Genomic DNA, 261,788 nt, shown 5'->3' on the forward strand with positions numbered 1-261,788 from the left:
CAAGACTCAGTACTACAGGGTGTAGATGAACAGACGGTTCGTAGTCTTAATGGTTTCCGAGTTACAGACCGAATTCTGCGTTTAATCCCAAGCATTCAGAACTTCTGCACGACTTTGAGATGCATGAGGTTATGGGCAAAGCGTCGTTGTGTTTATTCCAACGTTGCAGGATTTCTTGGTGGTATAAATTGGGCATTGCTTGTTGCTCGCATATGCCAACTTTACCCGAATGCCCTGCCTAATATGCTAGTGTCTCGGTTCTTTAAGATATATACGCAGTGGCACTGGCCAAATCCTGTCATGCTCTGTGCTATTGAAGCTGGGTCTCTTGGACTGCAGGTCTGGGATCCTAGAAGAAACAAAATGGACAGGCTTCATTTGATGCCCATAATTACTCCGGCATATCCCAGCATGAACTCTAGCTACAGCGTGTCTCCGAGTACTAAGTGTATCATGTTAGACGAGTTTCAGAGGGGAAATGATATTTGTAAGGCTATGGAAGCAAACAAGGCCGATTGGGATACCCTTTTTGAGTCTTCTGCTTTCTTTGAAGCGTATAAGAATTATTTACAGATAGACATCACTGCAGAAAATGATGATGGCTTTAGAGCATGGAAAGGCTGGGTTAAGTCCCGTATCCGTCAACTAATGCTGAAGATTGAGAGGCACACATCCGGCAAGCTGCTGTGTCACCCACAACCAGGTGATTTTTCAGACAAATCAAGAGGTTTTCATTGTTCTTTCTTCATGGGTCTACAACGACGTCAAGGAGTTTGTGCCGATGATGGCCAGCGATACTTTGACATAAGAGGAACAATTGAGGAGTTTAAACAAGCTGATGTAAACCGTTACACATTATGGAAACCTGGAATGGAGATCTGTGTATCCCATGTAAACCGCAGGAGCATCCCAAATTTTGTATTTCCTGGTGGGGTTCAACCTCTGCGCCCATCTAAAGTAACTTGGGAGAGAAGGCAGGGTTCAGGACCAACGGTTTCTGGAGCATCTGAACCACATAAATTATGTGAAGCTAAAACTGATTTAGATGGATCAGATGGCAGGCCGAAGAGAAAGCAGGTGGATAGTAATGTAGAAATTGACTCAAGCCATGCCAAGTCTTTACGTCCCTGTGGTGAAGAATTTCGTGAGGGTAGCCCTTCTATGAGCAGCAGTGTCAATTCATGTTCCATAAAATGTGACAGTATGGATGCAAACAACATTAACTCCGGAAAGACAGGAATCCCAAGAGACACTCCATACCAGAATGATCAGACTGAATCTTTGTCAAGTTGCAATCCACCAATCGATAGTCTACCGGCTGCTGCGAATATATCAAATTCTAAAGAAGCAGAGAAGCTGGCATTGGAGGAGAAGATTACGGCTACAAAGGAGGGCGCATCAGTTGGTACGCCAATAAACTCTAGCAATGGAGCTGCTGGTCCTTCCAATGATTCATATAATGGGGGCGTAGAGGAACTCGTGGATGAATTTGTGGCGCCATCCTCAAACGGAACCTCTTTTCCACCTGCGGCGCAAAGAAGGCCAATCATCAGGTTCAGTTTCTCTACATTCGTCAAGACTAGTGGCTAAAGGCATGAGGATGTTCAATGTTGAAACATCACATGCACAATGACAATGCTTTTTTTCTTTCTTCGTTGTATTGACAATTTAAAAGTTACAGTCACGAAGTTTTAGTTTTATGTAATCTGTCTGCGACGGGTCAGGCGCCAAGTCCCCCCGCTTGTAATCTTTCCTTTTTTTTTATCAATAAAGTTAGTTTTCCTCGTAAATCTCTTGCGTTATTTGATCACAAATTTCTATTATTTTTCAACTAACAAGTAGAGTACTTATGCACTTGTCCTATGTTAGATTGCCTACTCTCAATTACCAACGTTACCAACGTTAATCATCAGCATACTTTCGATAATCGTTAAACCCTCGCATGCATTGTTTCACTTCGACACCTAATTATTTAAGAATTGTTGGATTAAGTTGCACATTTAAGGTGATTTATTTATCCTTGTGTGTTTGTTTATAAATTAAAAGTAATCGTATCTAGCTAGTAGACTAGTGAAACAAAAGGCAAGATTCTATAATTTTGACAATTCTCCTAATTTCTTTTGGAGATTGTATATCATTTGGGATGAGTTTTTTCTATACGTTTAGACAGGATTGTAGACCACTCAAACATGTTTACGTCCATTGATTCATACAAGCAATACAAGGAGCATATCAAGTTAGTGGCGTAGTCAGAATTTTCAAATAATAGGATCATAATATCGACCAAAAAGCTTTATTGGGCCATTTCTTCTAGCACCTAGTAGGCAACTACCAATTCCTATCAACATATGTTGAAAGTTTATGCCAACATATGTCGATGACTACTATTATTTGTAGAGGCTTGCCGATGGTGGATACATGATACTATGGAGTAATGTTGATGACTGTCAAGGCGTTTCAACTAAAGTATTTCATACAAGAGGAGATAAAAAAAGACAAATATGATAGAAGAAAATAGAAGAAGTAGGAGGAGGATGTTGTAATTTAGTTTGTCTTAACTATTTATACAGGGTCAAATACAATATACAAACAAATATAAATGAGGTTTTTGGACTTTTCAGGTCAAGGACAACCAATGGCCCCATAATGCCTCCATCACTGTATTGAGCTAACTATAAGTTTCTCTCATCAAAGAGAACATTTTGATTTCCTGCTTTTTGGCGTATGATTAATAATTTAATCATTTCCAACCAATTTGTAAATGTACTTTACAATTTAACGTTAATTTTTATGTTAACATTATAAAATATTGTACTAAAAAATATAAGGTGGGAGAGAGTCCATAGAGAGTCCCAATTTGAAATGTTACAGATGTTAAACGAGATAAAGATAAAAATAAGCTGCAATTAGGCCGAAAAGACAAGGAAGTCCAAGCAAAGCACATGATGACCAAATCAGATCAATCCGTTGATAGAAATCGTCACCATCACAGTCACCGAGCAACTTGCCATTCCAGTGCTCAGGTAACTTGAACCTTGCCATTCAAGTGCTTAGGTAACTTGAACCTTGGGTTTGGACTTTCGGAAGTCAGCTTTCGAAAGTCTAGTTTCGGCTTTTGAAATCAAACGATAGAAAACGCACCCGTTTTGAGTAGATGCATTCCAGAATATCCATCCGAAACTCATAGCAGTTGTGAACATGTATATGTATATATAGAGGTAATATTACAAAGTAGGGCCGGTCCTGAGGGTAGCCGAGCAAGGCAACCGCCTAGACCCCCGATGTTTTGGGCCCTAAAATTTTGTAGTGTTTATCTTATAAATACTATAAAAGTAAGATATATGGCACATAAACCATGCTGGCATGGTGATAAAGGCGTAGTGGTTGCTTATTGTCCTTGGTTCAAAATTTGGAACAGATGTCACTCAAATTGATGAATACTTTAATCCAAGGGGATGGAAACATGTACATGTCACATAATTCTTTTCAAGATACTAGTTTTCAGTGGAGCATATAACTCTATTGGAATACTCTCATAACACTAGCAAAATCAACAATTCCAGAAAGAAAGCTCAGCACAATTCAACATAACTAATTAATATGCTGACGTGGATAATTTACAAAAGCTGACTTGGCATATTGGAAGAATTCTTAGATATGATGTATCATGAGGATCAAAACTCGCAAAACTTGTTTTTAAACACTTATTTGAAAAACACCTACCTAACTATCATAACTATTTTATTCTAAATGAATATTAGTATCATGTCCAATTTCAAACTTTTCATTTACTAAAATCTCAAAGACCTTAACCAAACATCATTAATTTTCTGAATGCACATTTTCATCCTACTCTTTCTGGTTACCGAGTAAAATATTGGAGGAAATTAAAATAAACAAAAAAATTTATACTACATCATTTTTCTCAATCTTGTCGATCTTAATAATCGCCTTCTTCAGAACTTTGTGCCTAATTGACGAAGAAGCTAGCATGCGTCGACTTCTTATTGTGTGTAATTGAACATCGGAAAGATGTCACTTTGATGAGTACCATGATCCAAGAGGATGGAAACATGCCACATATGTCACTAAGGCGTTGCAAGATATGTTTCATAATCAGAACACATGAAGAAATTCTTTCATTACCTACAACTCTCCAATTTTGATATTGTAATACTCCCATCGCACTATCTTCTTAACCCTAGCAAATCAAGAATTTTCAGAAAGAAAGCTCAACATAACTAATATGCTAACATGAATAATTCACAAAAGCTGACCGGGAACTTTTGTTAATATATCATACGGCGTATTGTAAAGTTCTTAGATGATATTTTGTTGGATTGATTGAATTGAGTTGACTCGACATATGTGCTTTTGGGGCAATCTTAAGAAAGAGACATGTGAATTGAAGCATTTCAAGTCTTCAAATTATTTGCTGCTAATTAAAATAAATATCACTCAAACTTTGTTGATGTCAAGAAGAATTTAAGGCAGACAAAACTCAAATAGTAAGAAAAGTAGTTGTTCTGTTTATTGTGAATCTTAAGAGTTGTCATAGTTTTTGACATTTATGACAGAGCATTATATATTCCGATGAGGGATCCTTCAAATAATTTATTTTAAGGACACCTTGTGGTGCTCAATCTATAACTTTTTCTAATGGCCCAAACCGTCTATATTTTAGTACATCATTTATAGATTACTCTTGCAAAAATTAAACAAATCTAAAACCAATAATACATCCAATTGTAATGAAGAAAATAGAGGAATACGATTTTACAAAAAAACACTGTTATAACTACCATTTAATCCAATAGTCCAATGATTTTGGATTTTGGTGATTTTTCGTTAAATTCAGACAAAATTACAAACCCCTCGAATATGTCATTTGACCAATAAAACTGAGCTTCTTACGTTTAATCTCTGCTAGACTCTTGCTCTTTGTTTGAAATTTTAGATGCATAGAGGGAACCCTAAGTGGCAGACTAAGCCGAGATGGAATCGATCACTAGAACAACCTCGTCAACGGACTTAATAAAGAATGGTATGAATCTCTTCATAAGTAAATGCAAATCCTTTACAACAGGTAAGGTCCGGTTCTTCTAAATTTGGCACCAGCCTGGCCCGTGCCCACCCCTAATCACAAGCATATTCCAAATCAAAACTCGTGAATCTAAAGCCAATTACAACATGGGAAACATTAACTGACGCCTGTGTTCAAGTGTGTCTAATAGATCAAGGTTCTTGCATCAGACCGATAACATTGCAAACAAACAAATTAGACAGATAACCGAATCACATTAGCGTCAACAATTTAACCACTGGCATGTAATAAGTCCCATGTAGCACTGATCTATAACAAAAGAACTAGTTCACAAATAATAAATGGATCATGCAACAACAAATTAGGCATATAAAATCACATTAACACAACACCCTGGTTTAAAGAAATCTGTTCCTCGTTTGATCTAAAGTCTGGATTGCACTTGCTGTTGGACGAAACCAAAACCTCCCTTCTAAGTTCTAAAAAGGGTAGAAGTACAACTTAACTGTAATAACAGAGATTTGAGATAAGAGCTTGCATAGGTCAAGCATTTATACACACTACAATTCAATCATGGGATTTTCATCACGACAAATGAAATGAACTCAAAGCCTATATGTTTCCTGGAACACACTGCCCATATATTTTCTCTCTTTTCAATTTTCTCATTGACTAGATGAAAGAAACACCCTAGTCTTACAACAGCCACTTAAGTATTACCAAAAACCTGAAACAGTTATAATGCCAGAAGGTTGGCCTTTCATATCTGTTCAATCAGCTATGCAAAAGAACATGTACACCCATTAACTCAATTGTGCAGGTCAATTGATAATTTTCAAAAAACTATAGAACAATTAACTATGTATTCACATTGAGCCCCGGTGAAGGATCCATAAAGCATTCAACACTACATTCTCCATTCAGAAACGTTTTGTACAAAAACAAACTCAACAAGAATCAGCCCTCAACTCCACTGTTATATCCTCGGAAACACAAGCAAAGACACAGGACAACCCTTGAAATACGACTTTGGAATTAAATCATAAAACACGGCACACTTATCAAACAACACAAACCATGTGGAAATCTAAATTAAACAATGCGCCATTTCAACCTATGCTCTACTCTCAAAAAATGCCATGCGAAAACAAACTTCAAACACACTCTTGAGACCAAATTCTCGGTTTCAGCTAACTTTGTTCAGTGTTAAATCACTCAAAAGTATTATTCTTCTGCAAACAGTATATCCTTTTCGAACAATTCGATACCTTTATCCCCTTAATTTGAGCTTCACATATGAAAATTCCGGTTTCCGAAAGTAATCTCGACTTGCAATTAGTACATATCACATACTAGATAGATTGCCACTTGAACAAAACTAAAAAAAATTGCATCTCAACGCCAAATTCGAACTAAGTTGATTTAAACGAAACGAGAATCGCAATTTGTTTGAACATCATAGTGCCGAAAACAGACTCAGTTTGAGCTACAGAGCATTATTTAGAACCGTCATATCAAACACAGAAATCAGCAAAAGCACATCCGAAACAACATTAACCACACAATTAACAATCAGAAACCGACCCCCGGATGTACCTACGGTTCTCCGCCGAGCTCCACTCGCAGGTTGTCGTAGGGGTACACTTTTGGGGCAAATGGGATCTTGGACGCCTTGTCGTTCCACACGGCCAACAAACCCAGTCCAGCAAAGCAGCTCAAGCCCCCACAGAGCCAAGCCAAAGCTTCGTACTTTCCGACGGTGTCGGCGATTCGATCGATGCAGGGTTCGGGAAACGGCGTGCCGTTGTCCCAGACGAGCTCGTCGTTTACGGGAAGGGGCTTGTCGGGGACGATGTGCTTGCCGACCGGAAGGCCCATGCCGGCGCGGACACGGAGAGAGGAAGCGACGGAACGTGAGACGACACCGTTTCCGCCCATGATCTTGGAAGCCACACTGCTCAATCTCCCAGCCATTTCGCAAAATGCTTCGTCTTCTTCGTTTTCTCTTTCTGAAACCTAAACCAACAAATTCGATCGCAATTGGATTCTGGAGTTGGAAGGAATCGAGATGATAGATGGAACGACGACGCTTTGGAATGTAATCAGTAATCTTTGCCTGTTTAATGGGCCGGGCATGGGTTTCCCTTGTTGGCCCAATACAAGTCCAAAGTCCAAAAGTTGCAGGCCCACTGGGCCAAATGTGCACGCCTCGTCGCCTCGTTTTCCCGCCAATTTGAAACCCTCACGCTTACAAGTCAGCTTTCTGCCCTTTCCCATCACGCACGCACGTATCCGGCTTTTCATCTCTCTCTCTCTGTCCGTGCATCTTCAAGTAGGGCTAAATTCTTCCTGGTAATTTTATGGCTTAAAACCTATGTCTGTCTGTATTTATCTTCCTAATTTTTGTTTATTCAAATTAATCGTAACCTAAAAATCAGTATAGGCTCATTGAGAAGTGTTTTTAGAATGATTAAAAATACGTTTTTGATGAAAATAATTTTGGAGTAAAATGTAAATAAATCATGGAATAGCCTTGAAGTGTTTCTAGCAAAAATGTTATGTGCTTCTTGCAAGCAGCATTTCAAGTGCTTTTGGAATCCAAAAATATTATCTGTAAAGGTTCTTTAAAAAAGCACCATCAGTAGCAGTAAATTTGCTCTCATTATTCTAAAATTGGTAAAAATGGTTAATTTCCCAGTTCAATCTGTTATATATGATCCAGTTGGGGCCTTAATTCTATGATTTTCAAAGGAATATATTCATAATTTTTATAGGCAACAAGGATGAAGAGGAAAAGAAAATCTGCTGCTTGTGACACCCAAATCCAAATAGGCAACATGGATGATCAAATTGAAGAAAAGGGTCCCTTTATAACAGATCTTCCGAAGCCCGTCTTTTGGAATATTTTACTAAAGTTACCAACCAGGAGCATTCTCATTTGCAAATGTGTTTGCAAGACTTGGCGTGCTCGAATTTCGGACCCTGAATTTGCTAACCTGCACTTTGCACAAGCAGAGCCATGTCCTCTGCTGTCGCTTCTCGGTCCAACTCCAACACGTGTGCCAAGAACCCTTTACTTGGTTGAGCCTGAAGATCGGTCTGGGTTTGATTTGAAGGATTGTGCCTGTGCTGCTACTGGCAATGCTTGTGACCAGTCTCATGTCCACATGAAGCTTACCAAGTACAAGATCCCATTGCGCAACGATGAGGAGGTCATCAATAACAACAGTGATAACGGCAATGTGATGCCTAATGGGAACCGCGGCACCAAAAGGAAGACTTGCATCAGGATACCGCCACATCATCACAAGTACAATGTGGTGAATTCATGTAACGGCCTGCTTCTCTTGTCTGAGCCAATCCACAACGACCCTGCTGTTGTGTGCAATCCAGTAACCGGTGAATTTATAGACCTTCCTGAAAGCTCTAGGCCGCATCAGAATATAAGGATTCCTGTCGAATGTGGATTGGGTTTCAGTTCCGAGACTAATGAATATAAGGTGATACGAATTTTTGAAGCTGAAGCAGGCTATTGCTTTAAATTTGCTGAGATACACACACTTGGAACAGGTTCATGGAAGTCCATTGGTGAAGTTTCTGAAACAGCGGGTAACCTAGTATCCCCTACCTATGCGAAAGGAGTGCTTTATTGGTATGAGTCTTATGGCTATAGAATTCGTTCTTTTGATTTGAACACTGAAAAGTTCAAATCAGTTCCATCACCGCCTTTTCCGATCAAGCAATTTATGTATGTGGGCATGGGAGTTTTGGAAGGTTGTCTTTGCTTGTGTGATTCCTATGGTGATCTTATCACTGTGTGGACACTGACAGATTCTGGTGGAAAACATCGTTGGACGAAGGTGATTGCTATTGATAAAGATGATAGTGGAAGGTGGCCATATGGCATATATACAGCTATGAAATACTATAAGAGCTATGGTTTGTTTATGTTTCATTCTCAAACAAATTCCTTCTTTTACTATCACCCAGAAAAACCAAATTCATACGTTTATCTTAAGCTTTGTGGCTTCAAGGCAAATTTTCAAGCAATTAGTCATGTTCCGAGCTTTATTTTACTCAAGGACATTCTGGCAGGGAAGGATGTAGAAGTATTGAATATAAATACAAGGTAAGGATTTTTTCTTTACGTTCTAAGATTCTGCGTAAATTTGCTGCTCTGGTTATGTATTTGTAGGATATCAAACTCAACCTCAGAAGAATTTATGTGGACAAACATTTATGCTTGGCTGTCTTTGAAAGATCCCAAAATCACCCTATATGTTTAATATGTTTCCCGCTGATTAATTTGTAGTTTTGCTCAGTGATTGATTGTACATGGTTGAGTTTACTTTTCGACTAGATGAAGAGCATGTATGAATTTTTCTTGTCTTAGTTACTTTCACTACCTGATATTGTCAATTTATAGGATGAGTAAACTGTCGATTTGCCCCCTGAACTATCACCCAACTTTCGATTTGCCCCCTGAACTTTTTAATTGGAAAATTAAGGACTTAAACTAATTTTTTTGGCCGATTTGCCCCCTGCTGTTAATTTTTCATTCATTCCATCCAAATTTCTGTTAAATGGAAGCATATGCACAACATGTGTGGGTAGTTCGGTCACTTCATTTTTTAAAATAATTGAAAACCTTAGATTTCTAAAATATAAACATATGCAAATATGTGTGATTCTATAGCTTTTCTATCTGAAGGTCTAGTGAAATGACGCTTTTGTCCACAAATGAGAGTTACGTGGTTTGCACACGATAAGAGTTAACGTTAATTTGGATGAAATTTATGAAAAACTAACGGTAGGGGGGAAATCGGCCAAAAAAATTAGTTTAAGTCCTTAATTTTCCAATTAAAAAGTTCAGGGGGCAAATCGAAAGTTGGGTGATAGTTCAAGGGGCAAATCGACAGTTTACTCTTTATAGGATTTGTGATATTTGCCTATCTTAGTTGATATGAAGTATATCTGTGGTTTTAATGAAAAGATGGGTCGTGTGTATGCAATTGCTAATTTGAAAACCATGTATAACTGGACACATACATGAACATATACATCACAACAACAACAACAACAAAGCCTTTTCCCACTAAGTGGGGTCGGCTATATGAATCCTAGAACGCCATTGCGCTCGGTTTTGTGTCATGTCCTCCGTTAGATCCAAGTACTCTAAGTCTTTTCTTAGAGTCTCTTCCAAAGTTGTCCTAGGTCTTCCTCTACCCCTTCGGCCCTGAACCTCTGTCCCGTAGTCACATCTTCGAACCGGAGCGTCAGTCGGTCTTCTTTGCACATGTTCAAAATCACCGGAGCCGATTTTCTCTCATCTTTCCTACAATTTCGGCTACTCCTACTTTACCTCGGATATCCTCATTCCCAATCTTATCCTTTCTCGTGTGCCCACACATCCCACGAAGCATCCTCATCTCCGCTACACCCATTTTGTGTACGTGTTGATGCTTCACCACCCAACATTCTGTGCCATACAACATCGCTAGCCTTATTGCCGTCCTATAAAATTTTCCCTTGAGCTTCAGTGGCCTACGACGGTCACACAACACGCCGGATGCACTCTTTCCATCCAGCTCGTATTCTATGGTTGAGATCTCCATCTAATTCTCCGTTCTCTTGCAAGATAGATCCTAGGTAGCGAAAACGATCGCTTTTTGTGATCTTCGCTAGATTGCTCCGGTCATTAGTGTGGATAAGTATATAAATGGATAGAGATAGGAAAGCAAACACAAGATGTACGTGGTTCACCCAGATTGGCTACGTCCACGGAATAGAAGAGTTCTCATTAATTGTGAAGGGTTTACACAAGTACATAGGTTCAAGCTCTCATTTAGTGAGTACAAGTGAATGATTTAGTACAAATGACATTAGGAAATATTGTGGGAGAATGATCTCGTAATCACGAAACTTCTAAGTATCGGAGTGTGGTGTCGTCTTGACTTGCCTTATCTGTCTCATAGGTAGATGTGGCATCTTCTCTGGAAGTACTCTTCCTCCATCCAGGGGTGGTATCTTTAACTGGTGGAGATGCACAAGGTAATGTATCAATTTCACTTGAAGCTTACTTGTAGTTTCAGGCTTGGTCAAGCGCGATACAAACCATGTAGTAGGAGTCCCCCAAGTCGCCGAGCTAGGGGGTCTGCTGAAAGAGGTGACAGACAAGGTAAGCAATCAGAGCTCCGACTGATTGTTCACCTTCTCCCCATCTTGCAGCAGCATGAAGGATAAAGAGAAGAAAAATGAGAAGAGATGATATGAGATACTTTTGCTTTTGAAGAAGTAACTTTCCACAGGCTTATTCTTGAACTGAGCTGGAGGGTTTTCTGGTTTCCTCCAGAGTATAAGGCCGACTGAAGAATTTGAGGGTCAAAACAAGTCCATCAAATCTAGAGTACGTTCCACCCTGCTGATATGGGATACTTTTGCTTTTGACAGAGTAATGAATGTATCGGCACGTGTGCTGTTACGCTTGTCTCCACATGCTTCCTTGTATCCTTCGCACTTGCCCTATCTGTTCCTCAAGCAGATGCGGAATCTTCCCTGGAAACATAAGATGTTGAAGATGAGTACTCGAGAGCAATGCCAGGTAAGTAATCAGGTAAGGGGTTCCAGGCAGTCAGTTCCTGGCTGGAAGCTTGATTCCAAGTGCTGACTGATTGTTCTCTTTCTCCTTGTCTTGCAGGTAAAAACAAGGCCAAAAGAAAAGACAGGGAAAAAGCATGATATGGGATACTCTTGCTTTTAACCCTGATGATATGAGATATTCTTGCTCTAGTATAGCTTGTTTGCAGAGGTATTATCGGGGGGAAAGAAAGCTGAATATTTCGAAAGGCTTCGTTGGGAGTGCCCTCTCAGATATGATGAAGGGTTGAGCATTTTTGCAGGTCTGCCTGTCCGTTGGGGATGGAGGTCGACATATATAGGAGTCTCCCTAACAACAAGTAGTAATGCTATTCCTTTACCCTGCTTGGTCATAGCACGGTAGTGGGAGCTGCCAGTTTCACATGTTTTAACTCTGTCAGAGCACTTTGAAAAAGTGGTCTGTGGTATCTGGCTCTCGAGATTCGGAGAACGATGCCTCTTCGATTTTTGAGAAAGCAATCATGCTGGGGGTATGACTCTCGAGATTCGGAGAGCAGTGTCTCTTCGATTTTTGAGGAAGTAATCATGTTGGGAGTCTGGCTCTCGAGATTCGGAGGGTGGTGCCTCTTCGATTTTGGAGCAAGCAATCTTGTTGGGAGTGTTGTCTCGAATGTGAGTAAAGGTTGGGCATGTTTGCTAGTCTACCTTGCCACGAAGCACAAAGGTTGACACACAGGGACTTTCCAATTATCCAGCAATGGTACTGTTCCTTTACCCTCTCTTCGATTTTGAGAAAGTAGTCATGTTGGGAGTCTGGCTCTCGAGATTCGGAGGACGGTGCCTCTTCGATTTTGGAGCAAGCAATCTTATTGGGAGTGTTTTCTCGAATGTGAGTAAAGGTTGGGCATGTTTGCTAGTTTACCTTGCCACGAAGCACAGAGGTTGACACACAGGGACTTTCCAATTATCCAGCAGTGGTACTGTTCCTTTACAGTTGTGGGTAATAATATGGTAGCTAGACCTTCAAAATTTATGTGTCTAAACTTTTGTTAGTGCTGTTTCTTTGCTATTCTTTTACCTTTCTTGGTCAGAGCGATGTAGTGGGAGCTGCAAGCTTCACGTGCTCAACTTTGGCAGAGAACTTTGGCAAAGTTATTTGTGGTACCCATGAGCTATTGTTGCGTGTGGGAAGTGGGTGATTGAACAGTAAGATTCATGTGCTTTCTACTTCACCAGAAGTCTTCGACAGAATGCCCATAATTTCTGCAAAGCTGAGTGTGCGTGTGACAGGTGTTGACAAGGCTAGAAAAGTAGGTGCCTCTTCGATTTCTGAGATCGGCCCTCGTGGTCTCTGAGCAGCCCAGCTTTTGAGAAAGCGAGCGCCTCTTCGATTGATTCGGAGAACGATGCCTCATCGATTTTTGAGAAAGCAATCATGCTGGGGGTCTGGCTCTCAAGATTCGGGGAGCAGTGTCTCTTCGATTTTTGAGAAAGTAATCATGTTGGGAGTCTGGCTCTCGAGATTCGGAGGGCGATGCCTCTTCGATTTTGGAGCAAGCAATCTTGTTGGGAGTGTTTTCTCGAATGTGAGTAAAGGTTGGGCATGTTTGCTAGTCTACCTTGCCACGAAGTACAGAGGTTGACACACAGGGACTTTCCAATTATCCAGCAATGGTACTGTTCCTTTACCCTCTCTTCGATTTTTAAGAAAGTAGTCATGTTGGGAGTCTGGCTCTCGAGATTCGGAGGACGGTGCCTCTTCGATTTTGGAGCAAGCAATCTTATTGGGAGTGTTTTCTCGAATGTGAGTAAAGGTTGGGCATGTTTGCTAGTCTACCTTGCCACGAAGCACAGAGGTTGACACACAGGGACTTTCCAATTATCCAGCAGTGGTACTGTTCCTTTACCCTTGTGGGTAATAATATGGTAGCTAGACCTTCAAAATTTATGGGTCTAAACTTTGTTAGTGCTGTTTCTTTGCTATTCTTTTACCCTTCTTGGTCAGAGCGATGTAGTGGGAGCTGCAAGCTTCACGTGCTCAACTTTGGCAGAGAACTTTGGCAAAGTTATCTGTGGTACCCATGAGCTATTGTTGCGTGTGGGAAGTGGGTGATTGAACAGTAAGATTCATGTGTTTTCTACTTCCCCAGAAGTCTTTGACAGAATGCCCATAATTTCCGCAAAACTGAGTGTGCGTGTGACAGGTGCTGACAAGGCTGGAAAAGGCTGGAAAAGTAGGTGCCTCTTCGATTTCTGATATCGGCCCTCGTGGTCTCTGGGGAGCCCAGCTTTTGAGAAAGCGAGCGCCTCTTCGATTTTTGAGATCGGCCTTCGTGGTCTTTGAGCAGCCCAACTTTTGAGAAAGCAAACGCCTCTTCGATTTCTGAGATCAACCCTCGTGATCTCTAAGCAGCCCAGCTTTTGAGAAAGCAAACGCCTCTTCGATTTCTGAGCAGGCGCCTCTTCGATTTCTGAGCAGGCGCCTCTTCGATTTCTGAAGCTTCGTCGAGTGCAGATTTTTATAGGGGCTGGCATTAAGTTCCAAAGCACACTTGAATCTCCACCAGTAGAAGCTTCATTCTTGCACTTCTAAGATCTTGATTTGTCCGACCTCTTCTCTCTTCAACACCTTTGAAAATGTCTGGCCCCTCCGACCGTCGTTTTGACTTGAACCTTGTTGAAGAAGCAGCCCCGCCTTCTCCAGACAACATATGGCGCCCATCCTTCGTCTCCCCTACTGGTCCTCTTACCGTTGGGGATTCCGTGATGAAGAATGATATGACCGCTGCGGTGGTGGCCAGGAACCTTCTCACTCCCAAAGATAACAGACTACTTTCCAAACGGTCTGATGAGTTAGCTGTTAAGGATTCGCTGGCTCTCAGTGTTCAGTGTGCAGGTTCTGTGTCTAATATGGCCCAACGCCTATTTGCTCGAACCCGCCAAGTTGAATCATTGGCGGCTGAAGTGATGAGTCTCAAACAGGAGATTAGAGGGCTCAAGCATGAGAATAAACAGTTGCACCGGCTCGCACATGACTATGCTACAAACATGAAGAGGAAGCTTGACCACATGAAGGAAACTGATGGTCAGGTTTTACTTGATCATCAGAGATTTGTGGGTTTGTTCCAAAGGCATTTATTGCCTTCGTCTTCTGGGGCTGTACCGCGTAATGAAGCTCCAAATGATCAACCTCTGATGCCTCCTCCTTCTAGGGTTCTGTCCAGTACTGAGGCTCCAAATGATCCCCCTCCGGTGCCTTCTCTTTCTGGGGCTCTACCGACTGCTAAGACTTCTCCTAAGCAACCTTTGTGAAGGCTCCCTCTTGTGTGCTTATTTTGACTCATGTATATGTACATATTTGTAGCTTATCGGGGATATCAATAAATAAGCTTTCCTTCATTTCAACGTATTGTGTTAAATACACCAAAGCCTTCTTCGCTAAGTTCTTTGAATTTTCTTTTGTTAAAGCTTGTATGTTGAAGCTTTCTGAGTGGAGCATGTAGGTTGGGGTAGTGTTCTCTTAATTTCCCGAATGAGGAAAACTTCTCGGTTGGAGACTTGGAAAATCCAAGTCACTGAGTGGGATCGGCTATATGAATCTTAGAACGTCATTGTGCTCGATCCTGTGTCATGTCCTTCGTTAGATCCAAGTACTCTAAGTCTTTTCTTAGAGTCTCTTCCAAAGTTTTCCTAGGTCTTCCTCTACCCCTTCGGCCCTGAACCTCTGTCCCATAGTCGCATCTTCTAATCGGAACGTCAGTAGGCCTTCTTTGCACATGTCCAAACCACCGTAACCGATTTTCTCTCATCTTTCCTTCAATTTCAGCTACTCCTACTTTACCCCGGATATCCTCATTCCTAATCTTATCCTTTCTCGTGTGCCCACACATCCAACGAAGCATCCTCATCTCCGCTACACCCATTTTGTGTACGTGTTGATGTTTCACCGCCCAACATTATGTGCCATACAGCATCGCCGGCCTTATTGCCGTCCTATAAAATTTTCCCTTGAGCTTCAGTGGCATACGGCGGTCACACAACACGCCGGATGCACTCTTCCACTTCATCCATCCAGCTTGTATTCTATGGTTGAGATCTCCATCTAATTCTCCGTTCTTTTGCAAGATAGATCCTAGGTAACGAAAACGGTCGCTCTTTGGTATTTCTTGATCTCCGATCCTCACCCCTAACTCGTTTTGGCCTCCATTTGCACTGAACTTGCACTCCATATATTCTGTCTTTGATCGGCTTAGGCGAAGACCTTTAGATTCCAACACTTCTCTCCAAAGGTTAAGCTTTGCATTTACCCCTTCCTGAGTTTCATCTATCAACACTATATCGTCTGCGAAAAGCATACACCAAGGAATATCATCTTGAATATGTCGTGTTAACTCATCCATTACCAACGCAAAAAGGTAAGGACTTAAGGATGAGCCTTGATGTAATCCTACAGTTATGGGAAAGCTTTCGGTTTGTCCTTCATGAGTTCTTACGGCAGTCTTTGCTCCTTCATACATATCCTTTATAGCTTGGATATATGCTACTCGTACTCCTTTCTTCTCTAAAATCCTCCAAAGAATGTCTCTTGGGACCCTATCATACGCTTTTTCCAAATCTATAAAGATCATGTGTAAATCCTTTTTCCCATCTCTATATCTTTCCATCAATCTTCGTAAGAGATAGATTGCCTCCATGGTTGAGCGCCCTGGCATGAACCAGGGAAAAAGGATTTACACATGGTCTTTATAGATTTGGAAAAAGCGTATGATAGGGTCCCAAGAGACATTCTTTGGAGGATTTTAGAGAAGAAAGGAGTACGAGTAGCATATATCCAAGCTATAAAGGATATGTATGAAGGAGCAAAGACTGCCGTAAGAACTCATGAAGGACAAACCGAAAGTTTTCCCATAACTGTAGGATTACATCAAGGCTCATCCTTAAGTCCTTACCTTTTTGCGTTGGTAATGGATGAGTTAACACGACATATTCAAGATGATATTCCTTGGTGTATGCTTTTCGCAGACGATATAGTGTTGATACATGAACATATACATAAATTAACAAATTGGAAATGGAAGTATAAAAGATGAGTTAGTGTTTATCTGTATCTCAACTCTCAATCATGAGGAAGTAGAACACTGTGCTTTATGGTTGCATAGTATTTCCAACGAGGAGGTGCTTTTCGAGGCTACTGTTCTATATTTGAGACTACTTTAGACCAGAGCACCAAATGATAATTATGCTCATGAATCGGAAAATGATGAATGTGTGTTTGACCTCTTTTATGACACCAGAACTGCAAAAGAAGGGACCTATAAACTCCTGCTCAGACAAATGTCAGTTGTGAAAGATGAATGAAGGATGCTGACATTAGTTCTGATGCCTAGACTTAACTTATCTTTGGATTTCTACAAAAAAAAAAAAACATGGAACCTGCACACGCACGTACACATATCTATGAAAGTACGAGGAAGTAGGATTCGTTGTCTTTCATTGTCACATATTGGTTTGCTGAATTGTCCTTTCTTTGCATATCTCATTGGTGCTGTTAGAACTTAGAACTTGGGTAATCTGCTTTTCTGAAAGGTAACTCGTTAAGCCGTTGAGAGAATATCATGTTTACATTAGGTGCTGCAATGACAGAATACGTGAAACCAAACAATGCGCTCCTCTTCTGATCCTTGGATACAATTTTTCTGCTTGTTCAAGTTTTTGACTTTGAATCTCATAACTACTGTTGTCGATACAGGTGTGCAGGGTTGAAGCTGCAAGGAGAGACCAGAGCTCTATCTCTGAAGGAAGAAATTGCTGAATTCGAATCAGACCCTTTTTCGTCGGACAATTACTGATGGAGGCACTGATGGAGGTGATGTGGTTTCACAGCGAGCTAAAAGAACCATTTTGTTAAATTATAGTATCGATCGAATCAAAAGAACCATTTTGTTAAAAGGGTTGTGATGGGCTCTTAGTAGTATTTTACCCTGTTGGACAGCATAACCTTTGATTCCGATCGAACTAGTCCTTTCAAATATTTATTATTTTGGATTGGAGTTAAATTACTAGCTGTGTTTGATGCTCCTTTTAATTTTTCTTTTTAACTTTTAAGTTGTTAACTACGCCGTTTTACTCAAGGGAACTTTAACAAAAAACACTCGGTACTTCATTTTAACGAAAAACCACATTTTTACACTAAAAAGTCAATTATGATACTATTCACTTTACCCTTTATTTTGTCCTTATCATTAAAACTCAAAGTTTTCAAGCTCTTTTCATTAGTTTTCCTTTTACTTAACACTCATTTAGTTGGGTATCATGAGTTCTAATCTCACATACTACACTTATTGAGTCATTTTTTAAAAAATTTACCAAAAGGTGGATAGAAAATACAATGCTCGCCCAAGGGGCTTATAAATGAGGGTAGGATTCTCTCCCCTTTATTTTTCCCTCCCCTTCTATTTGAACAGTCACAGTTAAGTTACGTTAACATCTTATTAATTTTTTATAGCAAGAGAAAGACAAAATAAAAGAATGTGAGGTCATCTCTAACCGAAGGGTCCAGAGGGCCAGAGGGCCGAAAATAGCTCTAAAACCGTCTCCAACCGAGGGCTAGGCCAGAGGGCTCTGAAATCTGGGAGGGCCCCACGCGATCAGAGAGGGCTGGAGGGCTGAAGCAGCCAGCCCCGAGCTGGCTATTTTTTTTTTATAGTTTTGTTATTCCTGTCGGTTATAACCGACAGGAATACATACTATTATTTAATATACTAAATAATGGTGTATTCATGTCGGTTATAACCGACATGATTGTTTTAAAAAAAATTCAAATGAAACGGCTACTAGCCGTTGCATTTGATTTAATTTTTTTTTTTACATTATTATTATTTTTTTTTATTTACAAAATTTTTCATATAACTTCTATTTTTTCCTATAACTTCTATTTCACAAAATTTGGTTTTTTTTTTAAATTCCATTTTTTTCCTATAACTTCTATTTCACAAAATTTGTTTCATATTTTTTTTAAATTCCATTTTTTTTCCTATAACTTCTATTTCATATATTTTTTTTTAAATTCCATTTTTTTCCTATAACTTCTATTTCACAAAATTTACTTCATATTGTTTTTTAAATTCCATTTTTTTCCTATAACTTCTATTTCACAAAATTTATTTCATATTTTTTTTAAATTCTTTTTTCCTATAACTTCCTAAGCCATTATACAACATTAAATTAAATTAAGTAACATGAAACAACATTAAACAATATGAAACAACATTAAATAAAATTAATCAACATTAAAATTATACAACATGAAACTTAAACAACATTTTAGTTGTAGTTTTTAAATAATAAATTATGTTTGGCCCTATGGCCCTTTGGCCCTCGGTTGGAAACGGTTTTTTGTGATAGGGCTAAAACGAGCCATCTGGCCCTCTGGCCCTCGGTTGGAGATGGAGGCAAATATGGCCATGTACTGTTCATTAAAATATTAATATCTTGGAGAATCTTGGAGGGCCAGAGGGCTAAAACGAGACCTTTGGCCAGCCCTCGGTTAGAGATGGTCTGAGAGGAGGGGAAAGAATCCTAGTCCCTATAAATGAGGTCATGTAAGGACCATTTTATTTAAAACCCTTGAATTAATCTAGGCCTAATTATTACTTAATACTACGATTTTATGGTATTCATCTTTACTTGTAAGTGAGAGATCTTATGTTCAATATTCGTCAAATACGAGTTTGAACCACATTATTGTTAACTCATTGTGGGGCTAAGCTCATCCCTCCTCTTTAGTATAGATAATATTGTTTGTTTCAAAAAAAAAATCTAGACGTAATTGGATTAAGGAAAGTGCTATCACATTCACACATCCTATTTCACTCCCACAAACACTTGTTAATTTTTTGTTGCTAATCTTCTTCAATCCATTCGATCTGATGATCGAAAATTGACAATGTGTGTGAGAAGTAAAAATGAGTGTGAATAGCACTAGCTTGGATTAATAGCTACCGTGATACCACGCGTAGTTGTAAGATAGTCGTGGTAAAAAAAAATTAGTATTTAAACCTTCGTGGTGAAGTGTTAGGATTTAAACCATAAAATTAAAAATTTCGTCAACTCTTCATTAATTGTTAACGCATGACTACGTTATTACCACGGGGCTATTAATCCAATTAAGTCATTAATCTGAAGGTAGATAAAATCATGTGGTTGGCTTTAGCATCACTCAATAAAAATCAGAAAAAAACTAGCAAGACCACTAGTCTAATTCGGGTTGAATGGAGCTCTACCCGGGCCAACCGGACCCGTGTCCACTATCAGTAACGCAGCACGCACACCGTTTCTCAATTTTCAATTGCATTTGCCTTGCTTTGAGAATATGAATGCTCTTGGCGGTGGCGGCCATGGCGGCCTCTGGGGTTGGAACTACTCATCACCCAGAAAACCGAAGCAGCAAAGAAAACGCCCATTTGATTCCAAATCCCAGTCTTCCTCCAAATCTGCGGACGCAACCGGAAGAGCAGGTCACTGGTTTCCGTTAAAGCAAGCCGCCACGGCTGGCACACTGGCTCTGACGGGAGATACAATTGCTCAGCTCACACAGCGCTGGAGAAAAGCAGAGGCGGAAAACCAACAGGTTTATCAAAGTTAACGTCTCTTTCTTTGTTTCATTAAGCTGTTTGGTTGCTGAGAAAATGTAGGAAAAGTTAAGGTAAGATATTTGAATTTTATGCTGTGTTTGGTTGCTGAGAAAATTAGGAAAAGATAAATATCGGAATTTTATGATGGGTTTGGTTGCTGAGAAAATGTGGGGTAAGGAAAAGTGTTTGGGTGGTCAGAAAATGTTTGAGGGTTTATAAAGTTTGAGTTTGGGTGCTCAGAAAATGTTTGAGGGTTTATAAAGTTTGAGGCTTGGAATTATTTATAGTTGGGGTTTGGAGTGAGAAAAGAACAACTTTCAGCTTCTAGCGATGTAAATTGCAGTTAATTGAGAGTTGGTTCTCTAATTCTGAGCACAGCAGCTACTTATTAAATTGCAGGATGATTTTGTTTCTTATAATTGTACCGAAGTTGGCCCAAATGCTAAACCGGTGTTTCCTTGGTTGTATATTGTGTTAAATGAAGAAAACTCTTGGATCTAGATGTGCTAAACTGACTAGAAAGAACAAGTGCCTAATATGGGTTGGATGGCCCTGTTAGGCCACAATTTCCCAGCTTATAGGTTGTTATCTGCTAAGCTATTGCTTAACCGAAGGTTGTGGTTTTAAGTTTGTAGCGGGTGCAATGATGGATCAGCACTTTGTGCTGTGAATCTTGAATTTCTTTTAGTTTTTTGGCTCTGCTAGCGAACACAATTCTAGGTTTGAGACATATTACCATAAACCTTTTTGTAGTGACGAATCTTGTATGTGTTCCTAAGAAAAGGAAGTTGTCCATTTTTCGGGAGAACTCTTGAATGAAGGTGGAAAAGAATCAAGTTTCTTTCCAAGCATTCCCTTGATTTTTTTTGGGTTATTCTTCAAGTATGTGACCAAACCTTTCGGTGGTGCAGAGTCAAATGCTAGAAAATTCATTTATAATGGATAATGCTATGAATATGGTGTGCCTCCTAGTTGATTTATGTGGTCCATCATCCAGGCTTAACGACTCTTTGTAGCTCCGTCAATTGGTCTAGTATTGTCTAATATTATAGTTTATGTTTTGTAAGGATGCTTTGTTACATTGTTATTTGTGTTCCTTTGAGTTTAGTGTTTGATGACCAAAATCTCTTTCTTAGGATGTAACACATGCTCTCCTCTCACACCATGATTGGCTTCGTGCACTGCGGATGACTTCCTATGGGTTTCTTTTGTACGGCCCTGGTTCTTATGCTTGGTACCAGTATCTTGATCATTCTTTGCCTGCGAAAACTGTAGAGAACCTACTGCTGAAGGTACGACCTCTTTTACATCAATGTTGAGGTAGCATGACTCTAAGGAACTTCAGAAAAGAAAAAAAAAACAAAGTAAAGTTTGAGGAAATAAAAATTGAACGGAAGCCATTTGGAAGGTATCTCATAGCTTTCTTTTCTTCCAGGTTTTGTTGAATCAAATTGTGCTTGGTCCATGTGTTATTGCTGTTGTTTTTGCGTGGAACAATTTATGGCAAGGGAAACTCTCACAGCTTCCAGAGAAGTATCGAAGAGATGCTCTTCCCACATTACTTTATGGTAAACTTATTCTGATTGTTATTTATGTTCACTCTGTAGTTCAGATTTCATAAACTTGTATTTTTCCAATTTTTGTTGTATTATTTTGTGCAGGGTTTAGGTTCTGGATACCTGTCAGTTTATTGAATTTCTGGTACACCATTTTCTCATCTGCTATTTATTTCCTCTATTTTTTCATCTCCTCCAGTACCTGAAATTTAAGCCGTGCCTCAATTCATCATAGACTGTTGGAAATTGTTTGTAAACTAGTAATTTCTCTATAAAGACAATGAAAGATTTTTTTGCAGTGAGCGATGGGAAAATTCTTTTCCGAGAACGTCATACTCTGGCATATACTCCACTTTTTAATACCAAATCAAGTGGTAGCTTTATCTAATTGACTGAAATGGCTTTCGATACAGGGTGGTACCTCTTCGAGCTCGTGTAGCTTTCATGTCCGTGGGTTCAATTTTCTGGAACTTCTGCTTGTCTTCAACTATGAGCAAGTAGCATCTGTGCATTTTATCAACAATTGTATCAGCAAGCAGAACTTTGGCCACGAGGTATCGGTTACACATCTGATTGCTTACCTTGCTTTTAGCTTCTTAGTTCTTCCTGTCTTATGCTATTTCTTTACTCGTGGCAGATTGGTTTGGAGGTCTGACATCTGGGAGACCGCGATTGAGAAGAAAATAAGGATCAGAAGCAACTTTTTTGTTAAAAAAGATGAAATTCAAGCCCTTCGGATTTGAAGTTTGATTGTTTAACAACGTGGACCTTGTGAACTGATTCTTTTTCTGCTAGCTGTAAAAGAAGAAAGGAAAACGGATACTTTTCTTAACGTACCTGGTCATTACTCTGATTTTTGAGCCACTCGGTTGTTGAAATTGCCTTTAATTGGGCTAGGTTCCGTTACTTGAACGAAACTAGATCTTGTGGAATCATATTGAACATTTGGCAATGCATTTCGAACTTTGCTAAAACTCGAGCGTACTTGTTCTATGGCAAAAATAAACAAATAAATTAATACAGCGACCAAGACGGTGGATGCTATCGAAGATCATACCGAGTTTACTTGCATTGCAAGGATCTAAAGCAATGTGCATTACAGATGTTTGCAATGCAAGGATCTAAAGCGTTTTGCATTACAGATGGAGATATACAACATCCTCCGTGAAAGAAATGTAAGAATGTTTAGATGCCTTGCGATAGCTAATGGGGCCAAAAGGTGACAACTGAGAGTCCGAAAGCTCAGACTCGGGGGAATAAACTTTAAGAACTGGGGAGCGCACTACAATGGACAGAATCCACGGCGCACCTCATCTGCAAACCGTTGATTGACTCATAAGAATGAGTGCTTGATTGTTCAGTTGAGTGGACGCGTGTGTGCGGCCGTTGCTGGGAAACCTCTGCCATAGAATGCATTGTTATCTCAATCACATCGCAGAAACAGGAAAAGTAGAATCTGAACGGGTTGGAATCGATTCCTACATTGCTTTTTCTGTCGAATCTCTAGTAGCTTTTCTTGCATGCCACCACAAAAAGCATCAGCAATACAAAAAATGACAACCTTGATTGACAAATATATATGTATATATACCTTGAAGCAGATGAAGGAATAAAAACTCTCAGAACCCGAAAACACATCAACAATATTGCATAGGAAGTGCAAACTCCGGAGATAGGCAGAACGTAGACATCATGAGCAGAAGTACCAACAATACCTATTCTCTTCCTACTCCTCCTCGTCCTTATCTTACCTATCGTGAGCCGTTTGATCTCTACTTCGGGAATTTTGAGGACGATTTTGGTGAATGGGCTTCTGGGATCTCTGGTAGTCCCTTGTATGATTTTCAAGCAACTCAAGTAAGTATAGTTTCTTTCCCCTTTTCTTTATGATACGATGTGTAGAATATGGCATAAACTATTTTGGTTGCATAATCAGGTAACCAGAACAGGTGCGTCGGATTCAAGGCGACCATTTGAGGGAACGCTGGCGGTTGCAAGACCTCTTGGCTTAGCAGGGTAATCGCAGTCGAGATCACAGTTCACATGCAGATTTTCCTTCTTTCTTTTCATGTCATTGATTCACATATCAGTAAAATGATTAGTACGCATACGTATGTGGTTTAGCATCAGTTCATATATGATCTAACGGCTAATGTGCCTCTTTCGAGCGCAGCCATTACTCGTACATTTTATTTGTTATCCTTCTCTCACCTTCTACTGATGGAAAACTTGCAGTTCAGCAGCAGCACCAGGTCCCCGAGTTCATATTCTGGTCCTTGGCGATGAATTGGCACGACAGGCAGACCCAAGGGCTAGACAGATGGTCGGTAACCAATGGAATACGGCCGCCCCAGGACTTGAAGCAGACTCCAGATTGACCCATAACGAGCAAAAGAAGGCGTTGCAGAAGCTGAAGAAAGAGATATACAATCCTTTACGGAGGAGAATATCGCAGAGAGTGAACTTGTATTACAGAGACATAGCTGTGAAGGAGAAGGAAATGGAGAATGATGAAAATGGCAAGAGGTGTCCCATTTGCTTGGATGACTTTGAGCCCAAACAAGAGGTTATGCTCACTCCTTGTAAGCATATGTTTCATGAAGAATGCATTGTGCCTTGGGTGAAGAGCAATGGTCGTTGCCCAGTATGTAGGTTTTCTATATCTGAGTGAACAATAATTACCTCTTCCAGAGAAAAAGAAATATTACTAGATTAAGAGCGTAAACGAGTCGCGGCAAAAAAGTATTACTGTAACAAGAACTAGTTTAGTTATGATATTTTTAGTTGTTGAAATAGAGTTTAAGTTAAAGAACTGTCGAATGTTTTAAAGGGTGAAGGCAAAACCAAGACGTTTCATGGACAACCTCGAGTACTTAAAATTATTATTAATACTTTATATATATATATATATATAGAGAGAGAGAGAGAGAGAGAGAGAGAGATTTTTTAGAACAATCAAGCAAACATATCAAGCAATCAACATTTGACAATTATTATTATTTTTCTAATTCACATCATAAAGTCACAATAAACTAATAGAAACTAAAAGTTAGAAACGTAAACTTTATAAAATAAATAAATAAATAAAAACCCTGTCCAAAAGGTCGTTTTGTGTTTGTCTATTTTTAAAAATAAAAAATAAAATAAAATAAAATTCATACGCCGAGGCAGCCTAGGCGCTTGAGGTGATAGCCTAGGAGTTTAGGCTTAGTATATAGCCCACTTCTGCTGGGCAGAGATGTTTTCCTCATAACTTTGCCTCGCCTGGGCAAGTCATAAAACTAGTTTTTTAAAACACTTGAACTAATACATATAACTCTTATCTCTTAAATCATACTAAATACGGGCTCGTTTGACACACATGATTAGATTGGAATGGATAACCTTTTGAATCATACTAAATTCAGACTCATTTGGTACACATGATTAGATTTAAATGGATAACCTACTAAATTAAAGGTTTATTGGAGAAATTACTAAAACTCAAGCATCATTGCAATCGCCTCCGTAGCTAGCACAGTAAATAGGCCGCCATGAAATCGCCACGAGTGTTACGAATAACCACACCAACACCTCGAAATGAAATGAAACGCCCCATTTTTCTGGACAACAGCACCAACACTGCAGTCGCCTAATTAATTTTGTATTCTTAGGGGCCTTTTTATTTTCATTTTTTTTTTTTAATAAATGGTATTATCTACACTAAGGGGAGAAGAGATGGACTTAGTCTCACAATTGGTTAGCAATAATGCGGTTCAAATTCGTCTTTGGTAAGAATCGAACCTAAGACCTCTCATGTGAAGAAGAATATTACTAGACCGTAGTACTAAGTGGTAACTTTTTAAAACTAACAATTTAAAAACTTGTTTAGGAACTAATTTCAATTAAAACAAAATTACAATGAAACCTTATTTCCAAATAAGAAATTGTTGGGTTTTTTCATTCATAGGTTTGTTGGGCTTGTATTGTAAAAAGGTGGATGAAGCCCTTCTGTCCCCCATTTCTGAGTCAGCAAAAAGTAGGCTCAAAAGATTCCAAAGGAGAAGCAAGTCCTAGGGAACGACTTCTTGTTCTTCTAGCAGCTCTTAAGGGCTTGATTTGATGTTACGCCAGATAATTTTGCCTCTAATGAAGTATTTCTAATGGCTTTAGTAAGATTGTTCAACTCTGAACAAATACTAGACATTAGAATAATTAGCATAAGAGCTTGAGACCCACAAGTTTAGCAAATGAGAGTGTATGATTTGGTTTCAAAAGAAATATTTGAAGAGATATATGGCGGTGAAGATTAGGGTTTCAAGGATAAGAATGTGAGAAAAGTGGTTGAGGTTATGGCTTGCTGGGAGGTTTTACAGTAGCTAGGAGGAAAAAAGTTGGAGGCAGGACAGTGGGAAGCTTGAGGCTAGACTTGTGGTTGATGTAGGAAGCTTGCAGTAAGGTAGAGAAAGATTTTCGGTACCTGGAAGAAGAGGTTCTTCTCCTTTGCTTGCAGTTGAGCGTGGTATCCTCCTCCCCATTTATATGATATTGACTTGCTTTTATAGAGGGTGAAGACTCTCTTAAATTTGTTGGGTAAAATGGTGTGCTGGAAACTACTTAGGAATAAGAGGTGTCCGAAATAGCTTGTTTCCAACATATAAAACACATGATTTGAATCGTTTTATATATAAAGGATGAGATGGTTGAAAAAGTTCACGGAAAACATGTCTTAGGATGCGTTTGTTGCACTAGATTATCTCGAACTGGATTAGCTTTAGGGACTAAATTGGACTGACTTTGCTTGGACTAAACTGGATAAGAATTATAAAACATTTGGTGCAGTGTCGTACTAAGTAAAAGACTAACAATTTTTTTTTTTTAAACCAAAGACTAACAAATTTTTAAACCAACAATTTTTTTTTCCTTTGAAAAGAAAAAAACATTATTCCAAGCCATCATCGTCATCTTTGATCATCGTTATCCGAGCCTAGTGCCCACCTCTTTATCTCTCACACGGAGTTTCAAACTAACTTTTTTTCTGTACTACCTTTCGCAAAGGGAACTAAGGATTCAAATACCCAATCAAGGCTATTGAATTCTTCTGACAAGTTTGCATCAAATGGGTTGCTTGATTGCGAACTCTCTAAGAAAGAGCTTCCGAAAAAAAAAATAAATAAATAAAATAAAATTTGATTGCTAAGTTTGCTTCCTCATTATCTCCGATTTCGATTCTGACTTCGATCCAATCGCAATCATTGTAGATTTGCTTCTGATTTCTTAAATAGAATCCACCTTGATCTCTCTCTTTTCTCTCATAGTTCACCGCCGCCGTTGAGAAAAAGGGAGGGGAGGGTGCGAAGGCAAGATACTGGGAGTGCACAGGGTTCCGGTGAAATCTTAGGAGAAGGAATTGGGAGGGGATTGAGAGTTGGAATGAGAGGTCGTGGTGATGGTAGGCAAGCTAGGTCACCACAGATGGGGAACCACATGATTGCTAAGGATTGGTAATCTGGACCTTTCAAACGGTATTAGCAGTGAAGCTTTTAGTGAAAGCGAATATCACCTAGTCTCATTAAAGATAATCCTTCAACAGCGTCAAACAAGGGACTATGACAAAAGTTAAGCCAATCCTGGCTACTCATGTCTATGAGCCCAAACAAACAGGGCCTTGGTGTAGGAATAGGGTGATGGGTTGTTGAGGTTAGGTCACTGTCAAATAAGGTGTTGAAAAGTATCTCATTTGTGTTTAGAATGAGTCTCACATTGATAGGATAAGAGATCTTGCATGGGCTTATAAGAGGTTGAGCTACTCCTCATATTGTCAATTGGTTTTATGGTGGAACCTCAACTTTCTTCATGGTATCAGAGCAGGTTGTCCCATGTGTGAAGTCAAACGGTGACATGTACTCCATGTCACCCCGTCGTGGGGTATGTTGAGAATGAATTCTACATTGATAAGTTCGAAAATTCGCCACACATGATGGGACGTGTTGAGAATGAGTCCCACATTGATGAGATGATGGACCTTGCATGGGCTTATAAGAGATTGGACTACTTCTCATATTGCCAATTAATTTTATGGTGGAACCTCAATTTTTTTCAATTTGCTCACTTGGCATCTGTTTACTCCAAGTAATGGGCTTGGACTCTGGTGCTCCCAAATAGACCAAAGTCTCCATTGTTGAAGAGTTTACATGGGCCTTGTGGACCCTTGTAACCTTTCACACCTCAATCACTCTAGCAAGCTCTGTGCAACCACATGTATTGGGTCATGTGAGTTTGGTACATGTCGAGTTTAAAGGAATATTTTTGGCATGACGTAATATATTTCCGTATTTGGCATGTGTGATATATTTCCTTGCTTAGCATGGCGGGAGAATTAATTTAAATTCGTGTAAAGTCTTGATTAATTATTTACTTTCCCGATAAATATCAAAATATAATTGAAAGTAATATAAATTCATACGTTCGTACAAAAAACGTTTGGGCATTCAATCCTCTTGAGATTGAAGTAGACACGCACCACTTCAACAAGAAGAATAGTTGGAGAGTGAGAAAATGTTAGTTAAAAGGTTTGAATCTCTGATTGTGTCCAGTCCACGTGGTAATTGAAGTGAGTGACGTGCTCTCTTTTTTCAATTTTGTTAAAAGGTTTTTTTTTTTTTGACAAATAATAATGTTAGTGAATTAAATTATTAATTGTTAATAGAAATTAATCAATAAGGATTAAATTTGTACCAGAACACATAAACATAATTTATTTATGCTAAAGCGTTATGGTCATATTTGCTAGAGATTTTTTTTTATTTATAAAAGGAGGATAACTGGTGGCAAGCTACGGTTATCCATCATTTTTTGAAGCGGAAAGACTGACAGAGACATTTCAGCCTTCTGCTGGCCACATGTTTGGCTTCCACATCAACAACAGATTTTGAACCCAAAATCTTCAGTTTTTATATTTAAGAAAACTTCGTAATCCGTTTTTTACTACCGAGTATTTGCTAGAGTTGAGTGACGTGCATTTTCAGATCCCCAGCCTAAGAAAAAAATAAAATAAAAAAGTAAAAAACTTAAACGACTTCCAAGTCCTCCTACTCACTAACGATAAGCCACGTACGCTGCTCTGAAACCACATCCACTTCTTCAAAAATCCCATTTGGCATCCCCAATCATTCGAGCTATTTATCTTGCTCGCCCCTTCCTAAAATCCCCATCCTTTCCCTCACAAAAATCCTCCATTTTTCAAAGGTACGCGCTTCTCTCCCTCTTCTGCTGTGTGATTCTGTTCTGTGTATTTGTGTATCTCTGTCTTCATGGTTGTACTTGGAAAACAAGCAAAATCTAGACATGTGTTTGATGTGCTTTTCCTCAATGGGATTTTTTGCTGCTGTAAATGTCAACTGGATGCTTGCTTCTCGAAGAAAGCTATGATTTTTCAATGATTAAGTTTTTATTTGCATTATTTTGTGAATTTATTGAACCAGAAAGTTGCGTCTTTGTTAACACTCCATCAGTTCATGTCACCTGATTGCTTTTTATTTTTATTTTTTGCTTTTGGTTGAATGGATTTTCTGAAAATATTAACTGAAAAGAATTGCATGTGTTGGGTAAAAAGGCGGTAGGTTGCTTCACTATTGCAGTATGAGTGAAGATCTTGATGTTCATTCATCTTGTTCTGTTAAATGTTGAATTACTCTAATTTGTAATGTTTATTTATGTGACATTTTTGGCTTAAGATCGTTAGGATGGTAGGAATTGAGATTCGATAAATTTAGGGCCTGCTTGGTATCCGTCTTGAATCCAATTTTTTGTTTTTGAAACAAATGAGCTCCGAGTAATTATTTGTTTTAGCTACTTTTTTCGGGACTGAGATGCAATCAAATATTAAGCTGGTCTCATATTTCCTTTATACTCCGATCTTTTGTTCTTCTGCATAGGTTGTTGAATTACTCAATTTCGTTTCCAGTAATCTGTGATTTGGCATTTAAACTTGCAAGTGCCTTTTGTTATCGTACTTACAGATGGCAGCATCATCAGCATGCCTTGTGGGGAATGGGTTATCTACCCGCGGTACTAAGACAAATTTGAGCAAGGACTTTTGTGGCAGGCATCTCTTGCACCCTTCAGCTCTTCCATCCTTGGGTAAAGTGACAAAAACAGTTCTCACAAAGGTGTCGCTAGACCAAAGGCAAAACGAGGGAAGAAGAGGCTTTTTGAAGTTGTTGCTTGGGAATGTGGGAATAGGAGCACCGGCTTTACTTGGAGCAGGGAATGCTTTGGCCGCCGATGATCAAGGCGTCTCTTCTTCAAGGATGTCTTATTCCAGGTTCTTGGAGTATCTGGACAAGGGCAGGGTGACTAAAGTTGATTTGTTTGAGAATGGAACCATAGCTATTGTTGAGGCTGTTTCTCCTGAGTTAGGGAACCGATTGCAGCGAGTTCGTGTTCAACTTCCAGGACTAAGCCAAGAGCTCCTCCAGAAGTTCAGGGAAAAGAATATCGACTTTGCTGCACACAATGCTCAAGAAGACTCGGGCTCTCTTTTATTTAACCTGATTGGAAATCTTGCTTTCCCACTAATTTTAATTGGAGGCTTGTTCCTACTCTCAAGGCGTTCATCTGGAGGCATGGGTGGTCCAGGTGGGCCTGGATTTCCTCTACAATTTGGTCAGTCTAAAGCCAAGTTCCAAATGGAACCAAACACCGGAGTGACTTTCGATGATGTTGCTGGGGTAGATGAAGCCAAGCAAGATTTCGTGGAGGTGGTCGAATTCTTAAAGAAGCCTGAGAGGTTCACAGCTGTTGGGGCTCGAATTCCTAAAGGGGTTCTTCTTGTTGGCCCTCCAGGAACCGGAAAGACTCTGCTAGCAAAGGCAATTGCTGGTGAAGCGGGTGTTCCATTTTTCTCCATCTCAGGTTCTGAATTTGTTGAAATGTTTGTTGGTGTTGGTGCTTCCCGAGTTCGTGATCTTTTTAAGAAGGCCAAGGAGAATGCACCTTGCATTGTATTTGTTGATGAAATTGATGCTGTTGGACGGCAAAGAGGAACTGGAATTGGAGGAGGGAACGATGAAAGGGAACAAACCCTCAATCAGCTTTTGACAGAAATGGATGGTTTTGAAGGCAACACTGGTATTATCGTGGTTGCAGCGACTAACAGGGCAGATATTCTTGACTCTGCCTTATTGAGGCCTGGCCGGTTTGACAGGCAGGTGTCTGTTGATGTCCCAGACATACGAGGAAGAACAGAGATCTTAAAGGTTCATGCTAGCAATAAGAAGTTTGATGGAACTGTTTCTCTTGATGTTGTAGCCATGAGAACACCTGGCTTCAGTGGGGCAGATCTCGCAAACCTCCTTAATGAAGCAGCTATATTGGCTGGTCGACGTGGGAAGTCAGCAATTTCATCTAAAGAGATTGATGATTCGATTGATAGAATAGTGGCTGGAATGGAAGGAACAGTAATGACAGATGGAAAGAGTAAAAGTCTGGTGGCATATCACGAAGTTGGGCACGCCATATGTGGGTAAGTGATACTTTAGTCTTTTATTGGTTGTTCTTATGAAGCTCAAATAACTAAAATTGTAGAAGCAGAAACTTAAATAACCCAAATAATGTTTTGTATTCTCCTCAATGCAGGACATTGACTCCAGGGCATGATGCTGTCCAAAAGGTGACATTAGTCCCTCGTGGTCAGGCTCGGGGTCTTACGTGGTTTATTCCTGCAGATGATCCTACCTTGATCTCCAAGCAGCAATTATTTGCAAGAATTGTTGGCGGGCTTGGTGGTAGAGCTGCAGAGGAAGTGATCTTTGGTGAGCCTGAGGTGACAACAGGTGCAGCTGGTGATTTGCAGCAGATCACTGGTTTGGCCAAACAGGTAATTGAACATATTCATTATCTTCTCATAGAAATTTAAACCGTCAGATGACACAGATTACTGTGATCCTTGGTGTTATTAAATGTGACATGACATGAAACTATTAGCTCTGTCATACTGAGAAACTTAATTGGCATTGTTGCAGATGGTTACCACCTTCGGAATGTCTGATATTGGACCGTGGTCATTGATGGACGCGTCTCAGAGCGGTGACGTCATTATGAGAATGATGGCAAGAAACTCAATGTCAGAAAAGCTTGCTGAAGACATTGATTCAGCTATTAAGAGATTATCGGATGAAGCATATGAGATTGCGTTGACCCACATAAGAAACAACCGCGAAGCCATTGACAAGATCGTGGAGGTCCTTCTTGAGAAGGAAACAATGACCGGAGATGAATTCCGGGCAATCTTGTCCGAATTCGTTGAAATCCCAGTTGAAAACCGGGTCCCTGCTGCAGTTCCAACACCAGTGGCTGTTTAGATAGTGTAACTCATACCGTCATCAACACTTGGCTAAACTTCTATAACTGGTAAAAATGTATAATAGCTGTTATTTTTTTAAATCACATGTAAAGTACTGTAATTTGATGACCAAATATACTTGGGCCTTTGGTTTCTTCTATGAAAGTCCCTCCTGATTTTTAATCTCTACTGCTGGAATTTGTAAACTCCATTGAAACACACTAAGACATGCAGATGGCGCTTCCTGCAATGACGGAAAACAATTATGTCTGTGCACTTTGATGCAAGTTCGATTTTTACTGATCCCCCTCCTTCCTAACAACTAAAACTTTAAACTATTATCGCTATCTCTTGCCAAAAAAAAAGCCATTTAAGACATGGGCAGAACAATTTGCACATAAAATTAGAGCTTGTATGTGTACATCACAGTCTGACACCAGCAAAAACAGTTTGATGATATTACTATTCATACATGTTATAATAGTTTAGAAAAAATAAAAGGAAAGAATAGAAGGAGAAACCACTATTATATTATATGATGAAATGACAACAATTTTATTATAAAATTAAGAAAAAGATAGAAATATCAAATTGGACATTCAAGATTACATCTAAGAGGTCATTAATCTAAAGTAATTTCAACAAAATATAAAAGCCAACTTGGCCAAACTAGTTATAGTCGTATTAGTAGATTTGAGGGTGAGACATGTCAAAGAACAAGCCAAAAAAGGCGTTCAACTTTTGAAATCATCCACACCCACACTCAAAAGACTGAGATGACATTTCAAAGTCAAGGGAACTACATGCATGATGAAAAAGCCAAACACTTAAGCAAATTGGCGTCTGAGAAATTTTACGCACAAAACCTGCAATATAATGAGCAGGAAGATACTCTTTGACAAGGAGCAGTGCCAACTCCGGAGAATACCTGACAACGAACCAACTAGTGTCCACACCGACCTAAATTCAAATTTTACACAAGGGCACCACCACATGGTAAGTTAGTAACATAAAAATTCCTTGCTTGTTTTCAACAGAACCCGCCACGGCGAACCAGATGTATGGGCAAGTCGTTTTTCTACTCCCTACTCAACACCCTGCACATTCCATCCCCACGCTTTCTGTCCTCCGCCACCTCCAAAGTTGTCGGAGACTCGACCACCCCCGCCGCCGCCACAGAACAATTCACAAACCTCTGCTCCAAAGGACACATCAAACAAGCATTTGAGGGGTTCAAATCTCAGATATGGTCAGACCCATCTCTCTTCTCACACCTCCTCAAAGCATGCATCCCCAGCAAGTCCCTCTCTTTAGCAAAACAGCTCCATTCTTTGATTGTCACATCTGGGTGTTCCGCAGACAAGTTCGTATCCAATCACCTCCTCAACTTGTACTCCAAAGTCGGAGACTTGGATGCCGCTTTAACCTTGTTTGGTCATCTCCCCAGGAGAAACACAATGTCTTGCAACATTTTGATCAATGGGTACGTGCAGAAGGGTGATTTGGAAAGTGCCCAGAAGGTGTTTGATGAAATGCCTGAGAGAAATGTGGCTACGTGGAATGCCATGGTCACGGGGTTGACGCAGTTTGAATTTAACGAAGAGGGGCAGGGTCTGTTTTCTGAGATGCACGAGCTGGGGTTTTTGCCCGATGAGTACACTTTGGGCAGTGTTCTGAGGGGTTGTGCTGGTTTGAGAACATTGTGTGCCGGGCGTCAGGTTCACGCTTATGTGATAAAATGCGGGTTTGAGTTTAATTTGGTCGTTGGGAGCTCTTTGGCTCATATGTATATGAAGTCGGGTAGCTTGGTGGAAGGAGAAAAAGTGATTACATCGATGCCAATTCGCAGTGTGGTTGCTTGGAATACTATTATTGCGGGAAAAGCTCAAAATGGGCACCTCGAGGGAGTGTTGGATCAGTATAACTTGATGAAAATTGCTGGATTCAGGCCTGATAAGGTCACTTTTGTTAGTGTTATTAGTTCGTGTGCGGAATTAGCAACACTTGGACAGGGTCAGCAAATTCATGCTGAAGCAATTAAAGCTGGGGCTTGCACAGTTGTTGCGGTGATTAGTTCGTTAATTAGTATGTATTCGAGATGCGGGTGTCTTGAAGATTCTCTGAAAGCTTTCATGGAAAGTGAAGTTGGAGATGCTGTAATGTGGAGTTCTATGATTTCTGCCTATGGGTTTCATGGACGAGGAGAGGACGCCATTAAGCTGTTTGAGGAGATGAAGGAGGAAGAATTGGAGGCAAATGATGTTACTTTCTTGAGTTTGCTTTATGCGTGCAGTCATTGCGGGTTGAAGGACAAAGGACTTGGGTTCTTCAACTCTATGATCGAAAAGTATGGACTACATCCTAAATTAGAACACTATACATGTGTGGTTGACTTGCTTGGCCGATCTGGCTGTTTGGAGGAAGCCGAGGCAATGATACGATCAATGCCTGTTAAAGCAGATGCTATCATTTGGAAAACTTTGTTATCTGCATGTAAAATCCACAAGAACGCTGACATGGCAAGAAGGATTGCTGATGAAGTTATTAGGCAAGATCCACAGGACTCAGCGTCCTATGTGCTACTTTCGAACATCCATGCTTTAGCTCGAAAGTGGCATGATGTTTCTGAGATGAGAAAAATGATGAGAGATAGAAAGGTCAAGAAGGAGCCAGGTATAAGTTGGCTGGAAATTAAAAATCAAGTTCACCAGTTCTGCATCGGTGATAAATCGCACCCCCAATCTAGAGAGATTGATTTGTATCTTAAAGAGCTAACATCAGAGTTGAAGTTGCATGGTTATGTGCCTGATATCGGCTCTGTTTTGCATGATATGGATAACGAGGAGAAAGAATATAACTTGGCACACCATAGTGAGAAGTTGGCGATTGCTTTCGCCTTAATGAACACTCCTGAGGGTGTACCAGTAAGGGTGATGAAGAATTTGCGTGTTTGCATTGATTGTCATGTTGCTATTAAGTACATATCTCTAATAAAAAACCGAGAGATTATTGTACGTGATGCTAGTAGATTTCATCACTTTAAAGATGGGAAATGTTCTTGTGGAGATTACTGGTAAAGGAAGGTTATACAAGTAAGTGTTCTTCATCTGATATATAAATGTTTCGACTTTTCCTTTCATTTTATAACAGATTAATCTGAAGATTTGGTGTTGCGTCAATAGTTCCTTTTTCTTCAGCTAACAGCACTTTGTTTCGTTAGTTTGCTCAAACGTTCTAGGATAAGTATTCATATACTTTTCGGAGATGGAAGGTTTAACTGTAAGTCTTGAGCCCTATCTCTGTCTAACTGCATCCAGCATTCTGTTACAAGAGGCAGAGCCATAGTGTGCGCACGGATTGGAATGCCTTAAATAAATCATGGTGTTTAATATACATAACCCGAGTCCAATACAACGAAAAATCCTTAGTGTCAGGGTTTGTATTTGTATCGGTCATTGCAATAGTATCTAGTGGTTTTAGTTTTCCCTCCGTCCTTCATTTACTGGTTTCATATTCTTTGTGTTGCCAAGGAACCAAATGTTGAGTGAGTTCTTAGAATTCTCGTCCCGGGGCAACACTCCACCTTTGTCATACATTCCATACATCGCACTGGATTTCATTCATATGCTTGTGCAGGTTGTTGCAACAGAAGCTTTCTAGAAAGAAAAAGGCAGTGGAGGCTTTAGCTCTGCGTTCGCCATTTTAATCTTGCAAGGTTGATTGGGACTAACGGTTCTTTGTATAAGTTTAAACTATGTTTGGTGGGATGCGCCGGGCCCATGCTGTAGTGCAACGCTTGGGCAACGCTCAAGAGCCCCAATAGCAAGCTATTGTGATGGACTCTCTCCCTAAAGAAATTAATTTAATATCGTGTGGACCATTGGCCCACGTATCAGATATTAAACTGATAAGAACAGATACTACACTTGATCTTAGCCAAAAGGCCGAGAAAGGTATGCTTTATCTCAAGTTTGGCTTGTGTTTATATTGGCCACTTCAGAAACATACTTGTCCCCAGTGGTCGATATGGGACATAAAACATGCATGCCTATCACTTATAAAAGTCATATGTTGAGTGAGTGAAATTAAAATATGAATGTATGTATTTTATGTCTTTATAGGATTGTATTTTTTATTAGATTAGGGTTTTGTTTCCTTGTCCTACAAGAGTTGTATCTCCATATTACTAGATATAAAATTGTGAATGAAATTTTGACCTAACTTTATATAATTGGGACAGTATTGGTGTGAATAGTAGTGGGTTGCTAGCTCAACCCTGGAATCTTGATAGAATCTCCCATAAAGTTGGGACAGTGTTCGGGTTGTGTTTAATTATCGTTTGTATTTGTCTTGTTGTCTTTATGGTTGTAGTTACAACGACCTTTTTTTTTATGCATTCATCCATTTGTTAATTTCTTTTTCTTAACACATCATGGAATAGTTCGATACTTAAACTTTTGGAAAATTGGGTTATCTAATCGATTTTGTAAAAATGGGTTGCAGTTATGATCGAGCTCCCACAAAATTGTTGAAATGTTTATGGGTTGTCCAAGATAATTATAAGTGGTGAGAGCCAAGTGCTGACCCGAATGAGCGGATCCCCTGGATTTCTTGCCGGAATGGGAGAAACATGCCACCGAACTCTCAAGCTGGTGGCCGGAGGTGACGAAAGAGAGGCCGAGAAAGGTATGCTTTATCATGTACCCTCCAATCTCCTTTTTTTTTTTTCTTTTTTTCTTTTCATATATGCATTCATCCATTTGTTAATTTCTTTTTCTTAACACATCATGGAATAGTTCGATACTTAAACTTTTGGAAAATTGGGTTATCTAATCGATTTTGTAAAAGTGGGTTGCAGTTATGATCGAGCTCCCACAAAATTGTTGAAATGTTTTTGGGTTGTCCAAGATAATTATAAGTGGTGAGAGCCAAGTGCTGACCCGAATGAGCGGATCCCCTGGATTTCTTGCCGGAATGGGAGAGACATGCCACCGAACTCTCAAGCTGGTGGCCGGAGGTGACGAAAGAGAGGCCAGGGCAAGGGTGAGTTCCTACCACCGTATAAACCTCATATTTAGGGACATAAGGCTTCCAATGGGCCGAAAAAGAAGTCCCTAAAGTATAGGAAAGTATAGGGATTCGTCGGAATTCCTATAAAAATCCTCAAATGTAAGGATGCGGATAAGGACTCATAAATGGTGTACCCAGTTTGAAGAATTAGAGAAAGTGGGCTTGAACCCACGTGAATGTTGAAGTTGCAAAGCGCAGCGAAAATGCTAGCCCCACAATGCACTTGTTATCTATCTTTTCTTTTTTGTTCTTTTAAAATCAACAGCTTAAATTGTTTCATATGGTTTTCTTTTTTGGTTGTTGGAGATCGAAGAGCTACTTTTCAAACTCCCAATCTTTTTTTCCTCTTTATATTTGTTTGGGGATTCATTGTAGGGACTCTTTCAATGAGGTAAATACTTTGTTAACGACTCGAATATGCTTGTTGAGTCCTAAAGAAGTTCTTAACAATAGTGGTGAATACCCTATTATCTAGTCTCTCATTGGAGATGCTCTAATATGACACCCCTCCTCACTTTCTCAGACATTTTAAGTGTTAGAAGTGACTTTATGATAGAAAGCTTGTCACTTTCTCATACATTTTCAGTGTTAGAAGCGACTTTATGATAGAAAGCTTGTGATTTGTGTGAAATATTGAATGGAATTGACGGATAAAAGACAACTGGAGATGCTCCCAAAACTAGTGTTTTAGCCACAACCATTGTAATCTCCAAAAAACCTCAAAACCGTTCTACTTCTTAACATATTGGACCATTGAAGAGTGAAAGCTTGAAAATTCTAACTAGATTTGGTGGGATGCGCCAGGCCCATGCTATAGTGTAACGCTTGGGCAATGCTCAAGAGCCCCAATAACAAGCTATTGTGATGGACTCTCTCCCTAAAAAATTTAATTTAATATCGTGTGAACCATTGGTCCACATATCAGATATTAAACTAATAAGAACAGATACTACACTTGATCTTAGCCAAAAGGCCGAGAAAGGTATGCTTTTCTTCAAGTTTGGCTTGTGTTTTTATATGCCACTTCACTAACGTACTTCTTCCACCAGCGGATGTGGGATATAAAACCTGTATGCAGTATGCCTATCACTTTGTCTTTGTTGTTTTAAGTCTTGGTGCCCACTGCCCGTACTTTTACAATTATTTTATTCTTTGTGGCATTAAAACAGACCAAATTGGAGGACGAGAGGAAGATTTGAAACTATGTTCAAATCAAAGGGAGTTGTCAGCTCAAGTTTGAACCAATTGAGGGTCTTTTTAAACTCGAAAGGATGAGGATTGAAAGAAAATAATACATTTTCTTGTAAAACTAAAGAGTCACATATATAGTTTGTTGTATTTTGGTTACAAGTCTGTTACAACCGTCTATGTAACTAATTACTAGATTAGTCAGTTAACCAAGTGTAATTAGTTACTAAGCTATTTCTCACAAGTGTATATAAACAAGTTGTAATTCTTTATTCATTAAGAAATGAAAATACCAGAGTTATTTCCTATATGGTATCACTCGCCTCTCTGCTCACGCACCGATCCTAGCTTCCTTTGCAATCTTTGATTTTTCTTCCCAAATTCGTTTTCTCCCTGCAAATCCTTGATCAACAATGGCGTCTTCTACCTCTTCGCCTGCAAATCCAGAAGTTTTCGCTCAGAATCCCACTCCTCTTTCCTCAATTTCAGCTCCGATAAACCCTAATTCTTCGATTTCTTCAATTTCAATCCAAAACATCAGTTGTATGGTTCCTACAAAGCTTAAGAGGGACAATTACCTTCTGCAGTTCCTAATCCTGATTTCGAGATCTGGTTTGAAAAGGATCAAAATATCCTAATCTGGTTGAATTCCACTCTCTCTGAAGATCTTATTCCGTTCACCGTTGGCGTCACCTCATCTCGAGAATTATGGCAGATTCTTGAACAGCAGTTTGGCGGAGTCTCGGCGGCGCACATTCACCAGCTCTGATCGTGTCCTCATGTGATTCAAAAAGGCGATTTGTCAATTTCTGATTATCTGCAGAGTATCAAAAGCATCTCTGATGCTCTTATGGCTGCTGGAGCACCGGTGTCGGAACCAGATCTCATTGTTGTTACCCTAAATGGCCTCTCCAATGATTACAAATCTTTCATTGATTCGATAATGCTTTGAATTTCATCTACTTCCTTAGATGAACTTCATGGATTACTCATGAACAAAGAGATCTTTATGCATGGAAAGAAGAAAGCTCATTCATCATCTCTCACTAAACCATTTCAAGCATTTGCTGCTCAAGCTCCGCCTCTCCAGCAAGGCCTCTTACCTATGCCTCCTCCCTCATAGGCATATGTTGTTCAACATTTTAACTACAGCACTCGCACCAATTTCCAGCGCAATAATCATGGCCGCAACAATTTTCAGAAGAACAACAGAGGTCGAGGCAACTATCATGGCAATTATAACAACTCTGGCCCTGGTAATGGTTCCTTTCATCATAATACTGGTAATTACAATAGCAACTCTGGTGGATTTAATAGCTCTTCTGGAACTCGGTCTCTCTGTCAAATATGCAATTCTTTTTATCATAAGGCTCTTGACTGCTATGCTCACATGAATCATGCCTTTGCTGCAGAGACTCCACCTGCCAAGCTTGATGCTATGTGTGCCTCTACTGCCTCTTCTTCTCAGCCTACATAGCTTCTGGACTCTGGTGCTACTGCTCATGTCAGCAATGATATCTCCACTATCTCTTCCCTCATTTCGTACTCTGGTGAAGACAAGGTTTATGCTAGTGATGGCCAAGGTATGCCAATCCATCATACAGGTTCTTCTATTCTCCAAACACCACATGCTGCCTTTCAATTAAATAATGTTCTTCATGTGCCAATGATGCAATTCAATTTGCTCTCTGTGTATTAGTTTCTAAGAGACAATTATTGCTCTTTAACTCTTGATTCTGATGGTTCTGTCATCAAGGACCGTTCCATTGGGAAGATGTTTTTTCGTGGCCTAGTTAGGGATGGTTTCTATCCTCTGCAAGGTCAGCCATTCCAAGCTTCATATTCTGCACTTGTTAACACTCAAGCATCCTTACAACAATGGCACAAACGACTCGGTCATCCTTCCACAACCATTCTCAGAAGGATTTTACATACAAATAAGCTTGTTCCTCATACTTCAGCTTCTGTTCAGTTTTTTGTGCAAATTGTGCTATTGGAAAAAATCATAAGCTGCCCTTTTCTTTTAGTACTACCCCTGTATCAAATAGTTTGGATTTAATTCATTGTGATGTCTGGGGTCCCTGTCCAGTTTCATCAATTAGTGGCTATAAGTACTATGTACTCTTTATGGATGAGTATAGCAAATACAGTTGAATGTTTCCTTTACAAAACAAGTCTGAAGTCTTCTCTACTTTTGTCATTTTCAAAGCATATGTTGAAAACTTACTTGGCCATAAAATCAAGATTCTTCGAACAGATTCAGGGGGTGAGTTCACTGGTTCTACTTTTGCTTTCTTCTTGCTTCAACATGGTATTTCTCATCAGTACAGTTATCCCCACACCCCTGAGCAAAATGGGTGTGTGGAACGCAAGCATAGACATCTTACTGAGACTGCTCAGACACTTCTTGTTGCTTCCAAAGTTCCTCACAAGTTTTGGGTAGAAGCCTTTTCTACTGCAATGTATCTTATCAATCGAATGCCTCTTTCTGGATCTTCTCAGTCTCCATAGGAAATTCTTTTCAAAAAGCCTCATGATTATTCCAAGTTAAAGGTATTTGGTTGCTATTGCTATCTTTGGCTCAAGCCATATATGCAATCAAAATTGGATGGTAAAAGCAAACCATGTGTCTTTCTCGGTTATAGCCTTCAACACAAAGGTTATCGGTGTTTAGATGTGTCTTCTAACAGAGTCTACATTTCAAAGCATGTTCTCTTTAATGAAGATCATTTTCCATTTCATCACAGTAGCTCTTCACATTGTTCTTCCTCTGTCCCCTCCACTACATCACCTGAGTTCTCCCTGCCATTTCCTCTATCAAGTCCACCTGCAACACAGCCTTCTTCAGTATTCTCTCAAGGCTAACGCTCAAGTTCTTCTCGGGTGCATTCTACACAGCAACCTCAAGCCTCCATTTCATCTCCAATGCATTCTACTTCTTCAATTTCAACAGTCTCAGTTCCTACAAACACTCATCCAATGCTCACTTGATCTAAAGCAGGAATTTTCAAGCTTAAAATGTTAGCCGCCACAAAGCATCATATTGATTCCAATTCATTTGTACCTACTACTTATTTGCAAGCCTCTAAGTATGATCACTGGAATAAAGCCATGCTTGACGAATTTCAAGCTCTTCAATCCACATGCACTTGGACTCTTGTAACCTCCTCTCCTCATCAAAACTTGGTCGGCTGCAAATGGGTTTTCAGGATCAAAATGAAACCTGATGGTTCTATTGATCGGTACAAAGCCCATCTTATTGCTAAGGGTTTCCATCAACAAGAGGGTATTGATTTCAAGGAAACTTTCAGTCTGGTTGCCAAACCTGTCACTATTCGCATTCTCTTTACAATGGCAGTGCAATATGATTGGTTTTTACATCAACTTGACATCAGCAATGCTTTTCTCCATGGCAATCTCCAAGAAGATGTTTTTATGCAACAACCCCCAGGTTTCATTGATCCCTCCAATCCTTCTTATGTCTGTAAACTCAAAAAATCTCTCTATGGATTGAAGCAAGCCCCTCGGGCTTTGTATGACAAGCTGTTTCAAGCTTTGGTCTCTCTTGGCTTCACAAACTCCCAATCTGATTGTTCTTTGTTTGTGAAACTTCAACCATTCCCTGTGCTAGTCCTTGTATATGTGGATGATATCTTGGTGACTGGTTCTAATACCTCTCTCTGTCAACAATTTATTCAGCAACTAAGTTCCTTATTTCCAATTAAGGACTTGGGACCTTACACTATTTCCTTGGCTTAGAAATTCACCGATCCGATGAGTGTATTTTCCTGTCTCAAAGCAAATATGCTTTAGATCTTTTAGTCAAGACAACCATGGTAGGTTGCAAGCCCTGTTCTACTCCTCTGGGAACTCAGAAGCTTGATCATACTGGAGATCTTTTAGCCGATCCTAAAGAATACCGATCTATTGTCGGGGCATTACAGTATCTCACTTGGACAAGACCTGATCTTTCCTTTGTTGTGAATCAAGTATGCCAGTTCCTTCACTGTCCACGGGATTCACATTTTCAAGCTATTAAAAGGATATTAAGGTTCTTAAAAGGTATATTTGATCAGGGGATGTGGTTTAAGAAGAGTCCCTTGCATCTTACTGCCTACTCTGATGCTGATTGGGCAGGTTGTGTGTTTGATCGTAGGTCCACCAGTGGCTATTGTATATATTTGGGCAGAAACTTGATTAGTTGGAGTGCTAAAAAACAACATACAGTTGCTCGTTCCTCTACCGAGGTTGAATATCGTTCCCTTGCGCACACGGCAGCTGAACTCACATGGATATGTAAAGTTTTCAGAGATGTCGCTTTTCAACTCACTACCATTCCCACTCTTTGGTGTGATAATGATTCCGCTATTTCTCTGGCCTCAAATCCAGTTTTTCATGCTCGTACAAAGCACGTGGAAATTGATTATCATGACACCCGTGAACTAGTTCTTGCCAAGCTGCTTCAAGTGCAGTATCTCAATACTCAGTTTCAAGTTGCTGATATCCACAGCAAATCTCTTTCTAAAGCTTGGTTTCAATACCTTCAATCCAAGCTTTCCCTCGGCTCTCCTCCGTTCAGCTTGAGGGGGTGTAAAGAGTCACATATATAGTTTGTTGTATTTTGGTTACAAGTCTGTTACAACCGTCTATGTAACTAATTACTAGATTAGTCAGTTAACCAAGTGTAATTAGTTACTAAGCTATTTCTCACAAGTGTATATAAACCAGTTGTAATTCCTTATTCATTAAGAAATGAAAATACCAGAGTTATTTCTTATAAAAACCACATAGCATTCTCTTCTCTTGGATGAAAATTTCAACCCTAAAGTTTTTCCTATTAGGGATTTTTTTGGAAGTGCCTTTAAAATGACTAAAAACGGTTTTAGAGAAAATGTTTTTGGGTTTCAAACACACTTGAAGTGCTTCCCGTAAAAAGCACTAGTTATGTGTTTCTTCTAGGAAGCACTTCAAGTGCTTTTCCAGAATTTACTTGTATTTTTACTAAGAATTGGTTTTGAAATTATTTTCACTAAAAGCGTTTTCAGTTATTTTTAAAGCACTTCCAAATGACTTTGCCGCAGAATTGCGATCAGTACTAGTTACTAGTCACTGTTGAACTTCATGTCGATAGGTTTGGAATTGTTCTTCTTGAATAATTAAAGAGGATTATATATATACATGTATATGTTTTCCAACCATTACCGTATGAATATATAGGTTTAATTGCGTTTGTGTTTGTGTTGGTGTTCTTATGGTTCTGGTGATAACTAGTTGATTTGTCCACGTCGGAAAATGAAAGTCTTGCATAGTCATTTAAAAATAGGATTATTTTTACTTTATTACTCTCAAGTATCGTGGAATTCACCCTTTCATACTTAAAGTTAAGTTTCTCTTCTAGATTCATACTACCAGTGAGTACATTTTAGAGGTGATTCAATTCAAATTGTAAATGTTGGTGCGAAGCAAATTTAGTTTGAAGAACCACCAAATTTTTTACTTAATGTATTGTTTATGGATTGTGGTTCAAAAATTCCAGATGGTTGGGGTTGAAGGGACGGGGGGGACCTTCTTTTAGGGGTTTAGTTCTTTCTATTCGCTATGAGATCCATATCAAACTCATGATATACTTAACTCAACCAAACAAGAAACGTAATTCATGTTAAATTTAATTGCACTTATCCTATTTAATCTGGCCTCTACCAAAAAAGGCATAAAGACACAAGTTATTCATCGTAACTTTTAGCATTACACATTTAAATTTGTAGCTGCCACATATGATATGTGACATATCTAGTTGTGTAGGCAGTAAGTCCTAACCATTGTTTGAATGCGCCTAAATAACATCACGGATTGACTTTTTTTTTATTTGTTTACACCAAACACAAGACAAGTATCTCAACCTATCCTAATCTAATTGACGTGTTTGCTGCCAAATATCTCGACCTATTCCTTCCAATCCTAACATAACAAATCCTAAATTCATAACCTAATGAGCCGTTCTATCCGGTCCACCACTCTTTATATAGAGCCAGAACTTTGATTAATGTAAGGATTAGCCTTGCGGAAGCAACCTAGCAATTGATTAATCCATCACATAATGACGAAACCCATTAAGCACTTAGCACTTTCGACAAAAACAGTTGAGGAAAATCTGTGAATTGTGTTCAGTCATTATACATTGTACGGTAAAAAACTATTTTAAATATTTTTATTTAAAAATACACATAAACCATACTTGAAAAAGACTGACCGCACAATATATGATAAACAAACATAATTCACAAATTTCTAGAATTCTCACCAAAAAAATCAGGAAGGAATCTTGTTGGAAAGAATATAATAAAATTTAAAACTAGATATTGTAAAGCTCACTCCAAAGAGAGAACCCATCCAAAAATTCTCAAAAGCACAAGGCTAAGCCAAAGCCTAAGAGAGAGTTTGGAAATAGTTTTCAACCAGCAATAGAAGCGCCTCGGTTAGAACCTCATTAGCTACGTCATTGCCCCAAGCGCAAAGATGTCTTTCCAGTTTATTTTCGCGTCCTACAGCCTATCGACGTGGGACACGAAGCAGCTGCCCGAAGCCTATTTCATTTCCCAAAGCAAGAACAATCCAATAAAATCCTTATTTGGGTCCAAACACTTAAGAGGTCCTTAACAATTGTGAAGACCCTATTATCGAGTCTCCCAATGGAGATGCACATTTTAAGTGTTAGAAGTGACTTTATGATAGAGAGCTTGTGATTTGTGTGAAATATTGAATGGATTTGAGGGATAAAAGACAACAGGAGAAGCTCCCAAAACTAGTCTTTTATCCACAACCATTGTAATCTCCAAAAAACTCAAACCGTTCTACTTGTTAACCGATTACTGTTAAGGAACCACATATTCGACCATTAAGAGTGAAAGCTCAAAAATTCTAACTAGATTTGGTGGGATGCACCAGGCCCATGCTGTAGTGCAACGCTTGGGCGACACTTGGAGAGCCCCAATAGCAAGCTATTGTAGTGGACTTTCTCCCTAAAGAAATTAATTTAATATCGTGTGAACCATTGATCCACGTATCAGATATTAAACTGATAAGAACAGATACTACACTTGATCTTAGCCAAAAGGCCGAGAAAGGTATGCTTTTATTCAAGTTTGGCTTGTGTTTTTATATGCCACTTCACTAACGTACTGCTTCCACCAGCGGATGTGGGATATAAAACCTGTATGCAGTATGCCTATCACTTTGTCTTTGATGTTTTAAGTCTTGTTGCCCACTGCCCTTACTCTTACAATTATTTTATTCTTTGTGGCATTAAAACAGACCAAATTGGAGGACAAGAGGAAGATTTAGAACTGTGTTCAAATCAAAGGGAGTTGTCAGCTCAAGTTTGAACCAATTGAGAGTCGTTTTACACTCGAAAGGATGAGTATTGAAAGAAAACCACAGAGCTCTCTTCTCTTGGATGAAAATTTCAACTCTAAAGGTTTTGCTTTTCGGGATTTATTTGGAAATGCTTTTAAAATAATTAAAAATGTTTTTAGAGAAAAAAAAAATTAGGTTTCAAACACACTTGAAGTGTTTCCCGTAAGAAGCACTAGTTATGTGTTTTTTCCAAGAAGCACTTCAAGTGCTTTTCAAGAATTTACTTGGATTTTTACTAAGAATTGGTTCTACAAATATTTTTACCAAAAACACTTTCAATTATTTTTAAAGCATTTCCAAATGAGTGTGCCGCAGAATTCCGATCAGTACTAGTTACTTGTCACTCGTCACTGTTGAACTTCATGTCGATAGGTTTGGAATAGTTCTTCTTGTATATGTTTTCCAACCATTACCGTATGAATATATAGGTTTAATTGCTGTTTGTGTTTGTGTTGGTGTCCTTATGGTTCTGGCGATAACTAGTTGACTTGTCCACGTCGGAAAATGAAAGTCTTGCAGAGTCATTTAGAAATATATGCTGACCCAAATGGGCTCCCACAAAATTGTTGAAATGTTTTTGGGTTGTCCAATATAATTATAAAGTGGTGAGAGCCGAGTGCTGACCCGAATGAGCGGATCCCCTGGATTTCTTGCCAGAATGGGAGAAACATCCACCGAACTCTCAAGCTGGTGGCCGGAGGTGACGAAAGAGAGGTCAAGGCAAGGGTGAGTTCCTACCACCGTATAAACCTCATATTTCAAGACATAAGACTTCCAACGGGCCGGAAAAGAAATCCCTAAAGTATAGGAAAGTATAGGGACTCATCGGAATTCCTATAAAAATCCTCAAATGTAAGGATGCGGATAAGGACTCTAAATAGTGTAGCCAGTTTGAAGAATTGGAGAAAGTGGGCTTGAACCCACGTGAATGCTGAAGGTGCAAAGCGCAGCGACAATGCATGCCCCACAACGCACTTGTTATCTACCTTTTCTTTTTTGCTCTGTTAAAATCAACAGTTCAGATTGTTTCTTATGTTTTTTTTTTTTTTTTTTTATTGTTGGAGATCGAAGAAATACTTTTCAAACTCCCAATCTTTTTTTTACCCCTTTTTATATTTGTTTGGGGATTCAATTGTAGGGACTCTTTCGTTGAAATAAAGGTCCTTAACAATGGTGAAGACCTTATTATCGAGTCTCCTATTGGAGATGGTCTAATATGACACCTCTCCTCACTTTGTCAGACATTTTAAGTGTTAGAAGTGACTTTATGATAGATAGCTTGTGATTTGTGTGAAATATTGAATGGATTTTAGGGATAAAAGACAACTGGAGATGCTCCCAAAACTATGTTTTAGCCACAACCATTGTAATCTCCAAAAAAAACTCAAAACCGTTCTACTTCTTAACATATTGGACCATTGAAGAGTGAAACCTCAAAAATTCTAACTAGATTTGGTGGAATGCGCCAAGCCCATGCTATAGTGCAACGCTTGGACAACGCTCGAAAGTCCCAATAGCAAGCTATTGTAACGGACTCTCTCCCTAAAAAAATTAATTTAATATCGTGTGAACCATTGGCCCACGTATCAGATATTAAACTGATAAGAACAGATACTACACTTGATCTTAGCCAAAAGGCCGAGAAAGGTATGCTTTTCTTCAAGCTTGGCTTGTGTTTTTATATGCCACTTCACTAACGTACTTCTTCCACCAGCGGATGTGGGAAATAAAACCTGTATGCAGTATGCCTATCACTTTGTCTTTGTTGTTTAAGTCTTGGTGCCCACTGCCCTTAATTTTACAATTATTTTATTATTTGTGGCATTAAAACAGACCAAATTGGAGGACAAGAGGAAGATTTGAAACTGTGTTCAAATCAAAGGGAGTTGTCAGCTCAAGAAAATAATACATTTTCTTGTAAAACCACATTGCATTCTCTTCTCTTGGATGAAAATTTCAACCCTAAAGTTTTTGCTTTTAGGAATTTATTTGGAAGTGTCTTTAAAATGATTAAAACGCTTTTAGAGAAAATGTTTTTGGGTTTCAAACACACTTGAAGTGCTTCCCGTAAGAAGCACTAGTTATGTGTTTATTCCAATAAGCACTTCAAGTGCTTTTCCATAATTTACTTGTATTTTTACTAAGAATTGGTTCTGAAAATATTTTCATTACAAGCGCTTGCAGTTATTTTTAAAGCAATTCCAAATGACTTTGCCGGAGATTTGCGATCAGTACTAGTTACTAGTCACCGTTGAACTTCATGTCGATAGGTTTGGAATTGTTCTTCTTGAATAATTAAAGAGGATTATATACATACATGTATATGTTTTCCAACCATCACCGTATGAATATATAGGTTTAATTGCGTTTGTGTTTGTGTTGGTGTCCTTATGGTTCTGGTGATAACCAGTTGATTTGTCCACGTCGGAAAATAAAAGTCTTGCATAGTCATTTAAAAATAGGATTATTTTTACTTTACTACTCTCAAGTATCGTGAAATTCACACTTTCATACATAAAGTTACGTTTCTCTTCCAGATTCATACTATCGGCAAGTACATTTTAGAGGTGACTGAATTCAAATTGTAAATGTTGTCAAGCAAACGAGTGCGCTTATCAGCTGAATAGATTTGGTTTGTCTCTTGGTGCGAAGCAAATTTAGTTTGAAGAACCATCAAATTTTTTACTTGATGTATTGTTTATGGATTGTAGTTCAAAAATTCCAGATGGTTGGGGTTGAAGGGACGGGGGGGACCTTCTTTTAGGGGTTTAGTTCTTTCTATTCGCTATGAGATCCATATCAAACTCATGATATACTTTTTTTTTTGTTTTTTGGAAAGAACTCATGATATACTTAACTCTACAAAACAACAAACGTAATTCATGTCAAATTTAATTGCACTTATCCTATTTAATCTGGCCTTTACCAAAAAAAGGCATAAAGACACAAGTTATTCATCCTAACTTTTAGCATTACACATTTAAATTTGTAGCTGGCACATATCTAGTTGTGTAGGCAATAAGTCCTAACCATTGTTTGAATGCGCCTAAATAACATCACGGATTGATGTTTGACCTTAGTTGTGGGTCGCGATCGTTGTGGTTTGATGCTTGATCTTCATTGGGTCGTGATTGTAGTTGTAATCTCGTTGCAGATTATGCTTGCTGGTAGAATGTCATGCTTGCTGGGATATGTTGAGATCGTTGTTGTTGGACGACTTTTTTTTTATTTGTTTACACCAAACACTAGACAACAGTTGGGCAAGTAGTTGCTTTTTGTGTGAGAAAGATATGTTCGTGGCCTTGGGCCTTGGTCGGCCGGTCCAGCAGGATTTTATTGGGCCGGTTTACGAGTGGATCTTTATAAGAACATAACCAAGAGCACGGTGTAAATGGTTTGTAAGTTTTTTTTTAACAAACGATATTATTTTCATTAAAAGAGTAAGAGCTTAGCCTCTCAATAACTAGTAATAATGTGGTTCAAATTTGACTTTGGTGAGAATCAAATCTAAGACCTCTCACTTACAAGTGAAGATAAATATCATTAGACCATAATACTAAGTGACTAACAGTTTATAAGTTAGAGTAGAGTGTCAGTGGTTTTAGGTGCGTCCTCATATAGACCTCATAATCGGAAATGTTTGTAGAGTCGTTCAACCTTCGTGATCTAGTCTATAACCAAGGCCGTTTGATAGCCATTCGTTTTGTGTTTTCGGTTTTTTCCAAAATTGAATATTGAAATCCTGTTTGATAATTAATTTCAATTCGAATTGATGATTGAATTTGAATGTAAGTATCTTTTCTTTAAAATCCAAAAAAAAACCTTATCCAATGGGAATTGAATCCTATCCGGATCCACTTTGTGAGGATCCTAGGGATCCCCACATCTTAGTCATTCATCATGTATCGTGCAATCAGAAATCATTTGACTTTTTTTTTAAATTAAACATAAATAGTATCTGACAAAAATTAACTATACGATGTACGATAAACGGCTAGGATATGGGGATCCCTAAGATCCTTACAAAGTGAATCTGGAGAGGATCCTCTCTTAGAAATCATAACCCACGGAATATATCATTATTTACGTTCAAATTTAAAAATTATGTTTGTACTTTTATGATTATTTCTCTCTATTTTGGCATCACTAATAATTTCATTTCTATTTTGTCAAATTTTAAGGTCACACTCGCTTGTCATATGGATGGTCACACTCCCTCCAGAAAGTGGAAAGCTGTGGAGAAAGAGATGAAAATCTCTTTTTGGTAGAAAAATTTAGTTTTACGACAACACAATTTTATATACTAAATATAATAATACAATTAATTAGATTTTTTTTTTTTAGTATATCGATATTTTTATACTAAGGAGAGAGGAAATTCGATTAAGCCATACAATGAGCAACTTAATTTAGATTGAATTCGTCATCCACAAGATTCAAATCTAAGACCTCTTACTTCAAAGTGAATAGGAATATCATCAGACCTTAGTACTGAGGGACACAATTAATTAGACACTTGAAAATAAAATTTAACTATTTGTATTATGAAATGATACCAAACGTGTTCCGACATGCTTAGACCATCTCCAACCCTGGGCTAAAAGCCAAATTACCCCCCCCCCCCAAACACTCTCCAACCCATGCTAAAATTTTAGGCTAAATGCCAAATGCTATTTCTGGGCCAAATACCCCCCAGCTTTCCCTCCGGGCTAAATGCGAAATGTTTATCGGAATTTAAATTTTTTTAGATTAAAATGTTCATAAAATTAATTTACAATAATCTACATATTTTTTTTTTTAAATTGATTTAAGAAAAAAATTTAGGCTAATTTCATTCTTTAATAATTCCGGGCTAAAATTTTAGAGTAGAAGGGTTGGAGCAGAAAAGATGTTTCTGGGCTAAAAGCCAAATTTTTTAGCCCGGAAAATTTAGCTTTTAGCCCAGAAACATCTTTTCTGCTCCAACCCTTCTACCCTAAAATTTTAGCCCGGAATTATTAAAGAATGAAATTAGCCTAAATTTTTTTCTTAAATCAATTTTTTTTTTAAATAAATATGTAGATTATTGTAAATTAATTTTATGAACATTTTAATCTAAAAAAATTTAAATTCCGATAAACATTTCGCATTTAGCCCGGGGGGAAAGCTGGGGGGTATTTGGCCCAGAAATAGCATTTGGCATTTAGCCTAAAATTTTAGCATGGGTTGGAGAGTGTTTGGGGGGGTAATTTGGGGGGTAATTTGGCTTTTAGCCCAGGGTTGGAGATGGTCTTAGGGTTTAGGGTTTTTATTAGAGACTCTTTCATTTCTTCGGGCTTTTTATTCTCTTGCTAGATTTCGGACAACCAGAAAAGCAGTCCCTTTTCTTTCTTTTCTTTTCCATTTCAAAACCTTCCAAAAACCTTTTACTTTAATTTAGTTTTACCTTAGAATTTAATTTTGGTTATAAAATTGCCATTTATAAAAGGGAGACTTTAGATGCGGTCCCTAGTTATGAACAATCTTTGACTGAAACCTTGTTGTTTTTCAATTTTTGATTCAAGTCCCTAAAATTAATTGATAATTTATTTCTATGTACGTTACTATATTTTTTAAATTAAAAATTAAAATTTATAGTTGTTTATAGTAGTGAGATTTTAAATAAAAAACCATAATTTGTGGGATTAAAAATATTAAAATATAAATATACTATTGTGTGTGTGTGTGTGTAAACATGGGTACATTCATAAAAAAATAACCAAAAATTTATTGTATCAAAACATGGGTACATTCTTCAAAATGGGTACATTTAGCAAAAATAAAAATGGGTACAAATAAATAAAAAAATATGGGTACAATACAAATAAAACTTTAAAAGATATGGGCACAAAAAGAAATTAATATATGGGTACAAATTAAAATTGAAAGGAAAATTGGTACAAATTAAAAAAGGGTTGCAAATTAAAAATGGGTACAAACTAAAAATAAAAATATATGATAAAAAATTTAGCCATAAATATAAATATACTAATTGTAACATTTTTAATATTAAATGAATATATTTAGAAATAAAAAATATTTTATTATTGAAATAATTAATGATATTATTAATACAAAGGACCTTGATCAAAAATTGAAAAGTAATAAGGTTTTAATCAATAGAGTAGTAAAAATAAGGATGAAAACCTAATTACTCCTTTATAAAATTCAAATTTGAAAACCTTGGTTAAAGAACAAAGAAATAGATTGGCAGCAAGCAAAGTGAAAATTCTTCAAAATTATTGTTGGAGATCGAAGAGTTACTTTTCAAACTCCCAATCTTTTTTTTTTTTCCTTTTATATTTGTTTGGGGATTCAAATGTAGGGACTCCTTCATTGAAGTAAATATTTTGTTAGGGACTCGAATATACTTGTTGAGTCCTAAAGAGGTCCTTAACAATTGTGAAGACCCTATTATCGAGTCTCCCAATGGAGATGCACATTTTACGTGTTAGAAGTGACTTTATGATAGAGAGCTTGTGATTTGTGTGAAATATTGAATGGATTTGAGGGATAAAAGACAATTGGAGAAGCTCCCAAAACTTGTGTTTTAGCCACAACCATTGTAATATCCAAAAAAACACTCAAAACCGTTCTAATTGTTATGCAATAACTGTTAAGGAACCACATATTGGACCATTAAGAGTGAAAGCTCGAAAATTCTAACTAGATTTGGTGGGATGCGCCAGGCCCATGCTGTAGTGTAATGCTTGGGCGACGCTCGAGAGCCCCAATAGCAAGCTATTGTAATGAACTTTCTCCCTAAAGAAATTAATTTAATATCGTGTGAACCATTGGCCCACGTATCAGATATTAAACTGATAAGAACAGATACTACACTTGATCTTAGCCAAAAGGCCGAGAAAGGTATGCTTTTATTCAAGTTTGGCTTGTGTTTTTATATGCCACTTCACTAACGTATTTCTTCCACCAGCGGATGTGGGATATAAAACCTGTATGCAGTATGCCTATCACTTTGTCTTTGTTGTTTTAAGTCTTGGTGCCCACTGCCCTTACTTTTACAATTATTTTATTCTTTATGGCATTAAAACAGACCAAATTGGAGGACAAGAGGAAGATTTAGACCTGTGTTCAAATCAAAGGGAGTTGTCAGCTCAAGTTTGAACCAATTGAGAGTCGTTTTAAACTCGAAAGGATGAGGATTGAAAGAAAATAATACATTTTCTTGTAAAACCACAGAGCATTCTCTTCTCTTGGATGAAAATTTCAACCTTAAAGTTTTTGCTTTCAGGGACTTGTTTGGCAATACTTTTAAAATAACTAAAAACGCTTTTAGAGAAAATGTTTTTGGGTTTCAAACACACTTCAAGTGTTTTTCAGAATTTACTTGTATTTTTATTAAGAATTTGTTCTAAAAATATTTTTACTAAAAGCGCTTTCAGTTATTTTTAAAGCACTTCCAAATGACTTTGCCGTAGATTTGCAATCAGTACTAGTTACTAGTCACCGTTGAACTTCATATCGATAGGTTTGGAATTGTTCTTCTTGAATAATTAAAGAGGATTATATACATACATGTATATGTTTTCTAACCATTACCGTATGAATATATAGGTTTAATTGCGTTTGTGTTTGTGTTGGTGTCCTTATGGTGATAACTAGTTGATTTTTCCACATCAGAAAATGAAAGTCTTGCATAGTCATTTAAAAATAGGATTATTTTTACTTTACTACTTTCAAGAATCGTGAAATTCACACTTTCATACATAAAATTACGTTTCTCTTCCACAGTCATACTACCGGCGAGTACATTTTAGAGGTGAATCAATTCAAATTGTAAATGTTGTCAAGCAAACGAGTGTACTTATTAGCTGGATAGATTTGATTTGCCTCTTGGTGCGAAGCAAATTTAGTTTGAAGAAGAACCACCAGATTTTTTACTTGATGTATTGTTTATGGATTGTAGTTCAAAAATTCCAGATGGTTGGGGTTGAAGGGACGGGGGACCTCCTTTTAGGGGTTTAGTTCTTTCTATTATCCATATCGAACACATGATATACTTAACTCTACCAAACAACAAACATAATTCATGTTACATTTAATTGCACTTATCCTATTTAATCTGACCTCCTTTTAGCATTACACATTTAAATTTGTAGCTGCCACATATCTAGTTGTGTAGGCAATAAGTCCTAACCATTGTTTGAATGCGCCTAAATAACATCACTGATTGATGCTTGACCTTAATTGTGGATCGCGATAGTTGTGGTTTGATGCTTGATCTTCACCGGGTCGTGATTGTGGTTGCAATCTCGTTGCAGATTATGCTTGCTGGGATATGTTGAGATCGTTGTTGTTGGACGACTTTTCTTTGATTTGTTTACATCAAACACTAGACAAGTATCTCAACCTATCCCTTCTAATCCCTAATCTAATTGATGTGTTTGCTGCCAAATATCTCAACCTATTCCTTCTAATCCCTAAACTAATGAAAATGGCTTGAAAACTTTGAGTTTTAATGATAATGACAAAATAAAAGGTAAAATGAATAGTACCATGATTGACTTTTTAGTGTAAAAATGTGATTTTTCGTTAAAGTGAACAGTATCAAGTGCTTTTCGTTAAAATTCCCTATTTATAAATCATTTTAAATATTTTTATTTAACAATACATATAACCATAGTTAGCAAAAACTAACTACACAATGTATCATAAACAAACATGATTTACGAATTCAAAAAATTCTCACCAAAAGAATCATGTTAGAAAGAATATAATAAAATTTAGAACTAGATATTGTAGAGCTCACTATGAAAAGAAAGTCCTTCCAAAAATTCTCAAAGGCACAAGATTGAATCAAGACCTAAGAGGAAATTTGAAAATAGTTTTCAACCAGCAATAGACACGCCTTGGTAAGAACCTCATTAGCTACGTCATTGCCCCAAGCGCAAAGATGCGTTTCCAGATTATTTTCGCGTCCCTCTAAAGGCTCTTCACCGCGTGGCAATCCCACAGCCTATCGATGTGGGACACGAAGCAGCTGCCCGAAGCCTATTTCATTTCCAAAAGCAAGAACAATCCAGTGAAATCCTTATTTGGGTCCAAACACGCAACGACATTCCTTTCCCTAGAACAATCCATTCCAAGCTTTGATAAATTTTATGATCTTCTTTGTCCTTTGAATTTTTTATTTTAGTATATCGATATTTTTATACTAAAAAGATAGAGAGTTCGGCAAAGTTATACAATGGATAGCCTAATTTGATATTGAATTCATTATTCACGAGATTCGAACATAAAATCCCTCACTTCCAAGTGAAGAGAAATACCTTGAATTTTAATTTAAGTCAATTCAGTTCACTACCATCTCAATCAACGATATGCCTAGTTTGTAAAGTTGTTGTAAGAAGATCACAATTCTGAATTTAACGTCATTGAAACATCAATTCAAGTTACCATTCAGTAAGCTTACGACTTGCCGACATATCCTTAATAGAGCGTTTTAGGTAATGTTGCCTACCAACAACCATTCTTATTGGTTGTCAGTGGCCGATTGCGTGAACATGATAAGGTGAACAATCGCTATCTAAAATGCATAAATTCACCTGCGGACATATATACAAGTCCTATTGTGGGCATTTGCGCCCACTTTGTAAGAAATTTATTTGCACCCGCTTTGTAAGAATTTATTTGCCGACCTATCCTTAATAGATCATTTTAGACGATGTTGCCTACCAACAACCTTTCTTATTGGTTGTCAGTGGCCGATTGCTTGAACATGATAAGGTGGACAATCTCTATCTAAAATGTATAAATTCACCTGCAGACATATATAAGTCCTATTATGCACATTTGCGCCCACTTTGTAAGAAATTTATTTGCTCCCACTTTATAAGAAATTTATTTGCACCCACTTTGTAAGAAATTTTGATGCTTTACTACCTACTCTAAACAACTAACTAGGCAAAGAGTATTATTTATGTAAAATGCAAACCCTAAAGGAGGCAATCTTAGTTATCCTCAGTTGCAAATAATACCTCCAGAATGATCCAACAGCTTGAAGGTGCGGCAGGTTGCAAAATCACTCCTCCAACTAAGGTTTGCAAAATTATTCCTCCAAAATCATTCCTTTGCTCCTTACACGTACATAATCATTCCTCCAACTAAGGTCAATATTTCACATGATACACTTTGAATTCGATTTCTGAAGGTGGTAAATAATTCAATAGTGGGTAAGAGGAGGCTGAAGTGTCTCTATAAGCCTTTCCTGCTGCCGGAATGGTGGACTGTTGAAGCGAAGCCACTAGTTGATTTTTTTTTTTTTTGAAAACTAATGAAAATGGCTTGAAAACTTTGATTTTAATGATAAGGACAAAATAAAGGGTAATGTGAATAGTACCAGGTTTAAGTTTTTAGTGTAAAAATGTGATTTTTCATTAAAGTGAATAATACCGTAAGCTTTTCGTTAAAACTCTCTTCTTTTTTCTTTTTTTTTTTGACAACTTTAAGCAAATTACTCCTTTAAAGAATTAGGCTTGCATTTGTGGCACGATTGTAGTATCCAGCAACGTCATTGTACTTTATTCGTCTCGATCATGGTATAAAATAACGATGATATCCGAAATATCGGTAATCCAAAAACATGGAAATTTCGATGGAAATATCGGGATATTATTGATATCGATAAAAATTGAATAAAAACTACGGAAATTGTAAGAAAAACTTGGAATTTTTTATTGAAACTTTAGATAATGTTTATTTAGTCAATTATCTATTAGTTTATAAAAAAAATTAGAAGGAAATGCATTACATGATGGATTTAACTGATTTAAGTTAATTATACAATGAGCTGGCAAACACTGTGAGTATAGAAAATATGTAATAATTAATGAAAAAAAGATTAAACACGCTATAATCATTTATATAATGATTTACTACAATATTTTACACTTTATACATTGCATGGTAAGATACATGAGTGATTTAGTACCACATAAAGTTTCTATGAGGTTCAAAATTTTCACTATCTTCATCATTTCTATGTGTAGAGTAAGTTTATTGTGAAGAGTATTCATCAAATAATAAATCCTCAAAATAGTTTTGCATGTAATTGTTATATAAATATAAATATTTTAGCATATTATCACTAAAACATATGTGATATATGATGGTTACGGTGTTGGAGGAGTAAAATGGGAGGTGTTGAAATCCCCTTTGTGTTTTTTTTCCACCCTTTTTTCCCTTTTTTCCCTTTTTTCTTCTTTTTCTTTTTTTTCTTCCTTTGCATCGATATTTTGACAAAATATTACTGAAGTGTGTGCGAAATTATCGATATCGATATTTTCCAATATTATCGTCGATATTGTCGATATTTGTACGATATGTACATGGATATGTTCCGAAATATCCGTGATTCGAAAAAATTGAAATATCCTCGATATTTTGTCGATATTATTGATATTTCAGACTATGGTCTTAATGAATAAGGAACATTCGTTAAAAGTTGCTATAAAATATCACATCAGTTGGGCAAGTAGTTGCTTTTTGTGTGAGAAAGATATGTTCATAGCCTTGGACCTTGGTCGGCCGATCCAGCAAGATTTTATTGGGCTGGTTTACGAGTGGATCTTTTATAAGAGCATAATCACGAGCATGGTGTAAATGGTTTGTAAATTTTTTTTAATAAACGAGATATTATTTACATTAAGAGAATAAGAGCTTAGCCTCACAATAACTAGTAATAATATGGTTCAAATTTGACTTTGATGAGAATCAAGCCTAAGACCTCTCACTTACAAATGAAGATAAATGTTTTGTAAGTGAAGAGAAATGTCATTAGACCATAATACTAAGTAACTAATAGTTTGTAAGTTAGAGCAGAGTGACGGTGGTTTTGGGTGCGTCCTGATATACACCTCATAATCGGAAATGTTTGTAGAGTCGTTCAACCTTCGTGATCTAGTCTATAACCAAGGCCGTTTGATAACCATTCGTTTTGTGTTTTCGGTCTTTTCCAAAATTGAATATTGAAATCTTGTTTGATAATTAATTTCAATTCGAATTAATGATTGAATTTGAATGTAAGTATCTTTTCTTTCAAATCCAAAAAAAAACCTATCCAGTTGGGAATTGGATCCTATCTAGATCCACTTTATGAGGATCCTAGAGATCCCCACATCTTAGTCATTCATCGTGTTTCGTGCATTCAGAAATCATTTGACTTTTTTTATTTAAAATTAAACACAAATAATATCTGACGAAAACTAACCCCACGATATACGATGAACGGTTAGGATATGAGAATCCTTAAGATCCTTACAAAGTGAATTCGGAGAGGATCCTCTCTCCTGTTAGAAATCATAACCCACGGAATATATCATTATTCCTGTTAAAAATATTTTCATTTCTATTTTGTCAAATTTTAAGGTCACACTCGCTTTGTCATATGGATGGTCACACTCCCTCCAGAAAGTAGAAAGCTGAGGAGAAAGAGATGAAGACCTTTTTGGTAAAAAAATTTAGTTTTACGAGAATATAGTTTAATATATTAAATGTAATAATACAATTAATTATTTATTTATTTTAGTATATCGATATTTTCATAATAAGGAGAGGGGGAATTCAACTAAGCCACACAATGTGCAACCTAATTTAGATCGAATTCGTCATCCACGAGATTCAAACCTAAAACCACTTTGAAACCTTTTACTTATAAGTGAATAGGAATACCACCAGACCGTAGTACTGAGTGATACAATTAATTAGACACTTGAAAATAAAATTTAATTATTTGTATTATGAGTCATGACAAGATACCAAACGTGTTCCGATATGTTTAGGGTTTAGGGTTTTTATTAGAGAGATTCTTTCATATCTTCGGGCTTTTTATTCTCTTGCTAGATTTCGGGCAACCAGAAAAGCAGTCCCTCTTCTTTCTTTTCTTTTCCATTTCAAAACCTTCCAAAAACCTTTTACTTTAATTTAGTTTTACCTTAGAATTTAATTTTGGTTACAAAATCGCCATTTACAAAATTCAAATTTGAAAACTTTGGTTAAAGAAAAAAGAAGTAGATTGGCAGCAAGCAAAGTTAAAAAGGAAAACTAATGAAAATGGTTTGAAAATTTTTGGTTTTAACGATAAGGACAAAATAAAGGGTAAAGTAAATAGTACTAGGTTTGACTTTTTAGTATAAAAAATGTGATTTTTCGTTAAAGTGAACAGTACTGCAGGCTTTTGTTAAAACTCCCAAGTTAAAATTCTTCAAAATTATTGTTGTGAAGAACCTATTATCGAGTCTCGCAATGCAGATGCACATTTTAAGTGTTAGAAGTGACTTTATGATAGATAGCTTGTGATTTGTGTGAAATATTGAATGGATTTGAGGGATAAAAGACAACTGGAGATGCTCCCAAAACTAGTGTTTTAGCCACAACCATTGTAATATCCAAAACAAACTCAAAACCGTTCTACTTGATAAGCGATAACCGTTAAGGAACCACATATTGGCCCATTAAGAGTGAAAGCTCGAAAATTCTAACTAGATTTGGTGGGATGCGCCAGGGCCATGCTATAGTGCAACACTTGGACAACGCTCAAAAGTCCCAATAGCAAGCTATTGTAGTGAACTTTCTCCCTAAAAAAATTAATTTAATATCATGTAAACCATTGATCCACGTATCAGATATTAAACTGATAAGAACAGATACTACACTTGATCTTAGCCAAAAGGCCGAGAAAGGTATGCTTTTATTCAAGTTTGGCTTGTGTTTTTATATGCCACTTCACTAACGTACTTCTTCCACCAGCGGATGTGGGATATAAAACCTGTATGCAGTATGCCTATCACTTTGTCTTTGTTGTTTTAAGTCTTGGTGCCCACTGCCCTTACTTTTACAATTATTTTATTCTTTGTGGCATGAAAACAGACCAAATTGGAGGACAAGAGGAAGATTTGAAACTGTGTTCAAATCAAAGGGAGTTGTCAGCTCAAGTTTGAACCAATTGAGAGTCTTTTTAAACTCGAAAGGATGAGGATTGAAATAAAATAATACATTTTCTTGTAAAACCACATAGCATTCTTTTCTGTTGGATGAAAATTTCAACCCTAAAATTTTTGTTTTTAGGAACTTGTTTGGAAGTGCCTTTAAAGTAACTAAAAACGCTTTTAGAGAAAATGTTTTTAGATTTCAAACAGACTTGAAGTGCTTCCCGTAAGAAGCACTAGTTATGTGTTTCTTCCAGGAAGCACTTGAAGTGCTTTTCTAGAATTTACTTGTATTTTTACTAAGAATTGGTTTTGAAAATATTTTCACTAAAAACGTTTTCAGTTATTTTTAAAGCACTTCCAAATGACTTTGCCGCAGAATTGCGATCAGTACTAGTTACAAGTCACTGTTGAACTTCATGTCGATAGGTTTGGATTCGTTCTTCTTGAATAATTAAAGAGGATTATATACATACATGTATATGTTTTCCAACCATTACCGTATGAATATATAGGTTTAATTGTTGTTTGTGTTTGTGTTGGTGTCCTTATGGTTCTGGCGATAACTAGTTGATTTGTCCCCGTCGGAAAATGAAAGTCTAGCATAGTCATTTAAAAATATGAGCTGACCCGAATGGGCTCCAACAAAATTGATCGGTCTCCAACAAAATTGTTGAAATGTATTTGGGTTGTCCAAGATAATTACAAGTGTTGAGAGCCAAGTCCTGACCCGAATGAGGGGATCCCCTGGATTTCTTGCCGGAATGGGAGAAACATCCACCGAACTCTCAAGCTGGTGGCCGGAGGTGAAGAAAGAGAGGTCAGGGCAAGGGTGAGTTCCTACCACAGTATAAACCTCATATTTCAGGACATAAGGCTTCCAATGAGCCGGAAAAGAAGTTCCTAAAGTATAGGAAAGTATAGGGACTTGTCGGAATTCCTATAAAAATCCTCAAATGTAAAGGTGCAGATAAGGACTCTAAATGGTGTAGCCAATTTGAAGAATTGGATAAAGTGGGCTTGAACCTACGGATAAGAACTCTAAATGGTGTGGCCAGTTTGAAGAATTGGAGAAAGTGGGCTTGAACCCACATGAACGCTGAAGCTGCAAAGCGCAATGACAATGCATAACCCACAACACACTTGTTATCTACCTTTTCTTTTTTTGCTCTGTTAAAATCAACAGCTTAGATTGTTTCTTATGTTTTTCTTTTTTCTTTTTATTGTTGGAGATGAAGAGATACTTTTCAAACTCCCAATTTTTTTTCCCCTTTTTTTATTTGTTTGGGGATTCAACCGTAGGGACTCCTTCATTGAAGTAAATATTTTGTTAGGGACTCGAATATACTTGTTGAGTCCTAAAGAGGTCCTTAACAATGCTGAAGACCTTATTATCGAGTCTCCTATTGGAGATGGTCTAATATGACACCCCTCCTCACTTTGTCAGACATTTTAAGTGTTAGAAGTGACTTTATGATAGATAGCTTGTGATTTGTGTGAAATATTGAATGGATTTTAGGTATAAAAGACAACTGGAGATGCTCCCAAAACTATGTTTTAGCCACAACCATTGTAATCTCCACAAAAAAACTCAAAACCGTTCTACCTCTTTAACATATTGGACCATTGACGAGTGAAAGCTCAAAAATTCTAACTAGATTTGGTGGGATGCGCCAGGCCCATGCTGTAGTGCAACACTTGAGCGACGCTCGAGAGCCCCAATAGCAAGCTATTGTGGTGGATTCTCTCCCTAAAAAAATTAATTTAATATCGTGTGGACCATTGGTCCACATATCAGATATTAAACTGATAAGAACAGATACTACACTTGATCTTAGCCAAAAGGCCGAGAAAGGTATGCTTTTCCTCAAGTTTGGCTTGCGTTTTTATATGCCCATTCACTAACGTACTTCTCACACCAGCGGATGTGGGATATAAAACATGTATGCAGTGTGCCTATCACTTTGTCTTTGTTGTTTTAAGTCTTGGTGCCCACTGCCCTTACTTTTACAATTATTTTATTCTTTGTGGCATTAAAACAGACCAAATTGGAGGACAAGAGGAAGATTTGAAACTGTGTTCAAACCAAAGGGAGTTGTCAGCTCAAGTTTGAACCAATTGAGAGTCTTTTTAAACTCGAAAGGATGAGGATTGAAAGAAAATAATACATTTTCTTGTAAAACCACATTGCATTCTCTTCTCTTGGATGAAAATTTCAACCCTAAAGTTTTTGCTTTTAGAGACTTGTTTGGAAATGCTCTTAAAATGATTAAAACGCTTTTAGAAAAAATGTTTTGGGTTTCAAACACACTTGAAGTGCTTTCCGTAAGAAGCACTAGTTATGCGTTTCTTCGAGGAAGCTCTTCAAGTGTTTTTCCAGAATTTACTTGTATTTTTACTAAGAATTGGTTCTGAAAATATTTTCACTAAAAGCGCTTTCAGTTATTTTTAAAGCACTTCCAAATGACTTTGCCGTAGAATTGCGATCAGCACTAGTTACTAGTCACTGTTGAACTTCATGTCGATAGGTTTGGAATCGTTCTTCTTGAATAATTAAAGAGGATTATATACATACATGTATATGTTTTCCAACCATTACCGTATGAATATATAGGCTTAATTGCGTTTGTGTTTGTGTTGGTGTCCTTATGGTTTCTGGCAATAACTAGTTGATTTTTCCACGTCGGAAAATAAAAGTCTTGCATAGTCATTAAAAAATAGGATTATTTTTACTATACTACTTTCATGTATCATGAAATTCACACTTTCAAACATAAGGTTACGTTTCTCTTCCAGATTCATACTACCGGCGAGTACATTTTAGAGGTAACTCAAATCAATTTGTAAATGTTGTCAAGCAAACAAGTGCGCTTATCAGCTGGATATATTTGGTTTGTCTCTTGGTGCGAAGCAAATATAGTTTGAAGAACCACCAATTTTTTTACTTGATGTATTGTTTATGGATTGTAGTTCAAAAATTCGAGATGGTTGAGGTTGAAGGGACGGGCGACCTTCTTTTAGGGGTTTAGTTCTTTCTATTCGCTATGAGATCCATATCAAACTCATGATATACTTAACTCTAGACAAGTATCTCAACCTATCCCTTCTAATCCCTAACCTAATTGATGTGTCAGCTGCCAAATATTTCAACCTATTCCTTCCAATCCTAACAAATCCTAATATTTAAAAATACATATAACCATGCTTGAAAAAACCCAACTACATAATGTATAATAAACAAATATAATTTACGAATTCAAAAAATTCTCACCAAAAGAATTAAGAAAGAATCATGTTAAAAAGAATATAATAAAATTTAAAACTAGATATTGTAGAGCTCACTCAAAAGAGAAAGCCCTTCCAGAAATTCTCAAAGGCACGTGATTGAATCAAGGCCTAAGAGGGGGTTTGGAAATAGTTTTCAACCAGCAATAGACGTGTCTCGGTTAGAACCTCATTAACTACGTCATTGCCCCAAGCGCAAAGATGCTTTTTCAATTGATTTTCGCGTCCTTTTAAAGGCTATTCACCGCGTGGCAATCCCACAGCCTATCGATGTGGGACAAGAAGCAGCTGCCGGAAGCCTATTTCATTTCCAAAAGCAAGAACAATCCAGTAAAATCCTTATTTGGGTCCAAACACGTAACGATATTCCTTTCCCTAGAACAATCCATTCCTAGCTTTGATACAATTTTATAATCTTCTTTGCCAATTGAATTTTTTTTTTCAGTACATCGATATTTTTATATTAAATGGAGGAAGAATTTGGTAAAGTCATACAATGGATAGCCTAATTTGATATCAAATTCACTATTCACGATATTCGAACCTAATATCTCTCACTTCTAAGTGAAGAGAAATACCTTGAATTTTAATTTAAGTCAATTCAGTTCACTACTATCTCAATCACCGATATGCCTTGTTTGTAAAGTTGTTGTAAGAAGATCACAATTCCGAATTTAATGTCATTGAAACATCAATTCAGGTTATTCATTCAGTAAGCTTATCATTCTTATTTGTTGTCAGTTGGCGATTGCTTGAACATGATAAGGTGGACAATCTCTATCTAAAATGTATAAATTCACCTGCGGACATATATAAGTCCTATTTTGGGCATTTGCGCCCACTTTGCAAGAAATGTATTTTGTAAGAAATTTTCATGCTTTACTACCTACTCTGAACAACTAACTAGGCCAAGAGTATTATTTGTTCATTACTCCACCTCCCCTTCGAGTCTTTGACAAAATCCTAGTTCCACATCTTTATGTATGTTATTCATGTGAACGTTGTTCTACAAAGCCATGACTTTACACATCCTAGCAATCAATTAAGGTAAAATGCAAACCCTAATGGAGGCAATCATAGTTATCCTTAGTTGTAAATACTACCTCCAGAATGGTCCAACAGCTTGAAGGTGCTGAAGGTTGCAAAATCATTCCTCCAACTAAGGTTTGCAAAATTATTCCTCCAAAATCATTTCTTAGCTCTTTACATGTACATAATCATTCCTCCAACTAAGGTCAATATTCCACATGACACATTTTGAGTTCGATTTTTGAATGTGGTGAATAATTCGATAGTGGCTAAGAGGAGGCTGAAGTGTCCCTGTAAGTCTTTCATGCCATCAGAATGGTAGACTGCCGAAGCGAAGTCACTAGCTGATTTTTTTTTTGTTTTTTTTTTGACAACCTTAAGCAAATTCCCCCTTTAAGAATTAGGCTTGCATTTGTGGCACGATTGTAGTATCCAGCACATCATTGTACTTTCTTCGTCTCGATGAATCTGCAACATTCGTTAAAATTAAAAGTTGCCATAAAATATCACAACAGTTGGGCAAGTAGTTGCTTTTTGTGTGAGAAAAGATATGTTCATAGCCTTGGGCCTTGGTCGGCCGGTCCAGCAGGATTTTATTGGGTTGGTTTACGAGTGGATATTTTATAAGAACATAATCAAGAGCATGGTGTAAATGGTTTATATGTTTTTTTTTAACAAACAATATTATTTACATTAAATTAATGAGAGCTTAGTTTCATAATAGTTAGTAATAATGTGATTCAAATTTGACTTTATTGATAATCAAATCTAATACCTCTCGCTTACAAGTAGGCCTGGCAATTACTGATACGACCCGATAACCCGACACGACACGACTCAAAATTAACAGGTGTTTGAGTCGACACGATAACGAATCGGGTATTATCGGGTAACCCGATAAGCACCTGTTAAGATAACGGGTTGGGTCGGGTATACACGTGGGTAACACGATACACGATAAGCAGAATATTAATTTAATAATTTTATAACCCTAAAAAATACTATAATAATTATATATAATAATTTAACAATTTTATACCCCTAAAAAGTTTAAAACTATAATTATATATATATATATATATTAAATTAACTATAATAATTATATATACTATAATAATTATACCCCCAAAATATTAACTATAATAACTATATATATATATATTAAATTTTAAATTAAATTTTATACCCCTAAAAAAACTATAATAATTATAAGTACAAAATAAATAGATTTAAATCTACATAATAAATATATATATATATACACACACCATTGAACTTGATGGGATACACGAAACTAATTTCAACGATCAAACCGTCAAACTTGTTTGTATATGCTTCGAGATCGCATATGCCAAAAATCACAAAAAACAAACATTCAGAGATCAAGTAATGAGGCAAAACATTTTGACGGTGATAAAACAAAAAATCACGATTTAACGGTTATTTTAACTTCGATTTTGATGATTTTTTACAAGTACACTTTTTGACTCTATACGAATACAATGAATGAATTCGATCGTCAATTTAAAATATTTACACATGTGGATACCACAAAATCTTATGTTATACTTAATGAAAGTATAAATAAACTCTAAGTGTTAGTGAATCTATCGTTTTGATGGAATACGAATTCTATGAAACTAATTTCAACGATCTAACCATCAATCTTGTTTGTATATGCTTCGAGATCGCATACGCCAAAAATCACAAAAAACAAACATTCAGAGATCAAGTAATGAGACAAAACTTTTCGACGGTTATAAAACAAAAAATCACGATTTAACGGTTATTTTAACTTCGATTTTGATAATTTTTTACAACTACACTTGTTGACCCTATACGAATACAATGAATGAATTCGATCGTCAATTTAAAATATTTACACAAGTGGATACCACAAAATCTTATGTTATACTTAATGAAAGTATAAATAAACTCTAAGTGTTAGTGAATCTATCGTTTTGATGGGATACGAATTCTATGAAACTAATTTCAACAATCCAACCGTCAATCTTGTTTGTATATGCTTCGAGATCGCATATGCCAAAAATCACAAAAAAATAAACATTCAGAGATCAAGTAATGAGACAAAACTTTTCGACGGTTATAAAACAAAAAATCACGATTTAACGGTTATTTTAACTTCGATTTTGATGATTTTTTACAAGTACACTTGTTGACCCTATACGAATACAATGAATACATTCGATCGTCAATTTAAAATATTTACATAAGTGGATACCACAAAATCTTATGTTATACTTAATGAAAGTATAAATAAACTCTAAGTGTTAGTGAATCTATCGTTTTGATGGGATACAAATTCTATGAAACTAATTTCAACGATCCAACCGTCAAACTTGTTTGTATATGCTTCGAGATCGCATACGCAAAAAATCACAAAAAACAAACATTCAGAGATCAAGTAATGAGACAAAACGTTTCGACGGTTATAAAACAAAAAATCACGATTTAACGGTTATTTTAACTTCGATTTTGATGATTTTTTACAACTACACTTGTTGACCCTATACGAATACAATGAATGAATTCGATCGTCAATTTAAAATATTTACACAAGTGAATACCACAAAATCTTATGTTATACTTAATGAAAGTATAAATAAACTCTAAGTATCTATCGTTTGGATGAGATAGGAATTCTATGAAACTAATTTCAATGATCTAACCGTCAATCTTGTTTGTATATGTTTCGAGATCGCATATGCCAAAAATCACAAAAAACAAACATTCAGAGATCAAGTAATGAGACAAAAAATTTTAACGGTTATAAAACAAAAAATCACGATTTAACGGTTATTTTAACTCCGATTTTGATAATTTTTTACAACTAAACTTGTTGACCCTATACGAATACAATGAATGAATTCGATCGTCAATTTAAAATATTTACACAAGTGGATACCACAAAATCTTATTTTATACTTAATGAAAGTATAAATAAACTCTAAGTGTTAGTGAATCTATCGTTTTGATGGGATACAAATTCTATGAAACTAATTTCAACGATCAAACCGTCAAACTTGTTTGTATATGCTTTGAGATCGCATACGCCAAAAATCACAAAAAACAAACATTCAGAGATCAAGTAATGAGACAAAACTTTGCGACGGTTATAAAACAAAAAATCACGATTTAACGGTTATTTTAACTTCGATTTTGATAATTTTTTACAACTACACTTGTTGACCCTATACGAATACAATGAATGAATTCGATTGTCAATTTAAAATATTTACACAAGTGGATACCACAAAATCTTATGTTTTACTTAATGAAAGTATAAATAAACTGTAAGTGTTAGTGAATCTATCGTTTTGATGGGATACGAATTCTATGAAACTAATTTCAACGATCCAACCGTCAAACTTGTTTGTATATGCTTCGAGATCGCATACGCCAAAAATCACAAAAAACAAACATTCAGAGATCAAGTAATGAGACAAAACTTTTCGACGGTTATAAAACAAAAAATCACGATTTAACGGTTTTTTTAACTCCGATTTTGATGATTTTTTACAACCACACTTGTTGACCCTATACGAATACAATGAATGAATTCGATCGTCAATTTAAAATATTTACACAAGTGGATACCACAAAATCTTATGTTATACTTAATGAAAGTATAAATAAAGTCTAAGTATCTATGGTTTGGATGAGATACAAATTCTATGAAACTAATTTCAATGATCCAACCGTCAATCTTGTTTGTATAATTTGAATGGTTTTTAATGTTTGGTTTTTCTATACTTAGTTTATGCGGAATAGAGTTCTGACGTAGAAAACCTTACTGAAAACATCATCAACAGAACTCTTGAAGGCAATAGATCAAGCCAAAGTTCCAATACAATTTCCCCATGATGATCGATGAAAATTGAGGATTTTGTAAAAGAAATAACATTCAAACTTTGAGTTCTATTGGCAAGGTTTAAACTTTTGAGAAAGGCTTCACAACCTTGAAAACAAAAACTCTTTCATTTTGCATATCCTTGCACATTTAATATTTTGTAATAGACTAGTGTATGGATGTTTTTTTTATTAGGCTCTTATTTTCGAGTGTAGATGTAGTACTTAAATGACAAATATGTTTTAATGTTTTGAAGTAATATTTATGTGGTAATGTGTGGTATGTGCAAATTTAAGAAAAAAATATATTTTTCTTAACGGGTCATAATGGGTCATAACGGGTCGGGTCACTTTACCCGTTGGGTAAAGTGACCCGACCTGTTAAGGACCCGTTAAGATAACAGGTGTGACACGACACGACCCGTTAAGATAACAGGTGTTACACGAAAACGACACGAACACGACAGACACGACCCGTTTGCCAGGCCTACTTACAAGTGAAGGTAAATATTTTATAAGTAAAGAAAAATATCATTAAACCATAATGCTAAGTATATAAGCCCTGATTTGGTACTGCTTAATTTTTTTTTAAAAGCTGGGATGATAAAAAGTTGAGCCCAATGGTAACTCAACAACAAAGCACTTATTTCCAAAATTGTTGTGAGAAACATCTGTAAAGTGGAAACAGTTATGTGCTGCTTTCAAAAACCGGCTTTTTATCACAGCAACACGGGTTAACAGTAATGTTTAATGAAAGTTTTCAAATGGCAATCCTACCTTCACCCCTCGCGTCTCACTTCTCTTCCTTGCTCAACACCGACCACCACCACTACACCAACATTCATCCATTTTCTCTTTCCAGATCCTCCAAATGCACAAATAAGAAAAATATTCAATCTTTTTAAGGAACCATTTTTGAAAATTTGCCGATTGGTTCGAATCCCATAATCCGAGTGAGAATCAACCCATAATTCGAGCAAGAACCAGTCTAGAATCCGAGTGAGAATCGCCCCCTCCACCCATCTGCCACACCCATCCACCCCAAGCTAGTGACACCCCGTAGATGAAATTGGTGAGGAGGGAGCTCGGAGCAAATTCTGAGCTACCCAGAATTCGTTGGTGCAACTGGGTTGGTGGGTATTTGAATCCATTAATGGCGTGCTCTGTTTGGCAGTGTGTGGATTTGAATTATAGGCACGGATTATCTGCAAATTGAGCTCAGCTCCCTTCAAACCTTCAAGCTTCAATCTTAAATCTATTATGGCAGAATGGTAAAATGAAAGAAACCCAGGAAATAAATTGAGGGGGTTGTGGCGACTGGGTGGTGGTTGTGGAGGTGGTGATGGAGAAAATGGAAGTGAGGACGGAGAAATTGAGGGAGGAGAGGTTGCATGAGAATCGGACGGTGAAAATGATGGAGAGGATAGGTTAGATTAAAAACAGAGAGTCTGATGCTTCTAGAATTCTAAAGAGAGATTAAAATAAAAAATTATAAATAAATAAAATAAGTTATATTAGATCATTATTGTATTATATTTCCTATCATTTATTTGTTAAGAAAATTAAAATACTGGTACATTATAACATTTTTTGTCATTTTATACAGGTACAACTGCTTTACATAAAAGTTTACCAAACATCATAACATTATTTTTTTTTCTTTTTTTTTTTCCAAAATCACGTTTACAAAAAAATTTACCAAACATTCTGCTCTTTTATATCACAACTGTTTATTCTCACAACACAGCAATACCAAACTAGTCCTAGTTTGTAAGTTAGAGTAGAGTGACGTTGGTTTTAGGTGCATCCTCATATACACCTCATAATCGAAAATGTTTGTAGAGTTGTTCAACCTTTGTGATCTAGTCTATAACCAAGATCGTTTGATAACCATTCATTTTTTGTTTTCGGTTTTTTCCAAAATTGAATATTGAAATCTTGTTTGATAATTAATTTCGGTTAGAATTGATGATTGAATTTGAATGTAAGTATCTTTTCTTTCAAATCCCAAAAAAACCCTATCCAGTTGGGAATTGGATCCTATCCGAATCCATTTTGTGAGGATCCTAGGGATCCGCACATCTTAGCCACTCATAGTGTATCATGCGGTCAAAATTCATTTGACTTTTTTATTTAAAATTAAGCACAAATAGTATCTGACGAAAACTAATTGCACAATGTACGATGAACGACTAAGATATGGAGATCCCTAAAATTCCCACAAAATGGATCCAAAAAAGATCATCTCCTTTAAATCATAACGCACAGAATATATCATTATTTACGTTCAAATTTACAAATAATGTTTGATTGTACTTGAATGTTTGCGTTGAACCCAAAGATACTCTATAATTTTCATTTCTATTTTGTCAAATTTTAAGGTCACACTCGCTAGTCATATCAGAAAATGGAAAGCTGAGGAGAAAGAGACGAAGACCTCTTTTTGGTAAAAAAATTTAGTTTTACAAGAACACAGTTTAATATACTAAATATCAAAATACAGTTAATTAGATTTTTTCTTTTTGAGTATATCGATATTTTTATACTAAGACAAGGATAAATTCGATCAAACCACACAAGGAGCAACCTAATTTATATTGAATTTACCATTCACGATATTCAAATCTAATACCTTTTACTTTCAAGTGAATAGGAATACTACCAAACAGTAGTACTGAATTACATAATTAATTAGACACTTGAAAATAAAATTTAACTATTTGTAATATGACATGATATCAAACGTGTTCCGGGGGTTAGGGTTTTTAACTTTTTATTACTCTTTCATATCTTTGGGCTTTTTATTCTCTTGCTAGATGGGCAACCAGAAAAGCAGTCCATCTTTTTTCTTTTCTTTTCCATTTCAAAACCTTCCAAAAACCTTTTACTTTGAATTTAATTTTATGAACTTTAACGAAAAATTTCTGATACTGTTCGTTTTAATGAAAAATCATATTTTTACACTAAAAGTTAATCCAGTACTATTAACTTTACCCTTTATTTTATCGTTATAATTAAAACTCAAAATTTTCAAATCATTTTTATTAGTTTTCCTTTTAATTTTGGTTACAAAATTGCCATTTATAAAATTCAAATTTGAAAACTTTGGATAACGAAAAATGAGGCAAATTGTCTACCCTCCTGTTATAATGCCCTTCTCATCCCCTCCTATTTGTGCGGTCACGGTTAAACCACGTCAACATTTTATATTCTTATTATTTTTTGTCTCATTATCTTTATAAAAAAAAAATTAGGGTAAAGTACAAAAAACTACCTCAACTATTGGTCTTACGACACTTTCATACCTTATCTTTTTTAAATGACAATGTCATACCTCATCTTACGAATTTGTGCTAATGTCATACCTCCGTCAGTTTTTCTATTAGTTTCTCTGTTAAGTGCTGACGTGGCTTGGCTTAAATAGTGATGCGGCTGAAATAAATTAATAAAATATTAAAAAATTAATTAAATATTAAAAACTAAAAAATTAAAATCATTTAATATTTTTTTTACATGGGGACTCACCTCCTTTCCCTCTCCCGTCTTCCCCAAATTTGATCCACCCTCTTTATTCCCCATCCACCCCCTTTCTCCCTTCTCTCATTTGCAACCCCACCCACATTTCTCTCATCTGCAACTCGCACTCACCCTCCTTTGTCTCATCTTCATTATCGACTCCATCTACCAATGACCATCACCTTCTTCCTCATTCTAACTGATGACATCGAAGTCGCCGATCTCCGGCACACCAACCTCGCCCCTCTCCGGGTACCCACTCATTCCATTGATCTCCTCCCTTTCCTTACCAAACTACCCATATGGGTTCGATTACTTCTACGAATCCTTGACAGCCTTGTCGCCCCACGATTACCAAGTAATCGACTTCGTCGTCGGGTTTGCAGAAGTTGAGGATCGCCTCTACCACCTCCCTTTGCTCTCGCAACCCAGCACCATCTTCAAGCCCAGCAAAACGCAGCAGCAATCATGTGCCCACCACCGCTGCCGAGTCTCTTATGAATACAACTTGGGCTTTTTTTTTTGGGAAAAATTGAATGGTTTTGCTTTGTTTGGTTGCTTGGAAAATGTGGGAGAAAGGAAATGAAATTGGTGGGTGCCTTGTTTTTGATGCATGCTTGTAGGTTAGAAATAAAGAGAGCGGCGGAGGAAGAGAAGAGAGGCACCTGGTCGGAATGGGAGTGGCTGGTTTGGGGTGGGATCTGGGTCTGGGTTAGGGGAAGACGGCAACCTTGTCGGCCCCGACCTTGACAGCTCTCCATTTCTCCCTTTCTCCTTAATAGCTTCGGAGAAGGCGACGACGGTGGATCGACGGTGGGCAATGGAGTGGGAGAGAGAAACGGGTCGGAGCTTGCAGGTAGATCCGAGAAAGAAGGGTAGATGAAAAAATCCAGGTGGGTTTAGGGGGTTCTGGGCACGGCGAGAGAGAAAAGTGGGGAGGAATGAGACTACGGTGGAGAGGAGAGGGAGATGTGAGAGAGATAGAGGGGAGAGAGAGGGTGGAGGAGGAAGGTTGGGGGGGACGGGTGGGAAGGGGACAGGGGAGTCGGTTGGGAAGGGGTTTTGGGGATGCAGAGAAGAGAGAGGTGAGAGGGAGGGGAGAGAGAGAGGGATTTAATATAATTTTTTTTAATTTTTAATTATTAAAAAATATATTTAATTATATTTTAATCCAGTTGGATTAGTGAGTGGCCTGTATCTAGCCACGTCAGCACTTAACAAAGAAACTAACAGAAAAATTGACGGAGGTATGACATTGGCACAAATTCGTAAGATGAGGTATGACATTGTCATTTTAAAAAGATGAGGTATGAAAGTGTCGTGAGACCAATAGTTGAGGTAGTTTTTTGTACTTTACCCAAAAATTAATATAAAATATTGACGTGATTTAATAATGACCACACAAATTTAAGGGGATTGGAAGGACACCATAATAGGGGCAGACAATCTGCCTCCAAAGAAAAAAGAAGTAGATTGGCAGCAAGCAAAGTGAAAATTCTTCAAAATTAAAAACCCAAATCTTTGTCTTTCTTAAAAGTAAAAATATAAAAAAATAATTCAATGACCACCACATCCCCGTTCACACATGCGATGATGCCTATCTTCCACAATTGTTAGACCAAACCAAGAAAAAAGCTGTCTCTTTGCTCTTCATCTCTCTCTCAGCAAGAAGAAGTATGTATATATATACATATACATGTATATATTGATTGATTGAGATTTGAATATTTGAATAATTGATATAAAATCATAGATGGCGGGGTACAAAGGTGACGATGAGTACGATTACTTGTTCAAGCTGGTATTGATTGGGGATTCTGGGGTGGGAAAGTCGAACCTGCTTTCCAGGTTCACCAGGAACGAGTTTAATTTGGAGTCCAAGTCTACCATCGGTGTCGAGTTCGCCACCAAGACTTTGACCGTTGATTCCAAGCTCATCAAAGCTCAGATTTGGGACACTGCTGGCCAAGAAAGGTGATATTTTTCCTCCTCTTTCTTTTTTCCTCTATCTGTTCTCCTTATTTTTTTTTAGTTTTTCTGATTTGGGTTTTTGATTCTTTTAGCTGAGTTGACTTGGAAATATTTTGATATAATTTCTTGGCTCGAGTTTTGATTGAATTGTATGCTCAATAGTCAGTAGGGTTATCCTTTGAATTTCTTCTGATATTAATATATGAAGCCTGACAGATTGTTTTGTGTGCAAGTTTGATATCTGAGGTGAACAGGAAGAGCCCAAGATTCAGTTTTATCAAAAGGGTTTTCCCCTGTTTTCGGAAATTTCGTGGGGGTTATGGAGTTTTTTTTTTCTGTCTCCCTAATTTTTAACCACTTATTTTGAAATTTTACCTGTAGTTTTGCGAAGTTTTGCATACTCATATTATTGCAGTCCTCTTTTTCTTGAGGAAAGGATACGTTGATACTTGTATATATAATTGGTTGAGGAAGATGTTCTCTTGACCACTCCCAGCTGCCATAGCATATTTTTTTGCTCGTGGAGCTTTCAAAATACTAGTTTGGACTTTAGAGTGGCCTTCTGTTTTGCTTCTTCGTCCAACCTTATTTCACTTTTCATGGAAATCCCTCCTTCAAGGCTTGACATTCTGCGATTGGGACAGTTCTGTAGTCTGGGTCTCCAGACATGGCTTGATTGCTTCTCTAAACTGGAGAATCCAAATTGTGTTTAATGAAGTACTCCTTCAGGGGTTGCCATTTGATCCCCTTTGTGGGAGGGGATGTGTTTGTTTTTTCTTTCCTCTATTGTGTGGTGTTGTATCTTATGGCAAAGTTGGGAGACAATTAGTAGCATTACTAATGGCCTGAATAGGGTTAGGCTTTTTGTTCCTCGGTATCATTGCATATAGGTGTTCCAAGAGCTGCTTACACACCAACAGTTTTTCTGACAAATTAATATTGTTATTTCCTTTTTGTTGTTGCTTGTTCTCTATATGTAGAGCCCAATCAAGAAAAAGGTTTGTGTTTAGGGTGTTTGGGCAGGCCATGTCAACACATCCTGACACCTCTAACGAAAAGATACTATTTGAAAAATGGTCGATATCTTCCATCGCCTCACCACAAAAGAGTCATGCCTGAACTATATTTGAATAGAATATTGCCTACCAACCAATCCTCAGAGGAAAAGAAAAGGAATTTGAAAATTTTCAGTTTTGTGTTTTGTTGAATTGTAATGCAACTCTGCAGTGCTGTTGATGGCCAATTATTTTTGCCTAATTTCATGGAAACGGTCTTTGGCTTATGAAATGTAACTTTGAAGTTTGCTTTGCGAAAACTATTTGGTTTTGAACTCACTGTGTTTGTAGCTTTTGTTTATGACCAGACTTCTGACCTATGAGTTAATTGTCGTGTTACAAGAAGTTTTGTACCTAAGTATTGTTCGCAACTGCTTTTGACTTTCATATAGTTTTGTTGAAAACGCGAAAGTTACTGATTATGTTCATGTCATGTGTATAAACATTATGACGTGTTAGCTGTGTGCAAGTGATTGAATTCTATTGAGTCTAGTTGGAGAATGTTATTTCTCAAGGAAAAGCATGATATGAATTGGCGAAAAACACTATTTGGCTCACAAGGTCCAGTGGGGGAAAGATAAATCAGCTGGCTAATCTGTTGTTGATACTGCCCGGGATTGGAGTCTTGTGTATTATTCCGTTGTTCAGTGTATGCTACACTGATTACCATGATGTACTGTAGCGGTTGCTAGACCATAGAGCTTTCTAATACGATCTAAAAAAAAGGAACTGTAAATAGTTGGAGTTATATTTGGGTAAAAGTGTTGATTGCAGATATGTTGCCGTGGTCTGAATCTCCCTCACATTGGGCGTCATGTTCAAGCGGAAATTACATCCATTGCAGGGTCAAATGGCCCTCTAGCTACAATTGCAAGTTGTTGTTTGAAGTTGTAAAATTGCTGTTAAGTTCTAAATTACATAGTTTCCACTAAATTCCTTATTGTTATAGGTACCGTGCCATTACAAGTGCATACTACCGAGGGGCTGTTGGTGCTTTGCTAGTGTATGATGTCACTCGGCATGCCACATTTGAGAATGTAGCAAGGTGGTTGAAGGAACTGAGGAACCATACAGACCCCAACATTGTAGTGATGCTCATCGGCAACAAATCAGATCTTCGCCATCTGGTGGCTGTCTCAAAAGAGGATGGTAAATCTTTTGCCGAAAGAGAGTCCCTCTACTTCATGGAAACTTCTGCGTTGGAAGCAACCAACGTAGAAAGTGCATTTACCCAAGTCTTGACTCAAATATACCGGGTGGTAAGCAAGAGGGCAGTCGAGGCAGGCAACAATGGAAGCGCTTCTGCTGTTCCGTCTAAAGGACAGACCATAAATGTCAAAGATGATGGTTCTGTTTTCAAGAGAATTGGATGCTGCTCAAACTAGAACTGGTAATTTTCGTGCTTTTCTTTTTCGGGCTTTTCTTTTATGCCGCTCTCTGTATATGATCACCGGAATCTGTCTTTAGATAAAAAAACTAGTTTTTCAGATACATTGCTGGCTAAACTGTCTAATAGGCCAGGCCAGGGTCTGTATATTGAACGTTGGGTGGGTTCGTTTCCTTGTATACCCGAACTTGTGGCCGCCGGATCATATTTCGTAGCTTGTTATAGTATTTTAGCTTCATTTGTGTACTTGCAAAAATCATGAACATCGACTCTACTACACCTTAGTTGTTGTATGTAATATGTTTTCAGTCGTATCCTGTACTACTACAACTTTTAGGACAAGGATTGTCTGCTCTCCCACTGCCCGTGCCCTCCTGTTTGTGTGGTTATGGTTAAGTCACGTAAACAATTTATATTACTATTCATTTTTGTCTTGTTATCTCTATAAAAAAAAACAGAGGTCGCACTTGGTGCGATGGCAAGTGCCTTCGCCCATAAGCGGTAGGTCTCGGGTTCGAGACTTGGAAGCAGCCTCTCCATAAAATGGGGGTAAGACTAGCCGACATTCACCTCTCCCAGACCTTGCGTAAAGCGGAAGCCTTGTGCACTGGGTACGATCTCTATAAAAAAAACAATATAAAATATTAACTTAGCTTAACCGTGACCACACAAAACAGTAGGGCACCGGAGGGCAGTCCCAACTTTTAAACTACATCTCCGGTTTTGTCACTGAACCCTCCTGTAGCTCACCGAGTTCAGAAACCATGTACCACTCCATAATTCATGCGATTATTATTTCCTGAAGAGATTTTTTAGTGTGCCCGGACCATGTGGCTCTACACATGATGCTATGTCGTGCTGGGATTCTGGATGGAGTCTTGGAGAAACAAGAAATAACGTCAACCATGATGCTTGAAAACCTCGCGTATACGCAGAATGCTTCTATATGTATATCTTATCTTTTTGTTTTTCATTTTTTTAACTTACAGATCAATCTTCTGGTAATCTGATAGCTACTTATACTGATTACGCAGATTTTCAGATCTCTTCAAAGTTTACATGGTTACAAATTTACACCAGTTTAAGCTATAAATTGGCTAATACTTACATTTGATGATATAACTTCAATGGTGTCGGTCCTCTACAGATTAATCTGGTCACTTTTCGTCGTTGGAGACGGCCTCCGGAAGTTTATAGCTGGGAGGCTTATCAGCACCCCTCCTTGAGTACTCCCTCCATCTTCGAGCTGCTGCTGCCGCTCTCCTTGATCTTTCTTTCACTTCCTCCTCTGAAAAAAGAATACACATTTCAAATTTAACTTCAGACTTTGATACGTCCATAACATATGAAGCATTAAACATGTTCATGTAGAAAATCCCTCTTCCTGGCGGACCGGGACTCTACGGCTGGGTCTTATTCCATCCCAAACTCGGATTCGGAAGAGTGCCCTAACGATAAAGTGACTCAAATCATTACAACCATGTAATATCAATATTTGATGGGATAGTTGAAGTTTGGAGGATAATAACTTTATGCTGAAAAGCCAATATCAGCTGAGGCGGGATTCGGCAAGAACCACTGGTGCGTAAGATTCCGAAGATGCAAATCTAACCGGCACCCAAGGGAGATTAGAACTTTTGCTCGAGGAAGAAAGCATGTCGGAATGATAAGAAAAAGAACGACAAACATGGAAAGCCTTTCTGAGTCTTACACATTACCCATTTGAAATAACATCTATCTGGACAAGGCAGCTATGCAGGTATATGAGCACAGCAGCAAACGAAAAAAATTACTTCTGTTAACAGTTGGTGATCCAAATAAGTTGATTCTAACTCGATTGGACCTCAACAAGGAAGAGATGGCGCTACACCTTGAGAAGGAATATAAATCAAAATGTAAAAACCTCTTAGAGACAAAATTTTAAAACATATTGCGATTAATACATTGGACATTCTTGAGGTTAAAACGGTGAGAAACGAAGAAAGGGTGGATGGTACTCACGTCGAGTAAGTTCTATTATGTTTCTTCTGTACATTGATATTTCAAACATTAGTTATTAATATCATTCTTTCTACAGGTTTGCACTTACCTGAATTTTGGTACTCTTTGGTGTTACCCCAAATGTTGTCCCAGTATGATTCTGTTTTATCTGAATCCTTCTTCTTCTTCTTCATCCTAATTTGAGCTTGTTCCTGCAATAAACCCAGGTTTGTGAAATGTCATAACTCAAAGCATAAATGCACTTGGTACTTTAAAAACTTGTAAGCAGCGATCGAGATTTTTTCTGCCTAGAGGGAACAGCAGCACAGAAATTGGCAACTCAAGGTTTTTGTTTTCTTCTTTATCAGAAGAAACTGAAATTTCATAAGCCTGCTCTTTGGATCAGAATATTGAAGGATTCATCCTTGGTAGTTCATACAACCGACACACTGAGTATTACCGATTTTACTTTATAGCAAAAGAAATCACAAAACATTAGATTAGCTGAAGGTACAAAAAAGAAAAGGGTGCTCCTACCAAGACTTGTGATTGCCTCTTTTGCCACCGAGAACTTGCCTGCCACATTAACGAAAATTGCTAAGCTAGTTATGGCGACAATGAAAATAAGCTAGAAATAATTTCATCCCAAAGATTCATCTAAGCAGATGAGTTTAAGAACATATAACAAATATTTATACATTCTTCTTTTGATTTGCTTCTTGATTACATCAGAAGTGTTTCAAGAGCTACGAGGAATAAACTTCCTGGTTCTACTTCGTTTTAGCAGAATTCAGATAATATGCCAACACATTGTAGTTCAAGGCACAAAAGCAAAGATAAGTGAAACAAGTAGTTTGAAAATGTCTTCAGGTCATTAACTGAAAGTTGTGAAAAATCATAGACAATGTATAATACAAAGAACGAGTAACATACCATTCTGAAAACATCCACTGATGAGCCCATACCTGCGAGCATCAGTGCAACCTGACCATCCACAGTACACTTTTAGCTACAGAAGTTATAAACGAATAAGAAAAAAGTATAAAACGCAGCTCTTTTGGTCAAAGTTTAGATAACTAGAAAGACTCAGAATTGATTAGTACGACCAAGCAGCTAAGAAAACTATTCGCATCGAAGGATTTCAAAATGGTGATAAAGAAGGTGCATATAATTATTAGTAAAAATATAAAGCTTGGACAATTCAAACATTATAATGATTGCTTTCCGTACGTTTACTCTTTCTACTCTGCGCATTTCATCTTCGAGCAATGATAGTTGAGCAGCAGAAGTCCAATGGATGCAATCAACAGGGCTGAAACAAAGAAGAATTTGTCAACTAATAATCAAGGACAACTAGTAATTTCCAGGCATCTGATAGTACAATTGACAACTATCCAGTGACATGAAAATTTCAAACGTCGAATTTGCGAAAGCAGTACAAGCATGCACGAAAACAAAACAATTTGATGCTGCAGAAAAATTTGAAATTTGTAGAAAAATGATTTGATTATTTGTCAAAAACCAGAAATACTTTCACGAGCTTTAAGGAAGACTCTTCTAACAAGTCTGAAGTCAAATTCTTATTTGATGTAAAGTAACGCTCTTCAGTGAAGTGTGTCCCGTTTCTACCTATTTACACGCAAACCATGAAAATACAAAGATGCCTGATTCCTAATATATGTCTTAGTTGAACACACAATACAATTGACAAAAATGGAAGTAGGACTAATCAGTTTGTCACAAAATGTTCATCATATTCGAAAAACCGATGTCAAAGTACCTACCAACTATCAATTGCCTGTTGAACTAAATCTACGCTCCCGCACTGACTGTATACTCGGGCTCTTCCAAAGTCTTCCTCGATTCCAAAGACGTCTGGGGCAACGCTGGCACAGTTTTTGCAGCCTATGCAGCTAAACTCATCAACAAATGCATGATCCTTTGGTGCAGACTCGTTCAGGAAAGGATTGATTGCTGTCAAAGCATAGCCGTGAATTTCGTCGTAAACCATGCGTTGCACGGGGTCACTGAGCACCTCATAGACCTCATTGATGAACATGCAGAAATTGTTGGTGTCTGGATTATCACCACTCAAGTCCGGATGGCAAGCTTTCATACAATTATAATACGCCTTTTTTATTTGTGCCGGCGTTGCATCTGGAAGCTGTTATTAGCATAACATACAAAATCTAAGCATTTCGCACAAAACCCAACTCCTCAAAATTCATAAAAAATATGAACTTTTGGATTTTCCCACAAAAATTAAACTAATTAATTTGCTCAGAAGCATACTTTTTTTGCAAATTTAGGGGAGTGTATTCAATTGGCAATTTGAGAGATTTTCATGAATTTATAAATCCATGGATTTTTAAGGAGTTTAACTGATTTGTAGAGATTCTATATAAAATTTTGATTCAATTCCCTCGAAATCTCATAGAAAGATGTGAGATTTGTTGATGTTTAAAACACACTGCAAAATCTCTCCAATTCTCTCTAATTCCTCAACTTTTCCAAATTCTCTAAATTCTAATCTTAATTGAATACACCTGAAATATTATAAACTTTTTTAAAATTTTAATTGAATACTCCGGATTTCTAAGGATTTTAATAAATTATCTTAAAATTATGATTGAATATACGTTTAATTTCAATACTTAAAATCCTGATTGATTCCTCTAGATTCATTAAAAGAATTAAAATCTTTCAAAATTCCAATTGAATACAAACCCTTAAGCAAAACCCCAGATGGAATTTAATAAAAAGAGTACAGCATTATTAAGCATACCAATCCCAAGACGGAATAGTAGTCATCAGCGACGGCGTTCGTTGAAGGTGAGTCGTCGGTTGCCACTCTGAGCCTGCTAAAGCCTCTACGCCTCCTCCGGCCGCCGCCATGACCACCCATCAAAGTCAGGCTACTGCCGGGCTTGGCTAACATGCGCCGGGGGCTTCTAGAGCACCCATTCGGTAATGGGTTTTGGAACTTGAGAGCTTCAGTGAACACTGGGGATGGGGTCAGTAATTGAGCCATTGACGAGCATGCAAATTGCAACTCCAGCTTATTGCTTCGGGCCAAATTGAATAATATTGAAACACAAGAAGTAAAAAAGTTGGATATTTTAATTTTTGGGAGATAAATTTGGAATATTTGAAAATTCTGAGGTGGAAGAAGTTTTGGCGTGGAAGGGAGGGATGCTGAGATGGCACTTTCAGAGCCAAACGTTTTCCTAAGAATGTGGACGGACCCGAGGTGGTTCCATCGTGGGAAGTGGCGAAGTACGGCAAGCATACAGGGAAAACGTGTCACCTCGTGAATAATTGCTGCTGCAACTGTTCATCGAACTGGTTACTTTGTTGGAATTGGATCCTCTCCGAGGTAACCTCTTGGATCCTCTAATCGATGTTAATGCGCCGTTGAATTTTTATCCAACAATTACAAATAGGTGAGTTCTCTAAAAATTATAATAATTGTAGCTGTTGGATAAAATTTCAACAACCCACTAACCCTGATTAAGAGGATCTCGAGGGTTTGCCTCGGAGAGGATCCAATTCCTGCATTGTTTCACTCGGCTCCATTACGTGTGGTACAATATCGTGAAGTGACAGTCATTGCTCAATTTGGGTTAGTACTTGATGCAACGACTCAAACATTATTTCATTGTGATGCAACCAAAACAACCATAATATGTTTTACTTTCAAGATCAAAATCGGATTTTGCAGAGACTTCTAATTTTGCAAATTGTGCCAATATCAATTTTGATTTGCCAGCTACTTGTTTTATGACTTTCTATTTGAACTATACTATGAAAAGTTAATATTCCATCATAAAATCATAAGAGGAGTAGCATAACTACTTATAAGCATATCAATATGAGATTTATTCTCAACACGCATATTTACGTGTGACTAATTTTTAAGCCTAACACATGAACAATACAACTTGGGTGATGTGGAGCACGTATCACCGTACAGCTTTACGCGTGGAACAACTTGTTTTGATACCATAAAGATAGTTGAGATTCCATTATCAAACTCAGGATCCTACCCCGAAACCTGAAAACCCAATTAATGGCCGGTATGTTTCTAGAATAAAATAAATGGAAAACTAACCAAAACACCCTCAAAACTTTACTTTTAATCATCAGGACATATTTTTTTTTAAATGCCGATCCTACCCTTCACACATATGTACAAGATTGGGTCAATTTTATGCAAAGTTCATGTGGATACATCCAAAAGAAGAAAAATGAGATTGACATTTTCATAAAGCATTTGCATGCAAAAGGATATGTGGCAACAACCAAGACAATATAGATTCACATGCAAAAGAAAATGTGGCAAACACTGCAGCAACCAAGACAACATAAATTCACATGACATTCAAGCAAAGACAAGACAACCAGCTTTCATAAACAGTGCTGACAGCTTTCAAAAACAGTGTGCTGTCACTATTCAAAAATTGTAAATAGATGAAATATTATTTTGTCTTTGAAGAATTAAATCTTGTATATAAGGGAGCCTTTCCTCCCATACATAACACACCTGAATACCACACACATCTCTCAACATCTGAAAACACCATACTCACTTCATACACTCAAGGATTCGTAGCCTTCATAGCATCCTTGTAAACACTTCTTTGTAATCACTTTCTTGTAAACAACTATCTCTGTAAACATTCCATATATCAATAAAAGTTCAAGTGTACATATTCAAACAATCTTCAAGTCTTAAGTAAATTTTCTTTTCCTTATTTAGTGTGTTTGTTTAATTAGACTTCTAGTCCAAAACAGGGAAACACTATTGTGGTTATATTATTAACCTGCTAAACTAACGATCATACTTTGTTCGAGCACTCTGTTATAGTTGAATGTTTGCCATACAAATAACTGGACATTAACCAGGGTACCTCTGAGTTCTTCGTACCTCTGAGTTCAGCCGTTAAGGCCTTATACTTGTACTGTGAGTGGTCGTCATGCTGAAACATGTCGAGTTCCATGTGCAAGGTTCTATGTCTAGTTGTTATAATGGTTATCCGACTATTTAACGGAGCATGCGTTTCGAATTTGGTATCAGAGCCAAGTTTAGCATTTTAATAATATAAGCATAATAGTAAAGTACCTTGAGGATAGAAGTCATTGATACAACTGATATCATATTTGTTTATTATGTATGAACAACATATATTATTGTCCCTGTAGACCCTGTCAACCACAATTACCATGTATTTATTGTCCCAGACATCCAACTATAACTAGCACAAAGAGAAGATTAACATATATATCCAAAAGAATTATCAGTACTTTGAAGAAGCAAAAGTTTTATCTTGGCTATCTTGAACATCCTTCATTTATTCGTAAATATAATAACACAGAAGTGCACCATAAAGTTTTAGAAGCAAAAAGAACAACAGATCAAGCTTTAGAGACCTTGAGATAAGAAAGAGAGTTTTTAAGAAACCAGTTAGCTGTAACTCTAGAGAAGGGTAGACTGTAGTTTATGATAGATTATCTTAATTTAGAAATTAGTGAACCTCAAAAAAGAAAAATAACTTTAGACCAAAATAGTTTAGTTTGTTATTTTCCATCAAGAAAGCATAATCATATTTTGCACAGTGAAGAAAATCCGCAAACCAATAGTATTGTAGATCTTATTATTAGTCAAGCAGAAAATATAAAATTAGAAAATAATAAGCATAATCATTTGTTAAACCAGTTGTTAGAACATTTTCAGAAAAATTCCATAAGGATAATTAGACAAAATTTAGATTATATTACATCTTAGTTAGAAGATAATAATAAAAATATTCAAAGGTTTCCTAGCAAAAGAGAGATAAAAGAGTTTGTTGACCTCATAGATAGTAAGCCAAAGCAAGTAGAACTTAGGTCATTAAAAATAGTTAAACAACTAAACTTAGGTCATAATCTTGAGCCTCGTAGATCACCGTGGTCCAAACTCATGAACGTTGGAAGTTCCCTTCGTTGTGGTTTTCGAATCTCTAGTCATTGTACTTTTCTTTTACGTTTATTCAAAGAATTTTATAAAAAATTATAGTAATAAGAATGTACGAAAAATCTACAAATGAACGAGAAATTAGAAACGTTGAATGCGAGATACTTTTTTGAGCTTGTGAATCAAACTCTCAATGAAACCACTAATTTGTGGATGCAAATTTCCGCCTTTTCCTTCTTGGACGAAAATGTATCTGCAAAACAATTAACACCTTAGGTCAAGGCCAATAGCCTCGCGTGCCCACGATTAATGGACGGCTTTGGTCAAAGAACTTCCGATGTCAAATTTAGAATTTAAGAGATAAAGTGTTTAGAGAAATTTGGAGAATTTTAGAAGAGAATTCAACTTAGGTTTTTGGGATAATTGATAGCTATTTATAGGGGTGTGGCCGACCCTTATTTGGAGAAAAGGGGTCCGGGCACTTATGGTGGTTTTTTGGTGTAATTGCAAGATATTATGTCAAAATAATATCTTGCAATAAATTAGGAAATTAATTAGAAAAGTATTAATTAATTAGGAAATTAATAAATTAAATTAGGTAATTAATCCTAATTTGAATGAATAATTGAGGGTTACCTGTGGGGATGATTTGATGAGGATGGATAAAATATGTTTTGAATAAATACCCATTTTGATCACTTTTGATCTTGATTAAGTCATGATTGCCTGTTGCTTGCGCATGGGAGTTCCGACGTGGCTCAAGGGTAATTTTGTCATTTACACACATCGGGGAATTATGAAATTGTCGCCCGAACTTCGTTTCAGGCTCATAATACCTTATTGGAAAGAGCGCGATGTCCCAGTTAAAACTCATTTATTTACTGTGATGTATGAGGATTTTAGCCATTCGATGTCGTTTACTTAGTCCAAAAACTCATTTTAAGTTCTACAACAAAAATAAACTTTCCATTTCACATCCAGATATTGTCGTTGTTTGTTCCAGATACCATCGAGTCTTTCCAAAGTTGAAATTTTAACTCAAACATTGTTCTTCAAAACCAACAAGAAATGTGCCCTCAACCCATGTGCATGATATATTAGTTGTCCTTCGTATACATATGAGATGCAAAACATGGAAAATACGGGTCAAATTCGTGAATGCAAAGCCCAAAAGAGGGGTAGAGGGAGGTGAGTAACTACCTCCACTTCTGGAGATGGAATGAGAATCGGGGGAGTGATACTTGCTCCTCAAGCATCATAGTTATATAAAAAGGGAGTTGAGATAGAGAACAAGGTACACAATCTAAAACCATTGACTAGATAATACTAATTCATCCTGACTGACGTGGGCGTCAGAGTACTTTTTTTTGCAGGTACACCACCACCCCCCACTCAAACAAAGCCACCTTAACAGCCTTTAGAGTTGCATCTCGACGAGGGATTCGACAAGTGTGCAGATTACAGTCAATGAACATGTGAAGGTATTTCTTCGTGTAAGAAATTTTGGTCTTGTGGTGATAGAGTATTCAGAATAGAGCCTCATAGTAAAAACATTTAGGAATTAAACCCTTGTGATAAAGTTTGTTAGATTCAAGTCCAAAATTAAAAGTTTCGTTAACTGTTCGTTAAAAGTCTCCACATGCAAGCTGTGGATGCAAATTTTCTCCTCTTCGATCTTGGACGATTTTGCACCTACAAAACAACTAGCACCTTAGGTTAAGGCCAAGAGCCTCACGCGCCCACGATGAATGGGGGGGTGGGCTTTGGCCGAAGAACCTCCGATGCCAAAGTTAGAATTTTAGAGAGAAATAGTGTTTAAAATATTTGGGATTTTTTGTAAGAGAATTGGAACTAGTATTTTGTGAAAATGGGACCCAATTTATAGGAGAGGAAATGGTGATTTATTTTGGGGGGTTATGGAGATAATGGGCTAGTTATTTTGGGGAGTTATGGAAATAATTGGCTAGTTAATTAGCAAATAGTAATAACCTAATTAACTAGCTATTTGAATGTCATAAAAAGGGGGAGAAAATGGCAGCAACAAACAGAAAATAAAGGGCATGGCCGGCCCTAGTGGGTTTTTGGTTATAATTTGGAGGTTTAGTTGATAATTAAGGGATTGATTAGGTAATTAATCCCTTAATTAGTCAATTTTAGGAAATATGAAAGGAATAAGTATTTAGCTAATTGATTAGCTAAATAATGAAATGGGAAATGTATGAATAAATTAGGTTTTAAGTTGATACCTATTTTGGGCACTTTTGACTTGGTTGAAGGATAATTGTCTGCTGATTGCACGTAGGAATCCCGGTATACCTTAAGGGTAGTTTTGTCTTTTTTTGTCAAAAATCCACGTGTCGCCTTGTGATTATTTTTGGCTCCACACAAGCTATCCAAAAATTGACTTGGTGACGAAACCTTCAATTTTGGACGTAAATCCTAGTAGACTTTATCATATGAGTTTATTTAATTTTAATTTTTTACCATGAGGGTTATCTTATGAATACCCTATCACCGATTCACCATGAGGGATTATTTCTCCAATTAACAAGAGTTGTTTCAAATGACCTGGCAACCGATCAATCCATTGGATTAGTTGAAGGATGCAGATTTCGTACTAGGCAAACAAGTGCAGAAGGCATAACTGCAGAGGAGCCGCATCCTTTGACAAGAAAAAGAGCTCCGCGCAGTCTGAGTTCAAAGAAAACGTCTTCAGTTGCAGAGAGTAGGGTTTTGTAAGGCAGCCATTTCTAGGGTTAGGGTTTTGCAGAATCTGTGAGAAAGAAAGAGTAGTGAAAGAAGAAGAAGAAAAGAGTTCAAAATGCAGCCCTACGGAATACAATCGATGCTGAAGGAGGGCCACAAGCACCTCTCCGGTTTGGACGAGGCGGTGGTGAAGAACATCGATGCCTGCAAGCAACTCTCCACCATCACCAGAACTTCTCTCGGTCCCAATGGTATTCCTTTTCTTACTCTACTGACTACAAATCACAGACCCTTTTGGTGGATCTCTTTAGTGGATCCGATACTTGCAAGCATACTTTTTAATTTTAATTTTAATTTTTGAATTATTTGTCCACTTTTTCACTAATCAGGTATGAATAAGATGGTAATCAATCACTTGGACAAGCTATTTGTGACAAATGATGCCGCCACCATTGTCAATGAACTGGAGGTTCAGCATCCTGCTGCCAAGATTTTGGTTTTGGCAGGCAGGGCTCAGCAGGAAGAAATCGGCGACGGGGCTAATCTCACCATTTCTTTTGCCGGGGAGCTCCTTCAAAACGCAGAGGAGCTTATCAGGATGGGTCTGCACCCGAGTGAGATCATTAGTGGATACAACAAAGCCATAAAAAAGGTTTTTCAATCCCCCTTTCTGATTTTTATCTGTTATTAGAATTCTAATGTTCTGAGTTTTGTTCCATTTTTTTGAATATTTCAGACGCTTGAAGTCTTAGATGAACTGGTTGAGGAAGGTTCCGAGATTATGGACGTGCGCAACAAAGAACAAGTGGTTTCTAGAATGAGAGCTGCTGTTGCCAGCAAGCAGTTCGGCCAAGAAGATATCTTGTCCTCACTTGTTGCCGATGTAATAATTACTTGTTTCCCCTTTTGTAATACTGGTTAATTTCTATGTCAGCTACTCAATTATTTTGAAGCCAAGGAAAGAAGTATAGCATGTCACTGTTTGTTAGCAAGTTCTAATGATAAACATTTTTATTGGACGATATAGGCATGTATACAAGTATGCCCCAAGAACCCAGCAAACTTCAATGTGGATAATGTACGTGTTGCAAAGATTGCAGGAGGGGGTTTGCATAATTGTACAGTAGTTCGAGGTATGGTGTTGAAAACTGATGCTGTGGGGAGTATAAAGCGAATTGAGAAGGCCAAGGTTAGCAATCTTTTACACATCTGCTTTTGAACTTTTGCATAAGATATACATGATATACCCTTATATGATGAGTTTCATTTCTCATGGTCCATTAAAAACTTTGTCAGATTTACTCTTGTCTTTTTAGCACCATTTAGGGAGTTTTCACTATCCGTTAACTCTGGATTTTGATATAAAGGCACAAATTACTGGTATTGTGAGGACACTATACTGAGGATCTCATATCAAATTTGGAACAGCTTGTAAATGATGGACGAAACATCATTGAAACTTTCAGCATGAAATATTGGGTATAGGGAAGAAGCAACTCAATGATTATAAGAAAATGAGCATGATTTTCATACCTTTTCGTTACCATAAATGTCCTTGAAGGTAGTTTATGTTGGCCAAAGGCAGTTGCCAAATGGAATTGCTATTTGCTTGTGATAGTCAGTATGGTTGAAGATACTTTTGAAAAATCTATGGAAATTGTAGGTTTGTTGAATGATTATGATGTAAAATTGATGATTCAACGCAAATACCCGTTAGAATAAGTAGGTGTTGGTCTGGTGTGAACTTACACACTGCCTTCTTCCCTATTTTTCATACTTCAAACTTTTGGAATCAGGAAAAATGTTGGCCTGGTTTGTTGGGTACCAGAGAAAATGGTGTTCTTTTTATTTTATTAATTGTGGTGATTAGGGCTTCTGATTTCATGTTATTACCTTGATAACACTAATTTTTGGCATATTGCATTCAATAATATGCTATGCTCAAGATTTGCAGCAGCCTTCTTGTCATAACATGTTCTTCTTCATGTATTGAAGTTCAGAAAATGCACCACACGTTGACTATTTGGAATTTAGTTTTCTATCTTCACGTATATCTGCTAACAGTTTGCTTGTTTTCGTAAGCTAGTAACATGAGTGTGTGTTTGTATTGGCGATTTGAATAATATTATTAACTTTATAGTGCTTTGGTGCCGTTTAACTTTTGAATCTTCTTCAATTGTAGTTTATAATACTTTATGCTTGATCATACCTGTTTTCTGTATTGTGATCGCTATCTCTTATTATAAAAACCCTTTACCTTTACGCGGTCTAAATATATGCTTGAAAGGTTCAAGTTTATGAGCTTGTATATTCTGTTAAACCTTTTCAGGTTGCTGTGTTTGCGGGTGGAGTTGATACCTCTGCAACTGAGACCAAAGGAACTGTTCTAATTCATACTGCTGACCAGGTCTGTTTGTGTGTGTTTGTTGTTCTGGAGGAATGGGAGATTGTTTGTAATTCTATGTAGCAAAAGTTCGATTTTTCTTTTTATGTTGCAACCAAAAACTTAGTTTATATGTGCAATTGATCCCATAAAGGTCATGTTTGGTGGCAGTTTCTTGAATACTTAGTTTATATGTGCAACTAGTTAAGTTCTTCGTATGCATATGGTTCATAAGGTTTAATTTATTTCTATTGTGCTTGTACATGATTGGAACACTCTGTACTCTTCTTGAAGTGGTCCTTGTTATTTCTTTTTAATCTCCCCTAGTTTGTCTTTTGGTTAAAGGGCTGTACATGAAGAAGTGATGATTTCTAATGTGTTTTACCAGTTTCTGTGATTTCACTTTACTACTATATCTAAGTCTGTTTTACTTTCATTTTGGAAAAGTTTCACAAAATATAGTTTCTATCCCTTTGTAACAGAATGTATTGGACCTCTTGGTGTGTTAATATGCTTGCCTTTAGGTCCATAGTACTTGAGCTGGTGTCAGTTTATTGCAGCTAATTTTTTTTTGGTATTTCTTATTTTAAAATGTTTTGATCTATTTTCTCCTGGGGTATTAGCAATATATCTGATGTCTGTTTCTGTAGTTGGTATTTTAAAGTTGTGTGCCTTTTGTCTTCCATTGTTTGCAAAGTTAGGTTTAAGGTGGTTGATATCTCATTAACTATGATTTTCTTGGTCATTATGTAGCTTGAAAATTATGCAAAAACTGAAGAAGCTAAAATTGAGGAGCTCATTAAAGCAGTTGCAGATTCTGGTGCCAAGGTAATTGTGAGTGGAGCAGCAGTTGGAGAGATGGCACTCCATTTCTGTGAGCGGTACAAGTAAGTATCAACATCTTGTCATATTTTTTTTATCCTTTCCAACCGTTGCAGCATAAACTGACACTTGTGTCCGTAGAATCAGATAAACCCTTCAATACCCATCTTAAGGTATTCAAATCTCTTAAGAGATCTTTGAGCTCTTTTTCTGTTTTAACTTGTTATTTCTTGATTCCAGGCTCATGGTGCTGAAAATCAGTTCAAAATTTGAATTGAGACGATTTTGCCGTACAACTGGTGCTGTTGCCATGGTAATCTCACATGAATCTGATTTGTGAGAACCTTGTTGAATGTTTCTTAATTATGAGAATCTTACAAAGTATTTTTGCAACAGTTGAAGCTTAGCCAGCCTAACCCAGATGATCTGGGATATGCTGACTCTGTCGCAGTAGAGGAAATTGCTGGTGTTAGGGTATGCTGAAAAGATGTTTCCTTAGACCTAGTACTGTATCAAAATTATCTTGTTCTCGGTTATTTTCTTTTTCATCTTCTTGATACATCTAACGATTTTTTATGTAGGTCACTGTTGTGAAGAATGAAGAAGGTGGGAACTCAGTAGCTACTGTGGTTCTACGGGCAAGTACTGATAGTATATTAGATGACCTTGAAAGAGCAGTTGATGATGGAGTGAACACATACAAGGTAATTTATGTGGAGCATTAAGAGTTTTCTGTGTTGTTTGGCTGGCTTGTTTTAGCAATCACTGGAGGCATATTGTTCTCTGGAACTCTTGAAGTAGTTCTGTATTCAGGTGTCCAAACCATTGAAAGTAATTTCTTGCTTTCCTAATGCATTTCATTGTCAGGCCATGTGTAAGGATAGCCGCATTGTTCCTGGAGCTGCTGCTACTGAAATTGAGTTAGCTAGAAGAGTGAAGGAATTCTCTTTTAAAGAAACAGGGTAAATTGTCTCTGTTTTTGAATTATTTTAGTTCAACTGAATTACATAATACACATGGAGATTTCTGCTAGTCAGACAAAAATGATCAACAATAAGTAATGATTTAATCCTCAAATGAGGTGGAATTAGCTATTAAGATTCTGTTTAGAAGGAAAGTCATACCATATAAGATATTCTGTTGAAAATGCGTCATGAGGTACATTCTAAGTACATAAGATGTATTCAGTGGTATCGGAATAAACATCGTAGAACTTCAGTGACACCTTAAAGAAGCGTCAGGGGTATTACAACCTAACTAGATAGGAACACCAGTTGCAGTTTTAAATGATCCAACCAAATTAAAACGTAAAGGAAATATGACTAGCTGCAAAAGCAAAACAACAGAAAAAAAACAGATATGTCATGGATGTTCTGGTCCAAAAACGGTGTGGGTTAGAAATCATGAATTTTGATATGATTCGTTTAGATTAATTAGGTTGATCTGCAATATTGGATTTGTAATTTGCTTGTAACGTTGTCCCTGACAGCATAAAATAGAATCCGGGCGTGAGAGAAATAAGTAACACACTAAAGAAACACTGGTTTTGCAGATTGGATCAGTATGCTATAGCAAAATTTGCCGAAAGTTTTGAGATGGTGCCTAAAACTCTGGCTGAGAATGCTGGGAAGAATGCAATGGAGATCATATCTTCTCTCTATGCTGAACATGCATCAGGAAATACGAAAGCAGGCATTGACTTGGAGGAAGGCCGTTGCAAAGATGTGTCGACTATTAATGTTTGGGACCTCCACATAACTAAGTAAGCTTTCTTTGTCATCTTTCAAGTCAAGTTTTTATGGGAACGGATTTCATTGTGCATTGTTACAACTTACAACTGTGATGCTTGATGCGATTTTGTTCATGAAGATTAAGTTTTGTACATTAAATTTTGGGTCTAGAATTTGTTTGTAGAGGACACTTTGAATTTCCATGCCCTTTTTGGTGGTTTTGAAATTGAATAGTCAATGAGTTCCTTCTGCATCTGTAGTTGTTCATCAGTTTAGGTTCATTTGTTGGCCAATTACTCCTTACACAAGGGAATATTTGTAATTGTAGATCTTTTATTTGATTCATTGAAATCAAAATTATATGTTGAACCACTAGATTTTTCGGTAAACTCTTGCCCAATGTTGTTTTTCTTTATATGTGATATTAGGCGTCCATATTTCGTCTTGGGATTTTATTCTTTCCTTTTTGGCCCGACCTTTCTTGTGATGTTTGTTACAGGTTCTTTGCTCTCAAGTATGCTGCGGATGCTGCCTGCACTGTCCTAAGAGTAGATCAAGTAAGTAATTAGTAACTATTGGTCAATGATTTTTTTGGTCCCGAAGTGCATCGTTACCAATATATCTTCTCGTAAGGATGCCCACCTTATCGCAACTATTGCATATAAATTGACGGCTGCTTTCAAATATTTCGCTCATTATGATTACCTTAATAAATATAAGTAAATAGTAGTAAGATAAAAAAAGGCGGCAGCTGATATTTTTTTTGACAATGCCTTGACCGTGTTGCAGATTATAATGGCAAAACCAGCAGGTGGCCCAAGTAAGAGAGATCAGCCTGCAGGGATGGATGAGGATTAACTTGTTTTGTGCCACAACTAACTATCTCGCTTGTATTTTAGGATACGAGGACAGTTGAAAAGCTTGTTTGGTTTGTCGAGTTTTTGTTCTAGCTGGTCCTCGAGTTTTTGTGGTCTTGGCTGGTCCTTGAGGTTTTGTCGAAAGCTTTTGTTTTCGTATGTGCCCCTGCTAGACACTAATGGATTGGAATTTCATAAATTTTCCTTCTATGACTGCAGATTATGTTTCTTCAATTCGTTCTTTCCTCTAGCCTTTGTTCAATGATACTTCCCCGGTGCAGTTTTCGTCTTTGTATTTGCTTGCCATCTTCTCTTTAGCTGTTCAAATGTTTATGTGGTCCTCTTTGTTTCTCAAAGTTGCTGTAATTCTGGTGTCGGTTTCTCCGATTGTCCTTTTTATTGTTCTTGTGACAAAGTTTTTCCGGCCAAAAACTACACCCGAGGTCGAGCGTTTGAATCTCTCTTTCCCAATATCGTCTGTTTTGGTGGCTAAAAGAAAAACTCGGTTAAAAAAGGATAAGAACCCAAAGGTTACCATTCACCCACTCCCCTATGCTCGAGCAGTTGAGCTTAATCCGAAATTTACTTGAGCAAAATTTTCTGTTCACCCTCCCTCATGCTGGTACGGTGGTGTTTTGATCTATTAACACAAAGTCATATGAAGTTAGATTAGCAAATCGTATTATATTATTTGATCGAGACGTCAATGTGAGAGTGTATGTAGTTTATCTAAGTTTCCTCTTTTAAAGGGAGAACCTAAGAGGGTTATTGGGCATTTTTAGTGTAAATTTACATCAAAAGAGGGTGCAACATTGCTTTTTTTATTTTCTATTATTATTTTTTAAATGCAAATAGCATTAAAGTGAGAAAGGTAAAATGCCTTGAAATGGGCATTGTTAGTATCTTGTTTGCCGGAAAGCTATTTAATAGTAAAATATTATCTTCGAAGGATGTTAATTTTTTACATTTTTAAAACCATCTCCAATCCTAAGCCTAAAACATAAAATTTTTAGCATAGAAAATTTAGGTTTTAACTCAGAAACAGCTTTTCTGCTCCAACCCTTCTGGCCTATAATTTTAGCCCCAGATTATTAAATAATGAATTTAGCCTATTTTTTTTAAATTAACTTTAAAAAACATTATGTAGACTATCATAAATTAATTTTATGAACATTTTAACTCAAAATATTTAAATTCCGATAAATATTGAAAAATCACTAAATCGATACATGAAACTCATGAAACACTATGGAAGAATATGAAAATCATGATAGAGATGTATAAACACAAAATATATGAAACACACAAGACACACAAAACACATATGAAACATATACAAAACACATGATAGAGCCACAAACCTTCAATCATCCTCTGTATAAGAATATGTTGAATATCTAACCATCACACAACATATTCACCAATCTTCCAACTTTCAAAGTGTTTTTGTTTCCTCAAAATCATTAATATCTCATCAATGAGCGATAGAAGAAGGCGTAGCTTGACAATGCAGATGTCACAATACCAAGCAAGCGTTGAAATTGCGGATGCATAAATGATTAACGAAGAAGCCGAATTGGTATACTCACTTATGCAATATGCGCACCATGCCGAATTTAGCTACCATGATTCTGTCAAGATGCGTTCATTTGTGAGTTCTGTTAGTAAATGAGAAATATAAATGTGATTTTTATGTCTCAATTTTGTATTTGTTGGTGAAAATACTCTAATATAATTATACTAAATTAAAATATAAGGAATAGTTATTGGTACTTTAAAAATTTTGTTTTGCACTTTAAACTTTTTATAATTAGGAAGAACAATACTGTAATAATAGTCTCCAAAACATTTAGACACGTATAAATCGGTTATTTTTTTTAAAACAAAAATGGGTACTTATTTGTAAGAAAAAAAAAGTCCTGAAGTGCCAGAGTGGGAGATCTAACTGAAAAACCTCAACCCCAATAAAGTCTCAAGCTCTTCTCCTCGCCTTCCCTTTCCCCCCTTGAACCAACCATCAATGTCCGACCGAAGCTCCGCCGCTGGCGACGGCGATCCTAAGGACGACTCCATCGCCAAGACTGCCGGCTTAGTGGTGTTCTCCGGCATCGCTATGAGCATTCTCAAAGCTCTAAACCCTTTTAACAAAAGCGGAAATGAAGAAACTCCTCCACTCTCCGAGTCAACTCAGCCCATTCAGCCTCCATCGCAGCCGCCTCTCCCTTCCCAGCAACAGCAACCCATCACTGCCGAGGAACCACACCCTCCTCTTCCGGTACGGGCAAGTTTTGATTTGACGATTTGGGGTCACCCATTTCCTTGTTTGTTTCGACTTGTTTGTGAATTTTTGAATTTTTATTGTTATTTGAGTGATCAAATCATGTGTACATTTTAGAAAGAAAAAAAAAACCCTTTACTTGTATTCTGATTTAGTTTTGGAGAAAATTTTCAGTGTGTATTTTATCGTTTTATCGGGCCGTGTTCCGGCACACTGCAAAATCGACATCAATTTGATTTGTGGATGTTATTGCAGAAATCCATTACCAGCAAGGACCAAAATGCACAGGAGACGCCGAAGTCATCGCATAAAACGATAGAGATCGAGAAAGGAGACACTCTTTGGGGACTCTCTAGAGAACATGGGGTAAGCTTTTCAACTATTTTAACCGTCTTTGTATTGCACATGTGTCTACATTTTTCTTGGAGAATTGGCATCCATGAAGTAGTTCTTTTGGCGTCGAATTGCGGCCTGCTAAGTTTATGATTTTAAACCATATCCATATGCTTTGGGAGATATATGTTGAAGAGATGTTGAAAACACCTTTAACTTGCACATTGTGAATCTGTTTTTCGAACAATAATCATACAAACAAGACGCAACCCCTGGAAAAAGAAAACAGCTGTGAAATTTTCGACGGACTTTGAAACATGTACTTTGTATCTCGATGACTACGTGTCTGTAAAGTTCCTGCCCTTTTGTACTTGAATGTTCGGGAAATTCTAGGCCATGTTTTGAAAACCTTGAAATTTGTCACTTGCAAAGAAGTGGCTCGTTCGTGACTGAACTAAGCTTGATCCAACTAACTGGCTCAAAGGATTTGAATGTTACTTGGTTACTAGAGCAACATATAACATTTGATCAACGGATTTGAATGTTGGTTACCAGAGCAACATATGACATTTGAATTTGATTTACTTCATTCTGAAATGCTTGAGTGCTTCCGCTCGAGAAACGATTGAAGGTTAAGACAATCTGCATCTCTCGTTGCTCATTGCACAAGGCCTACTTCAATTGAATCGCAGCAATATGACTAGTTAGTTATATTTATTTTGGTAATCTTGGTTTGCTTTTCAATTGATGTATACATTGTCTTTTCATGCACGTCTCATATTAGGTATCCATTGATGCGATCAAAGAGGCGAACGGTCTTACAGGAGACACGATCTATGCTGGCAAGAAGCTTATCATTCCATGAACACATATGCTCCCTGTCGTCCTATAAACTGGTTTGGAGAAATGTTAGGCAATCAAATGCAGTCGCTTTTGCCTCCCTTACATCCTTTGTAGTTTCAAGAAAGGTTGGCAATCAAATGCAGTCGCTTTTGTCTGCCTTCATCCTTTGGAGTTTTGAATCGTATTTCTTTGGATTTTTGATATGGGGTGGTGTAAGCTAGTTACGAGACAATTTTATCAGAAATCTTTACTTTGATCCTGTGAATTCTCTGGATTCAATTTGTTCCGTTTGTTTCATTACCTGAAGTTGAGAAGTAAATTTATACTTGACTCTTTTAAATCGAACAAATTTTCAAGCAGATCAATACACAACTTGTTTCGACACAAACAAGAAGCTTACGACAAGCGTGCAGCAAAGAAACTGAAATTCCGGGCAACTCAAGATCTAATGGTATATAGCAACTACAAAATTTTTAGAGGTACATCCAGAAGGATATCATTCGAAAAACAAATTAACATACTCTGTTCTAAACCTTAACTCAAGCTTTGACAAAACTGAAATTTAACAGAAGCTGGTCATAGAGACTGAACAAACTAATTCGACAAAAGTTGGGGCCTAAGCTGTGAGCTGCTGTGACTTGTTAAGAATCACACCCTCATACTTGACCTGGAACCATTTCATGGCATCATCCTTTGTGACCCTGTGCCGGATCCCCACGCGAGACTTGCACCTGCGACGACGACCCACACGGTAACCTGGACGCTCCAAAACAACGTAGAAATCCATTCCATAGATACCAGTAGAAGGATCGTACCTGAAAGAAAGATAATATATAAACAATGCATTGAGTAAGAACATCAGATAAATAAGACAGGAAAAGCAACAAAAGAGTCGAAATACAATCAAATTGACCCAAAGTTTCTATAACCACTTCCAGGACGGAATACGAAACAAACTAAGAACTGCTTCCTAAGAGTCACTGTAAAATTATAGGACAATCCTAACTAGCAAATACACTACTACGCTGGCAAAACGCCTGTACATAGTAGACGGAAATTACATGTCATCTACAAAATTCAGCTATTACGGTCTCCTGCAAAATCACGAATCCATTTATTCTAGAAAATAAAGCAGCTTACTTGATTCCCAAATCAATGTGCTCCTGGATGCCAAATCCAAAACAACCAGTGTCACTAAAGTTCCTTCGTAGCAACTCATATTCCTTGACCTTCAACCCACTCTCCAAAAGTTGCATCGCCTTGTCACCCCTGACGGTGACATAACAGGCAATCTTCTCATTACGCCTGATACCAAAGGATCGAACGGTGTACCTCGCTATATATTGCAAATGAGAGAATCACATAAGTATACGGTATAACACAGATGAAAACATATACAACAAATACTCATAAACCAAATGAAAAATTACTATCCAATAAAAGGAAAATTCCAAAAATTCATACATTCACACTACTTAGTTCCAGAAAGTAATTACAGAAGAGGCTGGTCTATCAGCAAAAACCTTTTTACTAGAAAATTTAACCAGAGTTAACAACGTCAATCCGCTAGACTCAACGTCAATCTGCTAGACTCCTTAACAACTAAGTCATTAGCCAAGACCTTAAACATATCTAACTAGAAGGGCTAAAAGCACGAAAACAGAACAAAGTCCACACTCAATTCAACTTTTGGGCTCTTGGAGTATTATAGACAAAATTCCTCAACCGTTGAAGCAATAAGAAGGTAAAATATAGGCAAATTGATGAAACACAAAGGAAAAGACATATGCAAACACGGCCCCATGATACAGATAAAATCAGAAAACTCTTAATGCACTCAAACTCAAAGTCAATTTATGATTCCGAAAACAAATAACAAAAGAAGTAGTCAACATAGTGAAACATAAACCCAAGATTTTGATTTCACTTCCAATGAGAACCCATGAAAAGCAAACTAATTTGTAGCAGCAGACAGATGAAATAATGCAAAAAATGAATTACCAATAAAAATCCAAACAACAACAACAAAGCCTTTTCCCACTAAATGGGGTCGGCTATATGAATCTTAGAACGCCATTGGGCTCGATAGATCCAAGTACTCTAAGTCACCAATAAAAATCCAAACGGGTAAAAAAAATTATTACCTTTGGAGAAAACGGGTGTTTGGCCACTGAGTTGCTCCAACACCTTCAAACAAAAAACAATTAAATCAAACAGAAAACAAAAATTCCTCTACAGGCTCTACTATAAGATAGCATTACAGAATTTGTGTGAGATGGGATGGTGGTGAGGATAGCAATGGGGAGTACCTTGGCGGCTCTCGTGAGTCTATCTCCGCTCTCACCAACGGAGATGTTGAGCACCAGCTTCTGGACCTTGATCTCCCTCATGGGGTTCGCTAACTTCTTCTCTTCAGCCTGCATTTCCCACACCCCACAAAATCCAATTCAAAACCATTACCAAACTTGATTAACATACACCCAAATGCAGAAATTAAACATTCCAATCGATGAGAGAGAGAGAGAGAGAGAGAGAGACCATTTGGGATTGGTGGGTGGCAGCCGCAGGAGGGGTCTGGTATGAAGAGTGAGAGAGAGGCAAGAACCCTAATATGACCAGAGCTCCGGTGTATGAGGAGCTAGGGTTTTAGGAGACACAAGTACCCCTCTTAGACTTTCAAAATTACAGTTTTGCTTCTATATTTTAGGGCTTGGGTAGCTTCGCACTGGCCCGCCCGTGGAGAATATCGTCACATGACTCACTCATTTCTACTCACCATATTTGTCGAATTGCTTCCAAAATTTGTATGTTACAGTTAATTTTCTTCTTGAATTTAAATTTTAATCTATTATTTTTAAAATTTTTATAATTAGCATATTTTCCTTTTAAACTTTAATTTTGCCAATTATTTTCTGAATTTTTATAAATAATTAATTTTTTAAGAAAACTAACAAAAGGTTAAAAAAAAAATTCCCTTTTAATGAAAAACCACTTTTAAAGGTATAGTGAATAGTACCAGAGAAATGTATAAATGTGACTTTTCGTTAAAAGTGAACAGTATTGGAATTGTTTTGTTAAAACTTCATAATTTATTTCCTAATGTTAGATATTAAAAATTTTCATCAATTTTACCATCCATTTTGATCTTGCAGAAATTTTAGATCTAACGCAATGGGAAAAATGAACTATTTATAAAAATTCAAAAAGATAATGGAAAAAAAAAAGGTAGTTCTATACAAATTCGGAACAAACCCACAAGTCTCTCTTTCTACGTCAAGGGTAGAATTTTTATTTAATACGCCTATTGGGCCACGTAAGCCGTCAGTAAAAATAGAGTACTTACTGGTCAGTAGTTGTGTTTTACCTCTTTTAATGGAGAAGAAAAACCCGCGAGAACTAGAAGCGTCTGGGTTGAACGAGAAAGGGCTTGAGTTTGAGGGAGCAAGGTTTAAGCGGCCATTTCTACTTTTCTAGGGTTGCAGTTGCAACGAAAAGTACAGGAGTAGCAGAGGAAGAAGAAGATGGGGTTCGGAATGCAGCCCTACGGAATCCAGTCGATGCTGAAGGAGGGCCACAAGCATCTCTCCGGTTTGGACGAGGCGGTGGTGAAGAACATCGATGCCTGCAAGCAACTCTCCACCATCACCAGAACTTCTCTCGGTCCCAATGGTATGTCCTCTCTTACGCCACCCACTACAAATCACACTCCCTTTTGGTGGATCAGATGCATACTTTTGCAAGTATATATATATATATATATATTTTTAAAATTTTTCAAATTATTTGTATACTTTTTCAATAATCAGGTATGAATAAGATGGTGATCAATCACTTGGACAAGCTATTTGTGACAAATGATGCCGCCACCATTGTCAACGAACTGGAGGTTCAGCATCCTGCTGCCAAGATTTTGGTTTTGGCAGCCAGGGCTCAGCAGGAAGAAATCGGCGACGGCGCTAATCTCACCATTTCTTTTGCCGGGGAGCTCCTTCAAAACGCGGAGGAGCTTATCAGGATGGGCCTGCACCCGAGCGAGATCATCAGTGGGTACAATAAAGCTATAAAAAAGGTTTGTCAATTCCGTTTTATGACTGAGTTTTTTTTTTTTTCGTCGAACTGAGATCATTGGAATTCTTGTGTTCTGAGTTTTGTTCGATTTTTTGAACGTTTCAGACGATTGAAATCTTAGATGGACTGGTTGAGGAAGGTTCTGAGAACATGGATGTGCGCAACAAAGAACAAGTGGTTTGTAGAATGAAAGCTGCTGTTGCCAGCAAGCAATTTGGGCAAGAGGATATCTTATCCTCACTCGTTGCCGATGTAAGTATTACTTTTATCTCCTTATGTGTTAGTCCTTAATTTCTATGTCAGCTACTCAGCTTACTTTGAGCCAAGGAAAGAAGAATAGTGTATTACCGTTTGTTAGCAAGTTTTAATGGTAAATTTTTTATTGGACGATATAGGCGTGTATACAAGTGTGCCCGAAGAACCCAATAAACTTCAATGTGGATAACGTACGTGTTGCAAAGATTGTGGGAGGGGGTTTGCATAATTGTACAGTAGTTCGAGGTATGGTGTTGAAAACTGATGCTCTGGGGAGTATAAAGCGAATGGAGAAGGCCAAGGTTAGCAGTCTTTTATGTATATGTACTTTTGAACATTTTGCATAAAATGTACATGCTATACCCTTGAAATGATGTGTTTTGTTTCCACATGGTCTATTAAAAACTTTGACAGATTACTCTTTGCTAATTACTTTGAGTTGTCCTTTTAGCACCCTTTATGGAGTTTTCACTATTCTTTACCTTTGGACTTTGATATAAAGGCACAAATTATTGGTTTCTCTGGGAACTGTAGGGACATCATACTGAGAAACTCATATGAAATTTGAAGCAACTTGTGAATGATGGGTAGAGGTGTACTTTATTTGAACTTCCGGCATGGAATACCGGGTGTAGGGAAGGGGAAATTCAATGATTGTAACAGGAAAGTTAGCATGATTATCATTTATCATACTTTTTCGCCACCATTAAATGTCATTAAGCTGGTTGATATTTGCCAATGTCAGATGCCTAAATTGATTTGCTTTTTGTTTGTCATAGACAGTATAATGCAATGATATTTCAGAAAAAATTCACTGGAAATGGCAGGTTTGTTGAATGATTAAAATAAACCTTTGGTCTGTGTTGGTCTGATGATGTTTGATCAAAGAAATACCAGTTAGAATAGGGTAGGTGTTGGTCTGTTTTGGACTTACAATGTCCCCTATTTGTCACACTTCAAACCTTTGGAAGCAGGAAAATAGTGACCTGGTTAGCTGCAATTAACATAATAATGTATTATTTTACTTTTTTTAACTGTGACGGCTAGTTTAGTTTAGTGAACTCTAGAGACATTGGAGAACAGCTGATAACCCAGTAAAGTCCAATGCTTTACAATCTGTATAGATTTGACCATTTTATTTGTTGTTTTTGTTATATGTAAAGGGTAACTGATATTTCAGACACATTTATTTGTATTTTTGCTTTTTGGATTGTACATATACTTAATATGAGTGTGCTTCGGTCTTTCGTTTATGGAGTGTTAAATTATTAAACCAAAAAGGGTTTGGAGCTAAATTTGTTAGTTATATGTTTGTGTTTCGTGAATTGTTGGTATGAATAATAGTAATTAAAGTTATATAGTTTTGGTGCCATTTATTTTTTAAACTTTCTTTTGTTGTAGTTCATAATTCTTTATGATCGGTCATGCCTGTTCTTCGTTGTGTGATCCAGTTTTTATTAAAAAAATCCTTTAACTTTTTTATGTGCTCTAAATATATGCTTGCAAGGTTCAGGTATCTCAGCTTGTATATTCTATTTTACCTTTTCAGGTTGCTGTGTTTGCTGGTGGTGTTGATACCTCTGCAACTGAGACCAAAGGAACTGTCCTAATTCATACTGCTGACCAGGTAATTGACGAAGAGGAAGGTTTTCTGTGTGTTGAAGCTCATTAGTGAGAGAAGTCTTTTGTGTTGTATATAGAAGTCCTTTATTAGTGAGAGAAGTTGTTTGTGTTGATAAGTTGATATAAAGACACAAATTATTGGTTCCTGTGGGTGTTGCGAGGACAATATACTGTGCATCTCATATCCTATTCGTAGCGACTTGTATATCTACATGTCATTGATGATTTGGTAAAGATTTCCCTGTGTCTAGAATTGTGTCATATATAATACATCTTAATAGTTCCTCTGACGGTGTCTCACATTGTGGGATTCCAACCCTTTTGAACTACATTCTCTTTAGGCTTCTTTATCGTCCCTTCCATGTAATGAGATAATTTGTTATTCTAGGGTGTAATGTTGGGTTTTAGGACTAGGGATTTAGAATTTAGCTTTGTGTTTGGGGCCTTGAAGTGTGGGTTTTGAATATTTTGCTGCATTGTTTGGACATTTCCATTTGAACTGTGAGATCCTGTTTAAGAAGCAATCTCGTGTACGTGTATACTAATATATACATATAGTAGTTTGGGTTTTCATATTTAAACAGTGTTAGGTTGACATGGGTTCTTGAACTCTAATGACAAGACTAACCTCATGTACAAATACAATTAAGCCTCTTGACTCTACTGGAATCTAGTGTGTATGCAGACTATTGTAAACTCATTGTCCCCTACAGATCCATGCAACCACTTTTGATTATATTCCTTCTTTACTTTTAGTCTCCGGAAATTGAGACATGGTAAATATGTTTGAATCGGGTGATGCCTGAGCCTGAATTATTTGGTATTTGCATGATTAGTTTAACAGATTTTGTTTTAAATCGTTCTGACCTTTTCTTTCTCTCTTTGGTATTAGCAATATATAATATGTCTGTTTCTCTAGTCTCCGTATATTAATGTTTTGCCTATATGTTTCCATTATTTGCAAAGTTTAGTTTAACGTGGTTGATATGTCATTAACTAGCAACTGTTTTCTTGGTCATCATGTAGCTAGAAAATTATGCAAAAACAGAAGAAGCTAAAATTGAGGAGCTCATCAAAGCAGTTGCAGATTCCGGTGCTAAAGTAATTGTCAGCGGAGCAGCAGTTGGAGAGATGGCACTACATTTTTGTGAGCGGTACAAGTAAGTGTTAACTCCTTGTTATTTTTAACTTTTTCGGACCTTGTAGCAGTCATGCTACGTAAACTGTTTTACTTAGAACTTCAGAATCAGATAGACACTTCAATATGTGTACTTTAAGATCTCTTTAGATATCCTTGCGCTCCTTTTGTGTTTGACCTTCTAGTTCTTGGTTCCAGGCTCATGGTGTTGAAAATCAGTTCAAAGTTTGAGTTGAGACGCTTTTGCCGTACAACTGGTGCTGTTGCCATGGTAGTTATAGAAGAATTTGATATCTTATGAGAAAACCTTTTTTTGGTCATATATCTTATGAGTACATTATTGAATGCTCTTAATACACTTTGTATTTTTGCAACAGTTGAAGCTCAGCCAGCCTAACCCAGATGATTTGGGATATGTTGACTCTGTCTCAGTCGAGGAAATTGCTGGTGTTAGGGTATGTTGAAAGTTGTTTCCATGAACATCAGTATTTTCATTGGGGTGGATGTTGAGGCGAGGTTAAGACACGGTACTTTAATTGGAAGAAATATAAATAATTAAAAGAATTAATTACAAGTATAAACTTTATTTCAAGGGTGATGGCAATCCCAGAACAAATAACATTCACTTTGTCCATAAAATACAGTCCCAAACTAACATCAGTATATCAATTGTATATAACCGTGCAAACAACCAATTGAGAAGGTTCAAACTCTCTCAGAAGAAAGCTGCTCAAGTATTCAGAGATAAACAAAAGGCATAGGAAAAGATACAGGTAGTTTGTGGCATTCTTGCTGCCACTGCAGCATCGTTTGTACCTTGTGCCGTCTCATTGTCATGGCAGAAGCATGTCTTGCTAAACCGTACAGCAGAGCCTATTCTTCGGCCTTGCTCTGATTCACACCTCAGAAGTGACTGTGATAACAACACTGGCAATAGAATTTGGTTTATAATATTTTTTTTTTCCTGGCCTCCTTTGTTTTTCCTTGTTTCTTTTTGACCCATTGATTTATCATGTAGGCCACTGTTGTGAAGAATGAAGAAGGGGGTAACTCTGTATCCACTGTGCTTCTACGAGGGAGTACTGACAGTATATTGGATGACCTCGAAAGAGCAGTTGATGATGGAGTGAACACGTACAAGGTAATTTATGAGAAACATTCAGATTCACATTTTCTTGTTGGGATGGTTTTGTTTTACCTCTGCATCATTACTAGTGTATGGTTCTCAGGAACTTTTAAGAAAATTGTTTAATCAGGTGTCCAAGCCATTGGAATCTTTCTATCATAATGCATTTCATTTTCAGGCAATGTGCAAGGATAGCCGTATTGTTCCTGGAGCTGCAGCTACTGAAATTGAGTTAGCTAGGAGAGTAAAGGAATTCTCTTTTACAGAAACAGGGTAAATAGTCTCTGCCTTTTGTATTTTATTTATTTTTCGGTGATTTTTTATATGTAACATGCCTGTTGTTGGCCTCGATTGGGCATGAGTGAAATCACGTACTAAAACAATGGTTTTGCAGATTGGATCAGTATGCTATAGCAAAATTTGCTGAAAGCTTCGAGATGGTACCTAAAACACTGGCTGAAAATGCTGGGCTTAATGCAATGGAGATCATATCTTCTCTATATGCTGAACATGCATCAGGAAATACCAAAGTTGGCCTTGACTTGGAGGGAGGCTGTTGCAAGGATGTGTCAACTCTTAATGTTTGGGACCTCCACATAACCAAGTAAGCTGTTAGATGTCTTGTAACAATCCATACTTTTGTGTGAGAGTTCTCAATACGTTGTATGATGTTACAGCTGTGATGTTTGACGCAATATTGTTCTGAAGATTAAGTTTTGTACATTAAATTTTGGTCTGAATTTGTTTGCAAAAGAAGTTAAGTTTTGTGGTCTAACAACTACATCTTTATGCTGAAATCCTTTATTCGCCATATGACCTAGTCATTGAGTTATAATCAAACGACAATGCCACATTTTTCATTTATTTGTTTTAAAGATACTTGTGGATGGTTCACATTAGTCAATATGAGCTACAGCTGCGTGAAAGGATTTGAAGTATTTTGGGACCAATGAGGTTTCATTTGGATAATTGAGTAGTAACTTGAAAAGATCTTGAATTCATACATATTGGATATTTTAGTAATTGTAGACGGTTCTTTTTCCTTAATTTATGGGAATCAATGTGTTTTGGTTGGTCAGGAAAGTCGTATCATGTCTTATAGGTAACAATCTTCTTTGTTGGGCTGTTTGTTTCAGGTTCTTTGCTCTCAAGTATGCTGCAGATGCGGCCTGCACTGTTCTACGAGTAGATCAGGTAATATATCTTATATTTGCCAATAAATTTCTTAGTTTTGGAGTACCCAAACTTGGTATGCACTTCTTTTATAAATCTCCGGATGCATCTTTTGAGGCGAAAGTAGAAAAATGCTAATTAGTTGGAAATTGGTCGAGGCACAATGGATTAGTTGTCTATTTATCTTTTGTTTTATGTAATGTTTCTCTCATTTCGTCTTTGAGCTACGTTCTAACTTAGTACAGACGCATATATTCATGTGTATCCACACAAAACAAAGTTCCATTCTAACCATAAAGAACCACAAATGTTAGTTTTTTATTTCCACAGAAGAAAAGAAGAAAGATAGTTTTGTGAACTGTTTCGCCTTTTTAGTAAATTTGGCGTCAGTGCAGAAGGCTCGATAGGAAATAGGAATTTCTATGTGCTTGGCTGTCGGGCTTTCTGGTTACCTAAATACGTGAGAGAGAAGAAATTTTCGGCTTCCAAATGCATTTTCTAATATAGCATCTGTTAGTGTTGCCCATCTTATCACAGCTGAGTGCATAAGTTGGGGGTCGTTTTTCAAAGGTTTGGTTGATTGGCTCTTGATGATTACCTACCAATAGAAAATTAAACGACGAAAACAAGATCACAAAGTGCATAAAAGCTATCTTGCTGTCTAGTCCAGTGTCGAAAGTCGTTTATCTAATTTCACAACTGAGATGTTTCTAATATTCATTAAGAAGTGTTTATTGACAATGCCTTCGACTGTCTTGCAGATCATAATGGCAAAACCAGCAGGTGGCCCAAGTCGGAGAGATCAGCCTGCCGGGATGGACGAAGACTAATTTTCGTGCGACACACAATTGACGGACTATCTTCCTTGTACTATTGCTCCGTTAGTGATATTTTGTTTCATTAAGATATGAAAAGCACATTTTAGAAACAGTTTTGTTTAGAGGAAAAGAAACTTATCGCTGATCACGCTTTGTAAATGCCGCTTTTATGTTACAGTAGAAGCGTTGTTTCCGCGTTGTTTTCCCGTTGTTGGGGTGTACAGGTTTTGGATCGGAAAGACGATTTGGTGCTTGAGCCATGTTTAGTGAAAAGCTTGAATGAATTTTGTTTTCTGTTGTATTTAGCTCTTGAATCTTTTTCAAGCATTAGTGATGAATGCCACGAATATATAGTCTGAGATTATACAATCTTTGCTGTGGATGCTGAATGTTTGTACTTCGAGTTTGGGGATAGTGAGTCGACTTGAAGTCTTTCTTGGGAATTCTCAGTCGATAGAGAGGATAAGTGCTATACAATTAAAGTTGACTCGTTTGGAAGTGCTCTTAAAATGACTGAGAGTGCTTTTAGAGAATTTTTTTAGGCTCCAAAAGCAGTTGAAGTGCTTTAGAAAGCACTTCCAAGTGTGTGTGTGTGCGCGTATTTTTTGTTTTGTTTTTATTTTTATAAGGATTTATTGGCGTTTTTACCTAAGGTTAATTCTAAAAACATTTTCAACAAAAGTGTTTAGTTATTTTAAAAACACTTCCAAACAAACCCATAAGCTGTCAGATTTGTCAACTGGATAAATGTTGTATTGCCAAAACTTGAAACTACCGAGTTTCTTTTTTGAATATAGGAGATATCGTACAATACACTGATGATATACTAATCCCCTTCTTATGCAGCCTCAGTACTACATAAGGGCACAATGTAAGCCAAAGCAGAGCCAATGGCCCTAAGAAATACATTCATGGGAGTTTGAACTCGAATTTGACGTTTCAAACCTCTACTCGCTTTCCACTAAACCAATCCCTTAGGATTATGCTTAAGGTTTGCAAAGAAACATTTATGTGGAACTTTGAACAGATAGGCTTAGCCAAGAGAAAAAGTGGTAGTGTCCAAAATATACATCCAAACAAAACAGCTGAGCAAAAAGGATGAGCCTCCTAACAAACTAGTGACTAGAGTGTGTGGAAGCTGTCAAAAGCTTCTTCATTCTCTCTCTCTTACCCCCATGGCTTCTCTTCTTTCCTTCTCCGTTCCCACTTCAAAGATGATAAGAGCTTCTTCAACAGCTGCTTCTGCACCCGCAATTTCGGTTCCAGAGACCCTCAGTGACAAATTTGGCAGAAAAGGCATCAAGTTTTCGGAGTCGGACAGCATCCCAATGGTTGAGCTCACGGTCAGAAATGGAAGTTCATTAAAGCTTCAAATACCCAATGCCCATGTGACTTCATACAAGCCAAAGGTGTACTGGAATGACGACGGCTTTCAGGAGGTTCTGTACACCATTCCAGGCAATGAAACGGATTCTATCAAAGCCAAGGGGGGAATTGGTTTGGTTTTGAATGATGCATCGGAAGCAGGCTCTAAAGGCTCAATTCTTTCCGCTTCCGAATGGACTGTTAAAGATGTTGATTCCGATGCCATCGATGCTCTCCAGGTAATTTTTCGATTGCCATTACAAACAAAAACTCCGGGACACACCGGTACATAGTAAAATTTTCGGATCAATGTATTGTTTCCTTATTTTCCCATTGGGTTTGGAACTTAATTTGTTGCAGGTTGAGCTAAGCAGCACTAGTGGAACACTTGATATAACATATGTTGTGACACTCTATCCAGTAAGCATGGCAACGGCTGTGATTGTGAAAAACAAAGGCCGGAAGCCGGTGACTATGACGAATGCAATACTCAGCCACTTCAAATTTAAACGACGAGGCGGAGCAGCAATCCAAGGTCTCAAGGGATGTGGCTACACTGCGCACCCTCCACCGTCTTCTCCTTTCGAAATTATGTCTCCCGGTGAAGCAATGAAAGCTGACACTCCAGGGTGGTTCTCTTTCGGTTCTGAGCCTCAAGAAAAACCAGGTTCCTGGAGCCGGCAGGATGTGCCGTACACCATTTTGAAAAACAAGCTCAGCAGAGTCTATGCTGCGCCTCCTCAAGAGAGACTGAAGCCCGTTTATAACACCCCACCTTCAAAATATGAAACACTGGATCAGGTAACACATTCATTATCTAGTATTTTTACATTTAAGTCCTGAAAAACATAAACATAGCCGATGCGCGTCTAGTTTAGTGACATTTAATCTTCACTTTGTTGGAGCACGTATTGACGGATGAGAGTTTCATGTGTTTTGTAATGGAAAAGAAAAACACATTTGGTCTAATGGCTGTTATATACCTCCATTTTGTGTTCTGAGCTCAAATCTCATGACCGAGAGTTTGATGTGTTGTTCAATCTAAACAACAAAAAATCGACAAAAACATAAAGGATGGAAACTTGGCTTGGCCGGACGTAAAGCCACTTGATATTGTTTGGCAGCTTTTGACCGGATTTCCCGACTGTGAATCAGGGCCGTGCCACTAATTACCTTAATCAAGGGTTCTGATTCACAGTCGGGTGGGAAAACTAGCAATCCTATAAAATGTTGTACATGTTCATATATGTATATAGACAAACTCATTTTGTTTTATTGGTTTGTGAATATTTCAGGGGCGTGATTTGTTCTACAGGGTGATACGCATGGGATTTGAGGATATATATTTGTCAAGTCCTGGTTCTTTCTATGAGAAATATGGCAGTAAGGAGTACTTTATATGCACTGGACCAGCTTCATTGCTCGTTCCTGTGGTTATTAACCCTGCTGAGGAATGGAGAGGAGCTCAAGTTATTGAGCACGATAATTTGTAGTAAATAAATCATAAAAAATAAAAAAAAATTTCTTCTTCTTTTAATTCTATATATCTGAGTGAACTGATTGATTGTTTGTTTTAAATTTAGAAGTGCATTTAAAATCGCTCTCAAAGACCAAAAGTATAGATTTTTAGTTGTTGGCGCCTTAAAACCTCACAAACAATCTAAATTCCCTTAGCCTCAGCTCAAGATCATATATGAGCTACCACCATAGTTTGAGCCATCGGTTCCCCATGTACCATAGAAAGAAAGCTTATATTTGACGTTTTTGTTCAAGATGTATGATAAAGTGGAGACTGAATACAACTAGACCAACCATTCATGTCAATTTTGGCGGTCTATGTGCATTGAAATTTGTTTTGCCAATACAATGGTATTCAACCAACTTAAGAAGAAGATGCATGAAAGGTGTCACATATGCATGACTATTTATTAATTACTTAATTCAATCAGAAACAAATTAAAACTAGAGATGGGTTTTCTTAGAACAAGCTTCATTTGAGGCTGCATCCATTTTCTCCATGCTGGTCCCAGCATTGCATATGTTGGCAATTGCCCTTGTGTATTTCCTTCCATATCTTGATAAACCTCCACAACGCCTCTCATAAGTTCCCAACTACATACAAAAATAAAATAAAATTCCAACATCGATCAACACCCAATTTATTAGTTTAATTAAAAGAACTACATACATAATTAGCACAATAATTTTCTATAGGGGAGTGATACTCTAAAGTCTAAACTACAACAATCTTCCGTGGTGGGATTTGAACTCAGGTGTCAGGCGTCGGATTCATTGCCCTGGCTACTTGGCTTAGTCTGTAACGTTATGTTTGGAGTTAGCGGAAGAACTTGCAAGCGTCTTAAAGCAGTCCCAATCATCTACCAACCGTTGCCCCGGAGGCCTGACATTCATCAACACTTTTGAGGCCATCTCATTCCCAAACAAAAGCTCGCCAATTTTCTTTACGCTGTAGTCCGCATGCTCCCTTTGAGCAATTTCATCGAGCAGCTGCTTCCGAGCTTCCAGCTTCTTCTGAGAACCAGTTGGAGCTCCATGGAACTGAAGATTAAAGGGACATGGTTCATAGATATAAGACAAACATCTCGAGCTCATAGAATTAAATTATCAAAGTGTACGACGAAATTTCTCATATGTTGTCAGACTGAAAATATGAACAATGTATCAACGTTATAATGCAAATAAAGAACAATCGAGGCTAGAAACTGAGGATAAACTAAGAGTATAAAACCTTGTGCAGGAAGTAAACGAGGTCGGCGTCGAGTTGGCTAACAAACCTTGAGCTCGATGTGGAGTTGTCTTTGATGGAAGTGGAAGTATAGCTAGGGTTTGCTGCAGGAGCTCCACCCATGTAAGTAGAGAGGACATCCTGCCTATGACTCATATCTCCATACTCCATAACATGAGATGCATTTGTTCTTTTTCGAACCTATAATTTCGTCGACATGATTATCATACATTTACTTTATATGGCGAGACAATTTATTATATTGCGAGACTATAGATCTTGTTTAGACAGTTAAATAAAATCATAATTTACAGTAAGAAAAGAGGAAGTTGCAGATTAATACTACATTATAATTTAAGCAGATAATTAGATTTAAGACAAAAAAAAAAAAAAAAATCACCATGACGTTAGCCTTGCATCAGCTCGCCTCAAGCTCTCGGGCCGTGGATTCCAGCTTCCCATATCACTCGGACCTCTCCTGAGCCCAATCGCCCGTATGGGCTGGAGCAAGGGAGGGAGGCAATTGCAATTAAATGGTCCCCGGTCCAACATGCCATCACCCCCGTTGGACTTGCTCTTAGCTCTTCTTTATTATTCTCTTGCACCATATATTTTTCTTATAAATACAAACAACAACAACAACCGAACTTTGTTCCACTAAGTGTGGTCAATTGTATGAATCCTAAAACGCTACTGCGCTCGGTATTGCGTCAAGCACAAAAAATAGACACTAAAAATAAAAAATCAAATAGTTATTAGCATAATGGGAATAATCCAAGTAGACCAAGTGAAATGAAAAACCCCAACCATTCTTTCTGGAAAAGGTGCCAAGTGTTAGAGTATAATGTTGTATGGATGAGATCTTGTCATTTGTAAGTAGATTAGGTGGTTTGTTCGATTAGTTAGTTTGTTAGAAAGTCTGTTAGAGTGACTAGTTCACTATAAATACATATTCTTGTAATTACTTCAACATTAAGTAAACAATTCAGAAATCTTTTTTACCTTTTTACTTCTTTCTTTGTTCTTTGCTACTCTCTCTCATAACTATGGTTTCTATTTCTTCATATTAACATGGCATCAAGAGCCAAGGAAGCTTAATTGCAAAATTTCTTCGATCCTTTGTTCTTTGCTTTCGCTATTTACGATCTCTCTGGGACCTTTCCTCTGTGATTTCCTTAAATTGGCATTTATTTGAGGCCTATAAGTTTCTTCCCGTACCTCCCTATGTCAAAGTTCCGACTGTTGCTGCTACTGTTCCCGCGCTCCTCCTCTGGAAAATCGCTTTCTTTTCAACGCCCCTAATTTTTCTTTTAGGGATCTTGTTTTCGTTTTTGACTGACCAGAAGGTATTGGTTATGTCTTCTCTGTTTTTCTGGGCATCTCCGATTGCCCATTTCTGCATTCTACATTCAATAAAGTTTGGCACACCAGGTGTTTGATCTTTTGCCTCAGTTAAATTTTCTGTAATTTCTCAACATGGTTGCTGCAAATCAGTTACAAATCTTGCAATCACCAATTACTGGCTTGATTTCTTCGGTCTCTACATCCGTTTCTGTCAAGATGGATGAGACCAACTACCTTCAATGGTACTTTCTGTTGCAGTTGATGCTTGAGGGCCTTGGCATTATGGGATTCGTTGATGGATAAAATTTATGTCCTCCTCAGTCTGCAACAACCTCTGCACATTCTGTATTCACAAATGGGCCATCTGCTAGCCATGAATCAGATGAGTTTAAAGCATAGAAATCACATGATTATGCTTTGATGTTGCTATTTATTGCAACTCTCTCTTCATCCGCTATTTCCTGTGTAATTGGTAGCAAGAGTTCTCGAGAGATGTGGGGTCGTCTTCAAAACCACTTTTTTTTACCAAGTACAAAAAGTAGTATAATTAAGTTACAGAGTGATCTTTACAACATGAAGAAATGATCAGATTTAGTTTCCCAATATCTTCGAAGGCTTAAAGAAGTAAGGGATGGACTTTTTGTTCTTAGTGTCACATTTGATGATGAAGACTTTGTGATCATTGCATTAAATGGACTACCTGCAAAATACAACACATTCAAGTGTGTAATCCGGGGGCGTGAGAGTGCCATTTCACTCAAGGACTTTCGTGCACAATTGCTTGCTGAGGAAGCCCTTGTGGATTGTGCTTCTGTGACACCTTTTATGTCTGATGTGGTAACTCAATATAGTGATTGTGAGACACAAGGTTCTTTCTTTTCTCTCACTAGCTCTCAGTAGCAAGCTAGTTTTAATGATAACTCATGCTCAATACAAGTTTAGTTCATGCCAGTCAAGCTATAACAATATTCTTGATGGTTATAATAGTGTGTACAAAAACTTTCGATTCAAGAATCATGGTAAATGGAGGTTCCATTACGATAATGGTGCAACCTACAAGTCTTTTCCTCATTTTTCACCTGGAATTCTTGGCATCTCCATATCATAATTCTCTGCCACTTGAAATTACTACATGTCAAATTTGTTCACAAAAGGGCCATCTTGCTGCCCATTATTCTGCTCAAATTACCAACTAATCTATTACTCGAGATACAAACTTGCAAGATCAGCTTCGAGTTTTTGATTCAATGGATTTTGTCGAGCAGGACTATGTTATGGTAAATTCCACAATAAAAACTGAGGAACATGCAGCTAGTTTTGGTGCAAAAAGTTCACAAACTAGCGAATAAGCTAAATTACCAACATCTTGTGATTCAACTTCATTACTGGAAGTGCAAAGACTATCTATAATGCACCCTTCTACTAGGCTCCATTTGGTACATCAATTTGTAGAGGTTCTTGCAGACATGTCGCAAGAACAGTATAATGCATGATTCTTTCTCGAATTTTTGGTTCAACTTGTTGTTTTGGCCATATGGGAGAAATATATTCAAACTGCTGCACATGAATTCAGACGATATTATGTGTCTTGCTTATGCAATGGTGGCGATATATTTGATATTCAATTGGGCTACCATATGGGCATTTGTGAAAAGGCAGGTGACACCAGCAACCTCACTTGCCAACTGCAGGGAATACACCACACTAATGTTCTTTGACAACCTGATGAAATACTACATTTGTGATGATACTGCTTCAACCTCATGATTGGGCACCCCAATCTTAAGTTTGAGGGGGATGTTAGAGTATAATGTTGTATGGATGAGATCTTGCCATTTGTAATTAGATTAGGTGGTTTGTTAGATTAGTTAGTTTGTTAGGAAGTCTGTTAGAGTAACTAGTTCACTATAAATACATACTCTTGTAATTACTTCAACATTAAGTAAACAATTCAGAAATCTTTTTTACCTTTTTACTTCTCCCCTTGATCTCTGCTGCTCTCTCTCATAACTATGGTTTCTATTTCTTCATATTAACACCAAGAACTAGAATTTCTTCTTCGTTCCCCAATAAGGTTTTGGTTCATAATTTGGGGCAAGTTCAACTTAGGTTTTTCAATCTTTATTGGGTCAAACATGCAGCTTAAGTTTTATTGCACAAGTCACACCTGTTTGTAGAACCTCGGCAAGAAAATAAGAAAAATAGACATAGTTGCTAACCAATTAATCCTTCAGCACCATGATCAGTATATTATATGAATACATGATCATTTGGACCACTATTCAGAACCTTGCCACTACCTCCACTGAGGGCACTTTTGTTCCCAAGAATAACTGCATACGAATTCCCTGCTTTTACATCATCCTTTGTATAATCCTGCTTGGAAAAATGAACAAAAAAAAAAAAAAAAAATCCAATTAAGTACATCTAAAATTTGTACGCTATTGTTAACAAAGAGCTAATCTTGTCTGATTCTTATATATTTTCATTAAAAAAATGAAATATTGTTAAACTTATAATTATGCTGGTAATTAAATAGAATGAGAAATACCAAAGGGACTCTCTAAAAAATAACACTTTTCATAGACTCTCCACCACCTTATAATTTTGACACAATGCTTTATAATTTGGCATATAAATTAACGTTAAATTATAGAATAACATAGAGTCGTGTTAGCGTTGCTCAATTAGAAATCAATTAGAACAAATAAACCTTTGGAACTCCTTTATAAACATCCTTGCCGTCTGGCTTGTTGATGATGACACCAGATTTGGAATTATCCTCGGCCAATGTAATATCATCATACATGAAAACAATGATATTTTCATCATTCATTCCACCTTTCTTCAGTATTTGGTGTGCATGACATCCATCAGCTTGCAATAATTAAGCCACAGTAATTATTGATGTTAGATTTTCTCTGTGCAGAATGTCTGGCCTTTGTTTAAGGTTAAAAACGTATCAATAAAACATATTTTTCATTCTAAAAGCACTTAAAGTGCTTTCTACAAGAATCACTAATAATGTATTTCTTCCCGGAAGCATTTTAAGTGTTTTTTTTTTCAGGATTTACTTGCATTTTTACTAAAGATTGATTCTAAAACATTTTCACCAAAAAAACTTTCAGTCATTTTGAAAGCACATCTAAACGAGTTCTATACTACATGGAAAAAATTTGGACAAAATGAAACCTGATGCCTATAATTCATATAACGGTTTGATCTAGTGCCCATGTTTTTCCCTCATCCTCGTTGGTATTTGGAGAGGCATTGGCGATGAGGCACCAACTTGCAACGGTCAAGCTTAAAAAAGTAAGGTACAACCCTGACTAGTCATGATTTTGTACTAGTTCAAATTAATATGTTCTTGAAAATTTTCAATGAAAAATATTTCTCCAAGGCTTAATTTATAGAGTTTTGTGGCTGAGATTTATTTAATTATTTGTTCAGATTAGATCTTCCATGTGTATAAAATTCATAGCTAATTAAACAAATACTTCCGTTTTCTTTTTCTTTCTTCTTTTCCTCAAATTTTATGTGTTCAAACTCATTTAAACAAAATCCAATAGCTAATTAATTAAAATCCACCAGCCATTTTTTGTTTTCACAAGAAAAATACATCTGTAGTTAGACCAAATTTTGAGAGTTAATAAAAAAGACAATTTATCATTTCCCATGATATGTTTTATATCAAAACAAAACCAAAAAGTTTCTATGAATCTATTTGGACCCAAAATTACACAATCGGCCCGAACGATCGAAGTCGTTGATGAACATAGCTCTCAACCGTTGGATGACATAATAGTTAAGATAATTATTATTGAAGGATATATTGTGGTTTTAATCATGATATAATCTTTTGATGGTGAATTATCTTGATACTTTATTGTACAAGATAGATGAGATGCAAACTATATCTCAAGCTTGGGGACTCTTATCTGGTTAAACAACAATTTGCGTGCAAGTTAAATGTTGGTTAGATAAGAGAACAAAGAGGTACATATGAGGTTGAATGGGTGTTTGACTGATGCCGTGCAAGAGTTGGATGGCATATACTTTTGTCTTATCATGAAGTTTGTCAAATGATAAGTTTGATGGAAGATGGTCTTTAAAGTATCAGATTATATAGCGATTAAAGGTAATTTATTATGCATGCATGGTTGTACTTGGACCAACATGGTGGAAAAAGAGAAGCTTTAGTTGGAATAGGATGCATTCATTTGGTCAGGCCATGCATGTGGAAAAGATATCTTTATCTTTTCAAGGAAAATTGGGAGATATTGGATGGCTAAGGTGGTTCCACACAATCTAATGGTTCAGAGTCAATGTAGCAAGTGATATTCTACAAAGTTAGAGAGGCGATTGGACTTTACAAAGTTATCAGGCTGTGCTAAGCAAAATACAGCCACTATAAATACAGAATTGCAGACAACATTAAGGCCCCTCCATTTCAACACAAAAACTGCTTTGCGCAACCTCTTGCTCTACGCGAAACCTCTCAATAACCTTGAGATTTTTATTTTCTTTTCCCGCTAACACATATTCAGTTTGGATAAACAGCACTGTGAAGGCAACCGACAACATCTTCAGTTTGGATAAATAGCACTAGAGTCATAGAATCAGCTGACCGCGGAGCACTTTCAGTTTGGATAAACAGCACTGCATCGAGGCCGACTGGTTATCTATCCAAGTCTTGATCGAGAAGGATTTTTGAATCCTTATTGGCAGAGGTAATCTCATTAACCTTCTCGACCAAGTGAGGTGTTACAGATTACTACATTCGACACATTAAAAGCCGAATATGATATTGAACTTCGCAGAACTAGCAGCCTTGTCTTCAGGCTCTAGAACCCAAATGTTGAGAATTGTTCCTTTCTCGGTCGCAGTCGCAAAGTTAAGAAGTCAGCAGCGTGCTCAACGCCACATCCACATATTTTACTCACCGGCTAAGCTTAGCCATCGAGTTGGCACGCCCTGCACATAACCGAAAGACGTAGTTAGCTTATTAATTACTTGACATGCGTGCCACGTAGGCTTGGTAATTTTTAGGGTAAATAGAATCAAAGTCTTAGATTACAAAATAAAATAGTAATTTAAAGCTAACATGCGAAGTTTTTTTTTCTTCTTGATTATAATAATTATTGATCCCTTTGCTTGTTGGATTTTTTTTCCTTATTCAAAACGAAATTATCTAATAGTGTGGAACCATCTATTTATCTTTTACTCTACTTTTTATATTTCTCAAATAATTAGTTATTTATTGTATAAGAATCAAACTCATGAGTTTAGTATTAAACTCGAGAAATGAAATCACTATTTAAAAACTCAAAATTCTTGGGCCATCTTAAGAGTTTGATTCCTATAAAATTGAATCAAATTCAAAATTTTCCGACCCAATGGGAGGCCTAACTGTCATGATTTAAGCTTAAGCTATCAAAAAAAAAAAAAAGAAGAAAACTTTACCAATTTAAATCAAACCTCATCAACTAGCTAGTTACTTGAAGTTTATTTTCTTTAAAATACGGAGTAGTTTGTTGAACCTGGTAAATGAAGAAGGCATTTTGAACAAGTGTTCAACCTAAGTTCACGAGGCTACCAACCTCCTGTAGCGTTATACCAAAGAGGAGTTTTATAGTTGTAACCAGTAGCGGAGCCAAGGTGGGGGCAATGGGATTCCTTGACCCCAATAACCTTGTGGCCAAACAAGAAGAAGAAGAAGGAGCTGATAAAGTTTGTTTGTGTTTGTTTGCTTAGTTTCTTGGGGTTTAGAACTTGACAGAAAAATGGAACAAAGAATGCAGAGATGTTGGATGACTACAAGGCTGTGCAAATTGCATCTGCCATCACTTCATTTAATAAGGAATGTTTGTAAGGTTTGGTGCATTGCCAACTCCCAAAACATTTTTTAAGAGTCTGGGGACAAGAGAACTTAAACAAATATTACACCCATTCTCCTCCAGATTTGATCCTAGCCCTTCATTGGGGTTTTAAGCGATCTAATCTGGAGTGTACACTTGTCACTCTCACACACACATACAAAGCATTTAAACTGAAAACTAGCCGTTGGGACTAAACCCTTCTTTTCTTCTTTCTTCTTCGATGCAGCAGCAACTCATCCATTGGAGCTCCACTTGCTGTCGTCGATCCTTGGAACTAGAAGCAGTTTAAGGTCCAACAGGAGCTGCTACTCCATTTGTTAGCCATCACTCCATCAGCGCCTCTTCTCCGACCCCTGCTAAATCTTCCCACCACCGTGAATTTAAGGCCTGGCAGCCTCCAGATCGTCAGACCCGCATTTTCGGCATGCCCTGTCTAGTAATGGAAGCTCAACTTTTGACCCCATTGTCTTAAATTACTGGCTCCGCCACTGGTTGCAACCATAGAAGAGAAGGATAAAACTTAGCAAAAGCAAGAAGAAGAGTGGAAATCCAAGGATTCCCAAGTTGGGAATCCCTATAAATTAAAGAGGTCAGTACGTTGAAGGGGAAAACAACGAGGGAAAGAGGGGATGGACTAGGGTAAGAACGCACCAAACAGAGCAAACTTCCTCTAAGTGCAAGAAACCTTATTATTGAGTGATAAGCTTTCCTTTCATTCTCCCCTAAGTTTCCTTAGGCTTTATAAAACTGCCAAAGTATTAGAAACCCTAGATTAGCCATCCTTAAACCATGCATGCAAGCACCAGCTATCTTTCATGATAAATCAATGACCTTTTAGCTTTCATGCCATGTTTCAATCAGGCAAGTTACAAGTTATTGTAATTATTCAATCCTTACTAAATCAGAGTCATTGATTCATTTGGAATGCTTCCTAAAACGTGTTAATTTTTTCAAAATATTGTGGGACTTGGTGCCGAAAATGAATCAAAGCAGTTGAGAGTTTTTACCAAAGCCCAAATCCAACTCGATCATGCATGTTTTCTTCCAATATTTTGTCTTGCAATGCAAATGCAAAGACTCATATCTTTAAACTCAAAATTTAAGAATACATGTTTTTGCATTTGAGATTTGAGTAAAAAATCAAAATACTTAAATTCTTTTTGCACCAAAGAGAAAAATATAAACTTAAAATTTACGTATTTACGAATTTAACTACAATGATTTTGACGTTGAAATATAATTTACGTGAGTATATGAAATGCTCTAGGTGGATGGAGTGACATGGGGAATGCTTGTGCAGACTGCTGACTGCAGAGCCAGTCAAACCCCGTAAGCATTACAGCCAAAAATGGAATTGCATCCCATCCTGATCCAATTTATGGGATCAAAAGGGTCTTAATATCTTAATCATTTATTATAGATCATACGATAAAAAATTATTTGATTTTTTTATTTAAAATTAAATACAAATATTATTTAATAAAAACTAATCACAAAACATACCATGAACGATTAAAAATAAGAAAAACTAATAAAAAGGCTTGAAAACTTTGAGTTTTAATGATAATGACAAAATAAAGGGTAAAGTGAATAGTACCAGAATTAACTTTTTAATGTAAAAATATGATTTTTCGTTAAAGTAAACAGTGTATCGATGCTTTTCGTTAAAGTTCCCTTAAAAATAACCAACTAATTAGTAATTATAAAGAGCGAGAAGAGAGATGCCAAAAGAAGCGTCAGCAAAAGCGTAACTAACATTCTAGAAACAACGCACACAAAATTGTCACGCACATCAAGGAATCCATCCCAATTCCCATCACTGCCCACCTGTATATATCAACTCTTAATCCCTCGATCTTGTCACTCCCATTTTAGAAACCAAAGTTAGGCTTGCTTTGCTGCTTCGGCTTCCCGCATCCCCTCCAGTTCCGATGGCGCTTTCCCGGAAACTTGTTCAGCAGCGGAGCTCCGTATTCGGAAGCCGATCCATGTCGTGGTGGCGGAGCGTCGAGCCGGCTCCTAAGGATCCGATTCTCGGTGTCACCGAGGCTTTCCTCGCCGATCCAAGTCCCGATAAAGTCAATGTTGGAGTGGTGAGCCTCTTTCATCGTTTTGAGAGAGAGAATGATTAAGCTTTTGATAAGAAAGAAATTTAAACATTAATTTGTTTGTGTGTTAATATTTTCTCTGTGAAACTCGATTAGCTCAACCGAGACCGGAGTTTTCAGAAATTTTGGAAATTCGGTAGGAAACAGGGCCATGAATACAACAGTGAAAAAAAATTCCAGTACTTTTTAAAATTTTCACTTTCTCAGAAGCCAAACAGGAATTAAATGAACTAAAGGAAAAGCAGAGGATAATTTCTTTTGCTATTAATTGAAGGACATGCAAATCCTCACCGGGCTGGACTGTATCTTGTGCTTGGTTGGCGGGATTTTGTTTGATCCGAATCGACGATAATTTGAATCTCAATATTTCTGCAGTAATATTTAAGATGATTTTATCTCTTTTTTTTTTATGTTTTATTTATTTTGTAATATGTTTGTCAGTCAACAGCTAACACAGTGATGCTGATTTATCTCTGGGCTATGTTGTTTGTTCATTGCGTTTAATATTTTTTTCATATTTATTTTCTAATTATTTTGTTTAATTAATTGAAGGGTGCGTATCGAGATGATAATGGAAAGCCAGTTGTTCTGCAATGCGTTAGAGAAGCCGAGCGGAGGATTGCCGGAAACTTAAACATGTGAGTAGCATCTAATTTAGCTACATTCATCATTTTCAAAAACTAAAAGTTTGAATCAAGAAGGATACCGAATAGATTGATCCGTCACTTCCCCATTTTTATGCATTTTTAGTATTTTTATATTTATACTTAGAGCTGTGAAATTATTCGATACGTCATCGTGTTTCACAACTTGCCAATGTTTCAGTGGTCCCCTTAAGTTCACCTTTATATTGCCCCACTCAGGCACAAACACATTTGATTCTTTTGTCACATTGCTCACATAGTGTGCTTCCTTTTCACTATTTGGATTTAGATTCTTAACTTTAGTATTCACTGACTCGAATCTCTATCATCCAAGTAATATATGCTTCTGCTTTTGCTGTTTATTTAATTTGGGGAGTACTTGGAGCTAACGGGAGACTTGGCGCAAAACCAAGCGCAATGGCGTTCTAGGATTCATACAGCTGACCTGCTTAGTGGGATAAGGCTTTGTTGTTGTTGTTGTATTTTATTTGGAGTGCTGGAGCTTTATAGAATTGGATGTTTGATGTACTGAAAAACTGGACTAGCAATTGGCAACTTTAGAAGATAATCATGTAGAGTCAGTCCATGCTTGGATGTGTTTTCTTGATAACCAGGTCGTGGTGAATGAAATTTTTGCCTGTATTTTGTATCGTGACTTTGTTATTTGAGTTTCGTAATGTTGTGTCTGGTATTCAATAATTGGATTTGGATTGAGATTTCATTTCCCTCACAGCTACATTATTGGATGATTAAAGCATGGGTTGTTACTACCACCCTATCTAGCCGAGAGTTGTAGCCACCACCTTACTGAGCTGTTTTCACTTTACCAAAGTATGGGGTGTAATAGTGCTTAGACCTTACTAACCCATCATCGCTGTCATATGTTATGGGTCTTCAGTATGGTGCGGTTCTAGTTGCTGACCCTCAATCTTTCTTCATGTATATATCTTCTTGTAATTGTACATCTCAAGATTAGTATACAATTTCCTTATCAAAATCTACACAAGAAAGGGTTTATATAGGATGTGAAATGTAGGAGAAGTCTGTTAGCAGCAGTAGCATAGGAACATGTAATCCTTTTACAATTATGAATAGAGGGAAGATAAGTAGGTAAAATAGAGTTATTCAATCTACTGTTCGTAGACACCCTAAACTGCCACTCTCCTTATAATTCAAAAAGCACTCGTGGCAGATAAGTTACTGTGGGAACTTTTGCGCAAAGTAGAAAGTAAGGACTGGTATCTTTTACATATTACAATAGGAACTAAAGACCAAACACCTTCCATTGTTATCATGCAAGTTCACTTATCTTCTTAACTTCTCCTTATACTAATGTATAGTGATTTACGATTGGTTTGTTCTCAACAGGGAGTATCTTCCTATGGGGGGAAGTGTGAAGATGGTGGAAGAAACATTGAAGCTAGCATATGGGGAGAATTCGGAGCACATCAAAGATAATAGGATAGCAGCAGTGCAAGCTCTCTCTGGAACGGGTGCATGCCGTCTTTTTGCAGACTTTCAAAAGCGTTTTCGTCCCGAGTCTCAAATCTATATACCAGTGCCAACATGGGCCAAGTGAGCATTGTTTAGAACTTCTTTTATTGCTTAAAAATTTCCCACTCCTCTCCATTTTAACTATTAGCATTTTCTGATGCGGGGCTTCTTAAATGAAATATCAACAGCCATCATAACATCTGGAGAGATGCTCACGTCCCCCAAAAGACATTCCATTACTATCATCCGGAAACTAAGGGGTTGGACTTTGCAGGACTGGTTGATGACATAAAGGTAGAAAGAAACATATCTTACTTTTACATTATTCCACTTGCGTTGTTTTAAAATAATTAATTCTGCTGCTTTAATCTTTCCTGGTAAATATAATTTGCATGTACTTTTTACCCTATATGTATATTCTCTTCATTGACACCCTGTTCCTTCCTCTGCGACTGGGCATTGTACAGAATGCTCCAAACGGCTCATTCTTTCTACTTCATGCCTGTGCTCACAATCCCACTGGAGTGGATCCTTCAGAGGAACAGTGGAAAGAGATTTCAAAACTGATCAAGGTAAATTTCTCAGAATATTTTCTTTAAAAGTTTTTTCTTCTTTACCTCTAATAACCTTCCGAGAGGTCGCACTTGGTGCGATGGCAAGTGCTTTCGTCCATGAACGGTAGGTCTCGGGTTCGAGACTTGGGAGCAGCCTCTCCATAAATGGGGGTAAGGCTAGCCGACATTCACCTCTCCCAGACCCTGCGTAAAGCGGGAGCCTTGTGCACTGGGTACGACCGACCTCTAATAACCTTCCGCTACTCCCTTTGGTTAATTTTGATTTTTGTGGTTGATTCAGGAAAAGGGACATTTCCCCTTCTTCGACATGGCATATCAAGGCTTTGCTAGTGGTGACCCAGAGAGAGACGCAAAAGCCATCAGGATTTTCCTTGAGGATGGTCATCTAATTGGAATTGCCCAATCATATGCCAAAAACATGGGACTCTATGGCCAGAGAGTAGGATGTCTTAGGTAATTGTCTATTTCTAAATACAGTCTATTTAATTTGGTACTTTTAATCCTACAGCCTAGTGGCTGTTACTGCAATCTTAATGAAAGTAGCAGCTGCGTGTTTCTTTTGTTCCATCTGTTCTCTCTATAATCAAAACACAACTGAATATTAACTATGTGATCAATTAGCAATTCTGTAAAGGATGACATAGAAGTAGGACATATTTTTTTTTTGTTTAGTACTGTGTAAAACCTTTACATTTGGTGCTTAAATTGATTATAGTCAATTTCCGGTATATTTCAATCAAAACTCGATGATTAATCTCGTACATCACTTTGCTTAATATCACACTGGTTTCATCAGAATCTCTGTCCATGCCTTTTACGTTGTGAAGTAAACATAGTTTATATATGATAAATGAGCATTCTTCATATCGCAAGTAGTTTGAACTTTACTCATGCACAATGTGAATTTTTATTTTCTCCTTTAAATGATAGTGACTAGTCTTGTGGAGTAGCATTTGTAGGATTATGGCCATACTTTCTAATGCACTTTAGGTACCTAGTGTACACATGGCTTATATGTCCATTCTACTTATAAGTTATGGAAGTATACTAAGAAAGCAGGGGGTCTTTCGGTACATCTTTTATGCTGATGTTCTTTATGTTTGCAGCGTGCTTTGTGAGGATGAAAAACAAGCCGTGGCAGTAAAAAGCCAGTTGCAGATGCTTGCCAGGCCCATGTATAGTAACCCACCTGTTCATGGAGCGCTTGTAGTTTCAACTATCCTTGGTGATCAAGAATTGAAAACTTTATGGCTGAAGGAAGTTAAGGTAAGTAATTGTTCCTATGCTTCTAAGTTATCGTTAGAATTTCTCATTAAGTCTCATTTTAGAGTAGGATAGACGTATTCTCAACTCTTTACCATAAAGGAGATGCCAATATGTGATCAAACCAACTACCAAGTAGGAGCCTATATCCAAGTATAAGGTAATTGAAAGTGACTTTGGATCTATGTTTATGTACATATGTACAGCTTTAATGAAATACTTTTGATACTGCATGAAAAGCTTTGTTTCAAAGCTAACGTTGAACATGAAAGATACGGTAAAGAGTGAGGTCTGTAAGTTGATTAGTGTATTCTCTAGTTTCGTATAACATGCTACCAGAAGTACCAGTATGTTTATCATGAAATCGACATCTGGAGCCTCCTAGATGTTAAATTGTTTCTGTTAAGTTCAAAATTCTCTTCAGGTCATTAGGTTAAAAATAAGTACTAGCTGAAATATGGAGAATTGAATAGTGAACTGTAGAACTTCTTTAAAAACTTGATCATCATGTATAGGCTTCTTGTGTTTACCATTTCTGTGATGAACTTCATTCTTTTAAGGTGATATGCTATAACTAACTTACGCTTTTAGCTGGAAAAGTAGAAGTAAAGTGAACAGAGTACACACCTGGGGACAAACATTTTTATATTTATGAAGTACATCCGACACGTTTGTTTTAGTGTTTCAACTTCCAATGACGGATGTTGGCTGGTTTGCACCTCCTATAAGAAATTTTGTTATTGATTAGTTGGCCGACTTTGGGCTAGGCCTCATTGTCCTAGGAGTGCAAATCTATTTATCCTCTGAGACTACATAAATTGCGTGATTCTACCCTAAAAACTCGTTCTATTATTTTGTTTTTCCTTGGAACTGGGGAATTTGAGGATAAACTTGTATTTCATAGAAGTGTTTCGTCGTAATGTATTTTGAATTCAATTGCTTTTATCCTCTCAAATATGTAACCAATGATGGCATGCTATGCTGAATCTTTGTTTCTTTTATCTTGGATTTTTATCTCCATCATTCTTCTCTACAGGGCATGGCAGATCGCATCATTGGAATGAGAACTGCTCTACGAGAAAATCTTGAGAAAGTGGGGTCACCCTTATCGTGGGAGCACGTAACTAATCAGGTGTGTCGTCAAACAAACATTACCTAAATTTTAGGGCACGGGCCTAACGTTAAAGAACACTTTCTTTTTTGTTGGTATTTTCTGTGTAAATGTATTTATAATTAGGGGTCCCTTGTCTGTGGTACATACAATCTGTGTCGCTCGGTCCCTATGGGTCTTCAGCTTGTTTTTAAGTTATGTTATTTACGATCTTGCTGGTTTTTGCAAACAGATAGGTATGTTTTGCTACAGCGGGATGACACCTGAACAGGTTGATCGCTTGACTAATGAATTTCATATCTATATGACTCGCAATGGTCGTATAAGGTACCCTCTCTCTCTGTCCCTCCCTCTCTCTCTCTCTCTCTCACACACACACACACACACTCACGCAGACACACAAACACAAGCAGTGCTGTTGGATATTTCTCACGTATGATATTCATGTGCATGCAGCATGGCCGGTGTTACAACGGGCAATGTTGGATATCTAGCAAATGCTATACATGAAGTCACAAAATCAACATAGAGAATTCAATCGTAGGTCAGTTAGTCCCCAAGGGACCTTAGGAACTGTATCAGACATTGATTTGCTTGTCGTCCTCATCTTCTTATGATAGAGAAGGAAGGATCAATAAACTACAACCGCCATTGGTGCGCTCTTCTCAGTTTCTTCCCCCATTTTTCGATTCTGCAAGGGCGAGCTGTCATCTATACAAGTAGTCCTAAAAGAAGAGTGACATGTATCTCGATAGTTTGTAGTAAAATACTTTGGGTGCCTTCAGCAATAAAATTAGGTTTGAAGTATTTTGTTGCATCAAATCATCATAAAGTACAACGATGATTTAGACGATTACGATATTTGCATGGACAAATTGAATTCTGAATGGTGGGTAATAATTTCTGCAATGAAATTGTGGTTGCATATAATTTCTACCATTGTTGTTCTCTTGGACTCTACAGTCCGAAGGAAATTGTGGTCATCCACATTGTCATTTAGCTTTTGTCGTACTTTCTCTCACTGTTGGATTAAGATTAAACGATAGGTCATCACAATTTCTTGGACCATGAGATTTAGGAGATTGAGACTCTAATCTCTACCGAGGAAATTTACATTTGAGATTAACACTTGAAAGCGTATCAAATGGTAGGGCCTCTGTTTTTTTTCCCCCTTAAAGGGGGACTAACCAGTAGCTTCGCCACGTGTCCTCTTTTTCGGGGGTCACAAGTCTCATAGAGGCATTTCAGCCTCTTATGACCATCATCGTGTGGTTGATCAGCGTCAAAAAAGCAAACTCACGACGTGTTGTGTAAAATATAGGCCTGGAATTCATCCACAACCACTAGATCACCCCATGGTTATTAAATGACGGGGCTTGTTGGCTGCCATAGAAACATGGCTCGTATACCTTCCCCTTCAGCAGCATTGGAATGCCGAATAGGGAGACTGTTAACACGCTACCCTTTCAAGTTAGCATTGCCAAAGAAAAATGATCTCTTTATGTTCAGAATATAAGGTGCAACACTGACTTTTGGTTGCAGAATACACAAATCATGGTCTGATGTTGCAGATCTACGTTTTATAATACAAGTGAACAATGGGGTTATATCTAAGGTCCTATTACAAATAAATGAAGCTTATAACATGGGTTCGGGTTCATGCGTCGAATTTCTTCTCTAGTTGGATTGCCAAGAACCTGCATTCTGCAAGAAGACACCTAAACCGTAAATTTACGCTTTTCACATGATCCACTTGATTCAACAGAGAAAGTGAGGCTTCACCTTCATAATCTCTATAAGGTGGTCCGCTGCATCCCCTCCCGGAAGCAATGGCTGTAGAAGAGTTTGAATTTCTTCAATTCAAAATGGGAATATATTTCAACCTAAAAGTTAACTTAGGCCAAGACTAAGAATATTACAGCCAAATGAGCCGATAATCTGGCACAAGAGCTCAGCAAGGACACCGTCTGACCAGATATTGACGGATGTTGTATATATTCTGTTGCACCAAAGATGAGACCAGGAGCCTGATAATAATGCGAACATATGTATGATATCTTTTCATCCCCCTTGACCTGATTAGAAAGAAAATCACTAGAATCATACAAGGAAACTGATTTTCTTAGCAACGTAGCAACTGCATTAGCAAGATTTTCTAGGTAGCAATATGTTGTGTTGAAGTCGTGCAATATTTTTCATCAAACCAGACGGGATGGATTATGGTTTTATCAGGAAGTAAACATTCAATGGTAGTGAAAGAAACTGCATCTGGTCATTCTGCTACCGAAGTTTAAATAAACATTGTAATGATATAGCCGAATAAAAAAGTATGACGAAAGGACGAACGTACTGGAACTTTTGCACTTCCGGGGTCACGAAGCTTAACCTGGTGGGTGAAGGGATCAACTGCCTCATATATGAATCCTCTTCCCATCAAGCTTTCACTCCTGGCTACCAGTAATCGCCACAAGAGCATTCACCGTTCCTAAAATGATGAAACCTCTTCCCATCTCTCACAATTATTTCTCTCCCTACCACTCTTGATATAAACTTGAATGCATTATGGCAATCCCCACAAATCCTAAGATTCTTAAATACTCTGATTGTGTGTCCAGGAGGAAGCTTCATGAGCCCAAATGCAACTGCAAGCTTCTCACTGTGAGTGGAAATGGCATACTCCTTATGTTCGGACTCCATATCATGCAACACATAATTTGTGTCCGGTACATATCCTAACTTCCTCATTTCAAGTCCTAGTTGCTCCAGATACTTGTACACTGCTTGCACCTCAGGGTGCTTTGTGTCATCAACCAAGAAGACGTGGACCATGTTTTCAATGTCAATCCAACTACAACCAGGCTCTTTCTTAACCCCTCTATCTCTCATTAGTTTCCGTACCTTAGCCACATCATCCCAATAGCCTGCGGTGGCATACAAGTTTGACAACAGTACGTAGGTTCCATCATGCTGTGGCACCAACTCCAAGAGTCGTTCTGCAGCTTGAATTCCTAAATCCAGATTCCCATGAGTCTTGCAACCAGCAAGAAGAGCCTCCCATATCGGTGCACCTGGCTCAAAAGGCATTGATTCAATCAAGTCCTTCGCTTCTGTGAACTCCCCGCACCGACACAACAGATCAATCATGCGAGCATAATGTTCTTCATCGGGGCTAATACCATAAGAATCACGCATTGAACTAAAATAATGGCGCCCTTCTTTGACTAAACCAGCATGACTACAAGCTGAGAGAATGATGAGGAAAGTTACTCTATCTGGTAGCATATCCTCCTTCAACATTCGCTCAAAAAGTCCTATTGCTTGGACACCATATCCATGCTGTGCGAGAGCTGCAATCATAGCATTCCAAGACACTGAATCAATATAAGACATCGTGAGGAACAGAGTGTTTGCATCCTCAACAACTCCGCATCTGCCATACATCGTGATAAGTGCATTTGCAGCTGAAAGGCTTGAATCATGCCCCAACCTAATCAGTTGAGCGTGGAGCTGGCGTCCATGCTTCAATGCTCCCAGCGCAGCACAAGAAGTAATAGCTCCAGCAAATGCATAATCACATGGTTCACAACCCTCTAATCTCATTTGGTTGAATAGCTTCATAGCCTCTTCTCCAAATCCGTTTTGAGCTAAACCAGATATTATCACAGTCCATGTTAGAACGCTCCTCTCTGGCATTTCCTTGAAAAAGGATTTTGCTTCTTGGATGCGCCCTGCATTTACATATCCTGACAGGATTGCATTCCAAGAAACAAGATCTCTAACAGGCATATTATTAAAAATATATCGTGCTTCATCAAGTTTATCACATTTATAATATAGTGTAATCAATGCATTGCTCACTGATAATGAAAAATCCAGAGTGGGCTTTGCTTCGGTTCTTAGTATGTAAGCATGCACCTGCTTCCCCAACTGAAATAATCCAATATTAGCACAAGCACTGATAACACTTGTGTATGTAAACTCATCCTGACGAATCCCCAGCAAACGCATTTTCCTAAACAACAACAATGCTTCTTGGAAAGAATCATGACGCACATAACCCGAAATCATGGCATTCCATGCAACTTCCAACTTTTCATCCATCCCGTCCAGCAACTCACGAGCTGCATCAAGGTCTTCATTCCTTACATACCCAGTAATCATTGTCGTCCACGACAGTTCATCTCTCTTAGGCATCTCATCGAACAATTTCCTAGCTTCCCTCATCAACGATGACGATGATACCAATGGCGAAGAAGCACATTTAACATAAACAGATAATAGCGCATTCCACACTGAAGTGGCAAACGCCGTTCCAGACTTAACTATTCCACAATGCAGTTGCTTGCACTGCTTCTCGTCATCCACTATCTGCGCCGAGGCACTAAGTACACACGTGAATGTGAAATCGTCAGGCCTAACATCCCCTCGCCTCATGTCGCAAAACAGTCTAACAGCGGCATAGCCATCGTTGTTATGGGAATAGCCAGTGATCATGGCATTGTAAGAAACAGTGTCTCGCATGGTCAACGGGGTTTCATCGAATATTTTACGGGCCAGCGTTAGATTTCCAATGACAGAGTATGCCTTAACCAAGGTCGTTCGAGCAACAATGTCTGGTTTGGGAATTTTATCAAACAGTTGGCGGGCGTACATAATATTTGAAGATTTGCAGTAAATATCAATCAAACGGTTAAGAATATGGCCACGTGGACTGAACCCAGAAGCGATCATGTGGGCGTGGATGGTTCGAGCCAATGAGTGAGAGGTGGGGCTTTGGGGGCAGCATAGCTGCAGCTGAGCTGCGTAACGGTTAGCCACCGTAAACCAAGTGAAGCGGTTGAAAGGGAAGCAGTGCAAAAAAAGCGCCTATTTTTGCAGGCTGCTAGGAAATTCGAAATGTGATCCGAATCTCCTTTTTCTAGGTTTTCTTACCAGTAATGGTGCGGGTCGGGTCAACCTGGATCCAAACCAGTTTTGTTTTTAACTCATGTTTTAGGGATAGAGTTGTGCTGAGGGTAGACTTGGCAAACGGGTGTTTTTTGGTCTGGTCATGTTGTTGGACACAGTTCCCTTCCTTAACAAGTTGACACAAGTCGAGATCCTTTCAGGATTTTTATGTTCGGAGTCCATAGATCTAGAGATCTGAACCGTTGAAGTGAGAAAAAAAAAATAGATTCTAACCTTCATTTTAACTTTATCATATAATGAACCCTTTTTTAGGTCCTTTTTTTTGTTTTTTTTTGCAAGGTTGACCCTTAAAAAAGTACTTAAAATACAGACGGTTCAAATCATAAAATCATTGAACATTACGTTTATGTTCTCAATAGGTTCAAATCATTGAACTTTTGCTCACCTATTGATTTTTATTTTGGATATACCATACACATTGAGAGGCAAATTTGTTATTTGGTTTTACCTCAAAGTTAGAAATAAAATCAATGCTCTAGGAGTAATATTACGTCCCCAAGAAAAATAACTGAGTAGAAAAATACAAAGCAAGAATATTCAGCTACATTAGAAATTATCCGGAAAGTGCAGTACTGAAACAGACAGTGATCAACAATGGCAAAGATAAAATTTAAGACGATACCGCAAACAGACGGTAGAAATAACATACGATGATCAAAAGTAAAAGACACGCCGCTTCTATTACGCCCCTCGGGCTCCTGTTGGACTTTTTACACCTCCTAATAGCTAGATTTGAACAGCAATACCTTGTACATTTGGCTTTCTGGAATCCTTAACACTCAAAAATGATGTACAGACGGCGGAAGACAGCTAAAATGACGGTTGATAGGACCAACAATTTCCAGGTTAAGCCGGAGAGCCAGTATATGTATCATCTTGGGGAGGCGAGAACATCAGGTTAGGCCAAAATGCTCAGTTATATATAGACCACAAAGAGGCCCTCTTTTGCTTCACATCCATCCATTAGTACAAAAGATAATTCCTTGTTTCATCACTTTATATTTAAGTACCGACTGGGTGTGGGAATCCAAGTCCAGCCTGCTGCCGCACATGCTCTGGTATGAGCCTTTTGATCAGTTCTGGTGACACTCCGTTTAACTGCAAGTCAATTTTCGAGCCGGTGGGAGGAATGAATCAATCAACACTTGCAGGAGTATAAAATGTGAAAATATGATTGCTAAGAAAGACGGAAAATTTTCATTTTAACTTGTGGATGGTAATGAAAACACGAGACATATAAATATTATTTATATTTATATGACCCTGCGTAAAGCGGGAGCCTTGTGCACTGGGTACGACCTTTTTTATGTGTCAAAGTATGTTCATAGAGTTGGTGCCTTACGAATTTACAACCACTTAGATGTCCCCTACTCTAATTCTTTCAGATTATGCAACCCATCTAAACCTAGGGAAATGGTTGCTACTTGACCTTCATGTTACTAAAATTCAAAGAAATTCAACACGTTCAAGTGCTGAAAGGCCCAGAATATTTTCAACAAGCAATGAATATTTTCAACATGTCATTAACAGGTAGAAAGTAAATGAATATGGAACTCACTTCTTGTTTGAAGTTGAAAAGTGGCGGCAATGGGCGACCATTTGGTAGGCGAGCATTGGGCTCACGAAGATCGTCAAAGAAAGGATGCGTGCATGCCTCTAGCTGTAATTGGACAATCAATGAGAATTCAGATATTAGAACATGTAATGGAGTGAAGCAACTCAAAATCGACCAATAAATCTTTCAAATGCAACAGCTGAGTGCAAAAGCTGCAACTCAGCACAAAAATGGAAGATGCCATATAGAGGGAACTCTTTAAATCTTTATTCAAAACCACATCAATGTCAAGGCATGATGTCTTGGTTTTGAAAACAGTAGAACTCCATGTGAATAGAAATCCAACTCACCGCAGTGCAGCGTAGACTCGGTGAATATTGAAGTAGTCGTGAAGCAAGGTCAATTGCTTCTGGCGGCATTCTCTTGTGGAAAACCTGAATAGAGGAGCATTGTCACATATGCAAACTTTAGGATGGATGCAAAACGAAAATAATCCCACAGATAACAGTAATTAAATCCCTACAATCATAGCATAATAATCAATAATTTTATTACCACATAAACAAAATTTTACTTGAGGAAATTACATTTTGTGGAGCAGTAGTTCACAGCAACAGAGATGAAACTAAAAACTCTAAATTGCTACTATACCACATACCCAAGAAATAAACAACTATAAGAATAAAACAGAACGAAACAAAAGCTCCTTGAATTCCATCACAACTGAAGCCCAAAGAGAGGACCAGAAACAAATTTTTTCCCATAGTTACTCCATACCCATTCCTTCATAAATTTCAAGATTCTTCTACTTCATTCCCGCAAAACCAACCAAAGTCCAGCTAACACCATACTCCCAAAACCAATTTAGCTTACTTAACCCTCCCAGTCACCTTATGCTACCAGACAATAATGGCTAACTCAAATTTTGAACAAAAGATTTCACCATGTCCAGAACTTAGATACATGTATATGTATGTCTTCACAGCGTTCTAGCATTTTCCACTACAAGCATTGCATTAACAATCAACTTATTTGAAGGGTTATCTAAATTCATACCTTATGCCAAGGATGAGCTTTGATCTGAGGGAACCTAAAATCTGTGTAATTCGGATTCATGCATCGAATCTCTTCTCTAGTTGGAGTGCCAAGAACCTGCAAGAAGACACAAATAGTAAGCACACACACTTGCGTGATCTATTTAATTCAAAAGAGATAATGGCATGACCTTGATAATCTCCACAAGTTGGTCCACTGCATTCTCTCCTGGAAATAGTGGCTGTAGAATAGTTTGACATTTTTTTATAAGTCCAAAGTACAAACAGTTTAACCCAAAAGTTAAATTAGGCCAAGAATAAGAACTTTATTCCCAAAGAAGTAGATAACCTGGCCTAGAAGGAGCTCAGCCAGGACACAACCAGCTGACCAGATGTCAATGGATGATGTATATTCTGTCGCACCAAAGATGAGTTCAGGAGCTCGATAGTAACGAGTACATATGTATGATATGTTTGCTTCCCCCTTGACCTGATTACAACCAAAATCATTAAAACAGAAATTATACAAGGAAACTGATTTTTTTTTTTCACAACTTCGCAACTGCATTAACATGAAGCCTCTGGATAGATAGATGACTAATGTATGGCCAGTCTAATATTCAGACTAGCAGAACTATGTGGAAAATAATGTGGAGGACACCATACCAGAACTTTTGCACTTCCAAAGTCACAAAGCTTAACTTGGTGCGTGAGGGGATCAACCTGCCGAGTGTACGTGAAAATAGAATAAGTACTTTAATTCATAATGGAGAATGAAAATAAAAAATAAACAAAGAGCAAGTACCAAAAGATTTTGAGGCTTCACATCCCTGTGGCATACCCCAGGAACAGCATGGATATAAGCCAGGCCCCTAAAAATCTGAAAAGGTTTTTTTCCATGTATTACGAGGGCATAAGTCAATACAAACGATTATCAACAAGAAAAAAAAAGAAAAAAGAAAAAAGAAGTTAACAAGGAAAAAAGCATCATAACAAGCAATGAGTCATACTTGATATGTATAAAGTTTCACATAGAGGAGTGGCATCCTTTGGTTCATACTACTGTAGTGCTTCAGAACTCTCTGCATAGTCTCCGGTACATACTCCATAACCAAATTCAGGAAAAGCTCATCTTTAGTCGTTGTAGAGAAGAAACAATGCTTCAGTGAAACAACATTTGGATGATCCATCAAGCGCATCAACTGCAACTCACGATTTTTATACCTCCTGTCCTGTAAGACCTTCTTTATAGCCACCGTTTCTCCAGTTTCAATACATTTAGCCTGAATTAAAAAAGATCATCAGAGACTCAAATAATGATTAGAATGTGAAAGCGCTTAGCTGTCATTATAGTAAAATATATACCTGAAAAACGATTCCAAATGATCCAGTACCTACAACACGTTCTGCCATATAACTGATCGTCTGTAATTAAGAACAAAAGGAACACTTAAGAATACAAAAATAAATGGAAACTGCATAATTCTTCAGAAATCATAGTGTTCACATAGAGCCTCAACTGTTAGAACCTCTTTCTGATGAACATGAAATAAAAAATTGACCAAAAACAGTGTTCACATAGAATTTATCCTCTCTCATGTCATGTAATCCTTGATTATGAATGAGAAAACTGCACAGCTTTTTGTGCTATAAAAGGAATTAAATGGGATGAAGAAAAGTTTGATCGTAGTTTTAGCCATCAAATGGATCAAAAGGGGTAAAGGATGGAAGAAAGAACCAGTACTAACCCGCTTGGGTTCGCCATTTTTACCACCTATTGTTGTTGAAATAATGTGACCGGTGACTGCATCATTTCCCTCCATAACAGGAGCTGACATTTCCTGCAATTTACAGAAACACAAAAGTTCAAACACAAGCACAAACTTCAGGCTTGCTTTGAAAAAATATGACTGGCAGGCTGGTGCTTGCTAAGGATTCACCCTGCCTAAATGCAACTGAAACCAGTAGGCCCCTTATGGGTGATACCCCAAAATAGCCCTAAAAGAATCCAAATGAACACGTTGACAATGTCTTTCTGTCTTCTTCATACCAATTCTAACATTTATCACTCTTCGGTCATCACTTTAGGTAACCTCTAATGGCTAGTAAGTGCCTTATGTGTATACCATATTGTTTTGTATGTTTGAATATGTGATGCAGTACATTATGTGTATGGTGAAGTTACAAAAGCATGCACCCCCCTCTATATTATAATAGTAAGAATTTGGAAAAAAAGTTATGCTTGGAAACCTATGTACTACACAAAGTGAGAAATTAAAGTACACTTAACAACCGTCTTAAGCAACCAAATGTTGAATGCATTGATGATAACAGAAGTTAATACATACAAGTTTAAAAGAGACTCAACAAACCAACATAACTGCCACAAACGTATGGATATTCAGAACGAAATTTAGGAAAGGGGAAAGCACAAAGATCCCAAGACATATTTAAACTAAAAGCAAAACAAGGTGACCCTAGTTTACAAGGAAGCATCACATGCTACAAAACTTGCATGCTAAAGAATCAAAGAACATCAACTTCCTGAAGCAAACTAGAATACTCTGAAGAAAAATCCACCTCGAGGAAAGAAAAAGGACAAAAAGTTGGCAAAAATTACAACATTGTTAACAAAACTAGAAAACCCAAATGAAAAGCAGATTAACAACAGCCTCCAAAGACCATCAGATGAGTGCCAAAACAGGCATTCGATCACAAGAAACCGAGTCGGAAAGCAAAAGTGCAACGGCGTCAAACTTATAATATGAATTTGCACAAAAGGAAACAATTCAAAAAAAACAAACCCCAATTGCTCAAATTGGCTGCTAAGTGGGAAAGTTCGAGCAATCAGAACTTCTAAATTCAGCTCCACTAATCTATAATTTCCATTTTAAGTAACTTAACAAGCTTATAAACGCAATTATAATTTAACCCAAACCCACATTTTCTATAATTTTTTCTCCTAATTGTCCTAAAGCAGCTCCACCTCATTCAGGAAAACATAATTTACAAAAAAAATATTATAACTAAAGAAATAATAGAAGAAATACCAAAATTAAACAAAAAATTTGAAAAAATAAGCACAAAATCTGGCCGGAGAGAAGCTCCGGCGAGGTGGGTAAGACCTCAAAAGACGCAGAAAGTTGCGGATCGACTAGAATTAGTGACGAAAATGAAGAGTTGAGGTGGATCAAGGGCGATCTGAGCACCAAAAACCTACCTTTACGCAGATGAAGCAAACCTCTAAGAGGAGCAGAGCTCAAATAGGTGTGGCTGAGAAATGTGTGAGAGAGAGTGAGGAGAGAGAGAGTACCTTGTCGGAGTCCATTTGGGGGGCTCGGCGAGTCACGTGGTTCAGTGGCTCACTGTGGTCTGGCTGTCGCTGTGGCTGTGCCTCTGCTTGTTGATGCTTCGGCCCCAAACCCACAGAGGCCATGTGATGTGAGATTGCGAGTCTCTCTCACACACACACCCCTTCTCTCTCTTCACTCTCTTACTCTCTTTTACTGTTACAAAAGGGGGAAAGTCTATATTTCCTAACATGTCGTTATTTTGGTATTACGTCAGAGTTGAAAACTTTTATTTTCTCTATCATTACAAAGATCATCTCGTCAAAAGAATATTTCTAAAAAATTTCATTTGATTTGGAAACTTGAATGTCGTTCGATTATTTATGAATTATAAAATTAAAAGCTTTTCTTGATAAGGCTACTTATTAATTTGATCGTCAATTAGTTTAAGCATATGAATGTTTAAGCAGTTTTTAAATCGAATTTATTTTATTTTTGACAAAATCGAATAAATTCTTTTTTTTTTCTAAATAAATTCTTTCAGAGACGATGTATATGTCAGGATAAAATGAAGGTTTAGTTTACACTACATTTAATAGAAAAATATATTAGTATCTTTTTATTTCAACGTTAATACTTTAATGTAATAACGTTCGAGTATAACTTTCTACCTTAACTATGTGATCTAGCATCTACATCTTAAAAGGCAACTTTGTTGTGGTAATACCGTCATTCTGTGTAATTAATTATAACGTTGTGTAGTGTAAGTTTAAATGATTATAGTGTAACCCCACCTTAGACGTTGAATGTTAGCGTCATATTGTAACACCATTATGATGTAGTGTAATTTTATGTTGTTTCTTATTAATAGCATACGTCTGTGTCATAATCGGAACTCAATGATGTAATCATAAACGTTGTTATTGTAATTCAATCACATCTAAGTATAAAAATATACCATTACACTGTAATAGAAAGTCAAAAAAAAGGGGGGGGGGGGGGGGGACAACTACAATTATCCACCCTTTATAGGGGCCGGGAAGACTCACGGTCTTCAATGTAAGTACTAACCTTGTTATAGTAATAACAACGTTATTATGTGCTATTAATAACCTTGTAGTATTAACTCTCTAATTAAATGATATCAATACCAATTTCTTACTAAAGGTACCATAGAATTGTTAGGGTCTTTTTCGTTCAAAGACTTTTGTTGGACTTGTGTTTGAAATTGGTGGACAAGCCTTCGTTTTCCCCATTTCTAAGTTAGCGAGAAGTAGGCACAAAACATCTGAAGAGAAGTGAGTCCCTAGGAATATACTTTGTTGTTCTTTCAACAGCTCCTAAGCGTTTGGTTTGTTGTTACGTTGAAATGCTTTCGGAGTTCATGAAATGTTCCCGGGTGGCTCTTATAGTACTTCCAGTGGCTATTTAGGAATTTTACAATGTATTTGCTTCTTTTAGGTTTTCTTGTCAAGTCCAATCTCCCTCTTTGACTTACCTTGAAAAAAACATCGAGCTAAAGCTAAATCCCAACCCAATCCTGGAGCTTGAATCTTCTCCCCAAACAATATATTGCAAAACCATACACAACTTCTCTCCAAACAATATATTGCAAAACCATACACAACTTCTCTTCTAAATTTTGCATCAGTTTTTGCCAATATGTCTGCCCTACCTATTTGTGCAAATCCAATCTTCCATTCTCAAATTATACATTTAGATTTTGATTAACATTTCGTTAGAGAAAGGGTGCAACAGTTGGTTGTCGATGCAGTATATTCTTACTAAATATCAATATTTAGATGTCTTCACTTACGTATGCATAGTCCTACTTTCGTTAAACATTGCTTCAATAGTAAGGTTGGTTACCTATCTGAGATTGAGGATGATGTTAAGAAAAGCTTATTGACGTTAGTATAAGATTGGAGACGTACCAACTCAACCTATATTGTTAATTAGTAGTGTTAAAGAGACTAAGCTAGCTAGGTTTAAAGAGGTGACACTTCAAAATTTCTTTTAAATTGAAACCTTGGGATTTCATTGTAGGCTCTGGAACAACATGCACACAAAGATTCAACAACATATGCAAGCAAAGGATAAAAGCGGAAGTACCTTTAAAATAACTGAAAGCCGGGGTCAAGTATCCTTACGAGTAGTGGCAAAGTCGGGGTCGATGTTGGTCTCGTTGCATATGCGGGTTTTGAAAGAAGAACACTAAGACTGGCCTAATGTATGGCCGCCGGAGAGCACGGTCATGTCACTGTCAGTTAAACCTTTGGCTGCGAAGCTTGAGTTTAGGGTTGCGAGGTCGGCGAATGGGGAGGGGAGCTGGTTGTTGGCATCAGTTTGGCTTGCGGTTCTTGCATCTCTTCGGCCTAGGGCTACAGTCCATGCGGTTCCTCCAAGCTGCATATTGAAACAAACGACAAGTGCTCATGTCAATATTTATCATGTGATCAAAATTATCTGATTAACCCTAGAGATAAGTGGAGTTGCATTGTATCCATGCAAATTGTACGTAGCAGGTTAATTTGTCCCCATGCATGACGAAGGAGTTGGCATGCAGCAATATATGACTAAAAGCCAGAAAGTAGGGACCATATAGTTGAGGAGAAAATTTTCAAGGTGCAATGCACACAGATACATACATCACATGTTATTATATAATTAGAAAGACACTTGAACAAAAAAAATCTTCCCTTCAATTATAATGAAATTAATGTTTTGCTTTGTGTTCCAAAAATTTTAAAAAATTTCTCATGATTGATAGTTCTACACTCATTCAAAAAGAGGGAAAAAATTAAATAATTGACAAGAATAATTAACCTATTATTTTTAACAAGACTACTCGTCTTCTTTAATAAATAAAAAAACAAATAAAGAGATCGAAGACAAAACAACTTTAATTTTGTGAAAAGTTGGATCAAACTGAAGTGCAACATGATGAATTCACTGTTCTAGCTAATTAATATAACGCACCTACAATATAGCGATAAGTTAATATTGATTCTACTAACTGTAGTTAAACTAAAATTATGATTTATATACTATATTAAGCATAGTCTATACACACACACACACACACACACATACAATGAAAATACACAGCTTAAGTATATAAGGCTTGATGAGGGTTTTTAAATGTTTTGTAGGAGAAAAAAGAGTTTGCCGTATAGCTAGAAAACTAAAGACGGCTAATTCTCCGCAAAATTAACAGTGTTGCAGGTGCTAACCAAGACAACGCCGTCTCTTGCTGCAAGTACTAAAATATCTGCACACGATACAGTAGCATTACAAGCAGTTTCAACACGAGTTTTAATGGTGTCACTGACTTCAAAACCCCTAGCTGAGTTCCGGTTTGGGAATACATTCTTTTCACCTGTGAAGGTGGCCGTGTCGTCCAACAGTATGGAAGCATCGCAACCCTGCAAGTAATAGACACAATCAGAAAGTCATGAATCAAATTAAACCACATAGTTAAACATGAGTCATGTAATCAGCATATATTGTGTGACAAGAAAAGATTTATTGTGCTAGCTATTCTCACATTTACTAAGCAGTCGTGGAAGAATAAACGAGGGATAGAGGCAGCCATCCGACTCTCGCGAGCAACAGCTTGACTCATGACATTGCGAACGATGGATGGAAGAGTTGGGCAAGTTTTTGCATAAAAATTGGCAGAGAGCTGTGCGTTGACACAACAGCCAAAGAAAGGGGCGATGAAGAGTACTGTAATGATGAAGCATTGGGATAGAGGGGCCATTGTATAAGATATGAGCTTCAATATTAGAGCTGGAGATATGAACCAGCTTGCCTTTGTGGGTGTAAGGAGAAGGTTTAAGGACACTCTATATATATATATATATATATATATATATATATAGAGAGAGAGAGAGAGAGAGAGAGAGAGAGAGAGAGAGAGAGAGAGAGAGAGAGAGAGTAAGATTGTGAATTGCATGCATGGGGCGGGGGGAGAATTGAATCTAAGACCTCTTACTTACAAGTGAAGATGAATACCACTAGATTGTGGTATTAAGTGACAACTTCCATGTCATTTAGTTTACAAATTTAGTCACCCTAACATTACCCATAATTGATTAGAATAAAAAATCCAAAATGTTACCTTCTATTATTTTGAGACTCATTAATTGAAAGGATAATATTACAGTGACCAAATTTTTAAACCAATTTTGCAAACAAAATGATATGATCACCAATAGGAAATGGGTAATGTTAAGGAGACCAAATTTGTAAACTAAATTTGCAAACCAAATGATGTGGGTGTAGATGATTAAATTATTAATTGTCATTAATGTACTTGTTTCTTATGGGTGACACATCATTTGCAAAATTTGGTTAAAAAATTTGGTCTCACTAGCATTATCCATAGGAAATAAGCACGTTAATCAACACTTACTAACTAATCCATAATCCAATCATCAACCACCACATATTTTGATTTACAAATTTAGTTTAAAATTTGGAAAAATTAGCATCCGGTCCCTAGTTTCTAATGTTCATTGACTAAGACCTTATCAATTTTTAGACTTTGATCAAAGTCCCTAACATTAATATATTAATGAATTACATGTAAGTTACATAATTTTTATAATAAAAATTACTAATTAATTTAGAGTTTTAATACTCAGACCCTTATTAAACTCCTAATTAATTTTCAATTCAAACATTTCCAAAATATTAAAAAAAATTATAATAAGTTTGTACTCATTAAATTAAATTTTCAATTTTTTTAATCTTATATGTACCCATTCTTAAATATACCAATTTGTTATATGAAAAATGTATCTTTTTTTAAATATAAAATGTACCCTTTTTTATATAAAATTCATTCAATCTTTCCTCTAATCCATTTTTTAAACTTATATGAGTACATTCTATTTCGTTGATTTGAGAATGTGTCAAGTTTAATAGAAGAAATTTAATAATGTTATTAAGCCTAATATCATTTTTTGGGGGGTGTTTTTGAAGAATGTACTCACGTTTTAGTACAATAATTTTTTGGTTAGTTTTGATGAACATACCCACACACACACACACACAATACATTGGAGAGTATAATTCATCTTTAATATTTTTAATCGCATAAATAATGGGTTTTATTTAAAATCTCATTATATATAAATAACTACAAATTTCATTTTTAATTTAAAAATATAATAACTTACATAGAAATACATTATTATATTAATGTTAGGAACTTTGATAAAAAAACTAAAAACTACAAAAGTTTCAGTAAAAAAACATTGATAGTTAAAAACATCATCCAAAGTGTCCCTTAAAAATTTGTCCACCTAACATTAACCGGATGAAAATGTTTGACTTTATTTAATTAAGCTACCCATTTCACCAAATTAAATAGGATAAACCAAATATTGGGCCACCAATACGTATCAATATCATCCTCAAAATATAGGTGGCTTTGAGCCATGAAAGTTGCTGCCTCATGGATTAAATCCATTTTAAATTCTCATTTATCAAGAAAGTTTAGGATTATAAAACCAATTAGAAATATGAGAAGTAATTTACTATGAGACTCTTTTCATGCCAAACACGTAGATAACACGAATTGGATGACGTCGAGTACGTGTGGCCGTTGAGTTTCACACGTAGGCCAACCTGCTCTAATATCATGAAGAAAATTGAGGTTCCACCATAAAACCAATTAACAATATGTGGAGTAGTCCAAGCTCTTATAAGCCATTTCAAGGTTTCTCCTTTTACCAATGTGGGACTTTTATTCCTTCACATCCTCACAATTTACACTCCACATTTCTATAGTTAGAAAAAATAATATACTTATGAGGAATGCAAAATGAAAATTTTTAAATGCTAATAATAGTTAATTATTATTATTGTTGTTGTTGTTTAAAAAACAGTGAATTTCATTGAAAATGATCAATTTAATCGTTAGTATATAATTAACAGTACTCTCTTTTTTCTAAATTGAACATTACTCTTCTATGGTATGGGCTCGTTTGGTATAAAGTAATAGGTTGGAATGGATATCCGTATGAATTCAATGCACATTGAAAATAGGTGAGAGCTATTTTATATTTTAAGGGAATTAGACATGGAAAAAACTTCTTCTTCTAATCTTCCTACTTTGGGACGGATTGTAATGGATAAGTTTCATGCTACAGTCCTGTGTTGTTAGAGTAAACTAGAGAAAATGTATATATGTAAGGAGTGCATGGTAACATTTTTAGAGTATCAAACACACCTTAAGGACATGAGTACTTGTACAAAGAAATGACAACCATACATGTATTGTCTCATCCTACGCATTTTTTCTTTATTTCTGATAGTTAAATTGAATAATAAAACAGAAACAACGAACCAAATTAAACAGACATGTGCATAGTAATGTGTGTGGTAATGAAGGTGAGGGACATGAATATTGCCCTATATAATTTTGATCGTAAATTTTTTTGAGTTTTTTTTTAACTCAATATATATATGTATATATATTCGTATAGATGCCTTTTTTGGTCAATTATTATAGTCTATAGATTGCTATATTGTTTTCGAACAACTTATAGGGATTGCTTTATGTTTGAATTTGAACAACTTCAGGATGTCACACTCACATATATATCCAGAAATGTAATTAACAAATATTGCGTGCATGTCCTCAATTTTCTAAAAATACTTTGGGAAGGAGAAAAGTCAAGGAGAGGCATGCATATATATATATATACAGAGAGCTTAAGGGGAGGGATCCCCATTTTTTGAAAAAAATGGGGATTAGGTGTGGGGCCCACTTCACATCTAATTTCAACGATCCGAACCGTCTATTTTGTTAGTTTCGATTCATAGATCATCCTTGCAAAATATTAGCTAAATTGGAAATGTTTAAGACATCTAATTGGGTTCAAGGAAATGAACGAATACTTTGTTATATAAGAAAATATGAAATTTGATATTGATAATTAAATAGGCAAATGGTTTCGGATTGAATTGAATTTTTGCAAGGATGATCTATGAATCGAGACTAACAAAATAGACGGTTCGGATCGTTGAAATTTGATGTGAAGTGGGCCCCACACGTAATCCCCATTTTTTTCAAAAAATGGGGATCCCTCCCCTTAAGCTCTCTGTATATATATATATATATATATTGTTTGTAATAGGTTGAATGCAGTTGATTTGAACTCCAAGTGGAGAAATTTTGAATTGTGATAGGAATACAACTGGTACACTACGTGTTTAATTGAAATGGTAGGAAATTTTATTTTTTAAGTTATTAACTGTTTAGCACACATATCCAACTATTTATGTAATGACACATAGTGTACTACCCTGTGGGCCCGTTACACTAAAAAATATCTCCTCCAAGTGGGAGGAGGGATTGGTTACTTTTCCTTATGTTCAATTCAACTACTCTCGTGATGAGCTTGAGCCAGTTGATAACTTAACAATAATTTGGTATTTTTGCTTTCGTCTTTAATAAGTTCATATATGTATATGTGTTTGCTCCTTAAATTTGCCATGTCTGTCGGGCATGACAGACATTTACTCAAACATGAAATTGGTGGGTGCGAGCATGCAATTACTAGATGCCGCTGGTAGATGGGATCTGAATAATTGAGGTTGTGCCTGAATTCGACTTCAAACCAAGAGATTGTGTCATTGATTGGAGTGGCTCAAATTAAAGTTCTTTCTTTGCCTTAAGGATAAGGACTTTACTTATATGGAGAGATGTAACAACAACTAAATCACAAGGTTGCTGGAAGTGTGAATGACAGAGGAAAATAAATGACTGGTATTGTAGATTGTTTGTAATTTAAATGACTGAAAATGAGTTGTACATAAACTACCAAGGAGATCGATACTACCGAATGAGTAGCAAAGCTAATAAACTAGACAAAAGATGGCATTTGTGGGGAAATCTAAACAAGAGATAGCTTGTTGCTAAAAAGATCTGAGATTTGGGCTGATTGGAGCTTTTAGATGCAAATCTGGCTTGAGAGCATAATTTGTATGTTTGTTTGATTGGTTGTTTGAGTATCTCTAATCCTCGTGCGTCTGCTTCTTTATATAGAGAACTGAGAAAGCCCATTGCTGAGAACATTGCACTTGCCTGAAAGAGACTTCACTGCCAGTTTGCATGTGAAATGATATTAAAAAGGGCAACTTGTACTTCCACCACATGTTTCCACCACTTGCAATAAACTAATAATTAAAAGAGGCAAGTTGGCTTATTTCACATGTCTTCTGCAAGAATGTATGTGTGGTGTCTTCCCATTCACTTGCAATGAAAAAACATGCATTTGTCTTGATTAAACAAATCTCTTGGCAAACCTCCACCACCCAAATAAATGGGAAAAACAATATTATAATGTCAAAAACTACCCCACTTGCTTCCAAATATTTTTCTAAGTTAGCATTTCTCCCAGATAATCCTCCAAATGTCATACATGTCATATTTAGCCCGAATGACACATTTTAGGTGCATACAATATGTATGTCTGTGTGTGTGTGTGTGTATAAGGATCAAGTCAATCCTTATGCTTAGACCTGGCAATTTCTTACACAACCTGTTAACACGACATGAAAATAACAGATTTCGGATCAACACGATAACTAATCGGGTCATTATCGGGTCACACAGGTAACATGTTTCAACACAATAAGAAAAAAGTTATTTTGATGATTTTAATTTTTTAAACTACTAAAAAAAACTTACTATAAAGTACAATAGATATAATGAATATGTATATATTGTTTATTAATTATTATTCTATAAAAATTTTAAAATTTATGTTTTATTTATTTATTTTATGTATATTATAGGCAAAGATTGAGATTAAAAATCATAAAACACATTACAAATACCAAACACATTAAAAAAATTATAATAATTAATTTACATGTGCAAAAAATATGAAAAAAAGATATGCAAACGCTCGTAGTTGCATCATCTACGCTTTGAGGATGGGTATATGATCGTTTGAATTTTTAATACCATACAAACTCTCTTGAATAGTATTTTTAAGGGAGTTCAAAATAAACAAAATTCATAATCATTAATGCATAAGTCTGAAAGATGTGGAAGCATAATAAACATTCATAATTTCATCCTCAACGCTTAGACGATGGTACATGCTCGTTTAGATTTTTAAAACCCTCCAAATCTCATGAACAATGTTTTTTATTTGAGTGCAAATTTAATAATAATTATTGTAAAAGTGTGACAAAATGTAATCACTTGTAATGAAAAGCTTTACAACTTTCATGAAGGGATCAACTCTGAAATTTAGTATTATGTTTGACATTTTTGGGGGTCAAATTATGTTTTTCATTTTCATTTTTATTGATTTAAAAAATATTTTTCTTAAAATTAACGGGTCGGGTCATATTACCTGATAATACTAACGGGTTAATTTTTGGTCGGGTCATATTACCTGTTTACTTTAACGGATATTATACGACATGATCCGTTAAACTATCGGGTATGACATGAAAACAACACGAACACGAGAAATACGACACGAAAGCATAACGATTGACTTGATCGACAACCCAAGAAATAATTGTTGATATATATGGTATTATATCTAAAGCTCATACCTTGAGGCTTGCAATATTTCAACGGGATTATTTTCGCTTAACAATGAAGACTTAGGTTTGGGGAAGGAGGATGACAAAAGGTCTTGGGTTGGCATTTGAGCCCAATTTTGACACTTAATTTGGAAAAAATAGCCAATTTTAAAGACATGGATTGAATTTTAGCAAAACTTCAAACTTATTATAATTCTAACCAAAAATTCAGATCCTAGCCCAACTGTAGTCATTTTCTCATCCTTTATTGGACCATTCCGCAGTGCCAAAAACCCAAAAGAGATGTCGGTTTACGTTTCATATCAAGAAATAGCCGAGAGGCAAGGAAAGTATTTTGCCAATTTACTAAACAAAATTGGTAAAGCTAGTGGAAGGCGTGATATAAGCAAAATCTAGATTTAACAAGGAAACGAAGATACCTAGTAGCATGAATACTATTGATAGGTAGGTGATGCTGGTGGCACAGTGGTGAGACCAAACTGTGGCAACAATGATGATGTGGTGGCGGTGAGTGTTGTGATGGTTAAGGATTGGATTCAATGGAAGGTTGATGGTTGTAGTGGCGACTCAACATATGCCTCCCGGTTTCGAAGGACTAAGTTACAAAAAATATATGTTCTTGCTGTTTTATACTTTATAGGACACCCGTTGGCTGTTTTCCCGTACTGCCAGAAACCCAATGGAGAGGATTAGTAGCAAGGGTAATTAAGACTTTTTGTTTGGATTTTTTGTTAGTAGAAAATTTGGCTAAAATTCAATTTCATGATGCGTTAGGCTTCACCAAGTTTGGCTGCAATGATCGTAGGTGGTGAATAGTTGGGGTTCAAGTTAAAGAGATAACGCTCCAATACGGCCATCTTATTATGTGATCGATCAACTTGATAGTAACTGAGACAATGTTCTTAATTCTATATAAGTGCATTCAAGGCTAAATATGACTAATGAACGTGATGGTAAACAACATTTTGAACAACAGTTAGATGAAAGAGGAACTGTTTTTTTAGTACATCAATATTTTTACATTAAGGGAGGGAGTTCGGTTAAGCCACACAATGGGCAGCCTAATTTGGTATCGAATTCGCCATCCACGAGATTCGAACCTAAGACGTCTCACTTCTAAGCGAAGAGGAATACCACCAAACCGTAGTACTGAGTTCAATTCAAATTTCATTTAGTTCAATGCTATTATTTTGTTCGCATGAAATTTATATGTAGTTCTTCATTTTCATTTCGATTCAATTTGTATTAGTGATTAGTCGATTTTATACTATGTATTTAACCTATTTTAGTAATTATTTTGGTAAAATTTTGATACTTTAATTTATATTCGTAATGGAGGACATGCAATTTATTCTTGAGAAAAAAGTGATCAAACAGATGAATTTTGAAGTCATTCCAATTGGAAAGATGTTCATGAGTCATTCAACTTGTTCGTGTCAAAGTTTCAAATTCCTCAACCAAACAGTTAATTTATGACGATGAAATAAAGAAGCAATGCTATAAAAAGTATTTTTGGGCTTATTTGGGCTTTTTGGCATCCAAATTAGTGTCTTATAGGTTCGGGCCCTTCTAGAAATATGTTCAGGACTTCTCACGCTTTTAAAAAGAGTCATCTTGGCCTGTTTTAGAGCTGTCTAAGGTTCAGAACATGGAAGAGCTGTTTGATTGCAGATTCTACTTTGTTGATTGGGAGATTGCTTTCTTAGTTTCTCTTAATTTATTTTCATTTCCTAGTTTTTAGAAGACATTTTCTAGAAAGGATTTAAATTGTAATAGTAAATAATAAGATGGCTGGCCCTAGGAATTCTCTACACAACTTTGAGAGGATTGCCAAAAGCTTTGGCGAATTAAAGACTTTATTCTACAAGCTGTATTTCAATAAAATTCTTTTTGATAATGAATATGCGTAACTAACTCTCTTTTGCTAAGGTGATGTCATGGGCCATAGCATGAATATGTAGTCTTTATTTAATTGCTTATGATATTATGAATGCATACTTTGAATTATTAATCACTATGCTTAACCTGTTTTAATTTTAAGCTAACATTAGGATGTTTAGATAAGTAATTGGATGCAATTTTTATTGGAATTTCACCATGAAATTGAGGAAATGCTTCTTGTGGTTAATAATTATAATTTCACTTAGGGCAAATGCCACATCATAAGGGTAGCATGGTTTTTCAAAGGGTTGTCACAAAGCGTTGGTCATGCATGTTCACATTTGATCTGAATGTCATAGACGGATTGTATGTTAGATATATGTTCTATCTTGAATGCCACAAGTAGAATATGCGTTAGGAAAACCTAACCTTTAAAGTTACATGTGTAATTCATAAGTAATTGGTAAAACTATATAGGATTATTAAGGTAACGGATTTTTACAAATTGATTTTTAAAAACCGTTTCCTTTCAAATCGATTTTCTTAAAATTGTTTTCTTGTTGATTTCTTAAATTGTTTTCATTAAAAAATCGTTTTTATTATTTTAAATTTCAAATCAATCTTTTCTAAAACTTTGTCTCTAGCAATTAATTAAGATTTGGTTTTACCAACCACCTTGTTCTCTTGCAAGTATTTTGCAAGATTTTTTCCCTCTTTGCTCAAGTACTAAAAATCCTATCAATTAATTTCCTCCGCAAGGATACTTCAATCTTTTAAGTTTTATCCTTTTCTTGGTTTTCCATCAAGGTTTTTTTTTTCCCAAGGCTAGAAAAATAAACGAGTACTAGTCTCCTAGAGAGGAGGTTCTTTGTCCGGCCACAGAAAGCTTAGTCGAAGGTAAGAACCAAGGGGCATTTAGTTCAGACCAAGACACGAACTGGTGGTGGCACGCTCATGCACCCTAAATCCAAAAGGGACCAAATTGTGAACCTGGATTGTTTGCTCTCCCCATCTCATACCCTTCTCATCCCCTCATATTTCTGTGGTCATAGTTAAGCCACGTTAACATTTTATATTCCCATTGATTTTTGTCTTATTATTTCTATAAAAAAATCAATATAAAATGTTGACGTGGCTTAACCGTGACTATAGAAATAGGAGGGGATGGGATGGGGGAGGGCAGACAATCCAGGTCCCCAAATTGTCTGGTTGTGGCTTTTCCAAAAAATAGCGAACATACTTTGGCACTCCGGTGGGATAGCTTTTATTGAAGCAAGATATCAACAAAAATGCTTTTAGCTACAAATCGCATTACAAGAGGGAAGACATACACAAAATCAGTTTCAAAGAGGCCTCTTTGACATAAGGCACCAACATGATTGTTAATGTATGGAGTTATTAGAGGCCAGAATACCTAAATATGACTCCTAGGGCCAATTTGGCTACGACACAGTGGCTGCCTCTTGTAGACATCTCTTGATGTTGGAATGATGTTGGGCTCTCTAGACCTCTTGATGTTTTGCTTTTTAGTTTCTCTTTGTTGGGCGTTTAGCCCCGTTGTTTACCAAAAAAAATCATTTTAATGAGGTTAATCAAAAGTTAGAGGATACTAGAAAGTTTTGCCCGCGCGTTGCTGCGGGAATAGAAATTGTGTGAAAAATTGTATTTCAAAGGTATACACACCTCAAGTTATATCACATTTAATTAAATTATCAAGAACATATTGATGCACTTAATATGGAAATTCATAAACTATTTGACAATATGAAATCAAGTAATCTCCGAAGATGATAATGGATCTTAGAAAGTAGAAATCCAACCTCATATATATTAAAACAATTAACAAATTATTAGTGAATGATCACAAAAAATGTATAGAAAAGTAATTCAACTCCTTAACTTCAAAAGGGGAAAGATAAAGAAAAAACAGGTTCTAAGTTCTGAGTTCTTACCGTACTGAAAATTATGATATTGTTTTAACATGAACTCGGGTTGATTTCCATCACCCGAAAATTCCAAAAACATATAAATAGAAAACTGAGAAGTAGCACATACCAGTTTTGTACATTACATTTCAGCACACATTCATGCGAAGGACTTAGAACTAAAGAACGACACATGAAACCAAAATAAACACCTGTAGTCCTGATGGAAATGGAACATGAGGATAACCTACACCTGAGAAATGAACTGAGAAGCTGAATTATGCTGAAAAAAAATAGATGCTTTAAGAAGATTCATTATCTTTGCTGAAACCACAAAAGATGAAATTAGAGGATCTTGCATTTGGAATTCACCTGATTGAGCACTAAGCTCCAACAATTAGCTCTGAGTAAGTGAAAGGATGATAGATTAAGATACGCTATAGAGGTCAGGTGCATAATTACCATGATATCAGTTGAATCTAAGAAGAAACACAGAAACATCAGTTCCGTCCAATTTGCACAAAAATTGAAAAACCAAATAAGCAAATACAATTTTTATTTGAGATATGAAAACATATTACAGCAAAGACCAAAAAGAAGGCACAACCAAGTTTAATAACCTAAAATCCATCAACCCTAAACCTTAATTCCGTCAAAATACCCATAATACCTGCAAAGAAACTATTTGCTTGATTCACAACCAAAAAGAGTGTAAATACACCAATTTTTGCTCTTAAATTCAAAAGCGGAGAAAATTAGGATTAGAGTTTCACGATTCTTACCCAAATTTGGCTACGTTCAAACCTACCCATAGCCATTCTAGTTTGTACAGCCTCAAGTCATCATCACCCCAAAGAATGTTAAACATGTAAAATGGAAATGAATCAATTCCCTAAAATTTTGAAACTGGGGATATTCCGAATATGGACAAAAACCTAGAATATCTTACCTTCTTGTGTATAGCACGTCCTCCAGAATCCACAGCTGAAAACAGAATGAAGTTCAGAGTAAGATGAAGAAGAAGAAGAAATGGAATTGTCCATATGAAAAAAAATGAGAGAACTAAGAGGGTGAAAGCAAACATACCCAATTGCAATCCAATGATTTAGCCTGGAAAAACATTTCACAGGGACAAAAAAAAAGTGAAATTAAAAACCCTATTGAATCAAATGAAGAATTTTTTTAGAGTGCAAATAGTTAGTATTATTAGCAAGAAGAAGCTTGATACCTTAAAATGCAAAAGTATGTGCCTATAATGCAATCCGAAAAAACATGGAACAGCAGCTATCAGAGAATTGAAAATTTACTAATAAAATGAACCAAAGACCAATTTTGAATAATCAGGAATGATGACGTTTTAACATTGACATAGTGTGTTTGTATGTGAGAGAGAGATGGAAATAGAGTTAGAGTTAGACAAATGCAGAAATCAACCTTAAGATTCCCTCTGGTTCAAATGGTGCAAGCACCACTGAGGAGAATCAGACGGCAGAGGTCGATAGTCCGGAGAATTAACAATGTATTCCTGAAACACAAAGGATTAAAAAAATTCGATTATCATCAATGAAATGCACTAATACAGAACTTAAATTCTGATATTCAATTATCCACTTAGCAGAGAAGGACCATGAGAATGACTTTTATTCTTCTAAAACAGGATGTTGATAAAGGTTATGCTTGCCCGGAATAACTGGATTGATAAAGTGAAAATTTTGATGCTTTAAGATCTGAGCTAAAAGTTGAAACTTCAACTTTCCAACTCAGGAAGAAATAACACTGAAATGCACAAAATAAAAGGCTTGATTTCCAAACCATTAAAAGGAAATTAAGAAATTAATTTATATTTAATTTGGGTGTGGGATTTGAACAGAAAACCCATTTGTTCCATCCTCCAGATTCATGCTTTTTTTCTTCCCTTTTTGCACCCACTCCTGTCGACGATAATTCTCCACTTGTCTTTTATTTTTTAATTATTTGACTCGATCAAAACATGGAATCACATTTTCTCAGCCACCAAACTAAAAATCAAAGCAGATCAGAAAAGTACACCCAAAACTTGAAAAAATTAAATCACGCACAATCAGAAAAATAGAAAACTCACCAGTAAACGTTTGATCGTATCCTTAACTTTTCCTGAAATAAAAAATCAAAACACATCAGAGAACCACAAATAAACCACGGAAAAAAAAAATTAAAATCCCATGTGGCAAGAAAACCAATTAACTCACCAAAGAACTTTAGATCGCATAGGCAAAAAAACGATTCGAAATTAACCCAGATCGACAATCACAACGAAAATCACAAAGTCCATAAATAAGGAAAAGCAGAGGATGGAAAATTTTCCAGTAAGAAAACGACCATGGGTAAGAGGGATGTAAAGCAAGAAAACTGCCGTACTTAATCGGCGAGAAAAACCCGACAATGGCCGAGAACGACGGGCATCAAGAACAACGACCGCGTGGAAGAGGAAAAAAACCCTAGGTTCCAGAAGAATCAAAAACTAATAATGGAGAGAGAGAACCGAAGCACCCAAAGAAATCGAAACCGGAGAGGATGAACGCGTGGCCTGGGAGGGTAAGGTAGTCATTTTACTGTAGAAAAGATGGCAAAAAATTAGCTTAACAAACGAATTGAGGGGCATTTTGGTCCGCACACTGCCCTAGAACAGTAACCAAATGTTTGGGTTTTGGTATATATAGAATGTTAAAAAAGATGTTGGCATTGCCATCAACGAAGGGAGAAAGTCTTAGACTCTTATACAAAGCATTATTAATCTGCTTGTCCTATTTGTTAAGTGGGTCAACCTGAATAATGCCAAACATGCTTGGGCCAACTTTAAATAGGTCAGACCAGTTTGACACTTCTAATTGAATTGATTTTCCAAGAAGAAATGAAATAAATCACAAACATATTATTTCAAACCATAGGAATATTGGGAAAGCATCGATTTCTTTATCAAACAAACACGTAAATGTAAATTATTTCTTAATTTAATTATCACGTACCTTCTTCATTACAAAGGAAATTTTACACAATATGTTGCACTGAACTTGAATTGCATGATCTTGCTGAGCACTTCTTTAGACTTCAATCAAACTAGGGGAAACTTGATAACATTTTCCAGTTACTTAATTTCCCCGTTATTGTAAACTTTGTTTATGGTTATAGTTATATATGTTTAATTTCGGAATCTGCAAACTTTGTTTATGGTTATAGTTATATATGTTTAATTTCGGAATCTGCAATTCCTTCTGATCTCTCCTTGTGTCCCAGTTAGAGGACTAATGTTGCCCATCTTCACCATGGACTCAGCAAAGTCGCTTCTCCAGGCTGCATTGTCCCTACTATAAGTTGTAACCAATGAATCCTGAGGCCCATTATTAAAGAACTCCTGATCCGAATGAAGAAGACCGCGATGACCAACAAGGGTCTTGTAGTAGTCATTGTCGAAAGTAACTGGTGTTGCATCAAAGGAAGCTAGATTACTGTCTCCACCAGAAGCTGGACAACCGATCTTCCGAAAATTTGCAAAAATGGGGTTTATGTTGGTATCATTGTATATGTGGCTCCTGAAATTTGCACACTGAGCGTAGCCTACTGTGTGGGCACCAACGAGCACGGTCATGTCCTCGGCATCTAAGCCTTTGCTTGCAAAGTTGGCGGTCAGGGTTGCGATGTCAGAGAACGGGGCTGGGAGTTGGGTGTTGGCGTCACTTTGGCTTGCTGTTCTTGCATCTCTTCGGCCTAGTGGTACCGTCCAGTTGGGTCCTCCAAGCTACACATATACAGCAATTAGAAAATACGTACTTAACAATATAGCCTGTATGTAAGATGTCACCTATCAGGGCTTTGATCTGAAATCTCTTTTGCCCGTAAGCATTAACAAGTATGTCTACACTTTTCTTAGATCCAGTTTCCGATTCAATTTTGCAGAGACGAGAAAATAGTGAGGTGGCTACTCACCAACACTACTCCGTCTCGGGCCGCAAGTGCTAAAATATCCGCACAAGATACAGTAGAACTGCAAGCTGCTTCCACACGGGTTTTAATGGTATCAATCACTTCAAAGCCCCTAGCTGAGTTCTGGTTCGGGAGCGCATTCTTTTCGCCTGTGAAGGTCGGCGTGTCGTCCAACAGTATGGAAGCGTCGCAACCCTGGAAGAAACGAATCAAAATGCACACTGTTAACATGAAAAACTTGGTTCAATTAACACATATAGCGTTTGTGTAGTGTGTATATATAGATCGACGATCTCACATTGACAAAGCAATCGTGGAAGAACAAGCGAAGGATAGAGGCACCGATCCGTAACTCTTTTATAACGGCTTCGGTCATAGCTCTGCGCACGATGGTCTCGAGGTTTGGGCAAGTTGAGGCGTAGAAGTTGGGAGAGAGCTGTGCATTGCTGCAGCAGCCAAAGATGAAGACTACTGCAATGAAGAAGTAGGATACAGAGGCCATGATAATATATTAGCTGAAGAGGCCCGTTGTAGTGTAAGGAAGAAGCGAACAAATACTGTCTATATATAGAGTGCGTAATTTCGTGAATTGTGATTGTGCATGCATGGAGAGATTGGAGAAAGACTTTTTTTATTTTATTTTTTTTATCCTTACCAACCATCGTGTGCAATACGGATCTGAAATTTATCCCCTACTTGCCCCGTGATGGTTACTGGAGAAAGAATTTCTGAAGTTGGTTGGAATTGCATTTCAAACTTTGTTACGGAAAGGTATGGAAGGAACATCATCAAGCTCCAATAAGACAAAAAAATATTGATAAAAAAAAAATTAATTCGAAAAACATCTTTATCTTCTTGGCAAAGTCTTAAAATTTTAAAATCTCTAGAGTCCAGTTGCTCCATGTCGGGGCTGTTCTGTTTGTCATTGTATATGGGTATGCTATAAAAGTGATATTTTGTAAACCAAATTTAAATTATTTCTCTAATTCACGCTATTCTTACATTAGTCTTGCAACATGGTTTTTAATTTTCTAAAATCTCGTATTTATCTTGTGTCTCACTTCAGCCCTTATTATAAATTTTGTTTGTTTTTCTATCAAAGTATAACATTGGACAAAATATGAGGATTATAAAATGGTTTCAGAAATTAGCATAACTCCTCACTTGGTTCATGAGATTTGAAATCGATAGAAGTGGTCCTTGAATTTGTCCACCATCAATCATTTTAGTCTTTTCGTGAAAAATCTCTATTAAACAAGGACCAAAATGACAAAAACTCTTATAATCCATAAAAAATAAGCACGTTAACCAATATTTAAGTAATAATCTAATCATCAACCACAATATAATTTGGTTTACAAATTTAGTTTAAAAATTTTCATCCACCTAGCATTACCCGGATGAAAATGTGTGACTTTATTTAATTAAGCTACCGATTTCATCAAATTAAATTGGATAATCAAATATTAGGCCACCAATCCATATCAATAACATCCTCCAAATTTAGGGAGCTTTAAGCTACGAAAGTTGCTGCCCATCGATAATATCCATTTTGAAGAGTCAGTTGTTGAGTCCATGGTGGTTGTTACTATTATTATTTGTTGTTATTATTATTATTATTATTATTTGGTTTACAATCACCTTATAATTTGGTTTACCAATTTAATTTAAAATTTTTGTCCACCTTGCATTAGCCGGATGAAAATTATGATTATGCTACCCATTTCACTAAATTAAATAGGATAATCAAATATTGGGCCACCAATACATATCTCAACAGGATCCTCTCCGGATCCTTTTTGTGAGGATCCCGAAGATTCATAAATAATGTCCGTTCATCGTGTATCATGCGATTAGTTTTGTCAGGTACTATATGTGTTTAATTTTAAATAAAAAAAATTAAATGATTTTTTACTATACAATGTACAATGAACGAACACGATTTATGGATTCATGGGATCCTCATAAAGAGAATCCGGATTCATACATATCAATATCATCCTCAAAATTTAGGGAGCTTTGAGCCACGAAAGTTGCTGCCTCATCGATCAAATCCATTTTGAAGAGGTAGTTGTTGAGTCCATGGTGGTGGTTATTGGATGAGGATCCTTTTTGGATTCTCTTTCTGAGGATCTTAAGGATTTTCACATCCTATATGTTCATCGTATATCTTACGGCCAGTTTTTATCAGGTACTATTTGTGTTTAGTTTTAAATAAAGAAAGTCAAATGATTTTAACCGCACAATATACAATGAATAACTAAGATATGAGGATCCATAGGATTCCCACAATTTAGATCCAGATGAGATCCAAATCCGTAGTTATTATTAGTTTTGGTTGAAAATATTATTATTATTATTATTATTATTATTATTATTATTATTTGGGAAATATCGGTACTAGGATATAGGATGAACGACAAAGAGAGAGAACCGGAGAAGGGAGAAGAAAGAGTAAAGGAGAAAGAGAGAAAATTAATGAAAAATAATTAATGAGATGGGAGATAAATAATCTTTAGAATTTATTCCCAATTACTTTAATAAAGAAAACTAATTTGATTAATTAGATTACATCTCAACCCTTAAAAGTATACAAATATAATGATCTAGGACTTGTGTCAAAACTTATATTTTTTTTGTGGTGTCACGGATCCGTCACCATATATAATGATCCGTCGCCATATATTTTTTTTTGTGGTGTCACGGAGTCGTATAGATGCTTTTTTTAGTCAACTATTATAGTCTATAGATTGCTATTTAGTTTTTGAACAACTTATTATATATTGCTTTATGTTTGACTTTGAACAACTTCAATATGTGTGATTGCGTGTGTGTAGACCCGGCAGTTTCTAACACGATACGGTGACATGATACGAAAACGACACGAAAATAACGGGTTTCGGGTCAACACGATAACTTATCGGGTCATTATCGGGTGACCCGTTAAGAACCAGTTAATAACGGGCTCTTAACGGGTATACACGCGAGTAACACGTGGGTAACCCGTTTGGAGCCGTTAAGAAAAAATTTATTTTGATAATTTTAAAGTTTAATTACTAAAAGATTTATTATAAAATACAATAGCCATATTAATATATACAATATATTCTATATTAAATATATAGTTTTGTATTATTATTCTATATAAGTTTTTAAAAAAAAAATTGTCATTATTTATTTTTATTATGAGAGTTCCTTATTATCATTACTAGGATAAATTTTACTTAACATGTTGTTGTCCAAACTTAAAATAAACTAATATAGTATTTATATAGGCAAGAACTAAGAAGACATACATACACATATGAAAAATGTGAAAGAATATATAAACACTCGTGATTCATCATTATTCCTCCACGAGTAGATAATGGTTACATTTGCATTATCGTTTAGATTTTAAAATTGTCCAAACCTTCGTGAATAATGTTTTTTATTTGAGGGCAAAATTAATAAAATTAATAATAATTATTGTAGACGTGTAAAAAATGTAAAAAAGATATACAATCACTCATAGTGACAAACTTTACAACTTTCATGAAGAGGTCAACTTCGAAATCCAACACTATAATTCATAAACCTTAAATTTATATTTAACCATCGATTGTCATTTACGCTTTATTTTTCTTACTGAATTTCATTTTTAAAATTTTCTTTTTTTAAAACATGATCATCTGGCGGATGTAAGAAGATGAACGGTTCAGATCTTTGATATCACGTTTCGATATTTATGGTTAACTGAAAGATGAGTCGATATCATATAGTTTGTAAAAAACTTTATAAATATCAAGCAATATTTTCACTAACCGTAAAACTCTAAATATAATATCAACGATCCAAACCGTTCATCTTCCTGCATCCTCTAATAGATCAAGTTTTCAAAAAAGAAAAGCTGAAAAAACAAAATTTGATGTGAACAATGAAGCGTAAATGTAAATAACAATCAACGGCTAAATTTTGATCTATGATTTTTATGATTATAGTGGCGAATTTCGAAGTTAAGCTCTTCATGAAAGTTGTAAAGCTTGCCATTACGAGCGTTTATATATTTTTTTCTATATTTTTTTACAATTCTACATTAATTAAAAAACTATTAAAGACTTTAGGTAAGTGAAAATATACTTAAAAAGAAAATTACGTTTTTATGTTTTGGATGTGACAATATGGTATATATATACTTATTTAGTATTATGTTTTTCATTTGATTATTTATTGGTTTAAAATATATTTTCCTTAACGGGTAACGGGTCAGGTCAAATTACCTGTTAATATTATCAGGTTGGGCCATTTTACCCGTTTATTTTAACGGGTGTTACACAACACGACCCGTTAAGATATTAGGTATGACACGAAAACGACACGAATACGAATGTCAGGTCTACGTGTGTGTATATATATATTTATTTTGTAATAGGTTGAATGGAATCAATTTGAACTCCAAGTGGGAGGAGGGATTGGTTACTTTTCCTTATGTTCAATTCAACTACTCCCATTCTGAGCTTGAGCTAGTTTTTTCTCAATGATAATTTGGTGGTACTGCTCTCGTTTTCAAGAAAGCATAACGATTGACTTGATCATTTGACAGTCCAAGAAATAATTGTCGACATATATGGTAATATATCTAAAGCTCAAACCTTGAGGCTTGAGATATTTCGAGGGGATTATTTTCGTTTAATAATGAAGGTTAAACCTACCCCTCATCTCCTTAGTGTAGATAATATCGTTTGTTAAAAAAAATGAAGGCTTAAGGTTTGAGGAAAAAAGATAACAAAGGTCTTTGGTATGCATTTAAGCCCAACTTTGACACCTTAATTTTATGTTAGGCATTACTCCGATTAAGTTAGGTTGTGATGAGTTAAACGTCACCAAGTTGCGTCACGATGAGTTAGGCCACACTAAGTTAGGCCCGATGATCGTTGGTGGTGAATAGTTGGGGGGCCAAGTTAAAGAGATAACGCTCCAATTCTGCCATTTAATTATGTGATTGATCAACTTGATCGTAACTGAGACAATGTGCTTAATTGCATATAAGTGCATTCAAGGCAAAATATGATGGAATGAACGTGATGTTAATACAATAGCTTGAACAACAGTTAAATGAAAGAGGAACTAAGCGCTAATTTTAATTCAAATTTCATTTAGTTTAATGCTATCATTTTGTTCGCATGAAAATTATATATTGTTCTTCAATTTCATTTCATTTCAATTTATATTAGTATCCTCCACAAGGATACTTCAATCTTTTACCGTTTCTTGGTTGTCCTTCAAGGTTTTATTCCAATGCTTGAAAAATAACCAGTCCTAGAGGAGGTTGTTTGTTCGGCCACACGAAACTAGGTCGAACTAAGGATCAAGGGGTAATTAATTCATCCGCTCACATCTCTTCATGTAGACCTCCAAGACACAATCTGGTAGAGATTTTTTTGTTTTTTGTTTTTGTGCCCGGAATACGAATACCACCACGTGTCATTATATAAGTAGAGGGAAGTTTTATTTTTTAAGTGTCTCGTCACTTGTATAATGACACATAATATATCACCCAATGTTCTAGGTACACTGAAAAATCTCTCAATCCGGTGGTAGTACACCCACGCACCCTAAATTCAAAAGAGACCGAAATGTTGGCCTAGGCTTTTCCAAAAAATAGCGTTCATAATTTGGCACCCCTAGCCACTTAGTACTACGGTCTAATAGTATTCCTCTTCACTTGTAAATGAGATATCTCAGGTTCGATTCTTGGTAAAGATGAATTCAAATCAAATTATTATGGCTAGCCCACTGTGAGGTTTTGCCCGCTCCCCCAACTCTTAGACCATCTCTAATTCATGGGATAAAGCTTAAAATATAAGCTTTAAAACCCCCCTCAAACCATCTCCAACCATTGGGCTAAAATAAGCTTTGGGGAGAAAATATATTTTTGGGCTAGATTCCTTCCAGAATTTAAGCTTGAATTAACTTTTTCTGGACTCACAAAACTATCATATTACACACCTTTTTTAGTTTTTTACTTATATCTAACGGTTGTGATCAAATGAGATCAAATCTAATGGTAAAACAAATATTTGACGGCCCAATATTAAATTTAACGTAAATTATTTAAATCAAATTTTACTTCAAACTTTATAAATATTTATGTATTTGTATAATTTTTAATTACTTATCGGAATTTAAATATTTTTATATTAAAATGTCCATAAAAATAAATTAAGATAATATACATAAATTTTATTTTCAAAAAAGTTACCGAAAAAAAAATAATCTAAAATCATCATTTAATAATCTCGAGCTAAAATTTTAAGCCATAATGGTTGGAGGAGAAAAACAATTTCTGAGTTATGGCTTAAAATTTTGTGGCTTAAATTTTTAAACTTTATCTTCAAAGATTGGAGATGATCTTAATATAGATAATATCGTATGTATTAAAAGAAAAAACAAATTTGACATCCCCATTGAAATCTCATGATAAAATCTCATCATCAATCAAGAAGATAGCCTTTATTGAAGCAAGATAACAACAAAAATGCTTTTATTTTCAAATCGCATTACAAGAGGGAAGACTTGCACAAAATCAGTTTCAAAGAGGCCTATTTGACATAAGCCACCAACACATGTGATTGGATTGTTTGGAGTTATTCGAAGCCAAATACTTAAATAGGACTCCTATGGCCAAAAATTTGGCTCCAATAGCCTTTGGCTACGACACAGTGACTACCTCTTGCCGTTATCTTTTGGCGTTGAACGCTATTATGATCTCTAGACCTCGTGATGTTTTGTTGTTTAGTTCCACTTTTTTAGACGTTTAGCGTCGTTGTTTACCATAAAAAAATCAATTTGATGATGTTAATTGAAAGTTGGAGGATAAGCTAATGATGATCGCATATTTTACTATTTATTTACTCTAAAAATTGTATTTTTCTTGTGACATGTTGGATTTAAATGAAAACATTTACACGTTTATTGTGGCTTTATGGTTAGGCAAAGGAGATGACTAAATTGCATTACATTTATATGATTTTGTTGAGTCAAATGGAACCATTGTCATTCGTATTTTGAATGCAAGGATGTCTTTATCTTTTGTTTAAGAGAATGGAACTGTATAATTGGCTTGCACAAAGAGAGGACTAGTTAACATTTTGTGAGGCTCTATTATTATAAAGGAAAACTAAAGAAAATAACTCGAAAACTTTGAGTTTTAACGATAAAAACAAAATAAAGGATAAAGTGAATAGTATCAAGATTGACTTTTTAGTTTAAAAATATGATTTTTCGTTAAAATGAATAGTACCGAAAACTTTTCGTTAAGAATCCCTTATTATAAAGCTAAACTCAATCTCACTTAAATCATATCTAGATTTTCTTCTTTGACGAGGAACATTGAAAGGAGGTTTGACAAGTCAACAAAATGTGGAAACACATAAAGCAAGGTATAAAATATCGATGATATCGGAAATATCGGTAGTCCAAAAACACGAAAATTTCGATGGAAATATCGGGATATTATCGATATCGATAAAAATTGAATAAAAACCACGGAAATTGTAAGAAAAACTTGGAAATTTTTATTGAAACTTTGCAGGATGTTTATTTAGTCAATTATCTATTAGTTTATCACAAAAAATTAGAAGGAAATGCATTGCATGATAGATATAAATGATTTAAGTTGATTATATAGCGAGCTGGCAAACATTATGAGTGTAGAAAATATGTAGTAATTAATGAAAGAAGTTTAAATACACCATAATCATTTATATATAATGAATTAGTATAATATTTTACACTTTATACATTGCATGGTAAGATACATGAGTGACTTAGCAAGGTCTAAAATATCGATGATATCGGAAATATCGGTAGTCTAAAAACACGGAAATTTCAATGAAAATATCGAGATATTAAGGATATTTTAGACCATTTGCAAGTGATGTATTCAATTGCACAAAGGCTGCCCTTATTCTCTCATCTGCACCGACAGAGAAAAGAAAGGCCTAATCCAATTTTTTCTGGAGCAAGCCGCCACATACAATTGTAGCAGAGCAAGAGGCTTTAGACGATAAGATTAAAAAAAGAGAGATGGAAATCCAGCTTCCCAGATCAAATTCCAGTTTGAGGGTTTCAAGCAAAAGTATGAACATGAGATATTTATTTGATGATTATGATTTGTTGTGGAGATTGGCCAAGTGCAGATTTGGTGGATGTCCATTTTGGAGATGTGACTGTCATTAAACACTTAGCAGAGCATTGAAGAGGTAAATTAAGGAGGCCTACTACTGCAATGAATTGATTCAGAGGTATAAGGCTAGGGGTGATGGCAGTGAGATATCAATGAGAAGGAGTTAAAAGTTTCTTCCATTTCTCTTCTTCATGCTTGCCAATTAATGGGTTTTAAAACCTTTGTTGGTTATGGAAAAGGAAAGAGGAGGGGGAGAAAAAAAAAAAAGAGAACTGATCAAGATTCGAAGAAGCAGAGACAAAGGGAAGAAGGTAGCGGCAAAGCAAGAGATTTCCAGGCTTTTTTAAACTTAGTTTTCTTTTAATTTTATGAATTCAATAATATTTTTATTATGTTTCGGAACTAATTTTCCATAGTTAGGGTTACGATGTAGCCATGACTATGAATGCTTAAATTCTGAATTGAATTATTTTCAAGTTTTCAATTTTCATTGAGTATCGTTTGCTATTCTTATATGCTTGGTTTTAGCCTTGGTGATTAGCTACCATATTGACTTTTACTTAGTAAATGTGATGCAAGTTATGCAGATGCTATATTTTCAACTTGAGTAATAGTTTCTTGCAAATAGATACCATAAATTACCTAGAAGTAGATGCCATACTTTAGGATTTGTGTAGTCTTTAAATAAATTTTCATTGATTGTAATGAGTTTCATTATGTTAAACTAATCTAGATGCCATGGATGGTTGCAAATTGGGATATACATTATAGTCTAGATGCCATAGATATTACATGTGTTATGGAAATTTGACTATCAATGAGATTGAGTTCTTGCTAATAATTCGTTACAGGAAATAAGTAGGATTGGTTATGGTGAGTCGGACGCTTTAATGTTTCACTTGATTGAATTACAACTTATTTTCTTGACTGTCACTTTTGCATTGTGATCACACGTTCTTGTTTTCATTTTTTTTTTTTTTTACTTTTAGTATCAACTCTCAAAACCATAATTATTTATCAATCTTTGTTAAATTTCACTACGTTGCAATTGGATTTAAGTTAGTTGTTTAGAATTAGATTAATTTATGTGGGACGATATTAAGTACTTACTTTCTATACTATCGAACGATTCGTACACCTGCGAACATAAAATTTGAAACTAAGTTGAACTAATTTCAGTTAGTTTAAATTTCGCAACAACCAATAAGGAAGTTGGCATGCCATCAACAGAGGGAGAGTCTTATACGAAACATTATTAGTCCGCTCGTGCTATTTATTAAGTAGGTCGACTTGAATACGGCCAAGCAGGCATGAACCAGCTTTAAATAGGTCGGACAAAGCCTGTTTGACACTTGTAATTGAATTGATTTTCCAACAAGAAATTAAATAAATCACAAACATATTATTTCAAACCAGAGAAATATTTGGAAAGCATCGATTTCTTGATCAAATCAACAAACACAAACCCGCCCCTCGCTATTTTCTCTCCATTTTTCTCATCCATAAAATTGCTAATTCCATGGGGAAAAAGAATTCATGCCAGTCAAAAAAATAACGCTTGCTATTAAGGACTCGCAGCTAAAGGGAAACAATTGATGAAGACCTAAATTCCATAAAGAAGATGAAAATTGCGTGACAAGTGCAATGAGAGAGAATCAAGAGATCTAGCGAGAAGATGAATGTGAGGCTGAGATTTTGTGAAAAGTGCACAGGTATCTGTTGATCTATAGAGGCTATAGAGCGAGAGCTTGATTTATAAAAGGAGAATCTTTTAGAGCAATATTAAAAAAATATGAAAATAACAATAAGAATTACAATAATAATAACTAGCAGAGATCACATATTTTGTGTTTGTGAATAACCGCTCATCTCCTCTTACGTTCTCCTCAAGCGCAACTGCTTCAGTTCATTCAAACTATCAAAAAAACATCATGATTTCACTTACCTGTATGAAAAAATAATGGTGGGACAATTTCTCTTAATAAATGCATATTTTTATCTTATGTAAATATTTTGATACAAAATTACCATTTTGCCCTTCTTATGTAAATATTGTGTATCAAAAGTGAGGGCAAAATAGAAAAAAATAAGAATATGATTGTCATTTTATCAAAAGATACAAAATTACTATTTTACCCTCCTCATGTCAACATTGTGTATTCAAAAGTGAGGGCAAAATTGAAAAAAAAAGGGGCAAAAAGTTGACAAACCCTCTTCTCTTAATAAAATAGATTATAAAATGATTCACAACATTAATTATGTATAAGATTAATATAAACAACTAGAGTGAAAATTAGAAAAACTATCAAAACTTGGAGATTGAGACTTGCATAAATGTAATGTCCTAAAGACAAAAGTTCGCCCCGTATTCTTGGCTTGTAGTTCGGTAGGCGTCCGTCTCCCAGAATTTAACAATCTATAATCTGAAGTCGAAGCACTTCAATCTTCAAACTCTGACAAACTTCATATATTCCGTACTCTCAAGACACGACTCGAAATTTGATTATAAAAGAGCTTGGAGAAAAACTCTTCTCTATTTTTTAATTCTTCTATTTATCTCACGGCTATACTAACGTGAGTTTATATAAAACCTAAGATACAGGTTGATTAAGAGATACAAACATTCATCTATTAGATGATACGGTTTACCAAGGAATGCCTAAATCCCTTTCAAACGGTTATGCATTTTTCATTTCAATATTTTGAATTAAATATTATAAAATATAAATTCCAGGGTCAAAATTTAAGGGTGGAGTGCAGAAGGTCGAAAGGGAGACCTGCCTCTAGTTTCTTCCTCCATCCTGCATAAGAAAAATAGCTTCCCAGCCATCTTTCCGGCACAGTTCAGTAAAGTCAAAACCTCATAAACTGCGTGTCATCATCATATTAGACCAAGAACTCCAAAGAAAGAAAATGGAAACACAGAAATCACGAGAGAGAGAGAGAGAGTTTTAATCATCTACTACATAAGGAGCCTTCTTAAGTCGACCATGTCTGCTAGCTAGGTTCATAATTCGGATGACATTCTATTTACTTCAATCTACATTCTTCCTCGATCAAATTAGCAGAGACTACAAAAAAACTTACAGGACTGATAATGAGATTACACAAAATCTAATCTTAGCTACCTTAGGAACCACCTTCAGTAGGTGATTTACGCGTGTCTTCAATTACTTTCATAGACTTGCTTTACTAATCTGCGCTGTAGGTGACTTTGTAGCATGAAAACTAGATGAGCTGCCTACCTTCGAAGTTGACCTGTGAACTTTCACAAGTGGTACCAGTGATTGCACAACATCTGCCATCAGCGGCCTGTAATCGGCTTCGGGTTGCACGCACATTGCAGCAATTGCTGCCACCTGAATGACTTCCTTCATTGAGTACTGACCCTCTAATGCAGGATCCATGATTTGTACAACCTGCTCCCTATCTGTCAGCTGGGGCAATGCCTACAGTATAGAATGTTTAAAAGAAACAAAAAAGAAATCTAAGTATGGGAAAATAATGTGAAGGAAACAATGCCAGGTAAAATATGGGATGAATCAAAGAATGAATTGGGTAAAGAGTAATTCTATTGCAAGAACTGAAAATAGACCTAGGAAACCCACCCAAGAAACTAGAACACCCTCGCCAGAAGGTCTCTTCATATCAACTGGAACTCTGCCTGTAAGCAACTCCAAAAGCACAACCCCATAGCTGTAAACATCTGATTTAGTTGTCAAATGCCCTGTTAATGCATACCTGCATTGCAACCGAATTAATAAAAGCTGCTATTCCATGGAAAATATTTCAAAATATGATGGGAATTCAACAAAGGGTAGTTCTTATGGTACAAATCAACCAATATGCACATTGCAGCTAAAAGTTTCGAAGTGCTTACTCGGGGGCAATATATCCCTGTGTACCCAATACTCTGGTGGAAACGTAATCACCAGCTTTATCAGATCCAAGCAGCTTGGCCAATCCAAAATCAGAAACTTTGGCATGAAAGTTTTTATCCAAGAGAATGTTGCTGCTCTTAAAATCTCTGTGAATCACAGGAGGACTGACATGTTCATGGAGATACTCCAAACCCTTCGCAGCTTCAAGAGCTATTCTCAACCGGGTTTCCCAGTCTAACTTAAAGGAGAGAGCATTAGAACCTGCAGAAATGAACCCAAGTGGTTAATCCAACAGACATTCAGAAAGCAACTGTTAGTGACCAGGACGATTAAAACTATGCACAAAAACTCTGCGTAAATGTAATACGCAAACAAAGAAATGTAGGTTCAGCAAGTTTTCTCAAACATAAACACAAGCACACACAGACAGGAACGGAAACGCAATGATTAGAAAGAGAGAGGGAGGGGAATGTAGAGGAAATAATGCGAGTAGGAAAGACCAACCTTAGACTTAACTCACATAATAAAGATGAAATACGACCATATGATATAAATTGCAAAGTGAAGTGGGTGTTCATTATATCTTTCTATGCCCAAACAAACATACAACATCAGAAACAAGAAGGATTTGGAAAGAACCAAAAAAAAAAAAAAAAAAAAAAAAAAAAGGAGCTACTAGACACGTTATGCTTACCATTGACAGGATACAAATGTTCCTGCAAACCACCATGTGCCATGAATTCATACACCAGCAACTTATGACTACTGTTATCTGAGCAATACCCAAGTAGTGCCAGCAAATATGGAGAGCACAGCCTACTTAGCAATTCCACCTGCATTTAATTATCAGCCAATCAATGACCAATTATAAACGATCTGCAAAGCTAATTTAATTTTTCAGTTATTGCTGACGGATAAAGTGAGGAAATAAAAACTAATTGCATTATTCAGTGGATTGGGTATGAGAATATGAGCTATCATTTGAACCAAATTCTACCAAAATCCTTTGCTTCAGGTGAGCTATATGTTCATCTTGCAAGGGACAAAGATGGAACTGTGAACTTCAGCCATTTTCTCCCACTCGCAGAACCTAACAGAGCCAAGTAAACAGGATGTAGACTAAGAATCAAACCTCCATTTTGAATTCCTCTGCTCCCTGCTTTCCTGCTTCGTCCATAAACTTAACCGCCACTTTCCTCCCATCATGGAGAACACCTCGGTACACTAACCCAAAGCTGCCTTTGCCAACGACATTTGACTTGCTGAAACCACCAGTTGCGGAATGTAGTTGCTTGAATGTGAAGACCTGAAGTCCTTTGTTGGAAGCAACTTGCAAATTTGAAAAACCACCTTTGTCCTCAGGGTCAGACCCTTTAAAGAAACAGAATTAAACCACATATCAAAAAACAGTCCAGCCCCAATTGACAAATCCCAATTTTAATCAAAGACTCAAACTTTTTGCCCTTATGTCCTTAAATTTAAGTTTCCACACCAAACCCAACAGAAATTATCAAATTAACAAGCGTTTCCTTAACAAAAATTCAAATGTAATTAACTGGGTGACCTCAAAAACTCTTATAAACAAAAAATTTAACTCCTACCCAGAAATCAACACTAAAAAATGTTTAAAAGTCTGGTTTTTTTCCCTTCACTTTCATGCATTTTCTGAGTAAACAAACAGACAGTAGTGTTTTCACCTTTGTGGTTCTTGAGGCGCTTGGCGACCTTGTTGCGGACGTAGCAGTAGTAGCTGAAGGCGACGAGTAATGAAGCGACGGACAGTGAAGCAAGCACCACAATCACCAACAATGCCATGCGCTCCTTCCTTCTGTACTCTTCCTCCGACTCCATCTTTCTGCAGATCAATTTCAAACGGGCAAACCTAACCCTAACCCTATCCCCAATACAAGTCAGTGGAGATGGAAGAATCTCAAATTGGAGCTTTGAAGTTTCTCTCTCTCTCTCTCTCTCTCTCTCTCTCTCTCGTTTTTGTATTTTTCTTGATTGTGGCGCGGAAAACAGTGCAATTATTATAATAGTTTGGAATTGCACCATTGTAATTAATGCACTTCCATTTTTATTCAATTTTTTTTAATTTATTTAATAGTTTCCAAAAAAAAGAAACACTTCAAATGTTTTTGAAATATAAAAATATTTTCTCTAAAAATACTTCTAAACATACCATAAACTATAAGAAGGGAAAAAAACTGCTTAAACAGTTCAAAAACAAATTACTTGACACTGGAATGTGTAGTATTGGAATGAGGATCCTCTCCAAATTGTCTTTACGAGGATCTCGGGATCCTCTAATCATATTCGTTCATCATACATCGTGCGGCCAGTTTTGATCAAGTACTATTTATATTTAATTTTAAATAAAAAAATTTACAATAATTTTTTATCGTACGATATATAATGAACGAATGTAATTCAAAGATCCTAAAATCTTCACAAAGAAAACCTAGAAATGATCCTTATTTAGCATTCTAAACTTTCTATAATTAGAAGAAAAAATACATTTATAAAAAGTATAAAATAAAAATTTTAAAGTGCTAATACGAATTCACTTTCTTATTAGTTGTCGCTATTTGAATATCAATTATTATTTTTCGGTTGAAAACGGGGGCTTAGAGCCCAAACAAAATTAAACAATGATAATTGAAAAGTGCACGACTGGACATCTCAAATCGAGTACGGAAAAAAAGTATTTGAACAAAAAGAAGATTATCAAAATAATGATTTTGGAGATTTAAAGCAAAACTATGATTTGCCAAACTTTTAACCACAAATTTTCTTTTTCTATAGATATGTGAAGCCCGCATTGTTAAAAGGGATGTGATATCCACATATATTTTTTTTACTTCTCTTATATCTTTTTAATTTTCAGTTGTTGGATCAGATGAATTGAATAATATCAAATGATATAAATTAATAAGAAGTGTGAAAAAAGTAAAAAGGGATGTGTGGATAGCACATCCCTTGTTAAAATCTTGCAAGCAGCTCCTGACAAGCAAAAATAATTGAACATAAAGAATGATATTCAACGGCTGTTTATATAATTTATGCTTGTTTTCAATAAAAATAGTAAGAACCGTCTATTTATTAGTTGAAATTGATTAACTAAATAATCTTAATTTTAATTAATTTTATTTTTAAATAATCTTTACAAAAAGATTGATAACATAAACAGTTTTAATTATAAACACAAATTCTGTTAATCGAACACTTATTGAATAGAGGAGAAGTTCTTAAGGGGCCAAGCCTTGCTCGTGTTTATTAGTTTAATACTTGCAAAAAGCATAGGGTTCTTATTTGATCATAATCAATAATTGCAATGAATGATGAATAATTGATTTGACTCGCCTGTCTTCCCACCCATCATATGATGATAAAGTAAAAACCTCAGCTAAAGACAAAATATCTAAGATATTTTGGCCATTTTACTTTTATGAGAGTACGTTAGTTGTCTAGAATAATGTGTCCTGTCTGTCCTTTAGCTTGATTGTCTATAAATTAGTCCAGGCAATAAACAAACATGGGATTACACTGACTAGTAATCATAGCCAGTCCAGTGAAACTTAACGAGGTGAAACAAACACGTCACTTATGAATTCTAGATGAATATCAGAGCAAGACTACGAAATAATAAGAATATTATTAAATAAAAAAAAATACCTAACGGCTACAAAATCTGTAGAAGTTACATTATGACTAACTTATTATTCATACTAAACTATAAGCTATATTTATAGAGAGTAAAACTTAGAAACTCTAATTTGGATGGGTTATGCTCATAAATTAAACTAACAAGCAAACCCAAATAATCAAAAAACCATAAAATACTAATTTTTTCCAACACGCCCTGCTATCTCATAGTTTAATATTAATTCTCATGCCAATATTATAAAATATGTGCAAAAAAATGACTTTCCGGGCAATCATCTTCTGAGCTCTATACGAACACCCTCACACTGCAATTAATCCAACGGACAGATGCCAGTTTTGCTGATCCAAACCTCTTCTTCCGGACCAGAACAACACAGAATGCATCTTTATCTGGGAAGGCATGATTGGGAGCTAGCTCGAAATCCAAAAAATAGAATATCTATTGGCCTCGGTTAGAAGGTTATCTGCCCTGCCTTGAGTTTCAGCCTTGTGCATTCAAGCATTGAGTATGGCCTAAGAAGGACTTTCTCGAGACTGAATGTAGATGTGTATCTATTCAGGAGGTTATAGAAAGATCCTTACTCTTAAGAGAGCCTCCTAGTGAAGACAAACTATACGAGTGTAACAGGAAGATTGGGCATTCAGTCTTTGCATTCATTAATGTACGAACTAAGGAGACGGAAATACCACTGTGAAATGGCAAAATTATTAAAATAAAACTTTTGCCTTTTTGGTCAGACAAGGATTGTCTGCCCTCTTGTTTCCGTGCCCTTCTGTTTTGTGTGGTTACGATTAAATCACGTCAACATTTTATATTATTTTTTTATAAAGATAATAAAACAAAAATGAATAGTAATATAAAATGTTGACGTGACTTAACGTGACCACACAAACAGAATGGCATGGGAGTATAACAGGAAGACAGGAAGATTGGGCATTCAGCCTTTGCATTCATTAAGGGTGCGTTTGGTACGCAGACGGGACGGGACGGGACGGGACGGGACGGGACGGGACGGAACGGGACGGGACGGGACGGGACAGGACGGAACGAAGGTGTAATTTTTGAAAAAGACATGGGGTATATTTGTCTTAAAATGGTAAAACATTGTGTTCCACAGACGTGGAACAAACCCGTTCCAGGGGGGGAGGTGGAACGCAAAAACACCCAAAATCTGTCCCGTGGAACAGCCCGTTCCATCCATTTTTGGCGCACCAAACGCGGGACGGAACGCCTCGTCCCGTTCCGTCCCGTCCTGTCCCACGTACCAAACGCACCCTAATGAACGAACTAAGGAGAAGGAAATACGACTGTGAAATGGCAAAATTATTAAAATAAAACTTTTGTCTTTTTTGGTCGTATTCGCTTGGGGGACAAGGTCATCAGGGACCAGAGGTCATGCGACATCGTGAAGGCTAGAAAAATGGTTGGGTCGCTCTTCCGGTGACCATGTGGAAGGTTGGTGTGCAACCCATGTTGCCCACCAAGTACTTGAAATGTTTCTCGCCATGCACTCTTGGCAGCTGTCCACATTCCATGTTCACTATACTGTTTTTTAATTAAAATGACCGCAACAAGACAACGTTACTTTGTGTTTTCTTTCATTGGTTGGTATGAATTTTAATTTTAATTGATATGTGTAGAATTATAGAATGATAATTTAAAGTTAACATTTATCAACAATTAATTATCATTCCTCCATGACAAAATGTCGTCATTCACTGGACAGATGTTAAAATTGGAAACTTATAAAATTCTTTTTTATTTTGTTGTGATAAAAACTCATACAATATACAAACTATTTAAGCAATTAATAGTTCATCATAAGGAAATTAAACGCTAATTCGTTTGTCCCAAGTTGACGGTCCAAAATCAAATCAACTTTTCTAGATATGATCTTTAACTAATAATAAAAAAAATGAGTTGTTCTAGTTATAGCGTTTGTACATAGAAATAATGTCATGTAAAAAGAAATCGACCACTGTCTTTGTCAAAAAGAGAAAAAAAACAACTAAATTATCTACCCAACCATTCCGACTTGTCTAAAAGAACACATTTAATACCAAAATTATTCGGTCTTGTAAAAAGCGCATTTCGCTCACCAACTTTAAGTGATGGTGATGCTTACCACCCTACTAATTACCGTTAAACGATTTTAATTCAATCATACTACACAACTCACGCAATATAAACTCATCTAACAATACTCAACAGAGTGATGAGCATCACATCCACTTACGAGCAGTGAGCAAAAATATTTCTTGTAAAAAAGCAAGTTCGTAGTGACCGATAAGGACCCGTCTCACCTACGTTTTCCATATAGTCAAATAACATTATTGCATTTACACATAGAAGAGTGTTGAACATCCTCAGCCAAATCGGAAAACAGAAATACTGCAGAGAAACATGAAGATCCTGATGATGATGAAGCAGTAGAGCTAAATGCCAATTTGCAAAAGCACCAGATGACCAGCAGATATAAGCAAGACAAGATATTAACTCACGGAACCCCGTCAATCTACCATTCAATTTTAGTCAATCAACATCCGCTCCGAGAGCCCTCACTGCCTAAAAACAGTAAAAATTAACAGAGAAAATAAAGTGAACCTTTGATCTAGGTCGGAAATGTTAACAGAGCGCGTCACTTAAGCCTTAAGGTGCACTTTGTTGTAGTGATCTGCAGCTTTGGATAACGACTGTATTGAAACCGGAAATCCTGGACCCATCTGCACATAATAACGGACTAGATTAGGTTCAATTATACAAAGGCTGCATTTAACTAAAGTATGAAGCATCCGTGCATCGAATGTTAAGGTACAAATAACTAAATACAAAAACAAGGGTCTAGCTCACCGTGCTACATATATGGAAGGAGTTAATATACCCCGCATATTTGGAAGCTGTGAAAATAAAAATTGTAAATGGTTTAATAAACGTGAAAGTAGATATATAACTTGTAAATGGTTTAATAAACGCTAATTCTCATCAATTGAATTAAAAGGAAAATTAATGAAAAGGGTTTGAAAACTTTGAGTTTTAATGATAAGGACAAAATAAAGGGTAAAGTGAATAGTACCAGGATTGACTTTTTAGTGTAAAAATGTGGTTTTTCGTTAAAGTGAATAGTACCGGGTGCTTTTCGTTAAAGTTCCCTTGATTAAAAGTGCACCATCTGGTGAACAGTCGGACCTCCTTCCGCAACTTTTCTTTGCAGTATCTTAAAGAACTCTTCAATTTTCTTCTTAATGGTGGGCAGCATGGAAAATATTAGATACACCTAAAGAAAATGAGCTCATTTCTTCCAACAGATTTTGCAGAATATGCTATAATTAGATTTGTCCAAGATCGTAACTAAGAAAATCCATTCTATAAAGCACAATTACTTTTTTTTTTGGGATCTGGACTGACTAAGTTCGGTTAATTTATTGAACAAGAAAATCGAGCTGAACTGCTTGTTGAGAAGAGCCAAATATTTATGGCTCAGCAATCAACATGGCTAAAACACTCAACCAGAGGTGTATTGTTTGCAGCAATGAAAGAGAAAGAAACCCAAGGGTGTAAAATTATGGTTGAACATTCAGATCAAACTTCACCTTTACTTAGTCTAGTCCACAATATAGGAAACACGAGTTATTTGTGCCACTTACACTTTTTTAAACCCGTAGGCTTTGCCAGCAAAAGAGAACTCATGAATGCTCCGATGTTCTCACGGAGATAATCCTCTGTAAAGCTCACCTGAAAAGAAAGAATAAAAGTGAAATCCATGTCTCCAGCAAACAAACATCTGAAAAATAGAACATTGTGTTTGTAATAAGATTACGGTACCTTTCCAAGTCCCACATGTACAATTGATGTTCTGTCCATTCTATACTCAATATGACCTTGTCTTACTTTCTGTAGCGCTCCAGTAATGTCATTGGTGACAGTACCTAGCTATACCATACATAGTATACCAAATATTAGGGATTTGCCCACAAATTTGCAAACTGAATAAAAATTTACAACAATATAACTCACTTTACGGTCAGGCATCAAACCACGCTCTCTAAGAATTCTTGCAATCTGTTAAATATTAAACATTCACTTTCAATTAATGAAGCAAACAAATGATAATCCTGCAAGTAAAAAATTACAACTCAAAAACCTTTGCCAGACGCATAATCATTTCATTTGTTGCAAAACACTTGTCAACATTGAGCTTATGACTGCCTGCATGATACAAGGTCAGATCATAAATTGTTTGATTACTTCTTTGAACTCAAGCAATGTAAGATGCACATAAACACATTTACAATTAAAAAAAAAAAAAAATTGCAAAACCAAAACTCAAATAATTGAAATGGCACTATCATTGCATAGTATATCTAGTGGACAGGAGTTTCTCTTTTCAGCATATTATTTAGTAGCAACAAGGGTTAGCTCATTACTTGCAATTTCCTCCACCAGTTCAACACCGCCAACAATATCTGCTCCTGCAGCTCTAGCTTCTTCTGCATCTGAGCCTTCAGCAAAGAAAGCAACCCTGACAACCTGAAGAATGACAGCGTCATACAGTAACCAACCAGATTTTAAATTGATGAGACATGATTTAGCAAAGTAAAGATAACTACCTTCCCACTACCATGCGGCAAAGTCATGTTACCACGAACTGCCTGCACTTCAATCAGGTAGTCCATGTAAATTGAATCTTTCAAACAGGAGCTTGGAACATTAAATATAATAGTGCAATAAGAAATATGAAGCATAAAGTAAAAAGCAGAAACAATATATTCTTTATCACTCTTTCGAGAAGCAATCCATACAACTCTTACTGAAAATATACAATTGATACACTAAAATGAGCACAACAATATGCTCAAAAAGTAGTCAGAAAATGAGCCAATATTTCTCAGTCAAGGCTAACCATATTTGGGTGCATAGAAGATCTGCATTGATCATTCAAACAACAAATACAAGGAACTTACGAATAATGGTTACAGCTTAGTTGCATAACAACTTTTTTCAAAGAACTATAACATCTGGAGTCTAAAACATGGAGTTGATTGAAATCATGAAATGCAACTGAACCATCTTGGGTCCAACCTTTATGAACATTTACTAATGTTTGTTTTACGTCATTCCTTCAAATTTGAAGTGTTTCAACAATTCTGCAAATAGCCATCTCACACGCACTCACATACATGTGAGTTCACCTTATTCAAAAAGTACACGACTAGCTGTAACCACATGTGGGCAATCATTTAAATTTAGACGCTGTTGGATCATGAAATGAATTGCAAATCTAAACTCAGGACTTGATCTTATATATTCACATAGCTAAAGAAAAAATCAATATCTATTTTGACACACAAAAACATATGCTTGAGATAAGAGAAGATTTTACTCAGATGAGTTGACATATTACATTTCGCTTCGCATCAATACCCAATTGTACATGAGCTTCAACAGTTTCATCAAAATTGCACTTGGCATTAGCCTGTAAAACAACTAGAACACGAGAAGAAGAGATTAGAAATGAGAAGTACATCGAAATAAAGCAAAACACTTCTAAGTAAACATTAACAACATAAAAGTTTAAAGGGAACAATATCCCCCAACTCATGTAATCCAACCGTATTGAGAGAGCAAGAACATCGGTTAGCGCAATATGCGCGGGAAAAACAGTCATGATCTCGAGATGTTCCTGCCTAACTTTAGTCTTAATACTCGATCACAATCAAAGTTCGTAAAACACATTAAGAAATGAAAACTTCATTTTGTTAATTAATAACTCCGCTCTCCAGAAACAAAATCGAAACAGAGAACAAAGTCAAATTTAGTTCTATTAAGTAGAAGCCATTTGGTATCTCATCCAAAATTATCTAACAAGAAAAGGAAAATTTCCATTCCTCTAACTTTCCCAGATTTTCTCAGCAACCAAACAAGCGTATAAACGTTACACTGACCTTGACTTGGCGAATTGCGTCCATGACATCGAGAATGGGCTTGCTCTCCTTCTTCTCAACCTTAATCAACGCGGGAAAAGGAACTGCCACCTCCTCCTCAGGAACCCTAAAAAGCCTCCTTCTCATCCGACCATCGGCCTCGATCCTCCGCTTCTCTCTGTCCAACTCCTTCACGCCATCCACATCCCTTCCAGCTCCGTCTTCGCCACCTCCGCTCTCCTCCGCGACCCGGTCTTCCGGTAACGGAGCAACTTTCACCGGGTACGATACCGGAGATATAGATGGCACGTCCCTGATGAAACGCGCCTCTTCACGGGTCCAGGTGACGCGAGTGTCCTGACTCGATGGGTTGGGCGAGTCACCGGAGCTTTGTGGCGGCGGCGGTGATGTTTGTGCTGCTTGGGGAGTCGCATCTGGTTCAGGTAGGGATTGCTCCTTGGGTTTGAGAGTGTATGAAACGGGTTCGACCGGCACTGGTTGGCGTCTAGGAGGTTGCGGAGGGTTCTGATCCGGGTTTGGGTCGGATTCGGAGCTTAGGGATCTGTGATAGCTTAGAAATGGAGGCGGGTGGAGACGGGAGTGAGGTTGGAAGAGGCAGTGACGGCGAGCGGATGAGAGGAGGAGCTTCAGGGCGGCCATGAGAAAGGGGTTTACGAGGTTTAAGGCAACGCAGCGTTTTCCTCAGAAATATTATGTGCATTCAGTTTGCACTAGGAAGTACTGCCCAAAAATAAAAAAATGGTAAATTGCACTTTACTTTATTTATTTTTATATAACGATATATTTAGTGAATAATAAGTTAGTTGTGAAGTTTTTATTCTCAAAATTTGAATTTTTTATTTTTTAAACAAACGATATTATTATTACTTTCTAAATATATATGTACAAATGTAAGTTTAATATAAATGGTTTTGAAATCTCATAAGATTTTACACTATTTTTCAATACACGATAAAACTTGAGAGATGTGAATCTAGGTACCCATTTGGTAGAGCTTTTAGCTCTAGATTCTAGCTTATGTTTTGAGCTCTCTAAGGAGTCATTTGACAACTATTTCGGTTTTTTTTTTCATCTTTTTTTTAATTAATTATTGAAATTTTATTTGGTAACTATTTTTAATTTTCAAAAAAATGAAAACTGAAAACTATATTTTTGAGTTTTCAAAATTTGACACTTAGTTTTCACTTTTTGATTTTCAGTTTTAAGTTTCTTTTTTTAACTGAACTGAAAGTAGTTAATAATTATCAAATAAGATTTAATTAAAAAAAAAAACTGAAAATAAATTATTATCAAACGACTCTTAAGATATTTGGTAAAACTCTCAAAATTTGGTAGTAAAAAAAACTGATTTTGATAAGCTATTCTAACCTAGATTTGAAAGCAATTTGTTTGGCCCACTAAAATGAAATTTATAACTGGACAAAAATATCCTTAAAATTTTGTTCAATTATATTAAGCCATTGGACATTTGGACTCTCTCTCTCTCTCTCTCTCTCTCTCTCTCTCTCTCTCTCTCTCTCTCTCTCGTTTAAGGGTGCAAATCAAGCAGGTCATGGTTAACCCAACCTTAACCCAACATTAACAATTTGAGGGTGCAAATCAAGCAGGTCATGGTTAACCCAACCTTAAAACATTAACAATTTGAGTTCGGGTTCAGGCAAGTTTATCCAAGTTTGTGTGTAAATTGGGTTTGGGGACTTATATGAGTTAGGTTCGAGTTTGTCCAACCTTATTGAAATTTTGTACCATTAATGTATAAAAATGCAATTTTGCTTATCACTATCCACACAAAAATTTAAACCAAAGTTTCAACCGTGGGACGACTTTTAATATTTCAACCATGCAAAATTGAAAAATTACAAGAGAATACCAAAGTTTCAACCAAAAGAAACGTAAAAGCAACATTATATCATTTATTGTTCAAATAAAGACCAACAACAAACTTCAATTACATTCATCCTTAAACTTGTATTGTCCTTATATAATATGAAGTAGGATGAGTAATAATAATATGTGCTTGAAAGAATTCGAGATAAAAATCGGGTTGAGTTTGGATTGACATGGGTGGCCTTTTTATTTCATTATAACTCACTCGGTCAAGTTTGAAATCTGATTAGGCATGAACGCATTCAGGTTGACGCAACCTAAGTTTTACCTCTAGTCTCCACTCTTAGTTTTACCCCTACTCTCCACTCCCCTTGCCCCAACCCCAACCAACGTAAGTCATCCTCCACCCCTCCACCTCTTTTCCCATCAAATCAATTTGATCTCAAGCACCAAAATCTCCATGCCAAATTCCATCTCACAGCTAATTTCTCTTGAACCTTTACCAAACTGAGCCTGAACAAATAAAAAGGCATCTGTCATGTTGTTTAAATGTTAGTACTTCGCCTTTCGGTTCCTTACGTATCATCAAACTGTTTGATCCTCGATTCATCAAACATGTACACGAAGTAGGGCTGAAAGTTTCAGCACAGTTAAAGCATTCAGCAGCTCGGAGCAAGTAAATTGAACGCTAAGAAAAACATATTTGAGATTCACCTATTGGCCACTGTCAATCGTTACACAATCAGAAGTAACTAGACTTGCCCAGTAGCCAGTTAAGGATGTCGTCGGGAGTAAGGAGAGTTGTTCCGACAAGAATCAGTTCAATATCCGGCTTTTCACATTCGGATATACTTAAACTGTTGGAGGCCTATTTAACAAAGAATTATAGAGAGGAAAAGAGAGGGTGCAGCGGCAAAGAGAAGAAAAAAAAATGGTGAATTATGAGGTCTATCTAATCTCACCTCATTGTGTATTTATTTACAGTAATAGGTAACTAAGTATTACAAATGAAATATGACACTGTCCAAAAAATACTACGGAATCCAATAAGATTTATATAATCACATTTTTAACTAAATTAGGATTGCAACATAAACTTATTTTTCTCGTTTCTTTTCTACTTTTATTTTTTATACGTAATTATTTTCTTAGAATAAATGAGAAAGAACTCTACACTATGTAATTATTATTGTTTTTTATTCGTATTATTTTTATTTTTATTATTATACGTAATTTTTTTGTCCCTTTATTTAATTTTTATTCGTAATGTAAAAAGCAATAAGAAAATAAACCAGTAACTCATTGGTAAGTCCTCATCTGACGGCGGAGCCAACACCCACTCTCCGCTGTTCTCATCAAGCACCATCCCTTGTTATTCTCCACCCACCAACTCTCCGGCACATGACACTGGTCCCTGAGAAAATCACTTGACTTGTTCACCCACGCCACGCTCCTCTTCACCTTCTGCGCAAACTCTCTCCCGCTCCTCCCCATTCCAGCCCGCCACCACATGCAGCACCCCCTCCAAGTTATGCCAGTGCCACACATTCTTCGATTCCTTCAAGAACGGCGACTTCCTCGAATCTATCACCAGCTGCGTCCCAACGTCCACGTACCCCAGTAGCCCACTTGGGTAAAGAGGTACGAGATCGATGGTGTTCGTTGTGTGCAGAATCTTCAAATTTGGGTACCTCTCGATCCTTGATTTGAATGCTTTGTTTCCGACTTGTGGACTCTGGAATATGAAAGCAGCAACTGGGATATCAGAAACCCCATTTCCCACCAGATCGAACGCTCAAAGTTGCTAGAGACTTGCACCGAGGCTGTGGCCGGTGAGGGTTATGCTAAGGTTTTCATTCTTGTATTTTTCCCGGAGCTCGTTGATTTTATTGGACCGGAGTTGGTCTCTGGCGCTTAATTTCGTGAATGGCGATTTGCGGTTGTCGGAAATGTACATAGAAAGCCAACCCCTCATTACTTTGGGCACTTCCTCGTTTTCGTTGCCTGCGTCACTGCTATCAGGCCGCAGTAGGGACCCCGCGGACTCGAGCTTAGCTCCTAACATCAACCCATTCGTAGTTTCGGGTCGTGCCACGCCATACGACGTAGATTTCACGCCGTCCAATGGCTTGGCTGACTTGGTCGGAAGTGACGGCGATGTAGCCAATCCAGTTACACTCGCGGTCCCACGAGTCGCGTGACAGAGGGTGGAGAAGCAAGGCTTCGGGGACGCTGGCTTGCGCGCTGGCATAGGGGAAGCAAGAGACTTGGTAGTTGGCAGCGTCTTGGAGCATGACCTTATCGAAGAAGGAGTGCTTTCCGTAGCGGCTGGAGCCGCAGTACTTGGAATTTTGGTCGTTGTTGAAGGCGTTGTAGGTGGCCTGGCAGAAGTTGCCGCAGCGGAGGATGAGGGTTCGGAGATTGAGGTTTAGAGGGTCCAAGAGGGCCGTCCCAGTTTTCTGAGCCTAGAAGCTCTGACCATGCAGCATGATCAGCTGTTTTGTTGGTGGCCATGGTCGTCGGATATGGGGAGGGAGGATATAAGAGATTTCACAGGACAAAAATGTTAAGTTGGTTTTGAAAACAGAATAATTGGGTTTAAATAGAATTTTCCCACAGGATATCTACCATATGAAGGATTGTGAAGGGGATAAGAAGTGTCTGGTTTTGGTTGTTTGAATGTGATCGAACACATTAGCAAACTAACAATTCTGGTATATTCCGTCAGGGTTGCCAAAAACGAGGGAAATATTGGTTGATAAAACTAATTATAATTTGACAATTGTGCGCATAAAATGAAAGATTAAAAAAAAGACAATGTGTTGATGGGAAAGGGTAAGTATACGTGGCCTGTGATATGTGTTTTAATGTTTATTTTTTGGGAGAATAATTTATATGAAATGGATTTACTGTCACTTGATATTCTTTGTTCAATAATATATAAGTTTTTTTCCATATGACAACATATTATTGGATCAGGACGCTATATGACGGTGGACTCATTCTATATTAGTTGCCTTCCATTTTTTGGTAGTGGGAAAATGCTCAACGACGAGAAATTATTGCAAGTATCGGATACGCCAAGTCATTTGTACATCATTCATAGATGACGCGTATTGGATACATGCAAGAAGGGTGGTGCTTCCATAACCTTTTTTTACCTCTCACATATCTCTCTCAATTTTAGGTCATCGAATCAAATGAATAGAAGAATATCAAAAGTCAGAAATTAACAAAGGGTAAGTGAAAGGTAAAAATATGTGTGTGGATGGTAGATACAAGAATTTCATTACACTAATTATATGACACTCCTTATACAAAGTCAAGCGGATGGTACACTTTTTAAAAATGTATTAAGTATTTATTGAATGGGTGACACAAGCATCTACTGGACTTGCAACAACTAAAATTGAAACCACGAGGACCAAAATTAATTTTTCTTTTAGAACTATCTCGAAATATATTAGCAGAGAACAATATAGTTAATTATTTGAAAGAAAAAAAAACACATGATCATGATATGTATGTAGAAATGAAGCATGCAATGCAACCAACCAACTTGGCAAAAGATACAACTTAGGCCAACTCTTCAGTTACAATAATTTATTTAAATTCAACGGTTAGATTTGAAAACATACAAATGTAGCTTAACTAAATTAACCAATAAATTTATGGGAGTTTTAACGAAAAGTCCATGATACTATTCACTTTAACTAAAAACTACATTTTTACATTAAAAAGTCAAACCTGATACTATTTACTTTACCCTTTATTTTGTCCTTATCATTAAAACTCAAAGTTTTCAAGCTCTTTCATTAGTTTTCCTTAAATTTAAAGTATAAATTTAAAACTAAAAAAGTTATTGAGGTGGCCTTACAGTTAAAAGAAACAACTGCTCAATTAAAATGTAAACAAATCTATCTATAGGCTTCGCTGAGAGTATTTTAATCCACCATGTTATTTACTTCTAACTCTTAACGAAACAAACAGATTATTTATTTAACTCACAAATGAAAAAGAAATGTCATATACAACACATCATACAACTTCGACCCCCTGAACCCTAACTGCACACACGCACCCAAACCAAACGACCGATGAAGCACTACAAGCATGCGTCTTGCCATAATCAAACCACATCTGCCTAGCTGCCAATTTATTTCTGCCTTCCTTCAACCTTTCAGACCATCTCCAACTGAAAAGTTCCGAGGGCCAGAGGGTCAAAAATAACTCGAAAACCGTCTCCAACCGAGGGTTAGGCCAGAGGGATCGTGGGCCCCATAAAATCTGAACAGGTCAGAGGGCCAACTGGCTGGCTAGCCCTTTTTTTTTTTTTTTTCCACTTGCTGCCCAGCCCAGTTTCTGCTTCTTTTTTTTTTTTTTTGTTCTTTCAGCTCAGTTTAGGGCTTTCAGGCCAAGGGAAAGGACCAAGATCCTCTCCTGAGCTAAGGATGAGGATCCTCCTGATCAAGGAGTTTGGGCCGTTGGATGAAAATCTAATAGCTACAAACAGGGGGTCCCTTTAAAGTTATAATAATTGTAGTTGTTGGATTTTCATCCAACAGTCCACACTTCTTGAACAGGAGGATCCTCATCCTTAGCTTAGGAGAGAATCCTGGTCCCAAGGGAAATTGTCACTTTTTGGTCCCAGCCCTTTTTTTTATTTTTTTTAACAGCCCCTTTTTTTTTTTGGACGTTTATTTTTTTTATTTTTAATTTCTAATTTTTTTCCTACACTATTTCTTACATATTTTTCACCATTCCATAATGTTGTACCTTATTTTATTTAAATTCTTTACATTCCATACTATAACCTTTTGGCCCTCGGTTGGAGATGATTTTTTGTAACAGGGCTAAAACGAGCCATTTGGCCCTTTGGCCCTCGGTTGGAGATGAAGACAAATATGGTCTTGTACTGTTCATTAAAATATTAATATCTTGGAGGACCAGAGAGCTAAAACAAACCATCTAGCCAGCCTCCGGATGGGTCTGCTTCAACTGCCCTTCCTCACCCAATAATGACTTTTTTATTTTTTATATTTAACAAACGGTATTATCTACACTAAAATAGAGAGGTGAGCTTAGCCTCACAATAGAATAGCAACAATGTGGTTCAAATTCGCCTTTGGCAATAATTGAACGTAAGAACTATCATTTACAAGTAAAGATGAATACCACTAAATTGTAATACTAATTGACTATTTTTTTATTTAAAAAGAATTTGAAGGTTGAAAATTCTTTTGATAATATTTTCAGTTTTATATTTATATTTATGTTTTCTTTTTTGAAAACTAAAAGCTAAAAAGATGATCTTGCTGTGGCAGGATTCGTTTTTCTTGACTCCAATGGCACTCCAATTATTGAAAAAGTTATCTGACATGGTTGTCAGAGGAAAAAAAAAACTAATAAAAGGGTTTGAAAACTTTGAGATTTAACGATAAGGACAAAATAAAGGGTAAAATAAATAGTACCAAGTTTGACTTTTTAGTATAAAAATATGATTTTTCGTTAAAATGAACAGTACTGTGAGCTTTGCGTAAAACTCCAAAAAAAAACTCCAATGGCACTCCAATTATTGAAAAAGTTATCTGACATGGTTGTTAGAAGAGAGGGAAAAAAAAAAACTCCTATGGCACTCCAATTATTGAAAAAGCTATCTAACATGTTTGTTAGAACAGAGGGAATACATAAAAAATAAAAATAAAAGGAGAAACGGGTAAGATTCGCTCATTTCTTAATCTCATTCTCTTTTTTTTCCTTTTCTTTTAAACGGTTATCATTGAATCACATCAACATCTTATTTATATTGTAATAGAGAAAAAAAAACAAAAAAGAAAGTGTGAGGGGAAAAGAGGGAAGGGAGAGAATTAGGAAGAAAAAAAATTCTACTTCAAATAAAATTTTCATTCGTGTCTTAACTCATGTGCATCATTAAAAGGGAAAAGAATTCTACTATCATTCGTGTCTTAACTCACGTGCTTTCAGTTGCAATCATACGTTTCTATCATAATCGAAAAACAATCAACATAAACCACAGATCTACAAGATGAATCTAGAAGTTCGATGAGCAACATTATCTGCTGCACGAGGGGCAAATTGCACCCACGCATCCACAAGAGACCAAGTAGAGTTAGTATTGTATTTTAAGAATAAAGATACGAGGAATGATATAAACCTTTTTATTTAATTATATCTTTGGCCGTCGATATAGTCATTTTTTATCAATGTAGAAAACAAAATAAGGGTTTAAGATACGTAACCCTCAAACGTCAGCATTGCATTGCCCTGCAAAACCACCTCATATGAAAAGAAAATAATAATAATAATAATGATATGCACAGGAGGGGTGGAGTTGGTGTTGTCGGAAGCGTTCGAAAAGAAGGGGTGTGCTAACCACACACCCATTTTTAGTTCTTCCACACCCCTTATTAATTTCTATTCTTTGATCTTCTTCAATTCATCCGATCCAACGGCCGAAAATTAAAAGGGTGTGAGAGAAGTAAAAATGAGTGTGTGGATATCACATCCCAAAAAGAATAGGAAATACTAATGATATACGTAGGAGGGGTGGGGTTGGTGTTGTGCGGAAGCGTCCAAATACATGCTCTTGATTCCACATGTGTGAAAGTGGCGGATATGAGATCAATACACATTATATTCAAATAATATAAGGATTTATACTAAATCGACTTTCTTAGAACCTACTTTAGTTCGAAGACGGTAGGGAAATTTCACTATTGTCAAAGAAGATTACAAAAGTTCTTAAGCTATCACAACTCAAATCTCAAATACACCTAGATCACTCTCATACATAGACGAGCCAAGAACAAATCTCAAATCCTTGCTCACATACAAATACAAAAAAGAGAGAGCAATTCCATTCCACACCCAATAATTGTCTTGTCAATTGGGCCAAAGGCAATTATTTACTTAGTAGATAGTAATGCTTTAGTACATCTTCATCCCGTAAATGAATTGCTTGAATGATTCGATGTAAAATTTTTATTTTTAAAACATTTAAATAATTTTCATTTAGTATTACGGTCTAGTGATATTGCTCTTCACTTGTAAGTAAGAGATGTAAGGTTCCATTTTTACCAAAGGCGAATTTGAACCACATTTTTACTAGCCCATTGTGAGGCTTAACCCGCCCCCTCTCCCTTAGTGTAGATAATATTGTTTGTTCAAAAAATACATTTAAATAATTGATTAAAAAAACATGATTTTATTTTATTTTTTTTACAAAAATCTCCTCTCTTCCTTTTTTTTTTGTCTGAACCCTCCTCATTTTCTCCGTTCTTTTTCATCTTCCACTCCCTATCCCTCGCTCTCTCTTCTTTTACCTCGCATTATTTTACTTTGCCCCCTCTCCTTCTTCCCATGCTTCCTTCTATCTTCCTCTTCCTTCCCTATCACTCTTGCTCTCTCTCCCTTTTCGCTCTTCCTCCATCTCTCAATCTTGCCTCAGCCTCTTTGTCTTCCTCTCTAATATAAAGTAGGGTTTTTATTACAAACAGTCCCTGAAATTAACCCATCAAGATGGCCCCTGAAATTAAAAATCAATCAATGTGATCATTCCGTCATAATTTTGTTAAAATTTATGCTATGTGTTGACGTGTCACATAACCGGGTCCCACAATAATTAAATATGGCCCTTAAAATATTTAAATAATATAAAATATTTTTATTTTATTTTATATAATTAAAAACTTAAAAAAAATGAAACAAATCATCTTCTTCCTCTCCACCCCTCCATCGAGTAACAAGCCTCACCCTAGCCCAGCCCGTCGTGCATGCACTCCAAGCAACCAATTCTTCCCCTCAAAGCATTTCCACTGTGTGCTCCAGCCTTAGGGACAGGTGTAGGAACAGGGCCAAAAGCCCTAATGATGAAGCCCAGCGCATGCTGGCGAGTGAGCCCGAGCAGGCCCGAGGGAGAAGCCCGATATGAGTTGCCAACCCAAGAGCCCGAAGGGCACGTGACGCAAGGCTGACATCAAACATCATCTCATTTGCATTTCTGGGCCTCAACCTTACAGCTACTTGAGCTTCGTCGTCCTTGGAAGCTGTGGATAGGATTTTCTTAGGACCCAAACCCATCGGAGCCTCCAGATCTGTCTTCTTTAAAGGCCAAGTCGACATCGTGGGCTTTCCCGGAGTCGACGTTGTGCTTTCCCGAAGCCGGCGTCGTGACTTCCTAGGAGATGGTTGTCGGAGAAGATGCAGAATATGCATAATTGAAGAAGAAGTTTTCCGCTAAACAAACAAAGAAGGAAGAAGGAAGTGAAGAAGAAGATTCATAATTGAAGAAGAAGCAAAACCAAATCCGCAGAGAAGAAGGAACAAGGAAATCTGCAAAGAAGAATGAAGGAGGAGGATTCGGAGATAAATTAAAAATATAATACTAATTATAAATAAAAAAATACTAATATTTTATTGCCTATTGCTAGGGCTATTTAGTGTAGAGGTGGAGATGCAAAAAGCAGTTACTGTTTATTAAGGGTAATTACTGTTCATTAAGGGCAGTACTGTTCACTGGGTGGATTAAATAGTGAATAGCCTGGGAGGCCTTTGAAACAGTGGAGTTGCTCTCATACAATGCCACAAAATGCAACATCCCAGGCCCCACCCTCATCTTCACTTTTCCCGCAACGTAATTAGTCTGCAACCCAAATCGCTTCGGGGACGTCCAATTTTCTTAAGCTTTGGTGCTTTGTCACTCACCAATAATGGCCTTGTCGGCAACCCGAGTCATTGACTCCTTCACCCAGACCTACTCCCATATTCACAAGAAGAAGAAGACGGTGGGCTTTCCTCTATCGTTTTCTCGCGTTCGATCAGCCATCATTGACCGTACTTATTCTGATTTCAAACGGATGGGCGTCTAGGTCGTTGGGTAGGGTTGGGATTGTGATGACGCCTAGGGTGGTTGGGTAGGGAGGGGAAGATCATTATCATCTTTATTTTTCTTTCTAAAAATGAAATTTTTTATCTAAATATTTTAATAATATTATTTAATTAGATTTGTAGGACTCAGATATCTACCACGTCAGCACATAACATAATTTTTGACATAATTGTAATAGAAGGACCACATTGATTTGTGACACCAATTTCCAGGGACTACATTGATCAATTTTCAATTTTAGGGACCATCTTGATGGAATGAGTCAATTTCTGGAACTATTTGTGATAAATAAAAATTATTATATCACATCCAACATTATATCTTTTTTAGTCAATTGATATAGTCACATGTTACTTCACATATTAACTTTATATCACATCCAATATTACATCCAACATTATATCTTTGTTCTATGTGCAGAGGGCCTTTCTGCGTTGTTTGATTCGTGGGAAGCTTAGGGCCGAATTCAAGGAGACCAGGTATTTTATGGGGCGTCAAGTATTCATCATCTTCTTTTTACGGATGATAGGTTTATCTTTACCAGGAGTTTTATCCAGGAATGCTTACAAGTGAAGGAATTGTTGAAAACTTATGAAATGGCATTTGGGCAAGCAATCAATATGTCAAAAAGTAGTGTGGCTTTTAGTAGAAATTTAACGAACACGGATGCATAAGTCATTGTCGACTGTGTCGGTATGGAAAGAGTGGAGTATCATGAACGTTATCTCGGTTTGCCGATGTTCGTTGGAAGGTCTAAGAAAGCTATGTTTGCATACATAAAGGACCATTTATAGAAGAAATTGAATGGTTGGCATGGTTCTCTATTGAGTAGTGTCGGTAAAAAGAAATTTTGATCAAGACTGTCGCCTAGGCAATTCCTTTGTATACGATGCAGACGTTTTTATTGCCTATGTCATTTTGTGATGAGTTCAACCAAATGGTAGTGCAATTTTGGTGGGGGAGAGAACCAGGTAAACATAGAAATCATTGGGTTAAGTGGCAAAAGATGTGCAAAACAAAAAGTGAAGGCGGACTTGGCTTCAAGGATTTATATGCTTTTAACCTTGCATTGCTTGCAAAGCAAGGGTGGAGAATAATACAACAGCCATAGTCTCTTGTTTTTGCCAAGGTTTTTAAGGCTCGTTATTTCTCTACTAATTTTCTACAGGCTCCGGTAAAACCCAACGCATCGTACTGCTGGAGATGTGTGATGGCATCTAGAATAATCATTCAGAAATGCGCTAGGTGGAGGGTCGGAGATGGTTTGCATATTAAAATATGGGGTGATAGTTGGTTGCCTAGGAAGAAATTATATAAAGTTCTTAGTCCTAGACCGATGGGGGTGCATCCCATTCTTACAGTCAGATCGTTAATGGTGGACCTCAATGGTCTTCAATGGAATACGAATTTAATCCAAAGTTGGTTTATGAAGGAAGATGCAGGTCTGGTTATGAGTATTCCATTGAGTTTATTTTATCCACCTAATATGTTAATTTGGACAAAGGAACCTAAATGCTTGTTTACAACCAAAACCGCCTATTTTGTTGTACGATTATGTAATGGGATTGATGGTGACAAACCGATGGGATCTTCGATGACTGCGGAGACAAAATTCCTTTGGAAAGCTTTGTGGTGAGCTACGGTTCCAGGGAAAGTTAAGATTTGTGTTTGGCGTGGTTGTATGGATGCGCTGTCATCCAAGGTAAATCTGAAACGACGACAAATCCTTACGAAGGATGTCTGCGTGTTCTGTGATAAGGAGGCAAAGACAATCAAACATGCCTTGCTTCACTGCTCTATATCTGCTGCTATCTAGTTTGCGAGTCCTTCGGGGCTTCATACGTCCCACCAATGTGAGGATAGACTAGGTGGTTGGATGACATATATGGCTCAATCGCTATCCAATGAGAGTTTTGATTTGCTGCTCATATTATTGTGTAGTATATGGAAGGGCGCGCAATTATTTTTTGTGGACAGGTGCAGAGGTATCTCCTTTGGAGATTCAACTTAAAGCTCACACTTGGTTGCTGGAATACAAAAAATGGAATAAGGGGAAACCCTAAGGAAACACGAAACGAGTTCAGAAATGGCAGAAATCGAATTTTGGTTGGATTAAATGTAAGTTTGATGCAGCATGGGATGAGGTTCAATCACGTGGAGGCATTGGGGTGGTGATTAGGAACGCGGATGAGGTGTTTTTAGCAGTTACAGTGGTCCGATTGGGTGGAATTTATTCTCCGCTGCATGCAGAAGCTGTTGCTGCACGTCCAACAGTTGTGTTTGCACATCAATGGTCGATAGAGCATGTAGAGGTGGAAGGCGATGCACTCATGGTGATTTATGCAATCCAAAACAGTGGGATATCAGATAATGGAAAGTTTCATTTGGCCACCGCGAGACGAATAAGGTGGCTCACTGCCTAGCAAGATTCAGTTTAACTCTTGATCATCCGGTCTCATGGTTCGATAAACCTCCTGATGTTATTTCAGACCTTTTATTGGAGGATAGTCTTAGTGGTTAAATTGTTGGTGTGGGTCACTCTTTTTCCTTTTGATCAGGTTAAAATCCCCAACAAGGTTTTTATCGAGGCTCATTGTTAAATCCCTATCCTCTATTTTTGTACAATCATCTCTCTATTCAATGAATATTGTACTAAATGGTTAAACACTCAGAAGCCGAGTTTTTTTTTTTTTGTTGAAAGTACTTTTATAAAAAAAATTTACTAAACACTCAAATGATTTATCTTATATATGTTTATTTTCACTGCATAGCAAAATCTTTTTTTTTTTTTTAATTTTTTAAAACCCAATAATAGCAAATTAGTACTAAATGGTTACGCCGCAACGACGACATTTGGTGACATAAAATTATTTGGCCAAATTGGATTATTCATCCCTGTGGTCATAGGAAACTTGCATGATGACCCCCGTGGTGAAAAAACTAGGAATTAAACCCCTGTGGTCAAGAATGTTAGCAAATTTAGTCCAAAAGTAAGATTTCTGTTAAATGACTGTTAAAAGTATAGGTAAAACTGTATTTTCAGTTCCAATTGACATTTAAAATAAATAATTTTTTTATAACAATTAACAAAAAAAAATTATGCTTAATTTTTTAAATAAAAAAAACGCCAATTCAATGTCAATTGGAACAGAAAATATAGTTTTACCCCAACTTTTAACAGTCATTTAACAGAAATCTTACTTTTGGACTAAATTTGCTAACATTCTAGACCACAGAGGTTTAATTCCTAGTTTTTTTACCACGGGGATCATCATGCAAGTGTCCTATGACAACAAGGATAAACAATCCAATTTAGCCAATTTTTCATGACTAACGAAGGGGTCTTCTTACCACTTGCAAGAGCCACGGGAAGGCAGTCCCAAAAGATACCAATTGGCTTGACTAGGAGAAAGGGTCGATGAATACAACTTTTGCTTATTTTAATTACAATTGGTACCTTGGACGCAATTAAGAAAAACACTTTATATTAACACTCTATATATTATTAAATAAATTTCATATACTTAATACATTTCACATTTGTTTTTTTTTATTAAAACATATCTTATTACATCCCACATTCTTTCACATAATATCTTATACTTCACATTCTTAATATACACCTTACGTGGACGAGACCTGCAAACTTAAACTCAGATCAACAGTTATAATCTTACTCAACCCACCACCCAAAAAATTCAGTAAAACAAAACAAACTAACATTTTACAACAAACTCCACTTGACCCACCACGTGAAAACCATTAAAATCTAGAAAATCTTCAAATAACGAATCAAAGAATATAAATTTAAATTTACAACTCAATCAGATTAGAGTTCATCTTAGATTCAAAATTACTTCTCTTCGTGACGTTGTCGGAGATATCGATAGCTCGATGAAGAGCAGGATTTCGAGATTTGGTAGGGTCGGCTAGCGATGGTGGTTTTCTCGTCGACGGTGCCTGTGGAGGATGGGGGATGGACGGAAGGGGGAAGGAAGGTGAGGATGGATGTGCGAACTCCTTCCCAGCGTCAAAATCTCAGAAATTCCATGATTCGATCCGCAATGAACGGCGGCAAACAGCGTGAAATCTAGGTGGGTCTAGTTCTTGTCATCGAGAACAGTGGAACGATGGTGGTGGCGACGATGCTTGTTGCCGGAGTTCGCCGTAAAGTCACCTGGGAAGCTCGACCAGGAAACGAGTCGGGGCAGACAGAAGGGAAAAGAGGTAAGATTGGGGGAGACGGGAAGCGTGAGGCCTGTGAGGGTGATGAGTTGGTAGGGTGGGTCCACAATTTTTTATAAAAATATTTAAAATGTTTTTTTTTAACATTTAATTAATTTTTTAATTTAATTTGGCTAGGGAGTGGGTTCCATGTTAAATAACAGAAAAATCGACGGAAATATGACATTGCAACAAATTCATAAGATGAGGTATACATTGTAATTTTTAAAACATAAGATATGAGATTGTGTACGATCCATAATTGAGATAATTTTGTGTAATTTACTCTACTTTTATAAAGCTTACTGACATGGAAAAAGAGAAGGGATTGGGTAAGGAGGGATGGGCATATACGAAAGCGCAATGAAGGTTTTCAAAGGTGGGGGTGTGTTGGATAATTAAGAGGTAAGTTCTAGGAAGAGAAAGAGAAGGTTCAGTTCAGCGGGATGGTCAGCAAAAGCAGGCTTAAATAATTACATCGACTACGTACTGCTTCCATAGATTCCCTATATATATGATATATCTACTCGGCTAGATTCCCACACAAAAGATGGGAAACAATAATGCTAAACATACAAAAATAACAAGCCATCCTCTCCCTCCGACGCCCATGGCCACCAACCAAACAGCTGATCATCCAGCAGCTGCATGGTCAGAGCTTCTAGGCTCAAACAACTGGGATGGCCTCTTGGACCCTCTAGACCTCAATCTCCGAACCCACATCCTCCGCTGCGGCAACTTCTGCCAGGCCACCTACGACGCCTTCAACAACGACCAAAACTCCAAGTACTGCGGATCCAGCCGCTATGGCAAACACTCCTTCTTCGACAAGGTCATGCTCCAAGACGCCGCCAACTACCAAGTCTCTTGCTTCCTCTACGCCACCGCCCAAGTCAGCGTCCCCGAAGCCTTGCTTCTCCACTCCCAGTCCCGTGAGTCGTGGGATCGCGAGTCTAACTGGATCGGCTACATCGCTGTCACCACCGATGAAGTCAGCAAAGCCATCGGTCGGCGTGAAATCTACGTCGCATGGCGCGGCACGATTAGAAACTACGAGTGGATTAATGGGATGGGAGCTGAGCTGGAGTCCGTGGAGAATATCTTAGGTTCTTCTCATGCCAATGGCCATCAAAATCACCATGACAAGGATGACGATGAAGATGAAGAAGAAGTGCCGAAAGCCATGAGGGGTTGGCTTACAATGTACATTTCCAACGACCCGAAATCCCCGTTTACAAAAACAAGCGCCAGAGTTCAACTTGTGACAAAAATCAACGAGCTGAGGAACAAGTACAAGGACGAGAAGCTGAGCATAACCATGACAGGACACAGTCTCGGTGCGAGTTTATCGGTTTTGAGCGCTTTCGATTTGGCCGAAAATGGGGTATCCGATATCCCAATTGCGGTTTTTGTATTTGGTTGTCCACATATCGGAAACAAGGCACTGAAAAGGCGGATTGAGAGGCACCCGAATCTGAAGATACTGCATATTAAGAACACCATCGATGCTATTCCGCACTATCCGGTTCATGTAATGGGGTACCGGAAGGTCGGGACGGAGCTTTTGATTGATACAAGGAAGTCACCATTCTTGAAGGAGTCGAAGAATCCGTTCGACTGGCATAACTTGGAAGGGATGCTGCATGTGGTGGCAGGGTGGAACGGGGAGGAAGGGGATTTTGAGCTAAGGGTGAAGAGGAGCGTGGCGTTGGTGAACAAGTCTAGTGATTTTCTCAAGGAGGAGTGTCATGTGCCGGCGGTGTGGTGGGTGGAGAAGAACAGAGGGATGGTGCTTGATGAGAGCGGCGGGGAGTGGGTGTTGCCTTCGCCGTCTGATGAGGATCTACCGGTCCCTGAGTTTTGACAGGTAATGGTGGCGGTGGTTGGTGGCGGTGGGACAAAGCGGAAGTGGTGGGTTCCGCCTTCAATAGGGTCAAGTCAATGGCTGATATGCGGTACTACAATGTTGTTTGTCCTGTTTTAAGTTGTCTGTAACTGAGTAGGTCTCTTTTGTTTAATGTGTGTCATTTTCACGGGGTGTTTCATATATTTTTAGATAGGTGATTGGATAAATTAAACGAAAAAACGACAAGATTTAATAGAGTATGTGAGAGAATAAAAAGTGTGTGTTATGAAATTTGAGATTAAATTAATGGATTTACCTAATCCATACATTAGAGAGAGATCAAACCAATGCTTATTATTATTAATTGACTGCTTGCTTTTGGGGGTGATCAGTCTTTATTTATATATACGAATTGATTGATTAAGACATTATGACTTCGTTTGATAGGAAGGACTGACCTAGATAGGATTATTTATGACATTTAAGGTATTTTGAAGGAAAAAATGAACAAATTTTTTTATATTTTGTCTAAGTTGAAGGTTACTTATGAAAAAAAAATCTTTAGTAGTTCCTGCAAAAATAGTAGGATTAACAATGGATCTTTTCTTTATGAGGAACCTTCAACTTGGATAAATTAGGGAAGTTGGCATCTATTTTTGCCTTTGAAATGTTTTTAATATATTGAAGAATCCTATCCAAACTAATCATCACTGTCAAAGAAGTCCCAAGTGTAGATTGTTTAGTACTGCAACATTATCGAACGTGAGTTTTGGCGAGAGGCTGCGGTGTATCGTGATCGCTTGGTTGGGAAGGTTTACAATGGCAAACTTATGGATCTCGATGAGCTAGGCTAGATCGTTTTTATCAGATTTTGGGACATCACCAACAAAGATATTGCATTTAGCTACTGAAATAACATGGCATGACTTTCATGTTGAATCTCACATCGGCCTTACTAAAAGATAAGTAAGAGTTTAAATATTTTAACTTCACTCTAACTAACACAGAGACCTTTTCATATAAAACTTCACACCTAACTGATTGTGCATGTGATAATTACCAAGTTGGTGACATTATCGGTGTTGTTGAAAGTAAGCCTTTGGCCAATCTCTCTGATAATTCTACATGGTATCAAAGTCACAGAGTGGGCCTGTACTGTATAGCCACGTGATGGGTGGGCCCCTTTGACCCCACATGATGATGGTGGGTCCCTTGGCCCCGTGTGCAGGGTGAGTTCCCTTAGCTCCACATGATTGCCGATGTATGGATCTTCCATATGTGACCCACTAATTGGGTCCCACATGAAGGGGTGTGTTGAACCCCACATCGATCGTACTAAAAGATAATTAATAGTTAGTTTAAATATCCTAACTCCACTCTAACTAACATCGAGACATTTTGTGATAAAATCTCACACCATAAAATTTCCCGTTTGACAGATTGTGCGGATGGTAATTATCAAGTTGGACAATATTGGTGTTATTACATTCCATTGCCCCAATAAGCATTGAGTTCTGCACATTGCCGAGCGAGTACCGAGCGAGTACCAAATGCGATGAGGCGGATTAGGGACAGCAACACCCGCTATGATAACAGTATCAACATGTAGATAGGTGAAATTGTTTGCAAACTCGTCATTTGAGGAAATATTCTTAGAAAACACAAAAGGTACGTCCTACACCAAACACACGACCTTTGAAAGATAACACTACATAATGAGGTGCAGCTTATTGGTTCAAACTTTAACTACACATTGCAGTGCAACAGATCAGTTCAAACTTAAGCTCATATCGCACGCTCAGCTTCATTTTCTTTCCAGGCTTCCTTACTTCTTTCGACATAGCTTCGCTCCAAGTGCTCTCTCCAACTTGGTAATCACCTGCTGATTTGGAATCGCCTTCCCAGATTCATGCTCTTGGATCACTTGAGGCTTCTCATTGATGATCTGCAAATAACCCCGTGATCATCATCAGTAATTGTGTACACGTGCGTGTGTGAGAGAGACAGAGATAATGAAATATTAATATTGGAGTTGTTGTACTAATAGTAATATAAAACACCAAGACAAATGGTTGGTGTAAGAGGCCACGGGTAGATGCCTTAGTTGGGATATATGAGAGAGAGCGCAAAAATGTGTGTGCAAGCATAGCTTGTCACCACAGTGTGCAAGTCAAGAGCTTGTCACCAGAAACTGTGGAGTTAGAAACAAACCTAGACTCTAAACACAGAGCCGGCCTATATGAGTTCCAAGAAACACCAACAATCATGAAATGAAGGAAAACAAATTTGGACTCCAATGGAGCCGACTTCTGAGTTTCGAAGTTAATATTTTTCTTCTTCTCTTCCTTGTCAAAATTCCAACAAGAGATAGATAGATACTTGAGCAAGTTGAGCCTGGGTACGCTTCTTACCAGTTCGAGCTTGCATGATAGCTTTCTTCAGCTCACTTGGCACACGTTCATCTATTTCAAAATCAGATGACACTAAAGCACGAAACCAAATAGTAGACAAGAGAAAAACCATCCAGGCAAACAACAAATAAATAACTTTGCTGGATTGCTTCAATATATTTCAGCTGGAAAAGAACCAGAACATAGATTCAAAGAATATAATATTAAACCAGATTGAGGAGCCCATGCTGGCTCTAATTGTGGAGGGGAGAGTACGCAAGGACAAGCACACATGTACATTAATATAATTGTAATTATAACTCTATAACTAAAATAGAGAGATGTAAAAGGACTACAAACTTTTCCATTGGCAGCAAAACAAGCCATAGCATATGTCTAAACCACACGTTATGTTGAGCGAGGTCAAGAGTAAGGAAAACTTCAGAGAAAGTAAACATACAACGAAGAGAATCTTAGAATACCACTAGTGCATATGAGAGAACAACAACAAAGTCTTATCCTGCTAAGTGTTGGCTACTAGAGAGGACAGCCGATGCCAAAACATATCATAGCTACATATACAACAACAACCAAAAATGATCTGTGAAGCAAAGGACTTTATTTTTTTAGCCTCTATGTTTGTCTATAGCCAGTTAGGTCCAATGAACTACTGAAAAGCATCCTGGCACCAAGTCAAACCATGAACTCTCCTCCTCCCATCCGCATTCCTCGATGTAACGGTCATGTCAAGATAGCAACAGTATTGGGGAAGAAAGAGGTGGGAAAGACGATGGACCCTGGGGCGGTTCAACTCCAAAGTTCAATTTCAAATTGAAATGAAGAGGATTCAAGGAGCAGTACATACACACATTATATGTATGAAGAAACGAACCATGCAACCATCTTGGCAAAAGAAACAATAGGCCAGATGCCGCACTCTAGTGTTCCTGCAACTGCAGGGTCTTCGGAATATAAACGGTATACAGCCTCAAACCCACTTGTAAAGGGGTTGTTTCCCATTTCAAACCCGTGACCTCAGAGTTCAATGGAGCAAACCATACAAATGCGCTGAAAGAATTTTTACCACCTACAAAAGTAGGGATAAAAATATTTAAAAATACTTGCAAAGGTGCAAGGTTATCGTAGTATAGTTGGCTCTAGTAAGGTCTTTCTCCACAGGGATTGAATGAATAATTTATGTTAAAACCAAATCTTAATTAATTATTTGAAAACAAAGTTTGAAAAAAGGTGATTTTATGACCTAAAATATTAAAAACGAATTTAATTAAAAACAATTAAATAAATTGAGAAAGTAAAGAAAACAAAAGAAAATAGTTTTGAAAATAAATTTGAGCACTAGGGTTCCGCCATCACCTTAAAAATCATACGTAATTCTTCCAATTACTTATGACTTACCCATTCAATGCATATTTTGAAGGTTAGGTTTTCCTAAAGCATGTCATACTTGAAACCTCCAACATAAAACGTATATTTAACATACAACCCATCTGTGGTGTCTAGGTCGAATGTGAACATGCAAAACTCATTAAGATTTGTGAAAACTTTTAAAAAAAACCATGTAACCCTTATGACGTGTCGTCCATCCTAAAAACTTACACATATTAGCCACAAGAAACCTTCGTCAATTTCAGGGACAATCCCCCTCCAAAATTGCATCAAATTACTTTTCTAAATATCCTAATGGTGGCCAATCATCAAGACAAGTAGATAGTTTTAAACACGGTGATTAATAATTCAAAACTGCATGCATAATATCATAAATAAATTGAAAAGAAACTACATATTCTTGCTAAGGCTTGTGACCTAACCCTAACAAACGAAATTAGTTACTAACAATCATAAAACAAAATATCATTAAGAACATAGATAGAAAACACCTTGAAAATAAATTTGAATCGTCAAAAGCTCTCTAATCAGAACTCTCCAAAGTAATGCGTTCTTCTTTTCTCTTACCCTAATGGCTAAATAGCCTTATTTATATACTACAAAATAAAACCCTAACTAGAAAAGGTCTTCTAAAAACTAGGAAACATAATAGAATAAGATAACTAGGAAATAAAAGGTTTCCTATTTAAACTAAAATTTAGACTGCAGATAAAATCCATCTTTTGACCAACCAAATCAACTCCGATTTGGTCCCAAAATATCTCTTTTTAAATCTTGAGACGTCCCTAACAAATCCTCAGAAGGAATCTTCCTCAAAATATGCCATCTTGACCTTCAAAGTACTCAAAACGTCAAGAAACGTCAATTCGAAAAATCTGCACTTTGGGCCTTTATTTAATCGCCATGGTCAAACGGCATGGTAGAAACGTGGACAACACAACTCATGTAAGGTCCCTCCTCTCATTAATTCATTATCAACACACCCTCTCACATAGGACGAATTTTCAAGCATGCGTGGACAACACAACTCAGGTGACATGAAGCGTGTGTGAGCGTTGGACAATGTGGGACAACCTACTCTGGTACCCTGAAGAAAGTTGAGGTTCTACCATAAAACTAATTGGCAATATAGGGAGTAGCACAACCTCTTATAAACCCTTGCAAAGTTTCTCCTCTCATTAATGTGAAACTCTTTTACCTTCATATCCTCACACACAGTAACTATTAGAATTGCAACTTCGAAAATTATAAAATGGAGTAAGCAACCACCCCATAAAATAAACTTTTATACCCGATCCTATGGCTCACCAAGCTAGAAAGAAACTAAAAGTCTAATACCATACTGTTGTTCCTAAAAACTACCAAGCCTACGTAGTGCGCATGCCGAGTAACTAATGAACTAACTACGTCCTTCAATTGTGTGCAAGGCGTGCCAACTCGTCGACCGAGCTCGGCTGGGAAGTAGAATGCGTTGCGTGGCGTTGGGCGCGCTGCTGACTTTTTAATCTTATGACTGCGGCCGAGGAAGGAACACGTCTCGGCCTTCAGGTTCTAGAGCCTAAAGGTAAGGCTGCTAGTTTTACAAAGTTCACAAATCGTCGGCGTCGGATTTGATCACAGTGATTATATTCGTAAAAGTATAAGCACGCCGAATCGACACCAAACTATATGGGCACAAGCACTCAAAGAAAATGTGCATCTTAATCATTAACATAGTTCAGCCGTCAGAATGCCGAACTCTAAATCCCACTTGTGAGTATCCAATCATAAAACAACTCGGCGTTCTATGCTCCGAGCCCAGTAATGTGTAACACTTCACATCGCCTAGAAGGCTAATGAAATGACCTCTGCCAATAAGGATTCGAAAATCCTTCTCGACCGAGACTTGGATAGATAATCAGTCGGCCTCGACGTAGTGCTGTTTATCCAAATTGAAGGTGCTTCGCGGTCGACTGATTCTACGGCAACAATGTCATTTATCCAAACTGAAGGTGTTCGCCGGTTGCCTTCACATTGTTGTTTATCCAAACTGAATATGTGTTGACGAAAAAGAAAATAAAAATCTCAAGGTTGTTGAGAGGTTTCACATAGAGCAAGAGTTTGCACAAGGCAGTTTGTATGCTAAGTTGGAGAGGTTTAGAATGATGCACCCCTTTCTTATTTATAGCAACCAATCTCATCATGGCCGAACCAGGACTATACTCGGATTAGGATTCTTTATCCTAATCTAACCAAGTCTCGGCCAATCTTACCTCCACTAGGACCCTAAACCAAGCTCTTTATCCGGCCACATTCACTTCTCAAATCCCGGCATCCTCATTCCAATAATACTCCTTATCATACTAGAACTTGGCCCATTCACTCTTATCTAGATCAATCCTTCTTGTAATAGGACTCGACCAACTTGACTAGGCAGCCCATAGTACTCTTGGAAAAGCTTTGGACCGAACATAAACCTTCGCTCGGCCCAATAATATTATTTTGGGCCCAAACACATACACATCGACAACCAAAATGCCATTACAAAAGGAAGAACATTAAGATTATCGAGGCCGACAATGACTACGAGAACCAATGCACATGGTGAGAATCATTCGCACAAACAAATTAGAAAAGGGTAATGTTAGAGAGACTGAATTTAAAGATAAAATTTGCAAATTAAATGATGCGTCACCAATATAAATGAGCACGTTTATCAACATTTTAGTAATAAATCAATCATTAACTTTCGTGTTCTTTAATTTTCAAAATTTTGTCTACAAATTTAGTTTCCTTAACATTAATCATTAGATAAACCCCATTAGCTACAAGCTAATATAAATCAAGCAAGATAATCGAGCTGGAACAGTGAACCAACAGCTACTCGAATGGAAAAAATTTGCTACCACCTTATTTGTGTCTGTCCATTACTTAGATTTCAAAATTTCAACTTATCTAACAGTGATACATATAGTGGTGAAAAAAACCTCACTTAAGGCCGTTCAAGAATTGGCATGCAGCATCCAACCATATTTAATTGTGACGTTAAAGTCATTTTCTTGACTAACAAGGGTCTTCTTCCCACTTGCAAAAGCCACGGGTAGGTTATCCCAAATCCAACAGTTGGTTCATCAAAACTTCCTTTCCAATGGGCTTGACTAGTAGGAAGGGTCGACGAAGGTGAATTGCAGCCCTCCTGAGGGAGGTGACTTTTGACTTATATTACAACTTGTACTTACTTTAGTTTTTAATTACCAGTTGGTACCTTAGACGTAAAAATAATAATTTCTAAGTAGTATTGTCTAGGTACGTACATTTGCTTCTCTCATGGATTCTTGATATATGATATAATACCACTCGATCGGCTAGATTTCCACACATGAAAGATGGGCAACAATAATGCTAAACATACAAAAACCACAAGCCATACTCTCCCTACGACGTCCATGGCCACTTACCAAACAGCTGATCATCCAGCAGCTGCTGCATGGTCAGAGCTTCTAGGCTCAAACAACTGGGATTGCCTCTTGGACCCTCTAGACCTCAATCTCCGAACCCTCATCCTCCGCTGCGGCAACTTCTGCCAGGCCACCTACGACGCCTTCAACAACGACCAAAACTCCAAGTACTGCGGATCCAGCCGCTATGGCAAACACTCCTTCTTCGACAAGGTCATGCTCCAAGACGCCGCCAACTACCAAGTCTCTTGCTTCCTCTACGCCACCGCCCAAGTCAGCGTCCCCGAAGCCTTGCTTCTCAAATCCAAGTCCCGCGAGTCGTGGGATCGGGAGTCTAACTGGATCGGCTACATCGCCGTCACCACCGATGAAGTCAGCAAAGTCATCGGTCGACGTGAAATCTACGTCGCATGGCGCGGCACGATTAGAAACTACGAGTGGATTAATGTGATGGGAGCTGAGCTAGAGTCCGCGGAGATCATTTTAGGTTCTTCTCATGCCAGCCTAGCGAATGGTCATCAAAATCACGATGACAAGGATGACGAAGAAGATGACGAAAAAGTGCCGAAAGTCATGAGGGGTTGGCTTACAATGTACATTTCCAACGACCCGAAGTCCCCGTTTACGAAAACAAGCGCCAGAGTCCAACTTGTGACAAAAATAAACGAGCTGAGGAACAAGTACAAGGACGAGAAGCTGAGCATAACCATAACAGGACACAGTCTCGGTGCGAGTTTGTCGGTTTTGAGCGCTTTCGATTTGGCCGAAAATGGGGTATCCGATATCCCAATTGCGGTTTTTGTATTTGGTTGTCCACATATCGGAAACAAGGCACTGAAAAGACGGATTGAGACGCACCCGAATCTGAAGATACTGCATATTAAGAACACCATTGATGTCATTCCGCACTATCCGGTCCATGTAATGGGGTACCGGAAGGTCGGGACGGAGCTTTTGATTGATACGAGGAAGTCACCGTTCTTGAAGGAGTCGAAGAATCCGAGCGACTGGCATAACTTGGAGGGGATTCTGCATGTGGTGGCGGGGTGGAACGGGGAGGAAGGGGAGTTTGATCTGAGGGTGAAGAGGAGCGTGGCGTTGGTGAACAAGTCTTGTGATTTTCTCAAGGAGGAGTGTCATGTGCCGGCGGTGTGGTGGGTGGAGAAGAACAGAGGCATGGTGCTTGATAAGAGCAGCGGAGAGTGGGTGTTGTCTCCGCCGTCTGATGAGGATCTACCGGCCCCTGAGTTTTGACAGGTAGTGGTGGTGGTGGTGGCGGTGGCGGGACAAAGAAGAAGTGGTGGGTTCCGCCTTCATAGGGTCAAGTCAATGGTTCCATATCCAGTACTATAATGTTATTTGTCTTGTTTAAGTTGTTTGTGCAGGTCTCTTTTGTTTAATGTTGGTCATTTTCATGGTGTTTCATACAGTGAGCTAATTTTTACGCTATTTTAAGTTTTTCACATCTATTTAAAAATTCAGTTGTCAGATTGAATAAATAAAACAAGAAAGAGACGCAAGAAATTAAAAAAAATTATATTTATCAGTGTTGTATGCACTTTTGAGTTTGGATTTAATTAATCCATAGAAGAGAGAGGTCAAGCCAGTGGTTATTATTAATTGCGACTGCTTGTATCTGGTGGTTATCAGTCTTTACTCTTTATACATACGAATTGATTGATTAAGATATTAAGGCCTAGTCGAATAGGAATGACTAATTTGGATACAATTATTCACGACATTGAAAGCATTTTGAAGGAAGAAATGAATGAAAATTTTCATATTTTGTCCAAATTAAAAGTTACTCAAAGAAAATATATCCTTACTAATCCCCGAAAAATAGAGAATTGAAAGTTACCCAAAATGCCTTTAATATAGTAGTTCTCTCCATCAAACGAGTTCTAAATATAGATAACGATCTCGAGTGTGAGTTAGCATTGAGTTGAACACATTTGGACCGCACATTGTTTGCAAACTCGTCATTTGAGGAATTATTCTTAGAAAACACAGAGGTACTTTCTACACCAGACACGACCTTTGAAAGATTACAAAATGAGGTGCAGCGCATTAGCCCAAACTTCAACTACAGATTGCAGTGCAACAGATCAGTTCAAACTTAAATTCATATCGCACGCTCGGCTTCCTTTTCTTTCCAGGCTTCCTTACTTTTTTCCACGCAGCTTCGCTCCGAGAGCTCTCTCCAACTTGGTGATCACCTGCTGATTTGGGATCGCCTTCCCAGATTCATACTCTTGGATCACTTGAGGCTTCTCATTGATGATCTGCAAATAACCCCGAGATCGTCACCAGTACATTGTGTACGTGTGTGTGTGTGTGTGTGTGTGTGTGTGTGAGTGAGAGAGAGAGAGAGAGAGAGTGTATATATAGATACCTGAGCAAGTTGAGCCTGGGTAAGCTTCTTATCAGTTCGAGCTTGCATGATCGCTTTTTTCAGCTCACTTGGCACCCGGTCATCTATTTCAAAATCAGATGATATTAAAGCACGAGACCAAATAATAGAAAGAGCAAAAACATCCAGGCAAACAACAAATAAATAATTTTGCAAGGTTGCTTCAATATATTTCAGCTGGAAAAGAACCGGAACATAAGATTCAAAGAATATATATTAAATCAGATTGAGGGGCCCAAGTGCTGGCTGGAATTGTGGAGGGAAGAGTATGCAAGGACAAGCACACATGTACGTTAATATAACTACATAGCATATGTCCAAACCACACATGTTAAGGTGGGCGAGGGCAAGAGTAAGGAAAACTTCAGAGAAAGCAAACATACAACGAAGAGAATCTTGGAAAACCACTAGTACATATGAGAAAAAGAAAAGAAAAAAATCTCAGCAAGACATACAACAATAAACACATGAACTAAATGTTGGCTACTAGAAAGGACAACCAATGTCGAAAAATATCATAGCAACATATACAGCAATAAGCAAAAGGGATCTGTGAAGCAAAGGACTTTATTGTTTTAGACTCTAAGTTTGGCTATAGCCCGTTAGCTCCAATGAACCACTGAAAAGCATCCGGGGCCATGAACTCTCATCCTCCCATCCCCATTCCTCGATGCAACACTCATATCAAGATAGCAATATTATTGGGGGAAAAAAGGATAGAGAAGAGGGACCCTGGGGGGTTCAACTCCAAAGTCTGATTTCACATCGAAATAAAGAGGATTCAAGGAGCAGTACATAAACACATTATACATATGATGGAATGAACCATGCAACTAACTTGGCAAAAGAAACAATAGGCCAGATGGCGCATCCTAGTGCTCCCACAATTGCAGGATCTTTGGAGTACAAACGGCATACAGCCACAACACACTTGTAAAGAGGTTGTTTCCCATTTCAAACCCATGATCTCAATTTGCAATGGAACAAACCATACAATTGCGCCAAGGTTCACCCTCTTAGAAGCAAAAAACTGACTAATGTGTAAAAAGATCTATTTACTTCCTTAAGCCAACCCAAACAGTTTCACAACAGTTGCAAACTAAGAAACAATTATAACGATAGAAACTCACGAGCAAGGTTCTCTGTTTCCTCATCAAGCTTCCTCGTGTTCAAAGTAGTGCTGCTGGAGGCAGCTTTATTTGTCCCAGCAGTAGCTGCAAGGATTAACAAAGTAGCTATTAGAATTGCAACTTCGAAATTATAAAATGCAATATCCAACCAACACAATAAAGTAACTTTATGATTACCGAGCTGGAAAGAAACTAAAAGCCTAAAACTATAGACATCGACAACGAAAATGGCGCCATTACAAATGGAAGAACATTAAGATTACCAAGCCCGAAAAGGTTTACAGAAACCAATCCACATGGCGTGAATCATTAGCACAAACACGAAGAACCACATTAGCTACAAGGTAAAATAAATCAAACAAGACAACCGAGCCGGAACAGTGAATCAGCAGCTGCCCCTTATTGCCAAAAATTTGCTACCTTGTTTTCTATGCTTTTACAAACAGGAACCATGCTCTATACGGCTATATATAACGGATAAGATACATAAAAAAACAGCAAATTAAAACTTCAACGAGTGCAAAAATCCAACCCAAAAATTAAAGGTAACGCATTCAAGTTTCAATTTTTAAAATTTGATTTTCCTTAATTTTAAACCCCTTTGAGATTTTGAAATCATTTCTGTTGATAGATTTTGAAATCATTTCGAGGGTTCCATTTTATTTTCGCTTAATCAACAACAAAAAGAAATCAATACCAAAGAATAAAAGAGACGGAGAAGGGGAAAGCAAGGAACAAGGAAGGACGACACAAAACCTTTCTTGAGGGTTTCGATCTCAGCTCCGGAGCGGCGAGCGGCGTTGACTGCTTTCTCATCTTTCTTGGCGGCGGCGTTGGGTGCCTTCTTCCTGATGACGACGGGCTCCCAGTCCTGCGAGATGGGTCCTCCTGACATGGCGATCGGGTGAGGGAGGGGGGTGTTGGGGATTTCCGGGTTTTCTAGGGATGATGCTGGTTTGGTTGCTCTGGAGGCGTGCAAAATGGCTTTAGGCTGCACGCCAGGGTTGGGGTTGTATTTACCTGTCTAAAATATCCATAATATCTCGATATTTTATCGAAATTTTCGTGTTTTTGGACTACCAATATTTTTTTGAACTACTGATATTTCCGATATCATTGATATTTTAGACCTTACTAAGTCACTCATGTATCTTACCATACAATGTATAAAGTATAAAATATTGTACTAATTCATTATATATAAATGATTATGGTGTGTTTAAATTTCTTTCATTAATTACTACATATTTTCTACCCTCACAATATTTGCCAGCTCGTTATATAATCAACTTAAATCAGTTATATCTATCATGCAATGTATTTCTTTTCAATTTTTTATGATAAACTAATAGATAATTGACTAAATAAACATTCTGCAAAGTTTCAATAAAAATTTCCAAGTTTTTCTTACAATTTCCTTGGTTTTTATTCAATTTTTATCGATATCGATAATATCCGGATATTTCTATCGAAATTTTCGTGTTTTTAGACTATCAATATTTTCGATATCATCGATATTTTATACCTTGTTTATCTCTGAGCCTCTTTTGCCCTGTGGGTCAAAATTGTCGATGTCGGTTTGTAGCATTTTGTAATCGAAGCCGAAATATTCATCAATATCTCTTTTCTTTGTCTGCACGAAAAAATTCCACTACAGATAAGGTTCCACAAAAACTAAAACCATTGGTGTAAATATCTATTGTATTAAGAGTTGCAGTTGTCATTTAGTATTACAGTATAATGATATTCTTTTTCATTTGTAAGTGAGAGATCTTAGATTCGATTCTCGCTAAAGACGAATTTAAACCATATTATTGCTAGTCTATTGTGAGACTAAACTCACCCCTTCACTTAACGTAAACAATATCGTTTGTTAAAAAAAAAAAATTGCGGCTCCCAATAAACAAAGAAAATTGAAAGAGATTCCAGGTTAGATACTCTTATAGCTAGTGGGTCTATTTAACTATGATCACGGGCAATGTAAAATTCTTCGTAGCCTGGAATTGATGGATAACGATGACTTGCCACCAATTGTTCCTCTTTTTAGAAGGAAAAATAAATAAAAAATCATTGTGTATCAGAGTCTTGACCATGTGCCTTCCACATTGTGTAGGGTTTTGGCGAGGAGAGGCTATTGTGTATCGTGATCGATTGGTTGGAAGGGACGATGGCGAACTCGAACTCGATGAGCTAGGCGAGAGATTTGGCTCGAACCAACACAGCTCAACTGTCCGGGCTGAATCGGATTTTGGGCAAGACACCACCAACAAAGATATTGCATTTAACCATTGAAAATTTCGAAACAGAGCTACTGAAATAGCAAGGCATGACTTCCTTGCCCCCTACAAGCATTGAGTTGACATTTGGACGGCACATTGCCGAGCGAGTACCAAATGTGATAAGGCGGATGAGGGGCAGCAATACCCAGTGCTATGGTAACGGTAGGAGCATGTAGATACTTGGCTGAAATTGTTTGCAAACTCGTCATTTGAAGAAATATTATTAGGAAATACAACGGTACTTTCTACATCAAACACACGACCTTTGAAAGATAACTACTTAATGAGGCGCAGCGCATTAATTCAAACTTTAACTACAGATCGCAGCGCGGCAGATCTGTTCAAACTTAAATTCATATCGCAGCTCAGCTTCTTTTTCTTTCCAGGCTCCCTTACTTCTTTCCACGCAGCTTCGCTCCAAGAGCTCTCTCCAACTTGGTAATCACCTGCTGATTTGGAATCGCCTTCCCAGATTCATACTCTTGGATCACTTGAGGCTTCTCATTGATGATCTGCAAATAACCCCGAGATTGTCATCAGTAATTGTGTACACATGTGTGTGTGAGAGAGGGGGGGGGAGAGAGAGGGAGAGATTGGGAGAGAGAGATAGATACTTGAGCAAGTTGAGCCTGGGTAAGCTTCTTATCAGTTCGAGCTTGCATGATAGCCTTCTTCAGCTCACTTGGCACACGTTCATCTATTTCAAAATCAGATGACATTAAAGCACAAAACCAAAGTAGACAAGAGCAAAAAACATCGAGGCAAACAACAAATAAATAACTTTTCTGGATTGCTTCAATATATTCCAGCTGGAAAAGAATCGGAACAAATGTTCAAAGAATCTATATTAAACCAGATTGAGGAGCCCAAGTGCTTGCTGGAATTGTGGAGGGAAGAGTATGCAAGGGCAAGCACACATGTATGTTAATAGAACTATAATTAGACATTTATAATTAAAATAGAGACATGTAAAGGTCTACAAACTTTTCTATTGCCACCAAAACAACTCATACCGTATGTCTAAACCACACATGCTATGGTGAGGGCAAAAGTAACGGAAACTTCAGAGAAAGCAAACATACAACGAAGAGAATCTTGGAATACCACTAGTGCATATGAGAGAAACATAAAAATAAAAATAAATAAAAATTACCACAGCAACATATACAACAATAAGCAAAAAGGTTCTGTGAAGCAAAGGACTTTAACTTTACTGGTTTAGTCTCTACGTTAGTCTATAGCCCATTAGGTCCATTGAACCACTGAAAAGCATCCCGGCACCATGCCATGCCATGAACTCTTCTCCCATCCCCATTCCTCAATGCAGTGCTCATGGGAAGAAAGAGGAGATAAAGAAGGTCCCTGGGGCGTTCAACTCCAAAGTTCGAGTTCACATTGAAATAAAGAGGATTCAAGGAGCAGTACATAAACACATTATATGTATGAAGAACTGAACCATGCAACCAACTTGGCAAAAGAAACACTAGGCCAGATGGCGCAACCTAGTGCACCCACAATTGCAGGATCTTCGGAGTACAAATGGTACACAGCCTCAAACCAACTTGTAAAGAGGTTGTTTCCCATTTCAAACCCGTGACCTCAGTTTGCAACGGAACAAACCATACAATTGCACCAAGGTTCACCTCTCACCTCTCATAAGCAAACAAGTGACTAATATGTAAAAGGATATATTTACTTCCATAAGCCAACCCAAACAGTTTCACAACAGTTGCAAACTAAGAAACAATTATAACGATGTCAAGAAGAGATTATTTAGCTCATTCAAGAAAGATATAACAATCCTAAAAACGAAAAACAAGAATTTTGTATATACATAGTACAAGAAAGAGAGAAACTCACGAGCAAGGTTCTCTGTTTCATCATCAAGCTTCCTCGTGTTCAAAGTAGTGCTGCTGGAGGCAGCTTTATTGGTCCCAGCAGTTGCTGCAAAGATTAACAACGCAACCATTTAGAGTTGCAACTTCAAAAGTTGTAATATGCAGCATGAAAACCCACACAATAAACTAACTTTTATACCCAATCTTATGGCACACCAAGCTGGAAAGAAACTAAAAGTCCAACACTAAACAAATCGACAACGAAAATGCCATTACAAATGGAAGAACATTAAGATTATCGAGCCCGAAAATGATTACTAAAACCAATGCAAATGGTGCGAATCATTCGCACAAACACATGAGGAAAACCCCATTAGCTACAAGGTAATATAAATCAAACCAGACAATCGAGCCAGAACAACGAATCAGCAGCTTACCCAAATGGCAAAAATTTGCTACCTTGTTTTCTATGCTTTTCCAATCAAAAACAGCAAATTACAACTTTAACGAGTGCAAAAATCCAACCCAAAAATTACGAGTAAAGCATTCTACTTTCAAATTCTAAAATTTGATTTTCTCTAATTTTAACCCCTATGAGATTTTTGAAATCATTTCGTGGGTTCCATTTTGTTTTCCGCTTAACCAATAACAGAACAAAACAAATTGAAGACCAAAGAATGAAAGAGACAGAGAAGGGGAAAGTGAGGAAGAAGGAAGGACGATACAAAACCTTTCTTGAGGGTTTCGATCTCAGCTCCGGAGCGGCGAGCGGCGTTGACGGCTTTCTCATCCTTCTTGGCGGCGGCGTTTGGTGCCTTCTTCCGGATGACGACGGGCTCCCAGTCCTGCGTGATGGGTCCTCCTGACATGGCGATCGGCTGAGGGAGGGGTGTTGGGGATTTCTGGGTTTTCTAGGGAGGATGTTGGTTTTGGTTGCTAACTTGCTATTCTGAGGCGTCTAAAATGGCTAAGGCTGCACGCCTGGTTTCTATTTAGTATTTACCGCCTGGCGTCAAAATTGTCGATGTCGGTTTTTAGCATTTCGTAAGATAAAATTCGACTGTAGAAACTTTTTTGTCCAAAAATAAAAAAGAACTCAAAAATAGTGAAATAATAAAAAAATATTCTCATAATTAATTAAAATATTAAAGAAAAAAATATAAGAATTAAGATAATTTCACGTAACAAGAATTTTACTATTTCTTTTATTTCTTCACTTGCATGTTATCAAAGCATGTTCCTAATTTAGAAAAAAATAAAAACCCCCACGTTTTTTCTCTTTTGCCTTCTCTCTCACATTTTTCTCTAACTTCTCTCTTTCATATTATATTTTTTTTTCTTTTCAAAACTTTTTATATTACACACAGAGTGCGTAGGCTCCATCTAGTATCAACAATGAAAAGCAATTCTCTATTTTGCCACATAGTATTATCGTCTATTGATATTTTTATTACAGGAATAATTAGGTTCGACTATCATAGATGACAAATTCTATACTACAAGAGTGTATTGAATAAATCCATGAAGTTTCATACGTGCCATGTAAATTTTAGGTGAAATCATTAGAAATCTTAAAAGGAGAGGACTGATTTCCTATATAAAAAAAAACTATAAAATTAAAATCCCTCCAAATCCATTAAAATTCTTCATTTTTTGAAATAATTTAAAATCAAATTCTAATTGAATAAGAGTTTTATGAACCACTTTAAATACAAAATGAATACACTTGATTTCTTTAGAACTTTACCTTTTAAAATATTAATTAAATAGATTCATACGTATTCATTTAAAATATTTTGTAAACTCTTTTAAGATTCTTTAAAATTCTAATTGAATATACTCTTTTGTTTTCTTTAAATATTAGCAAATGTCACACACTCCATGTGTGAGAAATATAATTTTTATTTTTATTTGTCTCCAATATTGTTTTTTTAATTTTTTTGGTAAGAGTTATGCAGGCATCAGAAAACAAAAGTGTTTGGCAGTTATGGAGAGAGAAAGAGAGAAGGAGAGAGAGGGTGAGTTTACAGGGTAGTAATAAAATGACACGACTGGGTTCCACATGTAATAAGTTAAAATATTTCTAAATTTCATCTTAAGAAACTTGTCTCCACATAGTAATAATTATCATTATTCTAAGGCTTTTTAGCCAAAATGGTCCCTGAGATTTGCATAACTTCTCACTTTGGTTCCTGAGATTTCAAATCAATAGAAGTGGTCCCTGAGATTGTCCACCATCCATCATTTTGGTCCTTCCGTTAAAAACTCCTAAGTGTCCCGGAGCTCTTGGCCAGAAGTTTGGGCAATTTTCAAAACTTCGTAACTCAGTCGTTTCTTAACCAAATTCGACCCATAATATATCAAAATGAAGATAGGAAAATGTAAAATATGATTATACCTATTTGGAAGCCCAATAGTTGCTGGAGATGGTCGGAAAATAGCCTCAAAGTTGACTGGTCCGAAGGAAAACTGGAAAACTCGCCGGAAACTGGGTAAACTTTAAACATTCACAACTTCTTCAATACTCAACGAAATCAAGTGATTCAAAAACGAAAATCATACTTCTCGACGAGACGAAGAGAATGGTACATTACTTGAAGGCTAATTCTCTGTGGTTTGGCCAAAAAACGGCTTGAAAGTGGCTAACTCAAGACCAAAACAGACACTTTCGAGTCGTTTTTTGACCAAATCACAACGAGTTAGCCATTGAAAAAGATACCATTCTCTTCATATCATCGATGAGTATGATTTTCATTTTTGAATCACTTGATTTCGTTGAGTATTGAAGAAGTTATGAACGTTTAAAATTTACCTAGTTTCCGGAGAGTTTTTCAGTTTTCCCTCATACCAGTCAACTTTGAGGCTATTTTCTGACAATCTCCGGTAACCATTGGGCTTCCAAATAGGTATAATATTATTCTACACTTTCGTATCTTCATTTTGATATATTATGGGTCGAATTTGGTTAAGAAACGATTGAGTTACGAAGTTTTGAAAATTGCCCAAACTTCCAGCCAAGAGCTCCGGGACACTTAATGGAGTTTTTAATGAAATGACCAAAATGATGGATGGTGGACAATCTCAGAGACCACTTCTATTGATTTGAAATCTTAGGGACCAAAATGAGGAGTTATGCAAATCTTAGGAACCATTTTGGCTAAAAAGCCTTGTTTTAAAGATCTTAGTATAATGCCGCCTAGGCTACCACCTAGGTGCTAAGTAGCTAGACACTGCCTATGTGCTAAGTAGCTGGCCACCGTTTTAATTAATCTCTGCACGTTTGAAAATTAAATGGCGCCTAAACCTGACTAGGTGCCCGCCTAATAAGCTCATATTTATATATATTTTACATCAAATTCACTTGTCTTTTCTTAGTTAGTTCCTTATATTATTGAGATATTTATTTTGTTTTTGTGTTTTGTAGGATTTGTCAAGCAAAGAAAAGAAAAATAGCACAAGTAGGATTTTTAGTAACAAATTCGTCAAAACTGCCTATGCAGATCAGCTGACTTTGGAAGCAAGTTGCGAATAGCTCAGAATGAATTAGAGAATGAGCCTTATAAGCTTGGAAAACTACAGATGTCTATTTTCTGGAGCATTTCTCGGATTGTTAATATCATTTTTCTAGAAAAAGTTATGGCCGTTTTAACACTGAAAGGTTCCCAAGAGGCTGAGCAGTTTGTAACTACAATGGAAGCAATAAACCCAATAAATCTAGCAGCCAAAACTAATGCAGCCTAGAACAAGTCAGCTGAAACTTATTCAAATATAAAAGGGAATGGAAATAAGGATGAGAATTAAGAGGGAGTAATTGGCATAAAGGCTACCTAAAGAGTTACAATTGTTTTACCACATTTCCTCTCACTTATTGTCATCACTAAAAGGCTATTAGTGGGTGAGTCTCACTTATTGTCATCACTAAAAGGCTATTAGTGGGTGAGTTAAGGAGAAGAAAATGATGCAGCAAGAATTGGTTTAAAAGCAGCGTTGGGGAAGGAGGGAAAGAAGGAGGATGAGGCCTCAGTCGATTTCTTTCGGTTCTATCTTCTTAAACTCATGTCTATCTTTTGTTTTAACTTAAGGATTGTGTGTAACTAATTTTTTTAGTAGTTATGGGCTGTTTTGAAGCCCCGAATATGATTGCAAGTTTGTTATGACATTTCATTGAATTACTTTTATGAATGGATGAAAATTGGTTCACTACTTGTCTCATTGATGAATTCTTTATTTGTTTTCTATGGATGCATACGTAGTAAGCATATCTATGATTCTAACACTATGAATATGTGTGTGTCTGCCCTTGTTGAATGAAGACCTACATATGTTCTAAAGTAGTACTTGTTAATTGCGATTAACATGTGAACCAATTTCTAGGATAAGTAAGACAACGCCAGTACTTACGATGCCTTGTGATGACTCAAACTCTTTTCGTTCTTAATGATTCCTACTTGTTAAATCTATGAACACGCCATTCTAGATTGCATGCTAGGGACTAAGTTAAGTTGAAAACGTCATTCTCTTAACATACTACCTAAGAAAGAGTAATAGGTTGAGTTCTAACATTGAGCCAACTTGAGCATCTTCATCCAGAAATAAAAGGAATTTGAATTAAACATAACATGTTTGCATGATTATTTGGTGGTGGATAGCAATTCCCCTAACTCGTTTTTCTTAATATGTGAACTACTTAAAATATGTTTTTGTCCTGCTTTTGTTTGATTTAATTTAAATATCAAATCTAATCTAAAAATCCCAAAAATTTGTAGAAGTGTAGCTCTATGTGTCTAGTGTTTGCATATAAAATTTCGTAGAATTTAGATAAGTGTAAGTCGGTCTAATAATTATTTTTTGATGGCTGGTCAGTAGGGACAACAACCAGTTTTTGTGACATTTTAAGTAGTTAGATAAAACAATCTTCTGCGGGAAAGACCCTTATTTTCATATGCTACAATTGACAAATCTTATTGTTAATAAGGAAAATCAATATGACATTTGTGTGCTACTTTGTGGTGTGCTTTTAATCCTATCACCGCCTAGACCTGCCTAGGTTGCAACTCTTATTTAGATAGAAAATAGATAATTTTCATTTCTTTTTAACTGGAAATATCATTACTAGTGCACAAGCCAACAAATACAAAGGAAAGCCCAATAAGGGACCAACATAACAGAACATAACAGCAACAAAAAAAGTGTTGGCAAGATACAATGAGCAAGACATTACTAACCAACCCAGCAACGATGCTTCCCAACACCCCGCTAGTACCGACTTAAGGTAGACATGGTAAGCCATCCTTGTTCAAAATGTGGACCATCGAAGATGGAGGTCTATTGACACTCTTAGAAATGCTCATCCCTGATTTTTTTAAGGATGCTAACTAATCTTCAACCTTGTTTGCTGACTTGGGAACCCACAACCAGCAACAGAGCTAGAAAGCTTATCCACATTTTAGAACTTTTTGAAGGACTGGGAAAGCGTCCCATCTGCCAGAAAAAGGAAAATTTTTAAGACTAAGAAGAGTCACCATGGAATCCGACTCCATAATGATTTTGCAAAGCCCAACCTAAGTAGCAAGAATGCAGCCCTTGCGAGCCGCCAGAGCCTCAGCCACCTGAGAAATTTTTCATTGTGACGGGAATATGGGTGGTACACCACGTGTTTTTATGTAAATGGTGGAAAATTTTATTTTTTAAGTTATTAACTTTTTAACACACGTATCCCATCATTTATATAGTGACATGTGGTATACCACCTCGTGTGCCGGTCACACTAAAAAATCTCTTCAGCCACCTCGACTCGCGAGGCCGAAATCTTTGATCATTGAGCAGCAACGATTAACCCATTTGCATCCCTAATGACCACGCCAACGAAACCACAATGCGCATTAGGATATCTGCTTAGGGGTAGCCTGACGTGCTTGGGGATCATGGATATTATCCCAATACAAATATTTCTTTTTTCTTTTCAGTCCGCTACCTGATTAAAGTCTAGTGCCTTTAGATCCTTGATAATTATCAATAAGACCTTCAACATCTATGCCTAAAAGCCACTATTAAACTGAAACACCTATGCCCAAACTCCAGAGCAGCCACTGCCTAATACCCAATCTTTTTTAGGCGAGGGCATGGCCTTATTACCACCAAAATCTTCCCCTTCAACAATAAATTAGACTAATCAGTCGTGAATCTCAATTAAATACCTATATTATCCTTATTCTCAAAGATGAAGCACCTATATTATGTTGCCACCGAAGCAAAGGTAATGCATATTACAAAGTCTAAGTACTGTAGAACAAAAGTTGAGTTCTAAGAGTTAAGGGATGAATTTTAGTTTCAAACGAGGAATTAAGATTAAAGTCAATTTAAAGAGGCATCGAAACAAAAAGAGCCTTAAGTTATCATTTAATACTCACTTAGTATTATGGTCTAATGAAATGTCTTAGCTCTAAATTTCAGAAATGTGGAGTCCGATATCAATTTATTCTTCTTATCCCTTAGCTAGCCGGAGCTCTGCGAATTTAAATTAGTTAAAGTAGAAGTTTTCAATATTTACTTTGGGGCTTGAGCTAGTCCACATGAGTTGGATCTGCATGCTTATGTTTGCAAAAATATCTCATGGTTGCAACCTTTTGTTTACGGAATGAAGCTGAGCTATTTTTCATGCTTGGACTTGTTTTCTACATCATTTTGCTTAGGACATCTACATGGTCATTTTCTATACATTCTAAACAGAATTTTAGGAACAAGTTGGTAAATGCTCAATGTAGATTTTGGATTGTAGATTGCCTTACCATTTTCTCTTCATAGTTATTGGTCAACGTATCTTCACGAGTTTTTGAGAACTGGAAATGTTATTGCCATAGCCGAAGCTAGGAGAACAAAGAATGCCACTCAAGGCAAGCAACAAGGAAACGTAAATGGAAATAAGGGAAGTAGGAAAGGCATTGAAATAGACAACGCCAACGCCTTATAACCATAAAAAAAAATAAAAAAATAAAAAAAAACTAACTAAGAGGACAAGGGAGACCGTCCTTATTCAAAATTCTCACGAATGAAGATAAGGGCTGATCGACCAAACCAAGTCGCACATTTCCGCGCCAAAGTGTGACATTACATAATCCACCGCTTCATTTTTTGATCTTGGGACCCAAGACCAAACATATGCATGGAAGGACTCCCCCAACTGTCGAATCTTGCACAGATAAGGGAAAGCCTCCCAACAATCATTCTTGATATACATGTTCAACCACGAGATTACCTCATTCGAATCAGATTCCACAACCACATTTGTGAACCCGTGTTGTTGGGCTAGGAGGCACCCCTCCAACATGTCGAAAGCTTCCGCCGCTGCACAACTTATCACCCTGATCGCCCTTCTCCAAATAGCCAGACATCTAGAATTAGAATCTTGCACCACCACTCCAATAAACCCCAGATTACCATTAGCTTTCCAACTTGCGTCCACGTTTATCTTTACCATGTCACTAGGTGGATGGACCACATATTATCAGGAGCATTATCAGTAATAACCCCACGGTTTCCCCCAAGTCTCAGATCTTATGCACTCAAGAAAGAAGCAATAGCACAAGAGGTAGCATGTAAGGTTTGGTAAGGAGATGGAAGCTTATGATTAAAGATAGCATTGCACCGAGACTTCCAAATATTCCAGCACGTGAACGTAACGTGGACCAAGGATTGCATTCATTCATATCAGTGCTTCCAGCGACCCCATTCAGCAAGTGCTCAAACCAAACATAGACCGTGGTTAAGGAATTTCTCTGAACTCAGTAACCCAACAAACCACCAAACCAAACACCATCCACCCATGGGCATAATAACAATACATGTTCAATCGATTCCTCCTAGAGATTACAAAAAGGGCATAGCGGAGAAGAGCTACAACGTTTTCGAAATAATTCGAGTTTGGTGGCAGTTGCATTATTGAGAACCCTCTAAAGGAAATTTTTTATTTTCGGTGGGACGTCCAACCTCCAAATGGCTTTCCACACAGAGGTGTTGATAGACATTAACGAAGATGGCCGATGAGACTGGTTGTGGCGTGCTTGATTATGTACCTAGTAGCACCCCGATTTTACTGTATACCTTCCTTGTCGATCCGCATGCCAAATGAGCATATCTTGCCTCTTCCTATCATCAATAATAGTGTCAAAGATTGCTTGGTCACCCACCAAAATGTCATCACTAATTGCATTAATCTGCCAACAACGGGACATTTGGTGTGAAATCCCGTTCCCGGATTTCACTGTTATAATCTACGTATTTGTATGATTGAGATTTTATATTATTTTTGAGAATTTATATTAATTTATTTGAATTTGATTTTAATTAAACTAGTTACGAAGTTGAAGTTTGGAATTTAATTATTTAAAATTCGTAGACCGTTCGAGGTCGCAATTTATATCTTTGGATAGAGTTCGACCTCACGAACGCGTAGGTGCAAACCGTTCGTGAAACGGATCTCTAATGAAGAAATTAGAGATGTTTTGGTTAGAAAAAAAAAATGAAATGAGGGGCTGGATGCTGCCAGGTGGCAGCGGGAGAGAGAAGAAAATGAGGGAGTACGGGAGAGAAAAGGAGGGGAGCAGCCCAATCAGAAGGGGGAGAAAGGAGGGGAAATGAGAGAGACCCGAGTTGGGTCGTTTTCGACCCGTGAACCTTCAAATTTGACCCGGCCATATCTCCTTCATACGAACTCCGTTTTGGGTGATCTTGGTGTCCATGGAAAGCCCTTGACGAGCACTACATATCTGTATTGTTAGATTTCCCCATTTATTTCCCATTTTTCCATTTCGAAGCTACAAAACCCAAAAGTTTTCCGACAGGTTTAATCTGTTTTCGGTGATTCCGACAAGTGTTACTGTCGATGACCACCACCAAAAGACTCCTCTCAACCCCTGGAGCAAGTCCCAAGGCTTGGATGAAACGTCGAAGTTCGTTTTGGTGATGAATTGAAGAACACCCATTTCTAGGGTTTCCGGCGGGTTTGGATAAAATTGGGATGCTTCCCGGCCGAATTGGACTTGGCCACAGGTATGAAAACTTCTCTCCTCACTGAGATCTACTTGCCTGTAAAATTTGGTAATTTTTAAAAATAGTTGAATTTTTCCGGCAAGTCGGGGCGGTCGACCGCCAACCACGGCGGTGCGTGCGGCGGCGGCCTGGCCAGTGGGCCGACGATGTACTTTTAAGTTCATTTAGATGCCTTGATTTCATAATTGATATCCGTATGACGTAATTGGATTGTTGGACTTAGTTTCATTACGATACCTTATTGGATCAAAATATGAATCGACGATCCGACCGTTGGATCGTCACCAAACCTTAATGCGTGATAGAACATAATATTTGAGGATCATAGAAACTTACGGATCAGGAATCTAATGTACGGATCTTCACTAATTGGATTTCTAAGTTTGTAAAATTAAATATCGACCGCCACTTGAATTTTGAAATTGGCGGAGATCCGACCATCGGATCGTGTTGAGATTTTAGTATGTTGTTATTTGAGAATAATGTGGACTTTAGAAAGTTACGGATCCAAAATCCAATGTGTGGACCCTACATTTGACCGAGAGTTGACTTTTAGTCAACATGTCTCCAAACGTTCTTAATACTAAATTTAGTACTACGAGAGACTTAAGTGAAGTCTAGTGGGCCTACATTGGTTGGAGAGTGACTTGAATATTTGTGATATGGTTATTACTTTAATTGTTTATGTTAAAATTATTTATGAATATGAATTGGTCTTATAAATATGGTTTCTATTGAAATGTGATTTTCATATATTTAGCCATAGACTTATGTTTATTAAACATGATTTGGCTTGTGTACTGATGATAATGGTGATATATGGATGTTTAATTATTTCAAGTAATGTGAATGATAAGTATGATAAATGTTATGACCATGTGATCTTAGAATCCTATTAGAAGTATCATGTGGAACTTATATGCTGGTGGAACGTATTAGTTGGTGGCCACGAGCAGTGAATATGGTAGGTGACTATGTTGTAATTATGGAGATGATGAGGTTTAGATATACCTAGTACATTTGGTATGAATCATATGCTTGTTTGGATTCCGTTGAGAGATGTTCCGGAATCCTTTCTATTCTGTGATTCCGTTGAGTGATGTTCCGGAATCATATGCTTGTTTGGATTCCGTTGAGTGATGGTCCGGAATCCCTTTTACTCCGCGATTCCGTTGAGTGATGTTCCAGAATCGTATCTAACTTGGGTTTCATTTAGTGGTTGTTATGCATTGTGCTCCGCGATTCCGTTGAGTGATGGTCCGGAATCGTATCCTGGATTGGATTATATTGAGTGATGGTCCGGAATCGTATCATGTATAGGATTCTATTGGGTGATGGTCCGGAATCCCCTTTGGTATCTTGGTTCCGTTGAGAGGTCTAAAATCCCTATTTCAGATAAGTAGGCTTGGCCTAAGGGTGTCACTCTAGCCTTAGTTATATATATTTGTGACAATGGTTTTGAGAATCTTGTGAATTGAGTTAGAAAAGATGTTGGACGTCTGGGTAACTCTTTCAGGATTCTCTACGATTCGATTATGATTTCATCAAGTATGAATTTAGAAAATATGGGAATGATTGATATTATTTTGATCAGATTAATTATTTAATGTGGCTAGAGAATGGTTATGTGCTTCGTCGGTTCTTAAATATGACGTATGTTGTGAATGGCGATGTGATGAGACATAATGAATTATATGTTGGATGAAAGAGAAATCATGAATTTCATGGGGGTTTGTTATGTAGCATGAGTCCAGGAATTTCATGTTGTCGGGTTATAATAAATGATGGAGGAATGCTATACTTTTGTGCTTGAATTGAGTGTGATGAATATTTGTTTTTGTGAGTGTTGAACTACGAATGGCTTGATCCCTAATGAGGGTACGTAGGCAGTCTAACGAAGTGGTTAGATGCAGCCATAAAGCTTACGAAAAATTATTGTGCATCTGGTTTTTTATTGATACTTTGTATATATTCGGGAGGCATGGTATGTTAGATATTAGGGTATTTGGTAGCGTCACGTGTCGATTCTGGACGTATGTCGGGATCGGGGCGTGACATTTGGTAGATTATGGAGGAAACCAATTTATTAGAATCAGTGGTTACGTCATAGAGAGGGGTTGGTTATCCCTAAATTAATGACGGAATTCAACGATCCCTCCACAACATAGTCTGACCCCTATCCATGATTTGCCAATGTGAACCTGCTGCAATCACTTATCTTCCAGCCAAAAGGCTCGACCAAGCCCAAGGGGCCCTACTTCCACGCTTCGTCTCCATGAACGAGTAGTTAGGGAAATACCGCCCTTTGATAACATGAGCCCAAGAAGAGTTGGGTTTGTTTATTAGTAGCCAGCACTGCTTCACTAGAAGAGCCAAGTTAAATTCATTGAGATTCTGAAACCCCATTCCACCCCTAAACTTTGCCACCCCTAAAGTCTCTTAGTTCACACAATGAATTTTGTGTTCCTCCTCTTTTTGGCCCCACCAGAAACGAGCAACAACCAAATCAATTTCCCAACAAAGTGTATCCGAGAACCGGAACAAGTTCATTGGATAGGCTGGAATAGCTTGGACTACCACTTTAATCAACACTTCCCGACATGCTAGAGATAGAAATAACTGTTTCCACCCCTGTATTTTAGCCAAGACCCTTTCTTTAATGAAAGCAAGTGCATTTTTTTTATATCTTCCCCAAATTGTAGGGATACCCAAATATAGCATGAGGGGTTCTAAGGCCCCTAGACCAGACGGTTTTCTTGGAGTATTTTTCCACTCTTACTAAGATATCATTGAGGAGGATATCAAGGGTTTTGTCCAGGAATTTATGAGTGGCGATGTGAGTCCTCGAAATCTTAACTTCACCCATATTGTCCTCATTCCGAAGACTCCAAGCTTGGAGTCAATTAGGTAGTTTCGTCCTATCAGCTTATGCAACTTCTCCCACAATGTTTTCTCGAAAATTCTGGCGAATCGCTTAAAACCTTGGCTACAAAATATTAATTCCCCGACACATAATGCTTTTGTGGGTGGCATACAAATCTAAGATAACATTGTCATTGCTCACGAGGTTTTCCACTTTTTGAAGCTTAAAAAGGTGAAAAATAATTTTGAATTTGCCATGAAGATCGACATGAATAAAGCCTACGATCTCATTGAGTGAGATTTCTTGGAGGTGGTAATGGTTCAAATGGGATTCAGTCAATGGTGGATAAATATGGTGATGGGATGTGTTACTACAGTTGATTTTTCAGTCCTAATCAATGGCCAACCAGGGAGGAAGTTCAAACCGTCCCGGGGCTAGAGACAAGATGACCTTCTATTGCCTTATTTATTCATTCTTGTTAGTGAAGTGCTTGCTAGACTTTTGAAAGAGGCAATTGATCGGGCTTCTTAGAGGGGATTACGCTCAATGTTAATGGGCTTTCTTTCTCTCATCTCTTCTTAATGAACCCCAATCTCAATGCCCACATGAGGTAAAAAGCAAAGAGAAATGGTCATGAACTACATACCGAATGTTATTCGGGCTCTCCGTCCACTCCCCCCGACTATCACGTAGTTTGCCAATCTGATTAAAACGGCGACGTTGAATAACCGTCTGATGAAAAAATTTAGTATTTGAATCCCTATTCTGCAGCCTTTTTAACCTCACTTTATGTTGCTAATATTTTTCATCATTCTCCTCCAGCCGATCAATCAGCCCAATTAGCGCTGAAATTTGTTCATGTTTTTCCTCCCAGTTTTCCTGCATGCAACCCAACTTATTAATCATGGCATCACTCTCTATCATGCCTTCCTTGAATCTTTTCCTACTCCAATTCACTAAGTTGTCTCTGCATGCATCAATTTTCCTCTGCCATTTCCATAATGATCCACCCCCACATTGGATACTCCAACATTTTTCTATAATTTCTCTACATCCATCCTCCTCCAGCCATAAAACTTCAAAGGGGAAGATCTTTTTTCCTTTCGCAGGTCTTGGGTCGAAATTAATAATCACATGGCAATGATCATATGCCCGCACTGATCCATCTGCCGAGAACTGTTGCGGTGAGGTTCCGGTGAGTGTAATTAAGCACTTTAAACAGCTTGGATTTCTGCATATTCACGGTGGACAGTGTGGTGAGGTCTCACGGTGGTGAGATGAAAAAATGAAAGAGAACCGACATAACTTTTCGTGTCGATTCCCACAGACGGCGCCAAATGTTGATGCACAAAACCTGAGGGGTCTTAGAACAACGTAAATCCGACCATGAATCTGCAAGAAAGTAAAGAACACAAGATGTATCGTGGTTCACCCAATGTTTGGGCTACGTCCACACTGATGTTGATATTGTTTCTCTGAATGGTGAATATACAAGAAGGCTAGAGGCAGTGTGCTCTATAACCTATTTTCTGTGTGCTCTTTAGCCTTGGCCTAAAACTTGGCCTCTCCCAAATGAGGAGGGTGAGGAGTCCTTTTATAGAATAAGGACTCCTCATTTATTACATATTTTCCCCTTTATTTATTACATAATTACATTTGAGTCCTCCGAGTATTTATACGAGATCTAAATACGGAGGCCCTAAGTATGGTACAAACATATTCTTTAGTGGTTGCTCTGGAGTGGACCACCTGATAGGAGTATTGACATTGGTAATTGTTAATTCATGGGCTTTCCTCCTAAGCTGAGCACCAACCTCCTTATTAGGCCACAAAGAAAGAGATGATCTACTCTAATTGATAATGTCACCAATTTCCCGAATAATAACCCCACTTCCATAGGCTTGGTGAGGAGGCCCAAACAACTCCACATGGTCATCAACTAGGTTAACGCTCTCTCCCCTAACATGTTTCAGATTCGAGGGTATAGGTCCACCAATGCTTACGTGGAAATATCTATTATGTTCCCTTTTGTTGTTGTTGCCAATAAATAGGGTTCTAAGTTCTGAGAGCCTCGTGCAAAGTGTCCCCTCGTTTCCCCTAAGACCCGTGTCAAACTGTTGAGACCCACCGCTTCTTGTCCCACGCTATTGGACGCGCTCATGGTCCGTACTCTGCATAGGATCTCCCATTCGATGCTCACGGGTTGCTTTAGCATGCCGACACTCACTGAAAAAAGCCACCATAGATGGGAGGTTCTCATCCCGGATGTCTCTAGGTTTCTTCATGTTGGTCCAATCGCCATACCCAGCAGGTCCTCCGCGATTCTGTGGGAAAGAGCACTCATTGTTGACATGCCCAATTCGCCCACATTTATAGCATAAATCCTGAAGCCTTTCATAACGAAACTCAATCCAAGACTCAATATCACCTGCCCTTTGTAGCCAACAACCAGTAATCAGAGGCTTCATGGTATTCACCAGGAATCTGGCCCTAAGGAAACCCCTGGCGTAAGCCAAGTTCTCCACCTCCAAAAATGAGACCGAGTGTAATTTGACTTCTTCCAGTGATAGATCATAGGGCCACCTCTTGACAGAAAAATTCTGATTCATGACAGCCCGGGGACTCGATCCACAATACGGTCAGCCATACATTCATCCTTCACAATTATGATGAACATGTTATCCTGGACCCAATTGATGTTGATATCTCCGTACTCCCTCCAGGCGCCCTCTTAGAATGTTTCTTATCCCCCATTTGTTTAGGATTTTTTTGGTCAGAGCCTCACCTATTAGTTTCACGCCTTCCTCCATGTTGGATAGTTCCAAAGATTCCTCCAACTGTACCACCAGATCTTCTACCTCCACCTGAGCCATTGCAGGGATGTCGTAATTGCTTGATATTTGGAGAATATATCCCACGGACGGCCCCTGTTTAAACCCCCATTTGACTTTCACCAAATGGCTGAAGCACTTGAACCCAAGTAGAACCCAGATCCAAACAAAAATTCTAGCAAAGCTCGGCAGCTCCAGACTCGTTTTTGGATACGTGTATTCGATTTGGTTCATGTTTTGGGTATAGAGTAACTTTCAGATCAATACCAACCTGAGTTAATGCATACCTGTTGGTAGGTGTTTATTTAATTTGTTGAGCCATCCTCTCAGGTAGCTGAGAGGCGTCCTTTGTATTAACAAAAGGTGATGTATCTTCACGAGTTTGATAAAAGTAACTACGCAGATTATCCGTGATTACGGAGTTTGCTCCAAAACTATTTGATCTTGACCAAGCGGCGAGAACTTGGTTCATCCAAATTGCACAATTCTAGGGTTTATAAAAGTCATCTCTTAATTGAAAAAGGAAACGATAGCCAATTCATGATGTTATATCATGTTACACATACAAACTCTGGTAATCCATTTTTTAACAATTTAGTAGATGTAAGCTTCAATACAAAACTAAAAAAAGATTGAAATACAAAGCATTGGGAAATTCATCTTCTGAACAAAGAACTACCTTACCAAAGGACTAAATTCCGTATTCACATTCATAGAGCAAATAACTGAATCCGTTGATTCAGTCACACGGTTGAAGTTCGTTCGAGCCAACTCAGCTTCCAAACAATCCTTAAGCCCTCTCACTACCTCACTCATGTTTGGCCTTTTGTTGGATGTGTTCGACACACAATTCATTGCTAGTTCAACAGCCTTCCAGGCAGAGTTGATATCGTAATCTCCAAGTAATCTCGCATCTAGAATAGTTTTGATATCCCCTCTAGCAAGCATGGAGCTAACCCATTGACTTACACGAATCTTCTCCTGTGTTCTTGATATCGCAGGGCGGCCAGTGATGATCTCCAACAGAACAACTCCAAAGCTATAAACATCGCTCTTCTCATTGAGCCAACCTGTTGTGTGGTACCTGCAAATCCAGACCAATGTTACTCAAGTGTACCATTTAGAAAGCGTGCATACAAGGTGCACACTCCCATTTTATCATATCTATTTGCTTCTCTTATTTTTGTACTTTGGTAATCGAGTGAAAAGAAATAAGGAGAATAATCAAAGCATAAAAACAAAGGGAGGACTGCAATCATAAAAAACTAGAGTATGAAAATCGATATTGACAAAATGAAATAGAGACTTACTCGGGATCAAGGTATCCCGGGGTTCCAGCTACAGCAGTAGACATATGAGTGCCTCCATCGGTTGGGAAAATTCTGGACAGACCAAAATCAGCTAATTTTGCTTGGAAATTTTCGGCTAGCAAAATATTTGTTGTTTTCACATCTCTGTGGACTATGGGTGGCTTGCAACCATTGTGAAGGTACTCCAATCCTACATTTCAAATTCGCTCTTTAATTTGTTACTGGAAACAAAATAGGAAAGCGTTGAATAAGTTTGGAATTTTGGATTTTGCCCAAGTTTACTGGCTAACCTTGTGCTGCATCTGTTGCTATTTGGAGTCTACCTTCCCAAGTCAAAACATTTGCATTACTATTCTCACCTGTACAATAGTATTGAAAATAACCAATTTATATTGGCTAAATGTTTCAATAAAACTAGGTAAAATTTCAAACTTTAATGTGTTTGCATTGTCAAGTTTCTACCATACCTAGAAGATGCAAGTCCAAACTTCCGTAGGCCATAAATTCATAGATGAGCGCCATGTTGGTTCCTTCGTTGCAGTATCCCACAAGACTTGTCAAGTTTCTGTGATGAACTCTGATTAGAAGTTTGACCTGCAATTTAAGCTTTAAAGTCATATTTTGTTCCTAGAAATTAGTTCGTTAAAGTTTCTGTATCGGTTCTTGGTACATGCCTCTGCTTGAAACTGTTGGTATCCTTGACCTGATGTTGGAGAAAGCATCTTCACAGCTACTTGAGTATCATCGACAAAACCATGGTAAACGTTTCCGAATCCACCTCTGCCAATAATTGTCTGGAAGTTGTTTGTAATCTTCAGGACGTCCGAGTATGTAAACTGTCGTTTTTTGGACTCGAATGAATCAACTTGATTGTTGGGTTGATGTGCAACTGCTGTTACAACTGTTTAAATAGATCATCAAAAGTTTCATAAGCATCAGAACATGTGTTCAATCTATTTACTTCAGAACATGTATTCTGGATTATCAATTTTTCAATCTCTTAGTCTTAAACTTATACTTGATTTACCTTGTTGTTTCCTTCCTCTTTTTAGCCACATGAATATAGCCACTACAAGTACCACAAGAATAAAAAATCCACCAATTGCTGCTACTATTGGAACAATTATGTTCTTCTTCTTCTTTTTCTCTGTCTCCTCCTTTTTGCATGAATTTTCTACACATAGGTCTGCATTTTCTCCAACACTAGCATTGACAAGATTGATGAATATACAGTCAGTATCACCAGCGTTTATCGAGCATTGAAAATTGTAATGAAAAGAATATGAAAAGGAAATATTAAGGCAATCTACTAGAAAAATGGTTTTGGCCAGAAACAAACCTCAATGATAGCGAACCACTTTTCGATCTTTCAATGAGGTCTGCTGGAACTGAACCGTTGAGCTTGTTTCTTTTTAGGTTGCTGCAAAGGAAGAGCAAAGTTATTGATCACCTGATTTTCTACTTAACCACGGAATTTGGAGTAACAATTCAAATCTAAGGTACATACAGGACTTTCAGATTTGGCATTTTAGACAGAAATTCAGGTATTGATCCCCTTAAGCTGTTGTTTGATAAATCCCTGAGTTAAGAAAGATTCACACTTTTAGTACCCATTATGATAAATATATGAACCATTGAGCTTGTGATGATGTGATACTTACAAAGATTGTAACACGGCGAGGTCAGATATATGTGAAGTTATCTCCCCGGTCAATCCACTCGAGGACAGGTTCCTAAATAAAAGTTCGATAATTTTGTTAACGAAGTTACGATAAAAAACGATGGTTTCTAAAACAAGAAAGACCTGCTTAAACTTACAAGGATATAATTCTTGGGGAACCGTTGAAGGTACAATTTAGACCTTCCCACATGTAGCCTTCAGGAGTACATGGGTCTCCTTGCCAATCTTTGTCCACTCCATATGTTGACTTTACGTTTGTGATGGCAGACACTAGCATTTTTCACAAGCATGTTCATGTAGCAGTCAATTTAATAAAGCAAATACAAGAATTTTAGTGAACGAAATTGAGAAGAAGGTGTTGAAATGATTGATGTACCATCATCTGTGTCGGTTTCAGGTTGTGATAAATCAATCAATGTGTAGACCTCAATGGCATTGAGAATTGGTGGGAGAGTTGAATTCTCCGTTTGAACAAGTGAGAAACTATAATTGCCTCCGCTTAAGGCTGAGCTGCTAAACACAGTGGTTGTGGACAAGTAAGCCGGGACATCAGGTCCATACCAATGATCTCCATTCAGCGTGATATTGAATGATCTAGATTGGTTGGCTTTAAGCAGCTGGAGTTCAGCAAAGTGAATGAAGATATAGTATTGTGTACTTGCATCCGTGTCATTCCAATAGAAGTCCATCGTATCATCTAGAGGCGTGCTGGCAGATCTCATTACGATAGATGGTACTTGGTAATCATTGTGACTTTCAGCATCAACGGTATGCGAGGTAGCTAACTGCGTCCACTTATTGAAGTTGAAGGGTTCCCAAAACCGATCCAAAGCATCATCGGGATACCTTAATTAAGTAAAAGTACTACTTATTATCAGTATCGGAGCTTATAGAATATAATTAAAACCAGTACTACTGAAATGACCTTACCTGTATGTATGGTTAACTGTTGAACCAACATCTAATCGAGAGGAGAGTGCCAAGGAACCCGTTGGAGTCACATAAGCAGTGCTTTTCAAAGGCCTTAATTCCAATGATGAAATGAATGGTGTTCCGGTTCCCTTGTTGAGTAAACACACATTTATGTAGTCTAACGTGGGAATGTGAACAACTTCTTTGAAGGTACTTAAAGATGCATCAGTAAATGCCACTGAATCCCAGTAACTAGCTCCGATGACAAGATCAAACTTCGGCAGCTTATTTAGGTCGTCATAATTACCATACAGGAAAGCCGCTCGGATTAAATACTTGGTGTTCTTTGTGATGTTTACTTTGTAACAGTTCTTGACACCCTGAGGAAAGCTCCTGACATAAGCTGCCTGCAGCTGATGAGTAGCTTTGTATGCAGCTGCGACGCTTTTGCTGATACCGGTGCTTATGAAGGCTGCATCTGAAATGTAGTGAATGCCGGTTGTTGACTCGTAGTAGCTAGAATTTGATGGCCGTCCACAGTCCAAGCTGATGAAACCTGAGTGATCGGAGACGGTAAGTTAGCAACAACAAGACTGGTGGACAGTTATGAACAAAATTAATAATTTTCAAGTTTTAGATGATCAAATGTTTTACCTGATTGAGCATCTTGTGCATGAACTAGAAGTATAAGAGAAAAACAACAAAGGAATACAAATCGAAGGTTTTTCAGCATTCCCATTTCTCTCTAAGTTGAGCTTCAAACATGTTCTCCATGAATATAGTCTTGCATTATTATATAGTGCCAAAGTAGTAGAATAATTGTAAAAAACAGGGAAAAAAAAAGAAGAAAAAAAAGATAGATTATTGGATAAGTAGTCAAATTTGTTTGTGTTCGAAAAAAGAATCTTTTGCGCGTGAAGAATTTTCATGGAAATCAACTTGCAGTGTATGTATATATATATAGAGCCAAAGCAGTGAAATGAGAAATATAATAAGAATTAGAGACTTGGTCTATTTTCTTTGTCTAACCGTAATTGGTACGTACACAGAACTAGAAAATTCAAAGCTCCAGCCGTGATCGGGCACTTCATTTATGCACGCTTGCATGCAAGTCACGTATCTGGGTTTACCTTGACTTCGACATTACATAACCATGCAAATGAACGAGGACACTTAAATGTTCACTTGCTGTATATCACACTTAAAAGGGAATCCAAAAGTTCCAAGTTTGCGTAAGTCCTAAGTAGTAATTCTCACTCTAAAAAGTTACCTTGCACTGTTCAAAGAGCAAATTTTCCTAGACTTTTTTGAAGTCATTAACAATTCATATAAGTTTTTGTTCCTTTTTTTTTTTCGTCATCCAGTCATAGCAAAACAACTCATAAAATTTATGTATCATGTGGTAGAGTAGTTACCGGTACATCTTCGTGATAAGAATAACCTATATATAACATAGTGCCAAAGTAGTAGAATAATTTTTTAAAAAAGGGAAAAAAAAAAAGAAAAAAAAGAAAGAGAGATTATTGGATAAGTAGTCAAATCTGTTTGTGTTCGAAAAAAGAATCTTTTGCGCGTGAAGAATTTTCATGGAAATCGACTTGCAGTGTGCATATATATACAGCCAAAGCAGTGAAATGAGAAATATAATAAGAATAAGAGACTTGGTCTATTTTCGTGATGAGAATAACCTATATATGACATAGGTATACTATCACGGTAGTTTTTTTTGTCAATGAAATAAAGACATATATACGTTTTTTTATCACATGTTCTTGTTTTATTGAGAAAGAATGTCGCGCGACGGTATACCCAATACCATATAATTTTCCCCCGTACTAAGTGTCCAACTCTTGTTCTTTATATAAATAAACGCACGCACCTTAACCTCATATACGTATTTAGAGTACTCCAAACCACATTTACCTTCAGTTTGACTTAAAGCTTAACACGTTTGAGAGTAAGTCTAAGTCAATGGCTAACCAATTGCTAGAAAAGTACAACTTCAGAAAAAGATAAAAACAATAACGAGTATATTATTAATTAGGATAGAAAAGAACAAAGAAGAAGAATATTTGTGGTAAATCATTTAAAATTATATCGATTAATATAATTCAGAATAATGTTTTGTGGACTTGGTCAGTTCCGGATAAGATGGTGCCTAATGCCTATGATTCAAGCAAGATTGATTAACCTTTTGAAATGGCCAATTGTCCAAATCATTTTCGCACCTTGTTTTTCCCAATATGTAATTTTCCCCCCTAATTTTATGAGGTTTGTAATTTCAACCAATGAGGTGGTAGGTGGCCAATTTCATGTCTACTATTACAAATTATATACACAACTGTATAAGCCAATGCAAAAATTCTCAAATCAAAGAGTAATGCTAGGGAGACCAAATTTTGTAAATTAAATTACATAAAAGTTGGTGATTGGATTATCACTTAATCATTGATAAACGTGTACATTTTTTATTGGTGACACCTCATTTGGTTTGCTAATTTAGTCTATAAATTTGGTTTCTCTTACATTACTCCAATTCAAATTGCTGACTTATCAAATGTATGTTCTCAAGTCAATTGATGTTGTGTCGCCCACACTTTTTGAGACAGCTACCTAATAATTTCACTCACAAAATTAGTAATGTAAAGTAACCAACTAGAACAAAAGAACATGCATTAAGAGCAACTCCAGCGTGAGGAAGGCCCCCTACAGCAAGTTACTATTGAATCCCCCAGTGAACAGTAACTGCCTTTAATGAATTTTACATCTCCACCCCCAACTCAATAGCTATGGCGCAATAAAATATTAGTATTTTTTATTTTATAAAATAATACAAAATAATTTTGTTTGTAATTTCGAATAAGATTTTTCATCGTTGTCTTTACGCCACGTGTCATTATCCGAAAAGACAATTTTTGGTGATAGATTTCGATAAGATTTTTATCCAATGTCATCGTGCCACGTGTCGTTACCTTTTCAAAATCGTTGAGGATAGATTTCCAATAAGATTTTTAACCAATCACATGGCACCATGTGTCACAATCTGTTTACAATCTTTGAGGATAGATTTTGATCAGATTTTTAACGAATAACGGCAAGCCACATGGCATTATCTACAACATAATCCTTTCTTTTCCCTCCATAGAACCCATCATCCATCCTAAGAAATCACACACCAAAATCAAAATCTCTATCATTATTCATAGTTTATGCTTCCTTCTTACAATGTCCTCTTCAAGGATGTTGTGGGAAATCGATGAGCAAGAGAAAGAATTGTTTAAGCAAGGGGAAGAAATGTTCAATCTTCAAGTGGGCGAAAATGAGATGGAAGAGGAAAAGGAGAGCGTAGAAGGAGATATGACGAAGCAAGAAGCCAAAGAGCCTCACATTCTCGTCGAGTCATCCAAGTTGTGGCTCAAATCTCTAGGCCTAGCCGTTCCGCAAACATTGATAGAAGCAAGCAATGATGAGGTACGGATCTCTTGGACGATTATTTTGTCTGTAACAGTGCATTCCCTGATACATACTTTAGACGTCGTTTTAGAATGGAACGACATTTGTTCAACAAAATCATGATTACTGTTTGCAATCATGATTCTTACTTTGTGCAAAAGAATGATGCTTTTGGTGTTATGGGTCTCCTTCCTGAGCAAAAAATTATTGCTGCCTTGCGGATGCTTACATATGGAGCATCTACAGACTAAGTGGATGAGTTAGCGAGGATGGGGAAATCAACCATTCTTGAGTCCTTGATGAGGTTTTGCTCCGCAATCGAATCTATCCACACCACACAGTACCTCCGGAAACCTACTGAGATGGACTTGCAAAGGCTTCTGAAGAAGGGCGAGATGCGAGGTTTTCCTGGGATGATTGGGAGCATCGACTGTATGCACTGGACTTGGAAAAACTGTCCAAATGCATGGCAAGGAGCTTATGGGGACAAAAAAAAAGGAGCAAAAAGTATCATTTTGGAGGTTGTGGCATCATTTGATACATGGATTTGGCACGCTTTTGCGGTGTTCCAGGAGCACAAAATGACCTCAATGTCCTTGTCAAATCCCCAATGTTCAACGATGTCCTACAAGGAAAAGCACCAAAAGTCACGTACTAGGTCAACAGACATAAGTATCACGGGCCATACTACCTAGCAGACGGCATTTACGCAAAGTGGTCATCGTTTGTCAAAACAGTGCCATGTCCGCGAAGTGCAAAGGAAAAACACTTTGCGAGCTGTCAAGAGGGGTGTAGGAATGATGTGGAGCGTTATTTTGGTATCCTCCAAGCTCGTTGGGCGATTGTCAGGGGTGCTGCTAGAATGTTTGATTTAGAGTCTCTTCGATCCATCATGATGACATGTATCATCCTTCATAATATGATTGTGGAAGATGAGTACAATTATGATGTCATTAATGAATATGAGCCAGACACGATGAACAATTCTAGAACACAAATATATTGTGCTCATGAGCCACCGAAGAATCCTTGCAACACGAGCCATTACAAAGGGATGGACGTTACAATGAAAGGCTCATTCAATGATATACTTCACTTCATGACCCATATATGCACAATGCCCGGAAAATTGACTTGATAGAGCACCAGTGGGAATTGAAACAAGCTCAAGAAACTTAAGCTCATTTAGTGTGTTTGTTTTTATTTGGTGTGTTTATTTAATTTTATTTGGTGTGTTTTTTAAGTTCATTTAGTGAGTTTTTTTTTATTTGGTGTGTTTGAAATTTTATTTGGTGTGTTTATGTCATTTGAATAAAGATTCTCTTAGTTTAAATAAATTACCAAATTAAATAAATATACTCTTAGTTTAAATAAAGTACTAAATTCAATAAATTGGAAACAACATAAAGTACTCTATTCAATAAATAAGAAATTACAACCCAAAGTGATTGGAAAATTATGGGCTCCGATTAAAAACAAATTCCCTAGTCCCTCGTGAATGGAAAATCATCACCCAACCAATTTGAGGTGCTAGGATCATCTCCTCTTGTGGTGCTAGGACCATCTCCTTCAATTTCGGCTACTTCTCCTTTACCTTAGATATCTTCATTCCTAATCTTATCATTTCTCGTGTGCCCACACATCCAACGAAACATCATCATCTCCGCTACACCCATTTTATGTACTTGTTGATGCTTCACCGCCCAACATTTCGTGCCATACAACATCGCCGACCTTATTGTCATCCTATAAAATTTTCCCTTAAGCTTTAGTGGCATACGACGGTTACATAACACGTCGGGTGCACTCTTCCACTTCATCAATCCAGCTTGTATTCTATGGTTGAGGTCTCCATCTAATTCTCCGTTCTTTTGCAAGATAGATCCTAGGTAGCGAAAGCGGTCGCTCTTTGGTACTTCCTGGTCTCTAATCCTCACCCCTAACTCATTTGGGCCTCCATTTGCACTGAACTTGCACTCCATATATTCTGTCTTTGATTGACTTAGGCGAAGACCTTTAGATTCCAACACTTTTCTCCCAAGGTTAAGCTTCGCATTTACCCCTTCCTGAATTTCATCTATCAACACTATATCGTCTGTGAAAAGCATACACCAAGGAATATCATCTTGAATATGTCTCGTTAACTCATCCATTACCAATGCAAAAATGTAAGGACTTAAAAATGAGCCTTGATGTAACCCTACAGTTATGGGGAAGCTTTCGGTTTGTCCTTCATGAGTTCTTACGACAATCTTTGGTCCATCATACATATCCTTATAGCTTGAATATATGCTACTCGTACTCCTTTCTTCTCTAAAATCCTCCAAAGAATGTCTCTTGGGACCCTATCATACGTTTTTTCCAAATCTAAAAAGACCATGTGTAAATCCTTTTTCATATCTCTATATATTTCTATCAATCTTTGTAAGAGATAGATTGCCTCCATGGTTAAGCGCCCTGGCATGAACCCGAATTGGTTGTCCGAGACCCATGTTTCTTGCCTCAGTCTATGCTCAATGACTCTCTCCCAGAGCTTCATTGTATGACTCATTAGCTTAATACCCTTATAGTTCATGCAATTTTGTATGTTGCCTTTATTCTTGTAGATAGGCACCAAAGTGCTATTTCGCCACTCATTTGGCATCTTTTTCATTTTCAAAATCCTATTGAAAAGGTTTGTGAGCCATGCTATACCTGTCTCTCCCAATAGCTTTCACACTTCGATCGGTATATCATCTGGGCCCACTGCCTTTCTATGCTTCATCTTTCTAAAGCTACAACCACTTCTTCCTTCCTAATTCGGCGCTAAAAGGAGTAGTTTCTACACTCTTCTGAGTTACTCAACCCCCTCAAAGAAGTACTCATTTCATGTCCTTCATTGAAAAGATTATGAAAATAACCTCTCCATCTACCTTTGACCGGGTTCTCTGTAGCAAGAACTTTTCTATTCTCATCCTTGATGCACCTCATTTGGTTTAGGTCCCTTGTCTTCTTTTCCTTTGCTCTAGCTAGTTTATAGATATCCAACTCTCCTTCTTTGGTATCTAGTCACTTATACATATCGTCATAAGCCGCTAGCTTAGCTTATCTCACAGCTTTCTTCGCCTCCTACTTCGTTATTCTATACCTTTCACCGTTTTCATCGGTCCTATCCTTGTATAAGGATGTACAAGATAGAACCTATGGTTGAGATCAAATCTAATGGTAAAAGAAAAAAAGATTTGACAGCCCAAAATTAAATCTAATGGCTAAAATAATTAAGAAAATTGTTTAAATCAAATTTAACTTAAAACTTTATAATACCTATGTATTTGTATGATTTTTAATTACTTATCGGAATTTAAATATTTATATTAAAATGTTAATAAAAAATTAGGATAATCTACATAAATTTATTTTTGAAAAAGTTACCAAAAAAAAAAGCTAAAATAATTATTTAATAGTTTCGGTGTAAAATCTTAAGCTATAAGTGTTGGAGGAGAAAAGTTTTTTTTTTTTTTTTTTTTATGAAGAAGAAATTTATTAAAGCTTAAAACCTTTAATACAATTGCTTTCCATACAATCAAAATTAAATGCCTCCATAGCTGAAATCGGAAGACAAAAATCCCAAAAATGTGGGTTGGTAACAGTGAAGCCCACATGAGCTAATGCGTCCGCCACAAAATTAGTCTTCCTATAAATATACTTCCAACTGATATGCTGAAATTCATAAGTCAACCATTTGATGTCCTCTATGATAGGTTTATGATGCCAAGGGGACATCCAAACATCTTGCACCACCTGGATGACAAGCTTAGAATCCCCTTCCACCATCAGCTTCTTCACAACTTTGCGCCTAGCGAACAAAAGCCATTTCTTTAAAGCAACTGCCTCCGCAACCAAAATGATGGCGTCATCAAGGTTCAATGCTCCAACACCAACAGGTTGCCCTTCCTCATTTCTAAGAACAAAAGTAGCTGCATAACGATCCAAACTAACCGACCCATCAAAGTTTAATGGGAACTTTAACGAAAAGCTCTCGGTACTGTTCACTTTAACGAAAAACCACATTTTTACACTAAAAAGTCAATCCTGGTACTATTCACTTTACTCTTTATTTTGTCCTTATTATTAAAACTCAAAGTTTTCAAGCCCTTTTCATTAGTTTTCCTAAGTTTAATTTCACATAACCATGGGAGATGTTCTTATGGAGAGAGAAAGAGAAAGATAAAGTGTGAGTTTACAGGGTAAAAATAGGATAACACGATTGTGATAGAATGTGAGTTTACAGTGTAACAATAGGATGACACGGGTGTGAGATATACAAAAAAAAGTAAAAAGTTGTTTGTTCGAAATTACTTTAATGCCCCATATTTTTCGTTTCTCACAATTTTTTTCAGTTATGCATCAAACGTTATAATTGTAATTAAGGAGGGTGCTTTTGTGAATATTTACAAAATGGAGGCTAAAGTGGTAGAGAAGAGAGAGACAAGAGAAACCCCCAAAAGGGCCGTAAAAGGTTATGAAATGACGTGGGTGAAGATCTTTTTTCTACTTCTTCCTCTTTTTCTTCGTTTATGGGACTGCTACAGGAGCGATCCCTCCCCCCTCCCCCTACTCTCTCTCTGTCATCGTCCACCTTTAACTCTTTTCACAATTTCTCTGTCCCACTTCAGGTACCGTACCTTCAATCCATCTCTCTCTCTCTCTCCTCCCTTTTAGATCTCAGTTATGGCTTTTCCGGGTTGGATCCAACTTGGGTTCTTATTTTTTTCTTTTCAGATTGTCCTAAATTATAAATTCTCCCCCATCTGCTAGTGTTACGTACAGCTACCTGATTTCATTGCATAATTTCATCTAATTTACTTTTGAATTAGTTGAGAAATGGGTCTTACTTGTACGTGTATGAATTTTTGTATGTTTGCACTTTTACCCATTTGTTGGGTTTCTGAGAATTGATCAAAGCAATGAACTTTACTAACACTTGCTTCATATGTATTGTTTTTGTTGTTGGGTAGGTGTTCATAGATAGGATTAGCTGAGACGGAATCGAATTGCTGCCATGGAGTTTCATTATTGTTTCTTGGGTTGCAAAATGAGAAGTTTTGATACGCTGAATTAAAGGCAATAAGGTTTTTCCAAACTGGGATTTGGATTGGCATTGCAATCAATAAGTTTCTTTGCGAAGGCGTTATCAGCTTACTGATTTTGGGGCTCTAATCCGTTCAGTTAAGTTGGTACCGTCTTTGCATCATGCCATATTATATTCAGAGACTCTATAATGTATGCAAATCTTCATATACGCCGACCGGACCTTTGTCAGAAGAAGCCCTGGAAAGAGTTCGTGTCAAACTAGGTATGATCCTTTAATATTTTTTTTATGATAATCCAAACATTTTCAAATTGTGCTTGCCTTTTCTGCTACTTCGTGTTGTGCTGTGCTAAATATATGCCATGCCTAGTTGGAATGTTTGAGACAAAGATCAATGCTGTTTTAAAGCAAATTGTTTATTTTCAGCAAGAAATATTGAATTGAAAACCTTAAAGAAACAAATATACTAGGTTCTGGGACAGTTTTGGAGTTTCTGTTCTACCCGCCAATTGAAGTGCTCCCCACTAAGTCATAAACTGGAAAGCAGTTATCGATTAGTTTAGTTAACTTGCTAATCTAGCTATTTAGGAAACCGAAGACTACAAGTCAGAAATGAACATCAAAACACATGAATCGTTAGCTAAACATAGAGAAAATGTAAATATTTGAGATTTATAGTTCTTTCAAGTTTAAAGTAATCCCAAGTTCACACTTAGAAGCTAACGGGGCAAAAGATGAAAGCACTTTAGAACATATATAATAATAAGATTGATACTTATTTTGCTTTAACAATCCCTTGTCAATTTTACACCCTGCTGCTGTGAAATTCGTAATAGATTTGATCTATAAGTTGGTTGGATTCCATATAGTACTATGTCATGTCAGATGCTACTGCTAATGCTTGCTGGGAGTTTAGTAGATTGGATCATCCGTTCGCAGACATCACACCCATTCCTTGATGACTCCATGACTTGATTTGTATTTTATTGGTTTCTTGTTGCTTGCAGTTGATTGATTTTCTTGTGGATTAGAGTCTGAAATTGTTTTAACTTGTGTTGAATATATCTTAAAGAGGAAAGTTGGATAGGTCATTTATGGTTAAGTTATCTGGTATAAGGAATCCAAGCCTCTGATATAGCACATCCATAATTTAACATAGAGAAAGGCCAAGGAGACTTTTAAAAGTGGGACACTATCAGCAATTTGTCTTCTTGAGTGGTTAGATGTAATTGTAATTAGGTAATATTAACAACTTAAAGCTCTTTTGTTTAGGACTTTTTTCTAATTGTCTCATGCATAAGTAATGGTTTAAATACTTAAATGCATATTACTCTACATTTCTATTAGAGGCTTGAGCTCATCTTTGTGAGTTTCATATGCTTTTCTTGAGTTGGCTTCATGCCTCGTTAACATGCTAAGTACACCATGTCAAATGTAAAAAGGATTATAACTCTATTTCTTTTGTTGTTTTCTAATAGATGTGGGACTACTGGTCGGGCATGTAAAGGCCCTGGTCTGAAGGCCTGATCGGACCCGTTCGCCCTGATGTTGGGCTGGGTTCAGGCTTGCCGGTGAGTTGGGCTTGGGCTGGGTGCTACAGTCCAACCTTACCCCATATATTTCTATTTTATTAGTCATATTATTATAAGTCAAGGGTTGGGCTCAGCCTTGACCCTCTACAACACGGGTTGGTCTTCCCCGACCCAAAAGGTGATCAGGCTTATTGGCCATCAGCTGCCTTAACTCATTTAACCAGCCCACTGAGGCATTAAAAAAAATTATTTGGTGCCAAGGGCCTATGTGGAAATCTTGAGCCATTAGAACTACAAATCTCTTTATAACTAACATGTTTCCCTTGTGATGAAGGGTTACCTTTTACTAGAAATAGATGCTTATGAATATTATAAGAGCTTAAGACATTTAAACTAGTATTGGATATCTTTAGACACCTAAGTACACTAGTTTAATCCTTACGTTCATCTTTGATATTGTCTCAAGCTTCTTCACAAGCTGGAAAGCTTTTTGCACGAGCCTTAATGGTTCTAGTTTTACCATTTCTCAGGCACCTCATTTGGCAAGCTTTTCATGAAGGGTCACCCTTTTTGTTTTGTTATACAACAGTATTTCTGAGGCACCTCATTTTTCTTTCTATCCATCAGAGTAGTTTGAAATCTTATTGTGAACCCCTGTTTTGTTCTGTTTTTCAAATTTAACCCTGCTTATGTTTTTTATTTCAGAGAAAATTAAGCCTGCAGATGTAGGTCTCGAACAGGAGGCACAAGTGGTGCGTAATTGGTCAGGTGCTATGCCTGAGCATAATGGAATTCAGCAGTCACTTCCACCAATCAAATACTTGCATTTACATGAGTGTGATAGCTTTTCTGTGAGTACAGGACTACAAATCATCAGTTATTGGTTAAAACTTGTTTGGGTTCCATTTCAATTGTGAGATTTCAAATTTAGAGATTTTAGTTTATTCAAAGTTAAATTTCGTGAGAATAATTATTACCAATACATAAAAGTTTGTTTTTATGTGGGATGAAATAGATATGCATGGATTTCAAATGATTCATTGATTTCAAATTTATAATATTATGTTAAGTCTAGTTGTTTCAAATACGTTGAACTTAGTATTTGTACATTTTCCTAACAAAAATAAGCTTTTTATTTTTATTTTTATAGGAATAATAAACCTATTATTAACTGCAAGACCATATTTATAAATCTCCTCAACCAACGTTAGAGTTTTAACTATTATATAATCTCATAAGTCCGCACAATCAATGCTCACTTAGAATTAGAAATCTAAGTGTCAGAAGAAATAGACTACAAAACTGATTTACTGGTATTGAGCAATTGCTTTTACTTTTGGCAGATAGGAATTTTTTGCATGCCGCCTTCCTCTATCATACCTCTTCATAATCATCCTGGAATGACTGTGTTGAGCAAGCTTCTATATGGTACATTACGTGTTAATTCATATGACTGGGTTGATTTTCCTGGCCCTGCCGATCCATCAGAAGGTGTGATTTTCAATGTCTCTCATCTACTTTACAATGTTGGTTAATGTACTGTTTCCTTTACCTGATACCTCATTTGCATGATTTCAAAAATTAAACAGCATACTGTTTCGTATCTAGCTTGTTCTATGCTTTCACATTTTTTGGTATTCTCTTAACTGTTTTTTGTTGGTTGATTGTGCGGGAGTGGCAAAGAGTCTTTCTTCTGGTTAGATCTTAAATATTTCACTCTTATTAGCCTTTAGGTAGTAAAAGAGGGACGCAAAATGACATTTTGCAAGTTGAGGAAATTACGCATTCCCCCAGCTTGATATTGACCTAGTCTCAGCATGCAGATAAGTATGAACTTATCATGGTGTATGCTGTCTGTAACCTACTTGAGACATGTCACGGTTTGCATTAAGGGTGGTTGGTGAACATGTACGGTCAATTTTAACGTTCTGATGAAATGAGTCCAAAGTTTCACGATTTTTGTTATACTGTTGGTTGCAAGTTTAGCAAGGCTAAGGATTTGGTAAGGGGTGGTATCCTAAGGATTGGTTGACTGCTGCTGCTATGCTGCTTTCCAGCAACAGGGCCATGCAATCTCCAACATGATCTGTGGTTATATTAACTGCCCTCGTCCATTTGGGAAGGGGTGTGCATTGTAGCACCAGATAGACCAGATAACTTGAGGGTCTTGTCTTGATGGGCACCTGGGAGCCAATGCTGGGGATGAAAATCTTCTTCCAACGTGTTTTTTGTTGTGGAAGAACTTTAGAGTGAGGTTTAAGGATTCTATTTGAGCTCTTTTTGGCATTTAGTAATATATCATTATATTTTTTTTGGATTTCTTTTAGTTAGTTTTGACTGTTCCGAATGCAATTATGGAAAGATGGGAATGAGCTTGCTGATTTACTTTGTCTCTCTTACCTATTTCACCATCCGTGTTTCAAAAGTTGGGAATGTTTCTCTTGTGATTGTGAGTGAGATGGATACGTCATATTGTTAACTGGGGATATGTGAGTTGTTAGCTTGGAAGGTTGGTGTTGGATGTACTGTGTTTTAAATTTTTTATAATTTTATGTTTTAATCGTTTAGAGGAGAGATCTCACCTAAGAAATGTTGAGGGATGAACGACTTTGTTTAGTTCACGATCTATTCATATTTTGGAAATCTGGATTTTTGCAGCGAGACCTGCAAAGCTGGTCAAAGACACTGACATGACCGCGCCCTGTCCACCAACAGTTCTTTACCCCACAACTGGAGGCAATATCCATAGCTTTAGAGCTGTAACTCCCTGCGCCATCTTTGACATCCTAGCTCCGCCTTACTCTTCTGAAGAAGGACGACACTGCAGTTATTACCGGAAGTCCTCAAGAAGAGATCTGCCTGGTAATGAAATTTGTCTACTTTTCTGGTTATTAGAGTCGCAAATATTCCAATTGGTCCTAAAGTCAAGGATAACTGATAACCGCCAAGTACATTTCGTCAATGTTGCTGCTGATATTGATATGTTTTTTTGTTCGTTTGTTTGTTTGTTTGTTTGGAATGAAGCTGATCTTGAGCTCGATGGAGTTATAGAGCCTCAAGTGACTTGGCTAGAAGAGTTTCAACCTCCCGAAAACTTTGTGATTCGCAGAGGGCTGTACAAGGGCCCCGTTATTAGAACTTGAGAATTCTTGTTACACTGCTAGCTGAATTTGCTTTTTTCAAGATAGGAAACATTGAGGGGAACAACAGTGGCAATAATTTTGGGTTATGTAAGTTGCGCATTTGACTTGTACATAATAACTACGCCGTTGTAGTCCGATTTGCTGACTTTGCATTGAACTAGGAGAGTAGTCGATGAAAGTTGTCAAAAAATGAAATCATGGACATTCACATTCCCGTTGGCAGTGTGACGAACGATCGTATGTGCCTCGGTTGTATTCTTCATTAAAAGGTAGTTCTTGCAACCAACCTTTCTAAGTGTTTTTCACGAAACTGCAGTCTGCAGTGTCAAGTTCCTCACAATTCTGACCTCTATTGCCGTGGGCTTCTAATGCAAATCTGGGGACCAGATGGTCTATAAGTTTTGGGCTTCAAGCAGGGAGGGCCGATTAGTATGCGTATCCAAGCCCATTACACAAGTAATTCATGGTTTAAGTCTTATTTTTATTAAGCTCTAAGGTGTGAAGTGTCGAAATTTTCATGTTAGCAGAAAAATGAGATTGGTGTGGAGTTCAAAAGGGCATGGCAAATAATAAGTCTTATTTTATTTTTGGTACAATGATGTGTAAACATTGCAAACTTTCTTTTATTTTTCTTTCTATGACCATGAAAGGGGAAATATAAAATCCAATATTGAGAAGAGAAATATACGACTATTAGTGGTCGGCGCCATCTTCGCATTGTGCTAATTAATGCATATTTAATTATCATACCATCTAATATGCTTGAATTTCTTGAAACCTTGTTTTGTTAATACCTTTGAATTACAAACAACAAATTACAGAAGTGTTATACATATAAAAAGAAACGGAAATTACAAGGCACACATGATTGTACTCCCTTCTCCCTCCCTCCCTATATCCCTTGACGTCATCATTGATGACCAGTAATTACTCATATAGTACTAGAGCCACAACCTCCATCCCCGCCCCCATGGTCGCCTCCACCATGCCCCCCATGGCCATCTCCTCCGCCCCCATGACCGTGGTGGCCATGTCCTCCGCAGCCTGTTCCATCTCCAGCAGCACCATAATAATAAGACGCACCAGAATAATAAGACGCACCAGGATTCTTCTTCTTGCTAGACGACTTACCGCAAGAAAATATGACAACTGATATTACAGAGAAGGACATTAAGATCATGCAGAAAAGGAAAAAACCACAAGCATCTGGAAGCAGTAAATCTGCATGACTAGCAAATACAGAAACAATGTTCTTGCTGCTCCTAGCCATTTTATTTATTTATTTGGCGATCCAAACTTTACGAAGAGGAATTTGTATATAGCTCCTAGCTAGCTACAGCTTTGATATAAATAGAATTTTTTAAGATGAGTGATTTTATCTCCACCATTGCATTACCATCATGCCCCCCCCCCCCCCCCCCAAAACCCCCAACCCCCAACCAACTCAATACTTTTTGTTGGTAAAAAAAACATGTTTGCGATATCAGTAAGGTGTATCACTAATTTATTTCTTGTGGCATTATCATTAACTCTTCTAGTTGCTATTGTCAACTTTGAAAGGGTATTTTTTTTGTCATGAAATTTCTGAAGAATTGATTGAGAAATCAGATGAAAGATTAATAGATGAATGATAATGTGTTACTTTGAGAGAGAGAGAGAGAGACTTGTTGGTACTGGTAGTGAAGTTGTCATGCAACGTCAAGAAATATTTTAATATGTTGTATGAAAGATCTGATAGATTAATATATAAGTATTTTGTTTAATAAATTCTTTTATTTTTTTAATTTGTGACTTTATTATTTGAAGATGCCACATCCATACAGATCTCTGACTTGGTCCTGGTTTCTACGAGGATCACGTGCGTATGTTGCCAAAGCTTGTGGGGAATTATGTTCATAATTGGCTTTTGACTTTGTCTTGTGAAAGTGGTCCATTAGGCAATGCACTCAGTTGATGATTTGATTCGAATATATGAATACGATCTAGTCAAATTTCATTTTATCAAAAGTGTATAAAGTTTTTAAAAATAAAATAATTAGAGGTTGTTTGATTAGTTTTTATTTTATTTTGTTTATAGGACGAAAACTTATTCTCAATTGTACGAGGATTTTTATTATTTTTATTAAGCAATTGGGCATTATTGCCCTCCTACCTACCTAAATGGATTAGCCACGTTTTAATTTTTTTTGTACTAAGCGCGTGGCCTTCAAGCACGAGTGGAGGAGATTTACTGACCAAAAAGTGAACGTGAGACCGCATTACACGCCATTTAGCTTTTGCTCAAACACCGTTGGATTTCTTAGATCTGACGGTCCACATTAATCAGTCTTTTTGATTAAAACAAAATTTTGAAAATAAAAGCAACTTGAAAATGTATTTTGTTATACCTTGTCATTTTATATCTATCTCACCATCCATCCTTCACTCTTACAATTTCTCATTTCCGATCATATATGTACTTTTCCTACATTTTAATCACACCAAAAAAACAAAAAAAAAAACAAAAACAAAAAACTAAATAATTATCAAACGAAGTTTAATATTGGCACCCTCAAAATCTTGTGGAAATTGCATGTGGAGTGGGTACACATACACCACTACAATTGGACGCTGCCGCCAGAGATCGCACTTATGGTCATTATGCTCGGGTTTTGGTGGATGTTGATTTAATGACTAATCTTCCAATATTATTTCAACCAGAACATTGTGTTAATTTGTTTGTGGTACTATTAGATAACTAAATACTTATTTATCTGAATGAATTATTTCAAGGATGGTTTTTCAATGGACTTTCAAACGAACAGTTCAAATTATGAGCAATATCATGAAATGTGTGCAAACAAGTAATTAACGTCGTATTAACTTATTATTTAGTTAGAACTACTCTATATTTATATATGGACAACAAGAAGTTCTCCATTTGTATCCAATTAGTTTTTTAATACAATGTTAACTACTCATTTGGCCTCACTCCACCACGTTATCTCATGATTTAAACCATTTAATATTTAGGTCATTATTTGATGATTATTTTTACTAAAAAAGGAAAACTAATGAAAATAACAATAAGAATAAAATAAAGAGTAAAGTGAATAGTCGATGAAAGTTGTCAAAAAATGAAATCATGGACATTCACATTCCCGTTGGCAGTTTGACATTACACAAGTAATTCATGGTTAAGTCTTATTTTTATTAAGCTCTAAGGTGTGAAGTGTCGAAATTTTAGTGTTAGCAGAAAAATGAGATTGGTGTGGAGTTCAAAAGAGCATTGCAAATAATACGTCTTATTTTATTTTTGGTACAATGATGTGTAAACATTGCGAACTTTTTTTTATTTTTCTTTTCTATGGCCATGAAAGGAGAAATATAAACTCTAATATTGAAAAGAAAAATATACGACAGCTAATGCTCGGCGCCATCTTCGCATTGTACTAATTAATGCATATTTAATTATCATACCATCTAATATGCTTGAATTTCTTGAAACCTTGTTTTATTAATACCTTTGAATTACAAACAACAAATTACAGAAGTGTTATACATATAAAAAGAAAGGAAAATTATAAGGCACACACGACTGTACTCCCCTCTCCCTCCCTCCCTATATCCCTTGACGTCATCATTGATGACCAGTAATTACTCATGTAGTACTAGAGCCACAACCTCCACCCCCGCCCCCATGGTCGCCTCCACCATGCCCCCCATGGCCATCTCCTCCGCCCCCATGACCGTGGTGGCCATGTCCTCCGCAACCTGTTCCATCTCCAGCAGCACCAGAGTACGTACCACTATTCTTCTTCCTGCTTGACGACTTACCGCAAGAAAATATAACAACTGATATTACAGAGAAGGACATTAAGATCATGCAGAAAAGGAAAAGACCACCAGCATTTGGAAGCAGTAAATCTGCATGACTAGCAGCTATAGTAACAATGTTCCTGCTGCTCCTAGCCATTTTATTTATTTATTTGGCGATCCAAACTCTAGGAAGAGGAATTTGTATACAGCTCCTAGCTAGCTACATCTTTTGATATAAATAGAATTTTTTTAAGATAAGTGACTTTATCTCCACCATTGCATTACCACCATGGACGGAGCCACTTGGGGCCACGGGGCGGATGCCCCTCCACTCAATACTTTTTGTTGGTACAAAATACATGTTTGCAACATCAGTAAGGTGTATCACTAGTTAACTTCTTGTGACATTATCATTAACTCTTCTAGTTGCTACTATCAACTTTGAAAGGGTATTTTTATTCATGAAATTTCTGAAGAATTGATTGAGAAATCAGATGGGAGATTAATAGATGAATGATAGCTTGTTACTTTGAGAGAGAGAGAGAGAGAGAGAGAGAGGGAGACTTGATGGTACTGGTAGTGAAGTTGTCATGCAACGTCGAGAGATATTTTAATATGTTGTATGAAAAAATCTGATAGATTAATATATAAGTATTTTGTTTAATAATTTATCTAGTTTTTTTAATTCATGACTTTATTATTTGAAGATGTCATATCCATACAGATCTCTGACTTGGTCCTGGTTTCTACACGAGGATCACGTGCGTATGTTGCCAAAGCTTGTGGGGAATTATGTTCATAATTGGCTTTTGACTTTGTCTTGTGAAAGTGGTCCATTAGGCAATGCACTCAGTTGATGATTTGATTTGAATATATGAATACAAACAACAACAACAACAACAACAAAGCCTTTTCCCACTAAGTGGGGTCGGCTATATGAATCCTAGAACGCCATTGCGCTCGGTTTTGTGTCATGTCCTCCGTTAGATCCAAGTACTCTAAATCTTTTCTTAGAGTCTCTTCCAAAGTTTTCCTAGGTCTTCCTCTACCCCTTCGGCCCTGAACCTCTGTCCCGTAGTCACATCTTCGAACCAGAGCGTCAGTCGGCCTTCTTTGCACATGTCCAAATCACCGGAGCCGATTTTCTTTCATCTTTCCTACAATTTCGGCTACTCCTACTTTACCTCGGATATCCTCATTCCCAATCTTATCCTTTCTCGTGTGCCCACACATCCCACGAAGCATCCTCATCTCCGCTACACCTATTTTGTGTACGTGTTGATGCTTCACCGCCCAACATTCTGTGCCATAAAACATCGCTGGCCTTATTGCCGTCCTATAAAATTTTCTCTTGAGCTTCAGTGGCCTACGACGGTCACACAACACGCTGGATGCACTCTTACACTTCATCCATCCAGCTCGTATTCTATGGTTGAGATCTCCATCTAATTCTCCGTTCTCTTGCAAGATAGATCCTAGGTAGCGAAAACGGTCGCTTTTTGTGATCTTCGCTAGATTGCTCCGGTCATTAGTGTGGATAAGTATATAAATGGATAGAGATAGGAAAGCAAACACAAGATGTACGTGGTTCACCCAGATTGGCTACGTCCACGGAATAGAAGAGTTCTCATTAATTGTGAAGGGTTTACACAAGTACATAGGTTCAAGCTCTCCTTTAGTGAGTACAAGTGAATGATTTAGTACAAATGACATTAGGAAATATTGTGGGAGAATGATCTCGTAATCACGAAACTTCTAAGTATCGGAGTGTGGTGTCGTCTTAACTTGCCTTATCTGTCTCATAGGTAGATGTGGCATCTTCTCTGGAAGTACTCTTCCTCCATCCAGGGGTGGTATCTTTAACTGGTGGAGATGCACAAGGTAATGTATCAATTTCACTTGAAGCTTACTTGTAGTTTCAGGCTTGGTCAAGCGCGATACAAACCATGTAGTAGGAGTCCCCCAAGTCGCCGAGCTAGGGGGTCTGCTGAAAAAGGTGACAGACAAGGTAAGCAATCAGAGCTCCGACTGATTGTTCACCTTCTCCCCATCTTGCAGCAGCATGAAGGATAAAGAGAAGAAAAATGAGAAGAGATGATATGAGATACTTTTGCTTTTGAAGAAGTAACTTTCCACAGGCTTATTCTTGAACTGAGCTGGAGGGTTTTCTGGTTTCCTCCAGAGTATAAGGCCGACTGAAGAATTTGAGGGTCAAAACAAGTCCATCAAATCTAGAGTACGTTCCACCCTGCTGATATGGGATACTTTTGCTTTTGACAGAGTAATGGATGTATCGGCACGTGTGCTGTTACGCTTGTCTCCACATGCTTCCTTGTATCCTTCGCACTTGCCCTATCTGTTCCTCAAGCAGATGCGTAATCTTCCCTGGAAACATAACATGTTGAAGATGAGTACTCGAGAGCAATGCCAGGTAAGTAATCAGGTAAGGGGTTCCAGGCAGTCAGTTCCTGGCTGGAAGCTTGATTCCAAGTGCTGACTGATTGCTCTCTTTCTCCTTGTCTTGCAGGTAAAAACAAGGCCAAAGGAAAAGACAGGGAAAAAGCATGATATGGGATACTCTTGCTTTTAACCCTGATGATATGAGATATTCTTGCTCTAGTATAGCTTGTTTGCAGAGGTATTATCGGGGGGAAAGAAAGCTGAATATTTCGAAAGGCTTCGTTGGGAGTGCCCTCTTAGATATGATGAAGGGTTGAGCATTTTTGCAGGTCTGCCTGTCCGTTGGGGATGGAGGTCGACATATATAGGAGTCTCCCTAACAACAAGTAGTAATGCTATTCCTTTACCCTGCTTGGTCATAGCACGGTAGTGGGAGCTGCCAGTTTCACATGTTTTAACTCTGTCAGAACACTTTGAAAAAGTGGTCTGTGGTATCTGGCTCTCGAGATTCGGAAAACGATGCCTCTTCGATTTTTGAGAAAGCAATCATGTTGGGGGTCTGGCTCTCGAAATTCGGAGAGCAGTGTCTCTTCGATTTTTGAGGAAGTAATCATGTTGGGAGTCTGGCTCTTAAGATTCGGAGGGCGGTGCCTCTTCGATTTTGGAGCAAGCAATCCTGTTGGGAGTGTTGTCTCGAATGTGAGTAAAGGTTGGGCATGTTTGCTAGTCTACCTTGCCACGAAGCACAAAGGTTGACACACAGGGACTTTCCAATTATCCAGCAATGGTACTGTTCCTTTACCCTCTCTTCGCTTTTGAGAAAGTAGTCATGTTGGGAGTCTGGCTCTCGAGATTCGGAGGACGGTGCCTCTTCGATTTTGGAGCAAGCAATCTTATTGGGAGTGTTTTCTCGAATGTGAGTAAAGGTTGGGCATGTTTGCTAGTCTACCTTGCCACGAAGCACAGAGGTTGACACACAGGGACTTTCCAATTATCCAGCAGTGGTACTGTTCCTTTACCCTTATGGGTAATAATATGGTAGCTAGACCTTCAAAATTTATGTGTCTAAACTTTGTTAGTGCTGTTTCTTTGCTATTCTTTTACCTTTCTTGGTCAGAGCGATGTAGTGGGAGCTGCAAGCTTCACGTGCTCAACTTTGGCAGAGAACTTTGGCAAAGTTATCTGTGGTACCCATGAGCTATTGTTGCGTGTGACAGGTGCTGACAAGGCTAGAAAAGTAGGTGCCTCTTCGATTTCTGAGATCGGCCCTCGTGGTCTCTGAGCAGCCCAGCTTTTGAGAAAGCGAGCGCCTCTTCGATTGATTCGGAGAACGATGCCTCATCGATTTTTGAGAAAGCAATCATGCTGGGGGTCTGGCTCTCGAAGATTCGGGAAGCAGTGTCTCTTCGATTTTTGAGAAAGTAATCATGTTGGGAGTCTGGCTCTCGAGATTCGGAGGGCGGTGCCTCTTCGATTTTGGAGCAAGCAATCTTGTTAGGAATGTTTTCTCGAATGTGAGTAAAGGTTGGGCATGTTTGCTAGTCTACCTTGCCACGAAGCACAGAGGTTGACACACAGGGACTTTCCAATTATCCAGCAATGGTACTGTTCCTTTACCCTCTCTTCGATTTTTAAGAAAGTAGTCATGTTGGGAGTCTGGCTCTCGAGATTTGGAGGACGGTGCCTCTTCGATTTTGGAGCAAGCAATCTTATTGGGAGTGTTTTCTCGAATGTGAGTAAAGGTTGGGCATGTTTGCTAGTCTACCTTGCCACGAAGCACAGAGGTTGACACACAGGGACTTTCCAATTATCCAGCAGTGGTACTGTTCCTTTACCATTGTGGGTAATAATATGGTAGCTAGACCTTCAAAATTTATGGGTCTAAACTTTGTTAGTGTTGTTTCTTTGCTATTCTTTTACCCTTCTTGGTCAGAGCGATGTAGTGGGAGCTGCAAGCTTCACGTGCTCAACTTTGGCAGAGAACTTTGGCAAAGTTATCTGTGGTACCCGTGAGCTATTGTTGCGTGTGGGAAGTGGGTGATTGAACAGTAAGATTCATGTGTTTTCTACTTCCCCAGAAGTCTTCGACAGAATGCCCATAATTTCCGCAAAGCTGAGTGTGCGTGTGACAGGTGCTGACAAGGCTGGAAAAGTAGGTGCCTCTTCGATTTCTGAGATCGGCCCTCGTGGTCTCTGGGGAGCCCAGCTTTTGAGAAAGCGAGCGCCTCTTCGATTTCTGAGATCGGCCTTCGTGGTCTTTGAGCAGCCCAACTTTTGAGAAAGCAAACGCCTCTTCGATTTCTGAGATCAACCCTCGTGATCTCTAAGCAGCCCAACTTTTGAGAAAGCAAACGCCTCTTCGATTTCTGAGCAGGCGCCTCTTCGATTTCTGAAGCTCCGTCGAGTGCATATTTTTATAGGGGCTGGCATTAAGTTCCAAAGCACACTTGAATCTCCACCAGTAGAAGCTTCATTCTTGCACTTCTAAGATCTTGATTTGTCCGACCTCTTCTCTCTTCAACACCTTTGAAAATGTCTGGCCCCTCTGACCGTCGTTTTGACTTGAACCTTGTTGAAGAGGCAGCCCCGCCTTCTCCAGACAACATATGGCGCCCATCCTTCGTCTCCCTTACTGGTCCTCTTACCGTTGGGGATTCCGTGATGAAGAATGATATGACCGCTGCGGTGGTGGCCAGGAACCTTCTCACTCCCAAAGATAACAGACTACTTTCCAAACGGTCTGATGAGTTAGCTGTTAAGGATTCGCTGGCTCTCAGTGTTCAGTGTGCAGGTTCTGTGTCTAATATGGCCCAACGCCTATTTGCTCGAACCCGCCAAGTTGAGTCATTGGCGGCTGAAGTGATGAGTCTCAAACAGGAGATTAGGGGGCTCAAGCATGAGAATAAACAGTTGCACCGGCTCGCACATGACTATGCTACAAACATGAAGAGGAAGCTTGACCAGATGAAGGAAACTGATGGTCAGGTTTTACTTGATCATCAGAGATTTGTGGGTTTGTTCCAAAGGCATTTATTGCCTTCGTCTTCTGGGGCTGTACCGCATAATGAAGCTCCGAATGATCAACCTCTGATGCCTCCTCCTTCTAGGGTTCTGTCCAGTACTGAGGCTCCAAATGATCCCCCTCCGGTGCCTTCTCTTTCTGGGGCTCTACCGACTGCTGAGACTTCTCCTAAGCAACCTTTGTGAAGGCTCCCTCTTGTGTGTTTATTTTGACTCATGCATATGTACATATTTGTAGCTTATCGGGGATATCAATAAATAAGCTTTCCTTCATTTCAACGTATTGTGTTAAATACACCAAAGCCTTCTTCGCTAAGTTCTTTGAATTTTCTTTTGTTGAAGCTTGTATGTTGAAGCTTTCTGAGTGGAGCATGTAGGTTGGGGTAGTGTTCCCTTAATTTCCCGAGTGAGGAAAACTGATCTAGTCAAATTTCATTTTATCAAAAGTGTATAAAGTTTTTAAAAATAAAATAATTAGAGGTTGTTTGATTAGTTTTTATTTTATTTTGTTTATAGGACGAAAACTTATTCTCAATTGTACGAGGATTTTTATTATTTTTATTAAGCAATTGGGACATTATTACCCTCCTACCTACCTAAATGGATTAGCCACGTTTTAATTTTTTTTGTACCAAGCGCGTGGCCTTCAAGCACGAGTGGAGGAGAGTTACTGACCAAAAAGTGAACGTGAGACCGCATTACACGCCATTTAGCTTTTGCTCAAACACCGTTGGATTTCTTAGATCTGACGGTCCACATTAATCAATCTTTTTATTAAAACAAAATTTTGAAAATAAAAGCAACTTGAAAATGTATTTTGTTATACCTTGTCATTTTATATCTATCTCACCATCCATCCTTCACTCTTACAATTTCTCATTTCCGATCATATATATGTACTTTTCCTACATTTTATCACACCAAAAAAACAAAAAAAACTAAATAATTATCAAACGAAGTTTAATATTGGCACCCTCAAAATCTTGTGGAAATTGCATGTGGAGAGGGTACACCACTACAATTGGACGCTGCCGAAAGAGATCGCACTTACGGTCATTATGCTCGGGTTTTGGTGGATGTTGATTTAATGACTAATCTTCCAATATTATTTCAACCAGAACATTGTGTTAATTTGTTTGTGGTACTATTAGATAACTAAATACTTATTTATCTGAATGAATTATTTCAAGGATGGTTTTTCAATGGACTTTCAAACGAACAGTTCAAATTATGAGCAATATCATGAAATGTGTGCAAACAAGTAATTAACGTCGTATTAACTTATTATTTAGTTAGAACTACTCTATATTTATATATGGACAACGAGAAGTTCTCCATTTGTATCCAATTAGTTTTTTAATACAATGTTAACTACTCATTTGGCCTCACTCCACCATGTTATCTCATGATTTAAACTATTTAATATTTAGGTCATTATTTGATGATTATTCTTACTAAAAAAAGGAAAACTAATGAAAAGAACGATAAGGACAAAATAAAGGGTAAAAATGAATAGTAACATAATTGATTTTTTAAGATAAAAATGTGACTTACTGACTTTACATTGAACTAGGAGAGTAGTCGATGAAAGTTGTCAAAAAAATGAAACCATGGACATTCACATTCCCGTTGACAGTTTGACAAACGATCGTATGTGCCTCGGTTGTATTCTTCATTAAAAGGTAGTTCTTGCAACCAACCTTTCTAAGTGTTTTTCACGAAACAGCAGTCTGCAGTGTCAAGTTCCTCACAATTCTGACCTCTATTGCCGTGGGCTTCTAATGCAAATCTGGGGTCCAGAGGGTCTATAAGTTTTGGGCTTCAAGCAGGGAGGGCCGATTAGTATGCGTATCCAAGCCCATTACACAAGCAATTCATGGTTATAGTGCTACACTTGTGAGAACTCAAGGGCGGCCTAATATCAAAATTTTTACTTATTTATTAAACAGTTATGTTTACCTTTTCAAATGTAACATAATTGTAAGTTATTAAAGTATTTTTGTTTAAATTTTTTATGAAGAAATAGTTCTAAGGGTTTAGAGTGGAGCGAATATTAAGCTCTAGGGTGTAAAGTGTCAAAATTTTAGTGTTAGTAGAAAAATGAGATTGATGTGGAGTTCAAAAGGGCATTGCAAAGAATATGTCTTATTTTTATTTTGTGAACTTTAACGAAAAGTTTTCTGATACTGTTTACTTTAACGAAAAATCATATTTTTACACTAAAAAATTAATCATTGTACTATTCACTTTACCTTTTATTTTGTTCTTATCAAGGTTCTAAAAAACACTAGGCGCTAGTCGGGCGGCGGACAAGGACCTAGCACCTAGGTGGCATAGGCGGATTTATGTAAATTTATTATATATCTTATAAATAAGTGTCTATTTACACCTAAAAATATATATATACTTCTATGAATAATAAAAGAATGATAAAATACAAAAATAAAAGTAAAACAATACACAAAGTATATACATCCAAAAAGACATAACCCAAAAAGAGTTTAGTTATTTACAAATAAAACCCTAACCTAAAGATGATAAAAAATTCGACAACCATCTCATAGATATTTTGTTTAATTTATTATATATTCTCAATTCATTGAATCATTTCTGATTCTGACACCCAACCCAATTACTCTCATCTTCTTTTTCTTTATGCCATCAACTCCAAAGTCACATCCCTTCTCGCACTTCTCCCTACCCAAACCCAATTATTCTCATATTCTTTTTTTTTATGCGGTCAAGTCTCCATCCCTTATATTCGCTTCTCCCTTGGTTTAAGCAAGCCTTGCCCAGTTACCCTTTCCCTGTGGTGTCGTCCTGTCATCAACCAAACAAGCCTTCATCTTCATCAAACCGCAGATCCCAACCAACCCAACCCAAAAATCAACTAAATTGTGTAAGTCAATGTAGTGGTGATCCCCGACAGCGATGGATTCAAGAAGTTCCAGACAGCTCTTTCTCTTCTTTCAACAACAAAATTGCATATCTTTCTCTCCTTCCTCAACAGATCACTCTCTTGTCGTCAGTACAAAGAGTTTTTTTTTTATAATTTTTTTTTGCTACAAAACCAAGAGGCCGCCTAGCCTGCGTTGCCCACCCAACGACCGCCTAACCCGCCTAGATACCGATTAATAGTCATTCCCATTTGTTGAACAATTTCATAATAATCGCGGCGGAGGCCCGTTGTCCAACGTCTAGGCGGCCAAAAACATTGGGAACTTTCTTTTATTTTTCTTTCCTATGACCGTGAAGGGGAAATATAAACTCTAATATTGAGAAGAGAAATATAGGACAGCTAGTGCTCGGCGCCATGAATGTATTGTACTAATTAATGCATATTTAATTATCATACCACCTAATATGCATGAATTTCTTGAAACCTTGTTTTATCAATACCTTTGAATTACAAACAACAAATTACATAAGTGTTACATATAAAAATAAAGGGAAATTATAAGGCACACGCGACTGTACTCCCCTCTCCCTCCTTCCCTATATCCCTTGACGTCTTCATTGATGACCAGTAATTACCATGTAGTACTAGAGCCACAACCTCCACCCCCGCCCCCATGGTGGCCTCCACCATGCCCCCCATGGCCATCTCCTCCGCCCCCATGGTGGCCTCCACCATGCCCCCCATGGCCATGTCCTCCGCCCCCATGGTGACCTCCACCATGCCCCCCATGGTGGCCTCCACCATGCCCCCCATGGCCATCTCCTCCGCCCCCATGGTCGCCTCCACCATCATCCCCACCGCCATCTCCTCCGTCCCCACCGCCATCTCCTCCGTCCCCATGATGCGTATTCTTCTTCTTCTTGCTAGACGACTTACCGCAAGAAAATATGACAACTGATATTACAGAGAATGACATTAAGATCATGCAGAAAAGGAAAAGGCCACAAGCATCTGGAAGCAGTAAATCTGCATGACTAGCAGATACAGAAACAATGTTCTTGCTGCTCCTAGCCATTTTATTTATTTATTTGGCGATCCAAACTTTAGGAAGAGGAATTTGTACATAGCTCCTAGCTAAGCTAGCTACAGCTTTGGTATAAATAGAACTTTTGAAGATAAGTTATTATATCTCCACCATTGCATTACCATATATGGAGCCACCTTGGGCCCATGGGATACCCCTACTCAAATTTGTATTTCAGCCGAAAAATGTATGTTTGTCGCATCAACAAGGTGTATCACTAGTTTATTTTTTTTGTGACATAAGCATTAACTCTTCTAGTTACTACTGTTAAAGTTGAAAAAACATTTTCGGTCATGAAATTTTTAAAGAATCGATTGAGAAATCAAATGGGAGATCAATGAATGAATGATAACATGTTATTTTTATAGAGAGAGATTTGATGGTACTGGTAGTGATGTTATCATGCAACGTTGAGAGATATTTTAATATGTTGTATGAAAAATATGATGAATTAATATATAAGTATTTTATTTAATAAATTTTTTAATTTGTGACTTTGTTGTTTGAAGATGCCTACTACACGAGGGCCACGTGCGTATGTTGCCAAGGCTTGTGGGGCATTATGTTCATAATTGGCTATGGTCACAGCAGGATTTACATATTGACTAATCTCAAATGCAGCAGCTAAAGTGAAGGATTTACATATTTACAATAGGTTTTGCTTAAATTCTTACTTTTTCATTTTTATGAAAACATAAATAGGGCTTTTAGATTTTAGGGTTTTAATAATACTGTTTTTAGATTTTAATCTAAATGGTTTTCAAAATATAATATAAGTCCCTATTTTTAAAACTTACCATATTTAAGTAATTATAGCACATTTATTATTTATACCATTCGAAATTCTTTATCCATCCATAATTAATGTTTTTTTGTGCTCCAATCATATTAATACATAAAAATTTATTCAAAATTCAAATTCTTATTATTATAAAATTCTACAACAAAACAAAAATAATTTATACATAACTTTCGGTACCTTATTTTATTCATAGGTACAGAAGTATTAGTACTAATGTATTAGGACATAACTTTAGATACCTTATTTTACTCATAGGTACATAAGTATTGGTTCGTAAATTTCGGTACGAATGTATCAATACATAATTTTCGATGTGAATGTATCGGTATAAATGTATCATTACATAACTATAGTATCTAAACATACACAGCCTCCTTTTTTTTAGGGAGTTTTAACAAAACACTTCTGGTACTGTTCACTTTTAACGAAAAAACATATTTTTACCTTTTCCAATTACTATTCACTATACCTTTATTTGTCTTTTTTCATTAAAACTAAAGTTTTTTTTTTAATTTTTCGTTAGTTTTCCTACAGACTCCACCTCCGCCGCCTCTTTTTTTGAAGTACATACTCCACCTCCACCTCAACATGAAGCACCGCCGCCTCCACCTCCACCTCCACCTCCGCATGCAGCGCCGCCACCACCTCCACCTCCGCATGCAGCGCCGCCACCTCCACCTCCGAATGCAGCGCCGCCACCTCCACGTCCACGTCCACGTCCAAATGCAGCGCCGCCTCCACGTCTTTCCTTGTTTGATCCTTCGTAATCACCACAGGCAAATATGACCATTGAGATAAGTGAGAGGGACATAAGAATCATGCAGAGCAAAAGCAGACCGCCAGAGTTGTGATCTGGCATCATGATACCCACTTCGCCTGCATGGCCACCACCTAGACCAACGTATGTTCTAGCCATTTTTTCTCACTGTGTTGCAGACTAATACAAGATTATACAGCTTCACTATATATGTGTGTGTGTATGTATATATACCTATAATGTTAGTGCCGTATTGAATTGAAATCATACTTTTCAAAGTATTTGGTTGACAATTCTGGCTGCAGAAACTTCATGAAACTTCTTTGAAGTTTTAGTATTCAGAACTGGGCTTGACTTGGATGATGCATATAAATCAACAGACCTTCCCAGAATTCAAATGTTTTACGTAAGTTTATAAATGCGCGAGACTCCGATCAATTTATACAACAACAAAGCCTTATCCCACTAATTAAGCGTGGTCGGCTGTACAAACTTAGAACGCCACTGTACTCGGTTTTGCTTTAAATATTCAGTTAGCTCCAAGTACTCCATGTCTTTTCTTAGAGTCTCTTTCCAAGTATTCTTAAGTCTTCCTCTACTTCTTTTGCCATCAGCCTATGTCTCATAAACGCATCTTCTAACCGAAGCATTTGTAGGTTTTTTGTTAACATGTCCAAACCACCTTAACCAATTTTCTCTCATCTTATTTACTATTGCGGCTCCAATCAGTTTATATATTTAAACAAATGGGACGAGACAAATCCATTAGCTGTTTTGAATAAAGATTGAATCATATTAATCTAGTTCAATGCTAATCCCCCAAGTTTCAAACTATTAGAAAGGTCTACGCATCCCAGGCAGAACAGTAAACCATTAAACCATGAACAGTACATAGTTGACTAAAGCTGAAACTCAGGAGCACAAGAATTAAAAGGTTAGTAGTAGAGATTTACACATACATGAGACTTGGCTACGACGCTACATGCATTTACTTAACACATGCAACATATAATCAACAACTAGACGTGAAAAATTGATGATAGATTTAATAGAATTAGCTGCAAAATTGCAAAATATAATCAACAACTGAAGGATCAATCTACGGCCGGCCTTGTTTGGCCATAGATGATTGGATTGAAATTGACAATAGATTTAATAGAATTAGCTGCAAATTACAAGAAATCGTGTAACTTGAGATATCTACCAAGTTTACAATAACAATCGTTGTAATTACTTTTAGGGTGGTGCTATCCACACACCCTTTTGCAGAACTTAACAGACTCGTGAATAGTGCCACCGGCTGCCAAGATACAATCCAGACGACTTCGACCATCTACAACACCCCCTGCAAACACAAGGAAAAGATCTGTATATATACTAGCCCACTCTACCAAAACTACATACGAACATGCTTAATGTATGCAACGCGCCCCATGTGTCCTAAGGAGATATGGCTTACAGCGTCCTCAACCACCAGATGGAAGCAGCTTCATCTTCTACATCAGCAATCACATTCAACCAGACTGCCGTTTTGATCTTCTACCTTTCCCGAGGAGTTTTAGCATCTTGTCAGTGCCATCAGGCGTGGAGTTGTATTTTTTATCACGATTGTTGTCTGATGTGTGAGTCAACCAAGCCAGTGCTTCTATAGCAGCATCCCTTTCTGCAAGCTGCTTATTTTTCTTAGGTTTCCCAACAAATTGCATGCCCTTGCACCTCCACCAGTCCTCTCAACTCGTTCGTCTCAAGGTACTTTGTTTTGTATTTTGGAGCAGTGTCCTGCTCTCATCAACGGAGTTTGAAGCAAACTCCGTTGATTGGTCCCGTCTTTAGTGAATCTGCTGTTATCACCAGACTCCTTTGGCTTCCTGCTGTCACGACCAAATACAAATCTCCCTTCACATTGATCTCCGGATACCAGCTCTTGAACAGCAAGCATAAGGTACTTGTCGGTATCAAGGCTAAGATCTACAAGCTGTGCATCATTGCAAGGGAGTAAAAACCCCCAGTACAAGAATCTGGAGATGCTAGAAAGAAACAAACGTAACGTTCATACAAGACAGGCAACCAAGTCATAAGCTCCCCTTTCCTTGCTCATGAACCAGGATTTCGACCCCAGTACTAAAGGCTAAAACAAGAAAGTAGAATATTAAACGACAAACATAATAAGCTCTTTAAAAGTAATGAATGCCTAATAGTTCACCATTTTTTTTCTTTGAATAAGCTCATTTAGTTCTTCCTTAAGCTTCAAATAGCAGTCCACCAAACTAAGATCCATGAAGAAGTCAATATAACCGTCCAACATTCTCAAATGCCCAACCATGGTGGAAAAATGAGAGAAAAATAAAATGAGGAAAGTACAGAATACAAGATCACAATAAGTCCATTCCATACATTTGTACTAACTCAGGGTTATACAATTGAATAATCACCTGGACTCCATGGTTCAACGCACCACCAAAAAGGATCAGGATCGAATCAGATACACCAGTGGAATCACGTACGAAAACAGTATAATCCTTACTTTCTCTTAAAAAGTGCACAATTCCTGTATTATATGTAGTTACATACAAAGCATCCAGTATACGTATAACCATGTCAGATTAGAACTCTAGTAGGCCAGTCACAAAACCACTTTTCTTTAACTCGATGGAAATCATGTAATGTGAGGAGGTTTGAAAGAAAAATAATTTTTTTTTAATTTGGGACAGGTGAAGTTCTGAGCTGCTTATCGAGATCAAACTGATGAATACAGATTTATAGGACATAGCAGATTAGATATATAGGACATAGATATGAAACAGTACAGAAAATTCATTGAGCAGGAACACGTACAGCTAGTGGTTGCGGTGGCTGCAAGGCAGCTGACAAGAACTCCCCTATCATAGCAACCCGCAAACTTTTAATTTGCAAGCAAAGAGAGTTCAAAGGAGTTCTGAGCAGTTCAGGAAGTTGATATTTAGCAAAAGCGCGATAAACCCATCTGAAATAAAGATGGTACCATTCGCCTGGCAGCACAAATTAATATTAATGGCAGTTACGCCATACACAACTTAAGAATAACTAATGAGATGTGCCACAATGTTTTTCCAGTAAGGAGTTGACTTGGGACAGTTGTTCCAGCCGTTGGTGCTTTATGAGCCGCCCATTCGTGTGCGGCCGACTGACCCAAAACCATCACCATTCCCTTTTGAATATCAGAGACATCACATATAGCAACTGCAACTCCACTGATGTGATAATGGTTCACTTTTGCAACAGTTTCTTAGGAACGCTGCAAAAGAATCCTAGGCTTTTAAAGCCAAACATAAACAAATACTTCTCTCTCAAACTAGCCATAATATACACAAAAATGTGATCAATAATCGATCGGAAGATATTAAGCCTCCAAATTCATGTAACCAAACCGATATGTTAATTCTAAAACCTCATCAACTCAACAAAAATATCGAATTGGTATAAGATTTATCAGCTTAACATGCACGGAAGATAAAGCGAGTGGCTCAAAGTACATCACTTTTCTTTTATTAAGGAAATGAAGAAACAAATACATCTTTTGATTCCCCTTACACAAGAATCCTACTAAAGGAAAGTTAAGTTCAAAAAAATGATATGATGAGATTTACAAGAAAATTACATGATACGAGATGGGCTTATTGATATATAGTTTTCATTAGGTACCAACTTCTGTGTATAAAGCTTACAAGGGCAACACATTCGAGAGAAACTTTTAGAAAAGTGAAAGGAAAAAAACTATATTCAGCACCTTTACACCCATAGAAAGAGTATTCACATAAGCTGGTGAGCTTCAGATAAACATCCGACTTCTAAGCTTCCGGTATAGGTGTCAGAAGCTCCTGACAAAATATAAATTATCATTAACAAATCCAATCACCAAACAGGTAAACTGAAGCAGTTAAGGTGACGAGTTAAGGAATTACCTCTGAAAACCGCAGATGTCCATGGTGCTTGTTAGAAGTTTTAACAATTGTCTCCCATTTGGTACCAAGAGAGGACGTCTTCGAAGGCTGGCTGATAGCATAAATCTGTGAACCAGAAGAACACTGTGAAGATGAGCTCCTCGAGGAAATACTAGGTAAGGTACGCTTTAGCCAAGACTCTGATGGAGATTTCGGTAAAGGTGGTCCAAGAGGCCGTCGTGAATTGTGGCCCTGGGAACTTTCTTGATTACCAAATTTCACAAGTTGTTGACTTTCTAAATCAATCTTTCCTCCGTTGGCCACTTTTGAGCTGGTCAATGTAATAGACTTCTGAACATGGCTATGAGAACTTTCTTCTGTTCCTGATTTTCTAGACTGTTGGCTTTTTAAATCACTCTTTTTCTCATCATCCAGTTTCGCCCTTGTCGATGTAATACAATCCTGAGTAAGGCCATTAAAATTTTCCCAATGAACTGATTTCTCTAAATGTTGGCTTTTCAAGTTACACCTTTCTTGTTCAGCCACTTTTGAGCTTGCAAATTTGCTAGAATCCTGACCTGATAAAAAACCATTTCTCATGTCTGTTTGATCATCCTTCTTGGATCTGCCAGACCAAGATAGAAAGCTGGAGTCAGGAAACTCCAAACTTTGAAATGGCACTATTGCCCTTTCATTTCCATCACCCAAGCACTCAATATCTTGGAATGAAAACTCTGCCGAAGGGGTTTCTTTCACTTCATTTCTTTTCTCAGGAATTTCAATATCATTCCCTCTGTACTGAATAATATGGCCCTTTGTATCTGAGGAATGTGACTTCGACTTAGGAGATTTTACAGTATGCACAAAATCAATATACAGATTCTTCTCAAATACAGGACTCCCTGGGCCCATTTCCCATTGAGCAACATTCTCAGTAGCCAATAATTCCCTAAAATTGTTGTGGCCTTTTCGATACTTTCCAGAGCTACTAGTATCTCTGGAATTCTTCGCTTTTTCAGGAAGACCAAGAAAACCTTTTTCTTCATGATGAAAACATTCCTTTCGGTAGGGTGATATGTTACTACCTTGCTGATGCCTATATACAGGTGACCCATCTAATTTCTGACATTCGCTTATTTTGATCTGGTTGGATTCACATTGCAAATCATTCCTATCTTCAGGCATCCCAGCTTCCTGATGTCCATTTGTCAATCTTTGTTCACAAGCATCACCCCCAGAATGCTAGAGAAAATATAGAAACTGTTCAATAAAGATTCTTGACGTGATAATAACACATGGAAAACTGGGGAAACGCAAGTAAATAAGGCAAAATACCTCGTTTTTAGCTTCTCTGTAAGCACTGGCATAGGAAGATTTAGCTCGCAGTCTACTAACTGAAGAAACGGGTAATCGCGGTTGCACTCTCATACCTGGGACAAGGTTAAGAAGGCAAAAGAATTTTTTTTTTTTTTTTTTTAAATCAAGGAAATGACTCAAAAACTTTACCTAATAAATTTTCAGATCCTTATATAATCACCTTCATTCTCACTTTTGTCCCCAGCTATAACTTGAAAATTATGTGGCAAATCATTTGGCCTATATTGATTAAGTGGATGTTGCTTAACCCCGCTTGCTACCTTCTTCATCCCTCTAGGTTGCTCTTGAGAAATTGCTTGCTCTCGTGCAAGTGGTTGCTTCCTGGTAGCATATTGAGGTGTGTCTGAAACCATTGCTTTTGCTGCAGGCAAGAACCGACCCATCATGAAGTCACGAGTCTGTGGATCTGTTGAGAAGGTTCCAGATGGTTTGGCATCTGGACCGTCCAGTCCACTCAAACCACTTATACTACAGTTATAATAGAATGATTCACTCCTCGAAAGTGTGTCAAGTGCATCTAAATAGGTCTCATCACCATCCTCTGAATCAGCAATATCCTTATCATCCATCCCCTCTTTAAGGCTGTCACACTTGGTAACTTCTTTTGTATCAAAGGTTGAAACATTGTTAAAATTGGAAAGTACATTTCCAGTTGGGGACTGAGCAGTTGTAGTGCGTTTAGAACATTTATCCAATGCTTGCTTCTTAGCATTCAAAACCCTTCCAGGCGGAAGCCTCGGCGTAGTGGGAGGCTGCTCAATACCCCGAGTCTGTGAATTTCTTTCATCCTTGGGTTTTCCCGGGACTTTCTCCCATACAAAAGGAACACTACCTGGGTGCCTCACTGGACCTGATTTCAGTTCTGATTTGTAAAAGGGAAGAGGAGGTAGTTTGGGTATTGACTTATCAGTCTTCCTTTTGTCATTAGCTTCTAAGGTGACTGCTGTAGGTGAAAATCGTCTCACAGACAGAAGTGGCTGATTAAGATCTAACTGCTTCTCTTCCATCATATTCTTTAGCATCGTGTACTATAGTTTTCTTTCCTACAAAGCACCCTGTTCTCATCAAATTACATTCCAAAGAAGAAAAGAAACTAAGGAACGTGAGTAGCTGCATATCGGAGATGTATATAAACTAATCTGGTGTGTGGCAGTGTCGGATATAAAGGTCCAATATAAAGGCAAGTAAGAAAACTAAATCTACTAAAACATGTCTATGAACCAACAAATGATAAATATGCCGCCCAATCCTTGCAAAAACAAAGTGAGTAAATACCAACTGAAAGTTGATTTGAGTTCAATAAAACATACTAACGTGGAAATTTCAGACACTCTTTCCACAGTTTTTTCGGTTTGATACCAAAAATGTCAATGAGCGGTAAACACTTTCGACAATTCAGGAAAACAGACTTATTTAATTTCAAAGGATTCGAGATGAATCTACTGTCTTCTAAATAACCCTTACATGATTATTTTGCACGTGTTGCATCACAAGAATTTAGACAAACAAAGATTAGAGGTTTAGGTTCTAAAAAAACAGTATCTACTTCAATGTACTGCCAAATTGAGCATTGCTTTTCCTCCCAAGCTACCAAGTTTTTGAATTAAAACTCCCTTAACTCATGCCGACCTGCTAATTAACCGACTTAATATCTAACAAAATGAAGTTAAAACCAGACATTGTTAGAGATCCACTATTTTCGTCAAGCTAAATTCTAATCCTCGATGTGGCTTTACACTCAACCCGAAAGCCCAAAAGCAAATAAACCAATTGGACTTGAACTTTCACTACTGGCCACCAAAGATTTATAAAGTCAATGTAACATCAAGCAACAAAACTCTGGAGTAATTAAGGTAACACTCTCATCATTTTCTTTCCTTTTCATCTTTCTCAGCAGCCAAACAGAAGGTTAGGTACACTTTGTGAAAGTGACTGGTCCTATTCTTTCTTTCTGGTCAAATAGTAAATACCCAAAGACCTAAGACTGCTTTAATGGGTAAATTAAATTCCTAATATTCTAATTAATCAACAATAATTACAGCACCCCAGTACAAAATTCAAACACTTGATTCCTTGCAGCACTTCATTACCAACATCAAAATCTTTCATCCTCAAACAAATTCTTGCGCTTTAATCCAAGCTAATTAATAAAAATACTAAATTTTGAATCTTTATTGAAGCAATTAAACAAAACTAAAAACCCATTTGATCAGAAACAAGGAACAAGTCAACCATCAAATCCACGCTCAGATATCTTTCGGATAAATATATTTTTTTGCAAAAAAAAGTTGATAAAAAAAAAAAGAAGAAGAAGAAGAAGAGCAACAAAATTGCAGTGAAAAGTTAAGAGAAACACTGACCCTGATGAGAGAGGAAGCGAGAGAGAGAGAGAGAGAGAGAGAGAGAGAGAGAAACCAGGTCGTCGGTGTGGTTCTTGGAAAGACTAGCAAATGAGAACTCCTCCACAAGTCTCAGAAAGAGAGGGCATGGAATGGAAGAGAGAGTTGAGGCAGAGAGATTTTATGAGAATCAATACCTAATCCTACTAGGAATTCAGAGAAATGTGACAGCGAGAGTAGAGTAGGGAAAGAATAGAATAAAGGGCGAGAGAGAGAGAGAGGCTGGTTTGTACGCTTGTGTCATTTAATACTTGGCCGCAGAGCAGCGCTTACCCGCCGATGATGAAATGCCAAATTTGAACACATAGATAAATATATAAATAAAATAATGATATCTTCTTTTGGCAAAAAAGTAATATTGATTTTTTTGGAAAAAAAATAATGATATTTAGATTTATCACAAATAGTCTATGAGATTACCAAACTCATTATTTTGGCCATTTACTTTCAAAATCAATTAATGTCTTCCTTAACATTCACTACAGCCCATCAAGTTGGTCCTTCCATTTGGATTCTATCAATTATTTTATTAGTTTGCATGTGGGACCCATAAATTCAATAAAATTGTGACACGCTGATTACACAAAAGAATGATTTTTATAGCAAATGGTCTTTGATATTGATCAAACTTCTCATTTTGGTTCCTGAGTTTTATAAACCGATAAATTTAGTCATTGACTTTTACTATCGCACATCAATTGAGTCATTCTGTTAAAATTTCATAAATATTTTTTTGTTAGTGTGCTGATGTGGTCCCACTAATCCAATCATATAGCGCCAAATGGATTAACTATAAGAACTATTATTTTAGAGTGAACCAACTGACGAGTATTCCACGCTGGCATTTCTTTCACATCCTACAATCCCATTCGGAAAAAAAAAAATCCAATTCAAATTTGTTGAATTATAACCAACTAGAGAGAATGAGGAGTGAGTTCAGGGAGGCCAAGAGCTTTAGTGGTGTCATGGTGCCTTCCTCTTCTTTTTGAGCATATACCCAAATGAAGACGAAGATGTCTTTTTTTTCTTTTAATTTCTTATTTTATTTTTAGTTTTAAATCTTAAAAAATAGTTTCTCATAGTTAATCTAGGTGGTACCATTTGATTGGATTAGTTGGACCATATTACACACTACCAAAAAATATGGACGAAATTTTAACAGAATGATTAAAATGATGTGCGGTAGTGCAAGTCAAGGACTAAATTTATCAATTTTTGAAACTCAATGAACAAAATGAGGAGTTCGATCAATGTCAATGACCATTTGGGATAAAAACCCTTTCTTTTGTGTAATCAATATGTCACCATTTTATTGGATTTGTGGGTCCCACATACAAACTAACAGAATTATTGAAGGAATCTAAATGAACTGACAAATTGATGTGCGGTAGTGAACGTCGAGGATGGCATTGATTGATTTTG

At 37.3% G+C, this 261,788-nt stretch overlaps 30 protein-coding genes, 3 long non-coding RNA genes, 9 other non-coding genes and 3 pseudogenes across 77 annotated transcripts in view; 16 read left to right on the forward strand and 29 right to left on the reverse strand.

Moving 5' to 3' along the window:
- Positions 1 to 1,790, forward strand: part of LOC126610243 (nuclear poly(A) polymerase 1-like) — a 3,079-nt gene extending 1,289 nt beyond the window's left edge. Inside the window, exon 1 of the mRNA XM_050278252.1 lies at positions 1 to 1,790. This exon is cut by the window's left edge and continues 1,289 nt beyond it. Coding sequence (XP_050134209.1) covers positions 1 to 1,590 — 1,590 coding nt within the window. The 3' untranslated portion in view covers positions 1,591 to 1,790.
- Positions 1,791 to 6,439: 4,649 nt separating this feature from the next.
- On the reverse strand, positions 6,440 to 7,115 carry LOC126610260 (NADH dehydrogenase [ubiquinone] 1 beta subcomplex subunit 8, mitochondrial). The gene has a single exon (XM_050278275.1). The coding sequence runs from the start codon at positions 7,016 to 7,018 to the stop codon at positions 6,641 to 6,643; it is 378 nt and encodes a 125-aa protein (XP_050134232.1). The 5' UTR covers positions 7,019 to 7,115; the 3' UTR covers positions 6,440 to 6,640.
- LOC126610246 (F-box/kelch-repeat protein At3g06240-like) lies at positions 7,027 to 17,719 on the forward strand (annotated as a pseudogene).
- A 2,164-nt stretch (positions 17,720 to 19,883) lies between these two features.
- Positions 19,884 to 22,804, forward strand: LOC126610256 (uncharacterized). Its single transcript, XM_050278268.1, has 6 exons — positions 19,884 to 20,270; positions 21,411 to 21,566; positions 21,710 to 21,842; positions 21,936 to 21,975; positions 22,244 to 22,384; positions 22,468 to 22,804. The coding sequence occupies exons 1-5, from the start codon at positions 20,013 to 20,015 to the stop codon at positions 22,329 to 22,331; spliced, it is 675 nt and encodes a 224-aa protein (XP_050134225.1). The 5' UTR covers positions 19,884 to 20,012; the 3' UTR covers positions 22,332 to 22,384; positions 22,468 to 22,804.
- Positions 22,805 to 23,422: 618 nt separating this feature from the next.
- On the forward strand, positions 23,423 to 24,642 carry LOC126610255 (uncharacterized). Its single transcript, XM_050278266.1, has 3 exons — positions 23,423 to 23,687; positions 23,767 to 23,846; positions 24,066 to 24,642. The coding sequence occupies exons 1-3, from the start codon at positions 23,523 to 23,525 to the stop codon at positions 24,499 to 24,501; spliced, it is 681 nt and encodes a 226-aa protein (XP_050134223.1). The 5' UTR covers positions 23,423 to 23,522; the 3' UTR covers positions 24,502 to 24,642.
- Positions 24,643 to 28,895: 4,253 nt separating this feature from the next.
- On the forward strand, positions 28,896 to 32,343 carry LOC126610244 (ATP-dependent zinc metalloprotease FTSH 2, chloroplastic-like). Its single transcript, XM_050278253.1, has 4 exons — positions 28,896 to 29,057; positions 29,831 to 31,335; positions 31,449 to 31,689; positions 31,835 to 32,343. The coding sequence occupies exons 2-4, from the start codon at positions 29,831 to 29,833 to the stop codon at positions 32,171 to 32,173; spliced, it is 2,085 nt and encodes a 694-aa protein (XP_050134210.1). The 5' UTR covers positions 28,896 to 29,057; the 3' UTR covers positions 32,174 to 32,343.
- Positions 32,344 to 32,855: 512 nt separating this feature from the next.
- Positions 32,856 to 37,640, forward strand: LOC126610245 (pentatricopeptide repeat-containing protein At2g41080). 4 transcript variants are annotated; one of them, XR_007618436.1, is made up of 3 exons: positions 32,856 to 35,246; positions 36,658 to 36,840; positions 37,003 to 37,640. XR_007618436.1 is itself a non-coding variant. In XM_050278255.1 (2 exons), the coding sequence occupies exon 1, from the start codon at positions 33,216 to 33,218 to the stop codon at positions 35,229 to 35,231; it is 2,016 nt and encodes a 671-aa protein (XP_050134212.1). In that variant the 5' UTR covers positions 32,856 to 33,215; the 3' UTR covers positions 35,232 to 35,246; positions 37,013 to 37,640. The 4 variants fall into 4 exon arrangements, 2 of the variants coding, with proteins under 2 accessions (XP_050134212.1, XP_050134211.1); XR_007618435.1 differs by having other exon boundaries at positions 37,013 to 37,640; XM_050278255.1 differs by lacking the exon at positions 36,658 to 36,840 and having other exon boundaries at positions 37,013 to 37,640.
- LOC126612683 (U2 spliceosomal RNA) lies at positions 35,916 to 36,111 on the reverse strand. Its single transcript, XR_007619251.1, has one exon. It is a non-coding gene; the product is annotated as a U2 spliceosomal RNA (small nuclear RNA).
- Positions 37,641 to 38,014: 374 nt separating the features above from the next.
- On the reverse strand, positions 38,015 to 38,210 carry LOC126612687 (U2 spliceosomal RNA). Its single transcript, XR_007619256.1, has one exon. It is a non-coding gene; the product is annotated as a U2 spliceosomal RNA (small nuclear RNA).
- Positions 38,211 to 44,777: 6,567 nt separating this feature from the next.
- On the reverse strand, positions 44,778 to 44,930 carry LOC126612690 (U4 spliceosomal RNA). Its single transcript, XR_007619258.1, has one exon. It is a non-coding gene; the product is annotated as a U4 spliceosomal RNA (small nuclear RNA).
- A 413-nt stretch (positions 44,931 to 45,343) lies between these two features.
- On the reverse strand, positions 45,344 to 45,540 carry LOC126612686 (U2 spliceosomal RNA). Its single transcript, XR_007619255.1, has one exon. It is a non-coding gene; the product is annotated as a U2 spliceosomal RNA (small nuclear RNA).
- A 1,740-nt stretch (positions 45,541 to 47,280) lies between these two features.
- LOC126612681 (U2 spliceosomal RNA) lies at positions 47,281 to 47,476 on the reverse strand. Its single transcript, XR_007619249.1, has one exon. It is a non-coding gene; the product is annotated as a U2 spliceosomal RNA (small nuclear RNA).
- Positions 47,477 to 52,518: 5,042 nt separating this feature from the next.
- Positions 52,519 to 52,714, reverse strand: LOC126612684 (U2 spliceosomal RNA). The gene has a single exon (XR_007619252.1). It is a non-coding gene; the product is annotated as a U2 spliceosomal RNA (small nuclear RNA).
- A 1,101-nt stretch (positions 52,715 to 53,815) lies between these two features.
- Positions 53,816 to 63,273, reverse strand: LOC126610263 (uncharacterized). The gene is made up of 2 exons (XR_007618449.1): positions 62,941 to 63,273; positions 53,816 to 54,268 (listed from the first exon to the last, which is right to left on the reverse strand). It is a non-coding gene; the product is annotated as an uncharacterized LOC126610263 (long non-coding RNA).
- Positions 54,617 to 54,759, reverse strand: LOC126612689 (U4 spliceosomal RNA; annotated as a pseudogene).
- Positions 59,352 to 59,547, reverse strand: LOC126612685 (U2 spliceosomal RNA). Its single transcript, XR_007619253.1, has one exon. It is a non-coding gene; the product is annotated as a U2 spliceosomal RNA (small nuclear RNA).
- LOC126612682 (U2 spliceosomal RNA) lies at positions 61,453 to 61,648 on the reverse strand. Its single transcript, XR_007619250.1, has one exon. It is a non-coding gene; the product is annotated as a U2 spliceosomal RNA (small nuclear RNA).
- Positions 63,125 to 63,277, reverse strand: LOC126612688 (U4 spliceosomal RNA). The gene has a single exon (XR_007619257.1). It is a non-coding gene; the product is annotated as a U4 spliceosomal RNA (small nuclear RNA).
- A 4,339-nt stretch (positions 63,278 to 67,616) lies between these two features.
- LOC126610264 (uncharacterized) lies at positions 67,617 to 68,247 on the forward strand. The gene is made up of 2 exons (XR_007618450.1): positions 67,617 to 67,734; positions 68,170 to 68,247. It is a non-coding gene; the product is annotated as an uncharacterized LOC126610264 (long non-coding RNA).
- Positions 68,248 to 73,009: 4,762 nt separating this feature from the next.
- Positions 73,010 to 76,148, forward strand: LOC126610257 (ras-related protein Rab11D-like). Of its 2 annotated transcripts, XM_050278270.1 has the most exons (3): positions 73,010 to 73,163; positions 73,243 to 73,463; positions 75,465 to 76,148. In XM_050278270.1, exons 2-3 carry the CDS (start codon positions 73,243 to 73,245, stop codon positions 75,898 to 75,900), a joined length of 657 nt encoding a protein of 218 aa, XP_050134227.1. In that variant the 5' UTR covers positions 73,010 to 73,163; the 3' UTR covers positions 75,901 to 76,148. The 2 variants fall into 2 exon arrangements, with proteins under 2 accessions (XP_050134227.1, XP_050134226.1); XM_050278269.1 differs by having other exon boundaries at positions 73,043 to 73,463.
- Positions 76,149 to 76,830: 682 nt separating this feature from the next.
- On the reverse strand, positions 76,831 to 80,986 carry LOC126610249 (chaperone protein dnaJ C76, chloroplastic-like). Its single transcript, XM_050278259.1, has 7 exons — positions 80,668 to 80,986; positions 79,667 to 80,046; positions 79,113 to 79,194; positions 78,816 to 78,866; positions 78,420 to 78,458; positions 77,992 to 78,094; positions 76,831 to 77,190 (listed from the first exon to the last, which is right to left on the reverse strand). The coding sequence occupies exons 1-7, from the start codon at positions 80,911 to 80,913 to the stop codon at positions 77,060 to 77,062; spliced, it is 1,032 nt and encodes a 343-aa protein (XP_050134216.1). The 5' UTR covers positions 80,914 to 80,986; the 3' UTR covers positions 76,831 to 77,059.
- A 5,528-nt stretch (positions 80,987 to 86,514) lies between these two features.
- Positions 86,515 to 92,567, forward strand: LOC126610248 (T-complex protein 1 subunit theta-like). The gene is made up of 13 exons (XM_050278258.1): positions 86,515 to 86,792; positions 86,931 to 87,193; positions 87,278 to 87,424; positions 87,569 to 87,730; positions 88,871 to 88,948; positions 89,678 to 89,811; positions 89,987 to 90,059; positions 90,143 to 90,220; positions 90,328 to 90,450; positions 90,614 to 90,708; positions 91,299 to 91,508; positions 91,976 to 92,033; positions 92,266 to 92,567. The coding sequence occupies exons 1-13, from the start codon at positions 86,657 to 86,659 to the stop codon at positions 92,332 to 92,334; spliced, it is 1,626 nt and encodes a 541-aa protein (XP_050134215.1). The 5' UTR covers positions 86,515 to 86,656; the 3' UTR covers positions 92,335 to 92,567.
- A 1,673-nt stretch (positions 92,568 to 94,240) lies between these two features.
- LOC126610259 (uncharacterized) lies at positions 94,241 to 96,052 on the forward strand. 2 transcript variants are annotated; one of them, XM_050278274.1, is made up of 4 exons: positions 94,241 to 94,608; positions 94,867 to 94,977; positions 95,729 to 95,852; positions 95,913 to 96,052. In XM_050278274.1, exons 1-3 carry the CDS (start codon positions 94,354 to 94,356, stop codon positions 95,807 to 95,809), a joined length of 447 nt encoding a protein of 148 aa, XP_050134231.1. In that variant the 5' UTR covers positions 94,241 to 94,353; the 3' UTR covers positions 95,810 to 95,852; positions 95,913 to 96,052. The 2 variants fall into 2 exon arrangements, with proteins under 2 accessions (XP_050134231.1, XP_050134230.1); XM_050278273.1 differs by having other exon boundaries at positions 95,729 to 96,052.
- Positions 96,053 to 96,214: 162 nt separating this feature from the next.
- On the reverse strand, positions 96,215 to 98,475 carry LOC126610258 (60S ribosomal protein L11-like). 2 transcript variants are annotated; one of them, XM_050278272.1, is made up of 5 exons: positions 98,326 to 98,475; positions 98,097 to 98,204; positions 97,932 to 97,974; positions 96,928 to 97,123; positions 96,215 to 96,602 (listed from the first exon to the last, which is right to left on the reverse strand). In XM_050278272.1, the coding sequence occupies exons 1-5, from the start codon at positions 98,326 to 98,328 to the stop codon at positions 96,404 to 96,406; spliced, it is 549 nt and encodes a 182-aa protein (XP_050134229.1). In that variant the 5' UTR covers positions 98,329 to 98,475; the 3' UTR covers positions 96,215 to 96,403. The 2 variants fall into 2 exon arrangements, with proteins under 2 accessions (XP_050134229.1, XP_050134228.1); XM_050278271.1 differs by lacking the exon at positions 98,326 to 98,475 and having other exon boundaries at positions 98,097 to 98,210.
- Positions 98,476 to 99,170: 695 nt separating this feature from the next.
- On the forward strand, positions 99,171 to 106,289 carry LOC126610247 (T-complex protein 1 subunit theta-like). The gene is made up of 13 exons (XM_050278257.1): positions 99,171 to 99,456; positions 99,594 to 99,856; positions 99,961 to 100,107; positions 100,251 to 100,412; positions 101,660 to 101,737; positions 102,760 to 102,893; positions 103,070 to 103,142; positions 103,249 to 103,326; positions 103,890 to 104,012; positions 104,176 to 104,270; positions 104,392 to 104,601; positions 105,134 to 105,191; positions 105,932 to 106,289. Exons 1-13 carry the CDS (start codon positions 99,309 to 99,311, stop codon positions 105,998 to 106,000), a joined length of 1,638 nt encoding a protein of 545 aa, XP_050134214.1. The 5' UTR covers positions 99,171 to 99,308; the 3' UTR covers positions 106,001 to 106,289.
- A 792-nt stretch (positions 106,290 to 107,081) lies between these two features.
- On the forward strand, positions 107,082 to 108,952 carry LOC126610253 (photosynthetic NDH subunit of subcomplex B 2, chloroplastic). Its single transcript, XM_050278264.1, has 3 exons — positions 107,082 to 107,592; positions 107,714 to 108,154; positions 108,649 to 108,952. Exons 1-3 carry the CDS (start codon positions 107,164 to 107,166, stop codon positions 108,844 to 108,846), a joined length of 1,068 nt encoding a protein of 355 aa, XP_050134221.1. The 5' UTR covers positions 107,082 to 107,163; the 3' UTR covers positions 108,847 to 108,952.
- A 294-nt stretch (positions 108,953 to 109,246) lies between these two features.
- LOC126611975 (vacuolar-processing enzyme-like) lies at positions 109,247 to 114,279 on the reverse strand. The gene is made up of 5 exons (XM_050280271.1): positions 114,157 to 114,279; positions 113,706 to 113,819; positions 110,103 to 110,300; positions 109,706 to 109,912; positions 109,247 to 109,465 (listed from the first exon to the last, which is right to left on the reverse strand). The coding sequence occupies exons 1-5, from the start codon at positions 114,277 to 114,279 to the stop codon at positions 109,316 to 109,318; spliced, it is 792 nt and encodes a 263-aa protein (XP_050136228.1). The 3' UTR covers positions 109,247 to 109,315.
- Positions 114,280 to 119,085: 4,806 nt separating this feature from the next.
- LOC126610250 (aspartate aminotransferase, mitochondrial) lies at positions 119,086 to 125,447 on the forward strand. Its single transcript, XM_050278260.1, has 10 exons — positions 119,086 to 119,415; positions 119,983 to 120,068; positions 121,443 to 121,649; positions 121,757 to 121,862; positions 122,036 to 122,140; positions 122,424 to 122,596; positions 123,250 to 123,409; positions 124,443 to 124,538; positions 124,750 to 124,844; positions 124,974 to 125,447. The coding sequence occupies exons 1-10, from the start codon at positions 119,254 to 119,256 to the stop codon at positions 125,044 to 125,046; spliced, it is 1,263 nt and encodes a 420-aa protein (XP_050134217.1). The 5' UTR covers positions 119,086 to 119,253; the 3' UTR covers positions 125,047 to 125,447.
- Positions 125,448 to 125,994: 547 nt separating this feature from the next.
- On the reverse strand, positions 125,995 to 129,860 carry LOC126610242 (pentatricopeptide repeat-containing protein At1g25360). Of its 5 annotated transcripts, none has more exons than XM_050278251.1 (4): positions 126,868 to 129,860; positions 126,437 to 126,592; positions 126,300 to 126,350; positions 125,995 to 126,214 (listed from the first exon to the last, which is right to left on the reverse strand). In XM_050278251.1, exon 1 carries the CDS (start codon positions 129,246 to 129,248, stop codon positions 126,969 to 126,971), a length of 2,280 nt encoding a protein of 759 aa, XP_050134208.1. In that variant the 5' UTR covers positions 129,249 to 129,860; the 3' UTR covers positions 125,995 to 126,214; positions 126,300 to 126,350; positions 126,437 to 126,592; positions 126,868 to 126,968. The 5 variants fall into 5 exon arrangements, with proteins under 5 accessions (XP_050134208.1, XP_050134206.1, XP_050134207.1 ...); XM_050278249.1 differs by having other exon boundaries at positions 125,995 to 126,221; XM_050278250.1 differs by having other exon boundaries at positions 126,300 to 126,592.
- A 146-nt stretch (positions 129,861 to 130,006) lies between these two features.
- LOC126610251 (shaggy-related protein kinase zeta) lies at positions 130,007 to 135,573 on the reverse strand. Of its 3 annotated transcripts, none has more exons than XM_050278261.1 (12): positions 135,388 to 135,573; positions 133,823 to 133,915; positions 133,440 to 133,499; positions 133,085 to 133,357; positions 132,880 to 132,954; positions 132,741 to 132,797; positions 132,424 to 132,564; positions 132,266 to 132,316; positions 132,097 to 132,192; positions 131,391 to 131,474; positions 131,044 to 131,145; positions 130,007 to 130,583 (listed from the first exon to the last, which is right to left on the reverse strand). In XM_050278261.1, the coding sequence occupies exons 1-12, from the start codon at positions 135,508 to 135,510 to the stop codon at positions 130,488 to 130,490; spliced, it is 1,251 nt and encodes a 416-aa protein (XP_050134218.1). In that variant the 5' UTR covers positions 135,511 to 135,573; the 3' UTR covers positions 130,007 to 130,487. The 3 variants fall into 3 exon arrangements, with proteins under 3 accessions (XP_050134218.1, XP_050134219.1, XP_050134220.1); XM_050278262.1 differs by having other exon boundaries at positions 135,295 to 135,442; XM_050278263.1 differs by lacking the exon at positions 135,388 to 135,573 and adding an exon at positions 135,169 to 135,293.
- A 2,005-nt stretch (positions 135,574 to 137,578) lies between these two features.
- Positions 137,579 to 139,127, reverse strand: LOC126611976 (peroxidase 52-like). Its single transcript, XM_050280272.1, has 3 exons — positions 138,912 to 139,127; positions 138,598 to 138,789; positions 137,579 to 137,770 (listed from the first exon to the last, which is right to left on the reverse strand). The coding sequence occupies exons 1-3, from the start codon at positions 139,125 to 139,127 to the stop codon at positions 137,579 to 137,581; spliced, it is 600 nt and encodes a 199-aa protein (XP_050136229.1).
- Positions 139,128 to 148,784: 9,657 nt separating this feature from the next.
- On the reverse strand, positions 148,785 to 151,240 carry LOC126610262 (uncharacterized). Of its 10 annotated transcripts, none has more exons than XR_007618445.1 (6): positions 150,981 to 151,201; positions 150,854 to 150,885; positions 150,187 to 150,277; positions 149,839 to 149,862; positions 149,125 to 149,736; positions 148,785 to 149,005 (listed from the first exon to the last, which is right to left on the reverse strand). It is a non-coding gene; the product is annotated as an uncharacterized LOC126610262 (long non-coding RNA). The 10 variants fall into 10 exon arrangements; XR_007618446.1 differs by having other exon boundaries at positions 149,839 to 149,909; XR_007618447.1 differs by having other exon boundaries at positions 149,981 to 150,277.
- A 480-nt stretch (positions 151,241 to 151,720) lies between these two features.
- Positions 151,721 to 153,243, reverse strand: LOC126610254 (peroxidase P7-like). The gene is made up of 3 exons (XM_050278265.1): positions 153,011 to 153,243; positions 152,716 to 152,907; positions 151,721 to 152,527 (listed from the first exon to the last, which is right to left on the reverse strand). Exons 1-3 carry the CDS (start codon positions 153,212 to 153,214, stop codon positions 151,979 to 151,981), a joined length of 945 nt encoding a protein of 314 aa, XP_050134222.1. The 5' UTR covers positions 153,215 to 153,243; the 3' UTR covers positions 151,721 to 151,978.
- A 10,582-nt stretch (positions 153,244 to 163,825) lies between these two features.
- LOC126609828 (probable serine/threonine-protein kinase PBL7) lies at positions 163,826 to 166,763 on the reverse strand. Its single transcript, XM_050277750.1, has 6 exons — positions 166,458 to 166,763; positions 165,893 to 166,131; positions 165,455 to 165,593; positions 164,760 to 165,021; positions 164,488 to 164,620; positions 163,826 to 164,328 (listed from the first exon to the last, which is right to left on the reverse strand). The coding sequence occupies exons 1-6, from the start codon at positions 166,609 to 166,611 to the stop codon at positions 164,056 to 164,058; spliced, it is 1,200 nt and encodes a 399-aa protein (XP_050133707.1). The 5' UTR covers positions 166,612 to 166,763; the 3' UTR covers positions 163,826 to 164,055.
- A 3,918-nt stretch (positions 166,764 to 170,681) lies between these two features.
- On the reverse strand, positions 170,682 to 175,073 carry LOC126609826 (uncharacterized). 3 transcript variants are annotated; one of them, XM_050277749.1, is made up of 11 exons: positions 174,370 to 175,073; positions 173,829 to 173,900; positions 173,035 to 173,076; positions 172,852 to 172,954; positions 172,569 to 172,633; positions 172,442 to 172,486; positions 172,250 to 172,357; positions 172,072 to 172,159; positions 171,278 to 171,324; positions 171,032 to 171,150; positions 170,682 to 170,818 (listed from the first exon to the last, which is right to left on the reverse strand). In XM_050277749.1, exons 1-10 carry the CDS (start codon positions 175,006 to 175,008, stop codon positions 171,070 to 171,072), a joined length of 1,290 nt encoding a protein of 429 aa, XP_050133706.1. In that variant the 5' UTR covers positions 175,009 to 175,073; the 3' UTR covers positions 170,682 to 170,818; positions 171,032 to 171,069. The 3 variants fall into 3 exon arrangements, with proteins under 3 accessions (XP_050133706.1, XP_050133705.1, XP_050133704.1); XM_050277748.1 differs by having other exon boundaries at positions 170,682 to 170,942; XM_050277747.1 differs by having other exon boundaries at positions 170,682 to 171,150.
- A 2,055-nt stretch (positions 175,074 to 177,128) lies between these two features.
- LOC126609827 (phospholipase A1-IIdelta-like) lies at positions 177,129 to 178,808 on the reverse strand (annotated as a pseudogene).
- Positions 178,809 to 189,854: 11,046 nt separating this feature from the next.
- On the forward strand, positions 189,855 to 191,538 carry LOC126609825 (phospholipase A1-IIdelta-like). The gene has a single exon (XM_050277745.1). It carries the CDS (start codon positions 189,879 to 189,881, stop codon positions 191,190 to 191,192), a length of 1,314 nt encoding a protein of 437 aa, XP_050133702.1. The 5' UTR covers positions 189,855 to 189,878; the 3' UTR covers positions 191,193 to 191,538.
- A 1,438-nt stretch (positions 191,539 to 192,976) lies between these two features.
- Positions 192,977 to 207,042, reverse strand: LOC126609830 (multiprotein-bridging factor 1a). Of its 2 annotated transcripts, none has more exons than XM_050277754.1 (4): positions 206,796 to 207,042; positions 206,088 to 206,171; positions 204,842 to 204,924; positions 192,977 to 193,119 (listed from the first exon to the last, which is right to left on the reverse strand). In XM_050277754.1, the coding sequence occupies exons 1-4, from the start codon at positions 206,932 to 206,934 to the stop codon at positions 193,000 to 193,002; spliced, it is 426 nt and encodes a 141-aa protein (XP_050133711.1). In that variant the 5' UTR covers positions 206,935 to 207,042; the 3' UTR covers positions 192,977 to 192,999. The 2 variants fall into 2 exon arrangements, with proteins under 2 accessions (XP_050133711.1, XP_050133709.1); XM_050277752.1 differs by lacking the exon at positions 192,977 to 193,119 and adding an exon at positions 204,408 to 204,739 and having other exon boundaries at positions 206,796 to 207,039.
- On the forward strand, positions 198,227 to 199,857 carry LOC126609824 (phospholipase A1-IIdelta-like). Its single transcript, XM_050277744.1, has one exon. The coding sequence runs from the start codon at positions 198,337 to 198,339 to the stop codon at positions 199,660 to 199,662; it is 1,326 nt and encodes a 441-aa protein (XP_050133701.1). The 5' UTR covers positions 198,227 to 198,336; the 3' UTR covers positions 199,663 to 199,857.
- Positions 200,373 to 202,950, reverse strand: LOC126609829 (multiprotein-bridging factor 1a-like). Its single transcript, XM_050277751.1, has 4 exons — positions 202,705 to 202,950; positions 201,949 to 202,032; positions 200,801 to 200,883; positions 200,373 to 200,690 (listed from the first exon to the last, which is right to left on the reverse strand). The coding sequence occupies exons 1-4, from the start codon at positions 202,841 to 202,843 to the stop codon at positions 200,571 to 200,573; spliced, it is 426 nt and encodes a 141-aa protein (XP_050133708.1). The 5' UTR covers positions 202,844 to 202,950; the 3' UTR covers positions 200,373 to 200,570.
- A 14,258-nt stretch (positions 207,043 to 221,300) lies between the features above and the next one.
- Positions 221,301 to 225,507, reverse strand: LOC126609823 (LRR receptor-like serine/threonine-protein kinase IOS1). Its single transcript, XM_050277743.1, has 13 exons — positions 225,365 to 225,507; positions 224,729 to 225,266; positions 224,175 to 224,644; positions 223,936 to 224,068; positions 223,779 to 223,850; positions 223,625 to 223,696; positions 223,457 to 223,537; positions 223,145 to 223,320; positions 222,792 to 223,018; positions 222,585 to 222,711; positions 222,408 to 222,476; positions 222,118 to 222,307; positions 221,301 to 221,891 (listed from the first exon to the last, which is right to left on the reverse strand). Exons 1-13 carry the CDS (start codon positions 225,447 to 225,449, stop codon positions 221,483 to 221,485), a joined length of 2,649 nt encoding a protein of 882 aa, XP_050133700.1. The 5' UTR covers positions 225,450 to 225,507; the 3' UTR covers positions 221,301 to 221,482.
- A 7,196-nt stretch (positions 225,508 to 232,703) lies between these two features.
- Positions 232,704 to 238,195, forward strand: LOC126612230 (plant cysteine oxidase 4-like). 3 transcript variants are annotated; one of them, XM_050280599.1, is made up of 6 exons: positions 232,704 to 232,818; positions 233,161 to 233,498; positions 235,472 to 235,617; positions 236,110 to 236,257; positions 237,425 to 237,628; positions 237,791 to 238,195. In XM_050280599.1, the coding sequence occupies exons 2-6, from the start codon at positions 233,396 to 233,398 to the stop codon at positions 237,907 to 237,909; spliced, it is 720 nt and encodes a 239-aa protein (XP_050136556.1). In that variant the 5' UTR covers positions 232,704 to 232,818; positions 233,161 to 233,395; the 3' UTR covers positions 237,910 to 238,195. The 3 variants fall into 3 exon arrangements, with proteins under 3 accessions (XP_050136556.1, XP_050136558.1, XP_050136557.1); XM_050280601.1 differs by lacking the exon at positions 232,704 to 232,818 and adding an exon at positions 232,855 to 233,057; XM_050280600.1 differs by lacking the exon at positions 232,704 to 232,818 and adding an exon at positions 232,855 to 233,039.
- Positions 238,196 to 238,626: 431 nt separating this feature from the next.
- On the reverse strand, positions 238,627 to 251,209 carry LOC126612231 (uncharacterized). 9 transcript variants are annotated; one of them, XM_050280603.1, is made up of 3 exons: positions 250,691 to 251,209; positions 241,579 to 241,623; positions 238,677 to 238,887 (listed from the first exon to the last, which is right to left on the reverse strand). In XM_050280603.1, the coding sequence occupies exons 1-3, from the start codon at positions 251,100 to 251,102 to the stop codon at positions 238,841 to 238,843; spliced, it is 504 nt and encodes a 167-aa protein (XP_050136560.1). In that variant the 5' UTR covers positions 251,103 to 251,209; the 3' UTR covers positions 238,677 to 238,840. The 9 variants fall into 9 exon arrangements, with proteins under 9 accessions (XP_050136564.1, XP_050136560.1, XP_050136559.1 ...); XM_050280602.1 differs by having other exon boundaries at positions 238,677 to 238,914; XM_050280607.1 differs by lacking the exon at positions 241,579 to 241,623 and having other exon boundaries at positions 238,627 to 238,687; positions 250,512 to 251,207.
- A 1,287-nt stretch (positions 251,210 to 252,496) lies between these two features.
- LOC126611977 (uncharacterized) lies at positions 252,497 to 252,955 on the reverse strand. The gene has a single exon (XM_050280273.1). The coding sequence runs from the start codon at positions 252,827 to 252,829 to the stop codon at positions 252,497 to 252,499; it is 333 nt and encodes a 110-aa protein (XP_050136230.1). The 5' UTR covers positions 252,830 to 252,955.
- Positions 252,956 to 256,169: 3,214 nt separating this feature from the next.
- LOC126612226 (uncharacterized) lies at positions 256,170 to 260,627 on the reverse strand. Of its 2 annotated transcripts, none has more exons than XM_050280595.1 (5): positions 260,328 to 260,627; positions 258,128 to 259,022; positions 257,926 to 258,020; positions 256,612 to 257,832; positions 256,170 to 256,527 (listed from the first exon to the last, which is right to left on the reverse strand). In XM_050280595.1, the coding sequence occupies exons 2-5, from the start codon at positions 258,987 to 258,989 to the stop codon at positions 256,498 to 256,500; spliced, it is 2,208 nt and encodes a 735-aa protein (XP_050136552.1). In that variant the 5' UTR covers positions 258,990 to 259,022; positions 260,328 to 260,627; the 3' UTR covers positions 256,170 to 256,497. The 2 variants fall into 2 exon arrangements, with proteins under 2 accessions (XP_050136552.1, XP_050136551.1); XM_050280594.1 differs by having other exon boundaries at positions 258,128 to 259,010; positions 260,328 to 260,626.
- Between the last annotated feature and the right edge of the window lie 1,161 nt (positions 260,628 to 261,788).

This window comes from Malus sylvestris, chromosome 17, assembly GCF_916048215.2.
Source record: "Malus sylvestris chromosome 17, drMalSylv7.2, whole genome shotgun sequence".
Classification (NCBI taxonomy): domain Eukaryota; kingdom Viridiplantae; phylum Streptophyta; class Magnoliopsida; order Rosales; family Rosaceae; genus Malus; species Malus sylvestris.

Coding starts and splice junctions, on each gene's coding strand:
- LOC126611975 (XM_050280271.1), bottom strand. CDS start 114,279: ATGAATGATGAAAATATCATTGTTTTCATGTATGATGATATTACATTG. Junction 113,820..114,156: donor TTTATAAAGGAGTTCCAAAG/GTTTATTTGTTC, acceptor TTTTCCAAGCAG/GATTATACAAAGGATGATGT. Junction 110,301..113,705: donor ATAGTGGTCCAAATGATCAT/GTATTCATATAA, acceptor ACGAAATTATAG/GTTCGAAAAAGAACAAATGC.
- LOC126610247 (XM_050278257.1), top strand. CDS start 99,309: ATGGGGTTCGGAATGCAGCCCTACGGAATCCAGTCGATGCTGAAGGAG. Junction 103,143..103,248: donor CAACTGGTGCTGTTGCCATG/GTAGTTATAGAA, acceptor TTTTTGCAACAG/TTGAAGCTCAGCCAGCCTAA. Junction 104,602..105,133: donor TGGGACCTCCACATAACCAA/GTAAGCTGTTAG, acceptor TGTTTGTTTCAG/GTTCTTTGCTCTCAAGTATG.
- LOC126610253 (XM_050278264.1), top strand. CDS start 107,164: ATGGCTTCTCTTCTTTCCTTCTCCGTTCCCACTTCAAAGATGATAAGA. Junction 107,593..107,713: donor ATGCCATCGATGCTCTCCAG/GTAATTTTTCGA, acceptor AATTTGTTGCAG/GTTGAGCTAAGCAGCACTAG. Junction 108,155..108,648: donor AATATGAAACACTGGATCAG/GTAACACATTCA, acceptor TGAATATTTCAG/GGGCGTGATTTGTTCTACAG.
- LOC126610249 (XM_050278259.1), bottom strand. CDS start 80,913: ATGGCTCAATTACTGACCCCATCCCCAGTGTTCACTGAAGCTCTCAAG. Junction 79,195..79,666: donor CAACAGGCAATTGATAGTTG/GTAGGTACTTTG, acceptor TCTTTGTTTCAG/CCCTGTTGATTGCATCCATT. Junction 78,459..78,815: donor CAGTGGATGTTTTCAGAATG/GTATGTTACTCG, acceptor TTAATGTGGCAG/GCAAGTTCTCGGTGGCAAAA.
- LOC126610259 (XM_050278273.1), top strand. CDS start 94,354: ATGTCCGACCGAAGCTCCGCCGCTGGCGACGGCGATCCTAAGGACGAC. Junction 94,609..94,866: donor AACCACACCCTCCTCTTCCG/GTACGGGCAAGT, acceptor ATGTTATTGCAG/AAATCCATTACCAGCAAGGA. Junction 94,978..95,728: donor GACTCTCTAGAGAACATGGG/GTAAGCTTTTCA, acceptor GTCTCATATTAG/GTATCCATTGATGCGATCAA.
- LOC126610244 (XM_050278253.1), top strand. CDS start 29,831: ATGGCAGCATCATCAGCATGCCTTGTGGGGAATGGGTTATCTACCCGC. Junction 31,336..31,448: donor GTTGGGCACGCCATATGTGG/GTAAGTGATACT, acceptor TCCTCAATGCAG/GACATTGACTCCAGGGCATG. Junction 31,690..31,834: donor TCACTGGTTTGGCCAAACAG/GTAATTGAACAT, acceptor GCATTGTTGCAG/ATGGTTACCACCTTCGGAAT.
- LOC126612231 (XM_050280602.1), bottom strand. CDS start 251,102: ATGGCTAGGAGCAGCAAGAACATTGTTTCTGTATCTGCTAGTCATGCA. Junction 241,624..250,690: donor AGGCCACCATGGGGGCGGGG/GTGGAGGTTGTG, acceptor ATGGGGGCGGAG/GAGATGGCCATGGGGGGCAT. Junction 238,915..241,578: donor AGGCGACCATGGGGGCGGGG/GTGGAGGTTGTG, acceptor ATGGGGGCGGAG/GAGATGGCCATGGGGGGCAT.
- LOC126609829 (XM_050277751.1), bottom strand. CDS start 202,843: ATGTCAGGAGGACCCATCTCGCAGGACTGGGAGCCCGTCGTCATCAGG. Junction 202,033..202,704: donor GATCGAAACCCTCAAGAAAG/GTTTTGTGTCGT, acceptor TAATCCTTGCAG/CTACTGCTGGGACAAATAAA. Junction 200,691..200,800: donor CCCAGGCTCAACTTGCTCAG/GTATCTATATAT, acceptor GGTTATTTGCAG/ATCATCAATGAGAAGCCTCA.
- LOC126610242 (XM_050278251.1), bottom strand. CDS start 129,248: ATGATCGCTTCTGGGTTCAGTCCACGTGGCCATATTCTTAACCGTTTG.
- LOC126609824 (XM_050277744.1), top strand. CDS start 198,337: ATGGGCAACAATAATGCTAAACATACAAAAACCACAAGCCATACTCTC.
- LOC126609826 (XM_050277749.1), bottom strand. CDS start 175,008: ATGGCCGCCCTGAAGCTCCTCCTCTCATCCGCTCGCCGTCACTGCCTC. Junction 173,077..173,828: donor GTATTGATGCGAAGCGAAAT/GTAATATGTCAA, acceptor ATTGAAGTGCAG/GCAGTTCGTGGTAACATGAC. Junction 172,487..172,568: donor TGATTATGCGTCTGGCAAAG/GTTTTTGAGTTG, acceptor AATATTTAACAG/ATTGCAAGAATTCTTAGAGA.
- LOC126609830 (XM_050277754.1), bottom strand. CDS start 206,934: ATGTCAGGAGGACCCATCACGCAGGACTGGGAGCCCGTCGTCATCCGG. Junction 206,172..206,795: donor GATCGAAACCCTCAAGAAAG/GTTTTGTATCGT, acceptor TAATCTTTGCAG/CAACTGCTGGGACCAATAAA. Junction 204,925..206,087: donor TGAAACAGAGAACCTTGCTC/GTGAGTTTCTCT, acceptor ATTTTGAAATAG/ATGAACGTGTGCCAAGTGAG.
- LOC126609828 (XM_050277750.1), bottom strand. CDS start 166,611: ATGGAGTCGGAGGAAGAGTACAGAAGGAAGGAGCGCATGGCATTGTTG. Junction 164,621..164,759: donor CAGGGATATATTGCCCCCGA/GTAAGCACTTCG, acceptor GTTGCAATGCAG/GTATGCATTAACAGGGCATT. Junction 164,329..164,487: donor AGGGTGTTCTAGTTTCTTGG/GTGGGTTTCCTA, acceptor TCTATACTGTAG/GCATTGCCCCAGCTGACAGA.
- LOC126610260 (XM_050278275.1), bottom strand. CDS start 7,018: ATGGCTGGGAGATTGAGCAGTGTGGCTTCCAAGATCATGGGCGGAAAC.
- LOC126609823 (XM_050277743.1), bottom strand. CDS start 225,449: ATGGGAATGCTGAAAAACCTTCGATTTGTATTCCTTTGTTGTTTTTCT. Junction 223,538..223,624: donor ATGCCAAATCTGAAAGTCCT/GTATGTACCTTA, acceptor CTTCCTTTGCAG/CAACCTAAAAAGAAACAAGC. Junction 223,321..223,456: donor AGTGGTTCGCTATCATTGAG/GTTTGTTTCTGG, acceptor TGTCAATGCTAG/TGTTGGAGAAAATGCAGACC.
- LOC126612230 (XM_050280599.1), top strand. CDS start 233,396: ATGCCATATTATATTCAGAGACTCTATAATGTATGCAAATCTTCATAT. Junction 233,499..235,471: donor AAGAGTTCGTGTCAAACTAG/GTATGATCCTTT, acceptor TTTTTATTTCAG/AGAAAATTAAGCCTGCAGAT. Junction 236,258..237,424: donor CCCTGCCGATCCATCAGAAG/GTGTGATTTTCA, acceptor GGATTTTTGCAG/CGAGACCTGCAAAGCTGGTC.
- LOC126610245 (XM_050278255.1), top strand. CDS start 33,216: ATGGGCAAGTCGTTTTTCTACTCCCTACTCAACACCCTGCACATTCCA.
- LOC126610256 (XM_050278268.1), top strand. CDS start 20,013: ATGAATGCTCTTGGCGGTGGCGGCCATGGCGGCCTCTGGGGTTGGAAC. Junction 21,567..21,709: donor TAGAGAACCTACTGCTGAAG/GTACGACCTCTT, acceptor CTTTTCTTCCAG/GTTTTGTTGAATCAAATTGT. Junction 21,843..21,935: donor TCTTCCCACATTACTTTATG/GTAAACTTATTC, acceptor TATTTTGTGCAG/GGTTTAGGTTCTGGATACCT.
- LOC126610258 (XM_050278271.1), bottom strand. CDS start 98,210: ATGCAGGCTGAAGAGAAGAAGTTAGCGAACCCCATGAGGGAGATCAAG. Junction 97,975..98,096: donor GACTCACGAGAGCCGCCAAG/GTACTCCCCATT, acceptor TTTTGTTTGAAG/GTGTTGGAGCAACTCAGTGG. Junction 97,124..97,931: donor AACACCCGTTTTCTCCAAAG/GTAATAATTTTT, acceptor TGCAATATATAG/CGAGGTACACCGTTCGATCC.
- LOC126610257 (XM_050278270.1), top strand. CDS start 73,243: ATGGCGGGGTACAAAGGTGACGATGAGTACGATTACTTGTTCAAGCTG. Junction 73,464..75,464: donor GACACTGCTGGCCAAGAAAG/GTGATATTTTTC, acceptor TTATTGTTATAG/GTACCGTGCCATTACAAGTG.
- LOC126612226 (XM_050280595.1), bottom strand. CDS start 258,989: ATGCTAAAGAATATGATGGAAGAGAAGCAGTTAGATCTTAATCAGCCA. Junction 258,021..258,127: donor GGACAAAAGTGAGAATGAAG/GTGATTATATAA, acceptor ACCTTGTCCCAG/GTATGAGAGTGCAACCGCGA. Junction 256,528..256,611: donor GACATCTGCGGTTTTCAGAG/GTAATTCCTTAA, acceptor ATATTTTGTCAG/GAGCTTCTGACACCTATACC.
- LOC126611977 (XM_050280273.1), bottom strand. CDS start 252,829: ATGGCTAGAACATACGTTGGTCTAGGTGGTGGCCATGCAGGCGAAGTG.
- LOC126610251 (XM_050278261.1), bottom strand. CDS start 135,510: ATGGCCTCTGTGGGTTTGGGGCCGAAGCATCAACAAGCAGAGGCACAG. Junction 133,358..133,439: donor CATTTGGAATCGTTTTTCAG/GTATATATTTTA, acceptor TTTTTAATTCAG/GCTAAATGTATTGAAACTGG. Junction 132,955..133,084: donor TGAAACTTTATACATATCAA/GTATGACTCATT, acceptor AAACCTTTTCAG/ATTTTTAGGGGCCTGGCTTA.
- LOC126610255 (XM_050278266.1), top strand. CDS start 23,523: ATGAGCAGAAGTACCAACAATACCTATTCTCTTCCTACTCCTCCTCGT. Junction 23,688..23,766: donor ATGATTTTCAAGCAACTCAA/GTAAGTATAGTT, acceptor TTGCATAATCAG/GTAACCAGAACAGGTGCGTC. Junction 23,847..24,065: donor AGACCTCTTGGCTTAGCAGG/GTAATCGCAGTC, acceptor GAAAACTTGCAG/TTCAGCAGCAGCACCAGGTC.
- LOC126610248 (XM_050278258.1), top strand. CDS start 86,657: ATGCAGCCCTACGGAATACAATCGATGCTGAAGGAGGGCCACAAGCAC. Junction 86,793..86,930: donor AACTTCTCTCGGTCCCAATG/GTATTCCTTTTC, acceptor TTCACTAATCAG/GTATGAATAAGATGGTAATC. Junction 88,949..89,677: donor TAATTCATACTGCTGACCAG/GTCTGTTTGTGT, acceptor GTCATTATGTAG/CTTGAAAATTATGCAAAAAC.
- LOC126609825 (XM_050277745.1), top strand. CDS start 189,879: ATGGGAAACAATAATGCTAAACATACAAAAATAACAAGCCATCCTCTC.
- LOC126610250 (XM_050278260.1), top strand. CDS start 119,254: ATGGCGCTTTCCCGGAAACTTGTTCAGCAGCGGAGCTCCGTATTCGGA. Junction 119,416..119,982: donor ATAAAGTCAATGTTGGAGTG/GTGAGCCTCTTT, acceptor AATTAATTGAAG/GGTGCGTATCGAGATGATAA. Junction 121,650..121,756: donor CCAGTGCCAACATGGGCCAA/GTGAGCATTGTT, acceptor AAATATCAACAG/CCATCATAACATCTGGAGAG.
- LOC126610254 (XM_050278265.1), bottom strand. CDS start 153,214: ATGGCCTCTGTATCCTACTTCTTCATTGCAGTAGTCTTCATCTTTGGC. Junction 152,908..153,010: donor TCCACGATTGCTTTGTCAAT/GTGAGATCGTCG, acceptor CGTTTCTTCCAG/GGTTGCGACGCTTCCATACT. Junction 152,528..152,715: donor CCCGAGACGGAGTAGTGTTG/GTGAGTAGCCAC, acceptor GTATATGTGTAG/CTTGGAGGACCCAACTGGAC.
- LOC126611976 (XM_050280272.1), bottom strand. CDS start 139,127: ATGGCCCCTCTATCCCAATGCTTCATCATTACAGTACTCTTCATCGCC. Junction 138,790..138,911: donor TCCACGACTGCTTAGTAAAT/GTGAGAATAGCT, acceptor TATTACTTGCAG/GGTTGCGATGCTTCCATACT. Junction 137,771..138,597: donor CAAGAGACGGCGTTGTCTTG/GTTAGCACCTGC, acceptor TTCAATATGCAG/CTTGGAGGAACCGCATGGAC.